Source organism: Spea bombifrons, chromosome 5 (assembly GCF_027358695.1).
Source record: "Spea bombifrons isolate aSpeBom1 chromosome 5, aSpeBom1.2.pri, whole genome shotgun sequence".
Taxonomy (NCBI): domain Eukaryota; kingdom Metazoa; phylum Chordata; class Amphibia; order Anura; family Pelobatidae; genus Spea; species Spea bombifrons.
In genome coordinates this window covers 8106420-8385228 of record NC_071091.1, presented here as the reverse complement: position 1 = coordinate 8385228, position 278809 = coordinate 8106420, and the positions used below count along the sequence as shown (strand labels likewise).

General features: G+C 42.3%; 3 protein-coding genes across 7 annotated transcripts; 2 read left to right on the top strand and 1 right to left on the bottom strand.

The window, feature by feature from the left end:
• The first annotated feature begins 14484 nt into the window (after positions 1-14484).
• On the top strand, positions 14485-45898 carry LARP4B (La ribonucleoprotein 4B). Of its 2 annotated transcripts, XM_053466086.1 has the most exons (18): positions 14485-14695; positions 22472-22574; positions 25167-25296; positions 31619-31766; positions 32366-32527; positions 32778-32865; positions 33582-33718; positions 33995-34098; positions 34463-34573; positions 35154-35207; positions 35283-35492; positions 36123-36229; positions 36679-36933; positions 37170-37215; positions 37516-37680; positions 44704-44828; positions 45058-45166; positions 45255-45898. In XM_053466086.1, exons 3-18 carry the CDS (start codon positions 25216-25218, stop codon positions 45537-45539), a joined length of 2187 nt encoding a protein of 728 aa, XP_053322061.1. In that variant the 5' UTR covers positions 14485-14695; positions 22472-22574; positions 25167-25215; the 3' UTR covers positions 45540-45898. The 2 variants fall into 2 exon arrangements, with proteins under 2 accessions (XP_053322061.1, XP_053322060.1); XM_053466085.1 differs by lacking the exons at positions 14485-14695; positions 22472-22574; positions 25167-25296 and adding an exon at positions 30123-30657.
• Positions 45899-72310: 26412 nt separating this feature from the next.
• Positions 72311-231508, top strand: DIP2C (disco interacting protein 2 homolog C). Of its 4 annotated transcripts, XM_053467784.1 has the most exons (39): positions 72311-72800; positions 150757-150825; positions 161402-161473; positions 164638-164748; positions 165291-165416; positions 166039-166248; positions 166496-166558; positions 169239-169370; positions 171405-171524; positions 174792-174989; positions 176828-176919; positions 179286-179396; positions 182755-182878; positions 183066-183175; positions 183763-183865; positions 185730-185794; positions 188720-188813; positions 190002-190121; positions 191447-191561; positions 196680-196819; positions 199258-199394; positions 200805-201013; positions 203336-203450; positions 203566-203767; positions 203939-204048; positions 206083-206163; positions 209033-209156; positions 209397-209518; positions 211352-211463; positions 211880-211989; positions 212755-212885; positions 213029-213197; positions 213909-214079; positions 220507-220568; positions 223231-223288; positions 224216-224290; positions 228952-229126; positions 230213-230336; positions 230621-231508. In XM_053467784.1, exons 1-39 carry the CDS (start codon positions 72716-72718, stop codon positions 230871-230873), a joined length of 4800 nt encoding a protein of 1599 aa, XP_053323759.1. In that variant the 5' UTR covers positions 72311-72715; the 3' UTR covers positions 230874-231508. The 4 variants fall into 4 exon arrangements, with proteins under 4 accessions (XP_053323759.1, XP_053323761.1, XP_053323760.1 ...); XM_053467786.1 differs by lacking the exon at positions 150757-150825; XM_053467785.1 differs by lacking the exon at positions 166496-166558.
• A 13590-nt stretch (positions 231509-245098) lies between these two features.
• Positions 245099-272518, bottom strand: ZMYND11 (zinc finger MYND-type containing 11). The gene is made up of 17 exons (XM_053467789.1): positions 272320-272518; positions 266357-266416; positions 264377-264521; positions 261482-261641; positions 256272-256325; positions 255229-255387; positions 254509-254586; positions 253578-253670; positions 253056-253143; positions 252380-252435; positions 251426-251503; positions 251170-251288; positions 250514-250721; positions 249821-249886; positions 249012-249290; positions 248471-248656; positions 245099-247753 (listed from the first exon to the last, which is right to left on the bottom strand). Exons 3-17 carry the CDS (start codon positions 264490-264492, stop codon positions 247631-247633), a joined length of 1863 nt encoding a protein of 620 aa, XP_053323764.1. The 5' UTR covers positions 264493-264521; positions 266357-266416; positions 272320-272518; the 3' UTR covers positions 245099-247630.
• Between the last annotated feature and the right edge of the window lie 6291 nt (positions 272519-278809).

The following is a 278809-nucleotide window of genomic DNA, read 5'->3' as shown; positions in this document are numbered from 1 at the left end:
ACACAAGCTTACAAACACACATATATACCATATTTGCTTCATTATAAGATTAAAATATTAATTCACATGTAAACTAATTTTTATATTTAATAAAAACTATGATTCAGAAAAATGCATTTTTTTGTTTTTATTTCCTTTTATTTGACATTCTGCCGCCAGTTATGCACATCTGCCCCACAGCTTGCTACTCAAAAGTCCAGGAATAGATACAGTTAAAGTAACCCCCCATGCGGGTATAAGCAGAAACCTTTGACCTACAGCTTAGCAAATGCCCTAAAACCACAAACATGTAAAGTGAGATAACGCGACTCTATACTTGTCACAGTGAACCCCGCTTTTATTGTATTGTTTCGTATAAGTGATGGAGAAAAAGACAATTCAAAGCACTTTTTTCAGAAACGCAGGTTGTTCTCCCGAGTTCTCTTGGCAGGACTGTGTTTTATTACAAATAAAATCTGTCTCTTTATTTGCAGCCATCCGTTCATTTTATGTATTTTTCGTCTGCTGGAAGCAGTGGCACAACTACAGGGGCTGCAGCTACCCTACCATTCAAAGGTTTGGGATCACTTAGAAATTTCAGAAATCCAGCGCAGATGGGGTTAATGTTGTAAATCACTATTATAGCTGGAAACAGCTGATTTTTAATGGAATCTCTTCATAGACATACAGAGGCCCTTTATCACTCCCATCACTCCTGTGTTCCAATGGCCCTTTATCACTCCCATCACTTCTGTGTTCCAATGGCCCTTTATCACTCCCATCACTCCTGTGTTCCAATGGCCCTTTATCACTCCCATCATTCCTGTGTTCCAATGGCCCTTTATCACTCCCATCATTCCTGTGTTCCAATGGCCCTTTATCACTCCCATCATTCCTGTGTTCCAATGGTCCTTTATCACTCCCATCATTCCTGTGTTCCAATGGTCCTTTATCACTCCCATCACTCCTCTGTTCCGAGGGTCCTTTATCACTCCCATCACTCCTGTGTTCCAATGGCCCTTTATCACTCCCATCACTCCTGGGTTCCAATGGCTCTTTATCACTCCCATCACTCCTGTGTTCCAATGGATCTTTATCACTCCCATCACTTCTGTGTTCCAATGGCCCTTTATCAGTCCCATCACTCCTCTGTTCCAATGGCCCTTTATCACTCCCATCACTCCTGGGTTCCAATGGCCCTTTATCACTCCCATCACTCCTGTGTTCCAATGGATCTTTATCACTCCCATCACTTCTGTGTTCCAATGGCCCTTTATCAGTCCCATCACTCCTCTGTTCCAATGGCCCTTTATCACTCCCATCACTCCTGGGTTCCAATGGCCCTTTATCACTCCCATCACTCCTGGGTTCCAATGGCACATTGTGTTTGCTGATCCGAGTTTAAGTTTAAAAGGCTAATTGATGGTTAGAAAAACGTTTTGCAATTATGTTACAGCCAGAAATTTCCTTTTTGTTTTTGTTTTTGTTTCACCTCCCAGAAGTTATGCTGTTCAGAGCTTTGGGAAGTCCGGTGTCTTCTCCTGGGATGTGGATGCTGTATGGTGAGTGGTAATAAGAACCCTTTCCCTGGAGTCTCACGGTTTCATTGTTTAGTTATTTAGTTTATTTTCTTCCAGTGGAATGAAGTCCAAGAGGTCTTCTGCCTGGTGAAAGTGAAACTCGGGGAGGGATAACACCAGATATTATATAAATGGATACTCCAATTGGTATTTAAATAAAATATCCATGTATAATCATGTAAAAAAATAGTAAACAAATATTAGGTAGTATGTAATACAACTTAATGGTAGAGGTGAAATACTAAAGAAGCCTCGTACAATATAAAGAACATCTATATGCCTATATGACAGCGTGTGGAAGGGACCCTCTGCATCAGCCAAGACCCCGTCTAGAACGTCCCCAACTCAGCTGCAACGAAATCGGGAATGGCTAAGTCAGTGTCTTTGGGCCTTAATAATTAAAGAATTGCCCTGCAGATAAGAGGGTCCCTCGAAGTCAGACAGACCTACAGCGTCTTCCAGAGATGGTGGACATCACCTGTGGAGCTGGAGCCAGGAGGCTCCTTCCTGTACCTTACTGAGAAGGTAGAGGTGGTAGATCAGTGGAAAGACTTTCCAGCAGAAGTGGTAGAGGTTAATACAGTAAGGGGAGAAACGGGCAGAGCAGATTGGTTCTTATCTGCTGCCAAATAGTATGTTTCCATCTCGGCAGTGTGGAATCATTGCTCCAAAACCACCTGGACCATTGCCTGTTGGCTTCTCCTGTCGTAGGTTCACCTTGTGAGCCGCTGTCGATATACTGCCAGGGCATAAGATGTCCAGATGCTGAATTCTTTCCAGACACACAAGAATCAACTTGGAAGGCAAATGACATACCGGCCTCAAACTGCTCGTCCTCCCCAAAAGCTACAAAATAACGCTTATAGTAACACAGTAACGCTTACCCCGCAATATAACAATGTAACAAAAATAACTTCCTATATCTGTATACTTTTGTAAGTAACATTGCGGTTACCGTCTCCTGCAGGGTTCGCCGTCTCTATGATGTCTCCTCAGCCTGGAGACGGAACATGTTATGGTCTCTGAGCTGGACTTGGAGAATCGGCCATCTCTGTGAAATTCTCTTCGCTTTGAAAACTAACTGCCAGAGGCAAAATTGGAAAAATAAATGAACTTTTTCCAGCCCCAATTTAAAATTATTATTGGAGCTTTCTAGCGTTCAGAGTTTCAATACTTTTATTAAAAGAAAATCAAAATGAAGTTATTTCTCAATATGTCTCTTCACAGCATCTAAAACCCATAATGTTGGTATTTATTTGTTTTGCGACCGCAATATCTGCCAAGATGTTCACCGGTTTTCCAGATTCCTCCCTTAAAAGGACCAGAGAACACTTATTTGCCATCCTCCGATTAGCCCCGGGTTTGGAGAATGCTAGGGCTGGTGTATAATGTCTTACCCAAAAATTTGTTTTGGATCTAGGAGCCCACTTTTTTCCCCCTTCCAAATCATGTTTTGATTTTCCTATATTACCCCCTGGACTGCAGTTAAAGGATATTTACTGGGGCAATACGACATAAAAACACACCTTTTTTCAGTCCTGCACCACTTTGTACAGTTTTGCAGTTAAATTCATGTGAAAGGGTGTTTTACCCAATAAAGAATCAGTCACGTTTAACCAATACTCCTCTTTTTGTGTGTTAGTGTACCTGCCAAAGACTCGATTATTTCAAAGTTTAATATTAAACCATTTTCATGTTATTAAATAGTATTTATTAGCACCAAAATATAAAGAGTAAAATGCGTCTCTGGACTGTCAGCCTCGGCCAGAATACGCCACGGGCAGGATATAGAATAGGGCTGCTTAGCATTAATAACCGAGACAGAAATCATGGAAATGGCGAATATGCAGCTGCCACAGACATATAAAGAATCTTTTACTGTAATACTAGTAAGGAATTTTTAACGCCACGACGAACAGGAGAATAAAAGAAGTTAGGTCTGAAAATTGGGACTGCAAGAAAAGAGGCAAATTGATAAAATAATATAAAGGCAACAGGATTTATGGGTTTTTCACGCAGGGCGGGAAACATTTATATGGTCATACACCCTGGTCATTTTATATGATAGATACAAAAGTGCCCATCAATAAATTAAAAGAAATCCACCAGAGTATTTACTTCCCATAAAGCAGTAAAGCAGAAGCACGGAACCCTCATTGTGCCCTCAGTGAATTATGACATCATACATGCCTGTGACATCAACAGCACTGTAAAGCCGGCGAGCGCTCATCGGTTTGCTCAGTGTAGTTGGGCGCTCGGCACGTGTAAGCAGCTATTCATAGTGGACTTGCAGTGTTGTTACCAACGACATCAGAGATTGAGGAGATTTAAAAGGGGAACCTTTTAAAAGGAGAGCTATGGGGGACTGTTGTCTACTCCATGGACTGAGGTGGATTGGAAGGAGATGCTGCCCCAGAAAAGTGAGGATGTTTTTCAAAAGAGTGAAAACAGCTTTCACCGACACCGCTAAAAAGACTGAATACCAGAACAAGGAGCACTCGGTCAGCAGAGACCCTGTTCTGAAAAGGAAGAAAGAGAGTAGCAGTACTGAGGAAGAAAGAGGTAGAGCGAGGAAGAGGACCAAACGTACTGCTAATGAGAGGGAGGAGAGCAGCCTGTGTCTGAGGGCAAAGCAGACAAGACGCCCAAGAACCAGCACAGGTTTCTCCGAACGGAAGAAAAAGCGGTGTAGATCCAACAACAAAAACATCCAGACGCTGGGGCAGCAGGAGAAAGAAGGAGTTGAGGAAATTCTGGAGGAGAGCAGAAGGGGAAAGGTTCCCATGAAAAGACGCAGGAGTGTGGTGGAAAGTGGTGTTACTGCAAAAAGATATCGGAGCCTTCTTCCCATGATGCCCTCCAGCTTCATTTTCCATTCAGTGCTGGGACAAGGGGCATTTGGAAAAGTCATGTTGGCTTCTGTACCTAGAAGAGATTCTATGGTAGCGGTCAAAATCATCCGCAAGAAAGCCATAAAGCCCCTGTACTTACTGAAGGAGAGGAGGATCCTGGAGATGGCTCGGGACAGCCCATTCCTTTGCCATGGATATGCAGGCTTCCAAACAGAGACCTGCGTGTTATTCATGATGGAGTATATGGCTGGTGGGAGCCTCAAGTCATATATGAAGAGGGTGGGCCGACTCACCGAGACCACAGCTGCATTTTATTCAGCTGAAATAATCTGCGGCATCCAGTTCCTCCACTCTCGGGGAGTTATACATCGAGACCTCAAGCCGGACAACATCTTGCTTGACGGAGAGGGCCACGCCAAGATCTGCGATTTCGGAATTGTCGCAGAAGGCATTTTTGGAGCAGCCGAGACAAAAGGACACTGCGGAACATTCACGTACATGGCCCCCGAAATACATCTAAAGCAAGCATACGGTGTTGCCGTGGACTGGTGGTCCTTCGGGGTGATTCTATTCCGCATGCTTAACGGAAGGTTACCGTTCTATCACGGTAAATGCAAGAAGGCAGCGTTGGGTTCCATTGTAAATGGAAGTCCCCGGTACGTCAAAGACCTCTCCGAAGAAGCTGCGGACATCCTGAGGCATCTTTTGATGAAAGATCCTCAGCATCGCCTCTGGATCACGGGGTGTATTAGGCGGCATCCATTCTTTCAGGACATTAAGTGGGAGGATATAGAGAGCCGCCGTTCAACTCCCCCGTACCGGCCAACATCAACAGCTAATCTAAGCTTGAAGACACTTCAGGAGATTCCATCAGTTTTGTTGAGCACAGAGGAGACGTCCTCTTCATCTTCATCTTGCTCTTCCTCGTCATCGAGCAGCCAGAGTCTTTCTGGCTTTTCCTTTGTGACTCCAGACTGGATGGCCTGAAGGATGGACTAAGCCCTGGCCGAGTGTATCAAGAGTGTTTCCAAATAACATCATAAGATCAGAATAAATTCGGGAAACACCTACATTTTTTTGTTATTGTTTCCTTCATGTTGTGTAACTACAGCTGCCATTGTCCACAGATAACACTACATAAATATGACCTCACAAGAGAGCGTCTGCTTCTATCACATCATAAACGGATAGTATATTGTGATTTATTGTATATAATCGGGGTCGTCATAACATTATATACATATATACACACTGATCAGCCATAACATTATTTATTTTACAGAAATGCCATGCTGAAGAGCGAGGTATCACATGAACAGAGCTTGATATCAGACCCTTATAACTATACCTGGGGACCCTCCGGATTTCACCCTTTCCCCCGGTAAAGCACCACTTCTTCAGGTCTCCTGACCATGGTCCAAAATATCCAGGTCACAGGAGCGGCATTTAGACAGCCCCTCTCACCCCATACAAACGTAAAGCAATAGGCGCTAGCCCTGCCCACTAGATCATCGGCCCATCTACCAACCTGATGACGTAGCCAGAGCCTGGAGATTCCCACGTATGTTTATAACATAGCACCAGCACGGTGTGACTTACGGTTATAATGCAAGCCACACATTGCTTTATCTTAAAATAAAATGTTACAGTCTGGTCAGTAACATGTCCATGTAATGCAAGGAAGTTTTACTTTACGTAGAGGGTAGTAGATAAGTGGATCAGTCTCCTAGCAAAAGTGGTAGTTGAGGGGTTTAAACATGCATGGGATAGACAGGTCCTCAATCTAAGACGAGACCAACATCAGATAAACGTCCGAATGTTTACATCAGGAAAAATGGACATACTAGATGGGTCAACTGGTTCTTATCTGCCAGCAAATTGAATATTCCTATCTCATCTATCCCTATGTTCAGTGGGACAGGCCTGATTTGGTAACCAAACCCTGATGTTTTGGACCCTTGCTTTACCCTAATCCCTGAAGAAACAGACATAGGAATAAGTGGTATGATTTGCTAAAGCACTGCGCATGCACAATAATTTCATCACAAGCCTGCGCTCTCGGTATTGGAGCCACCTGTTGGGTATCTGTGGAAGTTTTAAAAACAGAATAAAACTGTTGTGACTGTTTCACATTTATCTAGACCACTAGAGGTCCTTCAACAATCCATTAACCTACTCCAAGCCTTAAGTATTAAGCCAGCATCACAACCTCATGCTGACGAGTCCAATTAAGGACGAAACAGCTGTCCATGAGTGGCTAGTTTTTGTCTAAAGGCTGTCCTTACAGCAGGCAATTACCGTATTTGCTCGATTATAAGACGAGGTTTTTTTCAGAGCAAATGCTCTGAAAAATACCCCTCGTCTTATAATCGGGGTCGTCTTCTAATCAGACCTCAAATAGAGGTCTGATTAGGAGACTAAGATCCAGATCCCCCGCACCGCTGCAGGGGACCTGGATCCTCCTGTCGTCCCCCCCCCCCCCCTCACACACACTTACCGGTGCTTCCGGAGGTGAAGTTGGCAGCGGGGGTTTGTATGCGTCCGTCGCAAATACCTTCCCCGACTGTCAGAGATCAGAGTTCCAGAGTTCCTGATCTCTGACAGCCGGGGAAGGTATTTGCGACGGACGCATACAAACCCCCGCTGCCAACTCCACCTCCTTCCGGCTGCCGCGGAATGAGACGTCAACCCGCTGCCCCGGCAATACAGCAGGAAATTGGAAGCACCGGTAAGTAAGTAAGTAAGTGTGTGTGTGTGTGTGTGTGTGTGTGTGTGTAGGGCATTTCTGGAATGCCTTACACCCCTATATGCCACTCTGGCACTTAGGGGGTTAAAAGGCATATTATGGGGCAGAGTGGCATATAGGGAGGTATAAGGCATTTCAGGAGGCAGAGTGGCGTTAAGGGGGCATTTAATAGTGCACTCTGCCTCCTGAAATGCCTTATACCTCCCTATATGCCACTCTGCCCCATAATATGCCTTTTAACCCCCTAAATGCCAGAGTGGAATATAGGGGTATAAGGCATTTCTGGAGGCAGAGTGCTCTATATAATGCCTTTGAACTCCCTTAATGCCACTCTGCCTCCTGGAATGCCTTATACCTCCCTATATGCCACTCTGCCCCATAATATGCATTTTAACCCCCTAAATGCCAGAATGGGATATAGGGGTATAAGGCATTTCTGGAGGCAGAGTGGCACATAGGGGGTCAAAAGGCATACCATGGGGCACAGTGGCATATAGAGGGTTAAAAGGCATATCATGGGCCACAGTGCCATATTGGTGTGGCAAGCCTGGGGGCAGATGTGCGTAACTGGGGGACAGGTTGGAAAATACAAGAAATAAAAACAAAAAAAAAATATTTTTCTCAATCATAGCTTTTATTAAAAAAAATAGTTTACATGAATTAACATTTACTGGTAAAACTTTTTTCCTTTAGGGTCGTCTTATATTCAGGCTTTTTCTTTTTTTCCTAAGTTAGTATTCAGATTATGGGGGGTCGTCTTATAATCAGGGTCGTCTTATAATCGAGCAAATACGGTACTTTCAAGGGTTCCATGTATAAAGTGGATATAGAGGCAAAAAGTGATTATTGTTGACCTTATTTGCATGCGCCTACCCAGAATCCCTTGTGGTTGTGGCAGCACCATGAGATTTCTGAGGGAGAAACAAGCCTTCTGGATTGTCTGGTGTCTGTAGATAAGTGTTAATAATGCTCCTAATACCCCCTTGACTTTAGTGGAATGGTTTTCCATCACCTTTACCCACCATAACTTATGTAATGGTATTAACCTCACAGGGGAGCAACATCCCCATGAAGGTCTCCCAATGGAGTTATCTGTATGATATACCCACAATCCACTAAAAAAATCCAATTCAAACTTTGTGTGCAGTTTGGTTATTATGATCCCGTATACATGTTTACTATTTTAACACCATCATTACCAAAGGTATTTGATACCCTAAAACCAATTCGTAAGATTTTGACTACATGTGATTGACCATAATTTCCCTTTTTATGTATATAGGCAATTTATATATATATATATAAAAAAATATTGACGGGATAGTCTGGATTTTCAGGCACCAACCAGCTGTCCAGAGTAGCTGCCCATCTGGTTTGCTTTTGCAGGCAGTGGGGATCACTGGCAGGTTGGGGGGGCACCTCTGATCATCTCCTGACCAGCCCAGGGGGCTGTAAAATCAGTGAAGGTGCCATTCTCCACTACTCCATTACAGTTCCCATGTGGCCACCTCCCTCTATAGCTCTTTCTGCAAGGTGGATCGGAAGCTTTGCCTCGACCACTTCTGGTGCCAACCCCACCCTGCTCCTTTCCGCACTCCCCAACACTGCTGTCCCGATTTGGATCACATTGGTTTGCTTCTTGATGAAGAAGCTCACTGGGTTCAGCCCTTCATAATTCAAATTGAAGTAAATAAAAATACATTCTTGGTCTTCTAAATGCCTTACTCAATTAAATACTCGGCTATCAATAAGTAATCATGTTACATATAAGTCTTGGTAGTTCACACCAAACATGCATGCCTCTCACTACACCCTCTAAACTCACAGAGCCCCTCTGGCCAGTTAAACCATTTGGAGGGATGTTATATCATGACATCATCAGTTGCCAGTGTCATCACACAGTCTTACGTCCTTTGGCCTCCAAAAGTAATCAGTACATAATTTGTTTCATGTATTTACATTGTAATATTTACAATATATATCATTTTGCGTAGCAAGTTTTTATTATTTGGCCCCTTACCAGAAACATGTTACAGTTTGCCTGAAAACACAAGGAAGACTAATTGATTCACATTGTTAACCCTCTGTTATCACCGCATACCCAGAAAACTACTTTCCAGCAATGAAAATTCATAAGATACTTCCAAGGCTTCCATACATTACTGCAATTAAACGTGAAACTACAAAAGACAGATTTATAACCAGTTTATTAAGCCCATTGGGAGGAAGATGTGTAAGATCTGATGCCGTTCCTGGAATTTGTAGCCGTGGTGTTAATTGTCCAGTAAATAAAACAGATGTCAAACAATGCAGTTTCTTAAGGTGTTCAGCAATAAAGCGTAGAGGAAGCCACGGTAACATAACGTTATTAAAAATACCGTGTTTTAGAACTTAGGAGTGCATTGTACCCCACGCATAAATGGAACTTTACCCTTAGTTAAGAATATTGCTGTTGGGTTTAATATTCCTGATGCTTTGATCACTTAATATCAGGCTAACGTTACATTGGGGCACAGGTAATAGGGTATAACCTAGGCCCCAGTACCCTCTGCGGTGCAGGGTTTGCCACGGCTTCTTGCAGGGCCATACTGGCTCTTGGCACAAACTCCAACCCACCTTCCATACTTTGGAGAAGTTTAGGAATCCTGCAGAATAAGCAGAACTTCCACGTTGAGTAAAGGTAATTAATGTAACGTAGTGGGCCTCTCCTAGAAGTAAGCAGGACGGTAAAGGTGTCTACTTGCTTTCTGGAGAATTTGTGGTTTCAACTCTTCCACTTCGCTATTCTTTAGAAACAGCCAACACTGGCAAGTTCTTCCAGCAAGAAGGGCTGACGCGGTCCTGTTAAGTAATTCAATGTGTAAGGAGAAGTTGAAGAAATCTTGCTAATTTCACCATTCCTTTTCAAGGTCCAGCCAAGCCCTTTCTACAGCAGAAGCTCACTGGGGGTTGGAGCTTAATTCTGTAAAGAGAAGTCTCATAGTTAGAACCAAAACTCGCCCTTTGGTGAATAGACCCCAAAGGGAGTAACAAAAGGGGCATAAAATGTAATTTGTGTCTCTTCATAGGGAATAGTAAAATGTCTAGTGAGATATTTCGTCATCCCAAAATATGTTGATTTTTGAAGATGTTTGCACACCGGAGAAAAGGCCGTGTCCTGAGCGTTACAAGGCCTCGTCATAACGAAGGTGTTTACGTATCGGGATTCCTCTGGTGTCCAAGTGTCACATTCTCTCGGCCTGCCCGTGTAAATATGCACGGTTGGCATGTTTTGTATGCGAACACAAGCTACTGGAACTAGGGCATTCTTAGGATGCTTCTGACATATCTCTCTACATGTATGCAACGATTAGGATTAACCTCTTTAAAAGGGACACGAAAACTGGACCACAGCGGAGGCCGTGAGCTGCAGCTTCTCCTAAAAGCAAATAGGTAGTTAAAAAATGTCTATGAAAGGGGGACGCCACATACATTTAAAGGAACCCCGCACCTGTTGTATGTATTAAAGTGCATATGATGGCTGCAGTGTACCTTTGAACCCATGCGGATTACACAATTTCTGATCACAAAAGTTTTCACATATACAATCGATGCCGTATACAGGTCAATCATATTTTAATGCTTGTATAAACACATCTGTGTGAGAACCGCAGTAATAGTTCTTTCTCCCGGGATGGTCTTCACACTTTACGGCTGACTCACACAAAGCCTGTGCGCTTGTGAATAAAATAGGAATGTTTTAGTTATGATTGAAAGGCGCTTGTTTCATGGAGCTTGGAAGTGGCAAGCAGGATGATCCTGAAAATCTTGTTCATACAGATAACATTTATTGGCAACATTATTATTACCCATCGCTATCATTAGCTCGCCCTGTGAACAGGGGGAGACACCAACATTGCTCATGGTGGACAATTAATGGGGCCAGTGGTGGACAATTTAATGATGTTCTATGGACCTTCACAAACCTAGTCAAGGCCTTGTACCATCTGCTTGTAAAACACTACGAGCAACAGTCTGAAACATAGTTCCATAACTTGTGTTAAGCGGGGCAGTTTGTGGTGGGGGGTATTCTACTAAAACAAAGAAGGGGATATGTCAAAGCATGGCTAGCTGGACATTTAATGGTGATTAATGGGAAATAGAATAATGTGTTTTCACAAACATTCCTGGAGAATCCACTATGAGTATGTTGCCATGGCAACAATAGTAAACTGTTTTACTGAGTAGTCATTATTCTATTTCCCAGTAAACGTGATTGGCATTTGAAATAAGCTTTGAAACCCCACTTTGTAGGGAATCATCACTTATTCTTAACGTTAATGGTGTCAGTACGTGTTTTTGTTAATAATTAATATTATAATTGGCATATATTCCACTATGATTCAATCTGTCTGTCCGTTCAAATACATTTTAGCGTAGCAGTCCAATTATATATATATATATATCAGCTCTGACAGCTTCATATATTGGTGGTTATGTATGAAAAGTCATTCTAAGGCAGTGTAGGAAAAGTTGTCTTATCACCATAGCAACTGCTGATTGGACAATTCCTTTGGTTGCTGTGGTGATAAGAGCATTTTTGGAACTTAAAATAATTTTTATACATAAGCCCCAACAATTAATAAAGTGAGTCTGATTTCAACAAGCAGTAAAGACACAATGTAACACGTGCGCCTGGGATGGTGGGGGGGGCAACGCAAAACTAAACGGTGTGGGAAGTATATAGAAGAGCCTTCCAGCAGCAATGGTAGCACAGTGACAGACTTCAAACCTGTGTGGCATAAGACTATCATGAACACGAGACAAGGCCAGACTGGGGATGATGGTCTGATGTTACGATGCACATTACTGACCCTCCTCAAACATGGTAGAAAAACCATCTGCCTTTTAAAGATAGACTCCCCATCTTTTGTTACCTGCGAGGGGGGCACCAAGACAGACTTGAGCGATAATATGCATAAAAGTGCACATGATGGCTGGGTTGTATTTCAATACCTCAAGGGCAGATAAAACTGCACACAGAGGCACTCCATGTATCTATGCTCGGATCCTGGACCATGCATATTTAAGAACATGACAAAAAGTATAAAACTGTTATGCAAAACAAGGCTTCAGCAAAGGAATCCCGTTCACAGGGGCAAATGCCTAACTGGCTACAGCTAGATATTCATTCAGTAACGTTGCCTTCAGCGTAACCATTCGCTCATCCATCTCACCAAGTTTCTTTAAAGGGTTCAATTACTTGTGAGAACGCTCTGACTCGTTCGTTACAATTAGAAGCGCTCCTCGCCTTGTTTGAATGGGTGTTGCAGCCATTGTCAGGGGTTTAGTGGATGGCAGGGAGGAGGCTGTGAATAACTCAGAGAGAATTTCTCTATGGTCGGTTTAATAAGATGAATACTCTATGGTGAAATCACATCTCCTCCCGTATTTGCTCGCCCTTCTCGTTTCTGGAGATTTTTTTTTACAGCTTGCACTCAATGACAAAGACCTAATAGCGCAATTAGAAAGCAAATATGTACTATTTATACATACAAATTGCAGGAGGAAGCAATCAATCACCCATAACACATATGTGTGGATGTGGAAGGTAGTTTGGCGAATGCCTGTGGGTATACGCGTTTCTTCTTTCATGCACGTTACTGCTTTATCCATTAGGAAATATGAACCCACCAATGGTACCCTAACCCTTCTTGGAAGAGCCATGTATTTTTCATAATGTGACTATTCCTGCTATAGAAAGATTGTACCCCCTCTCCCCATGCCTTGCAGAGCGGACGCCATCTTTGATTGATAAGGCACTGTAGCTTGGCTGGTGTGTCAGAGCCGAGGATGGGTTGCTGAAGGGTCCAGTCGTGAATCCAGCTGTCAAAACATCACCCTCAAACGAATATATCCTTCTCCGGCCATTTGACTTTCTGGGAGCCATGGAAGCAAATACATCACGGATTATTTACTGGTTCGTGTAGAATATTATAAAGGACCTGTTCTGTGATTGTTTTACTTCCAAAGGGGCTGAGCTGGCCCTGCATCATGTATAGCTCAATCAAAGCAGCAGCTTTCCAAAAATCTGGTTTAATTATTAATTATGCTTTACAGAGGGCCAGCTGAGCCTTTGCTGGAGCAGAAGCTCACTGGGGTAGGCCAATCATAATGGACAGCGAAATGCAACTGCAGCTCTCCTGCCAACTCAGCGTGTTTTATTCAGTATAGGGGAGTTTGCAGAAAAGCTGCCGTTTCTATGCCTTTACTTCAATATATATTATAAAGGGCCGACACCGGCAAGCTTCCCGAGGTCTGAGCCGTCTCTTTGTACCGGTTCCATCAGTTCAGTCCGGATGTATGGGCACACCGGTCAGTTGCCTGGAGGCCTCATGTTAAAAGCCATTGCCAGCCCCTAGAACACAGCCAGACTGGCCTACCAGGATATGAGGACATTTCCCAGCAGGCCACCTCACCTGCAGGCCCAACAGGACCAATGGTGGGACCAACCCTGCTTCTGGGCCATTTGCCTGTGCTTGCCCCTTTCTTACATATACACTCATATATATCTTTCTATGTTGGGGGAGCGGGTAGGGGCCCCAGTGCGTTGCTTTGCCCAGGGCCTACAATGCTGCTTACCGGCCCTGGAGGAGACATTGAGAAATCTCAAGTAATTACCTGCACGTTAAACAGGCCTAGACAGCGCTTCCTAATGGAGCTGACATTAATGTTTAGACCAAACCTCGGAGCCTAACATTGCTATACATGACCAAATAATTAATTCTTCCCGCTACCGGACGGAACTTTCCAGACCGGAGCACTAAAATAGAGGGGGTACAGAACACGGAGCGGGAAAATTCAAACGGTACCGTAACAGCTTAACGTCCGTGTTTTAAAGGATCTGCCTGAAACTCCAATACCATTAACCCCTCCTCCTGCGTCACTTGTTGCCAAGGCGTTGAGGTGAGTGATAAGAGGGAGGGGGAAGCTTGCAGCAAAATCACCTGCCAGGATCCTCCCACCACCCAACGCCGCCGGACTTCCCCGTGACGTCAGCGGCAGTTCCCTACGTCAGGAAAGAAGCGGGAGGGGCAGGCGCAGTGCGCACAGGGCCGCTGCGTCCCCAGACCCCCTTGACGACGGCCAATAGACGGAGGCCAGAGAGGTGGGACTTCCGGCGGGCGCAGGAAGTTAGACTGTCTCTCTCGGGTTTTTTTTTTCCTCCTTCTTTTCCCGGGATAGTGTAATCTCTGTCACCCGAGGGTTCTTCGCTGCCTGCTGCAATCTGGGACCCTTCGAGGCCCGCGCTCCTCCTTTTCCCGTCCCTTGTAGAGCATCGCGCTTCCGCCCCTCCTCTGCTGTCCGTTCGTGGTACACGTTGGTTTTATTTCAAGATCCCCGTCATCACGGAGCCGAGCCCCGCTTCTTCCTCGTACCCCGCCCACCCCGCCTGACAGCCACTGGGAGCCCTGCGCGAACTCAGGGGAGACGAGACTGCGAGGGGAGGCCGGAGGCCCCGATAATAGCAGGCCTGAACCTGGGAGCCAGTCGGACAGGTGAGAGCAGCTGGGGCGGCACTTCGGCCTGTAGGGGCCAGACATATCACCCCACAGGGGACCTACTAGACATGGCACCGTCCGTTTACGGCCTCTGGACCTTAATTACACCCTCAGGACCTTAATTACACCCTCAGGGCTTGCAAGTACCCCCATTCCGCCAGAGAGGGCCCCTCTTTACGCAGCCTTTAGCGGCACCAGGGCCTTTCTAACTGCTTCGGTAGTGTTAACATATACAGGCCGTGTGAGGGGCGGTGTACCCAGTCCCGGGCTTACTGTGTCCCCTCTACCCTTATTACCTTGTTAGTAATAATGACATCTTGTAGGCGCCAACGTATTTCGTTATTTATTTGAAAAACATAACTGGATTTAACAAAGCACTGGAGGGAAGTTTATTTCAGAGGAGGAAAATAGTCAAAAGGCCATAATGTAAAAAGAGAGAGCGTGGCAGAGGTTTTAAGTGTATTGTAAGGAAGCTTCCTTTACACAGAGGGTGGTAGATAAGTGGAACAGCCTCCCAGCAGAAGTTGTGGGTGGTAAACATGTATGTGATGACAATATGGCTTCTGAATCAAAGGCCAAGACCAATAACTGCTTGAGGTTTGAGTCTTTCCAGGCTGACTAGACGAGTCTGGTCTGCCATCAGGTGTAATGTTTCTATGAAGGTATAGCGATGAGTTTAGAATCCTTCCTATGGGTTTACAGACTAATAATGTACATTATTGTCGTTTATCGTTGCCACAGCCTTTTCGACTAGTCTGGTCTGCCGCTCTAACGGAGTTTTAATTCTGTAACATCCTTAAGTTTTTTTGTGTTAAGATGACATCTGGGATCTATGGGACTTTGTATTTCTTGACTTAATTCTAATCTTATTTTCCTTTCCATGTGTATTCATCGGCACTGTTAACATTTTTTTGCAGTTTTAGAACGACGCCTGTATAATATGTGATCGTTGCCGTCATTTACCCGTTCGGTTTGTTTGCTGGGCTGTGCTGATGTGTGACAAGATGTTCTGCCGTGTGCTTTATCGCCCGTTTCTGGCTTACATGACATAATTACAGTGATCGTTTAATGTATCTATAGTAAGTGTTACCCTTCATTCCTGCGCACGCGCCTTTGTGTCATGCAGACACAGCGCTGATGGGCAAAGGTAGCCCCCGGGATTCATGGACCGGGGCGCAGCCTACTGGATTATCTCCTCTGTAAGTGGATCATTTATTTAAAGCTGTTTTGAAAAAATGATTCCACTATTTGGCTGACAAAACCAGTAGCCGATGGAGGGCTGCACAAAGCAAGTTGTTGTGTTAAGGAGTTTTAATTATTTTGAACACTGTTTATTTTTTCTTGTACTAGAATATAGATTTCTGATGACCTGTATGAGGGACGGAGACATTCGCCATCTTTTTATAGTAGTAGTAGTGCTGGGGACCTGCTCAATGTGCTTCGGTTACCATGAAAACCAACGGAATGCCGCTGCTTGCAAGTTTATTGTTTTGTACCCCGCTTGCTATTTATTAACATGGTGCCGTTTCCATTAGGGCAAAAGCCAACAGTGCAAGTGAGTGACCTTTGTGGCTATTAGTCTGTCCGCATGTGCACCTAACTCCTTGAGTACGGTACACGCTCACTCTGACTCTTGATCCGTATAAACGTGTTTGCTTTGGCGTATCAGCGATTAGTCAGTAGGGTTAGATAACTGTGTGTTTGTTTATGGGCAGGCACCCATATATCATTGCTTTCAGCGTCTACTTAAATTATATCCCCCTCTTTTTTGTTTGGTTTGTTCTTTAAACAGTTTCACTGATTGGTATACTTCACCTGAAACAATTGGATTTGTCCTTCAGTAGGGGGAATGTAGTCTCTTTGGCACTCTTCCCTATAGGTCATCCAGTGCCTCCTACCTGAGCTCGATGAGGGGATTCTCTCTGTATTCAGACTCTGCAGACCAAAAGCGGCCGCTGTGTCCGGTCTCCTGCCTCACCCCACTGTCTGCCTGGTACGGGACCGGGCTTTAGCTCTCTATATCCTCCCTGTGGGACAAGCAGTCATCGCTGTGTCAGCTCCGGCGGATCCTGCACTGCGTCGGCTGCATCCTACAACTGCTAACTTCCAACTTCTTTCCGCACCGCTGCCCACGGTTAACCACCCATGTGACAGGGTAGGTTCCGTTAACAGCACCAGAGGGGTGAACGTACCAGCTCTGAAAGGGTTACACTGACAGACCAGCTGTGAAAGGGTTACACTGACCTACTACCCCTATAAAAAAGCCACCGTTTTTTTCTTTTATCCATGGTTTAAGCGGAAATAAATCTTCTAGGTTTCTCCTGCTGTAATTATAAGAATCTGGCATCTTGTGTTTTATACAGGTAGTGTTTGTTGCTGTATATTATGTCATGGTAACACATTCCACCAACATAGCTATTAAATATGTTAATATTGGATGCCTTTTCTGTGTTACGTATTGTTGCCTCCTTTTATAAGATTGTGCAAATCTCATCCATCCAGTAACGTGTGCGTTCTGACCTTTTACGAAAATGCCTTCTCAGGTCACATTTACACAACCGAGTTTGTGGAGAATATCACCAAGGCTTAAATTCACTTGTCTTCATTGAGGCGTCATTGATAATAAACGGTTAATTGCATTAAATACAGTGACCCCCCCCCCCCCTGCGCTCCAGTCGGTTGCGTTGTGTTTAATGTGCTGTGTAGGAATGTAATATGAATGTGTTCTTAGGAAGCTTAAATAGTGGCATTCAATTCCTCAACCCGGTTAGACAACAGGCCCGATGCTGGCCTTTTTTCATTCATTCCTAAATGCCAATTACAAGGCGGATGAATGAAAGAACCGAACCTCAGGCTGTCGCTTCTGATCACCGGGGAACAGCCGCCTTTCTAAGTAGACGTTCTGTATCGTGACACTGTAATGTAACACGGCTGGTAAAGTGCCACATCAGTACGTTTATATGTTACCCGGTGTGCCGTGTTCATAACGCGCCTGGACTACGTTGCCTTATAGCGTGAACCATTACACAGAGAAGGCAATCTAACTCCAGCGTCTGCCATGTGTAACTCCAAGTGAAGTCTAATCGGGACGTGCCAGCGTACGCAGAGTAATGGCTGCTTCTCTATACGTCAGCGTTAGTAACCTTTACTAGGATGTATTTTGTTAAAGCGCTAAATGGCAGCACACATTAGTAACAAAATAATCATAGATCACTCACACATGTTAAATGTCTACGTGTTCCTATTAAAACTCGCTTGGCGCGTTCACTCTGGTGCCAACGCTGTGGTAGAAAGTAATTGGAGAGCAAATACAAAATCACAGATCTGGCTTTCTCGATGTGTGGATATTGGATGTTTACCCCACAAGGCAACTTCTGAGAGACCGAAGGGCTGATTACGTTCTTGGACAATTGTAGAACTTAATGGTTATTTGGTACAAACCAAATAAAAACTTACGGCATTAGCCAAAAAAACCTCGGCCTATTACTTTAATTTCAGTTTTTATTGTTAAACCAAATGGCTTGTAAATTATTTTTATACGTTTTTGCTCTTAAGTCTGATGCACCCTACTGTTATATATATATGTGTGTGTGTGTATATATGTGTGTGTATATATGTGTGTGTATATATGTGTGTGTATATATATATATATATATATATATATATATATATATATATGTATATATATATATATATATATGTATATATATATATATATATATGTATATATATATATATATATATGTGTGTGTGTATATATATATATGTATGTATGTATATGTATTTTAAACATTAATCACACTACAGATTATAAATGGGAAAAAATGACGCAAAGTTCTAGTTTGTTTTCTCTGATGTTTCCTCGGAAAACAGATTGTATATTTCTTATATAGTGCCAACAATTTATGCAGCGCTTCTTGCAATACATACATTCAAGGAGTATGATAAGACTAGGTGTGTGTGTGTGTGTGTGTATATATATATATATGTATATATGTGTGTGTGTGTATATATATTATTATTCTTACACATATGCAAACTATCCCCATACAGTAACACGCTTATCTTATACTGAAACGCTTACAGTAGCGCACATGTAAATATTCTACACATACGTACACATGCACTAACACCAATACACACTCTAAATGCTGACATACGTACTAATGCCATAGTGTAACATACACAACATCACACTGTTATACATGCACACAGTATCCAACAACATACACGTGCACTGGCCAACATTATATATAAATATACACACTGACTCTGGCACTACAGGTCAGAAGACATACTGACTCTTGCTCTCTACATTAACACATATAGACACTGACTCTAGCACTATAGTACACACACACACACACACACACACAACTCCCCTTTCACCTCGTGGAGGCCTGCCGCTGCCTGCCTTCTACCATTGTGAATCCGGCAGTGTGCGTTATGCAGCCCTGGCCAGTTCTTACCCCATTGTCCCGCAAAACCATGGGTGCCAGGAAGTGGCGACATTGCGGTTTGTAGAGCTGTGTGTGTGTGTGTGTGTGTGTGTGTATATGTTAATGGCAAGGTAGCAGAAGGTTTGGCATTTACATCATAATATACATTCCTAGGTTAGTGCTATTAAAATATGTCTGGCAACTGCATTTCAGAGTTGTATGTAAGATATTTAATCAATATATGATGAAATAAACCGGTATGACTCACAGTGCACAAAGCAAGCGAGACGTATCTCTTACTGCTGAAAAGATCTTCTTTCCTCCGAGATTTGTAACATTTTTCTCACCTGAAGCTCGGTTTTACAGACTTGCATATATATATATATATAATATTTAATGTTTAATATTATTACTTAGAGCATGCCTTCCTATTCCACTGTGATATTTCCCTTACTTTCCCATGATGCTGCTGTGGAATTCTCTCAGGCAAAGCAGGAAGTTGAGGAGCTTCCCAGTAGCTGTCATCACAAAAAAATCAGGGCGACGGCAGCATAATACAATAAGTAATGTTTATTCTCATAATTGGAGGAAAAATGTTAGTTTTATTAGGTGTAGGCGCTAGGATGGGGGGGGGTAATGTGACAGAACTCTATTTCATCTGCTCTCCCTGATCTGTTAGACGCCGACCGTGTAGAGGTAAAATGTTTGTAGCTGGGCTGGTACCGTGTGGGCATTTACACATGCAGGACAGGACAGAGTCTCTACATAAAAGAGACAACCAGTGAAGGCTTGATGGACCGAATGGTTCTTACCCGCCGTGGAATTGTAATTTCGTTGCAGTGAGAGATATTGCGCATGGTTACCGTTCGGATATAAATGTCATACTCGCATGAAGTGGCCGTTGCTTCTGTCATGTCTGGGGATGATGGGAGCTGTGGTCGTGAAAAGGTGTCCTAGCGCTGTGTATATGTGTTTAATAACATGGCTGAAAAGCTTGGCAGATGCTCTTCATTGACACAGCACCGGCGCTCAAACTCACTGACATTTGGTCAGGATTTGGCTGTTGCCCCCGGCATTTTGGGAAGAAAGAGTCTTCTGAGAGAACCTCGGGACCAGTTTGCCCCGCGAGCCCAAGATCACCTAGGAGCTTGCGTGTGTGCTGCGTTTGCCCCCTGGCTGGCATGCTGTGGGGCGGTCAGGGGTTGTCTGAGGTTGCCGTTTGCATGCTGGTTATACCGGCCAAGCGATAACTCAGTCTTTGGCTAATTTCCCACCTACGGCAATATTGTGTTTTTCTTTCATTTTTCATTTGTTCCAATAAACGCCGAGCAGAGCCAGTCACCGGCCCTCGCTGTCCCGCCGCGTTTCTGTGAGAAATGTTTCTTCCTATTCCGCTGGAGATAATGCACAGAAACTTTACATACCAGAGAGAGTGCGTGTGTATGTGTATATAGATATATAAATTTTTTTTTTTCCTTTTCTGTTAAATATAAATGACCCGTTTAGAACAGAATCTGAGTTATTTTGGTAAATGAAAGCAAACCGGCTAGGATGTAACAGAGCAACGAGGTCTCAAAAAAAAAATTAGTTTTTTTGGCATGGATTTACAGCCCAAGTAAAGCTGTCATGAATCGTCTGTCAGTGCTTTGAGTTGTCTGCCTGTGTGTCTCGCAGCTCTCTATTGTGTCCACTTGCTTGGTTCTATGTTAATTTTTGTTTAACCCTTTGAGCGCTAGAGAGGTCAGAAATGACCCAGCATTCCAGCTGCTTGAAATAGTCCAGCAGGTTTGAGTATAGGTTATGCTTGTCAGCGCCGTCGTGTGATTCTCCTGCATATTGGCGCACATTGTCAATAAGAACGTTATTCGCTGCCTCTCTATATCTGGTACGCATAGAAGGCGGGTAACAGACTGGCGCCCGGCACGCTTATTGGTCGGCCGGCGGTATAAATTTGTTTTACAGTTTAATCAAATTTTCATTAGTTTGGAGGGAGGATGATAGCAGCTGATGATGTGCAATAAGTGGTCAATGTGTATATATGTGTAATTGATAAACTGACCCCAAAAGATCAAGGCTGTAAACATGTAAACAATACTTTCTCTCAGTGTTGGGGGTGAAGCGGCATAACCTGTTGGAGGCTTCGTCGCCGTGTTATCGCTAACGTCTCGTGAATCATACTGCAAACATTTCCCCGTAGCCGTGCATTGAATCATTGTGTACTCTATATTGATATATTGTTTCTAGCATTTCTTATCATTACTTTCCGCACAGATGTGTTTTTGTGGCTTGAACGCGATCTGCTTTTATGTCTGAGGTGCCCATCGGGTTCATGCGTACTGTTTGCCTTAAAGCACCGTTCTGATGCAGTCGCCGTAGCAACAAGTATAATGTTTCTTCAGATTCCAATTACTACTTTGCACCAGGTTTGCTCTTTTTATATTTTCTTGAATGCCGATTCATTCTCATGGCGCGGAGTACATAGAGCCTGAGCAGCCTAACAACTCCGTTCTCATTGCGGCTTCTCTTTAGTAGAGCCCAGGTATTTTTGCAATGATCAATGTTTCATCGTGAGCAGCTCTTACCTATGTCATGCTCTGTGCCAATGAAATACATGTTCACTTATATTAGGGGTGTGATGTTCCCATGGTGATATTATATGGCCGCAGGAAGTAATTTTTGTAGTTGATCTCCCACGTATGTATGTATATATGTGTGTGTGTGTGTGTGTGTATATATATATATATATATATATATATATATATATATATATATATATATATATATATATTATTATTATTATTATTTGTGTGACATGACGTGACCTAAAACATCTACGAGGGTATGTTAATTTAATTCAGTTGTGTGCACGTTGGGTACGTCTGTGGACAACCTAATCAGCAGTCATTAATATAAAATATATATTATATATATATATATATATATACACTGCAATATTTATCACGGTCACCAACCCCCCCCCCAGCAAAGCAATGTGACACAGGCTAAAAAGGTTACAATTCCACACAGTGATATGTGTGAAAGCACTGCTTAAGGACTGATTTTTTTTATATATTATTTTAGTTCATGTGCTTTTCCCTTTGAGCAGACTTGATGCTGTACACAAAAAAGTTTAATATAAATATTTTGTGGTTTTTTTTCCTTTTTTTTTTTTTTTATTTTTTTTTTTATTTTTTTTTATTCCCCTCTTTCAGCCAATACTGATCTTTTCATAGGTGGAATGTGGTTAGAATGAATGCAAATATTTTATCCTCTTGCTTCTGAACCAAAATCAGCCATGTGTTTTAGCGTTACTGATGTTTCTTCTGTGTTGCAGGTGGCTCGATCTCCGGACAGTCGATGAGTGGCGCATGTTTGCTTGTGGCCCCCGTATCGTTATAGTGCAGCAAGTAGAACACTTCTGGCAGCTGTAAGCACAGGTACTTTTCTCCGCTTTCTTCCTTGGTTGCAAAGATGAATAAAATTTGATTTGGAAGATGTTTGTAGCGTTCGTATGCTGGGAGATGTATAGTTGGATTGTTTTGAGTCCCTGTGGTTCGTAAATGGAACTCGTTATCAGAGAAGCCATTTCCTTGGTTTTTATGCCTTTAATGCCGGACCTCATGCTTTTATAATGGGCATTTTCTCCGAAGTTAGAGGGGATGTCCGTTTGTTTTTCATTACTACTTACGTTATTTTAGGTGTGTGTGTGTGTTCGTTCACCACTTTTCTGGGTCGTATGCTCCCTTCGTTCTGCTCAGTGCTGCAGCTTTCTGATATTCCCATTGATGCGAGAACGTAGAATCTGAAGGTAGACAAGAACCATTCGGTCCATCCGGTCTGCCCATGTTTTCTTATGGAAAGACTCAGACCTTAATCAGTCGTTGGTCTCATCTTAGATTCAGGAGACATATGCCTGCCCCACATGTTTAAATTCCTGCACTTTATTAGCTTCTACCACTTCTGCTGGGAGACTAGCAGAAGTGGTAGAAGCTTTCTTACATTACATCTAACTCCATTTGAACTTTCCACCAGAATTGCTTAAATTCTTCCTTGGCCCTACAGAATAACCTATTTGAAACAGTTTCAAATGGAGGACTTTAAATGGATAAGGCAATGGCAGTGTGACGGGAGGCTATAGTTAATGGTGTATTGTTACTAGTGGGGTGCCTCAAACATCTCTATTGGGACCCATACGTTTTTAATATTTTTATTAACCCTGATACAAAGGTATGATACAAACGTCTGCAACATCCACTTACGTGATCAGGCAAGTCCCATCGGACAGGTGTCGATGCAGACGGGAACTGAAAGGTCACTGGAATACGGCAGAGACCCAGTAGGCTGCGATCTTCTACTGCTCCCTCTAGTGGCTGATTGCACGTATTGTGATCATCAATGCAGGGCTATGAAGCCTTGCTGGTAAACCGGTGTGATCCACTCTAAGTCAGAGGGAGAAAAAAAACCCCAAAACATTTGAGAAAATGAAAGAAAAATCAAAGGGAATATGAAATATACTTAAAATGTATTGGGAGCTCTGTGATGTCGCCATGACATCGCTGGCATCCAAAATGTATGAAGAATCCTCAAAATGTCTTAAGCCCGTAGTATTAATAAATGTAAAGTACGGACATGAGAATATATTGATACTGCTCATAAAAAAAAAAACCTGTTTGAAGCAGCGATGCTTTGTTCCAGGTATCGTTTGCATTTTACTGCACTATGGGTGCGTGATCCCTTTTTAAAGTTTTGGTGGCGTGGTTGCTTCGGCCAAACACATCTCCCTTCGCTTGGTATACTCGCCTCCAGTACTTGCTCGGCAAAGACTGCAGCTAGTGGGCTCTTTGTAGACCCCCCATGTACATGTATGGAAAGCAATCCCCGTTGATTACTGTGGGAGTGCTTTCCCAACACTGATTGGCTGCTTCAAGCAGGCAGTCGTGGCAAGAAATATTGGATCATGGAAGAGGAAGGCAGCTGCTGCAGCAGGGCTGCAACTTCTTGTTCTGGTAAATGGGTTTAAAAAAAAAAAAAGCATCTGCCTTTTGTTTTCTTATTTTAAAATTTGATTTTTATTATATTAATAAACAACTGACTTTTATAGGTGGAAATTTTTAATCTCCCTAGCGGGTGCCTTTTTTAAATTTATTTATTTTATTTTTTAAATATAAATTGGATTTTCAGGGCCCTGCTGAACGCAGTTGGCACGATGGCTTGAAATCTGTTTAACACAATGACCGCTGACAGGTTTTTGTTTTTTTCTTTGCTCACAGTGGTCGACCCATTTAACGGAGACAGAATTGGCTGCTCATCTGGCCAGTAGATGGAAATAAATAGGTTTTACAGCTAGGAAATAAAAATACAGTTACGCTCATTGTTTCATTCAAACCCAAATCCCGGTAATCACACTAGCGGATATTTTGTACCGGAACGTTTGACACTCGCTGTCGTTTAGCGGCATATAGTTTTGCCCGGTTGCCCATCCGCAGTGTCGCAATGAGAAAGCCGCTTTGTGTTGCTTGGAGGAGCGATGGCCGGCAGTGCGGTGGAGGCACATAGTACCCCAGCACCCGTAGACGCTGCAGCCGAACAGGGAGTCGGGCGTTAGGAACCCCATCTGAAAGGTTCAGAAGCTAGGGGTATACAAGTGGTACCAGCCTCCTCTGCACACTTCTTTGTCATCTCCCAGTTTATGCTATATATTCTCTCAGTACTTCAAACCAAAGACCGGTTTAGAAAATAGAACAGAGATAACTTAATAATGAAAAGGTTAAAATCCATGTGCTTCGTCACTTCTTGCACCATTATGGTCAACAACTTCCAAATCTGTGTTTAATTTTTGGGGATTAGGTATCTAAATCGATGACCATACATGGTACATTGTTTTTTTTTGTTATTAAAATGTATTATATAATTGTAATTTGACCTTTTTTGAAACCCTTTCCTCCTGTAATTATCATGTGAGAAATGAGTTGAAGATTCTTGAAAAGTAAGAAAATAATTTGAACTAATTTTGTGTAAATGTCGTTCAGCTTTCTGGGGTGACCTGATTTCTCTGAGGAGCCAAGAAGCAGACGGCTCATGACTTCTGATCAGGATACAAAAGTTGTGGCTGAACCGCAGGTGCAGCAAGTTCAAGAAGCCAAAGACACTTCTCATCTCGTGAGTAATCTCCGTTAAACACGCGTGACGCTCTTCTCTATGCGTGTTGTTGTAGGCTCGCAGCTAAGGGGTATCTTCGAATGGAGTTTCTGAACTAGAAACCTCATATTGCTATGCTGTACTTAGAATTTTGAACCAACCAAACTCGTATGTTCTGGTGTTTCCGGCCCTCTTGTTGATTTTTGAACATTAACTCTTTAAGGATTGTCTTAAAGGGGAAGTGTCACTAAAAATATTTATTGGGCATAAAATCCTTTGCTGTATACAGTGATGTCGGTTAGTTGTTACAAAAACCTGGTTTTATCTACCTGTTCTAGTAAACTTTCTTTGTCTGCAAACCTGGAGGCGGCCATTGTTGTCAGTCATGTGATATTTTGGATGGCTTTCCCGGCTCAAACACCACACTGAGCTGATGCTTTATGGCATAGACTTTTATTAGTCAGAGTGTCTGGCTTGGTGATTAAGATCACATGCAGCCGGATCAGGAGATAATGGGGTTTGTCTAGTAGATTGGGCTGAGATAACAGATCGAGAACTCATATACATGGCTAATATGTCTGAGCGCATTATATTATGCGAAAACTAGAGCTGTTCACCCTCACACCAGTGATTTTTTTTATTTTTTTTTTATTTAACACCAAAATATTGGTGCTTATAGATTGCATACGCAGCTGCCATTCCTTCAGTGGCAACGACAACCGGTGACATAAAAATGCGTGCCTTTAGCAGTTAAATAAAAATAAGTAAAATAAAATTCATTGTACTGTTTCGGTGGGGGGGTTTTATTTAAAAAAAAAAAAAAAAAAGATTCCTTGTTAAAATGCTGCTCGCCAAAGAAGTCTTTCTGCACGTGTGATAAATGCAGACGCAGTCCCTCGTTGCCCTGACAGGTGGGTGGTATCCCATGGGGATCTCCTGCCTATTTATGGATAAAACTATCTTGGAGTTCCTTCTTCTTCATGCGAAGTTCTGTGCTAATGAACACATGAGTCGCACCTGTCACTCGCACTCCGCGGATGAAATCTAACCCAAATTCTTCCTCACTGCTGGCTGCTGCACGTGATTAGTAGTAATTTAGAATTCAGACCGTGTCTTTTTATTTCAGCAGTCTGTTGGCATACGTTTATACTGGAATGTTGCCATTACTTTTTCTTTACAAATCCCCCCCCAGGAACATGGCTTCCAGAAATATTGTCGCGCGGGTCTGTCTTTTTGGAATATTCTTCACAAGACTTAATGAAAGCGCGTGTCTCGTGTCTTCAAACATTCTTTACAATGGTTCCTAAATCCTGCAGACCTTTGCGTGTCCCACCCCACAGAAATGGAAGCTCTTAAAGCTGTTTATTTGAATTAGTATTCCCACAACATTTATACAGCTAAGCTAAATGTTGGAGAACACGTTACATTAATCTGCACAAAAAACATTGTTTTAGAGGTTTGTACATTTACACGTTAATTACATGGAGTCCCACATCTCCTCCTGACAATCTTAACATCCTTAGAAATCCTTATATATATTTTTACTTCCAAGCAGTTTCTGCAGCGTGGTAACATATTATGACCCCCCCATAGTGTGTTTGAAAGTAATTTTCCATTTGTCTTTATGTAATGCCCCTTAGACATTCTAAAACACGCTTGTTCCCAGGCTCCTAAAGGGTTATTTCCCCCCCCCCCGTGGACTCGCAGGTCAGGGCTCCAGGCAAGGCTGCTTGCTTTCCAGAAATACACCACATCTGGTGTGTCTTCGGTAACACTAGAGAGCAAAAGGGGGGCAAAAATAAAATATAATTACTAAAACAGAATGGAGCGTGACGCTTCTTGCAGTGTACGTTGGGCGGTCTAAGTCACTTTTAAATGTTTTTTTTATTTATTTTTTAAATTTTAACACCAAAAACTAAGTCACGGCTGTCTTGTATTTTTCATAAGATGCTGCATTAAAGTAAAGTCCTTATTAAATGAGTTGGCGAGAAGTGTGTGTTTTTACAGGTAAACTGGATATTTCCTTTATTGGCTGCATTCTGAACTGTGTCCAGTTTTTTTTTTTTTTTTTTTTTTGTTCTTTTCTGTTAATTTTTTTAAAAAAATTAAGACATATCAGTAACGACGGGGTTAAACAGAGACCGTGAAACCGGCCAGCTGCTCATCTGCGCCTGGCAGGCCTCTTAAAAGTACAGACCTTGGTGTCTTGGGATTGTAGTTTGAGTGACAATTCCATGTGGTTGATTTGAATGTCTGGAGCTGCTATATTTGACTTGTGGGCAGCGGCCTCTATCCAGCGATTCTGAATGCTGTATTCCATTTATTGGACCATCAACCGAGGCAGGAGCAGGGCATGATTATACCATGGGTTGTTGTTTCAGTAAAGAGTTGTGTCCTCGCAAACGTATCGAAAAGACGAGCTCACGCAATACATCCCAGAAAGATTTAGGAAAGAACTCCTTTACAGAAAGCGAGGATGACCCCAAGTTCCGAGAAAGGACATCCAACCCACCAAATTCTGTCCTGGAGAAATCTTCACCATCTTCTGCGAGCCCAGAGCCTAAAAGACATTCGTTGTTTAAAAGCTCAAGATATCCTTCATACAACAGTATGGATGACACGACGCAGGCTCAGTCTCCGCAGAAGACGGACAGGAGGTCAGTTAGTTTTATGCATCCGCTAAATTATGCTTGGAATGTCTTGTCGAATTATGAGAACCTGAAAGACACTGAAGCGCAAGAATCTGTCCCTGACCTAGAACCAAAATGTGATGCGGAGGCCTCGGTAAGAGAGAGGGCAGAAACTGAGAGCGGCTGTGATGAAGAAATCTGTTTTGCTGCTACGGTTTCACAGGTTCAACGTGACCGATCGTCTCAAGTTCAGGTGTCATTGATTCCGGAGCCGGACTTGCCGGAAGCTCCTTCAAAAGCAAGTGATTTGGACGGAAGCCATGTCACACGGGAGCGCTCATTACTACATGACGAAATCGCTGATGCTAGACCCACTGAGAACAGCTTCATGCCAAGCGTTGGTACAGCAAAAGAACAAGTAGTTGGAAGCCCGCTCTTTCCGGGCGATGGCGACGAAAGAGAACCTAAGCAGCCAAAGACCAACAACTTTTACAGTATTTGCGTGGTGGATGATGAAGATCTGGAATTAGAGGCTGAGATGTCTTCTCCAGTAACCCATTGTCCTCTGACTCCCCCCAACGACTCTGCTGCTGACCTCAAAGGGCTGATCTTCACAGATTTCCCTCAGGACACTAGGAACGATGTTTTAAACCAGCAACTAAATCACGAGGTGTTGGTATTAAGCGCTGACCATCCTGCAGTCTTATCAGACTTTCTCTATCTTGGTTCCCAACAAAAAGATTCTTGTAGTTCAGAAGGCCAGTATGTAAACAGTGAATGTGTCTTTGATAATGGTTTTGATGAACACCCTCCTTCGCTTAGTATCGATAATTTGTCGGAGAACGGCAAGGATGTGGCCGGTAATCCGTTCGAATGTACAGAAGAAACCAAATCATGTGTTGGTTCTGAAATTCATGCGTGTGAAGAGGAATCCTCAACAGAACATGTAAAAATAGAGCCGATTATGAATTGTGATTCTGTGCTTGTCTCAAATCCAGATGAGTCAGAACACCACGCTTTGCCGTCTAACCGGCAAGAACATGAGAGTTTGTGCTCCGGTGACTCTGTAGATCAGACCGGGGACGCACCAACAAGACTTTTGTTTTTAGAAGATATTTCCTGCGATCAAAATGAAAGCAACCGTGAAATCCCAACCCCAACAGCCTCCTACAAATCAGATGGAGATGACCGTGACATTCCCGATGAAAACTGTGACCTTCACAAAGATGAGTTTATGAGTAGCCTTGCCACAAATGTTCCTCGGTATATAAGGGAGTCTAAACATACGCAGAGCGCGCAGGAAGAAGAGGAGCCTTCGGTTAATACTAATTTCCATGAAGCTTCCAAAAATGGCTGCCAAGAAGGCTCATGTAACGAAACTCTGGCCATTTCAAGTTGCGTAGCTGATGTACCCACAACCCAGGAGACGCCATCTGATGCAATGGTACTTGGCGATATAGCTGATCCTCTGTTTCTTGGAAAATGTGTTGTTCCTGAAGAGGAGTCAGACTTACCTTCCGACTTACAGGACTCGCTCACAAATGCGCCCCTAGAAACGGAGAATTCTACACTTGATGTTGATTCCTCTGCGGTGGACCCCATTCACGGTAGCCGTGATGACCACTCAGAGTTGCTAGATATGGAAATAAAGCATCCTGATGGCCGTATAAGACCTTCAGAAACTTCCGACACCTGCGGGTTACCAGAGGAGGCGCACTTTAAAGAGCTACGTGATTTAGAGGCGTTGGTTTGTGTTGACGAGAAACTATTAAACAATGAGGTTTTAAATTCTGAAATAGTTCCAGACGTATCTTTGCAGCAACGTGTTGAACCTTTGGAATCTCCTCCTGATCTCTACGTGGAGCAAATAAATGAGGAAGATGCCACATGCGGTGACCACGTGCAGACTCAGAGTCCCTTACACGGCACATCCGCTGTAAAAGCAAACGACGCTCTTCATGAAATCGAGTATTTTAAAATCTCTTCGCCCTTTAGGAGTAGTTCGGACAGGGACCGCGAAGAATCGCCCCCCTCTGAGTCCGAAGTGAACCATGAGAGCCATCTGTCCAGTTCTATCGTCGAGGCAGTCCATACTGAGATCCAAGATTCTTATTCCCCGCAACGCGCGAGCGTTGGTGACCAAGAAGATACGTTCTCACCTAGCTTCCTACATCATGATGATAAAGAAATAAGTATTAAAAATGATATCGCTCAAATGCTGACAGAGATAACCGGTGGTGTGTTCAATCACGCCGAGTGCGGGAGGATAAACCAAGACTTGAAAAACTCTAAGCTTTGTAAGGAACTTGCATGGTGCACAAGTGGATCAAACTATGACCAAGACCAAGTGGATCGCTACGCAGCTACACCTTCCTATGAAATTCACCGGATGTCTGATTGCTTCAACCCCGTCGTAGATTCCGAGCAGGTCGGTGAGAAGTGTGTGTTAGAGCTGATGCAAGATGTTATAGAAGAGTCCGACAAAAGGGCAGGAATATGCTGTGAAGATGGGGAAAGCAGTCAGTCCTCGGCTTGTGTTCTGTCAGAGGAGCACTTCGTTACTCATCCCGACTACAGTGTTGGTTATTTATGGCATGACGCGATATCGGAAGATTTAAACGGCGGCAGCCAGTACCACTCCAACCCCGAAAACCTTCATGTGATGGACGTCGGCGCCGGGCAATATGCTCTTCACGTGCTGGTTCCAGAAAATGGCAGCATCTGGGGATGGCCCGAAATGTGCGGCGACTCCGTAAGTTTCTTGACAAAACATATATGTATATATAAAAAAAAATGTTAAGCTTTTTAACGTCTTGTGCGTTTTTTCATTAAAAAAATTAACATTTTGTGCTTTTCCCGTCCTCTGTTCTGCCTTCCGTAACCAGTGCCAAGGAACTTAAAACGGGGATAACCTGCCTATCTATGTGGAGCGAGGGCGTGAGATTTTCGTCCCGACGCTCCGTCTTGTATAGTTTAAAACTGTTTCGTGTAAATGCCTGTTTGCTGATTGATGGGTTTTTCTATTTTTTCTTCCTGTTTTGGCAAACTCCGAGCCCAAATGACTAATCTGCGCTGAGCTTGCGTGCGGCTGCTTGGTGCGCTTGCCAGGCTGTCCTCGCACTTTTTCCTACTCATCAGGGACAGAAATTCAATATCCTTTTTATTTTTTTTATTTATTTTAAAGGGGGTAGATTTCTCTCCGTGGGCTTCCACATGGGATGGGGGGCTTTTTTCCAGAGCAGAGTTCTGCAAATACGACAACAATTTTAGTCCTTGATCATTTAAATATGTAAAACGTTTAATCATCTCTTACATGCCGCGGCCCCAATTAACTTCGGTGCGTCGTCTCATCTGATTATCGAACGGCTTGCACTAGCTGCTCGATTACAAGACGTCTGAAGAGCTCTGCCTTAGAAATCTTCCCGGAAAAGGGAAGCAGAAGGGAACGGGAATTAACGGGCCTTTAAGAAAATGCGTTGGAGGATTAATTTGCGATTTTGCCATTAGTGGGCTCGGGGTTCTGTACGACCGTTATAACGCCTAACTGATGTCTATAATTAGCTCTCGTTCTTGGTTTTTAGGTTTTTTGTTTTTTTATTTCATGTGCAACAACGTGTTAAAATATATTAATCAAATGAAACACTTGGAGGATGGCTTTTTATTATTATTTGTATTTTATTTTTTATGTCTTTTTTTCCCGCCCTTTCCTTTAGGAATCAACCAAGGTTTCCGAGTTGAACCCCAATGCTAAAGTATGGGGGAATCACATGTTGCACGTGGAAGCGAGCGCCGCTGCTGACGGGACGGTGGGCCAGTCTTGGGAGGAACTGCCTGACGAGCCCCCCGATTCTGCAAAAGAAGGTATGAGATCCATTGTATTACGTTTATTTATAAAGTGCCGGCGGATCCCCTACACATTTTCACATTTGCTGAAGTGAAGGCGGCAGCATTTTGGGATTTTTTTTCTTAATTTGAAAATAAAATTTGTATTGCTTTTTGGCGTGGGAATTATTTATGGGAGGTAGGGTCTTGTCCGTCCCATTGGATATGTGTCCCCAGGTAACCTGCCCTTTGTTTCCTGGGCTTTTTAAATCGTAATAAGGTTAGGCCACATGGTGGACTGCCACTTTTAGTGCAGAAATGGTCATCTTAAGGATTTATTTCAGCGCAGTGCTGGCCAGCTGTTCGGATGCCGTATTTTCCAAACCATTTTCAAATGAGATGGAGTCCAATCTCTGACTGCGCACAAGCTCCTTACGTACCCCGCGTGGAACAAAGAATTGGGCAGATCAGAACCATCCGATTTGCCATATGCCTTCTCCATGCATGTTTAATCTCCTACCCCTGTGTTACCCTCTACCACTTCAGCTGGATGGCTATTCCACTCCCCTACCACCCTCGGTAATGTTCCGTTGAAGCTGTGCTTTTCGTTGACTGATCAATGCCTTTTGATGTTTCAGGATTGGATACCATCGGAGAAGGTGGCAAAAAAGGCCAGAATGCAGTATTAACAGCCTTGCCAGATCCATCTCAATCCATACCTCTGTCAGACCAAACCGACATGAACACTATATCTCTGGGAAACCCTGAATATGAATCTATGCATGAAACCCCCCATTCAGGTACCTCTTCAGGCTGTAAGATTCAATAAAAGATAATAATCTGTTAGAGAAAACTATTGTGTGACTTTTTACGCGAGCTGCTGCTTTTCGTTTGCTACGACTCCTTGGAACTGCAGCCATTCATTAAATCCGTGATTGGAACAGGAGGTTCAGTCTATGTGGACCAATCTTTCTTTACCTTAACCTAACCCTCTTACCGTCACGTTGCATTATTTATTTTCTTTACATTTTTTTTCTCCTCTCGATGAAGATTCAGGCGCAAACAATTCATCGCAGCCGGATAGTCAAGAAGATCTTCGGGATTTGCTTAAAAAAACACTGGAATTCTGCTTATCTCGGTAGGTGCCGTTCTAGATTTTTTTTTTTGGGGGGGGGTTCAGATTCTCTCTCTCTTTTGATTGTAACAGGCCTCAAATTGTGCCTACGTGGAAGTGTACTGGAAAAACATACCAGTTCGGAAAGCTTGCTACTTTTACCCCATGGAAATTTTTCAGCACTAATAAGAGGGTACTACATGAAAAGAGCACCCAAGATGTCGGAGCAGGATGGTTTATTCTTTAAATTATTATTATATATATGTGTATATTTCCTTTTCTGTGCCTACAGAGATGTCCTCGCCTTGCAGGTTTTTATAATTATTCAAATGGAGTGATTCCCACCTCAAGGAAAATCTGCCATCCCTCTGCTCTTATGGCATTAAGAGGAATAAATCAGATACTATTAAAACTAAAACCAGGTTTGCAGAAAACGGGCTTTATTGCCTTTTCTTGATGTTAACAAAGAAAACCTATGCTTTTTTGTGGTTTTGTTAATGAAGTAGACTATTCATATAGGACTGCGCTATGGCAGAAAGAATTGTTAGGAACAGGATTATGCCTGGTTATTGGCGTTTATTCTTTAAAGGGACAGTTTTCTGGCAGCCCCACTAAAGAGGAAAGTAAAGTACTCTGTGCACCGACTTCTTTTCCTCTAAGACCCTCGGTCTTGCCTTGTGACAATATGATTATATATTTTGGGATTGCACCCACAATGCTTTTCTCCTCTTTCCTTGCAGAGAGAATCTGGCCAGCGACATGTACCTTATCTCACAAATGGACAGCGATCAGTATGTGCCAATTATGACTGTAGCAAACCTGGATCATGTAAAGAAACTCAGCACAGATATGGACTTAATAGTTGAAGTATTGCGATGTGAGTAAGAATCCGTAGCGGGGGAAAAATGCTTCAGATGAGAATGGAGAAATGTTTTTGCTGATCTAATGCACTTCTGAAATGTGCTGTAGCCAATGGGGGGGGGTCTAATGGGCAACTTCTGCAGAATACCCTTCATCTGTTTGCAAGCGGTCACTAAGCTGTCATATGCCTTTAAACTATATATATAATGGATGTAACGTCTCTAAAACTATGTATAAAGTATCATATTCGTTAATCATTGCTCTACTAATGTTTTTATATTGCTTGTTACAGCGTTGCCTTTGGTCCAAGTTGATGAGAAAGGAGAGAAGGTGAGACCGAACCAGAATCGGTGCATTGTGATTTTACGGGAAGTTCCAGAGTCTACACCTATCGAGGTAAAAAAAATTAGAAATGGAATTCTTGCCAATATAGTTAAGAAACAAAAAGAACAAACTCCTTCTATTCTTCCCATAGCGACACAAGTACAGATTAACGTATTTCCTCCTGCCTGCTTTTCAAGTAGAACAAGAACAATTAAAAGGACAGGAAAGTTATCGTCTACTTGTTTGAGGGATTGAAATAATATTGAGATCAGAGCGGTTACGTTCAGTCCTATGACTGCTACCCATAGCAATAAGTTTCCACTAAAAGTTCCTCTTTATTGTCTTTTTTAAATTTAAAATATTTAAAAATATTCTAAGTTTTTTTGTTTTGCATTTTATGTTCCTTTGTAACCTTGACGTGCGCTTTATTTTTTAGGAGGTGGAAGCCCTCTTCAAGGGAGAGAATTTGCCGAAGTTTATTAATTGTGAATTTGCCTATAATGACAACTGGTTTATTACGTTTGAATCAGAAGCAGACGCACAACAGGTAACTCGCTTATGAACCAATGTTAAGCTTGGCGTATTTCATGTCCTTAACAGATTAAAGAATAGCTAAATGGTGTTAAAACTAAACAAAAGGGAGACTTATTAACCCCCTCCAGACAACAAGCGAAGACACTCCAGGCAAATCTCAATGCATGCGACTTGGCGTTCAGAGTTTTGCGATGTTGGGTCGCCTTCCTTAAGACGTACAAGATGTATCGGTATTGGCGATGTTATAACTAATGTAGAAACTCTGTCTGGCTTCACCATATGATAACGTAAAAAAAAAAATGCAAATGACAGGTGGAATATATGAAACAACAATACAAAAAAAGCAATGTGATGGTGCTTGCATAAGAAGTGCTGTATATATAATCACGCTGTATAATATTATCAGCACATATCAAAGCAAGACAAAGAATTACCTTCGTGTAAAGTGATATTTGTGCGTTCCTATCAGTTTAAACTGAATTGAAATTTTTGTTTGATTTCCACAAACCCTTTGACGTCGAAATAGTTTGCTTATTTGTGTCGTTTTTGGACTGTCGTAACCAATCGATGACCGTTCTGCTTTGTAACTTCAGGCTTACAAGTACCTCCGAGAAGAAGTAAAAACATTTCAAGGGAAGCCTATAAAAGTAAGATGCCAGCGTTTATTCCTTGGCCTGTTTTCTCGACGCCGTGAGCCGTATTTAACGTGTTGTCTCTCGCAGGCTCGGATAAAGGCAAAGGCTATCGCCATCAATACGTTTTTGCCAAAGAATGGTTATAGACCTGTGGATATGAACCTGTATACCCAGCAACGCTACACGACGTCGTTCTACATCCCTCCCGTGTACAGCCCGCAGCAGCAGTTTCCACTCTACAGTTTAATCACGCCACAGACATGGTCTACCGCACACAGCTACCTGGACCCGTCATTGGTATGACTTTAATATGTTTAACCCTTCAGCGCTCAGCGGCAGGTGCAATTCATGCCTCTACAACTTTCACAAATGGCCTCGATGACTACAGTTTTTGGTGTTTTTGTACTTTCATAATTCTTGCATGGACTCTGATACCAATTTTCAGTAGTTTTTGCTATCTTGTGAGGCAAGTACGGACTTTTTGTTTTTGTTTGTTTTTTGGATATTTGTTAAACACCCTCCACCCCCATTATGACATAGAATCTAAAAAGTCTATTATCCCTTCTGGAGTGTACGGTGGACCAAATCAAGGATGATGTAAAGTGGATCCGACTCTTTCCCAAACCTTACGTTTTACAGTTCGGTGCACTAAATAAACGTATAATGTGGTTAAGGAGCGTTTGTAGATTATAATGAGATATAATTAAAGAAAATTAACCCTGTAAGTGTGTGCTATGGGGAAAGGTAGCTTCCCTTTCTTGGGATCTCTATAATTGCTGCTTTTGGCTTTGTTAAAGCTGCTTTTGTAAGGGTTCTGGTGGGGAAGGGAGAGAACTTCACTTTTTTTTTTTTTGTTTTTTTTTTGCCACTATTTTTATTGGTTATTGGCTGCATTTATATTAACCTGTTTGTTGCTTCTGACTTTAGGTGACACCGTTCCCCAATACTGGATTCATAAATGGGTTTTCATCTCCTACGTTCAAGCCAACAGCATCACCTTTAACGTCACTCCGACCGTACACACCTAGGAATAGGTAAGTGTCGCCAAGGACAGTGACATTACTGCTTTATTTTTATTATAATTTCTACCCTCGTTGTAAAGGCCCGTTCATAATTTAACCTCACACTTTCCCGGCTACGAAAAAATGAACCACCCAATGAAAGCAGCTGCAGCCTTGAGATTGCATCATATAACGTAAAGAGCATTTTAGGTAATCCGAAGAGCATCCAGATAGCCTTGGCTCCAAACATCTTAACACTACTACCTTAATTCTGTATGAACCCCCCTTTTCACGCTTATAACAAGTAAGACTAACAAAATGTTCTCGGCTTCCACATAAAATGTATCCAAAGCTGCTTTATTGATGTATATGTACATTTGGCATTTTGTCCTTATTTTGCACCATATCTCTTATTCTTGATGGTATTTGTAGTGAAACGGTTACATTTTTATTACTTATCTGAATACTTGTTATATCCACAGGAATCCTGGCAAGTCACATCTGAGGCATACAGTGCCAAGTACAGATAGAGGGCCAGCGTTGCTTGATGGGCCAACTATCTTCAACTTTACTACTACTGACAGACTAATAAACGGTGTGCGAGGGCCACCGACGCGGCAGCCCGGGCAAACCAGGGCACGAATGCAGAACACGTCGCCTTTTGTAAAAAGAGATGTTGGCACTGGCCGAGTAGAACCCACAAATATTGAAACTTCGCCTGGTCTCGGCAGAGGGCGGTGAGCATCTTTATGTTCAACTAATCCCCCCCCCCCATAGACGTTAAAGTATAAGAAAATCCTTATGATTCGTTGTTTTTCATTCTGACTCAATCATTTATTACTAGTATCAGAATAAAAATGGCTTAATTTTTATATATATATAATATAGTTCAAATTAACTTATTTTAAAAGCGCTCTGCTGTTCTGTGATTGTTGGTGGCCGTTGATGATTGACATGCGTTTTTTCTTCCCAGGAAAAATTCTTACGGTTACAGAAAAAAAAGAGAAGATAAGTTCTCGGTGAGTTGGTGAAAACCTGAATGCTATATAATTTCTAAACATTTTATTTGTTTTGATTAAAGACTGTAACCCATTACAGATAGACATGACAGAGCAGCCATACGGGACATTACTGAGAGTAGATGTTTATGTTCTGAAAGATCTTGCTGATTATATATATATATATATATATATATATATATATAATTTTTTTTTTATTTTTTTTTGCCTAGTTATAAGAACACTGTGATGAGCAAAAAAATACACTTTAAAAGAAATGTATAGCCAGCTGAATGGTTTTTATTTTTTTGTGTGTTTCAGAGAGGACAGACGCAGTCCCCTCCTCCTATAAAGCCTCCATCTCCTAGCTTTGAACTGGGGTTGTCCAGTTTCCCTCCGTTACCTGGTGCTGCTGGTAACTTAAAGCCGGAGGACTTCTTTGAAACCAGGCTAGCAAGCATGGTAATAAGCACATCGAAAGACAAGGTGGGTTTATCGGTTACTGCAGTGAGTTTACACTGAATTATCTAGAGCTAGTTCGAGAGAGAGAATAATCTGCATGTTGATAGTTCTACCCCCGGGGACTTCTAGACTACGTCTTCATGTTATACACACAGTGGTGTAACTTAGCTGGACGTGCGCGAGCAAAGTAAAACCCGTCTTTTAGTTTAGTTTTTTTTTTTCTTGGTCTGGTGTGTATTTCGTCGCCCCCCCCCCCCAATTTCCTCCGTCCCTGGACAGAGTAGTTCAACCACCGCTTCCCATTGGTCCGTCTCTCGGCTCGTCCATTCATCAAAGACCCCTGAATTAGGTCTGTTTGGCTGAAGAGTCCATATAGGACATATTTCTGTACAGGGAATTCAGGCCTAAAAGAAGAAACTATGGTCAGGCAACCCCTTTGAACTTCGGAGGATTCTGTCTTTGGGAACATCTGCCACATAAAATGACTGTTGGCTTCCAGCCGTCATCAACAAGGAGGAATGAGATCGTCACAGGAAGATATGTGCAAGAGTTGCATCTGCAGCTGTTTGTATTCCTTTCCCCTGTTGGGAGTCCATAAACCTTGGGATTTCCTCTGGCTTATGTTTTTCCACCTCTGCCGTTCCTACCCATAGTTGTGCCGATTATCCGACTGAGTGGTGCTTCCGTAATTGTGATGACTCCAGCTTGGCCTCGGACGGCTTGGTTCTCAGATGTGCTGAGCGTGTAAGTCCAACCCTGCCTTCCACCCCTGGTATGTCTGGACCTTCTAATTCAAGGCCCATTATAAATTCGGAGAGTCTTTTCCCTTGCCATTCCAGGTGGCACATGAGAAGAGAAGGCTCCGCCTACCAGGTAGGGCAGGAAATACTATAAAAAAAGGAGACCTCCCCCTTCCTCCTCAGTGTTGTTTCCTGCCCTACTCAGGTAGCGGTTAGGCTGAAGCTTACCTTTCCTTCCTTTTTTTGTTTTCTCGGAGCCCCGGGGGGGCGTCCTTTTCTGATACCCGGCAGCGGTCCCGTGTGGATCCAGGGTTCGTGCGGCAGCCTCGGAGGCTGCAACTCCGCGTGTATCGCGGCAACGCACACGAGGCTCAGTCCTCGTTCGGCTCTGCCCACAGCCCAGGGGGCTCACTGGGTTGTATATCCCCGGGCTCCGGTTCACTCCGTCCCGGGGAATCCTCAGAGTGTGGCACGGCAGGAGGAGATCTCTAACCGGCTGTGCCGGTTTTCTCGGCACACGTTCAGATCTCCAATCGGCTTCACTTCCGGTGCAGCGACCCGGGGTCACGAGAGGTCAATTGGCTGGGAATTTCCGGATGTGAGGTTTCCGGCCCTGGGCACCTAAATGCCTCTGTATACAACGCCAGAATGGGTAAGATCTTTCCTTGCTGTTGGTTTCTGTGCTGTAGTTTTGCATCTACCTCTCTGCTATTGTGCCTGCCCGTGCCTGAGGATTGTCTACTGCCATTTCAAGTAGGTGTTGCCCTCTTTGCTTGGAAGAAGTTTTACGTTGCCTATGCCATTGTTTTCTTCAGTTACAGCTTGTGTTTCTTCTCCTCAGTCATGTCAGATAAAAATCAGGATATCCCTCCTGAAGCCTCCCCACATAGGAAATATGTGGGAAAGTCAAAACACAAGCCTGTTCATCCTGCAAAAGACCCTGCATGACCCTTCGGTCAAAACGTGCAACTCCTGCTCTCGGCCTAAAGAAGTTTCCGCAACGGAATTTACCTCCTGGTTGAAGGGGGAACTTCAGTCTACCTTTGACTGTTTTCGAGCCATGGCAAGCCCCTCTCAGGCACCCCTGCAACAACCTTACCAGCAGGGTCCACCAAATTACCTCCCGGATAACCCGGAAGATTATTTGGCTCCTTTTTGAATATGACTACAGAAACAGGGAAACTCTACTCTGAATCTACAGGAGGACATACCATTTGCAAAACCAGATCCTTTTCAGGGTCGCTCTAGGAAACCGCAGACCTTTCCAGTCCACGATTCTCTTTCTGCCATTATCACAGAGCAGTGGAAATTTCCTGACAGGAGATTCTTCACATCCTTGAGAACCAAGAAGCTTTTTCCTTTCGATAATTAGAATTCTGAGGCCTGGGAAGTCCCCGAACCGAAGTCGACACCGCAGTAACCAAGGCCACAAAAAAAAAAAAAAAAAAAAAAAAAAAAAAAAAAAAAAAAAAAAAAAAAAATAGCCATTCCGTTGGTAGACGCGGCCCATTTCAAAGACCCCATGGACCAGAGGGCTGAGGTCTGCCAAAAGGTCTTCTGAAGCAGCAGCGGCGAATTTCGTCCAGCGATTGCTATGGTGTCAACTTCTAGAGCCATTAAAATCTGGCTCCAACAGGCGGTGGAAGACTTTGCAGCTATTCGAGAGACTGTGCAGGTCACTAGCAACCTGTCCGACACCTGCTTAGCAGTTGATTTCATCTCCGATGCCTCCATTGAATCAGTCCGTACGTCTGCTAAAGCCACTGCGCTTTCAGCGGTTTCTAGGCGAGCACTCTGGCTTAAGTCATGGTCTGCTGATAATGCCTCTAAACACAAGCTGTGCAGCATTCCGTTCCAGGGGAGCCACCTCTTCGGCAGCGATCTCGACACGATCCTAGAATCCACCACGGGGGAAAAGCACTGGTTACCTCAGAGGAAAGGACCACCTTGTTTCAGATCGAGTTATTACAGAGCTCCAAGAGAGAGAGAGTCCTACAGGCCCTGAACCTCCAATCAGGACTACCAGTCCTTTCGGGGTAGGCAGGGACAGTAAAGCAGGAAGGTTCTGATGCCAGCAGGCTTCAGGTAGAGGGCAGGTTGACCGGTTTCATTCATGCCTGGGAAGAGATCACCTCAGACCCCTGGGTCCTTCGTATCATAGAACAAGGCTATGCTCTGGAGCTTACTCACCTACCTGCCCGGGAATTCCTGCTGTCCATGCCCCCTGCAGATCCTTGGAAAAGATCGGGTTTCTTCTCCACGCTCAACAACTTAATTCTCGAAGAGCTCTGGTCCCGGTTCCTCATCAAGAGATAGGAGAGGGAACCTACTCCCAAGTCTTTGTCCAAAGCCATCCGGGAAATTCAGGCTAATAATCAACCTACAGGTGGTGAACACCTGTATCAGATACAACAGGTTCCGGATGGAATCCCTGAAGTCCGCCACAGAGATCATTTCTTCAGGGAACTTCATGGTCACCATAGATCTGCGGGATGCCTATTTTCATGTTCCCATCAGAAGAGACCACCAAGATTCCTCCGTCTGGCGGTTCCATTACCTCAAGCGATTCGACATTTTCAGTTTCGGGCTCTTCCGTTTGGAATTGCTTCAGCACCTCGGATCTTCACGAAGCTCATGTCGGTGGTCGTGGCCTTCCTGAGGCAAATAGGCATAGAGGTGGTCTCATATCTGGACGATTGGCTCCTCGTAGCAGTCTCAGCAACTTTGCTCCAGTCCCATCTGGAGTTTTTTTTTTCTCAGGACCCTCCACGACCTAGGATGGCTAGTACACAGACTCAAGTCACAGTTACTTCCAAACAGACGTCGTACCTTTCTGGGAATGATCCTCGATTCACACGTACAGAGGACGTTTCTCCCTCGGGACAAGATCCCAAGATTGAGGGAATTCACACAAGCGGTTCTAACGAACAAGTCAGTGTCCATTAGAGCCATCATGTCTTGGCTCGGCCTAATGACCTCCTCCATCTCAGCGGTTCCCTGGGCACTTGCTCATGCAAGACCTCCTCCACAGTTCCTGCTGGATCACTGGGATCGCTCCAGGATGTCCTTTCGCAAGAACGTCCAACTTTCCCCCTTCGTTCGGGAGTCACTCCGATGGTGGCTGACAGCCAGAATCTCTCACAGGGGCTCTCTTGGCAGACGAGAGTCTGGGTGGTAATTTCCACCGACGCCAGTTTGAGAGGCTGGGGTGCTGTTATGGGAAGCAATATTACCCAGGGAACTTGGTCTCCTCGGGAATCAGACCTGCACATCAAATTTCTGTTAGCGGTCTGGAGGGCTGTAAGGTTCTGGTCTACAATCCTGCGACACAGGTCCATCAGGATCCTTTCAGACGACGTCACCGTTGTAGCCTATTTGTCCAAACAAAATGGCACCAGAAGCAGGCGCCTGCAGACCCTGACCGCTCAGATCTGCCGATGGGCGGAGTTCAGTCTCTGCATTCTCTCCGCGGTTCATCTCAAGGGTTCACTGAATCAGGAGGCGGATTACCTCAGCAGGAACTCGGTACTTCCGGGAGAATGGTCCTTACACAAAAGGGTCTTCGCTTTCATCACGGAGAAATGGGGTACTCCTCAGATAGACCTGATGGCCACGCACCTAACCGAACAGGTACAGGAGTTTTTTTCTCTCTCTCCAGTCGGCCGTCCCCGAGCCCTGGAAGCACTCTCGCAGACCTGGGATTTCAATCTCGCGTATGTTTTTCCTCGGCTTCCCCTTATTTCCAGAGTGCTCCGGAAGATTCGAGAAAACCCTCAGTGTCATCCTGGTTGTTCCTTTCTGGCCTCGAAGAATCTGGTTTTCGGACCTTATCAACCTGGCCGTAGACGAGCACATGCTTCTTCCTCAGGTGAGGGATATTCTCGTTCAAGGCCCTGTTCTCCACCCAGATCCCTCCCGGCTCAACCTCTCAGCATGGCTTCTGAAGGGAGATCCCGACCTCAAGGGGATTAACTTCATCGGTAGTGGAAACGATTCTCTCCAGCCGCAAGAAAACTATGGCTGCTAAATACCAGAAGGTTTGGGAAACGTTCATCACCTGGTGCTATGGGCACGAAGTATCCTCTCCATCCATCCATGAGGTGCTACGCTTTTTACAAGACGGCTTTGATAACGGGTTACAACCTGCTACTATCAAGATCCAGATCTCAGATCTCAGCTCTCAGCAACTGCTTGGACTCCAATCTGGCTTCCCATCCCTGGATCTCCAGATTTTCTAAGGGGATGTGCAGACTTCGCCCTAGGCTCCGTCCGTCGGTTCCACCTTGGGACCTTAACCTCGTTTTGCACCAACTCACCACATCTCCTTTTGAGCCTCTAGAGGATACCTCTCTAAAGCTGCTCACCTACAAGGTTGTCCTTCTAGTAGCACTCGCTTCTGCTAGGAGGGTGAGTGAGCTCCAGGCTCTCTCCAGAGTGGAACCTTTTCTCAAGATTCTGCCGGACTGCGTTATCCTCCGTTTACCACCGGAGTTTTCTCCCTAAAGTTGTCTCACCTTTCCTTTCGGATCAGGAGATCGTCTTACCTACGTTATGTCCGGATCCCAAGAATCCCATGGAGTTGGAACTCCACTCGCTAGACCTGCGGAGATGTATCCTGTCTTATCTCTCGCGTACATCCGCCTGGAAGAAATCCAACGCACTATTCCTGTCCTTTGCGGGGACCCGCAGGGGCAGAGTAGTGTCCAGGGCTTCCATAAGCCGCTGGCTTAAGGACGCAATCACCTTATGTTACATCTCCGCGGGAAGAGTGCCTCCCTCCGGCCTGAAGGCACACTCGACCAGATCCGTCTCGACATCCTGGGCTGAACTCTCCGGGGTGAATCCGTCTCTCATTTGCAAGGCAGCGACCTGGAGGTCGATTCATACGTTCGTAAGGCACTACAGGCTGAACCTTCATCTCTCTGACGAGTCTCAATTTGGTTGTCGTGTCCTGCAGACTGGAATCCTTCCCTCCCTATCTTGCTAAATCTTCTCATGTGCCACCTGGAATGGCAAGGGAAAGAGAGAATTCTTACCTGGGAATTCCTTTTCCTTGTCCATTTCCAGGTGGCACACTTTTACTCCCACCCATTAAATTTACTTTTGCTTGTCTATTATTTGCCTGAGTCTTTCTTTTTAACCACACTGGGGAGGAAGGGGGAGGTCTCCTTTTTTTATAGTATTTCCTGCCCTACCTGGTAGGCGGAGCCTTCTCTTCTCATGTGCCACCTGGAAATGGACAAGGAAAAGGAATTCCCAGGTAAGAATTCTCTCTTTCTAGCTGGTGCCGGGAAAGCCCTATTTCTATCTCTTGCTTCTCCTCCTGAGGGTCTTCATTCTCTTCAACATGACTTTGACCAAGAGGAAGGTGACGGACGCTTCATTTTTATGTCCTACTAAAACAGCTGGAGTGCCTCCATAGGACCTGATCCTAGTGCTTCATCAGTTGATGCCTTATCTTTTCAAGCCTCCTTACGTTTTCTCAATCTCAAGAACCTTTTTTAAAGTTATCCTTTACCACAGTAAGAAGAATCTGAGAATTATGAGCGCTGCCTTTTGCTCGAGCCTTTTCTGCACTTCCATTCATAAAGTCCCCTCCGGAGTTCATTCCTAAAATGTGTTTTGGGTTTTCATAAGAAGCGAGATACTTAACCGGCTCCTTCCACCAAGAATGAAGAACTCTTACACACCCTGTATGTGAAGAAGTGTCCGCAGATATATCTATTCGGGACAGAATCCTGAAGATTATCTCACCGGTTGGTCCTATCCTATGCTGAGGATGCTACTCTTGGGTAGAAGGGCCTTGTATAGCATGTCCTCTCATCTTTGATATATCTTCTTTTAGTGCTGAGTAAGATGCCTAAGAAAATGGGAATTTTTTTTTTTCCTGGTGCATCCTTAGGCAGCACTATTTTCACACCCAGTAAAGCCCCCCCCACACACAGTTTTTATACTCTTTGTGGCATGTCTCTAATCACACTGTGTAACAAGTGGCGGCATCTTAAAGCTTTCTTCCTCCCCTACGTTTTGCGGCTCCTATGAATGCTGCCTAAGAATGCCCTTTAAAAAAAAAAAAAAGTCCCAGGTAAGAATTCATGTTTTCCACCCTCTTCTGTTCCAGGTATTGTATGTCGAGTGGTGCTTTTCTTGTTTTTTTTGTATCTCTTAAAGACGGAACTGACAAAATAGGTGAAAATGCTTGTTATTGCCCTGTAAATGGTTACATTATTTTGTGGCTTCTTCTTCCCTCGCAGTTCGCTCGCGAGGCTTTCTGTTTAATGTTTTTCCGTTGTCTGGTTTATTTCAGAATGTCAACGTGGATGCGAGTACAAACACCGTCCCATCTGGAATCCCGCAGGAGCCATTACTGCCTGTCCCTGCTGCCCTGCCAGTAACGTTCCTGAATCACCCCTCACCGGCGCGCTCCCCCGAGTAAGATCTGTTTTTCTGGTTTCCGTGTTTCTTGTCCCAGCCTAGAGGGTTTGAGGGATAGATTGTACCGTTGTTACCGTTGTTTTACTTATTTTATACGTGTTACAATACGCTGGTGTAATAGGGTATGCATCTAAACCTTCCTTAGAGCTGTTTTTTGCGAGCCGATGTTGTACATAATGACAATATTTTAAAGGTAATGTATTTGATTCTGTTCTTTCCTCTGCAGCGAGTCCAACATGGTGGATTTTCCGCAGAGGGAGTCTCCGACTATAGAACGGATCTCCGCTACCCTGAGCACCGCTAGCAAATCCGTACAGGTTAACGGAGCCGCTACAGTGAGTATCCATAATGGCGTCAATGTTTACTGCTCTTCCTTAAACGAAAGCATTCTTTTCTGTAATACACGTCTTTTGTGACTCCCAGGAATTACGAAAACCCAGTTATGCCGAAATCTGCCAGAGAAGTAAGGAGGGCCTGGCTTTGCAGCCTTCAAAAGAACCGAAGCAAAGCTTGAATTCGTGCGGGAAAGAAGAAAGGAAACTCGCGGACGCTCCGGAGAAATCCAGAGAGAACGTGCCGGCAAAGTCTAACCCCGGGCGACCCAAAGACCAGAGGAGACAGTCCGGCCGCAGGTCTCCCCCTCCTCCTCTGGCCATTGGAAAACGTGTGAATAAAGAACCCGGCAGCCCCCTGAAATCCCCTCAGTAAGCAAACGGCCAAAAACGAGACCCACGTATCGCACATTAACCACCATTCCCCACTCGCGCTCAATGAATGAGGTGCTGGATAATGCCAGGTAGACTCGGCCATCAAAAATTGTCCCCAGTTTTGTTAATTTCCCTACAAATATTGCCTTGTCGACCTGAATTGTTTCAGGTTAGTAAGTCATTCATGCCAATTTTTTCTCCCTAGATTTCATTTCGGTTGTGAAAGCGTCACGATGCCGTTTCTTTGCTTTTACTCAACTAAACCATTCTTCATATCAAACCGGCTTTTGGTTACTTAGTTTCTGCTAGAACTTAAGTTGAATGAGTATGCCTCCTGATGTGTACTAAATATTACCAGAAGGATACTGGCTGTTATAAATTCTAGTTTTGTTTTTTATTTTTTATTTTTTTTGCTGGTTTCAGATATTCTTTGCTACCAGCACGTATCCAGCTTCACATTTGATTAACGCAAATTGACGCAAACCCATAATTTGAAAGCACATCGTTCTTAAAATTTAAAAGAGATCACACCCGGCTATCTAGGATTTCCTTTCATGTTTCTCCAACCTTAGAGGTCTTTTCGAGAGGCGACGAGGCCTTCCGTGCATTGCCTGCACCCGGGCATCTCCCAGCGGGACTTAACCCTTCCAGTTCTTCAATCCATGTGATTGTAGATTTTTGTTTTGTCTTTTTCTTTCTTTCTTTTCTTTAATAATTGGAGATGTCTACGCCATACCCACCCGAGGGCTAGATTAATTGCGCGTTATATACAAAATACACTTTTTTTTCTGAAGGACAAGGATGCACTAAATTTAGCATGTTCCTAATAAATGAGTCTAAATTATTTAAATTTTTGAAATATGTAAAGATAAAAAGAAGTATTCAGAACTGCGGGACTTTCCGTTTGTAGAGTACGGTTGATTCCACAAAATGTTGATATTATTATCCTTTTAACTGCCAGAGGCACTTGCACAACGTGTTGCTACCCCGGTAGGCAGTAGAAGCGTCGAACGGCTGTTCTTGGTTTTTGTTTAGTTTTTTTTTATTATGATTTTTTTTTATTTTTTTTTTTTTTTAATTTCCATCCAATATTTAAAGACTTGAATTTTATTTAAACTTGAAAATGACTTTGCCTTAACTTTTGTATAAGACAGCTTAGAGTTAATTAAGTCTGACCCCCCTTACGGGTTAGCACGAGTGAAATATAAAATGACTTGGTTTCAGTGTGTATCTGTGTTATGACTGACCCGAGTAATAACGCTGTTGTACAGAAACTAGCAACAGTTTTTTGTAATATACCTTTAAGATTGCAAACATTTGATTTTTTTTTTTTTTTCCTTTTTTTTTTTTCTTCCCTTTTTTTTTCTTTAAAGATTGTTGAATTGTAAATGCAAATAGTCAATACTGTATTAAATATGTGCACTTGGAATTGTGTGCTTTGCTTGTACAGTTGTAAATAATCAGAACATATAAAAAAAAAAGGTACCCTACGGTAAAAAATGCTAAAAAATTATTGTTGATATATTATAAGTGTTGCTGTTTAAGCTGGATGTAGATAAACTAAATGTTGTGGTTTGCATATTACTTTAATTTTTTTTTTCTTTTTGTTTTAATTATAGCGTGTTGAACTGACTTTGCCTGCTCACTGCAAAAGGGAGGATTAGTCTTATTTGGAAATAAAAATTCTCATTTATTTCATCATAGTCATCTTTCTGTGTCTATGTATAATATATATGTTTATATATATTATATATATGACACCCAATTAACCAGCGCACATTTAGAGGATGCTGGATCCTTATTCTAACGTGGAAAATTCACCTGTTTCCTCGTATAGATTTGGTATTAAATTACGCCAAACAACATTTTTGAACTTTTTTTTTTTTCTGCCTGTGAATTTAGCAACCTATTGGGTGCTGCCATGATTTTTTTTCTGTTTTTTTCTCTCATAATGTATGCCATTTAGTTGATCGGGGCACGTTTAAATGCCATTCTCCTGTCTCTTCTGTTTTTAAAGATTTTCCTGTTCTTGTACTTGGCTAGTGTGTCCGAAATTGTAATTTTTAGATGACTTCAGGTTACAGGTGATGTGAATACATTTCACTGCAATCGATTTGAATATATGCTCTATGTTTAAGTCGTTGGCACAGAAAAATCAGATGACTATTGATGCTTGTTTAACTCTTTGAGCGTCGGAGCTATGCAGCCAAAAACATTTGTACACCCTGCTAAAGCCTGTCGATTTGTGGTGAAAAGGCTATGAGTTCGATACGCACACGGCTCTTCTGTAACTACAATAGCGCAGTATTATGATAAACAGAATAGATTTGGGTTTGCAGCTCTGAAATATCATTTTTATTTTGTGCAGTAACCTAGGACTTTCTTTCTCAATCTACATGAATGTCAGAGCAGTTTATCCCATCATGGACTCCCCTGGACAGAATAGGTTGGTTTCTCCAGTTAACAGTAAGCCACGGCGTTTAGCCATGTGGCGCTCCCCGCTCCGGCGCTCCTAGGGTTAAACATGGAGGATTGGCTGGTCTTGCGTGCGACTGGCAGCAGCTGAACGCAACGCTGTCTATCTGTTCTCGTGTCCTAATAAGCAAAGCTTATGTACGTGTACTGAACCCTTTACACCAACAGCTTCGGGCAGATAGAAACTCCAAGACGCTGCGCGGCTGTCATGACACGAGACAGATGCGATTCTCAAACAACCTGAGTTTATTTTTTTTTGTATCTTTTTTTTTTTTTTTTATTCTGTTCTGTTTCCTTCATTAAGACTGGAATCAAGCGTATGTGTAAACTTTGGTAATTTAATTTTCTTTTTTTTGTGACATACAATGTAAAAAAAAAAAATCTAATTTGGAAAAAAAAAAAATGTAGGTTATGGAAAAATAAAGATTTAGGCACTGTTACAATTATTTTTATTTCTAATTTTTTTTTCTCAATAAAGCCTGTGTTTTTGTTCTTTTTGTATTCTCATCATGAGTGCTATTTTGTATATGCACACACACTTACACATCCATGCTATCACACACACTCATTCACAAACATTCATATACTCATTCATTCCCTTAATCACAAATACTCGCTTATAACCCTCCCCCACCCCCTAACCTGAACTGTGGATCTCACTCGCAGACTTCTGCAGGGGCCTGGCTGTCTGGGCGACTTCTTTTGTCCCGGATCTACCTACCATTTGGAAGGAAAATGTCTCTATTATAGTTATCTCTAAGTAGCGTATAACATCCCTTTTCCTGTAATAACAAAATATTGCAAGAGTCGCTACATTCATGTCTTCCTTAATCCTGCAGCAGCAGCAGTTGGGTTTTACGTCTTTAGAATTGGATCTGAAAATAAAGCCATCTCCCTATTACACAGAATAACTTGAGCTAATGTAGCATTATTAAGAGGGTAATCGCTGCCACGTTGCTTAAGAGAAAATACATTTACAGGGAGTAACACATTTTTCTTTGCATTACGTTCGTCTGGCAGCAGCGATGTAAAGAGCGTATTGAGGGTTAAAGGCTCACAACAGCCGGTTTGGGCATCTGTTGCGCAGTGGAACAGGCTTGGGTCATCCCAGACTTTGTCGTGACTCTGATCTGGTACCTTTTGTCCCCCAAAAACATAAATAGTTGGTTAGGCCGTGTAATCTGTCAGTGGATTATATCTGGGGGCAAGCACACGTGCACTCAAAAGTTTGGGGTCACTGAGCTGTTTTCATGGAAAGCAAGGAAGCTTTTAATTGTAACATAGTAACAAAAGGTGTTTAACATCCTCCACCACCTGTGTTAAGCCAAAGTATGTTCTTTTTACAAGCCTTAGAATCCAGAAATATTCCCGAATATGGACCCTTGTTTCCTTTCTATGTTTTTTTACTACTGTGGTCTGATGCTGCCATAATAAAACCAGATACTCTTAGCAGCTGAACTTGCAATATCCCGTTCAGCCACTAGATGGCTGCACAGGAATGCTTTTCACAACACAGACATGATTTAAAACAAATGATGGGATGGGGTATTGTATGAGTTGGTGTTACCTCCTTACCTCAGATCCTATGGGGTTTATTCGCTAACGGGAGAATTGGAAGGAGAGTTTGTGAAAGAGTTTTGTAAAACAGCCTAAAGCAGCTTATCCGGTATAGGATTTCAATGCAGCTTCATATCTTTACCTTCCGCATGTCAGCTGCAAAACATTGTGCAAAGCCTTCCTGTATTTTCATAATCGGTTAGTTGGGCGATTATTTTTTTTGATCGGATAAAAAAAATAAATCAATTTTTTGGTTAAATTTTTTTTTTCGGATCAGACCGAAGGGAGGGAGTTTATTTAATTGGCAGACTGGAGGGTGGGAAGGGGTTAATGATGGGATGAGAGAGAGACTGGGGAGCGGATCAGCCCAAAGGTGGAAGGGAGTCGTCTCCACTCAGCCTCCTGAATACTCAATGTAGTTGAATTACAAACCATGTTTTATTTTTTCACCACCTCTAACACCAATCTATGTTTATACACCTCAAAGAGTTGAGCCCGGCAGAAGCTGGAAGCCCCTGGGAACGGGTAGGTCTGGAGAGGCAGAGCACAAATAAGAAGGGAGTGGAGCAATTTACGCCAGATCCCCTTTTGTGGAATCTCAAGGTCAGTGGCATATTCCGGGCACAGCCAGAGGTGAGCCTAGGGCTGCTGGCACCTGGGTTAAGGATTTCTTTGGTCGCACTGCCCTTGACAATCGCACACACTTACATACAGACTAACACCATAACGCACCATACGCTACACACACCTGCTCACACTAACACCTTATGTTATCACTAACACCAAACTCTAACATGCACACTCTAACAGCATATGCCAAGACCACATGTTTATTCACATTCTTACCTTGCCCCCAGCCGATCATTCTCTGGGCAAACTGCCACACGACTAGGGCAGGGTCACAGCGCTGTGTTACTTGACCCAGCTGAGCATCTTCTTTATAGGGGTGCAAAGTTTGCCAAGATCTTATCATCTCCATGACCTGGCCCATTGGGGGGGTGGAGTGCTTGGCATGCGCCCCTGCTAAGTGAACGCCTGGGTGTCATGCACCCGCTGCACCTGCCTGATGGTAGCCCCTCTGCCACGCAAGGGGGGCAAATTGCCCTATTCAACAATCAGGCTCCCTGGGACGCCACTGCTCCATGGGCCTCTTAAGTAGATGCATTTAAAAAACGCAGCGCAAACGCTCATCATAGGGGGCAGCGGAGACCACCGCTTCGGATCAATACGCTGCTGCTGAAGGTTGTGCCGTGGACCAATCGCATTTGAGGATTTATTTGGGCAAAATCTATCTTCATTGAACAAAACCTTATTTCCAGATTGTTCTACGGCAACAATATTATTACTTACAGTGACCCTGGAAGGACGCCTCATACTTTTAAATAACAAGACCTTCATTGCTAACAGTTTGTCCGTATTGATCAAACATCTGCATTTCACCAATTATGCATTTTTATCGTATTAACTCTGTGAGTGCCGTTGGTGATTGTAACACGCTGAATGACACTATACACTGGATCTTTTTTTTTTATAAATGTAATTGGCGTCTAACAAATGATTTATTGGCTTCATCTCTAGACGCAGGTTAATAGATATAGACAGAAAGTAATTCTCAGAAAGCATTTTTTTTTAGCTGAAACAGAACGCGTATCGATTAAACGGTCCGCTGCAATCAATGGCGGTGAAGAGCGTTTCTCCTGTATCTGACTCTAACAATACAGACCTGTGTGCTTTACACATATTGAACGTACACAATACTTATAACCATGTCTTTAATGTCACCTTTAACCTTTTGATGACCTTCCTTCAAGGTCAGTTTAACACATCTGATCCGAACCATTGTAGGATTGTTTTCATCACATCTGCCTTTCTTATGTCGTATTCTTCTTTTTCTATAATTTATTGACTACAAAAATACTTTCAGGACTTGCAATACTACACAGGATTATGGCTTTCCATAAGTAAAATTAGTATATGATTAACAGATGATTTTATAATAGACTAAAAAAGCGTGAGGGTGATGGGGATTGTACTCCAACAAGCTGCTACATCTCGGCCATCTCTAATAACTTATCAATATACAGAACACCGAAAGCCGAACTGCCGCTGCATGACTGATACTTTTCTCACTACTGAAATCCCTGCTTGAATGCAGGTGACTTGGTGACTCTCACTCTCTCGCGTCTATGCCTACATCCCGTATACAGGCCACGCACACACTATATTGAATTAACTTGTGAAGCATCTTTCTCCCACAATCCTTTCAATCATCTAACCTCAAGCAATTTCTTTATCGTCATTTTTCATGTGTTTGTTTTCTTTCTTCTTTTCCACGGCTTTCTACCTTCGGCTGTCCTCAGGGATTTTTTCTCACCCACTTCATCCATCAATGATGAAATCCCAAAGGTTCTTATCTCTTCAAATCACTTTGTTTTCTATATTTTCCTGTTTTTCAAACATTTCAATTTAGAGGTAGCTTATTAGTAAAACCAGATGCCCGGAATTCACATGACAATCCCAATGCTTTGACTCTTTTGTCCGTTTTTATTGTACTGCGCTGCTGAATGTGATGGCGCTATACTATATATGCCCAAAAGTACGTGGACACCCCTCTTAATTATTGAGTTTAGGTGCTTCCGTCACACCCAGTACCACGGGGCAATCCTTTCCCCCACTCCTCCAATAGGGAGAGAGGGTGTGCACGGAGGCGCCGCCTTTTTGCGGAAACATTGTGGGGGGTCTGGCTAACGGAGCCAATACCGGGAAGAAGCGGACAAAAAAAATAAGACTGAGAAGAGTTTAGAAGAATAGAGTAAAGAGCAGAAGCAGAGCTGCGTAAATGGAGACAGAGAAACAAAAGCGGGTGGCGGAGAAGGTGGGGATACATTGAGAGAGAGTGAATGAGGGTGAGTGAATGAAAATTGTTTTGAAATGAAAAAAGTCAGCCGGATGTCATCTGAACTGAAAGAGCAGGAAACAAAATTTGTAGTTCGAAAATGTATGGCCCAAAAAAGAAACCAAAAAAATGGTCCCAATTCATACTGCTCCAATTCTCTTCTTACAACCGGAGGCAAATGAATGAAAACTGATTTAAAAAGAAAAATAAAATTATTTTAGAAAATTAAAGCCTTAAAAGAATGACAAGAATTTTTGCTAGAATTGTTTCCTGGAAGTCTGATGTACCACATCACCTACAATCTATCAAGTAGCAGCTTAGGGGGAGGCATCTGGAGCGAAGAGAGCGTTGATCAAATCCGGTGCGAAGACGAAGGCAGAACATTAATTAATTGTCAGGTCCGATTATTCAACTTTAATTCTCGGCGCATTCCTGGCTTCGGCTTCCTGCTGCCCTCTAAACCCGAAAGCTGTTCCAGGTGCCCTCTCCTATGGACGGGGAAGAGCTTCTACGACACGCAAACCGGCCATCTGGACAGAATAATTCAGGCCAAAATCTACTAGGAAAGCAAAGTGTTTTTACAGACAGGATTATTCTGCACGGGTGCCGGCATTAGCCACTGATCACCCAACATGGACCGTAGACCTACAACTCTTGGGATATAAAAAAGATTCTGAATCCACAACAGAATTATCATTTCGAAATAAACATTACATTCATAAACATAGAGTACCTTTGTTTTGGAACATATGTCCCAGCATGCAACTGGCTTCTTAATTCTTAAAAAAAAATAATGAAGGATTAATGCCAACCCACAGCTTCGAATGTAATATAAAAAAAAATACGAAAAATGTAAAAAATAAAAATATATTTTTTTATGTAAAGAAAAATTCCAATTATAAAATATGCCTCTTCCAAATCATGTGTAAATCCCTTTAAAGCAAATGGAAGCGTATAGGTGACCTCTCTAAAGAAGACGAATGAATGAAGAACAATCAGTAGGAAGACGGTTAATCGTGCAGGCCCCTGTCTTTATATTAGACATGATTATTTTCCAATTAATTATCCCAATTAACTAGTATTCCGGCATAGGCGGTTAATGCAGTTTCATGCCCAGCTGTTCATTATCCAGAAGCTTAACTCTGAAAGCCCAATTCCTCATCTTAGGAACTGCTTAAAATTAAACAAATTAACTACAATCCGGTGCTTGCCTTTTAATTTTTCTATTTATTTGTAATTTACTTTTTTTCTTACCGCATTTCCTTTTTAACATGGTGAAAACATGATGATTTAAGGGCTTTGGTTTTTAAACAACAAATATTATCTAAAAAAAATAAAAATGTAATTAATGTCCTTCTGGAGTTAGGACTCACCATGATATGTTATGAAACCCAGGAACTCTCTGGGTCAGTGTCTTCATTCTCTGGGCAGGGGGGTGTTGCTGTGTCCCGCCCAGGTTCCACCCACTCAGCACCAATTAAAGCCTAACTGGGGCCAGCCCCGCCCAAACATGCAGCTAGCCCTGCCTCTCTAAGAAGCCACACCCCCAGAAGATTGTTGGGGCTTTTATGGCTGTAGAACCCTGCGATACCCTCATACCCAGCAAACATTCTGAGATCATAGAAAAGAGGGGCATCAGGGGAGGAAAGAGGGGCATCAGGGGAGAAAAGAGGGACTCTCCCATGGAAAACAGTTTGGGGGTGTAAACAGTTTAAGGAGGTCTGTACAGTCATTACAGCACAAATGCTATATTTTACATCGAAATACCAAAAATAATGGTTGCTAAACCAGTAGGTGGTGTAATATACCCGAAAAAGATACAAGATACAATGTCTTCTGTCTTCATTTGGGCAAAATGGCTTAAAAAAAAAGAAGAAGAAAACCGAAGTAATAATAAAAGGAAACCCATATTGTGATAATCATCAAACTCAAAAACACCATGTGCTATTTGGAAGGAGAAGCATCAGACAAGTTATTACTCCATACAGAGAAATTGTGCGACAGACGGCAGGGAACCTTTCATTGGACTCTATAATGATTATTAGGGCCAGGTACCCCACCTGGGGTATTACTTTATTAGAAGCCCTGTAATAGCTAAAGGGGGGGTTAAAGTAGGACACTCATTGACATTCTGCAGAATCTACCCCACTCCCAAATACAAAATGCGGCTTCACCCAAGGAGCGTCTGATGTCAGAAGATGACATCACCACCTTGTTTGATCCATATGGAGGGAACCATGGAGGGAACACCGATGGAACACTTCGGCTTCACCACGTACCTACTAAGCACACATGACTTGGTACCTACTGACTACACAAATTCAAGTCGACAACAATATGACATTTGCCATAAGTTATCGAAGGGTTAATTGTTTCATGCAGCTGATTTCCGCAGCCCCCAGGAAATCTCATCTTCTGGCTTTTACATCGAGGACTTCAAAGTCCAGGTCCCCCAGAAAGTCGGCCCTGACCGGGCACATCGTATGCACCGGTGCAATATGTTATAATAGCGAGCGAGTAAGGCGTAATTAACTTCCAGAAATGTGTAGTATTTCCTGGCAGCTGCCTTTGATGTACGCAGCTGCATTGGATTTTACGTTTAAGGCTAACATTTACCCCCAATTTATTTTTTTTGGGTGACATAAAATAAATTAAACGTTGTGTAAGGACAGACACCTGGAAGCCACGATGATATTTCATTACCAGCCAGAGCTTGCGATGGAGGAGAAAGTCATTACTGGTATGGGGTACAGCCTGAATACTGATCCGCGGGAAACAAATCAGAAAATCAGAAAAAGAAGCTTTCATGGAGAATTCATTTTACTTTTAAATCATTTTAACCCCTTAACAACAAAGCGGGCTCAAAATGCATTGTTTTCAATGGCCCATTGTCCTTAAGGGGTTAAAGCCAAATACATTTCACTATATTATTATTCTAAGTAAGCCGGTTGTTTGTGGACAAAAAAAAAAAAATACTTTCTTCAGTCAATTCTGCTAGTTTCCGTACATTGTAACAGTAAGTGTTGCACGTGGCACACAAGTTGTATCAGAATCAAAGGGACCCTCAGAGAGATCCTATTAAAGGGGCCATCAAATGCACTTTAATGCATATAAACCTGAGGAGTCACTTTACACCTTTACGGTGCCTCGGACATTAAACCGTTTCTTTAAACTTTTCTTTTCATCTTTCTTTTCTTCATTACTTTGTTGTGAAGAAGGGAACTCTGAGGTCATGAAGGCATGAAGAGAACTCTGAGGTCATGAGAAGTTTTGAAGACCACCAGTGGTCCATATAGCGGCCCCCCTTTACACAGCAGGACATAAACTCAAAGGCTACGAGGGAATAAGATCAACCGATGCATCAGGTAAACACAGCCCAGCCCGTGGCTTACAATCTGGCATACATTTTTAGCACAACTTGTGTTGTCCTACGCGTGCTTTTATGATACGATCCCTTTAATTATTAACAAGTTCAGTAATTGCGTTTTTTTTCACGATTTGTGAAAAATGGTCTTGACGTCTCATTTCGCTCCAACAAAAGGCCGAGTGCTATACAAAACAGCACAATAAAAGGGTAAAGGGTCAAAAGGGCCACGACAGATTAGTATTTAAAAAAAAAAAATAGAAGAAAAATAATTAACTTATGTCATGGGAGACAACGAGCCTAAATATCACAGCTGCTTCCAGGCTTTGCTTTGTTTATAATGGCTTTAAAGGCGATAAAGACTTACTGCCTGAAGTGATAAGGAACTAGACAATTTCTTTTTGTATATATTAGATAAGCGGTTCTCCAGCTAATCAATGATTTGATTATTACCTTTAAATAGCTTTGTAGAGACTGGGGTCAATATTCAAGAGGAGCTCCGTATAAGTAATTGCTTTTTTTCCCGCTCTCGGAGGCTCGGAGTGGTAATGACATATTACTGCCTTACAGGTGTTTGCTCTTAGGAAGTCTAATCTTTTTCATGTCAGGTAAAAAAACAAATCACAAAATGTATGTGATTTAAAGTTGACCTTAATCCCTTAGTGTGACGGCAGATTTAAGATTCGAACGCAGAGGGAGTCGTGTCTTGAAGCGGAGATAAGGAGATATTTTTAAGGAACCTTCATGTCAATTTGGGGTTTTTTGCGTGATATTCCTAATTGAAGGATGAAAAAAGACATTATCTGTCCGAGTTTAACCTCGCCAAGATATCCCTAATTGCCTTGAACCAGATGAAGGCAAAAAAAAAGAAATCCTTCAAACATAACGACTTCACCCAGAAGATGGAACAATCCCTTGATGATGCCATGGGCTGTCAGAATAATAATTAGATCAACAACTTTTCAGCATTAAAAGGTGCACTGCGCCTTTAAGACATAACGCGCCAGGATATGACTTCATATCGTGATCAGGGCTGGCCTTTGGGGTGCGACCTGTGCGCCACACTCCAGGGGGCCACACTCCGGGGGGCGCCGCCGCGGGGTCCGCCGCCACCGCCGGGTCCGAAGCCGCTGCCGCCCCCTCTGCACCTAAATTAAAACATCGGGGGTTTTTTGGTTTGTTTTTTTTAACTTTATTTAACATCCTCCATGTTAAATAAAGAAAAAAAACCCCAATGTTTTCATTTTTGTCCCGGGCAGGGGCGCCGAGCGGTCGCCTGTGAAGTTTTCAGCAACCGCTCGGCGCTCCTCACTCTCCGTGACTCCATCGCGGTGCCGCGTTTTATGCAGAGCGCCAGAATATTCCGGCGCTCAGCTGTGAAGCGCACACAAAGGGAAGACGGACGCCTCCCGCTCCCACCACAGGACTCAACAAGAAAGGGGAGTTTTGTTACAAGTTTTTATTCCTTTCTTTTTTGGGATGGGGGGGGCGCCAGAAGAGTAGCCCGCACAGGGCGCCAGAACACCTAAGGCCGGCTCTGATCGTGATACGCTGTGCCTTAAAGACGCGGAGCACCTTTTAATGCCGTCCATGGAGGATGCGCTCTCTAAACCTTTAAGATATATATTATCTAATCAGATGCTGATGTCGATACATATGGACTCCGGTTGTCTTTTTATTCACCGTAGTTTTGGTTTCCGGAATCCCACCACCACAGGGAAGCCGCCTCACTAACATTCTCCATATTAAAAGAAATATGGGTCCAAAGGGACAACTTGTTAGCCCCGAAGAATTTCATCTTGAACCAGCGGGTATTTATTCACATTTAGCATACAAATCTGGAATAAAGTCGTACCGAAGTAACAAGGAGCATAAGATTTGATCTCTTAACAAATAAAGTGGAGGTAACTTTACACGGGGTCAGGAATGAGAATGTACAAGTCGGCTGAATGTAGAAAATCAGGTATTCAGGGGCACGCCTCATTTAGATGATCATTACCTACTAATATGGCCTGGTTAATAAATTACCATAATTACTAGGACTCTTGTAATCCGCGTTCCGGTTTGAAGAAATTGCGCTATTAGCACAATTATTGTTTTAATGGCAATATTTCATGCGGCCCCACAGACCATGCAGCCAGGCCACATGGTGCAGCGAGATGTTAAAGCTAGAGAGTGATTTGTTTTTAGGGCCAGGTGTCATTAGTGGATATTATCATATACTTTGTACGCACTTTAATATGCATTAAGGTCTGCGGCAATGTAAGAGGGGCTTTTTTATGTAAGCCAATAGCTGGAGGGCTCTCTACCCCCTGCCTGAAAGGGTTAATATTGCAATTTCAGCCCTTTCCAGGTTAATGTAATCGTCTGCTCCGCCGCTACACATAAGAGACGGCTCTGAGGGCGTTTGGGTGTCTGACTGCGGGACGGAGAGGAGGTTGCGGGCCGTGTGTCCGGAGATCCCATGCAAGGTACTTCGTGGAAACCTTTTTCTGATATTTATTCTGGTTTTGGAACTATATGACACGCGTGTGACATGCAGAAGGTGCGTGCGGCCGAACACCTCTACTGCAAGATCGAGCGCATGGAGAGAGGCAGAGGAAAATGGTTTAAAGGGACACTCGGCTATCATGGTGGCCGGTGGGCTCATATAACACAGGAGAGTCTATGGAGGAGAAGCCGTGATTATTATATCCATACGTTTAATAACCACTAATAAAAGAATCTCACAAAACATGAAAAACTTCTAGTAGTTGGCAAACCTCCTTCGCTGAGCGTAAAGCCACCCAGCTGAAAGCCCGGCTCGTAGGGCTCCTCTTCTCGCTGGATCAAAGGAGAAGCTAATGGACATCAATTATATCCAACGATGGAAGAATTTTTAATGCGTATAAAACGTAAGTATCCTGTATAATGAAGAGAATAAGCGATGCCTTTAACCCGCAGGGATCTACAGGCCAGCATCTGGTTTTGGTTGAGACATCGCGGCAGAATTGCACATTTTTTTTTTTACGTAAGTCAAGAAGAAATGACAAATGATGAATCCAAAAGGAAAAAGGGACATTTAAATGGGTTTCTTTGATCTTTTGATACATAAAACCAAAATAAAATGTAGGATTCTTATGTGAGATTAAATGAAAAGGGCTCCAGATGCTCATTAGCGATGAACCACATCATGTGACCCTACCGATCATCGCGTTAGGCCTGTGAATTTACTACGGGGGTTTGATTTATTCAAATATTTCATTCTTATATATAAAGCTCGGAGAGCTGCAGGAACGATTAGACGCAGATGGGAATGCGCATGAATTTCTGCTTCCTAAAGAACCTCATTGCCCCTGAAGTCCACCGACCGCAAACCCCTCTTTCTTCGGTGGCGTATGTTTCCTTTGCATAATGGTCATTAGCAACCAGTTAAACCAGTTAGCAACAGCTACGCAAGCGATGATCCAAACCATTAACACGCTTACAATTTCTCAAACTACTCACTCAGTATCGTGCTTTTCAAGCAAATAATGCAACGTCTAACAATCTTTGGGACTGTGTTGTCCTATACAAGTCGTATTAAAAAGTACCCTAGGACCAGGCCTGGACTGGCCATCTGGGCTGTTGGCCAACATCACTAGATACCCCACCGGCTGGATATGGCTGGCCACACTCCAGCGAGTATAAAAATGTAACGTATCGCTGAGCATATCCAGCCTGTAGATGCCCTCAAGCGACCGCCAGCCTTAAAGTGCCAGGACAGCCTCGTCATCGCCAGTCCGGTCCTTTCTTGGAACGTATTGGGACAAGCTAACCGAGACACAGATTTCGCACAAATTACTTTATAATGAGAGAGAAGAACGTCGGGTGACCTTCAAGCGACTCTCTACCAGTATTCCAAGCATGGGCCGCCATTTGGATTCACTAATCCATGAATCTACTGGGACTAAACTGGGCTAAGGAGGCACACAGAGAACGTGTTGGCCGCATTAGTTAAGAAATCATCCAGCCTAGACAAGAAGAAGGATATACATGAACTGATTTGTTGGATGCCTTACTGGACGCTCTTAAAATCTGTGCTCCAGTTTCGGCACAGCGGCTTGGTGGCCACGTTCTTCTGTACTCCATGCAGAATTCCCGTAATACATATTAATGTAATTATAATAACTTAAATTATTATAATACTTTGCATACTTAATTCAGTAAAATGCATAACCTTACATTTTTTAAACTTGTTTGCGTCTATATTTTATTGAAATATGTCACCACACGAGACCCTGTCTTGGTTTTATTGTTTTCTATTACTTCCAAAAATGCAGAAAGTACAGTTTTAGTCCCATTTTTAAACTCATTGATAAATAATGTAAACAAAGTGCCAGTAGAGAAACATATGACGATTCGTTCACTCAAGTTACAGTCCCATGGTGACCGTGTTCTGTTTTGAAAACCATACTTACAATACAAAAGCTCCCCGAAACTCTTTTTTCCTTATACGCAATATAATGTATAAATATACATCTTATGTAGGGCCAACAGAGTAGCTGCCCCCCCCAAGTCAAAGCATACTTAATTAAAAACAGCAGTGTCTGTCTAAAATATACACGTATGTATTGATTTACTGAGAGGTCAAAACCCGCCCATGATCCCCACCGCCCACAATAGCAAGACAATATGGGACAGTGCCTGATAATCAGGACTGTCCCATGAAAGCCAGGACTGCTGAGAGGTGTGCATTAATGTAAATCACGTGTGATTGTGAATCTGATCAGAAGGCGATAGACCGGCGTAAATTTAGTTTTTTTTTTTCTTGTTTTGCAGCAAGCAAAATAAAACAAGACACAAGGTATGTGTCCAAATCCGTCTTTAAGGACAAAACGCACAATAAAAGGAAAGAACCTTTTGTACGATTTATGGAAATGCATTTACGTCCGTAGTCTTGTTCTCAAGGGATTACGAAAGCATTAAATTCAAAAAATTCACCTTAAAAACCTTAAGTGATGCATTTTGTAGTCAATAGTAATTCGTGGTTAGTAGAAAATGTTATTCCAACAACCAAGCAAAATTGCCGCGCTTTGCGGGGTCTGCTGAATAAAGCGGACGCAGCCCACTTCCCACTCTCCGACCGGTTAAACACCATCATACGGAGGGTCTGACACGGGGGTCCTGCAGCGCTGAATAATCGTCGTCAGTATAAACCTCCGGAGACTCGGCGTGTACGGGCGCTGCAAGCCCACGCTGCAATACAAAAGATTCAACAACCGAGGGTCTCCCGACACTCATAAAAATAAAAAAGTCCATCTTTATTATGAATTCATAAAAATCAGCGCACAAGTTAGACAAAAGTGTAGCCACCCAACGCGTTTCGCTCTGACTGCGCGTAATTCTAGGTCGTGGAAAATGTTACTCTGGAATGTGTTTGAAAACCTCTCGTTATACATTTTTTTTTATATATATACAGTATGTACTATGACTCATTTTTGTACTTTCACACTTTTTACTGAATCGGGGACCTTTCGCAGTCGCTCCGCACGCCGAGTTCATTCCCCTGCAGATAACTGACAGTGAGAAGTCCGATGCCCTTTACATTTACATTGTTCTTAAAGGCATCGTTTAGAACTAAACTCCCCGTTCTTAATTCAATACACGGCACATTTTCTTAAGGCAAAAACCTATGTATCCTGCTTAGCAGAGATAACAGACAAGTAGAGCAATGCGTTAAGAGCAATTCTGGGCCGAAAAAGTCCTTAATATGGAGACAACCGGTTCACTGTCCCTGTCCCACATTTAACAATTTGCAAAAATGAGTAACTGATGGGGTAGGGGTGAGTTCCTGAGACCTAAAGGATCAGTAGAGTGAGACCAACTTTGCTAACTTGGTTCTTTATGGGCCATATAGCGAAGTTTGCAGTTGAGGGACATTGGTGTCTATCTTCTAACCCAGCTTGAGATCCTCGTGTGCTCCTCAGGATCCAGAAGACCTTGACGCCTAGGGGCATCACTGAGTAAGCGGGGCTTCTTTTCCTTTTGTTTTAGCATCATCCAGACACCACCTTTATATAAATCCCATCCCTCCTTAGGTGTATTTAGTATGGTACATAGAAAGAGGCCCCAGGAGCATAAAACATAGGGTTTGAGTCTGTTCATAAGAGGAACATTGGCATGAATGTTACTAAAGCCCAACACATAGCGGGTCACCTCTGTAACTTTAAAACCGTATACACTGAATGACACAAACATAAAATTCTCCAATTTCATTTAATATCAAATATCCATACAGCACACCACAACACAACTGCTCCTTAATACCTTTCATGTGTTTTCTAATGGGGGGCTCTACCGGCGACTGATAAGAATTCCCATTTTGTAAGAGTCAGCAGAACCCGAAATAAAGTTCACATCCGAAATAATTTATTATAGCGGCTCAAGATGATTCCTGGGATTTTCTTGCTGATTCATTGCTGACCCTCCTTACAAAATACCAACAGACATTTTTTATTTGTACCATATGTGATTTTTTTTTATATATGGATTTATATATATAGTCTGTTAGCAGAGTCATTTAACATGACCGACGAGCTGAAGCTGGAGAGGAGAGAGGGTGGAATGCCAACCAGAAGAGTGTTGCAATAGTCAAGGCGGGAATGAACCAGAGTTTTTGTGAATTCTTGGGTGAGGAATGAGCGGATGCGAGAGATCCGAGATCTAAAGATAGTGACCTTGCAGGATGACACAGAGATGGGGCAAAAACCCTCCCGGAACATACCCCGGATTACTCATTTTGATTGCCTGCCTCTGACAGTCTCCACGAAGAGGCAAAATCTCATCCTTTGTCTGACACGAACTGCTGTCTGCCTCCAAGCTGCAATTTCAGACACATTGTTACAGCGAGCAGTCATTTCATCTGTCGTCTGCGAAGACAGGGCTTTAAATGCTTTTTACAGTCCCTATAATATTCCGCCGCGTGTCCTCTGTGCCCGTTAATTCTCATTCTTTGTTGAATTGCACTTATTTACGGTGTTGTGTTGCTTCTTCAAGCTGTCAAGTTTTAAGAAACAAGATATTTTTTAACTCGGAGCCATCAGAATGATCCCCCAGCAAGCAAAACGACCTTCAATGATCTTATTGGAAGACATGTCATGGAGGCCATGTGGGAGCAGCAAATGGGGGTCTGTGATGCGACAGCAAAGACCTCCATGGACTCTTCAGCTCCCTGGTCCGGTCAAGGGAGATCATAGAATCTCTCCAAGCGCCCCATCCTCCTCACTACTTAAAAAGCCAGGACAATGGGGCAGTGCCTGAAAATTGGGACTGTCCCACAAAAACCTGGACTGTTGAGTGGTATGGCTTAGGTTAGTGGCTCCCTTCTCCTGTGACGCTTCCTCTGTCTTATGGGGGCACAAAGTCTGCATCGTCCAAATTCAAAGCCCCTTTCACAGCAGATACTGCCGGGTGAAAACCGCCCATATTACACCACATCATGGACCAATCATCTGTTCCCATTGTACGTGCAGGATATTTATTATTATTAATGATTTTTATTATTATTAATGATATTTATTATTATTAATGATATTTATTATTATTAATGGATGCCCCGGGATTGTTGGATAATAATAATGTGTTTGGTAAATCAAAAAAGAAGAAATAAACATTCTCAAACACATTTACTTTGGGAAAGGAGCTTGTATTTCTTAATGGTGTTGATTCACTAAGCAGTGAGTTGTAATCAGATTATTTTTTTACTGCTGTAACTGGATCGTGAGGGTTCTACTCTGGTTAATGGACGGTTCAATGCAGCCTTCGCCAACAGAGAATATATATTAAAGTACGTTGCATGTACTTGGATATGTATTCAAAAAAATTAAAAAAATCTAATAAAGCAACCCACCTTTAGGAGAAGTTGCAGCTCCAGAGCTGCTGTGCAATGCCCCATCTGTGGTCGTGTTTTCACAGTCCTGCTTGACAGCTTCGTACCAATCAGTGGCATAAATGGGAGCTCTTTCTGCATACGGGGTCAATATACTACATGGGCGCAGGTAGCCAAATACATCTCACGCAAGCCAAGGGGCTGGGAGTGGGGTAAGAGGCAAGTGCAGACGGGGCAAACCTTCGACCTTCAGAAGAAACAATAAAATGATAGATTTGCTGAAGTTTATTTACTTAACGGACCTAAGAGTGCGATTAATGTTGTGTCTTTGTGAACAGCACTTTATACTGGAAGCCGAAACATATTTAAGAACCAATCAGGGAAATATATAAGGGGACAATGTGTAATAATTTACATTGTATTATATATTCTATTATACATGTGTGTATATATATATATATACCGGTATATATATAATATTTATTATATGTAAATCCAAAGCAGGTTACATTGGACTTGAAACCTTGAATGACATTGAGACAGAGAAATGAAATTATCTGGCAGTTGTCAACAAGAGACAATTGCCAAACGCAGAGCATGGTGGACATGCATGAAATGTTTAGAGAGAATGAGCGCTGCTGATAAGCGCGTGACCCCGTATAGCACGATCTAGCATGGAAGGCACCTAATGGCTCGCTGAACGTTGCCACCATCTATCAAGCGATGGAGATTTCCTGCATAGATGATTCGAAGGTCTACATTTGCAGAAGGCAGGATAACGTTCCGGGTCACCTTGAGAATATAAAATAGACTTTAAAGTGTAAGCAAGATTCCCGTAATATACGAACAGTCCCTTTGTACCAACCAATTATTCACATGCTTGTTAAGCCCATAGGCATGGTCATAGGGTCTGGTGGCCGGCACAGGTGCTCACGTCAGAAGAGTCTCAACCTGGCCCAGAGTTTAAGGAGAAGACTAGGAAACCCTGATCTCAATAATTGATGTATCAACCAAAAAAGGGAGTTTCACTTGAATAATGCTGCCTCCTAAATACATATATTTATATGTAAACGTTACAGTATTGGGGGGGGGATAAAGCTTCAGTATTATGGTGGTATTGATAGGATCCGTGTAGGAGTTTGACCTTGAAACTCGCAGCTGGGTTCCAGGATTGAGTCATTTGATCGGTTCATGATAACGATTGATGTTTTTTCTGGAGGCAGTAGGAGAAAAGGTTTACGATGTTTTAAGAACTTTTTTTTTCCTGTGAAAGCTGCCGGTGAAAGATTATCAGAATGGAATAACATCTTGAAAGACTATTTTCCACCCAAAAATATGGATACACAGAAGGACTCGATACAATAAGCAGCGCGAAGATGCTAAATGTTAAAGCAGTTACTTTTAAGGAAAGGAGTACGTTTCTCCTTGTGCGTTTTTAAGAAGTCAATAAAGTTCTTTAAATTATGAAATGATGGGGGAAAAAATTGGCTATTCTGTAATATGTTAGAATTAAAGAACAGCCATTTTTTTTAAATTTGGTGTATTTGTTGAAAAAAATACTCACATTAGACCTTTCAAGTGAAACCAGCCTTATTTTCATACACTACGATTTAAATAAATAGCTACATTATCTCCTACATGCAGCCGCAATCAAATTTCTATAAGGCTTTTCCATATTTCCCCCCCGGAAATAAAAATTCACTTGCAGGCTTGTAGAGTACCTGGAAAATGAATTTTATATGAACATTACTTCTCCGATTCCAACTTACTGGCGTGGGACAGCTGCCGGAGCGAAGTTTAGAGAATACTTAATCAGAGTTGTTAAGAATGAAGCTGATTCATCGGAAGTAGCTCAGAATTTCTTCAATAGGTGCGTCTATTCCAATCCATACCCTCGGTGTGAGTTATTGATGTGCACTGCCGAGTGCCGACTCAGATACGCTGATACAGAAAATCCCATTAGGTAAGTTATGCTATTGATGCTTGTTATATCTTTAAGGTCCGTGTCCTGCTGTGTGTCCCAGACGCAGAATCCTTCATTGCGTTTTATTCTTGGTTTTTCTTGGGTTGCTTTGTTGGAAATGGCTGGAAATGAACAGCTGTTGTCCCCATTGTAATTGGGAGAACCATGCTTTAAAATATTTAGGTCTCCTTGTGACCAGACCTGAGTATTTCTATGGACGTGGACCTCCATGGACCAGGAGAAGAAAGATCTAAACCAGAAGTTAAACTTTATTCAATGACCAATTAGTAACCAAAGTGCCACCAACAACCATATAATCACCCCAGCTACTCCTTGCCTGGTCTTTGGAGTTTAACAATCTTTAATCCCAGAGGGTGTTAAGTGTTGGACGCTTGGGCAAATAAGTAACAGTGCAGAAGATCTTAGAGGAGAATCTTCAACCAAGAACATTTCCATCTACTGGGACAGATCCCCAACGAGCAGAATGGAAGCTTTTCTTATACAGACACAAGCAGAACCTGAAACGTTGACACTTCGATAATTCATGATACAAAATTTCCCAGCAAGGTTATTGGAAAGTTACCAGTGACCGGAGAAAACGTTTCATTCCTGAAAACCAAAGCCGCTCATAACATCTCTGCTCTCCTGTGGAAACTTTCTGGAACTTTCACACAAAAGTCTTATTGTCTGCAGTGTTGTTTGCAATTGTTGTGTAAAGAATGTGGAAGTTTGTGCAAGAATGAAAGTAATGGATGGAAACTGACAACCATCATGAACTCATCCATCTTTTGCCCACAATAGTGGTCTTAAGGGTCAGTATAGCCAGGGATGAAAACTTTTGGTTGGAAAAGAAGCAAATGGGGTGTATTTTCTTTTAACAGCTGGAACATACTTTTAATTTTGACAAAATACTAAATTCAAAGTATTTATTTATTCAAACTCTACATGAAAGGAGACCAACTCCAACTCTGCTCCGGCAACCCCGAGTTGCCCTTTATTGACCCAGAGAAGTGGCGAAGCCTGGAGAGTTCCCAGGTATTTACATAATATGTATTAAACTACTGAACTCCATTAATAGAGATATTTATGCTGCGCTTGTTAATTTATTTAATTTCTTTTTCAAATTTCTTTTAGCTTTTTTTCTAGGTGCAAAACAAACAAACTTCCAAGTGGCAACAAAGTGGCAACCAAGATCCAACCAAGCTCTAACTCCAACCGAAATCAACGTCCTTTTATTTTGTAGCAAGGCGTCCGGGATTATTTTTAACTCGGCCATTTGTGAATTTGTACATTAACAGCTGAACCGAAGCTGCCAGATTCAATCAAAAAAGTACTTGTGCTTAGCTGCATATTGTAATGCTTTGTGAGTAAAGCCTCGCGTTTGCCAACATTCATGGGGAACGATGGTTAAAAATAGGAAGCTTTAAATAATTCCCTTCTAATTATGATTTGACCTGGGTTGGTGCTGATGGAGAACGTATTTTTTTTTTTTTTTGCTGTGGTTGACCTGCAGTTCCATATCTGACCACAGGGGGCGCCTGACACAACAAGCTGCAATATTTGAATCACCGCCGTGTGTGTGTGTGTGTGTGTGTGTGTGTGTGTGTGTGTGTGTGTTTGTGTGTATATGTGTGTGTGTGTATGTGTGTGTGTGTGTGTGTGTGTGTGTGTGTGTGTGTGTGTGTGTGTGTGTGTGTTTGTGTGTATATGTGTGTGTGTGTATGTGTGTGTGTGTGTGTGTATGTGTGTGTGTGTGTGTGTGTGTGTGTTGTGCTGAAGTGTTAGAGCACCTGCTTGCCTAAATCACAGGGACACTTTGTTTCCGGTTTAGAGGAAATAAGGATATGAAGCATTAAAATTAATTGGTACCCTTTGCAGTTTTTTACATCAATATTTAAAGTGACCATTTAAAGAGCAACTTTCACTTATCCCACTCATGGTGTATACTTACCTATTTTAAATACCTATGGTGCTTTTTTTTCAATCAGTGTAATTGTTTATAGATTATTGGTTTTAAATTAAGGTACCCAAAGCTGACATATTTTTCAGAAAATGGCAATTCTAGCATCTTAACCTTCTCTCCTCCTTTTCTCTTAATTTCGCCCTCCTACCTGAATCCCTCAAGGTGCTCATTTCTATTTAAGTTTAATATTTTTGATGCAAATATGGACCCATCATATTGCTCGGCAGGTCCACATTGGTAGGGTCACAACTTTTCCCATACAAGCTATTCAGCTGCCAATATTGAGACTGTTAACTCTGCCATTAGTACAATGAACAGTATGAGCCTTTACATCAGGTAATGATTTTGTTGGGTGAAAGATGACAAAATTAACGCATATTGTAAACGATCAGTACTCACAGCAACAATCCAGAGCCTTGTACCCAAATCTAGAACCTTGTACTGACCATGTTTTATAATAAGGTAAGGTAAACAGCCAAGTTCCTACAGGCACAGTTAAAATGTTACATAAAGAACAATACCCCTGAATCCGGGACAGCGAGGACTCTTTCTAGGAAGAGGAGGCTCAGCTGCTGGCTTCTGGATGAACCTTCTGCCTTGAGGAGCTGGCAACATTCAGCCCAGGGAAGGTCCCACCAAGTGACACAAGCCTTTGTACTTTGTAGGGCTGTCCAACACACATTCTCAGGAAGAACTTCATGGAAACCCCATAAAGAAGCCCATAAAGATCTAGTCAGAGGTTCTGCCCAAAGCCCTCTTTAAACCAGAAACACCAGTTGAGTTGATAAGGAATTACAAGTAAAGCCCACAAAGATACTTCAATCAGTGACCCAAAATTCTGGGGGGCAATTGCCCCCTGTCCCCCTTCAACCCTCTCCTGCTTCTGCCCCAATGTATTGACGGGATATGGGTGGTCTCTCTTATGGGTATCCACTAGACAAAAGCAAGTAGGCTTCTTCACCCCTTAAGTGCGAATTAGAATGATATCAACGACCAAACGCATGGCAAGGGCATATCGTTTTGATCCATGTACAGTATGCTTATTTATGCTGTTATGCTAATATATTGTATTTAATGGCCTGTAATATGAATTTGACCGAGAGTTATATGCTTTAATAGCGAATTGTGCTGACTTTTCTTGAAGGTCATATATAGGACAAGTGCCCTAACACAACGCAGTTAATAAAAACTGTTATTCTTCACCTATACATTTCGATCACTCTGAAGTTACATGTTGCTGAGCGGTAATGCTATATATATATATATGTTCAGTCTGAGTAATAAACAAGGGCAGAAGAATATTTCATTATATTTACAGAGACCCATCCTAGAACCCGCTGGAAGGGAGTGTGAAATTCCCTGTCCAGGCATTTGGACTATGTGTTCCAACCCAGAAGTCATGAATGACCAAGTGTCACATTTGTAGCCGAGGGTTTCACATTCCCCGGGCTCATTGCCCAGCAGGGTACCGGATCCGTCCAGCTATGGACTCTTGAATGGGACTTTTTCCTGGAAATCTTGTTTAAGTGCTGCGGAATATGATGGCGCTATATAAAACAATAGATAATAATAATGCACTCGAATGAACCATGTAATGCACGGTGTTGTATAAAACGACCTGCATTCATGTGAAATAACATATGAATGAATAATATATATTTATCAACTTGATCTATATTTCTGAATATTGAGATTGTGGAATTTGAAGCCATATTCATTAGGATTAATTACATTTCCTGTATGTTTATGGATATATATTTGTAGAAGTCATATGATAAAATGTATACGTTTTTCTGGTATTATCTCTCCAAAGAATATATATTTTGCGAAGATATCAAATTCATAGATCCAAAGAAAATGTTCGAAAGGGTCCTTGAGCATGTTTACAAGTCCTATCTGCTGAGACGCTCCATGTTTGTTCCATGGTCACCAGGTATCATAGGCCAGCTGATGGATGGAGCCAAGGGAACAGACAAGGCATGGGTGAAGGTCAGGTATGTGAACCGTAGCACCGAATACCGCCAGAAGAACGGTGCGGAGGTCAAGGACACGACACAAACAATGGAAACTGAAAAGTAAAGCTGAACAAAGTTACAAGAATGGTCAAATATTGAGAAATCGCCCCGTTCTGAAGCTCAAGAACAAGTGAATAGTGAGTGTAGGAGGATGAAGATGACCATGTCTAACGTCCGGCTTTTAATGGGACTATCCTTTAGGAATACGGTAGGAAATCTGAGGTTTATTCACTGAAGTGTAAGTTGGCAGGAGAGTTGTGGTTTGAGCTCCTTGACTTCACTATACATTGTAAAAAACCCAACCAAGTGAGCTTCTGCTGCATGATGAGCATGGCTGGTCCTGGTTAATGCATAGTTCAATCGTGATTTCATGGTGTGTAGCCACACCCATTCCCCGCCCAGTTCCCCAACCCTTTTAATGCTATCTGGGGCTAAGCCCCGCCCTCTCCCAAAGCCACTCTTTTAAGAGAGCCCCGGTAGTCTGTCCCGGGAGGTCCCGGGTATTATTTCGGTATATTTAGTATACACATGCAGTGGTTGGGACTTTGCTTCTGGTCGCCTTATAAAGGAAGAATAAGTAGAAGGTTTGTCCAATTACAAAAATAATTAATTTTGCCACTTTTTGCCCCGGAAATCACCTGGGTAAAATAAATTCTAAAAGTAAGTAAAACGCTAAACAATTTCACGATGATTGAAAACCAAAAAGTAACTGATAAACGTATTCGATAACTTAAAAAAAAACAAAAACGGCGTGTTTGTGATTTACAAGAAGTTGATACGTTTGAAAACGTGCGTTCCATTCCACGCTGATTTACACGTTTACACCGATGACGGAGCCGGACCGGCGCACCTGTCAGCCGTAAATGTGTGGATAAGACGACGGCTGATAAACACACTGCGCTGGCGGTCCGTTGACAGCTCCCTCCTCGAAATAAAAACGACTCCATTGTGTCAGTGAATGCACCCGTGTGACTCGGTACACGTGTGACTCGGTACATGTAGCATGCCACGGCTGTGCGATCCATGCATGCGCTGCTAACATAAAAAAACATAGACTCCCCGGCGTAAAAATTCAGACCTTAATCAGTCATTGGTCTCATCTTAGATTCAGGAACCATATAGCCTCTATCATCTCTGATGGGAGGCTGTTCCATTTATCTACCACCCTTTCAGTAGAATAAAATGTCCTTACATTACATCTAAGCCTCGGACCCCCAGTATTAGACAGTGACCCCCTTATTCCAACATTTCTCCTTTGAAATAAAGTGAGCCAGAATGAAAAAAGAATATCTTTGGGGCCGCTCCTTGTTTTCGGACATTTGTACGAATTGATGAAATTGGCAGATTACATTTAAGTCACCGGAGTGAATTACCCCCCGTTTTTGTTACCCCCGTAACCATTCCTGAGCAGTTGTGAGGTCAGGCTGCCCGGAGCCCTCCCTTTTTGGATGGACTGGCTTAGCGAGCTGGCAGGGTAACCCATGTATGTGGGCGGGGTTAGCTCGCGGTGAGGGCGGGGCTATAAAGTATGGCATATAAAGATGATGGAGTCTTTAGTTGAAGACCCTGGATTTCAGGTGGTCTAAGCAAATATTCGCCATTTTTAATGACAGGCACTCTTTAAATTTACCCCAAACCACTCCTGCTGGAGAATCCCGGGGAAGAAAACACGTTTCACAATAATTCTTTGTGTCAATGTCATTACTAATAAAACATGCTATTTATAGAACGGAATACATTCCCTATGATCTCATTGTGAGTTGTGTTCTATAAATAAAGTTGTGTTTTTGTGACATTTATTGCGTAGGAGATTTTAGTGTTACTTTGTGCCCATAAAATGTATAAAATAAACTTCTACATAAATCTGTTATTTCCTTGTATGTATTAAGGTATAACCGAATGCAATGCTGGGGTCGAATACTGTATTGGGTGCAATCGCCATAGCGACGATGGAATGTTTCCGCCGACAGATCTAAATTTAGCGCTACTGCTGAGATATGATAGATCTGACCTTCGCCACGCGCCTTTAACCCTGTGGGGTGATGCTTGATACATTCGGGATTCAGATTCTGTTTGTACCTCCTGGTGTTTCGATTGGTCAGAGAGGGACATCTTTGGTTTAGGGGGTGTGGTTAGGGGTGGGGCTTGACTAAGACTTTATATGGGACTTTTTGACATCTTCATAGTCTTTTATGCAAACAAATAATGGACTTTATTTCATTTATAAACATTCCCTGCTGTTTTTATAGACATTATTGGGGCTTTTAGGGCTGTAGAACCCTGTGATACCCAGCAAACATTCTGAGGTCATAGGAAAGAGGGACATCAGGGGAGAAAGAGGGGCATCAGGGAAGGAAAGAGGGGCATTGGGGAGGAAAGAAGGGCTGAAAGAGGGACTGTGGCTCCTAGAGAGGGACTGTTGGCGTGAGGCTGGGGACAGAATGGCAGGAGATGAAATGTGACATTTGCACTTGTTCACACTAGTGATGTCAAATCTGGGTCACGTGACGAGGAATCCACGTGGGAGCAGCACCAATGGAGAGCTGCACATATGGTGAGATTGGGGAATGATGCAGCAGCGGAGCATGCAGTGACCCGGCCGGGGAGGGGGTGAGGGGCACATGCACAATGCAGCTGCCTGCATCACTCAGCTGAGCGCTGCACGCGAGGCTCCGGGAGTGTGAGTGGGTGCCGAGCGCGGCGCTGCGGCTTTAAGGTGTCTCGGAGTGTGACTGGAAGCCCCTCCCTCCTTCCCACTGGAAAGAACAGCTCCCAGAGAATGATCTGCAAACCTGCCAGGGTGGGCTGCCCGACTGCTTTGTGTGCTCCATGCAAATAGAGCTGGCCTGATGCGCCGCAGCCCGCTGCCCCCCAACTGAGCACCGCATCTACACCGAGGGGAGGCAGGCAGAGGACACAGGGGCAAAAGGCAGCAGCAGAAAGCGCCTCTCCGCCAGCGATCACCCGGCATAGGGAGGAGGAGGAGAGCAAATCAGTGCATTTCCTCCGCTAACCTGAGCCCTCCATGCCTGGCTGAGGAGAGGCTGACAAAGACAGATCAGGGGTGCGAGATTTACCCCCACACCCTGCGGAGAATGGCGGATCGCAGTCTGGATAGTGTGCCCCTGCCCCTGGAGGTGAGAGCCAGGCTGGCCGAGCTGGAGCTGGAGCTGTCTGAGGGTAAGTGGCAGTGTGCGCTGGGGCATCGCGATCGCCCATGACACGGGGGGTGGCAGGGGTATTGGTGTGTGTGGGGGGGTGTTGTCAGGGGTATTGGGGTATAGATTTGGGCAGAGCAGAGAGGCAGGCGGAGGGGGGCTGCCATCCACACAGACTGCGGCTTTTTGTGGCTTCCCTCCCCCGGTAATGTCACTGCAGTGGGTGCTCTGCCTGTCCCCCTGTGGCCCCTCTCCTTGTGTATCATCCTCTGTGGCCCTTTCCTTGTATATCATCTGTACCCCCCCCGCTTGCATATTCTGTTCCTGGAAAGGAGTTAACCTGTTAGGTGCCACAAGGTACCAGTTGATACCCTGCCTCTTGTATTGATGTAGAGGGAGTGGTTAACCCATTGGCTGCCATTGGGGTAACAGCAGGCACATCACTTACACCTTTTACGTAAGGTAGATGGAATGAGGTTAACCCTTTGAACTACCCTGATGTCATATTGCGTGTGTTTCACGAGAGGGCGTGAATCCCCAATGCCAGTAACCCCTTCTGCCCTGCGGGAAATGCAATCTGGATTATGGTGGTGGGTTTGGAGATGGTTAAATAATATATATATGTGTGTGTGTATATATATATATATATATATATATATATATATATATATCCTATTGAGTACCAAGCTGCTCCTAAATCTACTGCACCGACCCCCTTGTGGCATTGGAATTCAGTAAATGGCTGCCCCCCCCTGGGCACCGTCACAGCACCGGTTACGTGTTTGCAGTGCGCTGATATCACGGTTTCTCTCGCATTCTTGGTGTTTTTACGTTTCCGCAGATGGCTTGCATGTGGTGGCGGGTTGCAGCCGTACATTTCTGATTTACATTAAACATATCATCCTTCTGGGTGTAGGACTGTGAGGAGGAATAAGCCTCAAAATCTGATTTCTGTCATTTCCACGGGGCGGAATCGCAGCACCTCTGCTTTTACACCCGCTGGGGAAATTTCCCCATTGCCACCCCCCAAACACCCTTAGGGGTGCCGAAGGGCCCCAATCTGTCATCTAGAGCTGAAACAACGAATCGATAAAATCGATAATAATCGATAACGGAAATCATCGATAACGATTTCCGTTATCGATTAATCGAGTGATCAATTCGTTGTTGGAGCACTCGGCTCCTTTTACTTACCTCCGCGAGCGTTCCCCGCTTCTGCTACATGCTCTGCCGTCTCCGCCTTCTAGCTACGTGACGGATGTGACGCGTTCCGGAGGTAAGTATTCTGCACAGATCGCACAGAGCGAATCGCTCTGTGCGAATGGAGCCACTCGCACAGAGCGATTCGCACAGAGCGGTTCGCTCTGGGCGAGTGGCTCCATTCGCACAGAGCGATTCGCTCTGTGCGAGTGGCTCCATTCGCACAGAGCGGTTCGCTCTGTGCGAGTGGCTCCATTCGCACAGAGCGGTTCGCTCTGTGCGAGTGGCTCCATTCGCACAGAGCGGTTCGCTCTGTGCGAGTGGCTCCATTCGCACAGAGCGGTTCGCTCTGTGCGAGTGGCTCCATTCGCACAGAGCGGTTCGCTCTGTGCGAGTGGCTCCATTCGCACAGAGCGGTTCGCTCTGTGCGAGTGGCTCCATTCGCACAGAGCGGTTCGCTCTGTGCGAGTGGCTCCATTCGCACAGAGCGGTTCGTGAGTGTGGGTGCAGGGCAGAGTGGGGGTGGGGGTGCAGGGCAGAGTGGGGGTGGGGGTGCAGGGCAGAGTGGGGGTGGGGGGTGCAGGGCAGGAGACTGGGTGCAGGGCAGAGTGGGGGTGGGGATGCAGGGTGTGAGTGTGGGTGCAGAGCAGAGTGGGAGACTGGGTGCAGGGCAGAGTGGGGGTGGGGATGCAGGGCAGGGTGTGAGTGTGGGTGCAGGGCAGAGTGGGTGCAGGGCAGAGTGTGAGTGTGGGGGCAGGGCAGAATGTGGGGGCAGGGCTGGGTGCAGGGCAGAGTTAGAGACTGGGTGCAGGGGCACAGTGCAAAGTGCTGGGTGCAAAGTGCCAGTGCTGGGTGCAAAGTGCCAGGGCTGGGTGCAAAGTGCAAAGTGCTGGTGCAAAGTGCTGAATGCTGGGTGCAAAGTGCTGGATGCAAAGTGCCAGGGCTGGGGCAAAGTGCTGGGTGCAAAGTGCTGGGTGCAAAGTGCCAGGGCTGGGTGCAAAGTGCTGGGTGCAAAGTGCTGGGTGCAAAGTGCAAAGTGCTGGGGCAAAGTTTCTTGAACAGTAATAGTCCACCTCTTTTCAGAATGTTTGGGGTTATTTTGTTTCATAAATATTGTGTTTGGGTTCTTGTACTTTGAAAATATTGTTTTTTATTACATCATAACAAAATAAGAATGTTAATGTAAATTTTAAGTTGTTTTTTAACATCCAGTTCATTAAATTCTTTTAAATAAACGAAAAATTTGCATATTGTTTTTTTTATCCGATTAATCGATTAATCGAAAAAATAATCGGCCGATTAATCGATTATTAAAATAATCGTTAGTTGCAGCCCTACTGTCATCTATGTATTAAGTAAGGGAGGCCTTATAGATTCACAGATATGAAATTCAGACTATTCTGGCAGGAAAATGGTTAACCCAGTGCACTCCGACCTTCCAGAATAATTTTCCTGCCCGTCAGCGATTTGGGTTCGGTGCCACCGTTGGCGAAATCTATTAAATGCTGGTTTAATGTGACGCTACGTCCTGGCAGTCCTTAAGGGGTTAATCAGGTTAGGGGCTCTTGCCATGTATTGTCTTCTCGCCCCGCGGCCCTCTGTTCTCTCCTTGCGTTATGCGCCCCTGTCTTTATATCTACCGTTAGGTTTTTGAGTTTCTCTGGCGGACTGTCTGGCTGAGGATGATGGGAATCGTAGTCCCTCAACAGTTGGCTGCATCTTTTTTGATGGTGTTATGTTTGTAATGAATGTAAGGGGGGGGGGTTATGTTGTCACCGCGTTAGCGTCACGTTTAGTTTTTACGCTCCCAAATCCATCTCCTGTAAAGCAAAAGGGCTTTTGGCGTCAAAACTAATGTTAGCGTCACCATGGCAACCTGTGTTGCAGCATCCGCATATGTGGGGGGGGGGTAGTAGCCATCTTTTAAAGTAATTCCACCTTATTCCCCTTAGAATTATTCGTATGTAATTCTGCGTAGCGCGGCCGTTACGTGGTTTCTGTTAATTTTACTGTAATATAATATTAGTGTTTTTTGTGATTTGCCGTCGCCGTTCTGTGGCTTTTGCCCTGGAGATGCGTGAAAAGGTCAAGTTGCCGTTTTGAGCTCCTCCGTGATCGTGCCGTTGGAATGTGGATGGGGATCGGGCCCTTTCAGCTCTCTCGGCGCTCGAGATTTCCGATCGCATCCCCCTAGTTTGGGAAACAAAAGAACGGAGGCGGCTCTCCATGTTCTGATCGGATTATCCCGGTAAATGCTGATGTCTTCATCGGCAGCGTGTTCTGGGGAGTTCCTGCTCCCATCACTCTCAGCCAGCCGCGGCTCGTTGGGCAGAATGAAATGATATGGCTGGGTTTTGGTGGCGGCGCGCCCGGCTTGTTTGGGGATTATGGTGGAAATGGATGAATTTGGCAGTCGTTACAGTAAGTGATGGAAAATCAGCTTTGTTTTTTTTTTCTTTAACTCCGTGACAGGCGGAGGTTTGATATTACGAGCCTCGTAAGCCAACCTCGAGGAGCCCCGGCCACTGGAAGTCCAGCTGCCCCCCTGATGACGTAGGAGCGCCCGACGGCTGGATACGCGTGGCGGCACTCTATGTTTTTATGCTGGAGTGAAAGAATGAATGAGCATGCGGCGGCGATGGCCGGTTGCCCACCGGTGTGCCCAGTGGCCAGTCTGAACCTGCCGCTCGTAGCCTCTGTAGAGTTTATTGTCGCTGCTGCTAATCGAGATTTATAACAGCCACATAAATATGTTAACTCGGCCGGCGGGTGAATTCAGCTCTCCTTTAATCAGTAATTTCATTCATTCGCATCCTTCGTTCCGAGTTCACTGCCATTGCTGTTTGGGACAATCTCTGTTACATAAGCCTTAACCTAAAGCATCTGTTAAGTTTGCTGCAGAGTGATAGGAGTTGTTCCGGAGCTTTAGCGAGACATACGTGTCCTGTCGGCCATTAATGAGGTCTTATTTACATTAACGCGCTTCTATCCACTATTCCATTAGCCGGAAGGACTCGGTATCCTTATTCAGATGTATTCCTTACGTACTCGTCTAACGAGAGCCATATTAGGAGGCTGGGTTTAAAAGCAGTGTATACACTACAATTCCCATCATCCCCGCACACAGGTAACAGGCTCCCCCCCAGTGCCAGAGCGAAAGTGTTTATTAAACCTCCGCTGGTGTCTGTCAGCCGGAAAGCGCGTACCTTTCGTTATATCACATGACGTTTATTTATATAGCGCCAGCAGATTCCGTAGCGCTGTTACCATAGGATACAGTTACACACACGTTAAATATACACCGGTACAGAAGGAGCGGAGGGCCCCGCTCTCGCGAGGTGACGCGTCCGGTGGGCTGGCGTCTCTCTCTGGGATCGGGAGACGGTTGCAAGCTTAAGAGGGGCTTATAGACTCGTCAGCTGTCACTTCTGTGAGCAGCCGGCGTGTTTTGGGCTTTTACTGTTGTTGCGGGGTCTGATCGCACGCCGAGTGACAGTCTGATGCTGGCGATCTGGGCTGTTCAGACGTTTGACCCCCTTTTGGCCATAAATACCCCCCACGTCATCGCCGATCTGTTTGCCCTGAGAGCAAAATAGGCTTTAGATTCGGTTTTGATCCTTTTTTTCTCTCTCTCTTCATTCTCTCTCTTTCTTTTTTTTGTTTTCCTCCCGTGCTTTTTTGTAACGGTTTTCAGACGGCTGCCTGCCAAGCGCACAAACGCAAACGCAAGCGCAAGCGATGCCCGTCCAATCGGCTGCCGGGAGGAGCCTGAGATGTTGACATTGTATCCCTTATTTAACACTATGGGAGGGGCGGGGTTTCTGGGACGGAGAAAGGGGCGGAGATTTATGTTCACATTAACCCTTTGATATGCAGCGTGTGTCTTTCCCGTGTATTGATTTTTGGCAGGGTTCGCCGTGATAAATTATTCAGGTTGTCAATGTCGTGATTGAACCGGCGAAGTGTTGCGCGTGTTGCCGACGTGGAAAGGGTTAATGGCAGCCATGTTTTTTTTGTTTTTTTAAACGTGTATAATTTTATAAGAAGAGAACGAGGAGACGTGATAGAAACACTTAAATAGGTAAAAGCATTTAACGGAACACAGGAGGGAATGTTAGAACAAGAGGCGGTGACCGGAAACCAGAGGGTCAGAGGCTTGGATGGAATGTACGGAGAGGGTGGTAGATACATGGAACAGCCTCCCAGCAGAAGTTGTACAGGGGAAGGCATGGGATCCTTAATCTAAGACGAGACCAACGATTGGTTAAGGTCTGTTATCTCATACGCGTAGGGTGTAGCCGGGGAGTCGCTCGGCACGTGCGGGGGTCACATCAGGAGCGACGCGTTCCGATGACTATTTTGGGAGTGGGGGGGCTTCCTTGGTGGCCATGTTGTTATCTCGTGCCGTCGAGGTGTTGTTTTTTTTAACACAATTACACACTGACCGCTTCAGATTCTAAACCCGTAAAAGGTGCCAAAGTCACACCTTGGTGGCCAAAAACCCACAAGGATGTTTACCGAGTTCCACAGACGGAGTCAGTGGCCAGAACAGAAGCATCTGGTAGCCGGTTCTCGGAATGCCTTTGATTATTCCGGATAATCTCCATGCTGTGAATCTGGCAGGAAAAATGTCAAATATATAACATCTGAAAAAAGTCAAATATTAGATAAAAACAAAGAATTTGACGGCAGATAAAACCTGTTCGGAGATTTGGACCTTAATCAGTCGTTGGTCTCGTCTTAGATTCAGGAGCCATATGCCCTTCCCATGCATGTTTAAATTCCTCACTGTATTATCTTCTACCACCTCTGCTGGGGGGCAGAACATTGCTTGCATACAACAGAGATGTTAAAGAAAAGAAAACCCATTTAAATTCCAAAACTCCTGCGGCGTTGCCCGAGGTGCCTACTAAGAGTATCTTCTTCCGATATCTGTGTTCATACCTGCCGGTTGTCTGCAGAAAGTGCTTGCGTCATGCAGCTGCCGGGGCATCTCCTTGCCGACCGTTGGCCGGGTACCCGCTCTCGGGAGGCGTTTGGACGGATGTGTTAGGAAGAGTCTCTAAACGCAACGATGTTCTGCTGTGTGACGTTTTGGACCCAAATTTCTAAATATCAATATATTTTTAAATTGTGACATCATTAACGTGTGATGTAATAAACTACCTGCGTCTTCTCTTCCGCACACACATAGAATACGACCATTGGGCTCGTCTAAACTGCCCGTTATTGTCTTAATCGCCCCTTATCTTATCTAAGATTCACAATAACATTATACCTACCCCGTGCATGTGTAAATACCCTCGCTGTATTAGCCTCTACCACCTCTGATGGAAGGCTGTTCCATGTATCTACAATCTTTGGTGTGCTGTACTGTCTCATATATCCCCGGCTTCTTGGCATTCACCCTGCTGTTGCCCCCCCTCAGGCAGTCAGAAGTACCTTGGCGCACGCACTCACGCTCGCACTTGCCACATTGACCCCTTTGCGTTCTCCCTTGTGGCTCTTCCACCATGTCGTTGGCACCCGGTAAAGCGGCCCAGGGGCCGGTGTTTAAGTGGGCATAAAAAACACTGATTCAAGATTTTAGTTAAAAATAAAAATAGGGATTCCTGTTTCTTTGACACAGAAGGCTCTTGTTCAGCGTTGCATTATTTGGTTCTTCCCCTTTAAATCTACGCGTGTTGCGTGATGTTTCTGTCTTCGCTCAGTTGTCTGTCCGTCTGTCCTCTGCCGTCTGTCCTCTGCCGTCTCTGCGTTCCGTGTTCCCGCCGTATGGAATGTTTGCAGGATAATCTGCTTTTTACCAAAATATGTAACCACCTAAAAATAATTGAAAACAGAGCGTTAACCCTCTCACTGCATATCCGATGCACATGTGTCAACCGAATACAATCTCTTTACACGGCCCCGCCTAAGTATCCTCTGGCTGAGAGTTACGAGAGTTGGTAACAGAAACTACAATAGATTTCTCTCTATACATTTGACAGCCTTCATAGCAACAAAAAAAAAAAAGGAATGTTAACGGAAACTTTGAAATTGTAATTTTTTCCAGTGGAGTTTTTTTTTTTTTGTCCAATGCGGTTGAAATTTGAAAAAAAATCTTTTTCTGGGTGTTTCCTGAAATTTCCTGCGATTTTATTATTTTTTTTTTTTTTCCACTTGCTGCGTAGCCGATCAGCTGAGTGTGGCTTTCGGCTGATGCAATGAGCGTGCCGCTCCGGGGAGACGTCTGCGCCGCTCTCAAGTCTTCTGGAATTAGAACCTCTGTGTGGTTTTGGAGGAGGGGGGGGGGGAGCGGAAAGCGAGGGGCTTCTTAGTGAAATCATTTGTTTTCTAGAACCCTTGGAAGCGGAAAAGCCATTATTTGCAGAGCGTGCTAAGGTCCTCCTGTGCGCCGTCACCCAAAAGGCTTCTCGGGAGACATCCCACCGGTTGCGTGGTTAATGCTCCAAATTTAGAACTTTTGCCCCAAAATGTCTCCGTTAAACTGGCTTTGCTTATATATCCTCTAGATTGTAAGCTTACGAGCGGAGCCTTTTGTATTGCTCCGTCTTCTAGACGCCGTGAGATCCCCCGATTGCTTTTTTTTTAGAAGACACTTTGCAGATGATCTGCAGATGTTTTCCGAGGCGGCCCCCCCGGCCTTTTCTTTTTTTTTTAACAAAACCTCAGAACCGTGTGGAATTTCTGGGTCGTTTACGAGGAACCGGCAGGAGGGCCGTGTTTTAAGTAAACGGATTAAGTGTAGGAAGTTAGCCGTGTATGAAGACACGTTAAAGTCAACTCCACGCTCTACGTTACACCAAAAGCTGCTCTGATCCCAACAAAGCCCCCGGAATCCTGGTTTAAATTCTCAAACAAGATTACTTTATTTCATTTATTTACTTTTTATTTTAATTTTGCTGAGGATTTTCCAGAAGATTTCCGAGTCTTGTTTTAGGGGTATATAGGACGATTTGGTGAAGACTGAAGACGCAGATTTAGGTCGCTCTTGTTGTGGAAGGCCAAGCTGGCGCGTTCAATAATGATCATCGTATGTTAATGAACCCCTGGTTGAACGATGTCTCTGCGAATTATCTGGCCACCGACGGCCATTTGTGAAGAAGGCTTCCTACTGGATTCCTCTTTCGCTTCGATGCGGATGTATTTTATATCTCCTGATGGTTTTGAAGTATGGGGTTCTCAAATCGCTATGTGAAGTAGTTTTGGTGTCCTTTTTTACAGTCGCCCCGTATAGCACATAGAAGAATGAGATGTCTTGAGCGTTGTCCCACCAGCTGAATGTTGCGTCTCGTAGGGTCGGTCAGCTACTATAATAAGTTGGAACCAAACTCTGTAGCGTCTTCTCTGCAGTGAATAAACCTCGTGGTTACTTTGTTTCATGGTCATGAGTGCAGGTTGCCGAGACACACGTGGAATATGAGTGCCCTTGAGCATAGAAAACATCTTCAAAACCTAGAAGTCTATTTTTCCGATCGGTGGCCTCCAAGCCACCAATAAGCATGAGATGATTGTGCCCTTAGGCTTGGTGTTACCTTATGCCCCTGCATCTGGTGGCATCACACCATCTCTTAGTTTTCCATGCCTCCCCCCCATATTTTTCACATTCCGCTTGTTGCATCACCAGAACGTCCGCGAAATACGAGTGCAACTGGCAGCTGTGCGCCATGTGTAATCTTGGCATCGTCCTCTTTCCAGTGGAAGCGTAACTCATTCCTTTCCCTCTCTCTAGACTTCTTGCTTCCATTGCGTTCTCCTTGTTGTAAATGAGGAATCGCTCCACAGAGGCCAATAACTTGTGTCATCCGGGTGGGAGGACGGAACAATGAACCCTCTTGTGATTGCGTTGTGTGGGCCAACGTCTGACTTCCAGGTCCTCGGGTTAGTACTGAGTGCTGACCATTCACGCCGGTGTTTTTGTTTCTTCTAATTGTTGAGTCATACGCTTTTGTTTTGTGTAGGGTCAACAAAATACAACGATGAAGTCAAAATAGGAGACGCATCAGGGCAACCCATCGATGGGTGAAAGTTGCATTAAAAAAGAGCGCATGAATGTTTTGCCGTGTAGAATGCAGGGTTTTTTTAGAAGGGGGGGGGCTGTAAGTCATTATCAAAGTATTTCTGTGGAATACATCTTTTTTTGGTGACTGTCCATATCTCTTCCAACTTTTTTGGAGGATATATCGGACCACACGTCTGTGATGCTCTTCAGGTTTCAAACATAATATGGGCAACCATATTTATCCCACATTATATACCGGGTGACGAAAGCTTGGAGGCGTCTTAGAAGCCAGAATAGGCGAAATGTGACCCTCGAGCTGTTCTGTGAACTCCATCAACCTCATCCAGACCAGTTCTGCTAACGCCCCGCGGATCTTATATATAGTATGCAGCGCCATATTCGGGGGGGGGGGGAGATATCTGCTTTGCCATAAGGGTCATGGTTTCAGCCGCTGGAATGCTAAACGATCTATATGGTTTCCACTAAAGTCATTTTTGTACCGGCGTTAGATCGGCGATCGGCCGTCTGTTTTGCTTTTCCAGAAGATTCAGGGAAATGCTTCTGAAGTTCTCCGGATCTTAGGTTTGTTCAGACCACACAGATCCTGCGAATTGCCCCCTGTGTGCACATTTTCTGTTCATTGTGTTTGGTCTGAAACGTGTCGTTATCACGTGTTAGGTGCTGCAAACAAACAAAGGCGTCCTTTTTGTTGATTTGACAGATTCTGCCTTCCCTATACGTTTTAATGCGTGTAAATGGTGGCCGCGTGGTATATTCACCGGTGTCCAGCTCCGACTTGGCTAGGGTTTGGAGGGGTCTAATCAGACCCCACCGTGTGCATGCGCAGAAAGCGCTCCCATTGATTTCAATGGAGGCCCTTTCCTGCTACTGATTGGCTACAGGTTAAAGAAAGTGTAGTGCAGTACTCACGAAGTACTGCCCGAGGCGCTGGGAAGTCCCTTTAACCGATGCTTTGCCCAAAACCCTTTGTCCAGTCATGGGCCGCTATTTATAAGACAATGATATTATTATTAGTTATTATACTATATTCGGAACGCCGCGATAACAAAGTCCATGCGCTGAGCACGCTGAAACCCCATGCTGATATCAAAGGAATCTGGAAAAATTGAATCTAACAAAAAATTGCATTAACAAGCGAGTAGAAGAGATTACTGATGATACAAGGAACGTGATTGCGTAAAACATCACATAATGTAACCTAAACCCTGGTGTTGGTGTTGAGGTTAGTGTGTGTGTGTGTGTTGGTGTTAGTTTGTTGGTGTGTGGTTGTGTGTGTTGGTGTTAGGGTGTATGTGTTGGTGTGTGGTTGTGTGTGTTGGTGTTAGGGTGTGTGTGTTACTATACATGCATATAGAATGTGATATAAATAAAGACATGCACACAGTATCCTTCTTTTGCTGTCGTCAGAGTTGACGTTAGTGAATTGAGTTGAATTATGTGTTTTCAGGGTTTTTAAATGACTTTTTTTTCTTGTGCGGTTGTTAATAGCGTTTTTTTCTGTAACTAAACGTATTTCCTTTTATAAACATCGTCTCTGATTGTATTAATAAAGAAGACTTTTTGGATGGATTTGCGTTCTGTTTGACCGACAATCTGCCGCGGCGTTTGCTGTGATACTGGTGGGCATTGGGGGAGAATGGGAGATCGCCTGTTCCCTTGAGGGGGATACTTCAATGCCCCTCCATTAAATAATGCATATTTAAGTAATTTGCAGTAATATTCATTATTTAGCTTTTAATGTAAAAATAGATTAGGTATGACTCTGGCATTCAGACATTTGGTGTATGTGCTTGGCTGAGGAGCCAATGGGGCGAAGCTACCATCTGTGGGATTATGACTGAACGCCTCTAAGTCAGAATCCCCCCTAAACGTGACGATCCGGGGCAAATATCAGGAACCCCGGGTGAAGAGGCAGACTCGGGATTAGGCACAAGGCAGACACAGCCCAGTGACAGGCTGGCCCCTGCATCTAGTTACTGCTCCGTTTCATTCTCTCCATTTCATTCTCTCCGTTTCATTCCTCTCCCGAGCCTCTGTGCGTTTGTTGAATGAGTTGGGTAATGAAGGAGTAAAGACTTTTTGGTGAAAGAAAGCGTTTGTTTGGGTTGGTTCGGCATCAGCTCATTTTCCTTCTGATACTTGAATGGAGGATCCCTAGTAACCCTTTGTGCGCCAGCATGTTCTGTGTGCTTTCGTCATTCTTTCGCACGTGCAGCTCTTGTTTGTCTATCTTATGGAAAGAGACTTTATTTTAAATGGGTTATTTTGTACATGGCTGGGAATTTTCTAAATGAGCCAGACCACAATGTTACATCAGATTTATACAGCTCTGCGATGAGAATGATGCCAAAGGCTCGCACTTTAGAAAGGAATTAAAGCCCCCTTAGGGGTTGGGAGGGCAGATAACGCAGTTGAATTGGACACACAAACTGTGTTGTATCTTCCTTTATCTCCCGGACCCTGCCTGATATTCCCTTTAAACATTTTAACACCTTCTGCTCAGGGTCACTAAACACCTTTCCCTCCGGTTATCTTTGCTCTGAGTGCGTGAGTCTGGGCATTCCTTCGGACCACCCGGGGTGCTTCCTTGTTGCGTTTCGGGTGCACCTGCCCCGCGTCAGACCGGTGCAGTGTTAACCCCCAAAATATCGGGGGGGGGGGTTATAATCTAGCTTTTATTATATAATACAGTATGTATGTAATTCCCATGTATGCGCACGCTGTATATTTTCACTTATAACGAGGAACAATTACTGTTGGGAACAGAAACATAACATTTTGGGCCTTGGTGTCGTCTTAGATTCAGGAGCCATCTGCCTATCCCGTGCATGTTTAAATTCCCTCACTGTACCACTTCTGCTGGGAGGTTGTTTTACTTATCTACTCTCTCTGTAAAGTAAAACTTCCTTTATATTCCATCTAAGCCTCTGACCTTTTGTGCGGCGTGGCGGGGCGCGGCGCTGTGGGGTGCGCCGATCCCCCCCGGCACGCTCCGTTTGTGAATACTGTAGCTGTGTGCGTTAAATTGTGACCTGTTGAGACGCTACATGATTATTATTAGCGCGCAGTCAGCCGCATCTCTCCGCGTTTGACAGCTGAGATAAGGAGCCGCGTGGAAGCTGACGGGGCGTCTAAATAACTCTAAAGATCTAGGCTATCTAGGCAAATATATTCACATGACAGCGAGGATCCACGGAACGCATATCCGTCCGCGCAGGTGGAAGCAAGCATAGCGTATAGAGTATAACTCCCATCACCTGCAGCCAGGTTGGAATAGCCTTTGGCCAATAAACTGATTCTAGGCGTTGTATTGCTTTAAAATATATCCCCACTGTCCTCTGATTTATTAGTATATATATATGTGTGTGTGTGTGTGTGTGTGTGTATAATATATATATATATATATATAGTGTGTGTGTGTGTGTGTGTGTATTTATTATACGTTTTTATGTAGTAATAGGAGTATGGACGGCTTCCTTTGCAATATAAAAAGTCAGTAATTCTACAACCGTTCTAGAAAAATGAATTTGCCCCTCAGATTCCCATTGAGTGACTGCAATATATTGGTAGGCCCCTGTGATTTTATTATTATTATTTATTATTATTTATTGTTTAAGATTACTATTGAATATTAGGATTATTGTGTTTATGATTTTAATTGTTTGATTGTTTATTATTATGGTTGCTATGAATATAAGGATTATTGTGTTTATGATTTAATGTTTATTATTATTATGTTTGTTTCCTTTAACCAAAACTGTATTACAAACGCTTGTGGTCTGGCACCGGCACGTACTGCATACATGATTTAGCGGTGTCTGTCGGATAATTGTGACGCGTCGTGTTGCTTAAGCCCCTAATTTTTTTTTTATTTTTTTTTTTACGTTTTTTTCTGTGAATATTTTTAAGGATAAGAAACTGTAATTTAATTGATTTTAAGTGCGTCTGTCCTCCTCTCCCATGATTTGCTCGCTGACTGCGGCCTGTGTTTTTTTTTGTATGTGCAGCCGTTTTTGGGATATATTTTTGATAGGACGTGTGTTGCTGCTGGTTGTAAATAATGGTTCCGGTGTCGTTCGCTGATATGTACGGGTAAATGCTTTGGAGAGCACTGATTGGCTGCCGGAAGACTTTGATCAGTACAAGAAAGATTGAGGGCAACTGCTTAACCCCTTCATGACCTGGGCGTTTTCATAATCAAAGGACCAGAGTTTTCTTTGTCACTTTTACCATGTATTTGTTAAACTATACCCACATTTGATGAACCCGCGCAAATGATGCATTTATTTTGATTGGGAGAAGTAAGGCCTTTTTTTTATCATATAAATAAAAAAATAATTAAAAAAACAGCTGAGATAAGCTGCCTATATTAAAATAGAAGATTTTTCTACCTACCTATATTAAAATAGAAGATTTTTCTACCTACCTATATTAAAATAGAAGATTTTTTTGCAATTATGCGTGGTGACATCTAGGCTTCCAATACATTTGTTGTTTTTTAAAAAAAATATTTCCAATTTTTTTTATTTTTTTTAAATTGGATAACCGTTGTTTCTCCCTCCTCCTCCTGAACTGATTACGCTGTCCTCAGCAAGCACCATAGCTCTTCATTGCTGATCGCAATACGCGTGATCAGCCAGCAGGGGGAGCAACTGCATATCCTCACAGGATCTAGAAACTGAGCCTCTCCTGTCCTTCTGTAACCTTCTGGCGGGTGTCAGCACTAATTGTACTTTTCAGCCTTCATGGGCAGCATCAGTGGGGTGCACTTTCACCCTTTGGGGGTATCTTGGGGTCTGCCACAAGTGTAAACGTGAGTCCAGATATGGCCTTTCTTGCTCACTTCTGCCTAGAGGGATACCGACCTTACCCTCTCGATGAAGGCCAAAACATATGCCTGGGGTTGTTGGTTTGATATACCTCGTCTTTGGTTCTGGACTGCTCTTGGGGGCCGATATGTTGATGGAGCGTATTCCTCTGTAATGGCACACGTGAGCTAACGCTTCGGGATACACAATGGTGCAGGATATTAAGCAGCTGTGCGTGTTTGGTTGAGTCGTTGTCAAACTTTTTGGTAGGAAACTCTGGTTACTCCCCATCAGCCAGAAACCCGAGCTCACCGGCCGCCGGAAACCAGGACGATACGTTAAGACGTTTTAAAATCGGATGAAAATGATGGGGTTTCTGTATACAAATTGATGGATTCTGATCATCTTGACCAATGAAAACTATTGGTTTCTATGGTGACAAGACTACTATTTCCCAAGTTAATCCCTTTTATTACACAGCCCTGTCATTCTAATTCCTGCATGCGGTCTAACTGGAAAAAGCATTTCTTCTTCTTTTAAAACCGTAATTTATTTAAAGATTTCGATCCAAAGACAGCAACGCGTGAAAAAACCCGAACCGGGTGTGTTTTTACTATTGATGTTTCGGTTGCGTGAATGGATATATGTGTTTAGACTAAAGACAGTTTATGGAATATATACTCCTCCCGGCCGTTTCTATCCTCGGCTGTCTCTTTTCCACGTTCATTAAACTCCGAGGGGCCCGGTTGCTGTGACTTATTGCCGCTCCGTTCTGCCATTCTTTGTCCTCTTCGTTGCTTGACCTGGGGCTATACGTGAAATAATAACGCCTTTGTTCGGCGCGTTCCTGTTTAAACACAATGCCTGCTAAGTCTGATATATAGACGGGGCATTCCAGGGGAGCCGTGGCTTCGTCAGGAATGTTATCTCTTCTACGGGGAATGCCGCGTGACCCGGCGCGGGGTCTGGAATCAGCCTGGCACGATGGCGCGGCTGTGGATAACCAAGGACGCGGTCGGACAGCGAAAGCGTGAACTGGCACGTGTTAGTTAATTCTGCATTTTATTTTTATATTACACTTTATATTATTTTATGATTTATTATCATTAAAAAATATTTAAAATATAAAAAAAATGGACAGTATTTGAAATTCCCTTTACGGCACTAAAATATCATAAGCTGTGCGTTATAAATGTATAATATAGAAGGTGTAGATGAAATACAGGCCCAAGACAACAAAGAACGTCTAGTGCTCAGGACGTGGGGGAAGGAATTCTGTGTTACACTTTCTTTTGATACAAGTGATCATCATACCTGGGAACTCTCTGCCTCCGGTTACCCGGAGTGGGATGCAGGGGGGAAGGTCCCGCTGATATCAATCGGTGGTCCTGCAGTTGACAGTGGACGGACTGGCCCAACGTTGCCAGTTTTGGATGGGACGTGCGGAGGGAGTGGGGCCGATCCCGCGATCCGGAGTAACCCAGGAGTCTCCGGGCAAAAACAAGGGGAAATCCCAGAAATGGTGATCCCAACAGCCATTTAAACCACATTAACTTCATGGGATGCTGCGGCGTCCAAAACTCAGACTAGAGTTTGTCACTCGCTTATAGAACAACGCGCCGCAGGGCAGCACCGCGTGAAACGTACGCCGGCGAGCTGGACCCCTCCGTCAAGGAAAAGGTTCGTCTTTAGCGCCGGGTAATTGTGTTTGAGAAATGAATTATGGTTGTGGCCTCTTCATGCATCATTTGTGATACAAGAACGACCTTTCATCCTTTAGGCCCCTGTGAACGATGAGCCGCAGGCTGAATACCAATAACCTGCAGAGCTGCAGCTTACCGCTCGCCGATGGGAGGCATCCGCTGCCGAACGGGTCAGATGACCTGCACCCAAAACCTGCACCCAAAACCTGCAGCCAATCCGCTCTTTTAAATATGTGGTTATTTTGGATTCTCACAAAAAAGAGAACTTTACGCTCTCGTGTTTTGCAGCGTTACTTGCAATGTTGTAACAGAATTGTTACGAAAACCTTGCGCTGTAGTTAATTCGGTGTTTTTCTTGCTGTCATATTATAACTTTTGTTGTGTGTCTATTTTGACAAAAGTTGCCCCATCGCTGATACTATTTGGGAACTTTTTGATCTTAAAAATGTGCAGGGTTAAGTCATAATAAAAACATGGAATGTGATGGCAGATCGGCCCCATTCGGCCCATCTAGTGCTAGAATGCCCATTTTTCCTTCTGTAAGGGAAGTCTGGTCTTCTCTCATGTTTAAGAGCCATTTGCCTACCCCATGCATGTTTCAGTTCCCTCTCTGTATTAACCCCTACCGCCTCTTCTGGTCTGCTGTTCCGCTTATCTACCTATTCTCACTGATAACTGTATAGTTTTTTTTCAGAGGTACTAGAAGTGGATCTTTCTAAAATGCTCATTCTGTTTGTTCAATCTTATAAATTTTAACTCCTTAATCCCGACTTGGTTGGTTTTATGAACTATCACGTAGATTGTAAGCTCCTATGAGCAGGGCCCTCCTCACTTGTTCTGTAAGTAAATTTTTTGTTGTTTATATACTACTTGTTATGTCCTGTCTACCCTTTGTACAGCGCTACGGAATGTGATGCCGCTATATACAAAATAAATATTAATAATAAATATTTGTGTTTGTTAGCTATGATTTGAGAATCGGACCATCTCCGGGTGGAATAACTTTGTATATTTTTTTTTACATTTTTTTGCCAACCAATTTTTTTGTTTTTCTTTGCGTTCCTGTTCTTCCCGACCCCTTGAACTTTGCTTTTTTGTTTTATCCCTAATTCTTTCCATACTAGCAATTCCCAAACTGATGAAAAGGAGATGGCAAATTAAGCGTAGGATTTGAAGAAGTAATTGAATAAATTCCACAGGGGGGAAGACAAATATGTACGTGATTTGGTATAGGATCTTAACTGTTTGATTGCCAGACAGAGCAGAAAACATCTAGGTAATAGGCTGTGGTGCCTGGTGGCACGGGTGTGTAGCAACAAACTCTATATAACTGTTTCTGAAGACCTCAGAGGTCTCTTCTTCAGATGGAATCTGAATTTCTACATTTGACCCTGTGAAGTTTATCACCTCTAAATTGTCTTTTGGTTAGTAAAAGTGGTGTTATCACCATAGCAACCAGTGGAGAGATCCAATCAACAGGATCATTCCTTTGGTTGCTATGGTGATAAGATCACCTATAAAACTCTGTGACAGTACTCTAAATACCCCCCTTCGATGTATCACTGATATAGCTGTAACCTTCTAGCATTAAAAGGGTTAAGAACTACACTGCGGCGCTTTGCTCACCGGCGGCATCCAAAGTGTTAATAGGCGCGTAATGTAATAAGTAGTCCAAATATGATTTTCTGAGCTGCGCTCTCTTTAGAGAGACGTGCCGTGTAAAAGCCGTTGGAGTAGGTCAGTAGACCCGCGAGGTTCCCCGGCAGCGAGCCGCGCCGGCGTGTGGCCCCTTTACACGCCGCGCTAACAGTCCATTATTACTCAGCTGCACGGTTTGGGGTCTCTTGGAGCGGCCATCTTTACGAATGCCCGTGTTTTGGCTGCATTAATGGGACTTAGGGAATCGTTCGCAAGCTCTTCTTCAAGGCGATGTTCAGTTTTGGGGGATAATGACGTGCTTTTGGTTTTTTTATTATTCTAGTTTGACGTGAGAGCGAGCAGACACATGGCGTGCTGGCGTGCCAGCTGCCGGGGACTCTGATTCCTAACATTCTTGGCTAGCAGCCTAAAGAATCCATATGCGACCTCTTGCTGAGTTATTATTATTAATAATAATATATTTATTATAATAATATCTCTATTACTATTCCTTTAACATCTTGTTTCTTTTCTTTCTTTCTTTTTATTTTTAAAGACTGGGGGGAGGGCAAACCATTGTTTTGAGGGCCGCGTCTGGTCCGTAGAATCCCAGGTGGACAAACAATTGGTTCTCTTGCTTCTCGTCTGTCGTTTTGTGGAACGAGTTGCCCGTCGTGTGGTTAATGGGAGGGAATAAGCGGTTATTGTTATGGATCTATACGGTGCGAGACGCGCTGTTTGTGGAGTCGTGAAATATCCAGGTGTCTCTATGGAAAGCCATCTCGAGAAGATTACCCGCTGGAATTATGACGCTCGGTAAAGTGTCTGCCTGCGCAAAAAAAAGAGAAGGGAAACAGACCGCTAGCACAAGAAAGACTGTCAGGGTTTGTTGAGTCTAAAGGGATTTGGGCTCTGTGAACTCGCGGGTCTACGGTGGGCAGCCAGAGGCACCCGATCTGTTCATTCTAAGGAAATTCTGCCAGTCTGGCAATTTTTGCCTAAGCTGGCACTTGGCTTATTGTTTTTCTTACTATATGTATGGGTAGGATATATCATTTTACTGCGTTATTATATATATATATATAACATATATGTATATTATAAATTAATATATCGCAAACACCATTGGCTTCCACTAGCAGCCGATTACAGACGGGTGAAGTTTCTTTTTTTCTCCGTCTTTTTTTTTTTCCCCACCCAAATTTCCCACATATTCCCTCCCACTTATGGGTAGCCACACCCTTTTTATGTGACTAGTAACACCCCCTTCTGGCCCTAATATAGAAGGGGGAGGGCAAGCTAAAAAAAAGGAGGGGGCTTCTTCTACAACGGGGTATTAGTGCCATCGTAAAAAGAAAAGCGAACTTGGGGCATTCACGAAATCTTCCATCTGCTTACCCGCTAGACCCAAAACACCTCTGACATAGAAAGTGCTCAAAAGGAGCAGAGAAAGGATCCAGTCAAGGTGTAAGCATTAACAGCCTTCTTCTTCTAAAAAGTGAATGTGGAACTGCAAGTAAGCTTCTCGTTATGGCGCAAAAACCTTAGAATCAGACTTAGGTCATTTAAACAATCCTTTAAGAACATTAAAGCCAAAACTGCAAAAATACTTAATCAATATTACACTCGCCCCCCCCCCCCGTGCGATGTAAAGGGGGGCTTCTCGGTTCCATCTGAACAATTCGACACGCGCTGCATTCCTCGGATTGGGCTCCTCGCCCTCCGATAGGACGCCCGAGACGGGAGTTTTGCTCACAGCTGTCCGGGGTCGGTATTACCAGATGGTGTTCCTGCAGCTTGAAACAAGACACTCGTCAGGGAAGGACTTCTGTGGAGTTGATTATAGAGCACTTGGTCTTCACGCCATTCGCAAACGTTTTGGGGTTCAGGCTGTAACACAATGTGTTTTTGTTTTTTGTTGATCGTCCCGAGTAGAACGATCGGCACGTTTCCCGATCGCATTAAACTGGCTGCTCGTGGCTCAGGCAGCCCCCCTGATCAATGAATGCGTCTAAAAAGTATGCATTTAACTTGCATTAAAAAAAAATAATACCTTGGAGAGACCCTCCCCCCCCCCCCGTGGTCGGACGTTTTGCGCCACTGATTGGTTGCTTAAAGTAGTCAATCGCTGGCCGGAAAGCGCACTCACTGGAATAAATGGGAGCGCTTTCTGCACATGTGCACCGGGGGTCACTGCATGCCATTAAAGCACACATGATAGCGGGAGAGTTCCTTTTAATCTGTATGACGTGTGAGAGTTACCGTCTCGATCATTCCGTGTGATCTGTGAAGTTTACATAATCCCACAGTATTAATGGAGGAAAATGGTGCATTTTGTAACCGAGGAGCCTCTGTTCCTCTCCTGTCCTCAGGCTGCTCTTGCAATAACGGTGATTATCGTAGGAAGAAATAACAGAACGAGCGTCTTTCAGCCGGACCTTTTCTGCTTTTTGTCAAACATGCTGGCCATACAATGAACACACACGAAGCGTGTCTTCTTACAAGCGGATTAAGCTGTATGGAAACGTTTCACTTTGTGCATAAATCTTTCTCTTCTGCGCTGCAACTCTCACTACCCTGCGGCAGCCACAATTGATAAAGATTGGAGTCCAGTAGCAGTGCCGCTATATCGCTGCTGAGATTCTGGTTACTAGTGAAACCAAACCTTGGTTCTGCCATTTGGATCCTCAATGCCAAAGCAGAATTATTATTAGTTTATATAGCGCCATCATATTCTGCAGCGCTGTACAATATTGTTAAATGATAATAAATTAGCAATACCGTGTGTGTATGTGTATATGTGTATATAAATAGATATATATACTTGAAATAGTCTTAAGGGATCAACTATAGTTCCTAAAATGAAGTTAGAATTGTTTACTTTATTTAAAAATGATTCTTTTTCTTTTAATCCCTTAAAATATTGTCCGTGTGGACGTGTGGGTGACAGAGTGTGGATGACCCCCGCTCACGTCTGCCACGTCCAGTCTCCAGCTCAGAGCTGTGTGCCTTTTGGATTGTGTTTTTATCAAGGGGCGGTGGAAAGCGCGTACGTATTTAAATGGCATTCCTTTCTTAAATTAGAATCTTTCTACACCCCCCTTCCCGTTCCTTAAAGAAACTTTTGTAGCCCTTAGAGAATTCTACCTGCTATTAGAGGGACACTATAGTCTCTTTTTAATTAATAATTTGATTTCAGTGGACTCTCTTCCGTTTTCCCCATGCTAAGGTATTTAAAAATAATAATAATTATTATTATTATTGGGGTGAAAAAATAAGAGTTCTGGCTCCTTTTCCTCCCCCCTTTAGCTTCCAAATTATTATAATATATTTTTGAAATCGATTTAATTGGGGGGCTCGGCTCATGCCGTGGAGGACGTAGACTGACAAAGTCTCATTTTCTAATGAAAATATATATATATATTAAATGAACTCATTCACCTATATACTGGAGTCCATGTGGATTTTACTTGAATTTGGGGCTGGAGTGTTATATTAACCCGTTGGGTCCCAGAGAGGTGTGCGATGCAGCAGGTTGCACAATAGTCTGGCATAGGAAAGGGAAAATCTTCTCCTCTCCATAAAAGCTGTCAGCCGGTTTGTGTAAATCCGGGTTGAACGTCTCTGGTGCTTTTTAGGTGTTTTTTTTCTTTAGACGTGACAGAATACATTGCGTTTCGCGGTATTCTATTGTTAAGTTGGGAAGTTTTAGAAGCTGCTTAGGGCAGTTTTTCCAAAGGTTGGTATTTGTGTTCCATAAGGAATCGCAGCAACGTGAACTTCAAATGCAGCGTTTGTAACGGGAGTTGAGGATAATATTTTCCCCGTTCCATAGCATCTCTGGCCTCTTATAGCCACAGCAGCATCGGAGTTGTAGTCAAACCTAACGACAATGGCATTTCCAGTGCTAAAACAAGGGCATTTCGTATATATTAATGTCTATGTATTTAAAATGTGATGTCGTCAAAGTCCCTGTTGATGTAATGGTCAGGTGTCCCAATACTTTTGTCCTTATAGTGTATATCTGCGTATGCAGGCCTTATTTCCACATCCCATTTCAGTCTGCCCGTGGGGTAGTGCCTTGTAGACTTCTTCAAAAGGACCAAATACATTTCAGACAAATTTTTCACTTTGTTTTTGGTCCATTTGTTTTCAGACAATGAATTCCATTTCTTGTGCTTTTGTTTTGGATGAAAATCTGAGGGCTTTTTACATTCAGGAATGTAATTTCTTACCGCTCACCCTCACTCTTTCACACTCTCCCTCATGCTCTCTTATTCATGTTCTCGCACACTCTTATTCACGCTCTCTCACGCTCTCATTCACGCTCTCTCGGAATGTCTTCCTACCTTCTCTGCTGTCCATTTTCCTGTCTCTGTCCCGCGCAGCTTCACTTCTTGCTCTTCTGTCTTCTTTCTTCGTCTGGGAAGTCTTTGTTCTTCCTCCACTTCTCCATGGACAACGCTTTATGACCTCCAGTGAGCGTCTGCAAAACGGCGATTGGAATAACGGCAAGAGGGTGTGCCTGGAGGCTCTGCGGTTTTGCCGGGGTAACCTCATGGTAAACTTCTGCAAAAGTTCACATCATAAGTCTGGCAAAAGGGCTGATCCTCTCCCTGTTCCTCCGGTTAGGAGAGAAGATTTGCCTGAAAGCTCCTCCATTTTGCGTTAGTTCCCCGGAGGTCATGTCCCGTTGTCCACGGAGAAGCCGAAATTGTTTCGTTGGGGGTCCCTCCTTGTTTACAGAGATTTGTACGAATTTGAATACACAAGTCTAGTGTCTTGGGTAACTATAACACAAGAACGCTAATTAGTGGTCCCAAAGTGCATTGAGAGGATTAAACCTTCGTGGATTTAGCCGGCTTTCATTTGGAAGCACAAGCCACAGGCAGCGCCTCTTGTTTTGACATTTTGTCGCTGAAGCCACCAAGTGTAACCCGTTTCAGAGCCTAATTAATGGAGAATAAAAGACATTGCGTATCACTCAACTACTTGATGTACCCGGCTTGCCTGACGGCATTAGACGACGTTTGGAAATTATTTGTTATGTAATAACATCAGGAACGGGGCCAGACTAAGCAGGCCTGACACTTTCAGACTTCGACTAAAGGCTCCATGTTCTATTGTATTTATTATTATTATTATTATAAAACAGATATTGTTTTTTTTTTGTTAGTGTATTTGGGTTTTTTGTGTATGTCGTACAGAGACATCTGAACAAGTCTAAGCATGGCAAATAAGTGATTTATTAAAAATTTTGACAGATATTTTGAAATTTGGTTAATGAAGGTTGGTGTCTATTTCTGCATGGGCTCCGGCGCATTTTGCCGCATGCAGACTGGAGCAGGCCTGGTTTAGTTGTAGTTGTAAAATGAAGGCACAATATGTACGCGTGTTCAGTAGCGCTGAAGCAGCAGCCAATCACATGTTTGCTATCAAAACAACAGTGTTCAGAAAGCATGCATGTGATTGGCTGCTGCTACCCCGCTTTATTTAAATGTGAGCTCAGTTGCCATTGGCTAGAATGCGACTTCCTCTCTTTTTAATAAACTGCTTTTCATGTAAAGGAAGTCTTCTTTTTTTTTTTTTGTTTTTTTTTTATATAGCTTTATTAAAAACTTTTTTGGTCTAGATATTTAAATTTATTGCATTTGATTGGATTGTATTTTTGGGACTAATATTGTAAGTAACTATAATCCGTCGCTGACTAGGCATTAGTAGAACATGATGCTACAATGCGGGGCCAAGTTATCTGCGCTGAGGTGTAGAAATTGCCCTCCCGGCGTAAACATTAACGCTCTTTACCTCCTGAAATGATATTCTCCGCTGTCTTGCTTATCGCTGATGCTGTGCACATAGAACATGCATCCTACAATGCGTAGGGTACATGACCGGCTTCTAATGTATGAAGTAAGAGGGCATCCCACCCAAGATATCAGGTGCCCAGATGGGGATGCCTGTGTCGGGGGGTGTGGCTAGATGCAGGGAGGGGCGGGGTCTGAGGTGTGACCACCCTCCGTCAACCGTGGGAAAGCGTGACACTTAGTAGGTATGATTTTGTATTTTTATTGTTAAATTCTGCTCTCTCCTATTGTGATAACGCTACATAATCTACTAATGTGCTTTGTGGTAGTAGTAATAATAATAATAAGTATGGTCAACAGTGTTACCATATTTAATGTTATTATTGTTACCACAGATCAGATTATTATGATTATTATTATTATTTATTATTAGTAGAGCACCAGCTTTTACTCGGGGAGGAAGTAATTAAATACACGTAAAATATCCGGCAGGACATGGCTGCTCTCACTCGCGTATCTAATGATTGATTTGTTTTAATGTATAAATGCACATTTAAATATCGTTTTATTTTGCTGAAGTATGCAAGAGTATTTAAGAGACGTCCCAGGATCACATCTCATCTCCAATCTCCTGTAAAGCAGTCTGTGAACAGCGGACTAGGGGCATCTAACAGATGTTCAGAGGCTGGCTGAGAATCATAGGATTCATAGTTAAGATCCGGAGGGGTCGGTACTCTCTAGCAGACATGGGGTAGGGATGCTGCGGGCGTACGGACCACTTCACCTGTCTTGGGCACCAGATTTAAAGTGTCCCATTTGTGAAAGCTGGCTCTCTCTTTGTTAACCCTTTAAACACGACATTTATCTAATGTTTGGTGTTTTTATAAGCAAATATGTGCTTGTTTTTGGAAACAGCCGCCGGGAAATCGCGTAACCAAGCGCGTTAAATTTCAAGAATTCCAAACCCTGCTCGTTCCCATCTCTCCGCTGGATTGCAGTCTGTAATTCAGAGATGAGAATAGCAGAATAGCCGGTCCCGAGATTTATGTTTCATAACAAATCGAAGGTTCTAAAAACCTTAGGTAACGCGTTGTCGCACTTCTCTTTCGCACCGCACCTGGCGCTCACGGGGTTAACCCCCCCACCTCACTGTCTGTTTCAGTGGCATCAATTCGCTTTTAATTCCTTCCCGCAAAATATTAGAATTTCACATAAATAATTCTTCAAAGAAAGAATGCCTAATAAACCTTTTTACAGGTGTGCTGCCCGAGAAATCTGTTTCCATAGAAACGTAGAATTTGACGACATATAAGACCCATTTGGCCGTCTAGTTTGTCCATTTTTCCTGATCAGACCTATTATTTTTATTATTATTTATTGTATTGTATGCTGCGGCTGCTCCAGGGACATCAGACTTTATATCACAGAACAAAGGAATTATTATTATTGTCTGTGATCTAATCACTCGCTGCGGTCAAATCATCCTCTCCTCAAACTCCTAATAGATTGCAAGCTCTTAAGAGCAGGGCCCTCTTCTCCTTCTGTAGCACTGTCTCTTGACATGTATTAATGTACGCTACGGAATGCCTTGGTGCTCTATTGGGATTGTTTGCTTTTTGGAGATAAGACCTCTTTGTGGGGATACGATAAACCTTTACAAGGATGTTCAAGGTCGACAACGTATGGGCATCCCTTAAGGTTGGTCAAGAGGAGCCTTTATGGTTTCTTTACTGTTAGGGCGGTTAAATTGTCGAGCAGACTGCCGTCTGAAGTCGTTTTGGGCATTTCCATCAATATATGAAGAAATCACTAGTAAAAGTAGGTAAGGTGATGTTGATCCAGGAGAGTCCGACTGCCTCTGAGTCGAGAAGAAGCTTTTTTTTCTCTTCACAATGACATTATTGTCTCAATGGTTTGGGTTTTTTTGCCTTCTGGATCAACTAATATGAGTTTCTGGAATGATTGCGCTTGATGGACAATATGTCTTTTTTTCAACCTAATTAACTATGTAATATGATTTGGGACAGTCATGCAGCCAGCAACCAGACAGTTGGCATGTATCTTATGGTGGAAAATGGATAAATAACATCTGTTTGATATTTTGCATACTGTAGGCATTACGTTAATATTTAGGCATAATAATATTTTACTTTTCCATATCAATATATATTAATATATAAATTATCAGTGCTTTGTTCACTCTGTTCTCACATTGTAGCCGGTGTTGTAAGTGGTTCAGCGGCCAAATGCAACCAATGCGTTTCAGAATATTTCACATGACGGCTCCATCTAGCCTCTGCGCTTCGTTCCGTTTCTGCATGCCGGCGAGGGGATCTATTTTCCGCTGTAGATTAGTCACAGCACAACATTGCTGTGTTCGTTTGACTGAAAAAGACAGATGCGTCCTGCATAGTTTTAATAGAAAGGGGAAAAAAATATCAGATTGAAACTGGACGGTAATGTTCGTTGGAAGGAGTGTAACAGGGCACCGAGTCTGATTTGTTATTTACATTAATATATATCATACACCAATAGCTTGTACGTTTTCATTATTCTTTGTTAGTTTTGTTATATGATTACAATACGGTTGGGCTGGCTTTTTGCCGCCCAACGTGGTTTCCTACTGCAAATTAAGTAAAATTGATTTACCAAAAGATACATTTTTATTAACCGATAGATCCATATTGAATAACCCCCGCTTGTTTTGTTGAGTGATTTATTAACCAAAGATTGTATCCAGTAACTTTGTCCCAAGTGGGTTTAGCTGTATTTGGCGAGGGAATACGAGTCAACCAAGTTGGAAACATGGCAGATTGCAAGCTCTGTAGACCATTGGGAAATAAAACATATTAATAACCCACTGAAAGGCTTTACTTTTTTTCTCATCTTTATCTACTTTTGACAATCATTAGGCTGCACTGAATATTGGTTGGATTTTCGGAAGCTGCCTTTTTACCCTGGGGTAGGCAGAACCCGATGTGTTGCTGGGGCTTATGTTGCGCCGTTAGATGAGACAAAGGTGAACGTCTCATGGGTGGCAAACATTACGCCTCCAAACTTGGTTTTGCACGTCTCCTCCTATGACTATTTCATGCGCTGCCCATTTTCACAGTCCCAAGAATACCATCAATTATTAAATACCCGCTCTTACGGCAAGTGCGAACGGAGCAGAAATCTATTTTAAAGGAGCCCGCTCTACTAAAGCCAAGCTCTGCTGATGTCTCAATGCGTGTCTTCAGTAATGAGCATTTCCTTCTTTTTTTTTAACAAAAGATTGTATAGATTCTAATTTAATTACTGTATATTTGGCCTCTGATACTCCTGTCCGCCATCTCTGTTGCTAACCTTCAACTTGCGCTAAAAAGAAAACCGGCTCTTTCATTAGATTGATTGTGTTGAGTACCTTGAGATGTACGTCTCAACTTGGTCTGTAGACATGAACATGTCTTAACTGCTACGTTAGCGTTATTTTATTGCCTCGTGGTGGTGTTCTGCATAATGACATCTTTCTGGATTTTTAGAGAATGGGGCAGTTTACTGGGACTCCAGACTCACTGGTATAGTCAAGTGTTTCTGGAAAAGACCTTCAGACGCACTTTGCCAAGGGACTCCACCAACTCGTCACATCTCTGCGGGATCTTCAAACAAGAACTCACGATCCAAGCCAGCCTAGGTGGTATAGCACATTATACGATGTAATATATTGTAACCGTTTGCGATATTTATTCTGAGTGGACTACCTTTCAGCTTGTATTTTTTGTATAGAAATGGTAAACAACTTGTGATACCGCAGCAGTTTGTAAAGATCTGGGTTCTTGAGGGTTTAGATGTTCGTGAAGGACTCTTATTCTCTTTGGCGATTGCAACAACGGAGCGTTTGTCGGCGTAGAGAGTGGCAATGGTTAACGCTATGGATTATTAAGGAAGGAATCATTCATATTTAATATTTTAATGTCTGTGTTCCTATTCCTTCCGTATGGCTGAAGAGGTTACGTCATGGGTACTTTATGGCTTGCTGAACATCCGGCATAGCGAAAGGAATATTGTGAGTCTCCTCTCATAAAGCTTTGCTGTTTCGGTGGATTAAACACATACGCGTTAACAAATCAATGCATTGTGCGCATTGCTGAGATTTTGTTTATAGAGTGGAGATTCCCGGGGTGGGCTACCTGGAGCTCTCCCTCTTCTAGCCAAGTGGCTTTGTGAGGGGTTGGTGCTCGCTCTTTATGGGGCAGGAACTGGCCCAGACAGCCTTAAGCGGGCAGAGAGTAAGAAGGAATTGTTTTGGATCTGATGTATCTCTCCTGCCGGAAGAAAAAGGTAGCCGACCCTCACTTCGCCTGGAGACTCCGGGTCAAACCCAGGGAGTTCCCATTTATGATTATCGTGTACAGTTCTACCACAATCGGTGAGTGAAAATTAGTGCGCTCAACAAAAAACTGTGCTGCATATACGAAGACCCGGCTCTAAGAGACAAAGGACGACGTTTCATATAAACATACGAAGAATACATCTATCAATAATGGTTGCTGCCAATAAAAAAAAATGTGTAGCCAATTTTAGTTAAAAAGCGTAAAGTTATTATTAAACCTTTTATTGATTATTAAACCTTCATTATGAGTGAAGCACTGTATCCTGGGTAAATAAAATCAAAGATCAATATTAAACATGGTGGTTTATCTGGTGATTTCCCTGTTATAACTGCCCCTCATTTGTCATTTTTTCTTGACATTCTATAAACGTCATTGTGGGAGTTAAGGGTGTTCCAGACAATAAATAATATATATAAATATAATAAAATATACTGAATATTTATACATAGAATTTGACGGCAGGTAAGAACCATTCGTCCCATCTAGTCTGCCCATTTTTCCCGATGTAGAGACTCCGACCTTAATCAGTCCTGTCCCATGCGTGTTCTAAAGAGTAGGTTCCAAAGGTTGTTCCTCGTCAGCCCCGATTATTCATTTTCTTATAAAGAACGCGTTCGCTGGACGCACTGATGTTTGAGTCGTGTTGGATGTAACGTGCCAGCTGTGTGAACGTATTTTGTTATTCTCCATGCGCACACAGGCAAATATTCAAGATTGGAGTCATGCGGCAGCCGTTGTGTATGAAGAGAGCGCGTATTTGCGAAGGGTGGGTGCTGGATGCTCCGGTCCGTGTTGACAAGCAGCAGCTGCGTCCTTTTCTGGGATGTGTAAAATCAATGCATGCTAATAGACCGGCGTTCAAAACAAAAAGGGCTTATTAACACTTTCAATGCATCTGTCCTGCTAGCCGGCATCCGTTGTTGTTGTTGTTTGGCGTTGGATGGAATGAGATGGAATGAGATGCTGCGCTGATTAATTGTGAGTTGTTTGAAATGTTGCAGCGTGAATGAATTAGGAAGGCGGTAGAAAGACTTTGAATGAAATCGATGGGAGGTAAAGGTGGGATTGATAGAGGTGGTGAGGCGGCCATGGCGGGACACAAGCTGAACCGTGGCCAAGCCAGGTCCCGACCCAGTTCTTGAGCATGTAATAAGCTTTTTATAACCCCAGCAGGGTAACTTGTTGCGTAACCATTCATTCAGTCACTGAAGTAACGTTTGATCCCTTTTGGGGTGGAAAGCAGCAGACATTTTTAAAAATCAACCCACAGCTTTCCAAACAAGACCCTATATCTACATCCTCTGACGTCTCAAGTATTTCACCGACCTTCCCCAAACGCCAGTATTCAGCTTACCCCACTTCATATGTATCGGTCGTATCTTACAATGTCATGTAATAGATAAAGATTTCTTGTGGTTCCTCCTTGACCACAGACGGTCATACAAAAGAACTATTGGAATTCAATAAAGTATATTTACTGGATATGATTCCCTGCTATTTATCCGCTCTCCCAGTCTGGGCAGCGTCCGCTGGTGAATGTTGGGTCTCGCAACCTTTACGTTCTACCATTCCGTGGTGGTTTTCTTACTGGCCGCAAAATCATTTACATTCCAAAGGATCTCATCGGTGAATGTCCGATTGCTCCAGGTTAACACCCGAGTTATAATTATTGTCCAATGTCAATTAGTATACCGTAACGCTGACTGTCTAGTGGAACGCTGGAGGCTACCGACCAGCTCGTCATGGGCAGCCACGTGGTTTTGCTAAACCTGGCAATAATCTGAGGGCAAATTCTTCCAGATTCAAAATCTTGCCTCTGATCAGAAAGTGTATTTATGGGAGATCTTTTATGATGGCTCTAAACGCAGAGAACTAGATTGTAAGCTCACTTGAGCCGAGCCCTTCTATATAAATCAATAAATTAGTAATTACAGTGATATTGAACATCAAATACAGTAGGTCTCGTAGTTTAAACATTAACGTCTTCTGGATGAAGCCCTGAGTCTTAAATGCATGAAAACAGGCTTTTCGATCATTTTAAGAGTAATGATAATATACAGTAACGATTGGACAGGTAACCCAAAGGCGCATTTATTTGGATAGCTCGGGTTTGATTTACTCTAGAGCCAAAATATTTTTCGAGATGATCAGAAACCTGTAGTTTTGGGGGTTACTGTAAGATAAGCCATAATTACTTAGTTTGGGGGGGGTATAAGTATAAATGAAAGGTATCATCGGGTTCGCTACAATACCTTGGGGCCGGTGTACATGGCTTTGATGAAGCCTCATTAGCAGGACAGTTTTTCAAAGCCTGGTGGCAAATGCCATGTGTTGGCGTGAAGCTTTCATGTGTGTCAGGGCTCACTTCAAACGGCCGCTTCGGATTGATAAAAGGCATTAGTGGATCGCGTTGGCGGTGTTAATGGAAGAATAGGACCAGGAAAACGAGATCATTTGATTAACGTAAGAACGTACTAAAAAGAAGGTGTTCTTACGCAGGCTTGGCCACAAGAACTCTTGACAAATGGAAATTGTTTGTTTATCTTGCTCAAAAAATAAATCTTTAAGATTTTTACAAATAATTGACATATTTTTTCCTGTCCAGATACTTGACTAGGTCTTCTCGGAGACCCCAAAATGCTTGCTTTGAGTGATCGGTGGGTCCAGCAGCTTTATAATCAACTTTCTAACTCAGAACCTTTTGGAATCCTTCCACCGATGTGCAATGCCACATTAGAATTAACTTTCATTGCTTATTATATTATATGTTATGTAATTTATCATATATATTCTGATATATTCTGGAATGATATACTTTAATCACATAAACCTATTTTGCTATCAAGCTGAATAATACCTAGATTGAATGGAAGTGTTATGTTATGCCTGCGCGGAGAGGAATGTAAGCGGGCGCATTCTCTAATTTAATGAAAAACAAAATGAGCCTTTTAACGTGTGTAATATGCATGCGATTAACCTGAACCCTGGCTTCAGTACTACTTTAAAGAGACAATTTACAAGTAATGGGAAAAACCCAAAGAAATAGCAGTCTCACTATCTATCTATCTATCTATCTATCTATCTATCTATCTATCTGTGTGTATATATATCTCTATATATTGTGTGTGTATGTGTGTGTGTGTGTGTATATATAATCTATGTGTGTGTGTAAGATATACACACACACACACACGCTATATGGACAAAAGTATTGGGACAGCATTATACCAACAGGGATTTTGATGACATTGCATTATAAATACATAGACGTAATGTAGTTGGTCCTCCCTTTGCAGCTATAACATTCATCCAGCAGAGTGTTTGTGAGGTCAGGCGCTGATGTTGGATGAGACTCCCGGCTCACAATCTCCGTTCCAGTTCATCCCAAAGGTGTCGGATGGGGTTGAGGTCAGGACTCTGTGTGGCCGGTCAAGTTCTTCCACCCCAAACTCATCCAGCCATGTCTTTTATGGAGCTTGCTTTATGCGCTGGGGAGCAGTCACGCTGAAATAGAAAAAGGTCTTCCCCAAACTGTTCCCACAGTGTTGGAAGCAGAGCATCGTCCAAAATGTCTCGGTGCTGAAACATTAAGATTTTCCTTCACTGGAAGGAAGGGGCCCAATCCCTGATTTCAATAATTAAGAGGTCCGTCCCAATACTTTTGTCCATATAGTGGCGCACACTCCATAAAGCCTTCCCAGTAGGTAGGAAGCCGTTATAGCTGCAAAGGGGGAACCAACTTCGTATTAATGTCTGTGTATTTAGAATGTGATGTCATCAACGTCCCTGTTGGTGTAATGGTCAGGTGTCCCAATACTTTTGTCCGTACGGTGCATGTGTGTGTATGTATGTGTATATTAGGGCTGCAACAACTAATCGATAAAATCGATAATAATCGATAATGAAATTCGTTAGCAACGAATTTCATTATCGATTAGTTGAATCGATTATTATCGATTATAAAATGAGGGTTTTTTCAGAGCAAACGCTCTGAAAAATCCCCCTCATTATATAATCCGTTTAGTCTGACTCACCGTCTCACAGCAGCAGCTCCTACTTACTCCCCCTCCCTGTAATCACTGTGACAACTGGCCCCGCCCCTTCCTTCTCCAGGCCAGAACCACATGGCTGTGACACTCATCTAACTGTAAGTATATGTATATATATATATATATATGTGTGTATGTGTGTATATATATATATATAATGTGTATGTGTGTATATATATATATATATATATAATGTGTATGTGTGTATATATATATATATAATGTGTATGTGTGTGTATATATATATATATATGTTTATGTGTGTGTGTATATATATATATATATATATATATGTATATATGTATGTAATATATATATATATATATATATTTGGGCTACTGAAAGTTAGGGGAGGTGGGGGTTAATTTAGGGGCAGTTATGGTTAGTGGGGTGTTTAGGGTTAATTTAGGGGCAGTTATGGTTAATTGGGTGTTTAGGGTTAATTTAGGGGCAGTTATGTTAATAGGGTGTTTAGGGTTAATTTAGGAGCAGCTGTGGTTAATGGGGTGTTTGGGGTTAATTTGAGGCAGTTGTGGTTAATGGTGTGTTTAGGGTTAATTTAGGGGATGCTGTGGTTGATGGGGTCTTTAGGGTTAATTTAGGGGATGCTGTGGTTAAAGGGGTGTTAAGGGTTAATTTAGGGGCAGTTATGGTTAATGGGGAGTTTGCAGTGGCATGTGGGGGGTAGAGTGGAGTGGCAGATGTGGGAGGCAGCGTGGTGTGGTATATGTGGGAGGCAGCGTGGTGTGGTATATGTGGGAGGCAGCGTGGAGTGCTGTGGTAGGCAGCGTGGCATATGTGGGGGGGCAGCATGGCATGTCTGGGCTCAAATGTGCATATATTGGGGGGCTGGTTGGGAAATAAAGACAAGAAATGTATTATCAAAGTTTTTTTATTCTGCTGTTTGCATTTAACATCATTTGTTTAGAAAATTATTTTAAATAAATGAAAAATTTACATTCATTTTTTTTATCCGATTAATCGAAAAAATAATCGGCCAACTAATCGATTATTAAAATAATCGTTTGTTGCAGCCCTAGTGTATATATATATATATATATATATATTGTAATCGTATACAAATCTTTTAGTGTTTTAAAATCCAGTTGCTTCTTATTGACTAACGAGCTATTTCCAATAATTTATTGCAGCTTATTTTAGTATCATAAAGGGCAGATCATAAATAATTTGCCTCCACACAACCGCTTTGGTGTTTAAAATGCCTGAATGTGTACAGAGCTGTTTTTAGTATTCCATTCCCGAATCATGAGCCTAAACCTCCTTGCCGGTTTGTCCGCCCCTGCCATGCCAGATGACATGATTTTTATAAAACCGCGTGCGGATACAAATCTTGATCCCTTCGCTGCTGATCTAATACTCTAGATAACAAAGGTAATTTATTTCATCCCCGATTATATCTGAATTGATTTCAGCGAGTTAAGCAGTTACCATGGCAACTTCATTAGATGAATACGTTAATGCCAGCAGCAGTTTGGCTATCACTTAATGCAAACTTTTAGCAATATATATTAATGCAGCACGAGACGTGACACATTAATACAAACATTATTATATATATATATATATGCGTAATTATTATTATTATTTTTATTGGTATTTGCTATGACTTGACAGCAGATGTGATCATGATTCCTGGCTTCTCGTATGGTACATTTGGGATTCAGGGTTGTGGTTTTGGTGGAAGGAGAACAGCCTTGACGGCGTGATGTGTGCCGACCAGCCGCGCATGCATCGGTACATGACATGGGGTCCTCTAGTAGTGGTACATGCGCAGAGCTGGAGACACTTACATGGGCAGAACAGAGCCATTGGTCTGCTGAATGAACCCCCCCCCCAAAAAAAAGATGTGGATCATGTAGCAGACATCGGGGTTTATTCACTAAATAGAGAATTATCAGGAGAGTTTTGGTTCCCACTCACTATACATTATGAAGGTCCAACCAAAGTCCGCTTCTGCTGCAGGAAGAGCTTGGCTGGCCCTGTATAATGTATAGATTGGAGATTTTTTTGAGGTCTCCATCTATTGAAGCTCATTTGAGCAGGACCCTCCTCATCTGTGGTTTCTTTAAGTCAAGTTGTTATGTTATATACTGCTTGTTTTGTCGTGTCTACCTGTTGTACAGCGCTACGGAATATGATGGCGCTATATAAAACATTAATAATAATAAATAATAATTGAACCGTTATTTGTACAGTGGAAACTCAGCCCTTCTTGCTGGAGAAACCGGCCGGTGTTGACATCGCAGCTTTCCGGTAAACTCTCTGTTTAGCCAATAAACCCCAACATTGTAGTTTTTTTTAATTTTTTTTTATTTAGAAAATGTGATTCATGATGTATTGTTTTTGTCATCAGGAACGGCAGCGCAGATGTAGATGAAATGACTGTGAATAAGACCCCTAAATAATTGTGTGTACTAGCCGCAGAATTACTTCTTACGGTTCCGCACATAGAACACATGGAAGTCATTCAAATATTTTGACAATAGCATAAAAGAGCGAATCCGCGGCTATTATTGCTCGGGCTTTAGATATGACGTCGACTGTTAATGAATTCCTTTTGTGCCAGAGGGTAATATAACGCACTTTTATATCTCCGACGCTGGAAGGATTAAACGCTCCCGTATTACTCACGTTATGAGCTCATCACTCAAATGGTTCTAAAGTGCTAAGGATCAGCTCGGCTATGAAAGTTACGCTTCCCGCGAGTCTGTGAGAAATTAGTGTGGCGTAAAGGCGTTTTAAACAAAGCCTTCGTTTCGCTCGAGAGCGCAGGTCCATGGGCCTGGGGCATGAATAAATAATGTTTCTTTATAATCATTTTATATATTTCTTGGTAGGTACGGATCACTCAAGTGAGTTTTGTATTCCGATTAGGGTGACCGCGTCGGCCATGTTTTCCGGGTCACTCATAATTTATACATATTGCTGACCAGCCCAGATAAAATGCTGCCCTGCAGTATGTGGGATGTTATAGACTTATGGAAGGGGACCAGTTAGTCAGTTATACATCCTCCATACTGCAGGGCAGCATTTTATACAGGCTATCGGTGATGTGTGTCCTGGAAAACATGGCCGTGAAGGTAGAACTCGGAGACGTAACGGCCCAAACTAGTGCCGCTTAGAGTGTGTCCTCCAGGAAACATGTAATAATTTACTGTATTTCTTCAGACTCTTGCGGTCTTTCGTTGAAGACATGCTGCTGTATTTATAGAATAAATTAATTGTAGAAAATAAAGGAGGAGACTAAAAATAAATTAGCATAATGAATATATTTTGTGTAGTTGAATTGTCATTCACCCAATATTTGGGGAATATACAGTACTGTTGAAAAGTTAAATACACATAAAATAGAGAAATCCAGTGCAGACGGGGTTAATGTTGTAAATGACTATTGTAGCTATTTCTTAATGGAATATCTTCATAGGTGTACAGAGGACTCTTATCACTCCCATCACTCCTGTGTTCCAGTGGCCCTTTATCACTCCCATCACTCCTGTGTTCCAGTGGCCCTTTATCACTCCCATCACTCCTGTGTTCCAATGGCCCTTTATCACTCCCATCACGCCTGTGTTCCAATTGACCTTTATCACTCCCATCACTCCTGTGTTCCAATGGCCGGTTGTGTTCGCTGATCCAAGTTTAAAAGGCTAATTGATGGTTTAACAAACCCTTTTGCAATTATGTTACAGACAGAAGTTTCCATGTTTTCCATGGAAACCCAAAGACTTTTGAACGGTAGCGTAGATGTGACCGTGTAAGAAGAGCGGTGTGTGTGTGTATGTATGGTAGATGGCACGACTGGATCAGCCTGTTTCTTAGCGAGTAGATCATAGCGATATCTGCTGTCTGATCCCTTGATCGGTGTTCTGTGATTCACATCTTCTGCGAAAGGTTATTTTTCAAGCCTTTTCATCCCCGGCTGCTCTCCTCTATCTCGCAGTGCTTAAGAGGACCATGTCTGTTTCACAGAATCCTGACAGCTTCATGTATCTTCCGAACCGTTGATTGATGCCTTGCTTTATCAGGGTAATAGCTTTCATTTTCCTTCCCCTGTTCGTATTTGTATTGTTCTTTTTTTCTTATTTGTCACATGAAGGACAAGAAACAAAGTATCTGAAGGTCTTTTTTTATAGAGTGCGAGTGCAAGGTAACCGACGGGCTAAAGCCTCTTGATACTTTGGTTGTTCGGTGAGATGATTCCAACACTGAACTGCGGAACAGTCTTGCGCTTTGAGTATTTACACCCGGACAATGATTGAAATAAGTGTGAGGTTTATATGTCTGCTGCTGGGAAGCTGGATAGGAGGCGGACTACTTATCTGACTCCATGGCTTCTATATATTACCATGGTGTGGCTGTGGTCTTCTCAGTTCATTTATGTGCCGGCCAATACGCCTCAGTCAAGCTTATGGATGGCCACTAAGGGCACTCCAGCTGCTGTTGAGCTACGGATCTCAAGACTCTCAGCCGGCTTATGAGCTATGGGAGTTGTAGCTAAGAAACACCTTAAAAACTATTTTGATGATGAAATTCGTAGTACTTTTGTTTTTTTTGGCATTTTGGACTGATGTCACAATCCGACTATTTCTGCCGAGGAGGTTTGGAGAGTAAAAAGAAATTTTAAGAAAACTACCGAGCTATGCGCATGCAAAAGCTCAAAGCCTTCTCTGGAGAAGATAAATGAGTGTAGGGATCCTTGTCTCATTACGGTAATTTGTGTTGATCACCCCCCCACACACACACACACTTTTCACCCGTTGAGTGATGATTTTGTTAATAGCTTGCAGTGCGGTGGCCGTTTTCAGAAGGACGCTCGCGATCAGGTAGACGGTGACAGAACTCTGTGGTATGCCAGCCCTCTGAACTTCACGGAGGAGACTATTAACTCAGAGAACGATTCTGAAGGATCGCCCATTTATAAATTAACTTTATTTATGGCTGCCTATACATGTTTAACCCATTGAGGGTTGGAGGGCAGAGCTATCCATAAATGTTTAAGCATACAATATACTTTGGAGTTCAAGGGGAGACGTGTAAGGAGGGAAGGGTTTCAACTCTCTCATTTCACTTCACAATTTATTATTCAATGGGTGAAGAGACTTTGGTGAAATTTAGCTATACATTATACAGGGCCAGCAGACGCTTACTGGTGTTGGTCCAGAATGTATAGAGAAGTAAAAGCGCCTCTAGGTGAAGGGAATTGAAATATCACGTTTTATTGCTAGACTACCTCATAACAGATTCTAGAGCAGCGACAGAACTAGGGAACTCGGCCCCTGGGCAAGCGATCTCAAATCTCAACATCACAAAAATATCCAGTTATTTATTTGAATAAATTCACAGATAAATATTTCCAAAAAATAATTTCTAGCAGCTTTCTTCATATGGAGTATATGAAGCATTTCCCCTCCCCCCATTGTGTCATATTTTAGAAAATGTGTGATGTAACATGTTCGTTGATGCGGAAAGTGGCAACTTATTTAGAGGGAAGTCTGTTTATCCAATTAGGATGATTATCAGTCACGCATCTGAACACTGCTCAGGAAAATAATGATTATTTAAAAACTAACTCCATCTGCCATACCCAGTAAAGGACAAATAGCACTTACACTCCATACAGACACGCCTGGCCATGTGCGAGTCGCCCCCTAAGTCCCATAGACTGTGACACAAATGGCTCTTTGTGAGTTACAAAGTGAACTGTTCCTGCCGTTTGCGCGCAGAGATATAATGTAACCTGTTACATCACGGATGCTCAGAGTTTTCTAGGGGGATGCTGGGTTTTGAGGCTGGTGTGCAGGTGTTATGACGCCCCTAGGCCATTGGCAAGGTATCGAATTATGATTTGATCCATTGGGGTGAATGCAGAAAATGAGGGCCACAAGTTCAGTGTTTTATTTATCTCCTGTGCTGGGCTAAGCCTAAACCTAGAAAGTGCCACCATCACCATGCAGCACCCTTCTTCATGGTGCCGGGTTATGACATCATATACCATAATTGGGAACTCTCCGCTGAAAACCGCGGGTCTCACAGCGTCGGTGGGACCACCCAATAACGTCAGCGGGAAAAGTAAGGACTCCTGGTAGCTGGAGCCTGCATGTTCCCAGGCATGATCATGTCCTGGTGCCATGACTTCTCGGCACAGCCCTTCGTGGCGTTAATGGGCTGGTTGGCTAGATCAGTGACCTCCCTTTGAGGAATGGCGCTACAGGTAGTGTGAGTGCCCAGTAGGGTAACTGGCTTCCTGATATGTGGCAGAGGGGCTGCTGCCCCCCTAAACCTGCCCCCCTAAACCTGCCCCCCCAGGCCTAGTTTTTTCTTATACCATTAAATTAGATGGGCCGTTACATTAATCTATATATATTGATCTTGCACTGCTAATGCATGATATAAGTAATATATAATTATTGTGGTCATGAAGATAGGACTAGTTGCTTCTCTTCTGGCAATTTGATGGTTAAAATACACATGCGCTATGCGGGGCTTGTTATTTAAGGAACAGTTGTTACTGAGGGATTGAATGGGATTCTGAAATCTGATTGGCTCTCCCATCACTCGGGGAAATAAAGGTTTACCATACAAATTACATTTGCCTTTTACATTCACAAAAAGATTAATATACTCTTTAAAACAAAGATGGATTTTATTTATTCCCCACTTGGATCTAGGTCAGCATAATTTAATCCCATTTTGTAATTTTATTTTTCCACTCGTACACCACATGTCATATAAAACATGCTAAAAGCATCTAAAAATTAAAATATATATATTTTGCCCCTCCCTTTTTAATAAAAATAACTGTTTTTGTAGCGTCCTAACTTGTATAACTTTTAAATTCTTAAAAAAATGTGTTTAAACTACGTAAAGCTTGTGCTTTTGTTTTTTGTCTTTTGTTATTTTGGATCTCTTTATTGGATTTAATTTGAGAACGTTGAGATTGCAGCCAAAAAATGTCAAATGTCAAAAGCCAAAGTGACAAAATAAGGATATTTAATCCGTTTTCTGTCCTGGCGTCCTCTTCAATCAACAACAATCAGCAATTTAGCAGTAGGGGAGAGATAACGTGACGGGGAAGAATAATCATGCATATACATAGAAATGTATAGAATATTACATATGCTATACATAGTAGGTGGGATTCTAATATATATATGTGTGTGTGTGTATATATATAATGTGTGTATATATATATATATATTATATATTATATATATATATATATATATATATATAATTTTTTTTTTTTCTTTTCTTATTTTCCTCTGGAAACACTGTTACATACATTAAGTACCTATATTTTGTATGACAATGTAAGAACTCTGCACCCAGATTTACTACCTAATTCTATGATGTGAGCAGCGTTTGCAAGTTTTATACGTTTGCTGTTTACCTAGTTAAATACGTAAATTTACTGCTCTTCTATACATGTCAAATGTGTTCCTGTTTTAAAATATCGGACTGTTTTTATGCAGTTTCTTGTTGAAAACCTTTCACTGTGGCATTTTAATTTGTTCCCTCTGCGCTGCTCTGCTCGCCAGCTTCTGACATCACAGACGAGGCATTTACTTGAAGGACTTCTAGTTTAAAGGGGACTGTGAGTGGTTGTCCAAGGACAGACTGCTATGAAGTAATAGATAGAGGAGGACTGTGGAAGAATGACACAATAAACCTTTTAATGGAGCAAGTTACCGTTTTCTCTTTTCTTTATGTGATGCGTACGTTATGAGGCACACTAGGTGGAACAGCACCTTTAATCTGGGGAGCAGGTATCCGCTTCCCTTTCACATTTACTGTAAAATCTCACACCGACAGTTTATGCTTATCCCAGGATGCTGGGAGGAGAGGCGCGCATGAAACGCAGACACAGAATAACATTTCCCGTGGATCTTATACAAACCGCGTATCATACCGGAGATTTATTAACCGCTGAAGTCCCCGCGTGCTCTCATTGTGCCGTTTGCCGCTCCGGTTCTAGGTTCTGTCTATTAATCCTTTGTCCTTTTTTTTTAACGCGCTGAACAGTCGGGCATCGATTATGTGGCCTGCATGGGTCAGCTGGGGGCCCCGTATATATGTGGGCAGTCAATTAGGGCTTTATACGATGCTCCGCTGAGCTATGCTTACCGCTCCGCAGGAGCCATGGAGAAGGATGCAAGGTCAGGCAGTGGGGTTCTCGAGTTATTTATAAACACGTTGAGCTCTTCGATTTTCTTTATTCTTTTTTTTTTTTTGTCATTATTCCTGATCTCGGTTAGTGTTACAGCTATTAGGGCCCGAAAAGATAACATCAAATAAATTGCGAGACAATGGAAAGTGCCGGTATTCACCTTCTTCAAAGACATTGCAGGTTTGAACCACGCTGTTCTTAAACAGCTTTTAGATGTGCTCTGCGCAGTACGTAGTCGCTGCCGTTATAGAATATACCATGGGAATGCATGCTACGTGTGTGTGTGTGTGTGTGTGTGTGTGTATATATATATATATAAACACTTTTTTGAAAATAAGCGTGTGGTATAAGCTCACTGGTACATGTACAAATATAAAAAGGACTTTATAATAAATTGTTGTCAGTCATGTGATATTTTGGTTGGCTTTCCCGGCTCAAACCCACACTGAGCTGATGCTTTATGGCAATGCTAATGAAGTCCAGTCCTCCATTGTTAGTCAAAGTGTCTGGCTTGGTGATTAAGTCTGAGCCACTCTATTATTTCTCACAGGCAGTATGATAAGGAGTTAGAGTATTTGTCTACCAGATTGGGGTGAAATAACAGAGGGAGAACATTAAACGGCTGCCTGAATATAATTTTGAACGCTCATTATCTGATAATAGTAATAAAAGCGTGTGATGGAGGACCTGATATCTGCATCCGACGGTACAGGCCTCTCACACGACGAGCTATTGTGTGTCGCAGAAGTTTGTCCAGCAATGCACCCCCGTCTAAACCACTATAGGCTATACGATACACCTTTTACCACTACCCCCCTGTAAACCCGAAGCGTAAAAACAGTTCCTTATCTCCTCTCTCTCTAAACTTCTCCCTGTCGACACCGATAACAATGTCATTACCGATAAGCTTATCATCAAACATTATTCCGATCTATTATTCGAGTAACATTGTGCAACACGGGACAGCCGCGCTCTCTATTATTTGCAATTTTCTGTCCGCCTTTCATTTGTAAATTTTGTTTCTATGACATTATGTGCCCACTCGGTCGCCTTTCCATACAACCTTGTAATTTCTGCTTTATTTGGATACATCAATATAGAAAATAATTGGTGCTCTTTTAAGTACCGGGGTAAAACACTGGAATGAGATGAATATAAAATGCAGGTATAATATAGCATATGAATAAATGCAATACATAAAATGTGATATTGACATCCAGTGTGAAATACAGGGTGCTTGTTCTGTATCAAAATCACCCGACGCGTTTCGCCAGCAGGCTTCTTCAGAGGTGAACAAATGAGACTGTAGAAGCGCTAGCCCTTAAGGGAAAACTAAGATAACTCTTGCATACATATATCCTTGTTTATTTGCAACATAAGTGTCTTATTTGGGTAGATACAGTCTCACAGAATATTTTACATGTTTTTGAACGCTCTTATCCTGTATTGATGCTCAATAAACCCACTAATTTAAAAATAAATGTCATAAGATTTCCCCTTTAACTTTATGAGAGGCCATAATCATGCTGATCCTTCTGAAAACATGAAGATGGCTTTTTATATACATATATATATTAAATGTGTATATACCCATGTGTGTAATATATATATATATATATATATATATGTATGTATGTATGTATATACTGAGTTTTGTACAGCGGGCAATTACTTTCAAGGAATCCATGTATAAAGTGGATATTGAGGCAAAGGTGATAATTAGAGACCTTATTTGCATGCGCCTACCCAGAATCCCTTGCGGTTGTGGCAGCACCATGAGATTTCTGAGGGAAAAACAAGCCTTGTGGCTTGTCTGGTGTCTGTAGATGAGTGTTTAATAATACTTCTAATATATATATTGTGAGATAGGTCAGGGATCGCCCCTCGCTAAGGTCAAGGGACAAGTGCCCGTCTTCATTCAAACCAGGCAAACAGCAGTAAGTTCGTGCAATCTGACACAGAGTCAGGTTTATTAGAAAGGTTGCAAAGACAAAAAGAAATATAACAATACAGCAACAAAAGAAATACCTTGCCTGTCCGGCACTTACTATACAAGGGATGTCCCTCACTACCAGCTGGAGAGCTTCTCTCTGCCAACTTAACATAATATGTCCAGCAACCTTTACTCGCATGTCTCTCCCACAGACAGGCTTTCTGTGTCCTCAGCCAGAGAGCTATCTGCCCTCCTGGCTTCCCTTTTATATCTGCCCTCTCATTTATATATATATATATATATATATATATATATATATATATATATATATATATATATATATATATATATATATTAGAAGTATTATTAAACACTCATAATAGATATATAAGAGAGAGAGAGATTTAGCAGACTATTTTACTGTAACATGTAAGATTTAAGCTCTGATGGCAACAACGCTCCAATTTATTACAAGGTTTGTAAACTGTGTCAGGTTTCATATGATAGATTTTTATTTTTTTATTTTTTTTTAACTAGAATGGTTTTATATGTCTAAATATAGAAGACAATATTGTCTCAATCCAGTGCTGTGAAAAATTGATATTTTTCCCGATGTCTCGGTGAACAATAAATGTGCCACGTTTCCAGACACATCGCGGCTCTTACTTAAAATGATCAATATCACATGTGGAATTACGCGCCAGTCCAATTACTTTGGATCCAAATATTGTAATGTGACAGCTGGCAGTGCGGGGAAACAATGTGATATACATTTTATACTTTAACTCGGTAACATTGTTTACCTCTCTCTCATTTCCATGGTGATTTTTTTTTTTTTTTTTTTTTTTTGCCAACAGAGTTTTGAGATTTTTCACAATTATGGCCCAATATCACTTGCAAAAATGGCAATTTTGCTATACATGCAGGCCCTGAGTTTGTGTCATAGTGGTAACCATGGGATGTCAGGGGTGTGTGCTAATGGCGCCTCATAAAATGTCCTCCCTCCTAGGGGAACATCCCTATTTGTAAACCCATGGGAGGATTGTCCCCTGTAAAGACAATTGGATTTCAGGCCATGTCCAAGCTTGGAAAAATGGTAAATCTGACGGTTGTAGGGGGTCATTCCTTTATCGTCAAATGTATCGCTACAATTGTCTTGACCAGGCGCCTACAGAATATCCTTGGAATTCTAAAACATCTCCATAATTAAAGTAACTTTGTTACCCATCCGACTGGCTCCTCTCATCACATAATTCATTAGCACTTCTTTACGGTTTGAATTCCCTAATATGTTTCTCTTCAGGTGCCGGTATTTTCACGACATCTGAGAGCTGTGAAGAATCACCAAGATCTTTTAGGAATTCCGTGTGCCAGTAGTAACACTTGGACTCCGACGACTGTCTTACCTAATCCGGTTTCACTTAAATCCCGGTTCTTGCCAGCATTTCTCTCTTGTAAGGTATAATCAATGTTTTATGCAGCAACTTCTTGCTGCATAATTCATGAGAGAATCTTCGTGGACTCCGGAGAGTCTGTTCTGCACGACAAGAGCTTAAAAATAGCGATATACTTATTATATTTAGTCTATTAATGCATTAAAAGTTTGCCCCTATGGAAATTGTTTGTGCAGATGCGGTAAGAGGTTTTCTTTAAACTACAGTTTTAGCTGTAGTTATTTCTTTTTTAACGGCTTGTTTATTCCAGCCAATTTAAGATTGACAGCTGAGTGATGCCCCTGTGTATAAGAGTAAGTCTTCAAGTTTATGAGGACTCTCACCTTGCACATACTGTTCTAAACAAGCACAAAAAAATAGGCTCCTCGACCCAAGAGAGCCGTTAGTTGAAGCTGATACCTTTTATCGGGACAACGTAGAAAAAGACGTTGACTCACATAAGCTTTAGGAACCTTGGATGTCTCTTCTAACAAAGCAACATCCATCCTAAGCTTACTCCCTGTCTGCAGAAGCAAACCAGGTCACATAGAGTTTATTCACTAAAGCTTGGCAGGAAGGTTGGTAGCAGAGTTGCAGTTTTAACTCACTAGCTTCACTACACGTTGTGAAGGGCTGATCTTGGTGACCTCCTGCGGCAAAGGTTTAACTGGCCCTGTGTAATGCATTATGAAATTAATAAGATTTGTTGAGTCGCCTTGAATGGACGATGTTGTACAGGGCCAGCGTGGGTCTCCTTGGAAGGGAAAGTGGCCAGGGGATAATGTGTCATAAAGTCAGTGAGTTCAAACCGCTACATATGTGTCGTTCCTGTGTGTTCTTTACAAGTGTTTAGAATGTTCGGAAGACTTGAGGTTGTCACGCAGACCTAGAAATCCATGACCTTCAGATTCCACATGAATCTTGTATCTGATCTTGGATACAGAGGTGTTCTTGAGTTATGGTCTACAAACCTGAGAACTCTCAGGGTTTGCCGCTGAATCTCAGGGATTTTGCCCCAACCGCAGGATCTTAGGGGCAAATTCTCAGGGTCACATAGTCTGGAACTGACTCCTTGCTATTCTACACTGCTGTGATCATATATGACTCCAAATTGGTTCTTTTGGTCCCAGTATGTTATGGTTGATAAACCCTGCTCGAATATAGATGACCCAATTAAGTGTATCTTTAAATAATGACCAGTCCAGGTTTCCATGAAGCCATTTGCTTAACACATTCGGTCGCTACATAGTATCTTCACAATGGGTCATTAAAGGCTAATATTGAAAGACTCTTATGTCAGCTCATTAAGAAAGTCCCTGGCTATGGCAGTCTATCTAAGTAGTAAGTCTTTTGTTGGAACAAGGAAGCTAGTACAGTAAATGTGATTCCTTAGTGCAAACGTCCAAGACAATATGGGTCTCTTCCGTTAATCATGAAAGCTACAGTGTCTCTTTACTCCGGTTACACAGACGTTGGTAGGACAGTGGGGCAGATAAGATCAGACTTCTGATCACATCGGTAACTCTGCGATATACAAAGTTCCCCATGGATGCCAAAGGTCCCTGGAGGTGTCAAAGCTTTTGCCCTTCCTGTAGGAGTTAATGTATCCGTATAATGGTTGCCCAGGTTCCTCCATAATATTACAGGGTGATAGGACGTTGTTATCACAGTTCAGAACGTTGTTCAAAGTGTTGAACGTGTGCGATACATTAGGCCAATGATTTCTAGTACAGCCTGGATGATAATCGTCCTTCCAGTTGTTCAGGAGTGATATGCTTAGAATGGGGCCAGTTATTTTTGATCACTGGAATCATTAGTAGATTCAGCTTGTGAGATCTATAGTATCGTGTCTAATATCGTTAAATATAGAAGCAACTAGATCCTGTTTAATTCATAAAGCACCGAGTCACCTTGGTGATTCATCAGCACGAGCCGTCACGGGGTATATATAACTTTATAAAAAAGACTTACTAGAATTATGTTTCATTGTAAAATATGTACATTTTTCCAGCAACCTAAACTGGCACGTTTTTATTTAACATCTTTATGGGTTTAGCACGGGCGGAATCAATATGCTCGGCCTTTAACCGGAAGAAATGAAACGTCTGCTTCTTTCAGACATGACACTAAAAAGAGAATATTATTTTCTAAAGCAGAACATGGTCATTCTTCAATAGCAGAATAAAAACCATATCCCCGTGGCTGAAGTCCATATAATATTATATATGATATATAATTATATATATAAAATCGAATCTCTGTCTTCGTTGATGTTTTGAAATGTCATGCGTTGGGAATCACTAGCAATCTTTTCTTTGCCATAGACTGTGGGGCAACTTTGCTGAGGCGAAGCGCCGTTTACGTGCCTCTTATAATCTGAGTAATAATTTATGGTTGCCAAAAATATCTCGCAAATGAGCAGGATGTGAGAGACGTTGTTGGGTTGCCATAGGAACAGCAGCCAGTGCATTTCATAATTTCATTTGTTGATTGTTCCTATGGCAACGGAAATCTTTATAGATCTGCTGCAAATGTTATCCGCCTGTGTCTTTTTTTTATTTTATTTTTACAATATGCCCTCAAAACAAAACTGTGTGTTTTTAATATAAATATATATATCATTTATATTTGTGTGTATATATTATATGTTATATGTTATATGTTTGGGGAGTGGGTGCTGTCTGAATAGTAGTTGAAATGAGTGTTGGAAGAGAGAAATAAAATATCAATAGGCTGTGTAGATTCCAACAGTCATGAATTCTCCGGTACAGTCCTGACAGCTGTGTTTATGGCCTGGTGGTTGAACTGAGCGCCGTGCGTGTTGAAAGGTGATGGAAGCGATTACACACGTGTTATCTGGGCAGAGGAGGACGATGTCTCGCTGCTTCCAAAACATTGAAGCTGCACGTGACGTCACACGGCGCTTTGACGTCCGGGGGCTTTGTTGGAACATGGAAGCCCTCATTGCCGTACCTGGGAACTTCTGAGCCCCGCAAGAGTTGTCTTTTGGGAGCCCAAGCCCAGAAGTCAGTGGGCGGTCTTGCGCATGTCAGTGGGCGGTCTTGTGCATGTCAGTGGGCGGTCTTGTGCATGTCAGTGGGCGTTGTAATAACAGACCAATGATGAGAGGTATGGAGTCTTCTTTCTCCAACATGCTTGATGAACCCGTGGGACCCCCTTTCCTGCGCTCCTCCAGATTAAATTCTTGGGGGACAGGAAGACAAAACCTTGAGCAATGGTCAGCTTCCTGGAAGCTGGCCGGTCTGGAGCCCTCGTTGACGCCGATATTGGGTCTGTAGCCCTCGTGTGCTGACTTCCACGGCCCGTGATTAACATTTCTGCTCTTACTAAATGCACTTCATGGAGACGCCAACTGCCACAAATGACTCCTTTTCATGGCGAAAATAAAAGCGGCTTCTTTCTGTTCCTTTCCCCCCGTTTCACGGGCTGCGTTTTTCTGCGTGTCCTGCTGGGTTTTGTTTCGTGTCACTCGAGCGCTGCATGTGCCTGGAAGGCTTATGATTTCAGATTAAAAAGTGTTTCTTTGCTTGAGTGTCTCCTGCTAGACGCGGCTCTGAGTAGTTATTTTGTGTTGATACGACTCGGATACGGGTTTCTGTACTCGATCCATTGTGCGTTAATTCCTATTGTGCCCGAGTGAATTGTGTTCCCGTAATGGATGCCAGTCTTCAGATATTTCTGCTTTTGGGTCAAGTGTCTATCAATCCATCATGTTTGAGTCAGGCCCGGATTGACCATCTGGCACAAGGGGCTAATGACCAGAGGACCAGTGGAGCCCCATACTCCGGCTGCATGCTAGGTGACCATAAAAAGCGGCCTATCATATCCAGCCTTTTTTTCCGCATCTGCGTCATGGGCAGCTGCCAGCCTTAAATTGCCAGGGCCCCCTCGTTGCCCCTGGCCCGTTCCTGATTCTATAATAGTTATAATAAATGCATTGTACAGGGCAGCTTTTAAGTTGAAATATTCTGTGGACACTCATAGTTAAAAGGGAAAACTGTCATCCTAGCCTTATAAAGAAAATTCTAAAAACTAATAAATTAAAGAATTTAAAAAAATGATTTGGTGGACAGTTTGTAGACTGGTCTTATCGCCATAACAACCAATAGAATTATCCCAGCAGTAGGACCGTTCCATTGGTTGCTATGGTGAATTTTCGGTTTCTTGAAACTTACTTTTGAAACACTTACTCTTTTAATTTTTTATAACTTCATGTTCGGTTTCCGTTTTGCGTCATCTTCTGAGAATGCTAATTGTATTTATGCGATCGGCGCCGTTTAGGGTAACCGTTTGGTAATGTTTGATGATCTGCCGTTTTGAATATTTGTTAAGGAAATTATGTTTCCCTCTTGTATTGTTTGATTATTTCGAGTGCTTTTTTTTTTTCTTTCTTTTTTTGTTTAATATATTTACCGTGTATTAAAACATGGACTTTAAGTAAATATTTGCTTAAAAGCAGGACTCATCTGCTGTACGTCGGTGCTAGAAACAGGTGTGCGGAGCACAAAGGGAAAGCCGCGAGCACCAAATGCAAATCCATTCAGATGTCTGTCTGCAGTCATAGTCGACGTTGTGACGGGGATAGAGCTACGGTGTCTCCTGATCTATACAGACATAGCATAATGTATACATACTCCGGGGTGTTTCTAAATGAGCAGATTAACCATTTCACAGTCCAAGGCAAAGATTTGGTTAAAGTCACTCTGTAATGTATCACAAATTCAATCACCTGTATTCAGAAAGTGTTGGCGATGAGTATAGCATGTCGGCGCAGTGGCAGATGTATTCAGCCCAACAGATCTCCTTCAAGCTGTGGAGCGGGAAGGGGGCAAATGAACAGAGGGGATTCTGACGAAAATATTTAATGTGGCCCCTGAGCTATCCTATACATTAAAGTGTGCGGGATACCCGGAGCGTCCTTTTAAGACAGAACATGCTGTAAACAGGTTGTTAATACATTCCTGTGTATATTAGAGCGGCAATTCTGTGCCGTGTGTAACCTGAACAAGCGTGGACCTCAAAGACAGCGACGTCAGTGGGAAAGAATCCTTTTTACGAAGCGTCCAGTTCACGCTTTCAGTTTCCCGAGTTAGGAAAGAGGCACGCAATATCAAAGTCTTTCATTTTAACCTATTTTAAAACCGGTAACATGTATGTGCGATTTGCTTTGAGGCCTTACTCCTCTTTTAATGACTACCTGCCGCTATCAGTAGGGGCTGGCAGGAGTGTAGCGGTCGGCATCAGAGTACCGGGATATGATGTCGTATGCCGCACAGCGCCTTTTAACGACGTCTATGGAGGCCATGCTGTGCCGGGAAAGGCCTCCATAGTGTAAATAGGCAGGTCTGTGCACCCCAGTTTTGTACCATGAGTGCCCCCCCTAGACCTGCCCCCCTAAGCCTAAGCTGGTATACGGCACTGGGTGCTGGTCTTCCGTGAGTCTTGATTTCAGTCCGTTACCTAAATCTCCATAGCCTGAGAATTCTGCAATTAATTATTATAAATTCATGGCAGCAACTCCACATTAATAACTGTTTTCTCCTGGGTACGGTGTCTTAAGCCGTAATATTGCAAATAAAAGAGAGAAAAAATCCCAACCAGGGATGAAAATGACTTTACCTGATGTACAAAAAGAGGTAGCGAGCTAGACCATCCGTACGTATAAAAAAAATAACGCCAGACGACACGGGACATGGAACCAGAGTCCCAAAATGCTGGATTTAGTCAAAGGGTTTTTCATTTATTACAAAACTTTTTTTTTTTTTTTTTTTTTTTTGTGCATCAAGTTAAGTGATTTCATGCCTGGTTGGGATTTTTTATTAATTATTATGCCTTGATGTGCTGTACATAAAATTAAGAAAAAAAAAACCCAAATCACTCCATTACTGGACCGTATAATAACTTTTTAAGCAAGTGTTTATGAGCTGGGAATCAGTAGTTATTGATCCTTAACAAATCTTTTCTAGTCTAAGTATGAGTTAATATTCTGCTTTATTCTTTGAATTATTTTCAAATTGCCACCTTTTCTACAAAATATACCGGCCCTAGTTGTGGGCCAGCAAGTGGCCTCAGAACAGGCATTCCCTGACAGTGTTACAGCATGACTCCTATCATTCTGTTGTAATCCAAACACTGATGGTGATACAAGGCCTTGACAACATAAGGAATTTCAATGTGTTCTTCCCGGTAAAATATTTTCTGTAGGTTTTTTTTTTTTGTTATTTGTAAAAGAATACTGAAAACCCAAAGTGTGCCAAGTGTGCGATTTGTTTATTATTGCGTTTATTAATGCGATTTTCGGCACTTTCTGTATGAGCGAGTAAGTGGTAATCAGTCTTGTCACCCGTGTCTGAGCTCTGCCTCTCAACGCAAGAGTTAACAATACAATGTCTTGGGGGTGACTGCGCTGTTTTGACAAAATCATCCTTAATTAATTGCCGATTGTGCTGTAGAATTAAAATACAGGGTATTAGCCGCCGACAGCTGATTAAAAACCCTATAGACTAAATTTAACATAACAAAGCCAACGCTTCAACCGCATAAAGGGTTTATGTTTTTTAGCAGCCGGAACATAATAGGCTAATAGGCATATATGTTGCGGTTTATATGTTGCAGTGCTACATGGTACCTTCATGCTTACCAGCAATTAGGACTCTCTGAACCTTTTGTTTCAAATCATTATGTTTCACCTGTTATGGGATTTGATGGCACGATATAAATCGATAAAAAAAACAACTTTGATGAAAATTGATTATATAGATTGGCGGATCTGTTTGCAGCACTAATCTAAAAAAGCCACAAGGGGTCAAAATCTAAGTTGTTTATTCTGCTCAGGAAGTTCCGTACATCCGCAGATACTAAATGACGGGCTTACATTCTATTATAATAAATGAAACAGAGTTTTTGTGAATTCGTTGGAGCCTCGGACGTTGCCGATACACGGAGGAAGAAGCGCGTGGTGGATTTCATTTACCAACCTGTTTTGTTTACTGTTTTTTTCCCCATCCTCATTATTGGAAATGGTGTAAAACTATATAAATGCAGCTGTTTCAATCGGATTTAGTATCTGCAGATCAATACAGCCAAGGTCTCTTAAAGTATATTGAATGGTGCTTTATGAATGGCCTCTTTACTGACCCTCGCAATGACCTTCTTCAGGGACGTCTTCAGTGCTTTCATTGGAAGGCTCTATAGGGCACAAGAAGGATGGGAAAACTAGATTTAATAGATTTAATAGTTGCGATGGAAAGAAGGGGTTATTCTCTCATCTGTAATCTATGTTACTAATGGGGGGACTCAGAGACCCGACTTCAAACCAGAGATTTATTTTTTTTAAATGAATAATGGGTTTGATAAAACGATACATTTTAGCGCATTTCCAAAGATATATAGTTTCGCATCACATTCATTTAACATAGTAACATAGTCATTTGTTGAAAAAAGACTCTAATCTATCCAATTCAAACCTGTTGTTGATCCAGAAGAAGGCAAAAAAATCCCGACAAATTCCAATTGTGCCTCCAAAAGGGGAAACATTATTTTTGACTCCATAACGACAATCCAATTTCTTACAGGATCAAGTAGCCATAACTAACGGTGTCCTTATAACCAGTTATATCCCTGTATAGTGTTCTTCCCTAAAACAAAAGAATCACCCAGCCCATATCTATTAAATGTGATGGCACAACCTCCGTTTATTGTTCTTACTGTAGAGAACCATTTTTGATGCTTTGACAAAAATTCCCCTTTTTTTTAAGAATGAAAGGATGACCTCTTGTTCCTCGTAGAGTCATATGAACAGATTAAATAATAATATTACCCAAAATGCCGCAACAGCTTAGAATCATTATGGCATAGCGAAGCTATGTGGTCATTCTACGCTGAGAACATCTCCAAAAGCACCTCCTTATTCCGAATTCTAGGCACCTCTTCCGATGGCTTTGTGCCAGCATGCACTGTAGTAATGACATCGAGCCCTTGCGTGACTGATCCATCCTACACTCACATGAGTAGGCTCGCTGCTGCGGGAGAAAGAAATCCTGTATACAGAGTATAGTCCGACAGCCTTCTAAAAGCTACAGGAAAAGATGGCGGCCGTTTGCCGTTACCAATAGCTTTGCTATCTTGATTGGGCAGCTCCCTGAAAGCGATATAATCGCAGCTATTGCTCGGAAAAAGCCAATTCACTTAACAAGCAATAAAATATATAAAAATATGACAGCGGTTATTTATGTCCTTTTTTTATAGGGTATTGGCCCTTCCTAACTCATATAAAGACCTTAATTCGTTGTTGGTCTCGTCTTTTAGGAGCCGTATCCCATGCATGTTTATATTCCCTTGCTGTATTAACCTCTACTATGTCTGTGCTCTCTCCAACATGATCACCGTTAAAGAGGACATCTCAGCTCCTACAGTCTTTGAGCCAACTTTATGGTAGGCATTTATTAGGTGCTTTTAAGTGCTGGGCTTTTACCAAATTACCAAGGAATGGTGGTACTTTCCCATTGGGCTTTGAGTTGCTCTTCTTTCTTACTTGTTCACGCCATTAGCCCATCTCTTCACCCTCACAAGTGGCTTAAGGACTGGAACCATGACAGCCATTGATTGTATCCGCAGTCTACGTCAAAACCAAGGACTGGTTAAGGTCTGGGTCTATACATCGGGGCAGATTGGATGGTTCTTATCTGCCGTCAAATTCTATCTTCTACCTTCTGGCACTTAAAGCGTTAAGGGGTTCAGGGAAAACCTGGTACCCGGGCAACATTGGGTTACTAAGAATGTGTTTGCGTCTCTGTATCATCGCCTCGTCATTGTTTTGTGGCTCGGCAGCTGGGTATGACTTGTACTCGGAGATAAAAGAGATGTAACAACTTGCCGATTATGATAGCACGGCTGAAGAAAACAAAACGAAAAAGCCACGGCGCATCCCGAGGACCTCCCGAAAAGGTCATTCCTTCAACATATTGATACGCCGGGGTCTGTATGCGATTTCTTCCCATTAGAAAAACTGAAGAGTTTATTGATATTTTTATTGAATTACTCAAGCGGCCAAAGCACGGTACATCCGAAGTACTGAACAAAATAACTTCAACTGATGTCTTATTACATTTTTAGATTTACCTCCAGAAAAACCGTATTACAAAACAGTAACGTTAGAGTGCCCATAATCATAGAGGCAGGTAGAGATGGAGTTTAACCATTTCAGCGCAGAAAAATAGTCCCAGAATCACCAAACCCTCCGTGTGCCATTCCGTAGATGTTTAGGGGCAAGGTTAGGGCTTTGACACCAAGTAATATAGAGGGCTTTTTTTCCTGGTTGACCGAGTACAGAACAGCATAGTTCAAAATATGTTATAAAGTGAGTAACAATTTACCAGAAAAAAATAAAAAAACACCTTGGCTGACTTAGACACTTTACCCAACCTTTGCGTGCAAAATAGTAACTCATTTACCTTTTTTTGTCTATTTTTTTCTTCCGGTCAGTACAGAATGTTCAGTTTGGGGTATTTAAATAAAAGTGTTTCAGCAACAAAGCTTCATCACATCTTGGAAAGTAGACTTCCTGTGTTTAAGCAGGACTTAGTGAATCGATCCCCAAGTCAGTGGTATAGTCTGGCCTGGGGTGGGAGGTCAAGAGGTGCAACAGCCCCTCTGCCACATAACGGGGAGCCAATCGCCCTCTTGGGCCATCAGGCTCCGTGTGGCGCCGCTGTTCAATGGGGTCCCCAACTGCCCTGCTAACACTAAGCCTCCATAGTTCTTTCTGTCTGATGCCGCACGTCCTTAAAAGGCAAAGAGCGTGTGTATGACATCATATCCCAGGGCTCCGCGGTAGTGAGGGCAGCTGGTGGGACTTCCCAGGGTTTGGCCAGCATCAAAGTTAAAATGCCACTGGCCCGAGTTCGAAAAACGCAGAAAATCCCGTCTGCTATGTCTTCTGCTTCTTAAAGTTGCACTGATGTTCAAATTGTCTTAACGAATACATCATTGAGTTGAAAGATGACTTGGAACAGTTTTTCGGGCGCATCGCACAGAGAGGAGGATTAATGGTTCAATCCGCGTTCCACAACTTTGGGATATTCGGCCTGTGCTCCGAGCTCTGTGGCAGAAGGTTTCCACGAGAGGACCCGGGGCGAAAAAAGTCACACTAGATTTACTAAACAAATCAACGTTCGGAAAGAAGGATGGAAAATGCAATATTGTCGCTGGGAAACGGTCCCTTTGTGTCGTGTGTGATCAATGTAACTAGTTATTTCTTTTTTTAGGGGGATGAAATTAATATAATCCTTTTCTTTAACGTGGCTCTTGACAAATGCAATTGCAGATCTGCCATTTTGTTCCAGTAAAACATTGCTATTAGCAGACATTTCGGTGCGCCATGTGATGACGGAGGGTATAATTAACGCACGCTGTGAGGATACGCCGAGAATTCTTCAGGATGTTTGTGTCTTAGCCTCGAGAAACCCTTACAGTTTCTTGTACATTAGATTCCAGCCCACACTTTGAATATTCAATTCTTCTCTCGTGTAACAATATGCTCTTGCGCTATTTCGGCAGATAATTGAGCTAATTGTTTGGGTGAGAGAGAGCCTAGTAGTACAACAGTGCCGTAGCGAGATGCCTTTGCGTTCTAATGAGACATACAACGCGCTTAATTGGCAGCCTTTGTCTCTGCTTTTCTCTGTAGATCGGATCTGGTACAAAGTGTTCATATTGAGGCAGACAGGTCTTCCAACTTTGCACCAAAACTTCAATTCCTACACCTATAAAAATGATTCCGGGGCTTTTATCATCATAGCAACCAAGTGGAACACATTTGAACCATAACATTTTATACATGTGCCCAGTGCTGCACTGGGTACAACAAAGTGGCCCTAGCACCTTAATGCCAGCGGCCGGCAGAAAGGAGTGCTGCCGCCGGCTTCGTAGACACAGCCAGAAGTTGTAGCTGGGCATATCCACCAGCAGCCGCACGTTGTGCCACCCTATTTGCCTCTGGAGCAGCAGATCGGGCCGGTATGGAGGGATAGAGTATTCGCCTTGTGTGCCAGAGGGCCAGTCCGGACCTGTATGTGCCCCTTGATAATGTAAGGGTACTCTTTAAAATATAGAAACTGGGGCCAATTTGCCAATTCTGTGATCCCATTAAGTACAAAAAGCTTACATTTTTATTTAAATTTCCATTTGAGATTTCTACCTCCCACTGGAATGCTTTTCCAGGTATGTACTACCTTCACCTATATTGCAATACTCCTTGCTATGCTCTTCTACCCCTTGATATATCGTAGATGCTGTTGAAAATCATTCACATGCAGGTTGTTATTATTACTAAGATATTTGCCATTGACCGGCTGAGCACACTGGGAGTTAATGTTGCCTTAAAGTGAATCTTAGTGATGTTGCTCCCTTTTATGGCTTCTGTTAGTGTTTTCGTGTCATGTGACCATTATCGCCCCGTGGTATTTGCTGGCAGCCGGCGTTCGGAAGATATTTTAAACCAAGGACGTGCTGTAGGGAAATTTCTTTCAGTTAATCCGCGTTCAGGGCTGGTGAGGGTATTAATTACTAGTCCTCCCTCCAGTAAAAGGGCAGATGCTCGGTGCGTACATGGCTTTAACGGCTCCATGTTGTATATATTTCTTTCGGTATTCCCAAAATTATACGACGACAGCCCTAGTTTATTATATTTATTCCTTTCGGGAATTGTTTGTAGTGAATAAATCTAAAAAAAAATAAAAATTGGGACTATAAGCCCATATTTAATGACTTTAAAGTATATCACGTGTCTGTCCTCTACGTTCACCAGACCATTAACCCTTGAGAAAAAAATCACTAGCAGATTTCAGAATCCAGATTTTTTTAATATATATATATAATTTTTTACTACAACTCCTATTAGGCATATATTTCTTAATAGTTATCCCCTGTTACAGCAGCTTTTTGGATTACTTTTTAAAATTTATCAGGTTATACGGTACCCACAGGACCATTCAGAAAGTGTTAATGCCAAAGGTTGAAAAACGCTGCCTACAAGCCGATTGACTGTGGATCAAAACATCATTTACATTATGTTTATATATTTGTTGCCAACTTTATTAGGGTAAGAAGCGCAGACAGTTTTTGTTTTTTGTATACATTGTACAGCCAATACACTGTTTCTTGCAGCATGCTTACACCTGTTTGGTAGGCCTCGTATTATACATTTGTATTATTTGAGCCTGTGACTAGCTTAGCGCACCGACATTTTTCTTTTCCCAGAGATCAATATGAAAGCAGCTCGTTATTGTGATCTATTATAGAACAGAGAGGCAATAAATGGTTAATTAATTTTTTTAGGTTGTTTTACATTAAATACAGATACAAAAAAGTAATGGGTTTCAGACTCTGGTTTATGTAATAGTACTAAGTCAACTAGAACACAGAGACTTGCGAGTCAATAATTGGGCTATATCTCTTTATTTAAGACAAGATAGATTGTAAAAAATTATTTGTGTTATTCAGTGGGATCCCCTGCTGTAATGAGTACCAAATAAAAAAAAAAAAAAAAATAGCGCAGAGAGGATCCAGTCATGGCACAAATCCTGCCTGAAGCCCTTGGGACACTACACACCCTAGTGGTCCCATGTGGGATTACAAGTAGAATATACAAAAATACTTAAGGTGTTGGCCTGCAGTCTAGCAGCCTAGAAGCAAAAACGTTTTAAAATACCCCGTCTGGGTCCATCTTGAGCGAATGCAACAAGTTAAGGGTCAAAATGAGAATGTTATCTGTTATCGGCACACAATGGCATCGATGCAGCCGGAGCCGACGTTCTGCATGGTAACCGTTACTGCAACGTAACATATTCTAATCTATACACTTTCCATTTCATTTTATTGCCTTGAAAGCATCCTTTGTTCCAAAAGGTCACCAAATGAAGAATTTGGGCTTCCAAATGCATTAAGATGCGCGTTCCATTACAGATTCACTCTGGGAAATGTAACAATTGAAGCATTCTTGACAAAATGCATCACATGCCCGCTGATGGAGCCGTATCTTCCCCTCCTTCCCCGTAGAGCTTAAAGCCGCCGGACCCTTTCAGGGCTTGGCAGGTTCGCTCGCCCGTGCGATCGTTTGCCGCTTAGCCCATAAGAAAAGTCTCGAAACGGAACATGTAAAATATAATCTTTTGGGCTCAGAAATGATAGTGAATATTGTTCGCGTGTCACTGCGTCAGTGATGTCCACGTGAAGGTACTGATGAGAAATCCTGCAAATCCATCGGGTTCCTTTGTATCGCTGTCATTAAACATCAAAAGCTGATTAATTTCTGCTAATAATTTTCTGCCATTTTTTGTCTGGGCCTCTGTAGGGCGAGATGAGGGCTCCCCTCTATGAGTTAAACGGCCGTACGTGTGATTTGTCGGGTTGGGTGAGAAGAGGCCAGCGACGTCCCAGACTAGGGATTGGAAAATCCCGATATAAAGAAATGTCAGAGCGATGAAATTGCTATAGATTTTTTTTTCTTCATTTCTGTTGTCACTCTGACCTCCTGTAATAAGAATAGCGGATGATTGATGACCCTGACATGCTGCTGTGTACTTGTTAATTGGGTGACGCACACGCACACACGCACACATACTAACATTCAAAAGTTTGGGGTCACAGAGAAATGGCTTTGGTTTTTAAAGAGAAGCCAATTTTGATCATTAAAAATAACATGAAATGGATCAGAAATCCAGCCCACACGGGGTTAATGTTGTAAATAACTATTTGTAGCTGGAAACGGCTGATTTTTAATGCAGTCTCTTCATAGGCGTACAGAGGCTCCCCTGCGGGGATGGGATGTTGGCAGATATGTTTTCTGACCTAGGCCAGGAGGGTGGCGGGCCAACGGGTGCCACTGCCCCTGTGCTGTATTACCATTAGCCCCCCGGGGTATTTCTGCTCAGCGGGAAGCTTGGGGCTTGTAACCGGATCCTTTTCCATGTCCGTATGAAGCGGTAGGATAACGCTTCATGTCCAGGAGCTTAACTCCGAGCACACTCAGCACACGGGAGAGATCACCCTCAGGGAGGCCAATAAAGGAGGCCACCAGATACAGGTTTTTAGGGCCCGTCATTAGCAATAAATTTACATTCAAACTAACAAAAGTGACTAATAATGTTAACAATGTTACCGATAATAAACGGCATTAAGGCGCTGTAGCTGATGGGCGCTCGTTAGGTCTTACACTTCAGTTTGTCCTTCAGTATGTCAGTAATTGGACCTCTAAGATTAGGGAGAAGTACAAAAACATCCCAAAATATAGATAGTGTTATCGGAGCGGGGGAGGGGATCTTCTATAATGTGCTTTGGAAATGGCCCCTTTGGGCTCCGATTCAGAGAAGAGGAGGATCGCGCAGGACTTGTTATCGTCGGAGGGGGTTGGGGGCTTCAGCTTTTCCCGCTTTGCCGTTTATCTGTGTTTCTTATTCCATGACGGAAAGATCGGCCTGATTGTGGCATCTGTGCAAAGTGACGCAACCCCCCTGACATGCACTCTCACACGTGGCGGACACGTTGCGTGGGACCCGCTCTCTTCACTTGTTGGCTGAAATGCTTTTTTTGGGGGGGGGGGGATTAACCATTTTCCTGCCAGTGGTAAAACCAAAAAAAAATAATTAAAAAAAAATAAAAATAAATCTTGGCTCGTCCAGGAATCTTGCATTGGAACTGAAGCAGCTATATCTCTACGTCCTGAAATACACCTCCTACGATCTACAGCCGTCCGGGGACAGGCGTAGCGGCCACAAAATCTTCAAAGAAATATTATATATCATATTAGAAGCCCACGTTATGTTTGTGCGCCGTAGGAGCAGCCATTTTAACTTCCCGTTCTCAGGATCTGCGAGATTACTCTTCGCTACTGTTATTCCTCCCCTTCTAAGCTTCTGTCCAAAAAGCACTAGTTATTTTTTAACAAGTTTAATAAGTCGTATTAAAGTGCATCACCATTTTCCTGCTCTGTTTTAACTGTATCCTGTATATATGGAGGATGATAGGGATTATAGTCTCTTTACCACTGGGTTACTTTGGGCTATTGAGGCAAAGTTAACGTGAAAAACAAGTTGATGAGCGCTTTCCAAGAAGGGATAATCTCCGTAACGCCGTGATGATGTCCTGCGGGCCGGCTCTGCCCGTCTTTGGTCCTGAACGGGCCAGCGGGAGGACGTTTCTTCTTGAGCGTTAGAGTACAATTTGTCTTTTGTTTGGGGGGGGGATTTAGATAATTTGTGGCTATAGATAAGTGCTGAGTATCTGGACCACACATGCTTGGTCTAGGTGATGCCTATTCTTTTTATGAATCTTTTTAACCATTTAAGGGTTACATTGTAGTTTGTTCATCCCAAACTTCGCCATGATGCCAGCGGGGGTTGGGACTGCCTGTGTCGGTTTGAGCCAGACATCCGTCTCGGCCCGTCTTGTTGGGAGTGGTAGCTGCGGCCAGTTGGTCTAAAATGCTTCCTCCTCCTCTATTGCAGACATGCGCAAGGAGAGCTCTAGTTTAGCTCATGTCTGACTCGGTGCCTCTTCCAGCTCTACATTTCAGCGAACACGCAGACCTACCTCATGCTGCCAACAGCCCCGAATTTACCTGGACAGTCCTGGTAACTAGCCACATACCTCGGGCTTTAGCTGGCTAAAATACTGCTGGCAGACGAATCCGGCACTGGGCGTTCTAAAGAGAAAGTGGGAATGTATCATCACACCGCAGGCCGTGCGCCGCTAATAAGGCATCTACAAAAATCATATAAAATATGGGTGGATAAACTCAAACAGCGAGCATAAGTACAAGAAAGCATAAGGAATATTTCTATGGATTCTGCAGCGAAGACGTGGCTAAGTGCCTCTCCTTGGGGGGTCCCAGAGTTGCGTGCCCCCACGTAATGCTATCTTTAGTTTTATTCATTTAGTTTGGGTCAGTTGGCCGGCTGGCATCCCCGGCGCTGTCAGAGACGCCTGGCTTTGGGCTGTAGCGCGGTTAATTTTAGCCATGGCTGTCGCCCAGAGTGGGGCTCTTGTTTATTTGTGTTGACCGTGGGAAAGAGATATCTGTTTTTACAACACGTTCAGTCTTCTCAAACACTCTAACGTCCTGACGTGGGCATTCCTCAAGGTGTTTTACATGTGTCCAAACGTGTTCCTGGTACAGTTATTCCCACACCCATCATATTCTGCTGCCCGATATAGACATCTACGTGTCTACTAACAACCATCTAAAAAGCTTCTATGTTTGTTTGGGACAAGAATTGACCACCCCGGTCATCTTTTTGTCTCTATGAATTATACATTTCAATGTTCCTTGGTCATTATGATTGTATGATAGGGCGCCGGTCAGTACGGGGTTCATTAGAAGGAATAGAAATATGGCCGCTCTCCTCACTGGCCTGTCTTCCAACTACTGAATCCCGCAGGACACTTTGTTGAGCGTAAGCGTAACCTTACATATCATCCCAAGATGGCAGGGGGATGAGGGTATGGGGTGGGAGAGCAATAAACGATTATTTATCGTTTGATATAGCACCATCATATTCCGTAGCGCTGTACAATGGATGATGACCTGGACCTTTGTATAATACACGGTCATCTTGTTTAGTTGCCTTCACAGCCTCCTTTCTTTAAATCCACAAACTCTGCATTCTTGAAACAAGATGAAACGACGTTTAGCTCGTGACTTAAATCAATTAATACGATATCTGTTGATGTTCTCGGCAAACCGTAAGATGCCCCAAGCGATGACGGCGACCTTCAGGGCACCAGCCGAGCTTTCATAACCTAGTGTAAATAGCATAAAATACGGGAGAATAAATAATCATTTTATAAGAAAAAAACAATGGTCCATGTCTTTTAACTTTTAATATTTTTTATATAATTTTGAGGATCTATCTGCAACAAATACAGAATTAAACAGCAGCTATGAAATAAAACATTGCGTGTCACGTTTAAATAAACCAATACATGGAATTGTAAAAATATTAATGTGGGTTTGTAAAAATTTATCTTTTTGCATATATAGTTTTTTTTTCATTTTTTTTTTTTTTATAAAAGTGACAGAGGGTTTTGGCAACAGTGGAACCACTTTCTTTTTTTATTGCACAGTTTGTATGAAAAAGTAAAAGAATTGTTAGTATACTGATGATCCCGCAGCTCAGTGTATAAAGATCATCATGTCTATGGCCATTGGAACACAGGAGTGATGGGAGTGATAAAGGGCCATTGGAACACAGGAGTGATGGGAGTGATAAAGGGCCATTGGAACACAGGAGTGATGGGAGTGATAAAGGGCCATTGGAACACAGGAGTGATGGGAGTGATAAAGGGCCATTGGAACAAAGGAGTGATGGGAGTGATAAAGGGCCTCTGTACGCCTATGAAAAGATTCCATTAAAAATCAGCCATTTCCAGCTACAATAGTCATTAACCCCGTCTGCGCTGGATCTCTGATTTATTTCATGTTCATTTTGTAAAAAAAAGTGATTTTAAGTGACCCCAAATTTTTGATCCATAGTATATGTATAGACTGTACTGAGTATTATAATATTGTTTTTGTAATAAATACATAGACTGTTGTCGAGCCATCTTTAAGCTGCCAAATAAACCCTATTTCTGACAAATCAATCATTTCTATGCCACTGCTGTTTATTAATTCCAGATTTTGGTCCATTTCTCAAGCGTGTGTTTGGATTTATACATTTTTGCTGGTGGCGATATAAGCTCATTCTCATTATTTCTGCACGCCTGTGTCAAGGGGAAATTCCAGAGCATCCAGTATTGCTCCAGAATTCTGATCAGTCGTAAGTAGAAAAAAAAAAAGACTATCGTGGCCTCAACGCTCATAAACTGTAAAACAAAAAAATCATTTTTGGATAGTGGTCCTGGGGTGTGTTCACGTCGTTCGCGCGATGAAACGTTCCCGGGCCGTAAAGGATCAAGCAAATAAAATCAAAATAACTTTAACTGAAAAATCCATAATGGACACAAACATCCCTTTATTTACTGCTCTGTAATTACTTAAAAGCATTAAAGTGATTAAACCAACAATGCTGCATGCACACACACACATACACCAAACACACACGCCACACACATACACCGCCACACACATACACCCCCCAACACACATACATGCACCACACACACACGCGCCACACACACCCACACACATACCACACTACACACATACTCCCCACACACACACTCTCTCCTTTCTCTCTCTCTCTCTCCTCTCTCTCTCTCTTTCCTCTCTCTCTTTTTTTCTCTTCTCTTTCCTCTCTTTTTTTCTCTCTTTCCTCTCTTCTCTCTTTCCTCTCTCTTCTCTCTTTCCTCTCTCTCTTTTTTTTTTCTCTCTTTCCTCTCTCTCTTTCCTCTCTCTCTCTCTTTTTTTCTCTCTCTCTTTCCTCTCTCGTCAGGTAGTTGGAACAAAGGGTTCCGCTAACTTGTCAGAACCTCAAGATCTTCTTGATTTAGTCGATACCGCGAAGCAAAGCTCCACTAACCCTGTCTATTCAGCCTGAGACTGGGGTAAAAGCCCTTAGACCCAGGGACTTTCTTCTTGTATGAAAACGCGTTGGTACAAGCGTTATGTTTCTAGTATATTATCTTACTCTGGGTGACGTGTGTACAAGTGGCAGTAGCGTGTGTGTGTGGAGGTGCGTGTGTCTGTATTATGAATGTATTGCGTATGCACTCGGCGTATAGTTCAGTCGCGTTTTACAGTCGGGGGAAGTGCTGGTTCAGCAGGTTGCCTCTAAAGGGAGCCAAGATTCAGGACTTTTACTGGAAATATGGGACAGATGCCAGACTTTTTAAATTTGCTATTTCCTACTGGCCATAAGGGAAACCCAGGGTTTGGTTACCGCATCGCCTGGCAACTGCTAGACTACAACTCTCATCACTACAACTCTCATCACTTCATCGTGCGCAATGCGTTTCCATAAGGATTTGTATTAACCGTTTCCATGCTGTGATGTACCCAGAGTGATGGGTCCACGATGAGATAATTGCAGATGTTAATCCGCGTGCCAATACAAATGGAAAGTTTTATTGATTTATTCCGCTACTATTGTTTTATGATTAAAAAGTATGTTTCTGAAGCCGCGGGGTAGATGTTTTTGCTTCGGCCTCCTCCCTCTGCGGTGGGAGCAGCACAGATAAGACTCTTGCTGATGGATCGGTGAGCAAGAGCGTAAGCCACCAGGAGAAAAAAAAACATTGTGGCTGGAAATTCAACGAAAATATAAAAACAATGAAAATAACATTATGGCAGGAAATTCAACAAAAATAAAAATAAAATAAAAAAAACATTATGGCAGGAAATTCAATAAAAATTAAAAAAAAACATTATGGCAGGAAATTCAACGAAAAAAAAAATGAAAAAAACGTGGCTGGAAATTCAACAAAATAAATAACAATTGAAACACTGATTATGAGGCAAAATTTTGTTTTCTTTTCCTACTGTGTGGGGTGTTACATGTGGGCAGGTGTTTTTTGTGTTAATCATACATTTCTGGGCTCTATCTCTTTTTTTTCTTCTTTGGGTAGCCTGGCAGAAAAAAAAGGAATGGAAAACTAGCGTTTTTTTTTGTGAACTATTTGCGTATAACACCTATCTTTTGGAAACAAAACTTTATAGTGATTATTTTTATTTCACCAATAAACGTCTCATCGTTTCCACCAAAGGTATCCAAGCTTAATAGACGGCTAATGGCTCTTTATGAATAAGTGATGAGTATAATCCATAGGTATTGTGCACACGGGGCACTTAGGATCCACTCAACCGAAGCATTCACAAGAATAAGCAAACAGAAAGCGGAGGTGTCAGAGATTTATTAATGCCCGTTCGGTAATAGGGATGAGAGCGCAGTGACAGAGAAAAACTCTCATTTACCTAATCGTTTACTTATGTGCCAAGTCGTGAAAGCCTTTAGTGGGCTTTAATGGTTCAGCCCTTTAACTCATATGGCGAGATGGGAGGAAGGTATAAAGCCCCCCCCCCACATTATTAGAAGCGATTAGAGGGACTCTCTAGACCACAGAGAAAATCCCTTTTGCATGGACACCAATGCAATTTACTGCATTCAAATCGGCGCATGCATTGATTAGTTATTGGAGTTAGAAGAAGAGGCTTAAGTCTCGTTTGCTCCTCCCCCTGCCTGCCTTTACTGAATTAGGAAGTGTACTTAAGTATGCTTCCTGAAATCAGTGGTAGCCAATCACGTTTATCGTAGCTCAACACGAGTATACAAGTCGAACTGCCTTGATTTTTGGGAACCATACAATAGCTTGTCATTAACTTCTATAAAAACAGAATACGTAATGTCAAATTACATATAAACATATTAAAATAATAATATATTTTAAAATAATAATAAATATATTAAAATAATAATTATATATATATATATATATAAAAATAAAAAAATATATAGATAGATTTTTACAAAGTATGTAATTAAGTCTTTTTTAAACCTGGGTTACATTTTTAAAGGATCGTATTCACACAGTTCTGTACAGATAGATCTGATCTGATTATTTTATTCTAGCGAGTAATTTTGTTTTATTGTATGAAATCTGTAGTATATTTCCCAAATGGCCTCCCAGCTGATTAACGTAACGGTTCGAGAACAAGAATGTGAAATATTCTTCTTACGGCGAAATTAAAAGGGGCAGTTTTAATTTGTCAGGCGGGGGGTTTTGTGACCTTTTTTATTCTAATTACACAGAAGAGTTTATGTAGATGATAAATGAAGTCACTGATATAATCACAGTATTTTATAGAACCAAGAGCATATTATTAAAACTCACCTCCGCTTCCACCTCCTGATTTTTTTTTATTTTATTTTGTATTTTTTTTTTTATATTACACCCCCCCCCGACGTTCTCGTTATCAGCCGTCACAGTAATGGAGCGCAGTCGGGGGCGGATAATCTTGTCTTTTCTATATAATACGGGTCTATACAGGCCCCGGTAACGGTATCGTGTTGTCCTTGTATAATCTTTCTGAATGAAAAGAGCATTAATTGCTAGGAAATTATCCAACGCGAGGGGTTAGGCTTATTTTTATGTCCTGATCAGAGATTATCTCTATTGTTTAGCCCACAAAAAGTAATTGGCACCGACGGAGCCAACTCTTAATACTCGCGCTGCAAGATGAGCCTTCAAGGAAGGCTTTGCTGCTCGGCAGAGTTAAAGATATTAACGCAATCAAAAGGTTATCGGTGCCGTGAAATAAAATACGATCTGCATGTTTGTGTCAATTATGATATGGATTAATATCAGAGAAACGCGCCGGGATACGGTCAGAAGCGACAGATCCTGGGTCCAGATGTTAAAGTTAAACATTGCCTTTAGTTATACAAAGCACTCGGACGAAAGGAAGACTTTACTGAGAGTGTAGTAGATAAGTGGAACAGCCTCCCAGCAGAAGTGGTAGAGGTTTATACAGTGACATTTGGATCCTGAATCTAAGACATGACCAAGGAGTGATTATGGTTTGAGCCGCCTGACATCACAATATAGATGCTGACAGCCCGTTTTACGCGGCATACGGCGATCAGGGGTTGGGCAGGCACCGGCCAATCAGATTTCTTTTCTGTTCATATGTTTTAGGAGGTAATCGGATAGGATCGGAATTGGTAGTAATTACGTTATGGAGAAATCCAGCCGTTCGTGACCTCTCCAGAGAACGCCCTCCGCGTTTCCGCTGCGGGTGCCGTTTACGAAATAGAACGTCCGTTAAACAGATGTGACAGCCTTATTCACATACATGTCCCTGCACCGTTTGCTTGCACTTGACCCCTTGCTGTCTGCCGGACGCTCTCCATTAGCCGCTTCACTCGTGGTTCGGCTGAGGGCGTCTCTATTTTAAGAGTTGAGTGCCTTTTAAGACTTAGCAGTCCACCCCGGGCGCAGACGCACATCCGCTTCATCGGATGCTGTGAAGGTATTGGGGTTTTGTGGAATATAAATGTTCGGAGTCCTGGATGAACGACCGAGACGTGTTCCTAAGGAGGCTTCTATTTTGTCATCAGGACGGGGCGCGTTCCAAGTGCCATATTTTTTTCTTACCAGCTCCAATATTTTGTTCTAATATATACCGATCTTTGGTAATATACCCCCATTTGGGGCTTTTGTGTGTTTTTTTTTTTATTTTTTATTTACCTCCTTGAAATTTTCTTAGCGTTCTTAGAAATAGCTATTATTCTACGAGTGCTTTGACGGGTTTACGATGATATCGTAAGATTGGGACCTCCTCTGACCTGGAAAAAAAAAAACGTATGGTTTTACAAAAGACCCTCTTTAGTCCCATGAAAGACTTCTGTCTTTTGTGAGTGATTCAGACGTTACCGGTTGGGGATCTCTTAGGGGACCGGTTCCACCAATCGGCCGCTGCGACATCACTTAGGGGGTTTAAAAGGAACCTAAAGCCCGGTGCTGATTGGCTGCTTAAAAAAAAACTGCTAAGTAATGGAAAAAATGTACATTTGATGCAAATGTAATTAAGTCCAGAAGTGAGCGAGTCCCTGATGGGTTATCTGATGCAATCCGGCGCAGTAAACATCTGGTTCTGATAACGACAGAAATTCCCCATTTCTCCTGGGAGGGGAAAGTGACTTATTCTTGTTCGTTTAGACTCCACTCACCGCCCCGGTTTCCCATCACCAGCCTCGACGGAGGAGGCTTGCACATTTTTTGAAGACGAAGACTATTTGCGAATGATCTTTTTGTGGATTTCCGTCTTTATAGTCCGAGAACGCGCCGGCTAATTTAATACTGATGGGAGCGAATGACCCGCGCCGTGTATCAAACACGTTCGGCTGTGAATCGCAAACTGGGAACCGCGCCGTGCCAACACACACGCTAACACTTGTTAACATGTTACGGTGTGCAGTTTTTATGACGACTGGATATATTAGACGCGTGTGTACTTTTATAGCCTGGGCGGCTTTTCAAGGGGCCGAATAGCCTCATCGCCCATCAGTTGTTAAAGGGGTCCAGTGCGGATAAATGATATATTTTATTGGTCGTCCCGCTGGGTTACCCGGTTTGCTTTCCCTTCTGGCAGTAAGAAAAAAAAAAAAAAAAAAAAAAGAAGAATCCGTGCCATGGTTTGGTTGCTGAACGTGCCTGCGGGATAACGCCATACGCCATGGACTTTGCTTCAAACTCAATGGTTTTAATGTTAACTTTTCGGCTGGGAGTGATGGCCCCCCCAGTCTGGGGTTAGTGTGTGTTTTAGGGTGAGTTGACCATTTCATCTTGATGACTTCCAAATTAATCATGGAGGGCCACCTTGTTTACCTGCAGTAAGGGCTGAGATGGCCCGTTATAATGCGGGGTTAATGTGGGGAGATGTCTTGAAGGTCATCATGCTGATTTAACTATGCATTATGCAGGGTTATGATAGTCCTTGCAGAGAAGTTTACTGCTAAATACATAATGCCGGACATGAAGCCCCGTAGATGTTAGTCTTTACCAAAAGTACCGACTTACTGAAACCTGCCTTCATTCTCATTACCAAGCTCATTCGCATACTAAATCCCGCGCTGCAGATATGTCCCTAAATAAACTTTTCCCAACTGTATTGTCCTAACAAACCGAGTTGCTTAGGTGATAAACCCCCGGGAGACAGCGTATTTTAAAACTTGTTCTGGCTTTAATGCTGTCGTCCAGACAGTTTTAATGCGTTTCTAAATATATTCAGAGGTTCCGCAGAGTTTATTCTGCCTCCTTCCCGTGTTCTTCTTCTCAGGGTTATTTGGAGATGCGATAAAATGACTACCCCAAATCCTGTCTGGTTAGTCAAGCTGTTGCCGTTGGGTTTTAGACGGTAACTCCAGTGGCATCTGTCAGCCTGGGGATGATAGGGTTTGTAGTTTATATTTAATGCATATTGTTGTAGCGTTCTTGCTGAAGTGAATGGGAACTGAGCTTCCTGCTGAAATCACTGGGAGCGCTTCAGGGTACGTACAGGAAGTGTACTTAAGTATGCTTCCTGCTTTTAATAAAAACATGCAGGGGGAGGAGGAAAAGAACGGACGTGAGGACTATAATAATAAAAGAATACTTGCACCGGTTTCCATGCAGCAGAACTCATTGGCGCCTATTCTAAATGAGAATAAATAATAATAATAAAAAATAATAAAAATAAAAATTATATATATATATATATATATATATATATATCTCAAAAGTCACGCCTGTGGGGAATAACCAGGAAAGAGCCCAATGCAGGCCTGGACTGGTCAGACTGGGCCAATGCCCAACACCACGCACCCACCCGATCCGGCCCTCTAGCAAATATTACCAGATTTAGTGATTTTTTTATTTTATAATGCTTCAATTCCCCCTTAAATTGTGAATTTCCTCGTTCGCGGATGTAATGTGACAACGCAAGCTCCCTGTCGCCGCTGCGTGGGATATAATTGATTAGGTGGAATTTATTCTACGCAGAGCTCGGAAACTATTTTTAAACTTTAAAAACTCCGAGGTTGAGAGAATTGTGTATTGCGGGAGCGCCAGGTAATTACAGATATCATGATACCTGCGGGCAGACATGCTGCCTAAAAACAAAGGCACACAATTTATTTTTAAGAGGCAGCTGAGGCTGACTCATTTACTGCCGCATATAACAGGATGGAGCGCAATAATCCAGCTGGACCCAAAAAAGGTGCGCTTCCTGCTCGACCGCCCGAAAAACCAACGATCCGGTTATTTAAAAATGTTCTATTATTCTGGGATATCGGTAGATGTTAGAGATACATTCTAGTGGTCACCGGATCCATAGGACAAAATGTAGAGTCTAATAACTTATTAAGACCTCAGTGGTCTCTCATCCACATCTGAACAGGAGATCCCCGACCTTTTCATACCCCCTCCCCCAACACGTCAGGTGTCCAAATCGGGACCTCCATTGACTTTTCATATACAAATAATAATAAAGATATAATTTGTTTAAAGAGCTTAAATTCAGCATCAACAAGACAAGCCCCATATAAAATTTTAAAAATGTTAATTGTTACAGCATGTTACAGGATTCTGAAGGCTTATCCGTGATATATAAAGCTGCTGTGCCATTATATTATCTGAATGGTGTCACCAGCCACCAATCGGACAGCGGGGCAAGTAGGTAGAACTGCCCTCTCTCCGTTTGTTTCCTTCAGTGTGTTCGGACAGCATCTTGATGTCAGTTTAATATGCCTTAGAGTATAGGTGTCCAACCTGCGGCCCTCCAGCTGCTGCAAGACTACATCTCCCATAATGCTCTTTCAGCTAAGGGGCTGGCTGAGGAGTATGGGAGACGTAGTGCTGCAGCAGCTGGAGGGCCGCAGGTTGGACACCCCTGCCTTAGCGCCTCACCAACGAAGAACGCTGGAGCTACTGTGTCTTAGATACGATCAAAGCGTTGTATAATAGAAAGGAGTCCACTCCAGACTGGGCGACCCTGAGAATCTGCCCCTTCACCCTGAGATTGGGGCAAAACCCCTGAGAGTCCCAGGCTATGGCAACGAGTCTTTAAGATGCACGGCCACGTTCAGACCACTTCCCTATAGAGAGCAACGTTCTACTGAAGTCTGTTCAGCTGTCCGGGAACTGAGCTGTCGGGGTCGCCGGGTACTCGTGTAAAACGAAATCTACGAGGATGTCACGTCTACCTGCTTCAGATCCTCACCAGAGAACATACGCGGCAGGCAGACAGCGAAATGTGTAAAGGAACTTTCTACACAAACCTCAAGAACTCCGATTTGTTTCTGCCTCTCGTGGATTGTCATATCTTGACAGCCAGCACTCACCCTCCTGTGTTCCCTCGGCTCTGCCTTCTGTAGGTCAGCTCATCTTCACCCAAACAAGTCGGCAGACTACAAATTCCGCAAATATCTTGTCCAGACTCTGACAGCCTCGGCAAGAAAATCATTTTTTTTATAAAGTATTGATTTTTTTTTTTACTTTTCCACCTGTATGATTCATGGGCTCCGACATAGAATTCATGCCAAAGGAAAATAAAACCTTTTATCTTAATATTATTATTAATTGTTTTATATAGCACGGTCAAATTCTGTAGCGCTGTACAATGGGTAGACAGGACATAACAAGCGCTGCACAATATATAATTATATATATATATATCTATAAATCAATAAATAATAATAAAGCTCCTCCCCCTGCTGTCTCTACTGAAACCAGGAAGCACATCTAAGTATGCTTTCTGCACATGCTCAGTAGCTCATATAGACCACAATACCTTTACCCTGAGCACGCTGTTCTGGTCGAGGTCTGATCAGTGGTCAGGGTGGTATGGCTGTCGCCATCATTCTGGTAAAGCCTCTTATTGTATAACTTTTGATCCTACTGGCAGATCCTATTGCTTTAGTAAGTTTAAAGGACTGGTGGGGATCCCGATATTTATTCTAAAGACCTTTGTCCAAATAAGTTGTTTGACGAGTGCTTATAGAGTAGGACGTAGAGTCACGATAAGCTCGAGATCTCACACATTACATCTGAAGATAGGACATCTTAGGTCTCCATACAGAAATATCTAAGTGACATTAGATAGATTGAAGTGAGATTCCGGCAACAACTTTTGAGGCCAAATCTGCCTTTATAGTTTTAGATTTTGTGAAATTCGTGACTATGTATCCTGGACTCGGAGCTTTATAGAAGGTGGGGGGGTATGCAGGTGTAGGCTGGGATGATGGGAGTTGGAGCGTGCCAACAGCAAGAAGACCAAACCTGTGATGTTCTATCCTGAATTCCGCAGTTTGTGTTTGACATGGACATAAAGAAAGCAACATTTTCAGAAAATAAATAAAAAAATGTATTTTTCCGTGCTGCCCAAAACAACCAGAATTTTACTTTTAACGTTTTTTTACTTGCCTGCCCCGACGTTGAAACGGTCACATGCTGACATTTAATCGATGTTTTAAAGCGCCGCATGCCTTTAGTTAAGGAAAAGCTAACGTAGAAGCCGCTGGAAAGATAAGAACCGAGTCGTTGCATCAAAACGATAAGCTTCAGGAAAAAAAACGCAAGGAGAGCGAGATGGTCACAGTAAATCAGCCGTCTCCATGGTAACCCGCCTTTCACAGATGTAGTCTTTACTATGGACCTGCACTGCAGCGTTACCTCCCTGAGCAAAGACATAAACTCCTTCTTTCCGAAGAAACGTTGAACCTGCCCGTCGTGGAAGTGATCTGCCCCGAAAACCAATGAGATGAAACCGTAATTAAACGTAAACCATCTGCCATTGTGTTATTATTTTTCTTTAATATACTGTTTTTAAGCTATTTAGGTGAATATATCTCGGATCTGGCATCACATCCGTCTCCGTAACCCTTAACTGTAGAGCTTATTGGGAAAGTGGTAAGACGGACTCAACCACGCCCTCACTGTATTAGCCTCTACCACCTCCGCTCGGCGACTGTTCCACTTATGTACTACCCTCTCAGTAAAGTAAAAGCTTTCAAACTTTTCATTCTATTTTTTTTATTCCAATTTTTTAATTATTCACCTTTTTTATAGGAGATTTTTTTTATAGATGAAGCATTCCGCACCTTTCTTTTGAAGCCTCCTTTTCATGCATTGACCACAGTCTCATCTACCCTTGAGCTGGCTCCAAAACCACCTCTGGCTGTTGTATGATGTCGGCATGGGGGGGGCACGTCCTGGGGGGGCGGCAGTCCCTATGCTGCAAAATTGGGGGGGGGGGCAGAGGAAATAAAACCTCTAGAACGAGAGCGAAGCATTTTACGGAGCACCAAACTTCACATTCCCCAGACAGTGAAATAGATTTTTACAGGTAAATAGTCATTCCGGATACCGGTTCAAATCAATTCATCCGTCACTTGTAGACAGGTTAAAACGGTGTAATTGTTGCAATTTTTAGAAGATTTAAAAAGAAAAAAAAAAAAGAAAATAAAGTAATTTACCACTCGAAAAAGACAATTTAAACGGTGGGAATTGCCTGTTGTATTTTTTATGTTATGATCTAAAAGAGTCTTTACTTTCGGAGAACAAATATGGTTTGGGGAATAATTTAACCCTGAAAGTATCCTGGCGTTGTCGATCCAATACATATTGAAAACTAAATGTTTTTTGTTTTTTTTGAGGAGCACAAAATGTAGAGTTCCTTAGAGGTGTTTACGCTTTGTTGTATTTTAGTTAAAATTTTATATTTTTTGTGTGTCTCATAATAGATTTGTGGTCATACCCGCAAACTGGCCAGGGCTCTGTCTCTATTTGGGGTGACCGGGGGCTGGGCTATCAACATGTAGGGGTGGGGCTAACTTGAATGAGCCTTTGAAGGGTTTTAGGAGTGGGCGGTAACCTGGGCAGGAGTGGGTGTGGCCAAACACCACCCCTCTGAACAAAAATTGAACATACTGACCCGCTGCTGCAGCAGGGGAACTGGGCTTCACATGGAGTCAATGGGAGTGATTTTCGTTTCTGTTAACCAGAAAGGGTTAAAACTTTGGATAGAAAGAAACAAATAAAGCAGAAATTCAAATTCGATCCTCTCGGAACGTTGGGAGACGCGACTTTCTAAGCTACAGTAGATGTGTTAATTTTTTTAATGAGGTTATTGAAGTCTCCTGTCTGCAAACAGATTAATGTAGCCGCGTTTAATCTTTGGATATTGTGCTGTGGAATAAAGCGTTATTATGGCAGGAAGATTAAAGTATTATGAGGAGTGTAGAAAAGAAACATTTGCGGGAAAACAAAGAAGGGCCTTCGGGGTTAAATAGAGGCAAATACGCAGGGGCTGCGAGCGTGAAGTCACCAAACCATGGGTTGTTGTGGTGGATCCACGATGGTGCATTAGGGCCAACAGATGGTCTTCTCGTTCCTCATCTCCTGTTAAAAGACTCATTTATGGGGTGGTGTCCAGGAGAAGACCTTTTCCCTGTAAGCTCGTTCTTCCAATCCTCGTTCCCTTTAACCTTGTGAAGGCTTTCCAAATATTGGAAAGTATACCACTGTCTTATAATTTGGGATTATATTATGAATGTTAGCCCGTTAATTAGCCCCTTAGTGACCATTCTATGTAGCCAGTAATCAAATGTGAACCAACTGGTTCTAGTACCGGTCCTCATGGAAACATTGACTTGTTCTTATTCAAAGAAAAAAAAAAAGCTATTTCAAGTCTGGAAAGGCATTTTTGTATCTTTTTGCCTCTGCCTGCCGCCATCTATGGATTAAATTTGTGGTCTGAACTTCATATGAGGATCGCGTTGATAGTTTTACCGCACTACCTGCGAGCAGCCAGACGTCCAGGCTTGAAACAGCTTGGAGTAGACGTCGGCTGCCGGTCTAGTCAGACCCAGGGTAAGCAAACTGGATTATTAATAACTACTACTTTTATATACTCTGATTGTAGAAGGATATATACATGCTAATTCACAGTTGCACCTGAGTCACCTGAATTCAAGTAGGAATATCAACCATACCAAAAAGCATTAACTATGAGGTTCTGGCATCATCAGATCTGTGTAGAATAGGAATGATTCGGCTCCAGACTGTGCAAAACTGATATTCTGGAACCGGAGATGGTACCCTAAGAACGTTCACTCTTTCAATTGATTTTATTTTATTATTTATTAATACATTTGGCTGCCCCCCCCCCGTTATATCCACAACCCTGACACAGAATGCCAAAAAAAGTTGTTTTTGTTTCCGTGTTATCTTTCGGCACAAGCAACTTCTGAATTTCCTCAGGTAGAAAGTAAGACGCCAACACCCTGACCTTTCCAATGAATGAAAATGGAATTTGTCTGCTGCTAATGTTACAGAAGCGGAATGATTAGCACGCGAGCGAATCCGCCAGACAGCAGATCCACCTCGGCGGTAAAAGGTTTAGTGCATATATTGATTGGCTCACTTTACGATTTGTCTTGAAATGGGAATCATGATAGATGATGATGAGCGTTCGGAAGGATGCTAATGTTTTTACAGGAGACAAAATGAAGGAAATAAATGGCAGCGTTCTAATATTTCACAAACTCCGTCTCCCGTTAACGTCAAGCGCTCAACGTCCTAATTCACGCTGTTGTCTCTGCTATCTAAATTATTTTTTTAAATCTCAAACCTAACTTATTCACTGATAGTCTAGGATTATTATTATATAATAATAATTATAAATGTGTGTGTGTGTAATATATATATATTAGTATTATATATATATATATATATATATATATATATATATATATATATATATATTAGTTATTTTATTTAAGCATGCTATGTTCTTTGGGCTGTGTTGTTGAAGGGGTTATTGGCGTTATTGACAGTAGTCCCTATATAAGGATCAGCATTAAGTAAGCTTTTTATGTATGTGTGTGTGTGTGTATATATATATATATATATATATAATTATAGCATAAATATCGTAAAACATTTATTTGTAGGGGTGGCCAGTGGCATATTCTGGCCTAGGCGGACATATCCAGGGAGCTGTGGTCCATCTTCCGCAGGGAGTCTAATCGCCCTATTGGACTTTCTGTATCGCCACTTCCCATTGGGCCAGTTAAAAGGGAGATCACTGACCCCCCCCCCCCACTGGCCCATTAACACTATGGAGGGCTTTGCAGGGGTCGTTTCAGGAGGCACTTCTCTGAGTTAGGCCTAGGGCCAAAGGTAAATATGCCCTAATAAAGTAATATGAATGAGGAAAGCTTATAGGGATCATTCTTATTTATTTATTACTTTAATATCCTCCAGCATTTCAAACGGCCAGCGAGGGAAAGTGGGGTTTTATTGGATGAAATTGTGACTTTTCTGTAATTGCGGCGTTTCCCCCCCCCCCACAATTTAATATATCAATTCATTTTGGCTGTTTTTACAAACATTCGATTCTGAGCCCCCAGAATAAAACCCCTCAAACGTAAGTGAATAAGCCCCGCGGTCCTTGTTTTTAAGGGGCCGCGGAAGAGCAGTTTGTTTTCTGCCCCGACCCCCTTCGTTATTGCGCAGAATATGCCATGTTTCAGTATACGGAACTCCACGCAGCCCAACATTCCTTCGCTTCCTCTTACATCGTCCCTGTTACCTTTTTTGAGGATTTATTGAATCCTGAATTGCTAAATTTAGAAGTTAAGCTGCTGCGACGAGCATCCGGCCGGTTAAATATAGAAACCGCATCTCGGTCCTGCGTCAGTGCACTCAGTACAGTTTTTCTCAATGCGCCCTGGACTAAGGCTTGGAAACTTTCCATATTTCTTCCATTAGATGGTAATATGCGATGGAATGAGTCGGAGGAAGTCTCCTTTATCGTGAACACTGTGGTGGTCTTCACTGTACCCCAGGGGCTGTGACTTAGATCTAGAAAGTCATTCTTAATATCTTTAGGCCGTGTTATATTTGGCCGAGCCCTGTACATGACTCGAGAGTCCTCTGTAGCCGGTGCTCCTGTGAAGGGCTTCTTCTCTCTGATCGGCAGGTACCTGGTTGCTCCTGCGCAGGGAACACGGGCAGGTTCTGGCCGTCCACCCGAGCAACCCAGATATTGTTGAACTAAAACTCTGATGACCCTCAGACAAATCCCAAAGGAAATGTAGCACGTAGTACCGTGTAGTCAGTGTAACGTAGTCGATCTTGATCTGGAGAGGTCTAGAGTTGCTTCCCTGTTCTTTACCCTGACTTGATGTTTCTGGAGCTGCCACGCGCGTGTTCTGTCTCAGTGGGGATATATATGTAAAAAAGTGCATTTCGGGTACACTCAATATGGATGTTATACTGGTTACCACGGTGATTGTTTTACGATTACAGCCGCGCAACATAGTTGCTTTCACGACATAACCCCCCCCAGTGTAGATTATAGATTTCAGTACAAGTTAGTATTTCGAGGTGTTCTGTAGGTTGTGGGTGAGGTAACTACAAGCGCATGCTGTACTCTCTTTTAGTCATTTTCATACTTTCTAGCTTTCCCCCACTCTGTATAAGTGCATACCTGCGAACAGTCTCAAATTTTTCAGGATATTCCCTTTTTTGGGTCTGTCCTGACATAAAAATACTGCCTATACGCTTGTAAATGAGCTCCAAACTACCCAGTATCTGTAACGGATAACCCAGCGCTCAATGCTGCAGGGTCATGCAGAGCGTGTGGCTCCGCCCCCCAGGAGCCAGGAAGGGAATGTTGGTAAGTATGGAAGTGTTCAGCAGTGTTCTGTGGATGAGGCTTTGAAATCACCCCCCCACACACACACACATGCACAGCGCTGATTGAAAGGCCATATATTGCCATAAGTCCTGTTGTCAGGACTGTGCTTGCAGATTTGGTGCTATTGGCACCTATCAATTTGTATTAACAGATACTCTAGATTTTACTTTTAGCTTTAGAAGTCCACAGTAACCATCGTTAAAAAAAAATATTCGGGTTGGCGTATGTACACCGAAACGTGTAATAGGTTCTGAATTCAAAAAACAGATGTGAATTTGGGCTAATTGGATTCCTCTGCCCTCCCCCTCACCACCCACCCCACGTTTTTTCTTTCTCCTTGCGGCACTTTTCACATACGATTAAAACTTTATACATTTCTACAAGATAAACAGCTAATTACACCTTGTAGATCCCATCTGCGGAGGGAAAAAAGTGATTTAACTGTAAAATAAAAATAACATTGTCTCCTCCTGATAATTATACCGCGCTTACAATGTTTCATTTCATCCGTTCAATTGTTTAAATATATTTTTCACATTTTAATAAATATGACATCATTGCAGCTAATTAATCCCATTTCGAGCTCGTTTTATTAATGTACTACTTTAATTAAAAATAAAAAATAAAACGTGATCTGTACTTTTTTCCTCTAATTTGTTCTCGGTAGATTTCATTTTATTGACAAGTAATTACTGAATAGCTGAAAACTTAAAGGAGTAATTTTTTAATATTTGACTGCAATTATAGAATTATTTTACATCGCGCTGTAAAAGCGATGATGCTAAATCAGAAAGAAAAAAAAAAGTTGTCTATGGAAAACCAGTTTTAGAGTTTTTAACCAAAAAAAATTGAATGTAGATTTGCATATTTAAGGTTTGTAACACGGAGAGCTTTGATTAACCCCTTAAGGACAATGGGCGGTCCCTAAACCCATTGAAAACAATGCATTTTGAGCCCGCACATGTACGGGCTTTGTCATTAAGGGGTTAAGAATTATGATTCTATTTCGATTTGGTAGTGGATACCCTGTAATGAGCCTACCTGGGAACGTTATGGCTCCGGCTACCTCGAGCCCCCCTGCGGGATGCAGGCAAGCAGTTCTGCTGATGTCAGTGGGTGGTCTCGCTGATGTCGCGGGACACGCCGCAGTTAAAGGGGGAAATGGGCAGGGAGTGGGCCGTGTCAGAACGCCAAACCTATGACCCGGAGCGTCTCTTCTCCCCGAGTCTCTGAGGCGAAAAGCGTAAAGTTCCCAGGTATGGTAATGAGTTTAATGGATGAAACATACGCGCATGTGCTCGCATAGTCACATTCCCTTGCCTGGGATCTCTCCCTATTCTGGAGGAGTGGTTTTGTAAAGGGTTAAGGGGTTTGGCTAGCCATGCATGGGGCGGAGCTAACAGCACATATAAGAACTATATCTGGCTGGGGTTAGCATGACTGGCGCTTCTCGAGCTGGTTTACTACAACTGGAATCCCTGCTTGAATAAAGGTGACTCTCTGAAATGTGTGGCGTGGAGGCAGAAGGACGTGTCTGATTCAGCGGTGTAGCTGTGATCATGTCCCGCTATTGCCCTCCGTCTGCACTCCCTTCCATTCTTTTGGCAATTTCTTCTAATTACAATCAGATGATCTCACCCGCCATCATATAAATCACTGATTGCAGGAGAGCGCACCGCGCTAATTGAGCCTAGCGATTAAAGTTTAACCTGTTACGTCCCATAAAGGGTGGGAAAGGCAGTGCGAGGTTGGCACTCCGTCTCCATACAGAAGGATATACATGTATTTATTTTGCTAATTATTATGTTTTAATGCCACTTTTTCCTAATAACAAAACACCTGCAGTTTTTTAACCCTTTGGTATCCGTGTGGTTGTTGAGCCAACAGATTTTATCCTCTCCATTGTCAAGTTCAACAGATTTGTTAAGTACAATCAAAGGCATATTAATGTTTCAATGTGAGGACATGCATCCTGGTTTCTCATGCCACCAATGCCCCCTGTAGGCAGGGTATATAATGACTGCGGGTCTTGTTAAAAGTATATGACATTTCGATCCCGAAGAATAACCACGTCCCACCTAGGGTGACCACGTAACGTATCCCCCGACTGTTTCCTACCCCTCTAATAAAAATCTAAACCTGCCAGCCATGGTGTACTTTGAGGAGGAACTTGTGGACAGTAATGGGACAGTTTATCATCTGAGATGTTAATATTCCTTTGGTCAGTGAGCTTACATTCCAAACATGTCCCCCAAATGCTGTTTGCTTTGCATGGTTATAATTGTTCCGTGGCGTCACTAGCTCAGAGGGAAAGAGACTGTTGAAGGGATGGTAGAGGGATTGGGAATATAAAAAACAGCGCATAAGGTTTATTAATTATAACTATATGATCCTTCCTTTTCTTACTGGTATAATCTTAAATGGAACTGGTTGGTTTAATCCAGCAGACGTCCTTCAAAGAGTTAGAACCAAAGAGTTTCGGCTATACAAAAGGAATCAAAATGCACAAGAAGTTGTTACATTTTGGGTGTTTTGGTGTTTAAAGGGCAGCTGTAATGAATGAACTTTGTCTTTTCTATATTGATTCATTTCACTAGCTTTTTTTCCCAAAATAACTGTTTTCCAGGTCATTCATGTATCTCGGGTCCCTCAGCAATGAGATGGCATGGGACGACTTGGAAAACAGCAGCATTATGTAAGAAGGTTTTGTCCGTATTTTCACCTTTTTTTGATCGTGTTGTGATGTGTTGGACGTTGCCGTGTTCTGCCTGATCGCTGCATTCATGCATCGCTATGTTTCTGGGTCCCTCTCCGAGTCGGTGGCCGGTTTGCAGCGACGATTAGAAACGAGGCTTAAACATGCGCCAAGTTCCCATAGCAGGGTGTGATGTGTTAGTCCTGTTCCGTGATTGCCGATTGTTTAGACGGCTTTGTGTGTTTTGATGTTGTGTGGTATGTGTTCTCTATTGCCAATTCCAAATTTACTAATGCATTTTGCAACATTTGTCCTTGTCTCGTCATGCGGTGGTTGGCAACCTTAGTGGAGAAATCTGGAGCAGTCTGAAATTGCTTATAATATTAGATGGGATCCGTTGGGTTATTTTTGATGTTTTATGAATCTTCATGGAAGGGGTATGTAATTTCTTCTAGAAAACACCCGTGAAGATTTAAGGGTGGTGAGTTAATGCTGAATATGTGTGATGTCCTTTTTCTAGGAGAAAGATTCTCATTATAACAAGTATTCTGTGCCCAGAGGAAAAGACCCAAACCTCTAGCCTTTGATATTCAACAGGGGGGGAATGTGACGATTTGGGTGGAAATAGAGCTAGCTGGAATGTGTGTTAATTTAGTGATCTTTTTAAGGAAGATCAGGTGTTTACACGTTTTTGGCCAACAGAAGACAGTGATGTTCTTGTTGATATGGGTCTGAGTTACCATCATTTTTAAATAACCAGATCTCAGAAAGTTTTTAACCTTTTCTAGTTAATGATGATGATATTTGGTCATCCTAGTGGGATCCTAGTGGGATACAAGAGGGATCCCCAAATTCTTTTTTGTTTTGTGATTTTTATTTTTTTTTTGTTCTACATGGCTTCACCTGGTAACCTTGCTTTCTCATTGGGATGTGTAATTACTATATTAGATTCATCCTCGATTGTATTTTTTTTTTATGTATTATATATTCAATGAGGACCTTTGATGGTGTCTCCAGCAGCGGACACTGGGGTGACCTGCTGTCTGCTGTCCGTTAGATTACAGTCTCTTGGAGTGCGTGTCCGAGATACCAGCTTGTAGAAGTTGACCGCCATCTTCTTGGTTTTCCGCTTCTTCATCTGGTGTAGTGTAGAAAGGCATGCAGTCTTTAAAAATTAGAATAATAAACTAGCCAACAATGCTCAACGATGCTCTAATAACCTCCTTATAACCTTTTAAACAGCAGAGATTTGTTTCGCAAATATAGCCCCTTAAATATCCGCATTTTTATCAAGCCAAGAGTTTTCCTATCGTTTTACCTGTGCGCGTAGCCATGTCCTTGGCATAATGTAAAACTGATAGCCGCATTAATGAAGAGGGGGGCTGAGGCTGCAGCTATTTATAAACCTGCTTAGTAATCATGATGTTTTTCCAAAAGGAAGAGCAAGGATTTAATTCTGACGTACGCAGAAGATCGGTGAATTAACTCTTCCCAGCAACATCTGGCTCCATCCTGTCTTGTGATGTTTGCTGGGTTCAATATCTGTGATGTCAGAGACGCCGTATTCCTCACAAGCTCTGATTTAACGGACACAATTCACATGTATCAATACTAAAAAATATGACATCTACGCTCCTTTCACATTACGTGCAACGGTGGCTCATTACAACAAACATAAAACTGTCCCCATTAGTTAATTTACGAATCTGTCTGACAGTCAGCATCGTGTTCTCGAATCATCATTTATATATTTATTGTTTTATATTGAGCCATCGTGTTCCACACTATTGTATGATGGAACTGTGAAGATGAACCAGTGGTCACGTTTTACAATTTCCTATATCACGGCTGCTTATGCAACGTCCATCTATATACTATGGAGCAACTTGGCCTGAATGTGAGATTCTCCATCTTGGTTATTCGCTGAAGTCGCCCATAAAAGAACCAGACATAAGGAAAAGCCATATGGACACTCATCAGAGCCAAAATGCGATTGATGAGCCTGGCCAAACCTGGTATTGGGGGCTTGAGTCAAAACCAGCATGTCCAATTATTATTTGACGTTTATACGGGTATTCAGTTTCACTTCCAAAGTTCCTATGAAGCTACTGACTCTGGAATGTTAGACCTTCTTCTTCTGAATGTGCTGACCTTGTTTCTTCATCTTATCCCACTTTCCTTCTTCATGGGACTTTCTTTGAGAGGGCTTCCAGCTTTTAAAAGCCAAAAACAGACTTCAGGAACTTGGAATCAGGGAAATAGTGGTCCTCATTGAAATCATGTCTTCTATGTCAACCAGATAGGTGGAGACTCTCTGAATCTTCTTCCAGAATTACAGCCATATCTTTTGAGACTAGCAGCAGGCGTAGGGTTTTTCATGATGATTTAACTTCCAGGGTTGGCTTAAGTTGAAATTCGAGACGCCAAATTTTTCTCCCTTTTTATATGTAGGTAAAATATTGGATGTTGATGTAAGACCTTGTAAATCCTGGTCTGCAGTTTATCACAATAATACAAGTTGAGCGATCCCTCGGCACGGGAACAGAACATTTCACATCGCAGGACCAAATGTTTGGCTTGGCTCTCACAGGTCCTCTTGGCTTATCACCCTTTCTATGAATGTTTGACATTGTTCACTTCAAATTACTGAAATACCTTTTCGAGCTCAAGAAAAAGAAATGCAAGCCTGGCTCTATCGATCTTTCAGAAACCATTCTTAGCACATTCTTATAGATCGAAATCTACAGGAGACTGAAACCATTAGAGAGGTGGGGGCCCAGCACAGTTGGGAATTAATAACAGATACAAACATTCCAAAATAATGTATGTAAACCGAATTCAACCATTCCTGCTTTTACTTTAGTTCCATTTTTCCCCTCAAACCAGTTATGATATATGTATGTAGGGGATCTACCACAAAACCCTGGTCCAAGGTGATAATTGGTTAAAAATCTGGACAATCATTGATAAAGCTTTGGGATGGAATCCTCACCGGGAGATCACGTGTAGAGCTGATGTCGAGAGGACATTGTGTCATTGGCATGTTGGTCCTTTGTTTCCTGAAGATATTTCTTCCATGGCTTCGTTGACAGTGAACAAAAACAGCCAATCAAAAAGTTCTAGCCCTGATCTACCAATCAGATTCAGATCCTTTCAACATAAAATGAATTCCATAACATAATTTACTTGGCTTAATATGCATATTGTGAATACGTTTAAGGGGGACGCTCCAGCCATCAAATGTCCTTTAATGTATATGATGGTTTTATGTTATATACTCATCACACCTCTGCTGCTCGGCCTGCCGATGGTACAGAATATTCTGCTTTATAGAACAGAACTGCCTACTGATACTAATGCATCTGCTGGAACATCCTTATTGTACCCGAGAACTTCTCTGGCTTCTATCCCAGTGCTCTTCCCCTCGCAGTTGGGCCAGTAACATGAGGGCTAGCTATATCATCACTAAATGAGGATGTAAAGGATCCAGTCAGGGTGTAAACTGTACTTAGTGGCTTTGCGGGGTGGCTACATATGGAATTGCAACAAAAGCACAAAAAAAGATCTTTAAAGTGGATCATACCAAGTGCATGTGTGTAGGGAGGGGTATTTGCTCTGCTCTGACTCACACCCCACCTTGTGTTGTCATCCTTGTACATCTCTGTGAATTCATATTGACCGACCCGCTTAGTTCCAATTACCGAAAGCTACCTGAAGCTCCAGATAGGTTTACTAAATCGAGGCTTGTTCAAACACCGTTGTCCGTTAACATCTGTTTGACCCGGCTAGCTCCTCCTCTATGTGTGGCTAGCTCTGCTGCATGCAGGTCTAGCTCCACCTCCATACATGATTGACCCCACCCCCTTGGGAAGCCACTCCCCCAGAAGAGGGAAGCCTCCAGGTAGCCTTCCCTGGGAAGTTCCCAGCCTTCAATGACTCCTGTGCGGTTTATTTGCTGGATTTAATTATTGCTTTATTATTAAAATACATTTTCCTGCTCCGGAACAAGTGTTAAAGGGGCTGTTCCACTTCCAAAACTTCACCTGAAGTGTTTTTGTTTCTATGGCAACTCTCCGCAGAGGAGACGGCATGGAACCATTAGCGCTCTGCATTGTGTATCCTGAATATTTTGTACATAGAACCTAGAAATTCTTCTCCGTAGTCTTACCGTCTAACCCCCCCCCCCAGCAGGAATCAGTCTGTTTATCATTCATAACATCCGGGCCGCGAGATGATCGCTTGGTCACGTGATGCGTTTCCCATTGATGTCTCGTGTGCCAAATAAAGAATTCCTAGAGCGTCACCGCACCGAGACTCCGGGGTTCCTTCTGGGAACGACCTTTGTGACCTTCAGAGTCTAAATCGATATATTGTGTGTTATTGTGCTGGCCGTGTCCCAGCTCCTGATTTCTATTCTCAGCTCGTTTCTAAATAATAAACACCGACCAGCAATGTCTGGAGCAGGAAAAGTGATTGCTGCCGCCGCTACTGTGCCAGAGCTACCAGTTCTATATACCTGCAAATAATGCTTGGAGTATACGACGCGTATCTACTACTCCTTTAGTGAGACAGCCTACAGCAAAGACTGCACACACAGATGGATCTATATCATGCATGTACACGTGCGCATACTACATCTGTACATACATGTGATCCATGACTTAAAACCGTGCCAGAGTGGGTTTACCCATTGTACGGTGCTGCGGAATATGATGGCGCTATACAAATCGATAAATAATAATGGAGTGCGTTGCCTACATGCGCGTGTCAGCGTTCACCTGCGTGATTATTTTCCATGTTCACAGCGCATCTTCCATAGGTGTCCGTGTGCACATAGTACACGCGTGTAAGTTTGGGTAAGACGCACGGGGGTATATAACTTTTCGGATGCCTTTATAAAGCAGCGGCAGAGGAAATAAGACGTTGCGTCCAAAAATGGGAATGGCTGCGCCGGCGTTAGACAGCCGCCCGCTCCGGATATGGAAAGCTCCCGAGCAGCGAGCCAGTGTTTACTTTTACATTGAGCCAGTCCATAAAAGCAGCGTGGCTCCAATCCCCCGGCCCCGGGGGATGCTGGGAAACCTCCGGCCGGGGGTTATTTACATATGTGGCAGGATATTAACCCCTTCCGAGCCGGGTGGGAGCTGATATAGGTCAGACTCTACTATAAAAATTGAGTTTATTCTTCATACAGTTTTATGAAATCTTTCCATTTGATCTATACATTGTGCTGACGGAAGGGCTAGAGAACGCATAGATCTTTAGGGGTTACATTATAGCTAGCCCTTTACCCGGTACACAAGCTGCTGAGTAGTATAACTCTCATCATGCTTGGCCGCTGTATTAGTAGAGTCGTAGCCTGCAGCAGTTAGGTTACTGTTGGGTTAACTCTTTAACGTAACAAACCTGGCCCCGTTTCTAATGAGCTCGTTCTCCATCTTTTTACGGACCGTGAAGTCCTGTTAAATACAGCGGCTCGGAGAATATCACCCCAGATCTCGCCGTTCACTTCCTTTTTTTTATTGCTGTAAAAAAAAAAACCTGTTAAAATACAAGCGTGGATAAAACAAATAACCTTAAAAAGCACCCCAAATCCATATTAATAGAAAAAAAAACTAAAAAAATATTAGTAATAGCAATAAAATGAAATCCACCATCAAATGCATGAACCTTTCGGTTCCGGAAGCTGTGGCCCCGAGAAAGCGGAGATTATTTGCTTTGGGGGTGTAAAATAACACCCTTTGGATACATTATGGCGTGGGAGCCTAAAAAGTGGGTTTTACAGCATAAAGGTGCCAACGATAATATATACATCGGGATCCCGTATACAGAGGCGTAGTCTGACCCTGTCCTAGTGTGGCGGGTTTGGGGGTCCGCAGCCCCTCTGTTGCCAAACAGGGTCCAGATCACCCTATTGGAGTGTAACCTAAGAGAAACACCCGTGTTAACAAAATAATAAAATATAATAAAAATCAGTGTTTTACACATGGTCTATATTTTCTATGCATGTCCAAAGCTTTGTGTGTTTTGGGGATTTTTATAGTGAATAGAAAAATATTGGGGATTGGGCTGTTATGAAGATAAATCGGAACTTTCTTCCATTTTTATTTATTCCAGTTTTGCTGAGTATGAAATAAGTTGGAGATTGCCGGGCCGGTGATCGCGCACGCGCACACCCTCTCCTCGCTCTCGAGTGGATTGCATATGCTGTCAGCTCTAGCGGAATTTGAATCGGTTTCACGCGAGCCGCTTCGCTTCTGGATTGTTATTATAGCCTCATAGAGCAGAAATAATTCCCACAATAAGTACGTTTTGGGATAGAGAGAGAAGACATGCCGGAGCGGACCGCTAAAATCTGCTTTCACAGGAGAGCGGCTGTTAACGGGGCGGAATAAGAACGTACAAACATTGCAGCTAGTAAAAGGCTTACCTGTTCTAAAGGTTTCCAGACACACCTGAGGATTTTTAGGGATTTTTTTTAACCCAATCTCAGGGTAAATGGGCAGATTCTCTGGGTAACACGGTCCAGCGATAACTCCTTCCGATTCTACTTGGATTTAATGATATCTGAGCATCACCAGTAACAGATCTGAAATCCCTGCTTGAATACAGGTGACTTTATTCGGAATATCGCTACCCCCTGACAGTCAATGAGGTTCATAAGGGCAATTACTAGAACCATTAGCAAGGCACTACAGTAGACTCTCTGTGTAATCTATGAAAGGGTTAATGTTGGGGTCACTTATCAAGTTCCCATGTATGGCTGTATATGGGGGACATATATCCTGTGACGTGATAGGCTGATGAGTGTATATAGGAAAAAGAGCAGCAAGTATTGGGGTACCAGTATAGAGACGACAAAGATGGGGGAGACAGGTAACCGCAGCTATGGGCAGATCTTAAATATGACTTTTTTTGGGGTAGTAATTATATTTTTGATGAGCCGAACCCAGAGATAGAGGAAAGTGGCACTGTTGTGGGAAGACAGGGGGAAAGGACATCAGGGCAGATAATGGTGAGGCTTCTTTTGCCACCATATGCCACATAAAGTGAATAATGGTTCCTTTTCAGCAGAATATCTCCGAAACCTAAATAAACACAATATATTATTTAATAAAACCGTTTAGTAATAGCTGAAAGCCGCGACAGTTACCCTTTAAGCCTCGGTAATTTTATGGGTATATTTATCCTCCGTACAGCTGGCTGAGCCAATAATTCTCTCTTCTTTTTTTTTTCCGCCCCTGTTCTGAAGCACCGGGGGAGTTATTTTTCAGGACTATATATTCGAGGGCCACTGAGCCAGCATCCCGGCCGCCGCACTCGGATATGCCAGGATTGTTAAGGGGAATGAGAAAATGAGTCATAGCGAGCTTCACAAACACGCTTCCTTCGCTCTAATCCCTGCTGCCAAGCGGCTGACATTGAACTCGATTCATCAGTAAACAAGTCTCCGAAAATTGTATCTTCGGGGGGAAATAGAAATCTAAAAATAAGAAATAGAAAAACAGGGCGATAGGATTTTTTTATTATTCCGTACGGCTCTAATCAAGCGATTTCATGGAATCTGTCGCATGAATCAAATATTTTATTTTATTCTATTTTTTATTCTTGCAAACCAGCTCTGCGTTGTCGGGATTTTTGTCGTAAAGGTGAACACTTTAATAATATATATATGCAATGCGCGTACATATGCGTATATACGACGTATATATACTTCATGTATAATATTTCACATATAATGTTCGTTCGGCCTTTGATGTCGCTTCAGCAGCTTCCCCTTCATTATCCGCTACTAGATAATAAATAAGATAAATGAATATTCTCCTTTTTTGTCCAAAATAAAACACAGATTAGAAATGACAAAAAAATACACTCGGCCCCGATAAGATGGTCGAGGGAACCTGCCTAGGATCTTACCATTCCGGCATATTCTTCACCTCGTTTCAAGCAGGCCTTACCTATTTTCAAGTATACCCTGCACCAAGCAGCTTAAGCTTTACTTAAGTAAACCTGCCTTCACCCTCCCCAGTATTCTGGCTGAGCATGTTGTGAGTTGCAGCTCATCGGTCCATTTTTACAAATTTTAGTAAAAGAAAAATTAACCTGCAAATAGATATTTTTTTTGGGTGGGGGGGGCTGTGACATCAGAATCCTTATCCCTGCACATTAGCCGGGATCACACTTTTTTCCAGCGTGTCGACCAGCTGCCCTCATAATAAAACGTGTGTCTTCCACTTTTCTTTAAAAGAAACGTAGGTTACCATGGTAACAAGCAGCCATGGCTTACAAAAATTAATTGCAAAGAAGCCGCTGATCGGCCTCGGTCTGATCTTTCCCGTGGACAGAGCCTCTGTCCGCATTGTACTGCGCTGCGGAATATGATGGCGCTATATAAAACAATACATAATATAATGCGCATCCTAATGGAATGTCTCATAAACCTTTTTGTTTCCATTAATTCTATATCTGGTCCTACTATTATTATTATTTTTTGTCTTTTTTCTTATTTTTGCCCAATTAAACATTCATTCTATGACTGGTCTTATTATTATTAGTAGTATTATTTCTGGTTTTTTTCTTATTTTTGCCCAATTGAGCATGAATTCTAAGACTAGCCCTGATAAATTTGATTCTGTAATGCTTTATTATAATTTATCACTGTTTCTTATTTTTGCCCTGTTAAGCATTCATTCTATGACTAGCCCTATTATTATTATTATTATTATTTCTGATTTTTGGAGCATTAAGTCTAAGACTAGCCCTGGATTCCTGTCTAATAGCAGATGACGAGACAAATGACGCCGTAACATATAAACATCATATTCTGAAGACCATTTTGCCCCCCGCAGGGTATTTTTTGTAGGTAAATTGATATAAATGTAAAAATAAGTTCCACAAAGCGAGCCTAGAACACAGTGATTAATACATTCCCTTCTGTTAATACGTTACGGGCTTCCTCAAGAAACATTTCATCCAAAACTATTTTTGGGGGCTGTTTGTAAGACCCCGCGGGGGGGTCAATCACTGCCGGCAGTGTTGGGTTGTTAACCCCGTGATACACATCAGAATTTAATCCCCTGTTATTGGTCCCGGCAGGTTAGGGGTATGTTTTTTTTCCCTTGGCGGTATCCGGTAATAAGAAATAAAGTAGATTCTTTTTTTCGCCGGCTACATGCATGATTTACAGCGCGCAGGCACACAGAATATTACATTTGATTTATGTGCATTGGCTGAGATAAGCATCATCGCTGTAACATTTATCAGCTTCCCCGTAAATGGATTTATTTAAAGTGTTAATGTGGAAAGGATGCTATCTCAGCCCTGCTACCTTTGACAAAGTCATTCATTCTGAGCCTAATCGCCATTTATTATGTATCAGGAGGTATATTTTGCAGCGTGTGTGACGCTCACGTTATAATCGGGCATATCCACGCGGCGGATCCCGTTATTCCATATACATATTCAGGGCTCCAAGGGCGCTGGGCTTGCTAAAGCCGTCTCTCCTCCTGGTGTCTCTGCCTCTTGCTCACGGCGTTTGGTCTCCTTATTCCCGTTTCTTTCTCTTTAGTATGTTTTCCGTTCACGCGCGTCTTCCCCAAACCCGTCGTTTTTAATGTATTGATCACGTGTCGGATCCCGCGTGGCTTTGTTGGGTTAAGTTGAAGGATATTTCAAGGTTTTCTTCTGAAAAAAAAGATTCATTCATAATTTGTGTTCTTCCTTCAAAACTATTTAACGGGGAACTCCTAGAAATGTTTTCATTAAAAATGGATTTTAAAAAATATTGTGTTTTTTTGTAATTTTGCGTAATACAATATTTCCAGACAGCTGAATATTAGTCATTGAAATGTCATCTCGCTCTGTTATGGCAGCGCAGTCTACCAGACAAACGCCCCGACTGCTTATCGTACTGCTTGGGGTGAATAGAAGGGTTCATCCATCTGGATGTTCTGACTGGTGAAAGTCTATAAAGGAAAGGATTTTATTGGACAAGCAGGACTTCATTAGCATTGCCATAAAGCATCAGCTCAGTGTGGTGATTGTGTAGGGAAAGTCATCCATAATATCCATACCTGGGAACTCTCCGGGTGAAGCACCGCTTCTCCGGTTCAAGACTGGAATCCTCCGGGTGGCGGGGCGCTCCCTGCCCATTTTCCCTTTAAATGGGGTGTTTCCTGCTGACGTCGGCGGGACCGCCCACCGACATCACAAGACGTCCTTTATAATTATCCTTAAAGACCTGTAACTAATCCAAATCCCACATGGTTATTCCTCCCCAGTTTAAGCTTGACATGGAACAAAGGTTTTGCCATGACCTCCCAACTAATGAATTACACTTAAGATTGAACTCCGGCCGCCATATTGTTTTATTCGGAAGCTTGTAATTGTAGGCTGGAATGCACGCCGCGTTCTTCCTTTGTTCTCTGTGCGCAGGTACGGGTAATATTTGCAATTTTGGGGCTGTTTTTTGGATTCAAGTTTATTTACGTACATCCATATCATATCGTTTAATGTTAGAACCATTATTTATACTTCCATAACATATATTTCTTTTTTTATTATTTTTTTTTATCAGGTGACATCACGCAGAAAGGATATGAAAAGAAGAGGTCAAAACTGATCGGGGCGTACCTGCCCCAGCCCCCAGGTATATACACGATTTCCTTAACACCAAATCCTCATGTCTGAAATACATCTAGAATTCAATTTACCCCCCCGGTGAACTTTTGGAGTTTGGTTACCGTTGGGGGGGGGGATCCCCCCAGAATAACACGTTATGTGTTTCTAAATTACATTTAAAAATGGGAACCTCTGTCACCCCAAGGCCAGTGAATAGTTAATAAAAGGAGGGCTTCTATGGAAAGGATGACCTTCTGTAGAAAGATTTAACCCACTGAGTACCGGAACCATGCAGCCGCCTTGCGCTTCCTTTGCCTTTGGTACTGGCAGAGAGATTTTTAATGCCGTGGCGTCGAGCTCTGAGTTAGTAATGATTTTTATAAAAGACCCAAACAGACCTGATTCTTCCAGTTTTTAGATACAGGAAAAAAAATGTTGCTGCCCCTTTTGTCATTTTTGCCAGGGAATACCTAATTGTCATGTGACACAGAAGCAGCCTGTGGTTGGTTCTTGCCCTAGCAGCGGAAATGTTAGTGTTTTTATCTGATTAAACCTTGGGAGGAAAGAGTAAATGAACAGATCCGGTAAGGTTTATTTGCTCGGCATTCCAAAGCGCACAATTCATGTTTTTTCATTCTAAAAATAAAAAAAAATAAAGCAACTTTAACAGGGAGAGAGACCCAAGAGAGCGACTTCGGGAAGAAAAATAAGTGTTTTAGGATAATTGTGCGTGAAGGTGGTTGGCAAGGTGTTGCTAAGCAATAAATTATTTCCCGCACTCCATCTTTATCAGAGGGGTGATTGCTATCTTATTGCAAAAAAATGAATAAAAAAAATAATGGAAACCTGTGAGATTAATAAGTGGAAAAACCAACAAGAAAATTTTTTCGAAAAACCTAAAATATAATTTTAAGACTCGATGGAGCGCGGTTTTTATTGTACATAAATCATCTTATACAAATCTTCCTTGACACTTGATAGATTTTTTGCTTTCAGTTGACGCCGCTTTACCCCGGGGAAGTGTTTCGGAAATGGATGATTTCATAAACCGTAACTTAAAAGTTGGTTTTGCTGTTTTTTGTTTTTTTTTCTTATTTTATTCTTTATTTCCTTTGCTTTGTTAAAAAAAAAAAAAAAAAAAAAACTGTGACAAATCTGTCAAAAAATATGAAAAAAACCCAGAAAATATTTATATAATTTTATAGATGTTTTAAAAAATAATTAGTCTCTGTTGCATTTATATTAATGTTATTTTTTTAATTTTTTCCATTTGTTGTGAAAATAAAGATGAACGTTTACAGTGAAAGAGTAGATTTAATAATTTCCCAGAGCAGCTATAGAAGAAAGAACTGTTAACGTTTATAGCAGATAAAGAGATTCCAATCAGTGTAACTAAGAAAATCATCTTAAAGAGTAACTCCTACAAAAAGTTTTAGAACCATATGGATATATTTCCAAAAATATTGGAAATAAATATATTGGAAAAAAATATACCGTATTTTTCGCTCTATAAGACGCACCTGCTGATAAGACGCACCTAGATTTTAGAGGAGAAAAAAAAGGAAAAAATATTTTGAGCTAAAAAATGGGCTAAAATATTTATTACAATAACTGAATAAGCTATGAACACAGTAAGACACACACAGTAAGACACACACAGACACAGTAAGACACACACAGACACAGTAAGACACACACAGACACAGTGAGACACACACAGACACAGTAAGATACACACACACACAGTAAGACACACACACACACAGTAAGACACACACACACACAGTAAGACACACACACACACACACAGTAAGACACACACACACACACAGTAAGACACACACACAAACACAGTAAGACACACACACAGTAAGACCTCCCTCCCTAACCCCCCTTCTCAGTATCTCCCCTCTAACTCCCTAACCCCCCATTCTCAGGATCTCCCCTCTAACTCCCTAACCCCCCCTTCTCAGGATCTCCCCCCCCGCCCCGGTCACTTACCTTAAACTCCTGTGTTGGAAGCGTGAGGCGTTTGTCTCGGGTGCCGGCGCTTCACTGCTGAGCGCCGGCGTCTGACGTCAGCGTAAAGCGCCGGCACCCGAGACAAACGCTTCCAACACAGGAGTTGAAGCGCTGAGGCAGGCGGCGGCGGCGGCGGCCGCCAGCAAAGGATTCCTGTATATCTGTCAGGCAGGGGGGCCCGAGAGTTGCCGAGCGGTTGTCTTCAGCAACCGCTCGGCACCCCTTGGGCCCCCCTGACTGGCAGAAATCCAGGACTCCTCTGCTGGCGGCCGCCGCCGCCGCCGCCTGCCTCAGTTGCGACCCCGGATTTATCGGCGTATAACACGCAGGTAGGGTTTAAGCTCCGGATTTTAGTTAAAAAAGTGCGTGTTATACGCCGATAAATACGGTATATCGTTGCCCCCCCCCCTCCCTGCCTGCATCTTCGCTCCATAAGACGCGGCTGATTTTTCATCCTACTTTGGGAGGAAAAAAACTGCGTCTTATGGAGCGAAAAATACGGTATATATATATTTTTTTTCTTCTTCTTCCTCTTCTTCTTCATATATGTATTTATATATATAATTATATATATAATAATTATAAAAAAAATAATATATTTTACGGTTCTAGTTTTTGTCGTTTTTGCATCCTTTAGCTGTGTTTTAGCCATTTATATATATTCTAGCTCTGTTATATTAGCAGGAGGCCCTCTACTAGCACATGAGTTCCTCCTGCTCTGAACAAGAGGTCATAATCCAGAACTAGCGGGTCAGAGGTTTAAATGTAATGTATAGAAGTTTTACTTTATTGAGAGTGTAGTTGATCGGTGGAACTTCCTCCCATCAAAAGTGGTAAATGCTTCTTTAAACCTGCCTTGGACAGGCAGAAAACTGTCCTGAATCTAAAATTCAAGACCAGGGGTTACATCAGGAAAAAATGGGCAGACTGAATGGGCCGAATAGTTCTTATCTGCCGTCAAATTCTATGTTTGTATAGATTGTAAGCTCTCGGGAGCACGGCTCTCTTTTCCTTCTGTAACGCCATGTCTTAACATGTGTTAACGTTATTGTATACCGTGTATACTGTGTATTATTGTCGTTTAATTTCCCCCCCGTTGCAATAGCGGAAATTGCTGGAGGTCTATCAATAAATGTAATAACTACAGTTGCTAAATTGTATCTTTTGTAGGGTTGGAACAGTCTCTTCCCCCTGAAAGGAGAACGCCCGTCACCCCCTCCTCCTCCTCCAGATACCACCGCCGGCGGTCCTCAGGGTCCCGGGATGAACGCTATCGGTCAGGTAAACCTTAAATCCTCATCGTTTTTAAAATTTTCTTTAGTTTTCATTATTTTATTTTATAAAAAATATTTTATTTTGAATAACATTTTTCCCCATCCACAAGATTTTTTTTTATAAAGAGAATTAACCTCTTAATGCCCAGAGGGAAGGGCTATTCTTCCAGCCATGGCTTCTCTAAAGGTTTCCTCCAACGCTGGGGTTTTTGCTTTCCTGTGAGCTGGAGAATGACTCTTTGTGAGTCCAGAGGAGGGTCCCCTCTCGACCTGCTTTATGGTCGATTATATAGAAAAAAAATTGATTATATAATAAACTTTTATTACTCTCATAAAAAAGCATGGTCTTTTTGTGCCTGTCGCATCATATCCGCTTCTAGGTTATGGGAGGAATGTAAAAACGTTGGGAATTATATATTAAAATTAATTCTGGTTAAAAAAGAACAGTCGGTAGGAACGTCCCCTTGACCACTATGGCGACTCCACTTTGCTCTGGAGCCGCGCCCATCGTGTCTGAGAAATGTTCCCCCCGTTAATGTCCGCTAACAGATGTACATACGGAAGCCGTCCAGGCAGCTCTTGCTAAACACAAAGAAAGGAAAATGGCGGTCCCTATGCCATCCAAGCGACGCTCTCTTGTGGTTCAGACATCGATGGACGCATACACCCCCCCAGGTGAGCCACACAAAACATCTATCGTTCAGCTCAATGATTATTATTCATTATTTTGGTTCATCAATGTTGCTGATTTAACTCTTAGTTGATCTAAGGGGCTACATATAACTGAAGTGATATGGAGCAGGGGTTATTGGTTCGCCAGATACAAGTTCTATGTTTATTTAAAACCTTTTTGTTTATAGTTTTCGTGATTTCCGTGATTTTTTTTTTTATCACTCTCTGTGGTGTCATATCCACGTGATTTGAAGAAGTGGCTGGGTTTACTAGTTTAGCAGAAGGCTCTTCTTCTCGGGACATGTAGACATGTTCATTGATATGTTTGATACAGTGTTATTTTATGAAACCCATCAAGCTATACAGAAACATTCTGAAAATTGTTAGCAACATATTATCCTCCATTCTTGGTCACCAATCCTTATGAAAATGCTCTGGTACTAACACATGGAGAATACTGTCTGGAGGGACAGTAGCTTCAAACCATTTTTAATGATGATCTAAAACCATTCATGGTCCAGGAATAGTAGCACAGGCATAACCCGTGGCTTTTGCTGGTCTGTCCAAGGAAAACTAGATGGAAATTCTGCAGCAATAGGTCTATTGCTTTTTTTTTCTCGAGCAGATACCTCTTCAGGGTCCGAAGATGAAGGTTCAGTCCAGGGGGACTCCCAAGGAACTCCCACCTCAAGCCAGGGTAGCATAAACATGGAGCACTGGATCAGCCAAGCTATCCATGGGTCCACCACATCCACCACTTCTTCCTCCTCAACACAAAGTGGAGGCAGCGGGGCGGCGCACAGATTAGCAGACGTTATGGCCCAGACACACATAGGTTGGTATGAGCATCATAAATCTCTGTATTGTCTATGTACATCCGAATCGGCCATGTGTACCTATGGGCTACCTTGTATTGGTGGCGGCTAGCAAGCCTCACGTGGCCTTGGCAGGGGTCAAGTGGGCCAGGTGGAGATGGGCAGAAGCAGAGCAATTCTAAGTTTTAATTATTTCTGTAACACGGAGTAAAGTCTCCAGGCCATGGACAGAATGTAGAGGGCTTACCTGTGATGTCTCTGAAACAGATCCTTCTGGCTGCCATTGTTCCAAACACCTAAGACCAGGACTGGAGAAATCCCAGGACTCAGGTAGCCATATCTCCTAAAAGTTTCCCGCCAGCCAATTTTTTGTGGTTTTCTTAACACAAAAATTGATATTAACCTAACGCTCCCAAAGACATTTGTGATGCACGTTACTCTCTTAACCGATTAAAATGTATCCCGTAAGCTTTCTCATCTTCAGATGGTAATAGAGATGTCTTGATGTCACTACTCATCCTACTCCGTGAATATTGGTCCATCAAAGGGTGTCACAAATGTCTTTTAAATCTGTGCTTACATGGAAAATGTCTGCATGCATTTTGATCTCATATAAATATATATACAGTGAAAATCAGTTACTCCCCCGATACAGCTCTGTGGATCCCACCCATGTAAGCACTCCTCATGAAGCTCCCTTTAGGTTCTGTTACTCACGCACGCATTCAGGATTCCAAGTTTTTCCCTTTTTTTTTTTTTATCGAGTGCTTGCTCACCCCTTTGCCCTCAGTACTTACCAGCACATGCCTTACAATTGCTTTTCTTCCCAGAAGGCAATAGATGGACGGACGGACAGTATCACAGTACGTATCGCCAACGTTTCTACTTTGCATCTTGAGCTGCGTATGAGCGCAAGCAGAACAATCCCCCCCAACCATCCTCCATATATAAAGAGTCTGCAGTCACAACTAAATCTTAATTTATCAGGAATAACTAATAATTTAAGCATTTTTGACAAGTATAGGGGATTATCTACTAACTGGTAGATATGCTGAACGTCAGCTGATTTTATTTTTTTATTGTGGTTCTCCTTCGTCGTTCTCCGGCTCCTTTTTGTTTTTATTTCTTTTTATTCTCCGCTCCCGCTAATTGGAGAAGCATTTCAATTTCGGTATTTTATTTTCCTTTTTCGTTTTGTGGATATTTTAGGCCTGCTGAAATGAATGAAATCTTGGGGTGCATTTATAACTCATACCACAGCTTAGAGAGACCCCCTCAGCTGTCATATGCAGTAAAGTGTATCCGATTTCCCGAGTGTCCCTTTAACTGATTGTTTGATGGGAACAGAAGCTCTACAGCTCCTTTAATTATATTTCATTCTTTTTGTTAAGCGGATGAATGACGATAAATCAATGAGGTCCACCAAGGTTGTTGCTCGGAGGAAGCTGTGATGTAAACAATTGTGGGAGTGCGCGTAGGAGGCAGTTATTTGTGTATGAATGTAACGATTAGGCATGCCGTGTCCATCGTAGATACGGAAGAGTAGCTATTACAGGACCTTTAACAGTTTATAGCAAGCACCATCTGGTAGAACTTCTACCAGCCAACCTGAGGTCCACCTGCAATAACTGGAGAACAACACTCACCGTCTTCAGACATCTAAAGCCCCCGTAGAAGGACTTTCTCCAGAATTTGGTTCACGACTTTATAATCCAGTGAAAATACAGCTGCCACCGGCAGGGTCCTCGAAGAACATACTTATGTCGTATAGTAGAAGGTGGATACATTGAGTACATACTGCAAACGTTCTTTGTCGTAGTTGCTTTGTATCAGAATTCCGGAATAGATCTTGAATAGTTAATCCGCGTCCTGTGTTTAGTTGTTTCGGTATATAAAAGTATAAAAGTGTTGGCAAACGTTTAAGGGTCATGTTACTGAACGACTGTGAGTTTCCTGGAAAACGTTAATCTTTTTCTCAATTCAGCCGTTAACAACCCGGAATTCTGCGTAAAAAAATAATAATAATAATAATAATAAGCAATGGAAAAAGTAGAATGTTCTGAATGAGATCTCTTATATGTAATATGGCGCAGTGATTTCTGGGACGCTCATCGCTGATGGTATACAGGTAGGGATAGAGGTGTATATGCCATAATGTGCTGGGCAAGACGTATATCACAGCAGGTGCAGCAGCCGCGGCGGCCGGACATCGGCTCTGTTTCTGTATAGGAACTCTAAGGAAGGGTTGCAGGGGCAACGTTGCATTAAATGTTGGCCACAGGATCGCTTGTTTTGCTTTCTTATGTCCAGATTAACAGCCAAGTAATGCCATGTGGGCTAAATCCATTCAAATCCAGACATTACCAGAATTTTTCTACGCAAAAAGTAATGAATTTAGTGACTATGGAAACATTGTATTACTTTACATCCATGTATGGAGTTACTGATAAAACCACATTAATGCTTTCTGCATGCACCGATCATTATTTCACCCCACTCCCAAAGACAGCTGCCATGTTTTCTCCTATTTCCCCAACCTGCTTATGTCATAAACAACATGTGCCGAGATATGAGTAAATATATAACATCGCATCGGGTACCGTCGTAGAAAATCGCATTGTTTGTAAGCGACGATTTTCTGTATTGAGGTATCCCCTATGGATTGTTTACTTGCCATATCCTCCCATAGATGGCTCTCGTCTCTTTATTACCCCCCTGAAGTCTCTGCCCCCCACTTGCCAAGCTTCAGAGTATTTGTGGAAAGCGACCGTGACAATAATATTCATTTTCCGAGCGATTGCGCTATAAACATTTTCCAAGCATCTGCTCTGGTTGGCTGTGCGCTGATGTTTTTATTTGTTTGTTCCTCGAGCTCCTGATTTTTTTACTTTGCAACAAAACGTGGAAAAATTTTCTTTTATGATTCAAAAAACGGTTTTCTCCCTTGCGCTCCGATCGTATTTTAGTTTTTGAGACTTTTATTTAACTTTTGCTCTGTTATCGTTGGCAGAAAACCATTCGGCCCCTCCAGATGTTACCACCTACACCTCGGAACACTCCTTACAGATAGAAAGACCGCAGGGCTCGACGTCGCGCGCAGCTCCGAAGTACGGAAATGCAGAGCTCATGGAAACTGGAGATGGTAGGTATGGAGAGCATGGTCCCCGGTTCTGGCGGATAGCCTTCCAACTAATACCCCGTGTATGAGTATTGGAGCCGTGTCTTGCCAAGATGTGTGTGATGGACTAGAAGGGTCCTCCTCAGTCGGGAGGTTTGCGCCGTGTAACATATTAAACGTATTCTTCTGTGCAGGTTACTAGATGATGTTTAGACGCCTCCATTCTAATTCATCATTCACCTGCCTACAAGCACAACGGACCCGCTGAGCCACGACATCGTTGTTTCAGCCACTAGGCTGAGACGCGTTATTTGTACCTTGTATTTAGACACGGCCAACGGATTCGTCGGGGCTCAAAGATTCTTATAGACAGTCACACGTTTACACAGGGGGTGGCTGGGGATGCACGGCGTGGGGATTTGTGAAATATGTTGCAAAATGATTTTCTAATGATCAGCGAATACAACCGGCCATTGGAACACAGGAGTGATGGGAGTGATAAAGGGCCATTGGAACACAGGAGTGATGGGAGTGATAAAAGGCCATTGGAACACAGGAGTGATGGGAGTGATAAAGGGCCATTGGAACACAGGAGTGATGGGAGTGATAAAGTGTCATTGGAACACAGGAGTGATGGGAGTGATAAAGGGCCATTGGAACGCAGGAGTGATGGGAGTGATAAAGGGCCATTGGAACACAGGAGTGATGGGAGTGATAAAAGGCCATTGGAACACAGGAGTGATGGGAGTGATAAAAGGCCATTGGAACACAGGAGTGATGGGAGTGATAAAGGGCCATTGGAACACAGGAGTGATGGGAGTGATAAAGGGCCATTGGAACACAGGAGTGATGGGAGTGATATTGGGCCTCTACGCCTATGGAGAGATTCCGTTAAGGATCAGCCATTTCAGCTGTAAATAGTCATTTACAACATTAACCATGTTTGCGCTGGATTTCTGATCCATTTCATGTTTTTTTAATGGACAAAATTTGCATTTCTATTAAAAACAGGGACATTTCTAAGTTTCCCCAAACTTTTGAAGGGTATCCATGAATATATGTTTGGGTTTGAATCATACTGATCATGCATATGAGGCTTAATTCATACTTAGATTGTTGGGTTATTACCTTTATAACATTCTGCTTCCATGATCTGTCATACAGCTGGGTCCCAGAGGGTATTTTGGGCGACGGGCTCCAAAAATAGCATTTTGACGATTATATTGAGAGTAGGTTAATCGTTCTTTTATTTAGAATACATTTTTTTTTGCCATTTACTTCTGAATCGGGCAATTTTCTGTACGGTTTACTGGAGCCAAAAGCTGATTTGATTTGAAGAACGTATTTAAACTTGAGGGAAATAAGTAGCACTTCCAGCGTCATTAAGGATCGCAGATGAGTTATTTCCAGGTAGATGAATGTTCGCATTTTCACTGTAGAGGTGCTTGTTTCGTGTTATAATTCTGCTGGTGATCACGAGGACTCATCCCAGTAGAAATGGAAATATAGAGGAAAAATCATTTTTGATAAATTAAAAAAAAAATGGGTTTAGAGGTGAAGAGTCTGTGGTTATAAAAGGTGGGGTGGCTGAATATTACTGTAAATTCTGAATTTTACTCAATAATGTAGTCATTTTATGTCAATTCAATCCCAAATGTTGGTTTTGAAAGTGTCGCCTCTGTAAGCTGTATTGTCATTTTTATTTCACTAAAGCTTAAAAAAAACCACCATAAAGTCCATCTTTACCAAAATATCCCCACCCCCCCATTACATAATTACACTCCGTTCAGTGCCTTGTATGTTTATTGACTAAAATGCTTATTGAATAAGAAGGTAAAGGAAATCCACAAATACACTACCATTCAAAAGTTTGGGGTCACTTGGAAATGTACTGGTTTTGGAAAGAACAGCAAATTTTGTCCACTAAAATAACATGAAATGGATCAGAAATCCGGAGCAGACGGGGTTAAGTAAGCGTTTGTATTCGATGATATCGTACTGAATGGTCTAGCTTGGTGATTACTTGGGTAATTAATTGTTTTTGTCCTGATCCTGCAGGGGTACCTGTGAGCAGTAGGGTATCTGCCAAGATACAACAACTTGTCAACACCTTGAAAAGACCCAAGCGGCCTCCGTTACGAGAGTTCTTCGTGGATGACTTTGAAGAATTATTAGAAGGTAAAGCGGCTTCTTTTACGCTGTCTGATTTTTTTTTTTTTTATTATTTTTATTTTTCTTCATTACTGCGTATTTTTTAAACTGGATCTGCAACCAAAACCTAAAACAATAATAAAAAAAAAAAATATATATATATAATAAAAAGAAAACCTGAGTGGTGAAAACCAGATCATTTTGGAATGTAGGCAATTTATTCATTTATAATAAAATGCATTGCCCGGGGCCCCTGTGTCCTCTCTTCTAGACTCAGAGCGTGGTTGCCATTTAGCAGCCGTATCTTCGCTCAGAAGCCTCCTGTAGTTGTTGGCCGGTCTCTGGCAGCGCTGCGGAGGGATTTTGGCCCAGCCCTTTCATGCACAACTGGCCCTTTCATGGACAGATGGCCTGATATTCTCCAGTAGATACGAAAGCAGAATGCTTGGTTCGTTTAACGAAGGCAAGCTGTCCGTGTTGTCCATGTCCTGATGCCGCAAAGCGTCCCCAAACCACCATGCTGCCATCACCATTCTTTGACCGATGGTTGCTGCTTGAGAAGCACACAGACGCTTTTTGGCAAATTCTAGGGGAGCGTTTATGTTCTTCTTAGAAAGAGACTCTTTCCTCCTCCTTACTCTGCCACGAATGGCATGTTTGCTTAGTATTCTGATGGTGGAGTCATGCGGCGAGAAAGATAGATATTATTCTGGAGTCCATCGTGACTTCTTGGATGATTTTATTCCTCGCTCTTTGAAAGAAAGATAATTTGCCCAATATGATACCTTTACTGGCTGGCGTATAATGGATTGCAAGCTTTCAAGACTATCTGGGTCTTTTCTTAATATCCTTGAAAAAGATCTAGACAGTCTAGAAATGTTGTAATCCATTATATGTCATTTCACCAAAAAAAGGTATTTTCTTTAACAAATTTGCTCTCTCTTTCTATGGCTAACACGGTAGAACTATATAGCGTGCTCTTTGAAAGGCTTGGGACGATTGGCTAGCACCCAAAACCTGTCTATATGGATTTGGCAAGCTAAAGTATATAACAATCTGAAATGTGCAGCGCGTCCCCATCCAGACTTAATTGTAACGATGCCCTGAGCTACTTAATCTTGCCCCCCAGCCCTGTGCTGCACCCGGGGCATCAACCCTCTCCAGCCTGCCTCTGGTTACCGCTGGTTTTTTATTTAATTTATTTTCATTTTATTATCTCAACTCCAGCAAAAAAAAATAATAAAAAAACAAAAAATCATATTTTGGCCCTCCGGGGAAGATTATATTTCAGCATTCGTCTTTCCTGGCTGTTTTGCAAATATTCGGCTTCGAAGATTTTATGATATTGTACAAATTCACCAAACCCCCCCCCCCAAAAAAAAGAAAGCCCTCTAATTGAATTCAATAGCACAGCCAGAACAAAATTGCCTCAATTTTGACCTCTTTATATAAAGCGTTATTCCGTTCTGGGGAACATAGTGTGAAATCAGCGTGCAAACGTTTTCTTTCCTTTTTTTAGAAAATTATTTGTGGCTTTGAACTTTGGAAAAGAAATAGACACACGATTTGTATTATAAAGTGATTTTATATATATATATAATGTATAAAACGTTGTTTTGTACTGAAACGTCTGAATGCTCCAGTCCGGAACTTAGAACAGAACTAAATAGGACCGGGTCATTCTTAATTAAAAAAAACCTCTGATCGGAAATCGATTCGCTGTCCCTGAACTAAAACAATAGTCCTTTAAATCCTGAATCAGTTTTGATGTTTTATTTTTCCATAGATGTTTCTGCATATATTATACTCTACTGTTCACTTAGAAATGTTCTTGATTTTGAATGAAATTCAGCGCAGACGGGGTTAATGTTGTAAATGACTATTGTACCTGGAAACGTCTGATTTTTCATGAAATCTCTTCATAGATGTACAGAGGCCCTTTATCACTCCCATCACTCCTGTGTTCCAATGTCCCTTTATCACTCCCATCACTCCTGTGTTCCAATGGCCCTTTATCACTCCCATCACTCCTGTGTTCCAATGGCCCTTTATCACTCCCATCACTCCTGTGTTCCAATGGCCCTTTATCACTCCTGTGTTCCAATGTCCCTTTATCGCTCCCATCACTCCTGTAAGTTTAAGTTTAAAAGGATAATTGATGGTTAGGAAACCCTTTTCCAATTATTTTACAGAGAGAAATGTCCTTGTTTTTCGTGAAAACAGCTCAGTGACCCCAGACCTTTGAACAGTAGCGTATTTTCGTGTATTTGGCGTTGTGTAAATGATACATGGAAATATTATTATAAGAAATATTATTCATTTTTTTTTTATTATTTTTGGTGGTTCCAGAGCTGCTATTTACCGCACCAAACAGCCCACACAGCTGAATATTTATGGCAATGCTTTCTTCTATAGACTTTAATTAGAGGGGAGGTCAGGGTGGGTGATTGAGGCTGAGTCATTCTGTTCCCCACAGGCAGTATGATAAGGAGTCGGGGAGTTTGTCTAGTAGATTGGGGATCAGATAACAGAGCGAGATACAAATGGCTCATATGCAGCTGCCTGAAAACCGTATATTATGCAAAAATATATTTTTAATCTGATACTTGTAAAAAAATAGTTGGGAATTCCCTTTTAATAACAATTATTTTGTTTTAAGGGCTAAATATTAAAAATTGTTTCCCTTTCCACAGACAGGCTTTATATCCTAGACACTGACAGTAGGGGATTCAGGTGTTGATTGTTCCACGCCGGCCGGTGGACATGCGCCATAAAATGTTTATTGCTTTTGTGGCGTACACCTGATGCTACGCGCTCCGGCACTCGCTCCAGCATCCGCTAACCGAATCCGATCAGTGTGTCAACATTCATTTGTGCTGCGGTCGAAAATATGCCAGAAGCCAATAAGTACCATTTATTATCTGGCAGAACACTAATATCATCATAATCGCCGCTCCCCGTAGTTTTGCTTAATTGCCGACCAGAAAAAAAAAAAAAAGCCGCAGTGGGAACATCAGAAAGAATAGTGATACAGCGTTCCAGCAACCGTCTGTCCCTTCCAGCGCATTAACAAGGATAAAAAAAACATATTGTAAAACATTATGGAGAATGGACCAGATCCGAAGCATATCAGGCACTTCCACAGCTCTGAGTGGCATGAGAGGGTAGTAGATAAGTGGAACAGCCCTCCTGTCGCAGTGGTAATTCTAGTGGCAGGATAAGTTATCGGAGATAAGGTATAAGATATTGGATACCATGCTAATAGCGTTTCTTTCCGTATGATTCCTCCTCCAGTTCAGCAACCAGATCCAAACCAGCCCAAGCCGGAGGGGGCCCAGATGTTAGCCATGCGAGGGGAGCAGCTCGGCGTGGTCACCAACTGGCCGCCTTCGCTCGAAGCCGCACTCCAGCGATGGGGAACCATATCGCCCAAAGCGCCCTGCCTTACCACTATGGACACCAACGGAAAACCACTTTACATCCTGACATACGGTGAGATGAAGTCTTGGGTCGGTTCAGAGGGGGGGGGTTGTTTCGGGTGACCCGTCTGAGACACCAAGTAATGCAGCACCCTATACTAATGACCCTATAGAACACCGTATGGTCCTCCCGAGGCTTGTTACTTACTATGGTCCTGCTTGTGTTACTGGAAGTCCTAGGAGGTCCTGATCAAAGTATTCTGTTGCCTAACACCAGGCAGCGAGATAAAGCATGGCCTATTTTATTTAGCAGATGATTAGATTGGATCCAGGTATCTCGCCAAACAATATATATCATTACTCAAAGTTTATAAAACCATTAAAAATCACCAAGAACGTCTGTTTACCGCGATAGATGCCGACGAGCTGTCAGAAGACCTGGCGCTCCGACTCCTATCCCCCCGGCACTTTTCTATAAAATAAGAAGAGAAATTGGGTTTGTCCGGGAGTCTTAAGTTCTCGTTAAGTCGGTAAATCAAAGACTTTTCCCCCAAATGCCGTCTGACAGCGAGTTAAAGGACCGGTCAGGACCGCCGACTAATCAGGTCTCCGAGAACGTAATTATCTCAGCGCGCTTCTAACGAAACCCTGGAGTGGTTGTGTGTCCTGAAAGGCTTCGCATGCGCGTCTCCGCGCCGGGGCACAATGTACTCATCGCTGTTATGGATTCCGTATTTAGCAAGGCCCAGCCGAGCCGGGACATTATTATTACTTATTGATTTATATAGAGCCAACATATTCCATGGCGCTGTACAATGACCAAACAAGTATTGTGTCAAATAACAGCAGGTTTGCGTGAATTGTTTAAAATGTGTCATTTCTACTGAGATTTTGCAAGATTTTTGCGGGGTTTCAGAAATATACACTTTCGTTCAAAGGTTTGGGGTCACTTAATTGTTTTCATGAAAAAAAGGACATTTCTAGCTGTAACGTAATTGCAAAAAGGGTTTTCTAATAATCAGTTAGCCTTTTACACTTAAACATGGATGAGCGAACACAACGTGCCATTGGAACACAGGAGTGATGGGAGTGATAAAGGGCCATTGGAACACAGGAGTGATGGGAGTGATAAAGGGCCATTGGAACACAGGAGTGATGGGAGTGATAAAGGGCCATTGGAACACAGGAGTGATGAGAGTGATAAAGGGCCATTGGAACACAGGAGTGATGGGAGTGATAAAGGGCCATTGGAACACAGGAGTGATGGGAGTGATAAAGGGCCATTGGGACACAGGAGTGATGGGAGTGATAAAGGGCTGCCTTCTTGTTAGACCCCCTGGAGCTCTTACACAAGTATATCACCGAGTAAGCCTAGAGTAGGGGGTCGAGGGGGCAGATCTTCGCAATGTGCGACCCCCCCCCCTTTACAGGATGCATTACAAGGTGCTGTGTGCCTTTAAGGGATGGAGCACCGGGACATGGCGTTGTGTCCCGGTGCTCCGCTGTGAGGACGGCGGCCATGGAGGGGGCAGCTCGGGGTGCTCCCCCTGAGTCTGACCTTGGGCAGCCCCCAAAGAAAATATGTCGATGTACACCGCGTGTGCGCAGCGGCAAGAAGACCCGAGGGGTGGGGGATACATGAGTGGGGGGGGATTTTGATGAACCGCGGTGGAAAATGTTTATTTAAAGGTGACGCTCAGATATCCCGTCCGTTAAGACTCTGTTATTCTGCTTTCCTGTTTTCTCTTCTGACTTCGGGGTCTCCCAGCTCGTCGCAGGGATTTAAGCGACAGTAGAAGCGGCTCTCGACCTCAGTCTGCTTTCCGATGATGTCATAGTTTTTCTGATTTAGTCCTTTTAGGGTTCCGATTTTTCACGTAATTAATAGAAAATGCGTTTTCCCTCCACTAGGAAAACTATGGACCCGAAGTATGAAGGTGGCCTACAATATACTCCATAAACTGGGAACGAAGCTGGAGCCCATGGTCCGACCAGGAGACAGAGTAAGAACATGTGTGAAGTGATGCGTTTCACGTGTAACACGTTAGTTTATGTTATGAGATCATAACTCCCGGCGTCTCGCGATGTACGGGGGTCACCTGTGTCCGCAGGGGTATAGATGTCCGTCGGGGGCAGGAGGTGCCGTGCTTCTGGGGGCCACCAGAGTTATCTGCATATAATCCCAACTTTTACACCATTGGCCTCGACCAAAAATTCTGTTATTTGTACCGGAAGCAGCTTTTTTCACCTTGTATTATGGATTTTGATAAACATCACGATGTTTCCGGTACTAGCCGTTGATCCTGGTGTCAGTTTTGCACGACTGAAAATGTATATTTTTAAGGCATATATAGATTTTTAAATGCATGCCTCCTAACTGTCCTGCTTTGCTTGGAACAGTCCTGATTTTACCAATTCATCCCACTGTCCCCCCAAGCTCGATCTTATCCCCACTTTTTGGCACAGAGGTAGAGTTTGGTGGGATTCAGGACCCTAATCTGGTGGTAATCCTGCGAATGCACAATAACGCTTCTCTCTTAAGCTTTAACACCAGCGTCACAGTTGACTGGCGGTAGAAGACTGTGCACATGCGCAGTAGCGTTTTTCTCTTCATGCTTCGTGTCCGGTGTCTTGATTCGCCAGGGTTAGGAATTGGGAGGTGTGGAAATGTGCGATATTCAACACTCTTTTTTGGAAACCTTTTTCCATATAATAAACCAGAATAAAATAGTTATATGACGCATGATTCTCTACCCCGTCTGAACAGCACACGGAATAAAATGTCATCGCGTTATGAAGGCGTAATTACAGTGTAACACGCGGTAATCAAATGTTTGTGTTACACAAAGGCCGAGATACAGGAAGAACGTGAATCGGGGGATAAGATGACATTTAAATGTTACTTTGTCCGACAATCTGAAATCCCGCATAACAGCGCTGTGGGTTATATTACTGTATACAGCGCTGGGGGGTTATATTACTGTATACAGCGCTGGGGGTTATATTACTGTATACAGCGCTGGGGGTTATATTACTGTATACAGCGCTGGGGGTTATTACTGTATACAGTGCTGGGGGTTATATTACTGCATACAGTGCTGGGGGTTATATTACTGTATACAGCGCTGGGGGGTATATTACTGTATACAGCGCTGGGGGTTATATTACTGTATACAGTGCTGGGGGTTATATTACTGTATACAGCGCTGGGGGGTTATATTACTGTATACAGCGCTGGGGGTTATATTACTGTATACAGCGCTGGGGGTTATATTACAGTATACAGCGCTGGGGGATTATTACTGTATACAGTGCTGGGGGTTATATTACTGTATACAGCGCTGGGGGGTATATTACTGTATACAGCGCTGGGGGTTATATTACTGTATGCAGCGCTGGGGGTTATATTACTGTATACAGCGCTGGGGGGGTTATATTACTGTATACAGTGCTGGGGGTTATATTACTGTATACAGCGCTGGGGGGATTATATTACTGTATACAGCGCTGGGGGAGTATATTACTGTATACAGCGCTGGGGGGGTTATATTACTGTATACAGTGCTGGGGGGGGTTATATTACTGTATACAGCGCTGGGGGTTTATGCTCGAGGAGCTAAGGTTCTTGGCACATACAGGGTTGACGCACCTGTTGGTTCCAAAGAGGTTTTGTAAAGTTTACATTTGTTTTGTGGGTCTGTATTCCAAAAAATGTTGCAAAGGAAAAGATTTGGCGATTTGCTGCGAATGAAATCAGAAAGGAAAGGGTGGGTTATAAAAAACAGTTTTTGATTTCTTTTGATTGGAATCTGGAATGTAAAGTGGGAGTTATGTGTGGATTTCCCCGGGGTTATTGTAGTTCAGCGGATAGAAAGTCCCGCGTTCCTGCATCGCGGAGAGCCGGAGGTGTCCTCGTCCCTGATAGATAACACCACAGACAGCCATAAACATGATCAATGACGCTATTCTGAAACCTCTAATTAGCTTTACCCATCAGCCACCGCAACGCTCTGGCCTTTATTCACTAAACGGGGAGTTGCCGGCAGAGCTGTGATATCAACTCTCTGCCTTCACTATTCTTTTGGATGGAGCGACACCGGCAAGGTTCTCCAGCCATAGTGGCCGAGCTGGCCCTGTATAGTGTATAAGTCAATGGTAGAGGAGACTGAAGACAGTTTACAGGCTTAACTATACATGACGCAGGGCCAGCCAAGTCAAGGGACTGAAACGCGGTTCTTCTGCGCATCTTAGTGCATAAACCCGGTCAGTCAGCGGCTCTGTTAAGTTGTCTTCTTACGCTTTTTATTGTAGCGACTATATACGGTTACAGGCTTGTTCTGCGTGGCATTAACCCCTTTTCTCCCTGCAGGTTGCTCTTGTGTATCCGAATAACGACCCCGCGGCGTTCATGGTAGCGTTTTACGGCTGCTTGTTAGCTGAAGTTGTCCCCGTTCCGATTGAAGTGCCGCTAACCAGGAAGGTGAGCTTCTCGATCTTTAGGTTCCTCCGTCCTCTGACCTTCACGACTGTCAAGGTCACAACAAAGTTACTATTTCACCTCGACGGCTGTGTATCTTTTGTGTAATGCATCCTCCATATTAATGATAAAAAAAAATTTTTTTAGTGTTTACTTTTTTTAAAATGCATTTAAAGTAAATAAAAAAACAAAAAAAACAAAACAGAGGTTTAGGTCCCTGGAACTCATAGTGTTCCATAGAATGGAATTCTTTGGTTCTACTTTAGATCTTTGTTTTTGTTTTTTTTTTAAAAGTTTTATTGACAGGAGGAAAGATTACAAATTGTGACAAGTTTTGAAAATGTTACATGTTTCAGATTGAAAAAACCTATTTTGTCTGCAAAACTCTATACATGGACGTATCCGTGACATAGGAAGGGGGTTTAAATACCATTTGGATATCCAGTTCATCCATCTGCGATAAAATAACGATAACCTCCGCTTTGGGGGATTATACCCTTACAAAAAAATTACTGCAGTTTTTCTGAAGTAATACTACAGTTTTTTTGGACATGAAAAAACTGCAATACTGCACATTTACTGCACTTTTACTGCATTTGTACTTCACTGTACTGCAGTTTTACTGCACATTTAGTGCACTTTTTTTTTTATATTGCAAACCTACAGTTGTACTTCAATGCACTGTAGCTTTATTGCATTTGTACGTCCGTACAAAAATAACTGCAGTACAGTGAAGTATAAATGCAGTAATACTGCAGTAAAAGTGCAGTATTGCAGTTTTTTCATGTCCAAAAAAACTGCAGTATTACTTCAGAAAAACTGCAGTAATTTTTTCGTAAGGGTATGTATCAACCCCATAAACACCTGTGTTCTTTCTTAATTTAAGCAAATTAGTCCCAGCGCTTTAAGTGTTAGAATACGTAGACATTTTAACTGTGAAAAAGCTATAAAATCTTCCCATGTCACCCTTTAACAATTTTATAGGACAATTGTTATAAAATTCACCAATTCATCCTCATAAAGTCTCACATTATACCCAATGTCACCTTAATGAGACTGATCCCTGGGGCTCCTGAAAGAAATATTGTCCGGACCAAAAAAATAAAGTATTTGTGTATCTTCCAAAAGCTGATGATTCAAAGAAAAACCCCTGGAGGAGAAGATTATTATGAAAACACTAAAATTGATCACCCCGACCTCCCTTGAGTTTCCTGCATTTTTGGTTTTATAGAAACCGCCCTTTGGTTTATCAACTATTGTTAAAAAAAGAGTTATTCACTTGAACGATTTTAGAAAATCCAATGTTCAAACTTTTTATCTAGAATTCTTATGCCATTTTAAGTAGCCAGGGAGTGAAACAGAAGTCTAAATTAGAAGTTTAGCGAATCTGAAGACACAATACAAGATATTTAATATATTATTATAAATGCAGCATGGGTGGTTAGAATGGTACATTGGGTAACATCATTTGGCAGAAACAAATATATAAAAAAATAAAATATATATATTTAAATATATATATAATATATTTTTTATATATATATATATATATATTTATTTTTTACATATATATATATATATATATATATTATATACGGTGTATATATATATATAATATATATATATATATATGTAAAAAATAAATATATATATATATATATAAAAAATATATTATATATATATTTAAATATATATATTTTATTTTTTTATATATTTGTTTATATATATATATATATATATATATATATATTATATTATTTCCTTTAATGTCCTCTCAAAGGAAACAAAGTTTCTCCTGGACTCCAAGGCATTCGGACTCACACCCTACATTCCCTTATCTACTTTTACTCGTGATAACATTGTATCCATTTCACATCTAGAAAAATAGATTGATCAAATGACTTTGGTAGATATAGGTGGATGTATGGATCTATAATACGCACACATAAAGCATAAAGAGCCATATCTTAGGAGATTTAAACCCCAGCTGTGTTTACTCTAGAACTGTACCTCTGATGATGTTAGTCTATGTATGCTTCTTATTCTTTTTTTTTTATAGTCTAGGGCAGCGGTCCCCAACCTTTTTGGCACCTGGGACCGGTTTTGTGGAAGACAATTTTTCCACGGACAGGGGGCGGGGAGTTTTGTTTTTTTATTTAAGTGCAATACATTTATTGTGCATTTTACTTATATTGTTATTAATATATTAAAATATTTATTATTAATTATAATACTCCACTTTCATTCCCTCACTCATTCTCACTCTTTATTTATTTCAATATTCTTACTACTACCCTTTCTCACTATCTACCCCCTCTCCCCCCTTCTCACTATCTACCCACGACCCGGTGGTTGGGGACCCCTGGTCCAGGGAATAAGCTACATTTCATTCCCTGATTGTTCTGACACTCTGGAATAAATGCTGTATTTTAACGCCATCAAGTGCTTTCCATCAGGTGTTGTAAATTCGCGTTGGTGTTATCTGCACGTGTAGCTGTGTATCGCGTGGCTGGAATTACCGTGCATTTACACAATGAATGACGCTTTCTGATCCAGAAAAAAAGGATTCTGTGTATAAGCAGATAGCTTCTGGAAAGGGACTGTGGCCCGGTCATAGGGGAACAACAGAGCTTAGTAATGGCAGTACTCATATAGAGTGTTTTGGGGGTACAGGTGAGCAGATCCAGGTCTGATGGGTGATACCGAGAACCCCAATAATCTTCATTAAGAGCAACTTCAGTAGGACATATAAGGTTCTCAGTATAGAAATATATAGATAGATATAGATATATATATATATATATATATATATATAGGGCTGCTGTATGCATCATGAACGCCCGCTCCCACTCACAAGTATTTGTTTTCATCAGCAAGCATCTCACGCTTTCTTTTTTTCCCCCCTCTGAAATGGCAAAACCTAAAATTACCGAATAAACCTCTATTTGGGGTGCGTGTGTAACCGTTCTGTTTCTATATCCCATGGTCAGAAAGTCATTTTACATTTAGTTGATGTGGAATTAGCTTCCCTCTCCTCCTTCTGGCTCAGCGTGGTGCCCAGGGGCTCGCAAAACAGCCATCACGCAGGAAGCGAGCCCTGATGCGATGTCTGAGAGCCGCACGCAGCTAGCGGTCCCGATGGCTTAATTATATCACAACAGAAACGTAATGGAGGATAATATGTCCTGCTCCATGTAATCAGCCCCGAGACCGTAACCAGCAGAGTACAAACATTGCTCCATTTTGAGACTTTCTTTAAAATTGGCTCGTTATGGAACCCGTCTCGGTGCGTGTCGCGGAGCCCGTCTCGGTGCATGTTATACACATGTTGTAATAATGTATGTTGTTTGTATCTGAACAGGATGCGGGAAGCCAGCAGATCGGCTTTTTGTTGGGAAGCTGTGGGGTTACTGTAGCCTTGACGAGCGATGCCTGCCATAAGGGACTTCCGAAGAGTCCAACGGGGGAAATTCCACAATTTAAAGGTACGTCAGAAAATGGATAACCATGTGCTGCGTGTGATACGGAGAACCCGTGTGGGTCGGACAGAAATGAACCCCCCCCCCCCCCCCCCCGGAGACCAAGCGCACCGTGCAGGCACACATACCATCTCTGTCTTCGTTCTCCCTCATCTCCTTCTCGTTATGCATTTGTTTAATATTTTTGTTCCAGGTTGGCCGAAGCTGCTTTGGTTTGTAACAGAATCGAAACATTTGTCTAAACCGCCGCGCGATTGGTTTCCACATATCAAGGATGCGAATAACGACACGGCTTACATTGAGGTCAGTCTCTTCATATACCTTTCATATCTTTTTCTGTGTATTTCTCTAAAACCGGGCTTATTCTCTTCCTGTAGATACGCAGTACTCATTATACTGTGTAAATACCATTGACTCATCGTCTTATTGTCTTAGAATGTCTGCCTCTTGCAAATCTAGCTTAATTCATTATATTCGGGATATTAAAATTTACTAAGAAAAGTGGTAGATGAGTGAATCAGCCTCCCAGCAAAGAGGTAGGAGTTAATACAGCGAGGGGATTTAAACATGCATGGGATAGACATGCGGCTCCTGAATCTAAGACGAGACCAACGATTGATTGAGGTTTGAGAGGATTTCTCAACCCAACGTTCTACTGCAATGAAAAGCAAAACTGCAGATGGTTTATCGAGAACGGCTGGAAAGTTTGATAATCTGCGTCCGCGAATACATCCATAGCCAACGATGAAAGCGCCGCTGCTCCTGTTTCAGCTGCGGCGGGACAATTGATCAGAGATCACGCCGTGGACCTGATTGTTGTCTCTTGCTGTCATTGTGGGTATTTGTTGTGTTTGTTGTCCCGTCACATGCTAGTGTTCTCTGTTTCGTAGTACAAAACATGCAAAGATGGAAGCGTGCTGGGGGTGACCGTGACGCGAATCGCGCTTCTTACGCACTGTCAAGCCCTTACCCAGGCCTGCGGCTACACGGAAGGTAAGCAGACATCGCGCCTTTTGTTACGTTGAACTGTTTTGTACGGTGGGTCTCTGATAGGACCCTCAGGCCCCGGGCGGGTATAGCGGGACTGTGGTTATAGTTTGAAGAAGCAGATTTAAAGTCCTCGGATCGCCCCTTTTATTTTATGGGCCCCGCATACATGTCTGGTGTGGATTTCCTCCGCGTGTAAAGTGTTGCTCTGTAGTAAATCAGTGGCGGCGTTAATGTATGTGAAGCCCAGCAATCCCTCAGTCTGCAGGCAGGGGGCAGCATTTAGCCACGCCCACTACCGCCTACTTCCAAGCTGAGGCCAGCCCCACTTTTTGTCTGGCTAGCCCCACCCCTGAGGAAAGCCACTCCTCTCTGAAGAGAGGGCGCTCTGGGAAGCTCCTTGTTATGCTATGAAGGGGGCCCCCAAAAACCAAGTGCCACCCCTGGTATAAACTGGCAGAAGGGAATCATTCTGTTATACATCCCACATACTGCAGGGCGGCACTTGACCTGTGCTGGGTGTGAAATGTGTTTGTGTCCTGGAGAACAAATTATTCTTGTTATAATGATGTGACCTGCCAATAATTTACTTAATTTAGAGATATTTAATGATATAGCGGTTTAAAAGTTTGGGGTCACTTAGAAATTTCCTTGTTTTTGACAGAAAAGCAAATTTTGTCCAATAAAACATGAAAAGGATCAGAAATCCAGCGCAGACGGGGTTAACGTTGTAAATGACTATTGTAATGGCTGATTTTTAATGGAATCTCTTCATAGATATACAGAGACCCTTTATCACTCCCATCACCCCTGTGTTCCAATGGCCCTTTATCACTCCCATCACTCCTGTGTTCCAATTGCCCTTTATCACTCCCATCACTCCTGTGTTCCAATTGCCCTTTATCACTCCCATCACTCCTGTGTTCCAATGGCCCTTTATCACTCCCATCACTCCTGTGTTCCAATTGCCCTTTATCACTCCCATCACTCCTGTGTTCCAATGGCCCTTTATCACTCCCATCACTCCTGTGTTCCAATGGCCCTTTATCACTCCCATCACTCCTGTGTTCCAATGGCCCATTATCACTCCCATCACTCCTGTGTTCCAATTGCCCTTTATCACTCCAATCACTCCTGTGTTCCAATTGCCCTTTATCACTCCCATCACCCCTGTGTTCCAATTGCCCTTTATCACTCCCATCACTCCTGTGTTCTAATTGCCCTTTATCACTCCCATCACTCCTGTGTTCCAATGGCCCATTATCACTCCCATCACTCCTGTGTTCCAATGGCCCTTAATCACTCCCATCACTCCTGTGTTCCAGTTGCCCTTTATCACTCCCATCACTCCTGTGTTCTAATTGCCCTTTATCACTCCCATCACTCCTGTGTTCCAATGGCCCTTTACCACTCCCATCAGTCCTGTGTTCCAGTGGCCCTTTACCACTCCCATCACTCCTGTGTTCCAGTGGCCCTTTACCACTCCCATCACTCCTGTGTTCCAATGGCCCATTATCACTCCCATCACTCCTGTGTTCCAATGGCCCATTATCACTCCCATCACTCCTGTGTTCCAATGGCCCATTATCACTCCCATCACTCCTGTGTTCCAATGGCCCTTTATCACTCCTGTGTTCCAATGGCCCTTTATCACTCCCATCACTCCTGTGTTCGCTGGTCCAAGTTTAAAAGGCTAATTGATCGTTGGAAAACCCTTTTGCAATTATGTTACAGCCAGAAATGTCCTTGTTTTCCGTGACCCCAAACTTTTGAACTGTAGTGTTTTGTGTGAATATATTTAAGCAAAAGACAAAAACATTATTAATAAAAGATTTTTGCTAACGCATAAACATAACTTTTCTTTTGACAGCGGAAACGATTGTGAATGTTTTGGACTTTAAGAAGGATGTGGGGCTTTGGCACGGCATCCATACGGTGAGCCGGATAGAATCGTTATCTCCTTATTGTGTTTTGTTGTGAAGTAACCGATATGTTGCAGCGATGGTGCGGTCCTTGCCGGTGTTAATAGCCCATTTACGGTGAAAAGTAGCGGTATATTGTTTACTTTGTGTGCAACCTAGTAATTTAGGCTGAAAAAGACCCAAGTCCATCAAGTTCAATCCTTCCATCGATCCTTCCTACTTGTGATCCAAAGGAAGGCAAAAAAAACCCCAATTAAGTTATTTTTCAATTTTTTCCACGGGGGGGAGCATTCCTTCTTGTCTCCAGAAGCCAATCAGATTTCACCTTGCATCAAGAAGATCTAAATATTAATATTAATTCAATCATTTTTACCCCTGTATGTTCTTGTTTTACCCTTTTTGGAGGCATCCGTTGTATCTGATAGAACCCCCTCGTGGCAGTGGATTTCGTACTTTTATGGCCCTCACTGTAAAGAATGTTGTGTATGAAATCTTTGCTCTTCCCATCTCAGGGGACGACCTCTGGTCCTTTGTACGTTTCTGTTAATGAACAGGTTGCCGGGGAGCTCTTTATATCGGCCCCAAACATGTATTTATTTATTTTGATGCATGGATCTATATGCATGTTTAATGTTAATGTCAGACTTTGCTTGCAAAATGGGAAGGAAGCATAATAGTAAACTAACTAAGATCTGGTGTTTTATCCAAGTTTTACCGACATTCCATTTGATTGGTGCATTTTATTTGTCACGTAGAAGGTAAGGCCACCAATTCTAGTCTAATGGTCACAATGTGGTTGGCTTATAAGTTTCAGACCTTGGTAAGTTAGGTCAATGTTACGTGGCCCAGCAGCATATCCAGTGCATAGGTTAGAAGGCGTTATAGACTGCTTGGCTAAAGGTAAATGAATGACATGGAACAGAATCTCCGGGCTTTCAGAACGGAATGCGGTCGGCAGAGAATCATTCAAAGCTTCTTCTGGCTCACAAGGGCACCAGTTGGACGAAGCAGCTGGACAATGTTGGCTTTCTATACAGAGGAGAATTCCAAAATAAGAGTGTCGGGGCACCGGAAATCGTTGGGTTTTCTCATATTTTGATATTTGGGAACGTTTGATCGTGAGACTCTTGAAATATTAACCCTTTAATAGCCCACGATGAAGATTCTATGTTTTAGCCAAATGGTTCTAATAAAAATCTTGACTTGTCGTTATTTAAAGATGGCCTTAATTGAGTTACCAGTGTTCAAGCAGGGATATCAACCATAACGTAGAAAGAACACCTATGAGGAGTCTTAGGTATGAAGATAACAGGAAGGCATGAGCTGCTGACTGTGTGACCCGACTATCCGCTCCTTCACCCTGAGACTGAGGTAAAGACCCTCAGACTGGGGTAAAGACCCTGAGACTTGGGCAAAGACCCCCAGAGTTCCCGGGTATGCCTGTTACAAACAACTTTTCTAATACCTGCATAACTTCAGTGCCACGAGCTGGTGGCTGACCTTCATTTCATACGTGATCTAGTTTACCCGTGTCGTCTGCAGTCGGACAACTGCCCAGTAGCCATAACATAGGGGGATTCCTTTATATGTCATCCCTCCTCGCCCCCCGACGGCTTATGTCACGCACAACATATGCTGCGAAGCGTCTCCTCGGTGTGTCAGGAACAGTCTCAGCTGCTGCAGACGCCGTGGCGTACTAATCCACGTATACGTTCCCTCTCCTGATACAAACAAAGCCGATGATATCCTCGCTTTTCTTGTGTCAACCGATGCCTGCAAGGAAAACCGCAGCCTCTGTACTCATTCTCGGTATCTTTTTTGGATCTTGGCCACATTCCATCTTCAGTGTAGAAGGTTGATGCGACTGAAAATACAAGGACTGGAAATATATTATTTTTTATATTTTATTTTTTAATTTTTTTTATTTTGCACAGTGTAACTTTCTATTAAAAAAAAACAATACTTGGAAAGTAAATTTATTCCAAGTAGATGATGCTTCAAGGTGACTTCAAGGATTCACCGAGCCCCAGGGGGACCTAATGCTAGAATTTAGAGCTTCTGATGTTCTGCAAACCCAAAGCTCAGCCTTTGTTAATGATACAAGCTCGGTGTCGCTCGGCATTGCCTGGGGTAATATCCCATCTGGCTACACGTGCCTTTGCCGGTTATATGGGAAACAACAACTTGTCGCTCAAACAGGTAGAGGCTGCGTGATTGGGATTATATTGATGAAAACCTGCATCTGGGATAAACACAGGCGAAGAACAGTGTCAGGTTTCCAGGAATCATACCAAGAAGCCCAATGGGTTCCTTCTAGAGACCCCAGCAATTATAGTTTGGCCATTGGACCGTTTTGGTGCTAGATACGGTGCAGCTGGCACCAATGGTTTCCATGGTGATTGCTCCATTCACAGAACATTGCCTCAGAACTAGGGCAAAATAGGACACTTGGGGTAGGGGGAGACATGAAGCTGATGGAGGGTATGAAGAAAGTATGGAACCTTGTAAAAAAAAAAAAAAAACTTCTGATTCTTTATTTTTTCTTTAGACAAATTATATTTTTTAGATAAATAATTTCAGCTGCTTTAACCCTTTGAGGACCTCGTTTTTTCCGCTCGCTGTGATTGTGCCTTAGTAATTATCCGCTGACAGAGAAGAGATAAAGCGATGCATCTACACAAGGGCTTTACTATATCACTTAAATTGCATACTTCAGTCTCTGTTCCGCGAAATGCTTCCAATAACGTGCCGAGCGATGTGAAGAGCCGTAAAGATCTCCCGTTTGTAAATGATGAACATTTAAGTTAAAGAGGGGCCGTGAAAATCAAGAGAGCGGGCAAGAATCTTAATTAGTATTCATATTCGCGCGGATTAATTATGCTGCGGATCGTTTTCTTTGCTTTCCCGTAATCGAGGGTTTTGCTGTGTTTATTTGCAGAGCGTCATGAACATGATGCACGTTATAAGCATCCCGTATTCTCTCATGAAAGTTAATCCCTTGTCTTGGATCCAGAAAGTCTGCCAGTATAAAGGTAAGATCTGGTGCTGCGTGGAGGATTACCATCAGCCCTCGTTAATATCGGGAACCAGCTAGACACCCGGAAGCAAGAATCAGGAAAGTCGTTGGCTCTCAATCTGGAGCTTTATTAGAAATGGCTGGCCTTTGTAAGGGGGTTTGGTTATGGAACCCATGGGTTGATATTTATCAGGGTCATGCCATGTTGGCAACCTGGCAAGGGGTTCAGTCAAGATACGGGCATCATCAAGCGGGGTACCTAAGTCTGCGGAACGGAAAAATATGACCCTCAGGTGACTTGGTCTTCTAGCTTAAAACTGGTGGTTTGGGTCCAAAATCCTTGGGACGACAGCTGAGCGGCCGACTGACAATACAGATCGGAAGCTTCAAGGTTTTCAAATGAGGCTCAGTTTTCAGTAGGTTTTCTGAAAGTTTTTTTTTTTTTTTTTGGCATGATCAGTCCATGGTCTAAGTTTCTGGTGTGGATCCCATATTTTCCCAAAGCAGACCTCCTGTTCTGCGTCTTGGTGGTTTGGGAGGCTGGATGCTTGATTTTCTGTAGGTTTTGATCATTTTGAGAAAAACCACAAGCTCTACGGTTTACAGGTTTTTTTTTGTTTTTTTTTTGCCGTCAGCCAAAGAGCAAAACTCTATCCGCACCTTCCAACTAATCCCAGATTCTTAGATTTTAATATACGTTTCGGAAAAGATCCAAGCTGTTGAGGAGCTCCATCCATCTCTTCGGAATTAACTTCAGTGACAGCAAGAGTAATGAATTGCCCGAATTTGAGGATAGAGGATGCTTTTGCTCAGTCGCTTTGCTGCGAGGTCAAAGTTCAGCCACATATTTTATAAAGAAAACGATTGGGAGGGTATTTTGCCTGAGACCGCCACAGTTGGCATAACAAGTGAAGGTGCTTTTGGCCAGAATGTTATCCCAAGCCTCGTTATTTCATCTATATGTTTGTGGTGGGTCTCTATTGTGCGCTGGTATTTTTAATAGTCAAATTTTATTAAGAAAAAAACACAGAAAAGAAGATAAGTTTTGGAGTTTGGCCGCCTCTTGCTTATATGCATAAATCAGAGGCTTAAGTCTTTTGTCCGTTCGACGCTCTAATATTTTATGAAAGGTTTTCTGCTTGATGATCGTGGCCACAAAATCGGGGCAATTAAAACAAATAATCTTCCTTCTGTTTCTTACCAGCAAAGGTTGCTTGTGTCAAGTCTCGGGATATGCATTGGGCGCTAGTTGCACACCGCGATCAGCGAGATATCAACATGGCGTCCCTGCGCATGCTTATTGTGGCCGATGGAGCGAACCCTTGTAAGTACGCTTTTGTTTTATTTGGACAATGTACACTTTTGTTTTATTTTCCGATATATGTGGTCGAGTTTAATTTTCTTAATGGGAAAAAAATACAAAACGAAAAGACTTTGCTTGTCCTCCGCGTGATTTGAGCAGAAGGTTCAGACGAGGCGACGGGCAATTCATCCAGGCAGAAAAATCTGAAATTGCTTTTTTTATAATGATACTCTTCACGTAGAACTCTCTGCCCAAACCATAGGTGATTCTTCCAACATCAGCGTGTTTATAACGTTAACTCATTCCTTCCCGGTGTTTCACCGGCTGCTCTTGTTGGCTTCATTTGTGACAGTTATGGTTAATGTATATATGCATGCGCAGACATCCAAACCAAAGCTTAATGCATTCATCTAATAGAAAAAGGGAAAACAAAGTATTACAATATTCATGTCTATCTCTGCCCATCTTTGGGACCCTCGGCCCATCTCCCACCGTGGGCCCAGCTCCCACCATGCTTGCGCTAAGTATATATAAGTATATATAAGTATGCAAACACAAAAAAAAAGTACCAAAATGGACCAAAAAAATGCACCCGCTTGCTAACATCCACAAAAATAAATATTATAGATTTTTCCAGCAATTGTGTATATTATTTTTAATATAAAACTAAAGGTGTTGCATTTAAGAAAAAAAAATTGTAGTCTGTCTTCTATAAAAAAAGTTTTTTCTTTAAATAGACTAGAACGGCCAAAAAAAAAAACATACGACGAGGAAGCCTGTGACACGTTACCTATTTTGGGGTTACAATTCAATATCGCTTCTGTTTTATTATAAAGCTGATCGTCCGAAAAACTGATATCGTTTATTTGAAACTCTGTAATTATTTTACCGTTTAGATTTCCTAAGGTTTTCTTATATATCTACGGAAATATTTAATTAAAATGATTAAAAATGTATTAAAAAGGGTATTTCATTATTAAAATAGTTTAAGACAAAGGTATTGGGTGATTTCTAATGTAATTACACAAACATGTCTAGATCGCATAGAAAAGCATTATAAATGATGGAATGAAAGGTATGGATTTGTGCCGACCGGCATCTGTCTCGAGTCCCGCCAGATCTGAAGACGACGTCGGTGCCTGAGCGGGTCCGGCTAGACAGAGACTAATGGGCTTTTGGTTTGGCGTTCATGTTTCTTAGCGTGTAATGCCGCAAGACGTGTCTCGAGATGAACTTTTCACTGCGTCGCCGGCGTTCTTTATGGAGTCTTAAATCATCTTGTCCGAACGCTGAGCCGTGGTGTGAGCGCTTATCATCTCGTCCTCTTCTTCTGCTTTTTCCTCCAGGGTCCATTTCTTCTTGCGATGCTTTCCTCAATGTCTTCCAAAGTAAAGGTCTGCGTCAGGAGGTTATCTGTCCTTGTGCCAGCTCACCGGAGGCTCTTACCGTGGCCATAAGGAGGTACTGTCAGCCGTTTACTTGAAATGATGTGTATTGAAGATCTCGGCCATTTTTCTTCTCTTGGTGGGTGTTGAATCTCGTACGTTTATCCGGTTGGTTCCGTGGTTAGCAGCCTCTTCATTCTACCGATCTGTTCATCCAGTCCAATGTTCTAAAATGAAAAGTCCGTCCATTTTTCCTCCGTCGGTCAGCGTGGCCCTTAACTGTAAACGCAGGTAAAGCGGCCCCAAAGACCATCGCAGGCCAAGTGGCAGCTCCTCCGACTATAAAAACATAATACAATTCCATCCATGTCTTTATGAAAAGTTTATGGGGCGCAGGGCCTAATATGGATTCATATTGGATACGTTTTCTAAGAGATATGGGGGCTTTTTAGAAAAGTATTTTGTTTCTGTTGCTTTTACTGTTTGGTTTGGAAGTTCTCATTTTTAATATTTTAAAGTATTCTTATGATGTATTTTTTTCTGTTATGTGGTCAGGTGCGCGATTCGCCTTAAACTAAGTATCAATGAATAGCTTAACTTGTCTGAAATACTGTGTATATATATATATATAAATATCAATACATACACTACCGTGAAAAGAACATTTCTGGCTGTGACATAATTGCAAAAGGGTTTCTAACATCAATTATCCTTTTAAACTTAAACTTGGATCAGCGAACACAACGTGCCATTGGAACACAGGAGTGATGGGAGTAATAAAGGGCCATTGGAACACAGGAGTGATGGGAGTGGTAAAGGGCCATTGGAACACAGGAGTGATGGGAGTGGTAAAGGGCCATTGGAACACAGGAGTGATGGGAGTGATAAAGGGCCATTGGAACACAGGAGTGATGGGAGTGGTAAAGGGCTATTGGAACACAGGAGTGATGGGAGTGATAAAGGGCCACTGGAACCCAGGAGTGATGGGAGTGATAAAGGGCCACTGGAACCCAGGAGTGATGGGAGTGATAAAGGGCCATTGGAACACAGGAGTGATGGGAGTGATAAAGGGCTCATTGGAACACAGGAGTGATGGGAGTGGTAAAGGGCCATTGGAACACAGGAGTGATGGGAGTGATAAAGGGCCATTGGAACACAGGAGTGATGGGAGTGATAAAGGGCCATTGGAACACAGGAGTGATGGGAGTGGTAAAGGGCGATTGGAACACAGGAGTGATGGGAGTGATAAAGGGCCACTGGAACCCAGGAGTGATGGGAGTGATAAAGGGCCATTGGAACACAGGAGTGATGGGAGTGGTAAAGGGCGATTGGAACACAGGAGTGATGGGAGTGATAAAGGGCCATTGGAACACAGGAGTGATGGGAGTGATAAAGGGCTCATTGGAACACAGGAGTGATGGGAGTGGTAAAGGGCCATTGGAACACAGGAGTGATGGGAGTGATAAAGGGCCATTGGAACACAGGAGGGAATGGGAAGCTTTATCCCGTTTTGTTTTAGTTGTGGTACCTCAATCTTAAATAATTGTTGTTTTTCCTCAGCGTCGGAGTACTAATAAATCCGAGTGATACGTGTGGCGCGCGGCGTGTCTTTCCAGCGTTTGTAATTGTCACCCGCGGGCTCCTGCCGGGTAAAAGGTGTCACTTTGTCTATTAACGGGTGTTCTGCTGACATTGTGCGATATGCTGTGGTCGTTGGGGCCTTTACCGTTATATTTCCAGCTGATTTCTCGCACGTCTTGGTGTGACAACAATAGGGTTTTTTTCACGGAAAGACCTCGTATTTCTCCAACGTTCTTCCGCCGATCCCATTTTGCAACAATATTTCCGTAAACAAATTCTTTTTGTTGTGCGGGAATTAGTTGCTAATTGACATTTACATCGGAGCAGTTTGCAGCGTATCTCAATCGTTATATTGTGTGTCTGCTTCATCCGAAGTCGTCTTGGCTTTCGGTGGCTATGATGAATTCTCGGGGGTGGGGGGGCTGGTAATGGAATTTCTTGCCCTCTGGTGTTAGGGACTTGTCCCCTAATCTCATGCTACCCACATATTTATTTACAGAAAAAAATGAATGCAGAAGAATATGGAAGGTAGCATTATAATATCCCCCCCTGCACACAGATGTCGGGGGTCTCTCTGCATTGCAGAGACCGCGGGGGCTTTTGCTCCACAGTGAGGGCAGTGAAGTTCTGGAATTCACTGTCCAGGGCCACAGGTCACCGCAGGTCTGGGATAGAGAGCGATGGGTGCTCTTTTTGGCAAAAGAGATGTATGATTTAAAAAAGTTTAAATTCTCAAGGTTATTCTAGTTGTTTTAAATTGAAAATAAGTGATTTTTTTTATCATTTTTTGACAAAATTTAATGATTTTTTTTAAAAACCTTGGCTGTTTTTTTATTAATTTGTGGCCATATAGTACCTGTTCCTTATGTAGACCTGCCTCTAAACATTATTAACCCCACGTTTCCTCTTGGTCTTAGCCTTCACTAAGGTTTGATTCAGTCTTTACATCATCGCAGCGTACGGTGATTCACACTTACATCGCGCCTCCATGACTCAGACTTGCATCATATTCTCTTCTCATTATTATGGTTTTTGGATACTAAAAGTAATGCTGCTCCCCATTCCCTGTTATTATTAACCCCTTTCCATCTGGCCTTTATACTGTTAGTATAGTTGACACCGTATACAGGGTTATTTTTGTAAAAGGCCCTTAGATCCGTCCATTTGCCTTCCCGGGACCCTGTAACACGATGTAAGTATGAAGACAATCTGTGATATGCTTTTGTTTCTTGAGGATACAGAGCTTATGGTGTATTCTTAGAGAGAAGGCGCTCGCAATAAAGCAGGGCACATAATTACCTTCTGATTGCAAGTTAAACAGGTCCGGTCATTGAGCAGATGTGCCGGACCTCAGGGACTCGGCCACCACAGCTGGATCCGTATCATGATCCAGTCGCCTAGCACAGTAAAAATCCCAGACGATGCGCATGTATGATTCCCTAAATGAACCGAGAGTTCAGTGATCACCTGCAGAAATCACAGGTAGGATCCGCCGATCTGTAGAGCATGCGCAGGGTCCTGACCGCTTCCCTGTGATATTGGTTGGGCATTAATGAAAGGCAGCAACGCGGAGTAACGCCGGGCCCTGAATGCTTTCGGTCTCCAAGTTCACTTAACATCGTCCGCTCAGGGCAAACTCTTGCATTAACGTCTAATTGAGATTTATTGCCGCGGGTTTTGATAGGGAAATAGGGATCTGCTAGAGACCGTATTGCTTTCCAAATGAGCCCGCGTCACGTGACCTGTTAGAAGAACGCTAATAATTAGCCGCGAATAGACTCTTCTTGGCACGCTGGATAAAAATTACACCGAAAATCCTCAGGAGACCTGCAGAGAGGCTGAATTCTTTCTCCAGCGACATTAGCTTGGGCTATTTAAGTAACTCGATGTACTTTGCATGTAATTGTCATTCATAACCCAGACGGAATCGCATTATCTTCCTATTTGTGTCTCATGGTGAAGCCGGATGGAGTAATGTCTCAGCTCATCCTTGAAAATTACTGTGACATTTCAGTCTGGCTTGGCTGACTGCTTCAGCGATTCAGTGGGTTATATGACAAGCACTTTGTTCCTATGGATATTCGCCATAATCCCGCCGTACGGGAGCCGGCCTTCTGCTCTGTAGGATATAAGAAAATGCTTTTCTCGATCTGTGCAGAAAATGAAGAGCATTGATACCCCCCCGATCATCCAAAGCGTTCACGGAGAGCGTAGATATACCCCCAATCATCCAAAGCGTTCATGGAGAGCATAGATATACCCCCGATCATCCAAAGCGTTCACGGAGAGCGTAGATATACCCCCGATCATCCAAAGCGTTCACCAAGGGCATAGATATACCCCCGATCATCCAAAGCGTTCACCAAGAGCATAGATATACCCCCAATCATCCAAAGCGTTCACGGAGAGCGTAGATATACCCCCAATCATCCAAACAGTTCACCAAGAGCATAGATATACCCCCGATCATCCAAGCCGTTCACCAAGGGCATAGATATACCCCCGATCATCCAAAGCGTTCACCAAGGGCATAGATATACCCCCAATCATCCAAAGAGTTCACAGAGAGCAGATATACCCCCAATCATCCAAAGCTTTCATGGGGAGCATAGATATACCCCCGATCATCCAAAGCGTTCACCAAGGGCGTAGATATACCCCCAATCATCCAAAGTGTTCGTGGAGAGCATAGATATACCCCCAATCATCCGAAGTGTTCACAGAGAGCATAGATATACCCCCAATCATCCAAAGCGTTCACCAAGGGCATAGATATACCCCCAATCATCCCAAGCGTTCACCAAGGGCATAGATATACCCCCAATCATCCAAAGCGTTCACGGAGAGCATAGATATACCCCCAATCATCCAAAGCGTTCACCAAGAGCGTAGATATACCCCCGATCATCCAAAGCGTTCACAGAGAGCATAGATATACCCCCAATCATCCAAAGCATTCACCAAGGGCATAGATATACCCCCGATCATCCAAAGCGTTCACCAAGGGCATAGATATACCCCCAATCATCCAAAGAGTTCACAGAGAGCATAGATATACCCCCAATCATCCAAAGCGTTCACGGAGAGCATAGATATACCCCCGATCATCCAAAGCGTTCACCAAGGGCGTAGATATACCCCCAATCATCCAAAGTGTTCGTGGAGAGCATAGATATACCCCCAATCATCCAAAGCGTTCACGGAGAGCATAGATATACCCCCAATCATCCAAAGTGTTCACAGAGAGCATAGATATACCCCCAATCATCCAAAGTGTTCACAGAGAGCATAGATATACCCCCGATCATCCAAACCGTTCACGGAGAGCATTGGCACCCCCGTAGATATAGTTGGCTTGGCGGAGTTACAGTAACTTGGTGATTGGAAGTTAAGCTTTAAGGCCATGGGGTGAGTGTATTGGTTTAAAACAGGCAGAATCTTTGTCCCATGGCTGTATGTTTATGTCAAGGAATATACCGGCTACATTTATGCCTTAGCGTATATAAAAACCATGCAGGAACCAGGGAGGATAGGCATGGGGGCCAAAATACTTCTGTAGGTGTTTTAAGGTGCATTGCCTATTACATGAGTAATTATTGCTTCTTTTTCGCAGGCCGACGGATGACAGCAACCAGCCCCCGGGGAGAGGAGTGTTATCAATGCAAGGCCTCACCTACGGCGTCATTCGAGTGGACTCGGAAGAGAAGCTCTCTGTACTTACTGTGCAAGATGTCGGAACAGTCATGCCTGGCGGTGAGGACTTTTATACCGCCGTTTCGTGGTCCTACGCATACAGCTATCGAATATATTGAGAGTTGGGTTATATTGAGCTGTGGTCATATCTGTGAATGAAGCTAAATGTGATCGTAGCCATACCTGGAGGAAGAGTCCCAGGTGTCGCGCATGCAGCTGGCTTCTGGATTCAACCCAGGTGGCCCTGGTTGTGCCGTCAGCCTGCTTGCCTGCTTGGCAACAATAGAGGGAACTCTCTGGGTTGGCCCCTGGGATCTACAAACTCCTTGCCCTCTTTATAGTTCTATATTTAAAGTGATGTAAGAAGCGCCATCGTATTCGGCGCCATCGTTTTCTGATATAACCGGGGCAATTAATGGCCACCAGGACTCCTGGTCTTCCAGCCTGGAAGGTTTCTAGAAATGGGCACATTCTCTTCTGGAACTTTTATATTAATAGTAATAAAGTCCAACGTCTCTCCCCTACTCTCCATGTATTAGAACACGACTCTTGATTCAGCTGTCCCTTTAAATGCTGAGACCAGCTATATATTATTATTATTGGCTTCACCATGTCGAGATTATCTTCAATTTCTATATATTTTTAGCTTTTCAGACACCTATGGACTAAATATGAACGTATTTTCCTCTTTCTCACCAAAATCCCTTTTATTATTAAAATAATAGTCGGCGTCAACACAGACGCTAAGCGGCAAAGTCATGTTTTTTGTTGCGGCATTAACTGTTTTAGAGAAAATTGAATTAAAAGCCGTTGGCGTTAAACATCTTTGGCCAAAACCGGTTTGCGAGACGGCAGCCTTAATAGCGAAATCCCCCCCCCTCCTCCCGAGTGTTCGAATGTTCTGTCGGAGAGAGATTTTGCCATAATCCCCAAATTTATCCCGTAGCCGCTAACAAAAAAGGTAAAATGACCACAATCATCATCGATCATCCTGGTCATCTGAGGCCGCGGTCTGTGTTTGCCAAACTGCTAAAAACAACACAGAGAAACAATGAATTCCGCTAACCGCGTTCTTTTCGAAGGGCCGCCGTTAGCAGGAACGGAATATTTTAAGGATGCTTTCACAGAAGATTGCTTGCAGCTGCTGTCAGCTTTCCACCGATTTTCTGCAAGAAGGAGAAACGCCGAGATCGTCCTTCTGCTGTAAAAAATAATAGAAAAAGGGCCATTGTTCTGCTAAACCAGCTTTAACATTTTCGAGACGTTCGTATAGGAACAGTGCACCCCTATGCTTTCTGGGAAAATAAAATCTGGGGGGAAAAAAACAGGGTTTTCATTAAAAAAAAAAAATCCAAATGAAGAAAATCATCGGTCGGAATTTGTAACTTTCCTCCTCTTGTGACAATGTTATCGCGTTAAATAAACACATTATGTCTTCTCTCGGGGGGGTTCATTCCATTTTCAACTCATTAAAAACATCACAAATTTTTTTTTGATCCCAGTAGCAAGCGTTGTTTTTCCAGTTAATCCCAGTCCACATTTACAGCTAGAGCGACGCGTATAGCCCAGCGTGAACCTTCTCTTTTCAATAACATTCGTGAACGCGTACGATCTAGACCTTTAGCGATTGTTTTTTAGCTCTTTTTTTCCCAGTTCTGTCAGAATTATGTCATTCTCCCGGCTCCTTTGTTTGCTAGAAGCGTCTGGGAAAATCTAAACACATCGCATCTGTACCCGGAGTCCTTGGCGTGACCTTGTAACCATAGCCGTGTTGTGGGCTGGGCTGAAATATCTGTGAAGTGAGGAAATTCATTTTGTTTTGTTGCCAGTGGATTAGATTTTTTATTTTTTTTATATTAAAACTATATTTTTTGCGAACAAAGAGTTGAATTCAAATGGTGGCCCTCGCTGCCCTTGCACTGTGTTATACAAATGGAGTTTCAAGATGGCGGATCAGGCATGGAAACTATACCTATATACAACAATATACAATAAAAACAAACTATATACAATAATTCCTTCTTATATCACCGCAACATTGAACTTTCTATACCTCTAGCTTGTTTGTAATCATTTGAATTGCTTTATAGACCTTATAGAAGATCAAGCATTATCTTATAAGGTACCTCAAGTTCTTTTTCCTCTCCATCAGCCTTACAAAGGCTGCCTTAACCAATCAGCAGCAGTCAGCAGCTTAACAACGGGGGAGAGATAACTTAATGGGGGGGGATACTCATGCAGATACTGAAGATACTTCTCCCCATGGTGGACACAGATGGGCACCGCTTACTTATTACTAGTATATAAATCTACACGGGGTAAATCAGCTTTATTTGGAGAGCAGCTGAACTCAAGCAAAGATTGACACGGTCCCTGTATATAAAATTAGGCATGTGCTTAAAACGTTGAATCAGTTTACGCTTTTGTTGAGCCACCCAGCCAGAGGACCTGAGGTAGAGGTCTTTATTAATGAGATGCCTTCTTTGATTTCTCCTTAGCGATTATGTGTTCGGTTAAACCCGATGGAGTTCCCCAGCTGTGTCGGACGGATGAAATCGGAGAGCTTTGTGTCTGCGCTCTCGCTACGGGCACATCGTACTATGGTCTCTCCGGCATGACCAAGAATACCTTTGAGGTGGGTCTTTTGGGTTCGCCAACAGCTTTGGTTTAAACACTTTGGGATGTTCTTTGTTTTTTGGCACTCTTTTGCTTTATTTTCGATGCCGGTAGAGGACCTTACCAACCGGATGCATTGAACTGGTTTACTGGACGACCGGTGGATTTAGCCAGTAAACCGGCTTCTTCCAGGAATAGATACATCCTATTGGTGTTTTAACAAGCCGATGTAGTATTAAGACGGGTTAATGTGCCGGTATAATGGAAGGATTACTACCGTAATATTGCATGCTTAATGCATTTCAGCTCCGAAGGAAACAATAGCTGTCTTTTTGTATCCCCCATCCTTTTATTCCATAAAAGACGCGGTCATTAGAGCCGCATTACGAGGGATAGTCTCTTTCTTTCAAGCAATGAGCCCTTCGGGGTTCAAGTGCACTTCTCCATTAACCTATAGGTCAAAGTCGCTCCTCGTGGGCTGGGAACCCTCAATGGTGCAATAAATTTCAATATATCCTCCATTAATAAGCTCTCTCTAGAACATTTTTTATTTATTTTTTTACGTCGTTATGACTTTATAAGTGCCAGTTGGGTACATCACGGAAAACATTCCCCCCCATCGCAGACCACACAAGCCAAAGTCTCCAGTGCTTGTCCTACAGGACATAAAATGCTGACCTGGAACCACTGAAAGAATTAAAATTAATGAGTTATTATATAAAAATAACATTCGGAAAATTAGTCGCTAGCATAATAAAGGAAGATAAATTACGATCATGAGGGTTCTTTCACCGTCATTTACAGAAAAACCCATTTAGAATGTCCGTGAAGACAATAGAACTTTTTAGAACATGCAGTGACACATTTAATACGTGACCTTGTGGACTTAGAGCAAATCTTAGTGTTCAGGTTCTGCATTATTCGGAACGCTTTTTTCTTATTAGGCTTTTTTTTTCACGAACGAAAAAATGCAAATCTGGCAGAAAGGGATTATACGAGGATTTAATTCCATTTTAGTGACGTCATATCCCTTGCCTGCAGCATATACCGCATGTGATAAAAAGGAATCCAAGTAACCGTTTTTAGACGGTTGCCGCCGGTGATCCTTGCGATGACGCATACATCTGTTAAATCCCCTGAGTAATATAGATATAATCCATACTCATAGAAGCGCAGGAATGTTATACGCTTATTAATGGAATATTATTTTTAGCAACCGAGGGAAAGCAATATGGACTCATTGAGTTGAGCCGTAGGAGTGTTGATGCGTGTAGCTGAGAGAGATGGAATCCCAATTAATCACAAAGTGTTGCACCGGTCCTATCATTGCCATTCTTGTTGGAATGCAACCCCCATCACCATTAGGCAGCTTTCTATAGGCTGGGATCCATAACATATTCTAAACTTCTTTTTTTGTTGTTGTTGGCAGGTTTTCCCAGTGACCAGCTCGGGCGCTCCGATCAGCGAATATCCTTTTATAAGGACGGGGCTCCTAGGCTTTATAGGACCAGCTGGGCTGGTCTTTGTTGTGGGGAAAATGGATGGCCTCATGGTCGTGAGCGGACGCAGACACAATGCCGATGACATCGTAGCAACTGCGTTGGCGGTGGAACCCATGAAGTTTGTCTACAGAGGAAGGTTGGTTGCAAACTATAAAAGAAGAAATAAATATGTTGGGATAACCGTTTTCTTCTGCTACGTAACTTAAAACGTTATTCCTTTGTTTTCAATTTAGACTAAATGCAAAAATTGTACGACAACATGGACATGTTTTAATCAAAAAAACACTGATATTTTCTAAACACTTATTTATTATTATGAAGAGCCATTGAGCTTGAAGCAGATCTCTGTATATAATGAAGGGCCGACTCCGGTGAGCTTCTGCTGCAGGAAGAGCTTGGCTGACCCTCTGTAATTTATAGTTAAGTTGTTGAGATTTCATCAAAGTATCCTCGCCCGTTTAAATATGCATTATACAGGGCCAACTCCGACGGTCTTTCTGGAGAAACCTTTGATTGTTGGCCCTTTATTATGAAGGGAGAGGGTTAAAGCCACAGCTCTCCGGCAAACTCTCCCTTTAATGAACAAGCCTCGTTGTTTGCCTGTCCTCTGTGCTGCTGTCATACAATTTGACGGCATAAACGGTCACGGTGCTGAATGTTTTTAAACTGAGTAGCACTAAGCTTCCTAAATAAGAATGTCAGTGTGATTGTGTGTATAAATATGATGATTTCTATTCGATGTGTGCTCCCTACCACTGAAAAATATCTAAACCGCCATCCGTTTATTATTTCCTTCTGCTTTTTTACTGATGCTTCCGGGTATTTGCGATCTTTCAAATAGTTTACAAGGGCTAGGCATTCATTCTTCCCAACCCAGCTGTATTATGAATGAATATCCCAAAGATTCCTGACGTCTGTGTTCATTAAGTACTCCTTGCTGCTTCTAATGGCAGAAGAGCACGGCTTCATGGGATGTCTCTAGCAATTTATACTAGCGAGCTCAGAAGAAAAGGAAAAAATGCTTTTTTCGGAGAAAGGATTAAATCTTGCATTCATTCCTTCACCGTTCGGTATAAGTGATGAATTATTTACAGTATGGGATGATTACCGATTGTGCCTTTTTTAATTTCAGCCTCAAAGGAGCAGAGACACTGTCTGTCAATTACTAAATTAACCTGTAGCGTTCTACCACTTATCACAAAGTGATCTCATAAAGAGTGAAAGGGGTTTGATAATTTTCCTAGACACAGTCAGGTACTTTAACCGAAAACGCGTAGGTATTAAAGATTCCCTTGCCATCTGTTGCGAATGCTGGGAATTCCGAGAGACTGTTAGGCTGATGTCTCTTTCTTTGTTGGGAGGCTCATTTACACGCCTGGCGGAGAAAGGCGCTAATTATATGCAAGCCACGTTTATGGTATTTAGCAGTGTTCAAAATTCACGTCGCGCCATTGCAGATAAATCCACCCGGGGCGTAAATGAAATAACCGTGTGTGTATTTTACAAGAGCAGTCTTTCATCACCGAGACTCGCTTCCGCCTGCGTTATAAGGCGGTAAATAATTTAACAGTGCTTCTGCTAAGATGTTCCAGAAGACTCCCTAAATCATAGTCTACAAAATGCGTAAAAACAATAGTAATAATCGCTGCCGGTGCGACACGATGATTCAATAGTCACAGGATAGCGGGAGACTTTAAAGTTTTAGCCGGGGGACTGTTTGAAGCTCAGGGTGGGCTATGTATCTTAAGGACACGTAGACCACCGTGAAATAATCCACTCACGACGAACCACACTTTAAGACTGCTTATTACAAGAGACTTTTGTGGGATTGTTATAATGCTTATATTCAAATAGAGGTCTGACTACAAGACTAAGATCCAGATCCTCCGCAGCGCTGCAGGGGACCTGGATCCTCCTCTCTGGCAGCCGGTGGAGATCTGTGCGATGCATGCAGACAACCTCTACTGCTATCGGCACTTCTCCTGGGGCTTCTATGACGGAGCGCTGACGTCACATGACCTTCCATTGCTCATTTATAGAAGCTCCGACGGAAGTACAGACGTCCACCAGCTACTCCCACTTGACACCAGGGAGTCTAGGGATGAATCGATAAGTCAGGAGAGGCATATAGGGGGTATAAAGCATATCAGGGGGCCAGAGTGGCATATAGGGGGGTATTAGGCATATCAGGGAGGCAAAGTGGCAAATATGGGGGGTATAAAGCATATCTGGGGGCCAGAGTAGCAAGCCGTGGGGCAGATGTGCATAACTGGGGGGGGCAGAGTGGCAAATAAATTAATACATTTTGGGGGGGGTCGTCTTATAATCGAGCAAATACGGTACTTTTGTTCAGCTCGGTAAAAGTTGGTATTAAAACACCTGGGCTCTGCCGGTTACAGGAGCATGCATTGTGTCTGCGCATGTGCAGCTGGCTAACACGACTCCCACTTACTTGCAGGATAGCCGTGTTTTCGGTCAACGTCTTGCATGATGAGAGGATAGTCATCGTTGCTGAGCAGAGGCCGGATTCTACAGAGGAGGACAGCTTCCAGTGGATGAGCCGAGTCCTTCAGGTACTTGTACATGGGGAGGGCAATCACATCTTCCCTGGTTTTAATCGCTAAAACTATGGAAATCTTTGAACTGCCATGACGTCACCCCTCGTCTTGTTGCTTTTTGTCTTTTTAGGCTATTGACGGTATACACCAGGTTGGTGTTTACTGTTTAGCACTCGTACCAGCAAATACCCTCCCCAAAACCCCCTTGGGTGGCATTCACCTTTCAGAGACCAAGCAACTGTTCCTGGAAGGATCACTGCATCCATGCAACGTCCTGATGTGCCCGCACACCTGTGTAACAAACCTGCCCAAGCCACGGCAAAAACAGCCAGGTACGTCACAAACCAAGCAAAAAAAAAGGTATTTGTCAAAACTGTTCCGGTCCTCTGATGTTCTACCTCCAGGGTAAGCAGTCCTGGGGCGGAATGGACATACCAATGCAGCTTTGCTTGATGGTGATATTTTCCTACGGCCGTATCAATGTGCTGTTGTTATTCCTGTAGAAATTGGCCCTGCCTCTGTGATGGTGGGGAACTTGGTCTCGGGTAAGAGGATTGCACAAGCCAGCGGAAGGGATCTGGGGCAGATAGAAGACAACGATCAGGCTAGAAAGGTAAGTGTTGTAAGAGGAGCATCCTATGGTATTGAGGGCAGATTGTTTCAGTTTGTGACTTCGCTAGGAATAATAGTCTAGACTTTGCCACCATAGCGCGTCCGATACTTAGGAAATACATTCATAGGGTTTAAGGACAGATGTCTACCGTTTCCTTCTCAAATAAGCACCTGGGTTATTTTCTGTACATTTACCTATTATAATAGTTACTGTTGCTGCTGTTACAACATTTTTTTGTGCTTCCGCTTCCTGAATCATGGAGAGAACACCCGGAACATCATAGAGAAGTCTCTCAGAGTAGAACACCTGCTGGAGGATGAAGGTTCATCTCTATGGTTTTTTTTTTTCTTCAGCAAAAACACAAACAAAAGAAAAACAAACAAACAAAAAAGAGAAAACAAAATGTACAACAAACCTTCTGCTTTTTCCTAACCACAAAATGAACGTAGCACGCGCAACAAAGAACACTGATTATGGGGGAGAAAAGAACAAAGGAACGGCACCACCTTTCTATGAATTATAATATAAACTGGAATTTCCTAGGGACAAATTGACTCCTTTGTTACCCCGTGGAGCCGTAACACTTGTTTCTGCTGTGACAATGTAGAAAGGTTTCTGCGTATAAAACAGACCGGTGATGACATTTCAGAGATGGATTGATCAGCGCCAAGAGAACATCTGTCTCCTCTGTTCTCCTTCCATCTCCTTTTCATTCCCTCTAACGTTCTGCAGCTACGCTCCTCAAATGAGGGACATGAAAGCGACTCGTAAAACCCAAACCGCCCGACTTGCTCTGTTTATAAAAGATAGAGGCAGTCGGCAGAGATCGGCGCGTAGTTTCTGTCCTCCAGCGGTGCCGGGTCCCTGCGCATGCTTTAGGAGGACATCATGCGGTGCATCGAGGAACCCGGCAATGCCGTATCCGTGTCTTTGGCGCAGACGTCTACTAGACGGCCTCTTATCGGTAAAGAGGGAATGAGCTTAGCTTTTCTGCACAGCGTTTCCCATTGAAACAGAGAAACAAGTCGAGGAGCTTCATTTTTTAGTAAAATCTAAAAAAAACAAATCTATTTGTTAAAAAAAAACACCATTTTTTAGGACTGTTTCTTTAAGTGGGCAAAGTGACCTGTCTCGGCTCACCATAGCTTAAGGCGAAGTGAATAAACTTAATTGAAACATAAATGGGATGAAGGGAAACGGTGCGTTTGAGGATAGTCCTGTGCAGCTGTGACCATTTTAAAACATGTAGAAGGATACTTCGCATTCCCGGAGAACAGCGTCAACTTCTTATTGTGACTCATTTTACCATTTCACTTTTGTTTTTCCTCCCCATAAAGGATTTGTGGGTGGCTTGAAGTATATATACAGATGCTTGACGTTATTAAACAGCAGACCGCACTGACTTTCCGTATTTTCTCAGTAGTGGTCGGCCGTTCCTCCAACATTGATCTCGGCCTTTAGGCAACAGTTGGCCCGTCGAGACAGCTTCTTGTTGCTATGGTAACACATTGCGTAAAAACAAAGAAAAGATCTGTTGGCACCCTAGATCCCCGTTAACACGCAGGGATCGGTGTTTAGGATGTTACGGGTGCCCCCCCCCAATAGAAGAATGTAATAAAATTATTTAAATGCGTTTTGCATATTTTGTACATTTTAAATGCTCTAATTCGCTTTATCGTTCCCAGAGTCATCAGGGTAATGGGAGTTTTAGCCCTCATAGGTGCAAAAAAGTTATTATGTGTGTTTTCGCACCCGTATTTTGGCTCTTTAGCATAATTATCAGATTTAACCCCTTCCTATGTGTGCGTGAAATTGCTCAATTTTGTACATCGTGCGTGCCAAGTTGCCAGCAGTCCTGGTGATCTGGATCTGAACCTTTTGTTGTTGGGACTGTCCCGGTAAAATCAAAGCTCTTGGCGTCTTAAATAATTCAGTCCCTACATACCTAGTGCATACGTATGTGTTGTATAAATGTATTGATTAGTCGGATATTAATATTTTCTTTTTTTTCTTTTTCTTTTTGTATTTTATTAGTTTTTATTCTTGTCAGAAGTCCTACAGTGGAGATCTCAAACCACGCCTGATCATGTCCTATACACGTTACTTAATTCAAGGGTAAGATATATGTTAAATAATGGATTATTGTGATGAGTGTTATCGAGGATGGCCATGATGCGTAAGCCACATCCGCTGATATTTTGATCCTTGAGATCTGAAGATCATCTTACTGTCCCAGCCTACTATCTAAAATTATATATTTACACGTTGAGGCTCCATTCCCCTTTATTCATAAAATTATCTCAAATTGGATCTCTATCGCGTGAAATGAGAAAGCGTTTTAGTCCCTTTCAAGAACATGTTTGCTTGTTACATTTCAATAGACGTCAACATTCTTCTCTAGAATAGGAAAATGCCTTCCCGGTATATTTGGAACCATTTCAATAAAGTGGTGTTTATTTCCAACCGGATTTAGAAGGTTCTGGTGTTTCAAAGCACTTAGGATAATGAGCCAGAAAAAGGCTTTTGTGTTCTATCAGAATCCGGTATTGCTTTTATTGGAGGTCAGGATGGTGTCCTTTATGGCCCAAAAAAGTCCAAAATTAAAATCTTACTGATGTCGAGAGTAGCCCAAATCATATTAATCCTCGGCATTTAGAATTTAAGCCAACGTGCTCTTAACCCCTTACATGTATGGGCCCACAATGCATTGTTTTTAATGGGTTGAAGGACAACCCATTTTCCTTAAGGGGTTAAAAATAAATAGAAACATATCCGTAGGAGAGCGTCGGTGTGAGCACAGCCATAATAAGTGGGTCAAAAAAGTGTTTTAATGTGGAGGAGGCCTGCCAGATCTACTTTATGGCAAATTCAGCTCTGTCTATTGGCGATCGATAGAAGAACCACCGAAAGAATCCAACCACTAAAAACTGCATCATGCACTATGCCACACTGTGGCCATTTCTGGAACTGCATGTCATACCCTGCTGCTGATGGACCAATGTTCTTGAAGTAAAACAAGGACAGGAATGGCACAGTACATGTTACGTTGTATCTATCAAGTAACGTAAAGTTAGATACAAGGGGCCATTGCGGAGATGGTTTGTTGACCTCCGGCTGGATCCCGCCTACGTCATCCTCAGCCTTCTATAGGCTGGGGGGTCCATCAACAGCAGAGACTGATTGGCCGACCACGTTGTGGAGTCCTAAAAATATTGTTGGTCTCGGTTTGCGCTCTCCTGTCGCTCTGTATCTGAGCACTGAGCGGCAATATTTGCTTCTAGTGCCTGCGCTAAAGGGACTTGTGTGAAAACCGAATCCTGTCTGAATGAGTACGCAAACTGATCGCTTCCCAGGCCCCCGAGCCGGTGTGCAGGTCCTCCAGTAAAATCCCTTTTTATATATTAAAACCTAATTTCTGCCCTGGGTCTGCACACACGCTGCCCGTAGAACCCGGCCGGTCCCGTTTTCGGACCAGTAATGGTCATTAAGACGGGTCCTCTCCACCCTCGGAACCTGTGTTCCTCTACATCCCCTCTACTAACGTTGGTCCTCTCAAAGTCGGGACAGCGTCCGTTCTTTGCATCAGTTTGGGAACTGTTTCATGCTGGGATTCCTCTTTTTTTGGACGAGTCCCTTTAGATAATCATCTGTGTGGAGCCGTGCAGTGAAGTGCCGTAGAAAAGTGGGTTTTGTTCTTGATCGTTCCGTATTTGACATTGCAGTCTCCGGAGAGCGGGTTCCTCTCTGCACCGTCTGTCTTTGTTAACAGTATGTCGAGAAATGTGTATGCTTTCCCTGTCGTACGGCGCTATAGCATCTGTTGGCGCTTTATATAAAAGAAAAAAAAATGACAATAATAATAATAATAATCGTATTTATTTTATCTGCTGACCTGGAGTTCCCCATTGTAAGTTACCATGAAATATGTGGGTGCCACACGTTTTATTCTGTTCATCTGCTTGTTTGCCTTACAGGTTGCCGAGTGAGGAATAAAAACGGGTGACTAAACGGGGTTTCTTGATATTACGTCGTTAATGTTTTTCTGCTTCCACCAGGTCTGCCTCCCACTCTGTTCTAGATTATCTCTGGTCCATGTTCGGGGTTCCCACGGCCTCCAAATCAAAGCCCACTAGCTGGCCAAACCCCGATTATCTTCACGTAACACAACAATGGCAATTGCCTGTCCGTCGAATGTCTCCTCTGGGCGTTCCTAGTGTTTTATTTCATATGCTGTTGACGGGGTTTAATGACTATGTTGTGAACCAAAATAAGCCATTCCCCTCCCCGACTTAATTATACATTAAAAAGCTCTCTGCCTGCCTTCATATAACGCACGGCTAGATCTTATATCGCCTTTTGCTATGCGTTAAGCAGGGACACTTGGCCCTTCACGCGGGAATAATTCCCTGGCATTGGCCCTGCCTGCTGTATATATATATATATAACACTGCAACAATCATTCCGCAATATTATTATTATGAAGCTCCCTAAACGGAGAACCGAGATCTTTATTTCCGCATTTTAGGAAATATGTTAGTTTTACCTGGCAGACTGAGATACAAATGACCCTTAATATCCAAGCAGCGCATGCACGAACTGTAATAAATGCGTAAATACTGAGGCTATTTCTAAGCGTTTTTACCACCCGGGTTTTACATTTATTTCTTAACTAAATGTTAGGTTATATGTCTGCTTTGGCGTTAATCATTTTATACATAGGTGCAGACACTAATGGTACACTCTTATAGGTGACTCTAGTATAATATATATATATATATATATATGTATATATTTATGTATGTATATATATATATGTATATATATAATATGTAGCACTGTTTTAAAGCTTTAGTATGCCCTATCATTACTTATTAAATTCCGTAAGGCTCGTTTATACCTCGTCAGTCACCATATAGATATATTTATATATTTTAAATATATATATATTTGTGTGTTCTCTGTTTTTCTGTGTCTCTCTGTACAGGGAACGATAGCCAACTCTCTGACGTGCAGCCAGCTACACAAGCGAGCGGAGAAGATCGCGGTCATGTTAATGGAAAGAGGACACTTACAAGACGGAGATCACGTCGCGCTGGTTTATCCTCCAGGTGAAAAGAAGAAATTAAAAAAAAAAAAATCTAATAATTTACTTAAAGCCAGGGTTCTTACTGGTATGAAGTTCTGATTTCTGTGGATCTCTGGAAGTCCACAAAGCTAATAAAGCTCACTAAATGCCGGGTATATATGTTGCCAGCGTGAAGATGCAGTCGCCGTGTAACGCGTCGGAAGCCCGTATGGGAGAAGACACTGGCGTTATTAACGCATGCGTGCGCGTTTTTGTCTCGCAGGGACGGACCTGATTGCGGCATTTTACGGCTGCCTTTATGCCGGCTGCGTGCCGATTACCGTGCGTCCTCCGCATCCGCAGAATATCGCAACGACATTGCCCACGGTGAAAATGATAGTGGAGGTGAGACGTCCGCTCTGTGCTCCATTGTTCCTGCTGGTGTTTTTCTACTAGTAACCATTCTGCTGTGATTAAATAAATAAATATATATTTTGCCGATTTTGGCTGTTTTCGATATGTGTAAAATAATTACAGCGGGTTTCCCATCCAGTACATAGAGGCCGCCTGCAGCGTATCCACACATTTTGTCCCCAGGTACCTGCATATTGTCCCGGTCCATTATACGCCCCCCCACCCCCGGTATATATGTTGGTCCTTTATAAACGAATAAAAGCTGTAGGGGGGGTTACACGGTAATTGGAGGGAAATGTTTCTTACAGGGATTTTATCCCCATTTTCAAATGCGATATATTCTCCAGGGAGGGTTAGAAACCCAGTAGAACCCTCTGGGAGGGCAGTCATTTTAAGTGCCCCGTATATACAATAATTACCCTTTAGGGGAGCCAGGAGACGCTCACCATATGGGGCCGGACATTGTGAAGAAGTTTGGTACCTATTACCACAAATATATAAACTTTGGGAAGAATCTTTACGGCCGCGGACGGTGTTGTAAGACATTTTAAAATGGACCAAATAAATGGTAAAGTTTGCCATTGCCTGTCCCTTTCCTCTCGAAGGTTCAAGTATCATAATACCATATAATAACAACTATATATATAATATATAAAAATAATAATTCTAATGATGGTATCAATATAATAATATAATAATAATATACTATAAAAATAATAATTCTAATAATGGTGCTAATATAATTTATTATATAATTAATATAATAATCATAATAAAATACCATTATTAGAATTATTCTTTATATATTATTTATATATTATTTTAGTAACATTATTATATTAATTATATAATAAATTATATTAACACCATTATTAGAATTATTATTTTTATATTATTATTATCATTATTATATTAATTATATAATTATATTGATGCCATTATTGAATTATTATTCTTTATATATTATCAATATAATGTAGTATATATAATATATAACTGCATAAAATAATAATAATATAATATAATATAATAATTCTATAATAACTACGGAGTCCAATGATGTGACAAGTGGAAGAGAAAGTGTTTTAATAGCTGGTTATTTAGGCAGACTGGCTAATCGTTCTAATGCTCGGTGTTTAGATATTTGCATTAGTTACTGATGAGGTTGCAGGCAGGTTGCAATTAGATAATTATTTTTTTACGAAATGATTTATTATGTGGTCTGATTTCTATATAAAAATCTTAACTCTTTGGGTCACATGCGGCTTTTAGCTAATCGCTCAGGATTTTTTATTTTTGGGGGAGGGGAATGTTTGGACAAGAGGTCTTCATCTATAACTAGAGGATCAGAGGCTTAGATGTAGTGTTACTTTACTGAGAGGGTAGTAGATAAGTGTAACAGCCTCCCAGCAGAAGTGGTAGTAATACAGTAAGGGAATGTAAACATGCATGGGATAGGGCATATGGCTCCTGAATCTAAGACGAGACCAACGACTGATTAAGGTCCGAGTCTTTACAGCAGGAAAAAACAAGGCGACTAGCCGGGCTGGAATGATGTGCCGCTTGGAATGATGTTTCCAGTGATGCATTTTGTAACTCCTTTAGAAGAACACCCCCTGTCCATGAACTTTTTTCTTTGGCAACAACCAATCAGTGCCTAATTTTGCGTCACGTGAGAATTAAGGGTTCCCAGCAAAAAAAAAATCTGAACGAGGCTACCATTACCAGCTGTAAGCGGCTCGCATAGCGTACGGTAGAAATGAATACTGTGGACTTTCCTCGGAAAGCCTGGTTAACGTCTTGGTCTTTTATCTTCTGTCCCAGGTGAGCCGGTCTGCCTGTCTGATGACTACTCAGCTCATCTGTAAACTGTTACGCTCAAGAGAAGCTGCAGCAGCCGTGGATGTTAGATCGTGGCCGCCGATCCTCGACACCGGTGAGTCCCGGCGTAATAACATCCGGATCGTTCCTCGTAAGCTGCGCGTGGAAGTCTGTATTACTGCGTATATGTGTGTGAATCATGTAATAAAAAGTGAGTTATATGCCGGCTGTATGAAAAGTGAATGAATATTGAATGGGAAAGCGACGCATCGCTCAGGGGTGAGGGGCCGATTGCCACTGGGCCGGTCCAGAATTGTTCACAAAGGGCCGGACCGGCCCGGGCAGTCAGGAACGCAGCGTAGTCGTGTAACGAAAGGTAATGTGACCCCACGGTGAAAGTGAGGCTGCTTGCTGGTGAGTGAAGGGGGTCCGAGGGGCAGATGTAGAATGTTATCACTGTGTTTTGTAACCCGCACAAGCGTTCTGCTGTAAATGAATTAATCTTAATGGTCACATGTTTTCATTCCGTAGATGATTTGCCAAAGAAGAGACCTTCCCAAATCTACAAACCATCTGACCCAGAAACATTGGCTTACCTGGATTTTAGTGTCTCTACAACTGGAATGCTCGCCGGGGTGAAGGTGCGTAAAACCCATTGTACTATTAGAATGATTAGTACATCGGCTCTAATCCGGATAACGCCAGGGTCTGTCTCTTTTAAAGGGGAAGTCCCATGAAAAAAAAATATTTAGCTCCTTCAACATAAAATTCACTCCTGTATAGAGTAATATAACCCCCAGTGCTGTATAGAGTAATATAACCCCCAGTGCTGTATAGAGTAATATAACCCCCAGCGCTGTATACAGTAATATAACCCCCAGCGCTGTATACAGTAATATAAACCCCAGCGCTGTATACAGTAATATAAACCCCAGCGCTGTATACAGTAATATAACCCCCAGCACTGTATACAGTAATATAACCCCCCCAGAGCTGTATACAGTAATATAACCCCCCAGCGCTGTATACAGTAATATAAACCCCAGCGCTGTATACAGTAATATAAACCCCAGCGCTGTATACAGTAATATAACCCCCAGCACTGCATACAGTAATATAACCCCCCAGAGCTGTATACAGTAATATAACCCCCCAGCGCTGTATACAGTAATATAAACTCCCAGGAAATAACAATATGATTTACCTGAACTCCTTATACATTATTTGTAAATTTACAGCACCTAGCTCAACACTCACGGTTAACCATAAAAAGGGGTCAGGAATGGTTCAGTAAGGAGGAAATGCATTACCCACATTAGTTGTTATTTTGTTTGCTTATAGAGTTATACATGTTACGTCCCTGTGTTTTGGGGCCCTGTATTACTGATAACTTTGCCATTTTGCAGATGTCTCATGCAGCCACTAGTGCCTTCTGTCGTTCTATTAAACTTCAGTGTGAGCTGTATCCGTCTCGAGAGGTGGCTATATGTCTGGATCCGTACTGCGGACTTGGCTTCGTCCTTTGGTGCCTCTGTAGGTGAGTTTTTAGAAATCTGCATTTCAGGAAAATTATATTTTTTTGGTTTTATGAAATAATATGAAATGGGCTGTAGGGGCTCGTTCCATGAATTCCTTTAGTGGAAGTCACAGTACGTGTTAATACGTCCCGTGTCTTTGCAGCGTGTATTCTGGACACCAGTCTATACTAATTCCTCCGTCAGAGCTGGAGATCAACCCCGCTTTGTGGCTCCTCGCCGTGAGTCAGTACAAAGTCCGCGACACGTTTTGCTCGTACTCCGTTATGGAACTCTGTACCAAGGGCCTTGGCTTACAGACCGAATCCCTGAAGGTAAGGCCGTCGTTACAGAATTACTTTATTATGCTTTTCTTTCCTTGTTTTTTGGGGGAAGTTGAGAACAGATGATTGCAGACCTGGATCTCACGTCTTCTGCAGGACACCTGCTGTCATTTTAATGATGGCCGCGTCAGCTAGTCTAATATAAGAGCAATAAGGTCCTAACTAACTAAATTCAATTACTTTTAAACACAATCGCACAGAGGTAGCTTACTGGGTTCCCGGTAAACGTCCCTCGTTGGAAGGGAGTTTAATTAAATTATTGGAGCAGGGAACGTTAAAGACTTGCTCTCTGACCTAAGAGTCTACTTTTACTGAGTTACTTTTAGAACCGTGCAAAATATTGAACTCACTGCGGTTACTGTGAAAAGCTGGCCCTTTTTGATCGTTTTCGCGGTAAGAAACGGCAGGCAAGAAAGCGGGTGGAAACCCCGTCAGGGCGCATGCGTTGTTTCCTCAAACATGCAGCGTGACATCACGGGTGCGTGACATCACTGGTTTCTGTATAAGTAGACCGAATGGAAATGAAGCAGTGTACTTATATTCCAGGTATCATTTTGATAAAATCTATAGGAATCATCTCTGGCAATTTTTAATATATCACAACGCTTTATGAGCTTCGAATATTAATTCGCAAAACATACTCTTTGTGATTGGCTTGATTTTTTTTTTGTTTTCTTTCTTTTTTTTCGTTTTCAATCATAGGCAAGAGGTTTGGATCTCTCCAGGGTACGGACTTGCGTGGTAGTGGCTGAAGAACGCCCGAGGATATCTCTCACCCAGTCCTTTTCAAAGTTATTTAAAGACCTGGGTCTCCATCCGAGGGCTGTAAGCACTTCGTTCGGCTGTCGGGTTAACCTGGCCATATGCTTGCAGGTATGTTCTTTCAAACTTTCCATTTTATTTTTTGTATTTTTTTTAAAAAAGCATCAGTTAATAAATCATTACCAAGTTTAATAACGTTTAATAAAGTGTTCCAATTTCAAATCGAAAGGTATATTCTGAATTTGAATATAACCCCATCTCTTTCTCTTGGACGAATGTTTCTGTGTGAAGACCGATGCGTATTGATGATCATGTTGAAAAATAGAGAGACGTTCTCTATTATAATAAAATAATAAAACATAAAAAATAATCTTTAAAAGGGAAAATCTAGCTTTATGAATAATTCTGCTCATAATGACGAATAGATAGGGATCATTTCTAGGGGACAGTGGTCTGTTTAGATATCGAAATATCTTCAGCTGACGCTCTCACCAAACACCGTAACATTAAAAGCAAAATATGACCTCATGGACCAGGAGTGCAGAGTCATCCATTGTCGTGTTTTGATGTAAGGATAGCGCCCTGCTTTGTCCGTCCCCTGAAATGGGATGCCAAAGATGTCCCGCTTTGTGGCTTCTCGCTGCGAGTCAGTACTAAGTCAGAGAACCCATATCTGGCAGAGAAAACCACCAGATGGAATTTTCTCTGTTTTCTTTTATTTTTTTATTTATCTATTTTTGCAATATCCATTGTTGGGCTGGCAAGCGGGGCGTGGGAATTGAGTAGCCCCTAGGCAAAAGAATTGGGTCTGAATAAGATGTCGCCTTGTTTCAGGGCACCAATCCTTCCAGCTAGTAGGTGTTTACGAGGCCTTGCTTATTTTTGTAAATTTTGTTAAGACTTGCCCATTTCTACCCACCAAGTAGCCCCTGGAAACACATTTATGAAATATATATTAAAGATGTAATTTAATTGTATCATGGGTCATCGTTATCTGAGAAACGTCCATCATAGGGGGGAGCGCGGTGTTCGTCTTCTAGCAAAGTCCCGAGCAGCACGGCCCGGCTCTTCACGCTTCATTAAGTCGGATTCTGCATTGTTTGGACTCATAAATTAAGCTCGATGATTGCACAGCTGTGGCTGCACTTCTGTTCTGCCACCGGGTATTTTCAGACGGAAAGACATCTGGGTTATTGTATGCTGTCTTGATTTGGAATTATTTTCTTGAGGGCCCGGCTAAGCAGCTGATACGTGGGTTTGTGACATTAGTAAAGACTTCTTTGATTCTTTTTATATTTCAGCACAATTAATAGAACAATTCATTTGCTTCAGCAATTATTTCAGCACAATTAATTTTAAGTCATACATAAATATATTAGAAAACCCCCCATATATTGTCTATACCATGGGAGCAGCCATCTTGACTTCCTGTTCCATCTTGACTTCCTGTTCCACCATTAACTACCCCGTCCACTTTGGTGCCATTGCGTAGGTTTTGGAGGGAAAGCCGCAGAGGACTTTATACCTTGTATATATTTGTATATAAAGTTTGATATATGTTTCTCGCTAAGTCAGATATCTGGCACAGACGCGAAAGATTGTGGTTTCTCACTTGGAACGTTTGTTTTGGAAAATGTTTGAGGTTTTAGAAAAGTGCAAATCCATCTAAAAAAATGTAGCCAGCATGTAATGTTTCTTCGTGTTGGCAAATAGCAAAATTACTAAAGTGGAAATTACATTTCTCGCATTTATGAAACAGAATTGGCCAAACAATAGAGTCATGATTCATTATAAATCTTGGAAGTTTCAAAGACGTCTGTTTCCAGAATTTCCGTAGCATTGCGTCTTTTTATTTTTTATTTTAACCAGTTTATTATATAGATTTATTTAAAATTTGTGTTTACATGAAGAATGTTTCTGCCAATGGGTTACTATGGTGAGAAGATCATTAGTTTTTTGTGGGTTTTTTTGGGGGGGGTATTAAATAAAGGACTCTCAGTACATTTTGCAGTTATCTTGATTATTTCGTAGACCTCTTATGCTATAGATGTCCAGGCCGCTTATCAGTACAGACTGCTAAAGTATTACAATTTAATTGAAATCCCTGGAATTTTTCTTCGATCCGGGGAAAAAATAGATCAAATTAGAGATGTTTAGAAGTTTCAATACCTTGAAAAATATTTTTTAAAAATATTTTATACATCTTATCTTTATGATCAAAATACCTTTTCTCTGTAAGAGATACGTTCCCTGTCCCAAAGATACTGGACATATTTTCTGTTTCCTTTTTTGCTTTTTTTTTTTTTTTTTGCTTTTTTTAAGAAACTGTGCTTGACATTCATTGTTAAATGTGCTTTTAATATAAATAAATCAACTACTCTTTGACCTCTTTTAAATTGGGATCTATATTTCCCTCTAAAGTACAGAAATTTAGATAAAAATGCCAAAATATTTTAATTTTATTTACACATCTGCTTTCCCCATGCTACTTATACCTTTGATGTCACGTGAGCTTTCCCATACCTCCAAAGTGTCCAGTTTTTCACGCGATACCCTACTGTCCTATGTATCTGCCCCTCTGTCCCGGTTTTGCAGTCAGGGGGTCCTCTGGTCTTCCGGCTGTAAAATCAATGGAAGTCGGTGTTGTTGTCCTGACTACCCCCCCCTGCTAAGCTACACCCCTTCCAGCTTTGGCCCTGCCCCTCTGTTCCTCTAGCCACACCCTAAAAACAGGTGTTCTGATTCGGACACATGAAATGTTGGCGGGGATGCTTTCCTGGTGTATCCTCGGTAACGTTATAACCATAACACCACCAGCAATGCAAGCGATAAGCAACACTTTTTGTCAGTTATTCATTCCTTGATAACTCAGAGGAATCAATAAATGTATTTATCACTGCGCTTTATATGACACTTGGCGTTTTTTTTGGTTTTTTTTAAAGCATTTTATTGAATGTGGACAGTTGTGACCCAAAGAAACATCTTATAGCGCAGAAATAGTCACCTTTGGCAAAAGTGCAGTTAGAATTCTTGTCCTTCCCAATAAAACGTGAAGTCGGCCGATCACATGTATGCTAGCAGAATTTCAGATACATGTGATTGGCAGCTCTTACTTCTATTGCTTTTTGGACAGCCTGTTCCCTTTGCCAGGAATGAGTGCTACTGAGCATGTGCAGAAAGTAGTGTACTGACGAATACTTCCTGCTTTCAGTAACGGCGGCCGTGGGAGGAGTTAAATGAGACAGAAGTATCATTTTCTAACCACAATAGCTAAAGATTGCCTGCATGGATCTACATGCGGTAAAATTCCGTGGAGTCCTTGCCCAATAGACTACAATGTACATTTAACATGAAAATAGGGCCAGAGTGATCACAGAGGTATTTTGTTAACAAAAATAGTTGAGAAAGTGTTAGCTGTTGGATATCACTAACCACATTCACGGTCTGTCTACACGGTAAAATAATAATAATCTGTCCTTTATAAAATAAATTGTTATTTTTAACATTTACTAGCCATGTATGGACCCTTTTTTTTAGTAAATAGTGTATATACATCATTTTTGCATATGAACGGTACGTGTGGGATCTGTGCAGGATTCAGGTGTGTTGGAGTCTTCACTTCACATCAGATGTTCTCATTCTGTACTAAAATCTGTAACTTTTCACCTTTTGATTTAACCTTTTGCGGAACAATTGTTTTTCTTTTTTTTTTTAATTTACTTATTAGATTTCTATGTTTGACATGTTTTTTTTGTTTTTTTTATTCTCTGCTTCTTGCATTTCCCTGATCTCCCCAATTTTCCTATTTACATCTGGCGTGTTTCTTTACGTTTATCTCTGGTTGTCTTCACCTTTTCCTTTCTGTACCTTCACTCGCTCCTTCCGCTGTCCCTGCTTTGTAGCCTCACAAGCTGGGGAAACTGGCTGAACAGGTAGGGGATTTTCACGTTCCCTAAACACCCACCCATCGGCTTCGTAGAATAGACAACAATAGGAGAAGAGACTTTGAGGTTTCTACACAGTAGTCTCAGCTCCCAATATTTTACCATTACCATATATATTTTATTGTCTGTTAATCTATCCTTTTTCTTGGTGTCTCCTCTCGCACCGTGGCTTCCATAGTTTGGGCAATCGCAGATCCAGTGAAAATTCTGCTTAACATTGCTAACCAATTGTTTCTGATTTAATAAGTTGAGGCTGGTACAATCTACCAAGACGTATAGATATATATGATGGTATTTTCTTCTATAGGATATTAGATACAGACTCCTAGAGTTTCTCCTGTGGAAGAGGATAGGTTGGCGCGAGATGTAATAATGAACGGCCGACAGTCTTTTTTTTTTTTTCTATTTTTTTTTTTTAGGAGAAACTTTCAGGGATTGGGACTTCCGAATAGTTAAATAAGTCAGCAGAAATGTTTCTCCTGTAAGGAAATAGGGAGGGGGGGAGGTCGTCGGAAATGATGTGGCAATTCTAAGAAGGTTCAAATGCTGGTAGAGAGTTTTCAAAGTGTAGGTGTTGTGCTTTGCTTTGGTCTCGGAAGTTTATTCACTAAACCGGGGGGGCTTCCTGGCCAGTTAACCATGAAAACTCTGACTACCCTATTTATTATGTAGAGCCAAACATGGTGAGCTGTGAGAAAAACTGAGCTGGCTCTGGATGATGTTAGTTATTGCGAGGTTGCATTGTCACAATTGTAACGGCGCGTTATACGGAGCCAGCTCAGCCCTTACAAGAAAGTGATGTCAGAAGTAGAAATGTTCAACTCTCGTGGAAAATGGCAGTTTAGTAAGTGCCCCCTATAGTGCTGCTTTCTTGGGTATCTTCCCAAATCACACACGCACTTGGCTTTTTCCTGACAAGGGGTTTCTCTTTCCGGTGCCGCCTTGTATTGGTTAACATGCATGCGCCATTGTGCCTTTTGTACCATTACACCTCAGTGGCTTTGAGATACCAGTCTGGTTAAACTAGGTGGCTGCCTGTGTTACACCTTCCTAAATCACAGAATAGCCATGCTTTTACTAGCAGGCAGAGGTTTTTAGATGCAAAACACTGTTATGGTTTGTCTTAGCTTCTGAATTTATTTTATATTTTAGTATTCTATAAAAAAAAAAAAAAAAGCATATAGTTGTGGAGGGGGACTAAAGAGTGCGGTATGATTGGGACCTGCATTGTATTGATCATGTTGTTTGTGATGGTGACAGAGGCTGCTCATGTTGAATGCACAGAGCAAAGGGGCTGCCAGATAGTGTTTTGTGCAGGAAAGATAGGAGCTACCAGATCGTGCTGTGTCTGGTGAGGAGAGGGGCTGCCGGATCATGCTGAGTGCAGGATGGAGAGCGGTTACCAGATTGTGTTGTGAGCAGTGAGGAGAGGGGCGGTCAGATCATGTTGTGCGCACAGTAAAGGGGCTGCTGGATCGTGTCACGTGCAGCGAGTAAAGTCGTCTCATTGGGATTCAGCGCAGGTATAATGTATCATTGTTTTATTTTGTAAGCTTACTTAACCCACTTGTGTTTGCTGTCCTGGGATATCCTTTTGTGCCATACAGACAAATATGTGTAAGACCCCAGTGTAAGCACCCATTGACATTCCTGCGCGTAGCATGCATGAGGAGCGCTGCTCCCTCTATACCTGACCTCTATGAATTCAAAGTAGGTCCCTGATCTTGTAAATCATATACAGGAAGGAGCGATCAACATAGTTGTATCTTGTAATTTTTTTTGAGCAGGTAACGGTGATTGAGGTCCTAATCATCTTGTTCCATTATTTTCATTGACGCTGCCAGTCCTGAAGTGTGCCGGTTACCATCTGGCAGCGATAGAATTTGCATCTAAAAACTTATGTCTTCCCAAACTGATTTTCCCAATCTATTGTAGTTTTTAGATTTTAGACAAAGTGTTTTCTTCCTTCCTAACATTGTGAAGTTTTCCAATTTTCCTTAAAGTATCCAGAACCTGATCCATCGTACTTTTTCTCTTTGTGTTTCCCACCGGTAGACGTCCCTCAGGTTTCACTCGCTTCGTCGGGTTTCTCTTTTGTGTTATTTGTTTCAGATTCAGTCTACAAGAGTTTCTGTTTTTTTTTTTCCAGCATTTTAATGATTTTACCAAAATGAACATATGGGTTTTGGTTTGGCAGCGATGACTCTTACCACAGTTGAACTATCGTTAACCTCTCCAAAAATTCAACATTCAGGAATCAAAAACATCCAAGCGGCTTCTCTCCGTTGAAGTCCGTTCATGTCTGCGCCTTGTTTTAATATTCAGCGTTAAATTCCACGACCACCCTGAGTAATTTTTGCAGGATATTAAAAATTCTTGATCTGCATTAAAAAAAAGTTAACAAGTTAGAAAAGTCCTCTTCCCCTTCGCCTCGTACTGTTTACTTTAACAATCGTCTGAGTGCTACGGAGATGCACCAAGGTTTTGTAAGAAGAGCTAATTTATGACATATCCTTGTGGACCTTAAGAGGTTAAATTCTGTTCTCGTGTATATATTACTCTGGGCTCATTTCAAAATATTTATTTTATTTCAGGGAACATCTGGACCGGATCCCACCACCGTCTATGTGGACATGCGGGCTTTGCGACATGACAGGTACGTCCGAGTCTCTGTGCAGGAAGTACTTTCCTTGCGTATTGATTTTTTTAAATGCAAAACAACCAAAAATATATCATCTCCTATCAGCGCTTCTGTGTGTAGAAAGCTCTGCCGTGTGTCAGGTTGTGTCGCCTCCATGGGCTTTGTATGCAGACTGTATATACACCACCGTTTAAAGGTTTGGGGTGACTTAGCTGTTTTTTATGGAAAACATGGAAATTTCTGGCTGTAACATAATTGTAAAAGGGTTTTCTAACCATCAATTAGGATTTGTCCTAAATATATATATATATATATATGGTCTGTAAGTAAATCTTTAGCTGTTTGCGAGGGTTTCGTCTAAATAAAAGTCTTGCAAAGTTCTGAACACTGGCCCGGCCGGCTGTCACTCAGAGGGTTAAAAGAGTTGTAATTATGGAGTACAGCGTGTTTTATGCGGCGTGACTCAGTACAGAGCCGAACGGCCCGTAATTGCCCTCGAGGCTCACTTTGCATGGAGATTCCTGCCCCGGTGCCTCGTTCATTCTCTGCGCTGTTACATTCGTCTTCGCTCTCCTTGTTTTTACTTCTTCACTCATCGTTCCCAGATTCCTGCGAGCATAGAGCGCTCGGACCAAATGACATTATACCCGGAACATGCGTGACCGGGGACCTCTTGTTCTAGTTTAGCCGTGTTGAAGTTGGTGATTCACGGGAAATGGTTCCCTCGCTGCCTCCGAAACGCGTACGAGCTCCACGCTGCTTCGTTCTCAGTCAGGCAAACCGTGTCGTTGGACTCGAAACAGAGAAACGCAGCATGGCGGCCGGTTTTAAGATTCTGAATTGGGGTGATTTCCCTTTAAATCTCACGGCACTGCAGACGCTGCTGGGTACCGATCTTGCTTATAGTACTCACCGTCAGTTATGTTAGTGAATGTACCAAAGAAAGGCGTGATGGGAGTGCGTATGAATTAATTGAAAGTTAATGTGTTATATACAAGAGGAACCTGGAAAATATACCGGAGCAATCGCTATGCCCAATATCAATCATAGTAGAGAGAGAGAGATGAAAGGGTTAAATGCTTTAAAGTGGTCCCTAACGTATAATATTAACCTTGGGTGGTAATGAGCGATAACACTATATGGAAGATACTCAATTAAAATAAAATCAGTATGGAGGATAGTAGCGCTGCCGGGGGTGCGTGCCGGGATCATGGTGGAAGCCTCAACAGTCCCTGGTAGGACTGTTGGAAGATAACTGGTGGTGCGCCGATAAATGGTTGCCGTCACCAAATATATATATATATATACTGCCTGCGTTTGGCAGAGTGAGATGACACCGGCCTTAAGGAATCCCGCCAAATGTGGAAATGATGCATGGAAGTGAAGGGAGTGTGATACCGGGGTCTATTCACTAAAGGGAATGTAATACCGGGGTCTATTCACTACAGGGAATGAAATACCGGGGTCTATTCACTAAAGGGCCAGCCAAGATCATCTTGCAGCAGAAGCTCCCTGGGCTTTGACCCTTCATAATGTATAGTGACATCATGAGCAGAAACTCTCCTGGAAATGCTCCTGTGAGCTCTCCCCTTAGTGAATAGACCCCACAGGATCCCTGAGCCATCGCCACAATTAGAGGAGGTGCACATGGAGTAAATGTGGTCGCTCCTGCATGTGTTCAGATCTGTTACTGATCTGCAAAAGGCTTTACATTTATATTCTCCATCTCCTTCTCACACTGTGTCCGGGGTTTATTCACTAAATCCAGAGCTGGCAGGAAAGATGCAGCTTCAGCTCATTCCACGTTACAAAGGGACGATCCCAGCTAGCTTCTGCTCCAAGACAGGCCGATCTGCTCTTTTATCCTGGAAACCTTTGTGAATAAAGTGAAGTATTCTATTTTTTTGTTTTTTTGCTTTAAAAAGTTCCTCCTCTATAAACGTTGAACGCTAAACAAGCAGACAGACGCCGGTTTGAATAACACGAGACGCAGCTGGCATTTTCTTGCATTTTCTTTTTCTTTTTGTTTTAAATATTTGTTTTCAGTAAAAGTCCTCCTTAAAAATGTTTACGTTTTAAACCATATTCATTTTGTGTCAGATACCCCCCCCACCCTACATACTGTTACTTATAAACATCTCCCTTTAATGGAGCAGAGCGCAGCGTTCCATCACTTCTTAATGAGGCAACAACAACGGAAACGGGGGGTTCTCTTAAAGTAAAACCGTTGCTTTCCCTAAATCCTAAATGTTGCTTTTCTTTACGTTTAAAAACAGTTCTAGGTTCTTCAGAATAAATCCATTTTATTCTGTTCTTTTATAAAATAATAAACAACCCATGGCGTGACCAGCGCAATGGTAAAGATTTCATGGCATATTGGGTCAAAATGTTACAAAAAACCTTCCGGAAGGTGTTTCACTTAAACTTGTATCCATAGTTTGCTATCTGAAAAAGTCTCCTAGTTGTCCCTTTAATGATCGTTGAATAATTTTTAAGATGGCGGCCATCACGTGGTGCTCTCACCTGCCATGTTTGCGACAGGGACTTAGTAGCCAACTGGAGGTTCTCAGATTTGTTTGTTGGTTGTGACGGGTCCTCCGTTCCTCGCCGCGTGGGATACATCTTATTTCTGGGGTTCTTCGAAGTGCGATACTAAGTGTCACGTCTGTTTTTCTAGGGTTCGATTGGTGGAAAGAGGATCTCCACACAGCCTGCCTCTCATGGAATCGGGAAAGGTACGTGTAAAGGTGGTCCGTTATTAAACAATATGGCTGAATGCAGTTATTGGTTGGGTTGTGTGCATATATGAAGGGTTAACGTGCAGATATAACCTACGGGCCAGGAATCTATCCCACATCACAAAGATCTTGATCCAAAGCCCGGCACATCAAGATACAACAAGAATTTTCCAATAATCTGCTTCAAAGTGGGAAAGGTCCTCTTCTCATCGTAGTAGCCGATGGAATGTTCTATCAGCAGGAATATTCCATTGCTTTTTTTAGGGGAGGGGGGTGTAAGCCAAACATCCAGAAGCCTCCTCCCAGAGACATTCAAGAGCTGTGGGTGGAATAAATAATCCAAGGGAACATTTGTTTCACAAGTGAATGTGATTTATAGCGCTCTGCGCATTGGGTTTTGCCCGAGGAAGAGGTTGACAGTAGGGCCAAGGAGTGATTTCACTCAATTACCCGTCACTTTGACCTCTGCAACGAGGACGTCTCATGTTAAAACCTTGCGTATTAATGTCATCCCTAAGAAAAGGCCGGCACGTTGAGAATAAAATGAATGAATTGGGTTAAAACCATAAAATAAGAAAGTATTACTTAGGAGGCAGATGTGATAAGGAGGTGGAAGCCATTGTATGGATATATGTTCTTCACCATCCATGGGCTCTGGTCCATGCAGCTCTTGATTCAGTTGAGAGGCTAGAAGGTTCTTTAATTTGTCATAGTACATGTTAGAATGAACCGAAAAGAAATGATACCTTTTATTGGGCCAACATAGCTGTAGAGCTACGTAAGTTTTTGGGACCTCATTGGTCTCTGCCCCTGATAGGGATCTCAAACCGCTGTGCTTCCTAACAATAGCCAAAAGTCCTCCCAATGCATCGAACGCAGCTTTATGTCCTTTTTTTTTAATGTCCTTTTTTTGTCTTCCGATAGATCCTTCCTGGAGTTCGTATAATTATTGCAAATCCAGAAACAAAGGGACCCCTCGGAGACTCTCATCTCGGGGAGGTGAGTAATGGCGGCCGCATGACTCTATCATTGTATCTGTTGAATCCTCGGGGCCGGTGACAGATTGGGATGACTTCTCCTGAGTTATTTCGCCCCTGGAGACGAAGTGACAGACGCGATTACGCCAATGATGATAAACACCTGTATGATGGATGATCCATAACAATGATTCATTTTAATCAGAAGAACATTCGTATTTCGGAGCTTCTTGATCGGAGGAGAAATCCGATTACCTTTTGGAGTCGAGAAGGAATTGTTTTCCCCCTAAGTGGCAAAATTTGAAAAATAGCGTAATTGGTTTTTTTTGGCCGCCTTTTGGATCAAAAGCAGGAAGGATCGGTAGAAGGGTGGAGCTTGATGGACTTGGGCCTTTTTTCTACCAAAATTACTAAGTTACTAGAGTCAGAGCCTCTCTTCTGATACCTTTGATTTCTAAATGGAGGAAGGCGGTCAAGATTTAATGATAAGATGCCATCTTTAGATATTAATTCACTACATCCATATCCAGAAAGCTTTCCCGCTCATCTGTCTTGAGTTACCTTTGGCCGAGACTGATGGGAGTTGCAGTCCACCAAGCTTGGCCTCTCTTTATCTAGATTTGGAACCCTTACAATCATTTCTTTTTTTGTGTGTGTGATTTGATCTGTGAAATCTTGTTTTTATTGCTTAGCAAACAGTAAAATAAGTAAGAGATTTGCCTCTCTGTTACATGTAGGCACAGATTGTACAGCACGTCGGAGTATGATGGCGCTATATATAAATTAAAAAAAATATAACATTGGCAGGGTTACATAGAGCTGAAATATCTCCTCTTTTTCGAAACCCCAGCCTTTCCTTACGTCCCAGAATGAGAAACTATTGTGTGTCGGGTCCTCAGACGCCCTTTGTCTCGGAGAAGGAGAGCTTTAATTAGCTCTTGGACACCGTCCATTGCCATGTCACCTAAATCAAGCGCCATGTCCTGTATAGTCAATTAGCAACCTGCGTGTCTCGTGTTAGGCTGCCTCGGTGGCAACATGAAGAAAGAAAGGGACATTTATCAGATTAATTACAACGCCGCATATTACGCTTCTCTTCCAAGTCTTCGCTCCTCTTCACATTTAACATCATGATTAACCCTTTTTTTTGCGGTGCATTACATTTCAAGCTCAAAAACATTAGGCTGTACTTTAATGCCGTAACACAGTTTCACATAAGTATGATATAATATGATTACAGTTGTAATTAAAAAGGATTAATAAGGACTTTAAATGCCTCTTAATGCATATAATCACAGAGTGGACCCTTTACGTTTTCACGTACAGCTATCTGCCGCGCAGGAGATAAGTCCAACCCAACACATCTCCTTCCATATATTATACTCACTGGTTAGTGATTTATTGATTTTGATCAAATGTATATTACATTACTGACAAAGTGCTTTAGTATGCATTCTTATTTAGGAGGCTGGAGTCTCTCTTTTAAACAAATCTAGCACTTTTCACAATTTCTAGTTCCATAGCCTGAAGAAACCCTTGTGCCGCGATGGCAGCCTCCTCCCTTCTGGCTCATACATGCTATTCTAGTTCATCCCAAAGCTGTTTTATGAGGTTATGGTCAGGGTTCTGCATGGGCCAGAAAGATCTTCCATCTATACGGGCCATTATTATGTGAACAGAGTCACAGAGCCACAAAAGGCCCTTCCTCACAATGTTCCTGTGTTGACATTGTGGCCAAAGGCACCACGTTCTGATCAATCCCTCCGTTTGTTTGCAAAGGGACAAAAATAAGAATTTATAGGGGACACACAGGGAAGGAAAAAGTCACCCACAGATTGTGCAGAGGGGATCAAGCTTAATCATCGTAATATTGTTTTAGTTATACACACTACTGTTTCAACTAGAAATGTCCTTGTTTTTGAAAGAAAGGCAAATTGTGCCTATTAAAGTAACATGAAATTGACCAGAAATCCAGCGCAGACAGGGTTAATGTTGTAAATGACTATTGTAGCTGGAAACGGCTGATTTTTAATGGAATATCTTCCATTATCACCCTTTATCACTCCCATCACTCCTGTGTTCCAATGGCCCTTTATCACTCCCATTACTCCTGTCTTCCAATGGCCCTTTATCACTCCCATCACTCCTGTCTTCCAGCGGCCCTTTATCACTCCCATCACTCCTGTTCCAATAGCACCTTGTGTTCGCTAATCCAAGTTTAAAAGGCTAATGATTGTTGGAAAACCCTTTTTGCAATTATGTTACAGGCAGAAATGTTTTCCATGGAAGCAGCTCAGTGACCCCAAACTTTTGAACAGTAGTTTCCCTCCCTTATTATTTAGGTTTATTCTAAAACTTTTTCATGCCTGGGTGTGTGCAAAATTCCAGATGGCCAAATGATGCCTGCGGGTTCTAAAACATTAAAATTCACCAAAAGCAAGAGAAAAAGAATGAAATACGACCATGCTAAGTTTAAATAATGTTCTTTTGGCTTGTTGAATATCCACAGAACATTCCCTACCCCGAGTTTTATGAATCGAGCAAAGAATGTTCAACTTTTTATTTTCCGATTAACTCTAAGTAAACGAGTCTGTATGCGTCGGCCGCTTTGCTTGGGATTGCAGTTTGGTTTTTATAAGTTCTGTAATTTTTTTGGCTTGGCGAGGCAGTGAACGTTCAGCTATGCGATTCATTCCGTCCCCAAGACAGTGACATTTACATTTAGTTTATCTGTGGCTGTTGCCTGGCAGGTAACGCTGGGGATGTGGACTGCGCATGCGTCACAAGCGTCCAGCGCTTTCTCTCCCAGTGACAAGGACCAGGATTGAACCCTGCCGGCCCGGCGTCCATCGAGCACGATGGACACTGGCCTGCCGAGAACGGGGTGACCTCCTACCAAACCACTCTGGTGGGGCCAAGCGACTCAATGGAGTCATGGAGCCACAAAACCAGGAGAGACCGGCGGGGCTGTCACTTCTAATAAAAATGAGCAGTCGTTGCATTGGTTTTCTCTACTGATGTCTCTGTTCAGCCAATGAAATGCTACTGCCAATGGGACTATCCAATTAGCCGCTGTAGTGATAAGATCCCCTTTTATCTTGGTACCAGAATCACTTTCTTCTTCATCGATGGGGCAGATGCTGAATCTTGTGTCCCCACGTAAGATCTACAAGCTTCCCCTTCTTAGTAACTTTTTTGTTGTTCTCCTCCCGGGCACTAGGGGCGCTCTGCCTTCTCCCCATAACATAGTTTCCATCTCCATAATCCGCTCAGATGTCTTGTGATCAGCGATCAAAGTGATCTGGAAAGGCAATAATGGTTAGAAAGCGGATTACAAGTTGCTTTTGATTAGCGACGGGACATTAATGAGGTTTCGTTACCCCCGTGGCTGAGCGTTGTGCCCCCCCCCTCGCTTCGTACATAAATACTTTTGTTTTTCCTCTAAAAAAAAATCAAATGTGAAATGACATTGCGATTAACTTGTATCCGAAGCGTTTTGTCTGTTATGTTAATAGGCTTTCTGACGATAAATGCGTCCCTTTTATGTTAAGATGCAAAGACAATTAAGTACATTTAATTACTAAACGTTGCCGAGCTCTAGCGTTCGGAATGTGGATAATTAACGTTTTTTGGGGCAGCAGAACGGCGTTAGGAATCAGACTCACCCGTCTCTATACTGGTTTTTACATTAACGCTCCGTAAAGCAATGCTCGTTATTCCCCGAATGTAATTAAACATAGAGCATATATGTGAGCGCACAGGCACTGCTGCTCATGCGCGGGCATCTTATTTATATAGGGGCTGGGATGTTTGTCCCCCTCCAGAGACTAATGGCGATACACATGTCATAACCCACATACATGTCCTCTGTTACATTGTTAGAGCCATCGTCATGCTTGTACTTAGGTTCCAGTACAGGGTGATGGAAGAGGAATTTATGTAGGTGAGTCTGATTTAGAAATAAGTATCTTTTTCACCTAACGTACGCTTTTCTGGGGGAGATGATAGAATGTTTACCGTTCTAGACGGATAAAGAATGTTAAGGTTATAGATTCTTTTTCAGAAAAGACCATTTTTGATACTTTAATAGTCTTACATTTGTTCATACTGTATTATAGAGGATCTGTCACGACATAAGGATGTGTAGTAGTGTGTAATGGTGTGTGGGGAATAAAATCAGCAATGTATAGGTATTAAAAGCCCCCGCGTACTGTAGATATATCGTATTGGGAGAGGTATCAGGATTCCAAGGTCCGTGTAATGATTCCTTTTCCATCTTGGCCATTGTTAAGTCGCTGCTTGCTGTTGATTGGATCAGGCAGCCTTTATAAAGAGGGGGGGAGGGACTTCAGGACCGGAAACTCATCAGATGATGATAGTTGTGTCTCCCAGTGAACTTTTAAACCTAATATCTCCCAAAACAGTTACATTGAATGACAACCAAAAATCTGTCAGTAATTTTAATTTAATAATGCAATAAACCGAGAAAATGGCCGTTCCACATTAGAGCCAGATGGGTTCCTTACTGTGTTACTTTATTGTCTTTATTAAAATCACCCTATGACCCTATTGCCTCTGTAGGGGAACACACAATCACTCATACAGCTTGTCACAAGTTAATTATTTTTGTAGCCCCCATGGTTGTTTGTCATTTAGAATATATATATTTTGTGTTTTCTTTAGATTTGGGTGCACAGCATCCACAACGCCAGTGGGTATTTCACTATATACGGCGACGAGTCCCTGCAATCCGATCACTTCAGTTCAAGGCTCAGCTTCGGAGACACGCAAACTGTTTGGGCGAGAACGGGTTACCTGGGCTTTTTAAGAAGAACGGAGCTGACCGATGCAAACGGAGGTAAGGCTAACAATTTGAAGGACTCTTTAAAGTCGGAAGCTCAAGGATGCCGGTTTAAGGAGACCATCAACATACCGGTGTTCTGTCCATTTGGACGGAATCTGTGGGTATCTGCGTGTGTTGTGTGGACGAGGTGTGACGTTGTGTCATGCTCTGCACAAATTAACTAAATTTATTAGGCACAATATCTAAAATATCTCATTTATATCTGCAGAATTAATGGACTTTGTATAATTACTGTTGTTGAGATGTTGGTTCTTTTGTGGTGGTGGCTCCTTGCTTTCTTGTGTCTAGAGGGAGGCCAAGTGTACCCCACTGATGAAGCCAGTGAAGGCCGAAATGTACATCTGGGGTTGCTGGTTCCCTCGTGCTGAGGAAATTTGCCTCACATTTTGGTTCTGGACTGCCATTTTAGATGAAGATTTTTCCTCTGTAATGGCACAAGAGAGCTAAAATGTGAGATGCTTCCATGCGGGGACGCGCCATAAGACAGAGTATGAAGCGGCTGTCTGTTCTTGGCGAGCACCTCATACTCTTTTTGGGTGAATGTGCCATCTTTCATTGTAATGAGGCTCCCCTCCCCCCAGGGACCTCTCCACTAGCAATTCCTCCTTTCATGGTGCGCAAAGGGCGAGGAAGAAACTGCTACTGGAAAGGTCTTTACCATCTGCTGAGCAGACCTCCATCTTCATCACAGCAAGTCCCTTGTGGCTTTTGATGGGACTTAAGAGACAACTGCTGTGGGCCCCTAAGGTAACCCTGGGACAAGGACAACTGCCCCTGTTTCCCTGTGTTAATGACAGCCCTATGTGGTGGTTTGGAGAAAACATTGGGACGCTGGCCCCTTTCTACCTCCTCTAAGGGTTACATGCTTATATAGGTAGAGAGGAGGTAGCAAGATGTGGCTCTGGTGTCCTGGATTAAGGTGGGAAGTGGGTAAGAGTGGCTCAGCCTGGGTGATGAGTTTTGTCAGGAATTGAGGTGTGTAATCAGTTGTGTATGTTGTTGAAATTCCTGGAAGGGGGAAATATATCATACGATATGCAGACATCGCCCTATTTAATATTCTGCTTCGTTTGCGCATAGAACGCCATGATGCCCTGTACGTGGTTGGTGCTCTGGATGAAGCGATGGAGCTGCGAGGGATGAGGTATCACCCAATTGATATAGAGACATCGGTGATAAGAGCGCATAAGAGTGTCACAGAATGGTGAGTGTCGTCTGAGTAACTACAACGTTCTTTTCTCAGTGAACCAGACTCCTGATTGGAGACCAACAATTTAGGTCCGGCCAATACAAAACCTGAATAAAACCAGCATTTTTCTTCATATAAACGTTCAGCCTCTCTACAGCCTAAAACGTTTATGTTTTCACGACGATTGCACCAAATGTTGCCATTTTGCCCCAGAATATGGCCCTTGTGTGGGCATTTTGGTTCTTTTTCCCTGACTAGGCCAGCGTAATCACTCACCTTTTATTTTCTTCTCTCTCCAGTGCGGTGTTTACCTGGACTAACTTGTTGGTGGTGGTCGTTGAACTTGAGGGATCTGAGCAGGAAGCCTTGGATCTGGTACCGCTGGTAACCAACGTGATCTTGGAAGAACATTACCTGATCGTAGGTGTGGTAGTGGTGGTGGACATTGGTGTCATTCCTATCAACTCCCGTGGAGAGAAACAGCGTATGCACCTACGAGATGGCTTTTTGGCAGATCAGCTCGATCCCATTTACGTGGCCTACAACATGTAGTCTTGTACATTTTACGGCTTCCATGGACTTTATTATAGGTGTATAAATTTCTTTTTTTGGTGTCCACTGAAACAAATCATGTGCAAATAAGGGGATAACCATGTTCACAATGGAGCATTTTTGTTATTATTATTATCTACGGATTTGTCATAATTGGCCAGAAGAAATGTGAACTTTTTTGTTTCGTTTTTACCACTGCATTTAAGCACCAAGAGAGATTTTTAGGTACGTGTCCTTCCTCCGTGTAAACATCGAGTACCGCAGGGGTCTCCACCGTATTGCAACCCAATCCGGCACTCAGACTATTTCAAATTGTCGATTTTTAGGTCTGTTTTTATTTTCTCCGCTTGCGTGTCTATCCGATGCTAGTAGGATCCACTTGTTTTAATTAGGTTGCTACAAATTTTGTGAAAGGGGGGCTTTTTTAAAAAAAAAAATTAGTTTATTGCTTGGGAAAAGTCGGTGGGGAAAAAGAAATAACGAAATATTTTATGCCATTTCTCAAGACATAAGGTACGAAAAAAGCATTGTCATGGGGGTTATATAGCGGTGTCGGCTTAAACCGGCTAAGGATACGGCCTCACGTTCCTCCGTTACGCCATCTGATTTTTAACGTTCCAAGGATAAAAAAAAAAAAAAAAGAGCCCCCCCACCCCAAAAAAAGCTAACACTGCTATCTGTAAACGACCGGGGACTGACTTTAATGATTGTTGTATTTTAAAGCCGCTATTGTTTAAAAGCAGGGTGATTCTATATACCGTATATAAATATATATGAAAATATATATATATATAATATAATATATATCTATATATTATAAGATATATATATCTATATAATATAAGATATATATATATATATATATTTATATATATAATATAAGATATATATATCTATATAATATAAGATATATATATATATATATATATTTATATATATATTATTGTTGGTTACAAGCATTGTTCTAACAAATATATATCTATATTATATAATAAAATATATATATCTATGTTATATATATATATATATATAGCTAGTGCACAGCAAGCTTAACCCTTTAAGTGCCGGGAGGGACTGTCCTTTCTTAGGGTGCAGTGCTTTGCACACCCCCTGTGCCCTTAAAGAGCTGATATATCATAGTATAATCCTAAAACGCTCTGCACAACCATTAATTAACATAAATTAAAAAAAAAAGCACACAAATCCAAATGAACCGTTCATCTCCAATCTAGAGAGTAATATAAAAAATAAAATGATTATTGGTTAACGAGAGAAATTTTAAGAGAAAAGAAAATTATATATAAATATATATATGTAAAAGGGTGGACGTCTGGCAGTTTTATCTTTGTACTTAACTAAACAGATAAAATAAGTTAACTTCTCTTTATATGTAATTATGTATAAAACGCTTAATTTATTTTGATCTCTTTAGAAGTAAAAACAAAAAAAAAATGACATTCAAGAAAGTGAAAACTCTTGTAATGTTTGCTAATATAAAAAAAAAGTGTTGTATTATCTTGAGTGGATAGTATCACATCAAATATATATATATATGAAATAGAAATTCACTAACGGGTTATGGGCAAGGGAAATATTCTAACATTTAGGGTACGGTACATGTCACTTGCATGGTCTCTCTCTCCCACTGTATATATCTGAGTGTTATTCACAAACATTGTAAAGAAAGTGCAATCACAAATTGCCTGTTTTCCCCTTAAAAAAAAAAAAACACAAACAAAATAAAATAAAACAAATTATTCTAGATACCAGCAAGTGGATTCAATGCCGTCCTTTAGATGACGGGACAGGCATACGGCTGAAATGCACTAACATTTTATTTTCCTTCCTTGAGGTTTATATACCGATCAGGACTTATATCCATGACCTTATCTGAATTATTTTTTTTTATGTAATAAAACCATTCAGTAAGAATAAGTAGGGTCTGCGCAGAATACCTCTTATTGATATCGTGCATCTCACTCACTGTATGCGCCCGGGAAGGGCCTGAGGTTTGGACGTTGAATAAGGTACAGGGTTACCGGGTCGGTTCTGATGTTTTTGTAGAATCGGAACCCTTCTGGAACATCGTCAAAGAATAAGCATTTTGGGTGCTGAGTGGATCTCATTGTATTGCATGCCCTCCGGCACTAGCGGGGTTAAATGGTATATCTGGAAATATTCTGGGGAGTTTTAAGTGGGTTTTTGCCCTTTTGAACCCTGAGCAGGAATATCTCGTAAAGACCACTTGGTACATAGAGTACGGCCAAAATTCCACACCGTTCCCGAAGCATCGTGAAGAATTGTGATTAAAACTAGTATTTTCTCCCGAGAAGGAATTGCAGTTTCCGTTTTGTATTTATTTGCGGTGGTAAAATACTGTGAAGGTAAAACCGGTGCCGTTGTGTTTTCTTAAGATCTAATTTTTTTCTGATTTTAATGAGGTGTCCCCTCCATCGACCTGTTAACGTTCATGATCCATACGCCTAGAATACAATCTGCTGCCAGAGGGTGCTTAAGGCGTTAATTACTGCCGGCGGCTCCTCAGAGGTTAACGGAGGGGTGAGACAGCATAACTATAGCCTAAACTGTACCAATCCTGCTGTTTTTCAATCTTTCTTTTTCTTTTGGTGCCCAAAAAACACAAATCTATTATCATCATATTATCATATATAGGTATATTCAGCACTCTTCCTTAAAGATGCTGTTCCACCCGCTGCGCTGAAATTAACACCTCTGCGACTAGACGCATCATTCCCGGTGCTGTTAAATGCTGAAACCCTACCGAAAAATAATTCTTTAACCACGTAACATTTTGCTTCATTCATCATTTTGCCAGGAATGCTTATATGTGACATAAAAGCAAGAACTGAGTGGTTTATAATAGATTATAGAGTATAATTATAGATTATATAAAAAAAAGCTCCTTACAAGTTTATTTTTAAGGGATTAAACCTTAAAAGGAAAGAATAAAATGCCAGGTCTGCTATGGTTTACGTAACATTCTAGAGAGTCCGATTAATGTGTTGTGTAAGTGGAACAGCACCTTTAACTAGTGCCCCACGGTATGTATATATGGTCAGCCGCGACGCGATCGAGTACCGGGAATATAGATATAAACCGGTTCGCCCAAGATTTGATTGTGCACATCTAGAACGGATGCCTTCAGAGTCGGGAATCAGAAATCTAGAACCGTTCCCTTGTGCGGTTACGTGGGTTCCGGAGCTCTAACACAGAACTTTTGTTATCGTAGTAAAGACGTCCTTATACAGCTTATCTCTCATGCCCGTGCAGTGTTACGTTCGGAGTCTCTTTAAGTTTATTAGCAGAAAGTGAAAGCGATTTCTCGTGGCTGGCGTCTTCTGTTTCGTTTCATTGGGCAGGTCGTGCCTTTAATACGATGGTAATTATCGACTAGCAGTAACGTTAGAACCTCTGTTCTCTGTGTGTTTATCGCTCGGTAGTCCTGTTGATGAATGCAGCAATTTCGTGAGATTGCAGAAAACACACATTTTATACGACAATTTTAGCGCTATGTGTCAATGGGAATTTAGCATTGTCTTTAAGGAACATTTTAACACAAATTAATTAAGAATCTGATGTCTGGTGGATCTCCATGGCTGCTTATAAGTGCGAAGGGCAACATCATTTTCCGTAGAGAAAGATTTAAACTTCCCGACCTCACTGCGCATCATGAAGGGCAAACCCCGGTGAGCTACTTCTGCGTGCTGAGCTGGCCCTGCAAACTGTATTTATTAAATCAGTGAGAAGTCTCTTCCCTCTATCTATGGATTATGTAGGGCCTGCTCAGCCCTTCCTGCCGCAGGAGCCTCCGATGGTTGGCCCTTCATATGTGAATAGCTGGGTAGTCTACCTGGAGCTCTCCCTCTTCTGAAGGAGTGGTTTTGTGAGGGGGCAGGACCAGGCAGCTGGGAGTGGGTGGGGGATGGGAGGGGATTGGGCGGAGAGTAGGCAAGGCTAAGAGCCACTCCCCTATTTTAGAGAAAGAAGAAAGTGGCTCAGAGACTCCAAAGTTCTGCTTTCTGTTTGTGCCGTCATTAGAGGTCCTGGGCTGGGTCATACAACATTTTAGCTGCAAGGAGAGAAATGTATTTACGTTTACCCCCGTCTGTGGGGCATTTGTTTTATGAAGGACATCAGATCTGATAATGCTAGCGTATCAGGCAGTGAACGTTGGGTATGTTAACCCTCTAGGGGAATTGGTGGCTGATATGTCCCTGGAATCCACAGGTTGTGCCGATGGGTGCTTATATCAGATATCTTCAATGTCATGCTGCCAATTAGTAAATTCTTCAGTGGATTCCATTGGCGATCATATTTGGCTTTTACCAGCAGATAGGAATCTGATATCGTTCCACACTAAAGGGCTCCTTTAATGAAAGCACATCGCAGGAAAGCTTTCTGCCTCAAATTCAAAAGGATCTGATTGGCGAGATATTTGTGTTTTCAAAATGATGATACCACATCGTAGCAACCTTGTAAGAGCTTTAAACCAAACCAAAGGCGCGATCAGAACCCGAGTCCCGCAGCCCTGCAGCTGCCTACGCTCAAAACCACTTTCACCGTTGTCTTGATTTTGCCGCTGCAAACATATATGTGCTTTTTTTTTGGTTTTAATGTATTTTTAATTATTTTGTTTTATTTATGTAAAATCCTACATGATTGAATTCACATTTCGGAAAAAAAAATAATTAAATTTACGTTTTCAAATATACAGGATACGAGAGGCTTTTATTTATAGTCTTTTTGGAAGCGATTTCATGGTAATGCAATGTGGTAGCCGAGTAACGCCGTACCTTTCTTCTTCAAATTGTCATTCAAAAGTAACTTCATGGTGTTTTTTGTGAATTTTTTTTTTTTTTTTATAATTAACACAATTGTTATCTGGATAGTGGAGTTTAAGTATAAAAACAGAATGAGGACAGCTTTTAAAACCAGAGGTGCCACCTGCTCAGTCCTTTTTAAAAATAGGTGAAGCCCATAATGCCAGCATCTGACCTCAGGTATTCATTGGGGAACATGGAAATGTTGACCTGTTGGGACGGAGGTAGATACCCCACTCGCGGAAGGCAGGAACATGTAGCAGTCCGTGTCATCTCAAAAGGGTGTGGAAACCTTGGTTGGGTTTTGTATCCAAAATGTTCTTCTGTTGCGCCCATCGCTCATCAACGCGCCGGCCAATGGTTTTGAGAAACAGCAATAACGGAAGATTGTTCTGTAATCGAAAAACTGTACTGTAGATAAACCATCCATGGAATCTTGTAACATGTATTGTCTCGTGACCTTGTGCTTTTTTTGAAGTCCGATGAAACCTTGTAACCGACTGGATGCACAGAGAAGATTACCACCGTGAACCGTACACCGCACACTCCAACCACGCCGAAAGGTTCCTCATGGTGCTTGTTTAATTCTGCTTGACACTTTACCCAAAGGGAAGAGCCTCCCTGTTATCAGTTGAATGTTAGCAGCGTTATTCCATAGAGAGTGTCGACTGGTTTCGGGATCTTAAATTTTACTCAGCCGATCACAGCTGAAAACTAGAGAAAGGAAAAAAAAAATAATAAAGAAAATTTTTATGTGCAAAATACAGCAACCTTCCTGTATGTTAAATCACCAGTACGCTTTGTACATCTGTGATAACGCCTGTTTTATATTCAAATGAAGAAATAAAAGCTTTTATTTTTGTTGCTCTGAAAAAAGAGTTTTGGTCTTGTTTTCCTCCGATGTCTCTGAGATCAGTCTCATGTCCATGGATGCCGAAAAGAACAAGAAGTTACAGACATCCTCACTTAGTCTCGGCGAGGCCAATTCTAACGCCATCTTCTGGCCCAGCGCTGTATATAGAAAATCGGCATTAACAAAAAAAAAAAATCAGTGTATTTCATTTTGTTCCAACCTTATCTGCAGATCTGGAGGCGGCCATTGCTGTCAGTCATGTGATATTTGAGGTGACTTTCCCTGCTCAAACACCACACTGAGCTGATGCTTTATGGCAATGCAAATGAAGTCCGTTCCTCCATAGACGTTCATCAGTCACAGTGTCTGACTAAAACCTAGCCATTCTTTTGATTACTACATGCAGTATGATAAGGAGTCAAGGTGTGTCTTGTACATTGGGCTAAAATAACAGAGCGAGTTTTAAAACAGCATAACGATACACTGTTTTCGTGTCATTCTAAAATGAAATATATCTTGTAACAGTTGTGGCAACTGAGAATGTTGATCTAGTTACTGAGACACGGTACAATGAGAAAAATGACCGGGACATATCAATAGCGGGGTACTCTTTATATAGAAGAGACAGAAAGGGCAAGAAAGGGGGAGGGGTGGCCCTATATGTGAAAAGTAACATAAAATCTAACTTAATACAAGTTGGTGAGGAGAACATAGAGTCGGTTTGGGTTACAGTACAATGTGTGATTTATAGACCCCCAGGACAAGTAGAAGAACTAGATAATCTACTAGTGGAGGAAATAGCTAAAATGACAGTGAAGGGGGATGTTATAATCATGGGTGACTTTAATCTCCCTGATGTGAACTGGAAAACGAAAGAAGCTGGTTGTACCTGGAGTGCGGATATTCTGAACTCCCTACTGGGATTATCTTTAAAACAAGTAGTTAAGGAGCCAACTCGTAAGGAGGCCATATTGGATTTAGTGTTCACAAATGGAGATTTGTTAACGGATATTTCTGTAGGTGAAAGTTTGGGGTCTAGTGATCATCAGTCTGTGTGGTTTAATATACCACACCACACAAAAACAAAAGTTTTAGATTTTAGAAAAGCTGACTTTTCTAAAATGAGAATATGTATAGAGGAGTCATTATCAGACTGGGACAATTTAAATGGCGTTCAGGAGAAATGGGATTTTGTAAAAGCTGTTTTATTGAAGATAACAGAAAATTGTATTAGGTTGGTCAGTAAGAGTAAAAAATGTAAGAAACCGCTGTGGTACTCTGCAGAAGTGGCCAAAATAGTAAAAGACAAGAAGTTAGCCTTTAGTAGATACAAAAATACCCAAAGTGAGGAAGATAGACAGACAGATCTATAAAATTAGGCAGAAAGAGGCAAAGAAAGTTATAAGAGCTGCCAAATCACATGCAGAAGAGCGAATTGCCCTCTCAGTAAAAAATGGAGATAAAACATTTTTTAGATATATAAATGAGAAAAGGAAAGTCAAACAAGGATTAGTTAGACTAAAAACAAAAGGAATATATATAGAAGAGGATAAAGGTTTAGCTGACTGCCTCAATGAATATTTCTGTTCAGTTTTTACAGATGAAAATGAGGGAATGGGACCTCAGGTAAAAAGACTGAATCGTTTGAAATATGTGAGTTTATTGAGGCGGAGGTTCTACTTCAGTTGTCCAAGGTAAAGACAAATAAGTCGATGGGGCCTGATGGGATACACCCCAAGTTATTAAAAGAGCTTGGGGCAGTACTAGAAAAACCGTTAACTGATATATTTAACGAATCATTGGTAACGGGGATTGGAAAGTAGCGAAAGTTGTGCCCATTCACAAAAAAGGCAGTAGGGGGGAGTCGGGCAACTACAGGCCAGTTAGTCTTACATCTGTAGTGGGGAAATTAATGGAAACAATGTTAAAGGAAAGGATTGTTGAACATCTGAAGTCACATGGGTTTGAAGATCAAAAATAACATGGGTTTACCTCAGGAAGATCCGCCAAACAAATCTCGCGGTGGTGCAGTAGACATTGCGTATCTGGATTTCAGTAAGGCCTTTGACACCGTGCCACATAGAAGACTTATAAATAAACTGCAATCTCTGGGTTTAGATCCCAATGGTCAGAGCTGTGGCAATTGGCATTTAATGTGGATAAATAAAAAGTAATGCACCTGGGGCATAAAAACCCAAGGGCAGAGTATAGAATATGTGATACGGTCCTAACCTCAATGAGTGAGGAAAGGGATTTAGGGGTAATTATTTCTGAGGATGTAAAGGTAGGCAGACAATGCAGTAGAGAAGCAGGTAATGCGAGCAGAATGCTTGGTTGTATAGCGAGAGGTTTTAGTAGATAGAGGGAAGAGCTCGTGCCGTTGTACAGAGGACTGCTGAGACCTCACTTGGAGTATTGTGTACAGTAATGGAGACCGGATCTCCAGAAGGATATAGATTTGTTGGAGAAAGTTCAGAGAAGGGCGACTAAAATGGTTAAAGGATCTTTACATATACAGCCTGGAAGAAAGACGTGACAGACGGGGGATATGATAGAAACATTTAAATACTGAAACGGAAACAAGATAAAGGAAGAGAGTTTATTCAAAAGAAGAAATACTACTGCAACAAGAGGACATAGTCTTAAGCTAGAGGAGCAAAGGTTTAAAGGCAACATCAGGAAATATTACTGTACTGAAAGGGTAGTGGACTCATGGAATGGCCTACCAGCAGAAGTGGTAGATGTTAATACAGTAAAGACATTTAAGCAAGCATGGGGTAGGCAATAAGGCTAATCTAGATATGACAGAAAAGACCAGGGACTAAGGAAAGTACTCAGAAGTTGGGCAGACCGGATGGGCCAAACGGTTCTTATCTGCCATAATTTCTATGATTCCTACTCATTATCTCTGCCCTGTTAAGTTGCTGATTGCTGTTGAATGGTTCAGGCAGCCTTTGTGGGGTGAGTAGAACGGAGTGAACTTCAGAACTGGAAATTAATCTTTTTTTTTGTTCTTACATATATCACAGTTATTCCCAACTATCTCTCTGTATTTGCAGTAATATTATATTGATGAGGGCATTCAAAATCCTATAATTGGTTACAAAACCAAATATATAGTTAAAAATAAAACTGTATTTTTGCACTTCAGCTCAGGTGCACAGATTCCAGCAGTAACAGCAGCTGCTGTGACATCATAGCTCTGTGATGCAATAAAGGCGAAGCTGCGTGTATCTGTGCAGGACGCAGGCTCAGATCAACACTTTGCTGGATCGATAGACGAAGCAAGATGTTGCTGTTGGTTATATTATTTCTGCTGTTGCCGGACGTTTGCCCCGCTCCGCTGCCTGCCGATCGGAATGATGATGATGACGGCAAGCTGCTAACGATGGTCACTGGACCAAAAGAGCTGCCGAAGAACAGCCTGGACGGCTTGGATATGAAATGGATCCTTATTATCGGATTAGCGGTAGTTCTATCACTTTGCCTGTGCTGCTGCCTGCTTGGATTCCTTATCTACAGCTATAGAAACCGCAAACCTGAGGAAAAGGGCAGCCTGCCCCGAGCCTAGGAAAGATCCGGACCAAGAATATTCCAGTTCTTACTGTCTGTGTTCGTTAAATAATAAATATGTTGCACTTGCAACTTGAAAAGTTATTTTACTCTGTTGTGTATATGTTATATAATATAATTATATGATCATTATATATACTGTATATCATCAGAAAAGCTCTGCATGATCTAAACTGCAATCTCTGAGTTTAGATCCCGATGTTGTTGAATGGATCAGAAAACGGAGGGTTGTAGTGAATGGCGGATATTCGGAGCGAGGTGTTGTTAGCAGTGGGGTACCGCAGGGATCTGTACCCCGACCCATTCTCTGTAATATTTTTATTAGTGATATTGCAGAAGGTCTTGATGGAAAGGGACGTCTTTGTACAGATCACTGCTGAGACCTCACTTGGAGTATTGTGTACAGTAATGGAGACCGGATCCCCAGAAGGATATAGAAATGTTGGAGAAAGTTCAGAGAAGGGCGACTAAAATGGTTAAAGGATCTTTACATTTACAGCCTGGAAGAAAGACGTGACAGACGGGGGATATGATACAAACATTTAAATACTTAAACAGAATCAACACGATAAAGGAAGAGAGAAATACTGCCACAACAAGAGGACATAGTCTTAGGCTAGATGGGCAAAGGTTTAAAAGCAACATCAGGAAATATTACTTTATGGAAAGAGTAGTGGATGCATGGAATAGGCTTCCAGCAGAAGTAGTAGATGTTTAAGCAAGCATGGGGTAGGCAATAAGGCTACGCTACATATGATAGATAAGGCCAGGGACTGAGGAAAGTACTCAGAGGTTGGGCAGACCGGATGGACCAAACGGTTCTTATCTGCCGTAATTTCTATGTTTCTATGATTCCTACTCATTATCTCTGCCCTGTGAAGTTGCTGATTGCTGTTGAATGGTTCATGCAGCCTTTGTGGGGTGAGTAGAAGGGAGTGAACTTCAGGATTGGAAATAAATCTTTTTTGGTTCTTACATATATCACAGTTATTCCCAACTATCTCTCTGTATTTGCAGTAATATTATATTGATGAGTGCATTCAAAATCCTATAATTGGTTACAAAACCAAATATATAGTTAAAAATAAAACTGTATTTTTGCACTTCAGCTCAGGTGCACAGATTCCAGCAGTGACAGCAGCGGCTGTGACATCATAGCTCTGTGATGCAATAAAGGCGAAGCTGCGTGTATCTGTGCAGGACGCAGGCTCAGATCACCACTTTGCTGGATCGATAGACGAAGCAAGATGTTGCTGATGGTTGTATTATTTCTGCTGTTGCCGGGCGTTTGCCCCGCTCCGCTGCCTGCTGGTCGGATTGATGATGATGACGGCAAGCTGCTAACGATGGTCACTGGACCAAAAGAGCTGCCGAAGAACAGCCGGGACGGCTTGGATATGAAATGGATCGTTATTATCGGATTAGCGGTAGTTCTATCACTTTGCCTGTGCTGCTGCCTGCTTGGATTCCTTATCTACAGCTATAGAAACCGCAAACCTGAGGAAAAGGGCAGCCTGCGCCAAACCTAGGAAAGATCCGGACCAAGAATATTCTTACTGTCTGTGTTCGTTATATAATAAATATGTTGCACTTGCAACTTGAAAAGTTATCTTACTCTGTTGTGTATACGTTATATAATATAATTATATGATCATTATATATACTGTATATCATCAGAAAAGCTCTGCATGATCTAAGCTGCAATCTCTGAGTTTAGATCCCAATGTTGTTGAATGGATCAGAAAAGGTAAGGGATTTAGGGGTAATTATTTCTGAGGATTTAAAGGTAGGCAGACAATGCAGTAGAGCGGCAGGTAATGCTAGCAGAATGCTTGGTTATATAGCGAGAGGTTTTAGTAGATAGAGGGAAGAGCTCGTGCCGTTGTACAGATCACTGCTGAGACCTCACTTGGAGTATTGTGTACAGCACTGGAGACCGGATCCCCAGAAGGATATAGAAATGTTGGAGAAAGTTCAGAGAAGGGCTACTAAAATGGTTTATGGATTACAAGATAAACCTGGACCAGGACAGGTTAAAGGATCTTAACCTATATAGCCTGGAAGAAAGACGTGACAGGGGGGATATGATAGAAACATTTAAATACTTAAAGGGAATCAACAAGATAAAGGAAGAGAGTTTATTTAAAAGGAGAAATACTACCATAAGCTAGAGGGGCAAAGGTTTAATGGTAACATCAGAAAATATTACTTTACGGAAAGGGTAGGGGACGCATGGAATAGCCTTCCAGCAGAAGTGGTAGATGTTAATACAGCAAAGGCATTTAAGCAAGCATGGGGTAGGAAATAAGGCCAAGCTAGATATAGGATAAGGGCAGGTACTAAAGGAAAGTACTCAGAGGTTGGGCAGACTGGATGGGCCTACTGGTTCTTATCTGCCGTCACTTTCTATGTTTCTATCTTTATTCGGACAGTTTGTATAAATAAATAAATAAATAAATGTGAGCACAAATGATCCAGATGCGATTGGAAGAGTTGTTGTTGAATGTTAGTTTTTCGCATTGAGCCAGGATCGCTTCAGTCCTGAGCGCGTGAGAAGCTTGAGTGGACATAGTGTTCCTGGTGATTGACAGAAACCCGTTCCGTTTAAATGTATTATGGACCCTGCGATTTGATCTCCATGGTTTCCACTGTTAATCACAAGGGCAGTAGAAGTATTATTAAACACTCATCTACAGACACCAGACAGCCAGAAGGCTTGTTTTTCCCTCAGAAATCTCATGGTGCTGCCACAACCACAAGGGATTCTGGGTAGGCGCATGCAAATAAGATTAACAATTATCACCTTTGCCTCTATATCCACTTCATACATGGAGCCCTTGAAAGTCATTGCCCGCTGTATAGGACACCACGTTCGGTGGAGTGGTGGGTTTTGTCTTTTTTCCACCCTTCCTCCTTCACGACTTCAGTGGTTCTAACCTTTGACTTAGGTTTTGAGGGAAGGAAGGGGCTGCGTATCCCACCCTACGGGGTTTCCATTGTGGCATTAGCTCTCGAAGCACAGACCACCAGTTTCTACATGAAGCACTGGGACTCACGAGCTCCTCGGGCTTCAAGGAAACAAACATTCAAAAAAACATTAGAAATATGTTGTATATTTGTGTATAAAATTAGGATTGGGGATCATTTGGGCTGCGAGAATTCCCCTTCAATGACTTCAGCTACTTTGACAGGAACATTTCACCACCCGTCATCTAAACAACTTTTTACATACACCTGAAAATCTCTTTTCACCCCGCCGTGGACATGCTGGTCTGTTTCCTGGGCTGTAGAAATGTCCTCAAAGTACTTTTAATATTATTTGTATATAATAATCATATGAAAGGGACCGTTACAAGTCCCTGACAGCCCCAGTAAAGAAGTATGCTTATAAGAAAAACATGTAACGCTTAACGAAGCTAGAAGCTGCAGCTAAAGAACTGCAGCTCTCCTCCTCCTTTGTGGTCTGATGATTATTGCCGCTGATTAGCAGCGGGAAGCCAGGGATAGACCTGACCGACAGTAAGTATTTCACACGGGTGGCGATATGTCTCCTGCCAAGGGAATAGCTGAGGGGCAGATGCGTTCGGGGGTTCTGCAGAATGGTGGGGACACCACCCAAATTTAAAGGGACGTCTCAGCTATCGTATGCATTAAAGTACATATGATTGCAGGTGTGTCCCTTAATATACTTAAGGGAAATTATTCTTGATTGTTTGAAGCATTTCACCGTTTTTCCAGCTCACCAGACTGCGACAAAGGACACTCGGCACCGTGGAAGAAAATGCTAAGAAGAATAATTTGTCAGTCTTTAGTGCTCGCTGTCGTCTCAAAAACAGTTTAATAAATGAATCGGTGAGAGAGCAAGGAATTACGCGGCGGCATTAAATATTCATGCGGTGTCTGATGAGCCGTGTGCCAAAATCTAGTGCATTCTATGAGAACCCGTACCCTCTGCAGAAACCCGAGATTTAAGAAAAATGTTTCAATAGTAATTACTATTAATTAACATTTATTGCAGGAGGTCTCCAGATATGATTCAGGGGGGAAAAAGCTTTAACTCCCCCTTTTTAAAGACCTTGTAGGCATAGGACAGCCATGACGCCATGCGTGGCCAATGATCCAGGAATGACCGTCACTAGAATTTATTGTCATCTGCGCGAACCAAACATAGTTCCACAAAGTTTCTTAAGTTCCGGTGAGTGGGGCGCATGTCCACATCCATGGCGCATCTTCCCAATGTGCGTTACCAGCACTAATCTTAAGCATGACCACATCAAGAGGACAATAACCAGCTTGCGGCCCACTTGAGACGCCAGAGGAGCCAAAAGCTAAGAAAAGCAGAGCGATGGCTTAAAATTGCAAATTCATGTCTCTGTTACATACTTATTCAAATGTTTCATTTATAAAATAATTAAATTTCAACATTGTAGGGTCCCAATACAGAACCCGGGCTGTGAGCGGCAATCAGGACAACAGAAACTGAGACTACCTAGAAACTACCCCTATAAATGCAGGCGGTCTGGGTGTATCTGGTGGCACTTCACACAAGAAACAAAATCTTTATCCTCGTATGATCAGATTAACCCAACTGCCCTTTAACTAGAGACTCGTCAATGAAGATATGTTTAGATGAGGTGTAAAGTTTACAAGAAAATGAGAATGGGGGCCACCAATTTTTTTTTTCACCCTAAACCTATGAATCTAGAATAGCAATCCCCCCCAGAACCCCCCCACCCCTTTCTGTCTCATTAAGAGCCGATTTTGTGGGGACGTAATATTAAGTCTTCTGTCCTTATGGGGGTAAAGAAAGAAAAACACTCTTGATCCTTTTTTTTGCAATCACATGGTTGTGATGATGCCTCATGGCTTGTCTCTTGGCTTACAACACTTACAACACATGTAACACTTACAATCATTATACACAAAAACTGTTGTGTAACAAACGTGACATTTCCCAGTTTTTTTTGTTTTTTTTAAATACATTTATTAACAAATGTTAACACATATTGCCAGTAAGAGCAGCTTACAAAATAGCCGAATGTATCAGGAGAACGAGACAGCCACAATGAATAATTACAATGTGCATAGTGGCCAAGCTTAACATCTTAATACAGCTTTATAAACAGAAGTGAATTAAGTTTTGCGATAATGGATTGGAGAGAAAAAAAACAAACCCAAAACAATCGTCATGTTTATTTTAATTTTATAACCTACAACGGATACAAAAAAACCAGGCCACGATTTTCAATTCAAAAGTTTTCACACTAGTTTAACTCTGCAATGTGCAAACCATGTCCAAAGACACAGTTAAATATGCCAAAAATAACAAGAAGTCTCATGCAGTTACCAGTTATAAAGTACATTTCTTGGAATGATCTGACGATAAATGTATTTCCACAAGAGCTTGCTTTTTGTAGGACTGGATCAATTTTGTCATTTATTTATTTATTTTTTTACATGACCTCCCTTGCTGCTGTAAGAACTGCGAGGCAGAGAAGTGGTTAAATGTCCACCAATACAATGTGGAATGCGAAGGATGTTCACGAAACATCACAAAACTGCAGCTATGCTGGTTCGATGTGTATGTCGAAAGAGGAGAAGAAAAAAAAACGCCTCTCGCTAATGTTCCACTCTCATTGTCTAATCGCTTGCAATAAATATTGATGATTGAAATATTTACATTTTCCCCTCAAATTGAAATCCGAATAACTATTTTTGTTTTTTTAATCTTCTAAAGATACCCTCCCCCATTATAGTGTTAAAAGAACATAAACTGTAACCCCTTTCACAAATAATTAAAGAATAGATCCACTGCAAAATTAAAAGGACCACATTGCCAGATAAGGATTTTTTTATACCCAAAACAGATTAAACAGATCAGGAAAAAAAAAAGTATTCCCGCAATAGATTCATCCCCATTGCAAATGCATCTGCAGACTTTTTTGAAAAAAATATTAATTTCTTTTTCCGAAGATGCTGTCCGTGTTACAGTTAACATGCGTGATTCTTTTTTTGTATCTTGGTGACACAATGACTGATGCTTAAGAGGTAACAGCTAAACCGAGATTCTGAGAAGAAAGTTCAAAATACTACGATGACTTCTCCTCCTCCTCCTCCAGCATTATGTGTCTTTAATCCATGGACAGCGTTTGCTGCAAACCAGAGGTATAATACGTACAAGTTGCATTAGTACAAAAGTGGTATCTTTAATTAGAAGTAAAGAGAAATATCTCTATTTGTTCTAAGAAAATAAAGGGGGACGCGGGTCTAGGCATTTGTATCAGAGCCCTGTTGGCGGCAAATTTACCCTGATAAGTAATAGCGGCATCTCCCGTTTAGATGCCGCGCTCATATACTGCCTACGGGATAATGATTTGATATACCGGACACATCCGATTAGCCCAGTATATACCCCCGCAGATCAGTACACTGCTCCCCTCGCTGGCACTCAAAGGGTTGAATGCCGGCTAAATCACTCCAAGGTCGAGTCAGAAGGTAGTTTCTTTGCTTGCATTTTTTGTTTTTTTGCAAGCGTGAATCATAAGAACAATGAAATGTGCAAATTTTAAAGTAAAAAAACATTACTTCTTTTGATTACCTGTATTTGTAAAACTATGAAATCAACGCTAATATATATATTTTTTTTATTTCTTTATAAAACATTATATATTGAAAATAAGCAATGAGCGAACGTGGGCTGCTGCACTTTACAAATAAAAATCTTTACCTTACCATCCCTTCTAAATGATAATGCCTAATATGTAAAGGGTAAGGAAAGAGTTTTCCCCAAAGAGTAACATCTGTTTTTAGCCGATTCCTATCAACCGTTCCTATAAAGGGGTTTTGGTGGCGGATAGCATGCACGTGGGATGCCTATTTTGGGACCTTTGTCCTCAAAAGGGGCTTAAACATTAATCCCGCGGCCAGAGACAGCGGATGCTGGTTCCTCTGGTCTCTGAGAAAGATACAACTGGGGTGATATTTTGTTAAACACTTAAAAGTCGTTTTAAAACATTCTAAAATGTAAAATGTTTTGGACATGGAAACTAAAAAAAAAAAAAACATATAAAAAATCAACATACAATAAAAGTTGGTAAAACTGTCAACAGCAATGGTAGATAAAGTACTCTAAACCCTGCTTGATCCCAGGAGGGCCTGCATAGAACCCTTCCGTAAAAATTGCACAGATCCCTCTGTCATCAAACAGGTTTGGAGGAACGTTGACGCACGAGTTTGTCGCTGTGGAAAGGAGTTCTGCCCCCACCAGTGCTGAAGCGGAGCAATCAGTGTTTCACCCAGCACTGGGCGAGCTTTCAGCTGGTGCGAACACAATGGGATGTATACAGGTAGTATGCCATTACCACATCATGGAGACATAAATAAAAAAAGAAAAGAAAAGAAAAGAAGGTAAATGGGAAAGAAGAATGAAATTTGCTGAATCTGTGGACAGGACTGGTGTGGGTTTCTCGCGGGACGTTCGTGGAGACGCTTCATCTTTTCCTGCGGCACGTCCGCTTGTGTTCTGCGTGCCAGTGCTCCTGCTGACACTTGATGGAGCAGTAGGACGTGTTCCAACAGCAATGGTACATGGCTTCTTCTTCACAGTTGTAACACTATGGGAAGCAATCGCAGAAACAAACAGGATCAAAGGAACGTTACGTCCACCTAACCGGCCGGTCTAAAGTAGCAGGTGGAGGTTTGCTGCCTGTTTTCCTCCCATCTGGATATCTGGCAGCCCCGGTTCTTAAGCCTACAAAATGTCTAAGCGTCCCCTTTTCCGACTTACATTTAAGTCTCACATTTAGCTGGTTGCTCTGGTTGTCACTGTCCCTTTATCTCATATCGGTGTGTTTCATGGTGTAGCATAAATCGCTTAAGCCTTTCAATACACGTAATTAATGAGTCGCTTGTTATTGATCCAGGTGATATTTCACCGACGCGTTTGCTTATGGTGCGTAAAGCTTGGCAGGTTGCTGCGCAACAAAGTTAATCCTTCTAACCAATTTTCACTATAAATGCAGCGGACTTACAAATCAATGAGGTTCTACCAGCTAAAATAAAGAGATCTGCGTTCTGATTTATTAGTAGCCGGTGAGGAAGCTGGGCTCAGACCTCAACTACTTTAACTGATGATGCAGACTAAAAAGAGTTAGATGGCTGTTTATTTGGTCTATTCATTAAACAGGGAGCCTACAGACAAGCTGAACGTTTCAGCTCCTTCATATGACTGTGCCTTCTAAAGGGCAAACCCCCACCAACTCTGTATTTAGTTAATCAACCCCAATGCGCCAAAGAATTCCATTTGCGTTCCTCATTTTCCAAACACCTACCCACTGCTTCTTCTTGGTCTGCGAAATCAGCTGCTTCTGTTGGGCCCCGAGCTTTTTGACTTCTTCCATAAACTCCTCTTTGCTCTTTTCTTTGACCTGCTTGCACTTTCGCTCCATTTCCGCCTGCGCGTTCGCCACGGCTTTGCCGACAGCTTGTCTTTTGTCTTCCTCCATTTCTGCTCGCAGCTATAAATTATAAAAATGAGTGGGGGGGAGAAATGGGTAAACACAGAATTGAGTCGCCGATCTCACGAGACAACTCTTATACTCAAATGCACCAAAGTTCTCCTCTCCATTGTCCATGGTGCCCTTTCACTACGCTTCCCGTGGGTTTAATATACGAAGGTTCCCTGAACCTGTATGATATATACCAAATAGGTTTCTGTAAATGTCAACTGGTTATCAGGATTAAAGGACACAAAAAATATATTTTTTAAACTTTTAACACAAATTAAAGTTACTTGATGACCGGCCCTCGTCACCCCAGTGAAATTCCACACATTTGAAGTGATGACTGGCGCGATGTCTTTTTGGCTCTTACTTCATCTAGCGCCTCTCGCACGGCCCTCTCGGTCTCCCGCTTGTTGTCTGTGCTCATGCGCTCCTTTAACTCGTTAAAGATCTTGCTGTACTTATCGTGGCACATGTTCTGGCACACGCCATCGTTGTTGGTCTGAGTGCCGTGGTGGACCATTCTGGGAGAGGAGGCACTTTGCTTCTTCGTCTGCGTGCAAACGGAGACCTTTTCCACCGGAGGAGGGAGAGGAGGGATCTCCTGGCTCGAACTCACCGCTTCTGTCTCGGGCTCAGGTTCCGGTTCCTAATTGTGTTTAAGCCGTATTAATAGCAGCCACAATGGAGAAGAAGTACTCAAGTGATTTTATATATTTACGTAGTGTTTATAATAGAAAGAAAACATAAATTGGAAATTAACTTCCCCCGCTACAATACCGATATTGAACAGACATGCCCAATTTTTCCAGTAATTTAACAAACCCCAAGCCTCAGCCCGCTTCACTTTAGGATGATGTCTGTAACCCTGCGGCTAGTATGATATTGTCGAGGACAGGAGGGGAGAGGGCTTTGAAGAAAGAAAATATGAAAGGGAAAGGAGACAAAGGAGCAAATATTCCCAACTGGGGTCCTTGGTGGTCACAGAGAATTCTGGGTATAAATGACTAAACACATGTAGTTCAACACGCAGTTTTCCTATTTAGATTGACGCTCCGGCAACCAATATCTTTAGTTAACAGCCACTTGTTAAAATGTTTGGTCCCATGTAGTTTCCGGTCCCGTGGTGAGACGGACGCAGTTACAGATGACAGTAACATGCACGGGTTTCACACTTACTTCCTTTTTTGGCTCGACGTTCTGATTGCGCCTCCCTTTCTTGGCTCGAGGTTCCTGATTCCCCTTCTGTTTAAACAACGAAACCAAATTCAGAATGTTAAATGTGTACAGCTGATGAAATTAAAGTTACCTTTTTTATGCTGTGAAACTATAGGAAACAACTCGTCTGGTTGTATTTCTATATCTGGAAACCGTATGGATTTGGCTCACTGCCAAGTGTCTAATGTCTCAGAAAACCAGAAGCAGCGGTAAGAGGTTGTACAAGGACTTGAGGTGTAACCCGGACAATTCAATGAATGATCTGACATTTCTTCTATAAAATCAGGGGTCCCATTCAGCGATACACAAAGAAAACACTCCGTATAACACTATAGGCATGCATGCATTTAACCCTTTAATCGCATTGCATTTGCAAAGACAGCAGATCAGACCCTTCAGGTCCCGCTAGCCTGCCCTTATTTCTTGATATAAAGACTCAAGCCTTAATCAGTCTTAGATTCAGGATGGCTCTATACCTATCGCTGACCGCATTGACCTCTTCGATTTACGTTGGGAGGCTGTTCCATGTATCTACCGCCCTCTCTATAAAGTAAAACGTCCTTACATTACATCGAAGCCTCTGGTTTGGTGAATACAGCAGGATACGGTATCGATAGGTTTGTGTGATGCGCAGCCTTTACGCGACTCTCGTACCTGCTCGTTGCTGGTGGAAGAGATGCTGGATTCGGCCTCCTCTTCTCTCTTGTCTTCTCCTTTGGATTTCCAGAATCGCCCATCGCGTAGGAACCGCTGGTGCAGCTGAAGCTCATCGCAAGCTTTTTTCCAGCCCATACTGCGTTTGACATGCAGCTGATGCACATTTACAGTGATTTCCTGAATGTTCTCCGAAGGAATCCAGGCTCTGGTAATAATGGGAATTCAGACCCGTATTAATCATGTAGAACACTGACGTATATTTCAAGCACATCAGGACATCAGGATATTTTACTCTCTGTCGCCAAGTAAAATGGAAAACACTGCGAAACCCTACAGTCATGACTGACCGTGAGTAATGGCAACTAAGTATAAATTAACTGGCCCACTCCCAACAATTTCCACTATGTATCTGGGCCAAAACAGTATTATTCTTTCATTTGTCTCTGATGACTGATTGGTGTAGTAAGACCAATACAAATCGGATTCAAAATCAGAATGACACAAGAGCACGATCAATAAAAGCCATTAGCAGATGGATCTTTTAACGGACTCGTTCTCTCCATCCACCTTTTTATATCGTCTCCGGGTCAGGAGGAAAGAGACGTTCATTTTGTTTTTTTGGGATTACTTAACCCTGCGCCTTGTGAGGTTACCTCTGGTGATGATGGCCAAAAAAACGAACATCAACTTGATTGTCTTCTTTCTGCATAATTTTGGCCGGCCAGAACCCAAAACCTTTCATCTTGGCCCAAACCAACTCGTGATTGGGTATCTGGAGAAAAAAAAAAAAGTAATCAGATGCGACTGTCTGAATTCATTTTAAATAAAGGGCATGTCCAAAATAAAAAAATAATAATAAAATACATTAAATGAATATAAACCAGAAAAATGAAATAATAAAATACGTACGCAGGGATAGCAGAACCAATTGTCAGGACGTGCGTTTGACAAATAGAAGCAATTTTTGCAGAGCTGCAGCTCATCCAGCTGAAATAAGGAAATGATGCCATCAGTAAACAACCGGGACATACAAGATTCGCTGTATTAATATTTACTGCTACATTATAATTACCAAATGCTCAGGGAAGTACACAATGTAACGGATGTGAGCTTTTAAATACTAATAAGGTATAGGGCTAGCTAAGCTTGGTGTTTCTGTTATCGTAATTCTATAAATGCAGTATGAGAACGTGGCATTGATGATGCTGTAAAGGCCACGCTGTAATATATATGGGAAGGAACATATTGCTATGTAACCACATAGCGTAGCCAAAAATGTGGCAGCGCTTATTAAATTCACTATCGTCTGGGCTTCAAACCCTTGATTGTAGCATTAAGATCCGGGTCTGTGATGGCAAATCAGAGATAACAATGACTGAGGATACTGGGTTATGATGTCACATTCTAAGATATCTATATCTATATATCTGGTATATATATATATATATATATATAGGGTTTATTTCCTTTACTACAAGGATTTTAAGACCTCCGGGGACCTTTCGTCATGAGTAACCATAAGGACCACATCTGGATACTGTAACTGGAACCAATACAGCAATTTTCTCCTATACTGGTGACAATTTACTTCAGCATATGTAATGTTTATTTAGGGATCTGATTTTTTTTACTTGTTTGGGACAATATTGGATGAAAGATTTGATGGTTTTATTTTTTGCCTTCTTTTGCATGGACGTTATGGTTACTTGGAAGGGATGAACCTAACGGACCAAGTATTTTTCAAACTGAGTAACTATGTAACATAACAGAGTGTGTGATTAATGGTTTATCTAAGACAGACTGAACTTTTATGTTGGTTTGAACTCCTGTTAGCCAAATACATGCAAATACATATAGAAATACCTCGTGGCAAGTATCCTTGTACAACAACTTAGCGACATCGGTCTGCTCACTGTCATCTGTAATTAAAACAGACATGGCTGATATGCGTTATGAACAAATCCATAAACCAACCTCCCGCTATATAAAACTGAAATTAAAAAAAAACAACTGTGTTCCGCGTCAGTCCTTGGAACAGAACAGATACAAGCAAGAAGTTTGGGTGATACGAAGGTCAAAAGCACCCAATTTTTACTTTTATTCCTTAGTAGCAGATGACCAGGTTTTAAAAACAGCTCCGCTTGAGCATTTAATTAAGCCGCTTCACGGAGAGTTGCCATATCAGCGCTTTCTCCATGTTGTTCCGCATGTGCCCACTGCAGGACATATACATTCAGAAGAGGGGATCAGCATTGTGTCCTGGAAAAATGGCTGACGTTCCCACCCGACTTCAGGGTACCTGAGGAACCTTAGCGGAACGTGGAGGTATCACGTTCACGCAGCCTATAGATACACAACGTTTTTACTGCCCCTCCTTAGCACTAAATGATCCCCCTCGGTACCGGTCACAATATCCTGAGCATTTCCTAATCCTTTAGCAACTAGCATAGAATTATTTTCCTGTAATATATAAATGTTTTTAATTCTACTTAAAAAAATATTATTTTAGCTCACGGCTTAAAAAAAAAATAAGTTTCACCTCCGTAGAAAATAATTGTGTTGTGTAGAAGAAGCTGAGCGTCCGCCTTGAACTCGTCGTAGCTCTTGTACTTTGCTTCAGTTACTTTCTACAAGAAATAAAAACAGCTCCTTGTTGATTTAAGAAAGGGGTACAATTTACCCCAAGACTGCTCTGATGTGAAATTAAGGGACACAGCTAAGTAAATTCTACATTTGGTCAACAAGGGCATATTTTTTACAACATTTTTTTCCTATTAAGTAGCAGAATGTTCTGGGTGGGGATTTACAGACTACAATATTATTTTATATAGCGGAACTTGGACAACAAGTTTATATTTACTTTAGTGAATATATTTCTATTTACTAGAGAGGGGAAAGTAGAAGAAAACTATAGGATTCTTAATATGTTAGGAATGTTAAAATTATGCTATAACAGCTCTTGTTTTTAGATATTTCAATGACACAGTCTCTCCCACTTTATTGAGTTATTGTATTAAATAAAATATTAAATATAAAAGGACATATTAAAACAAGACTATACCTCATTAATGGTGGAAACATCAATGGCCGTGTGAACCAAGCGCCTGTACATCGGATGCTTGCTGTCTTTTCCTTTTTTGTTCAGCTCAATTGCCTGAAAGAACACGTTTTTGTGAAAAAAAAGCGATATGCGCATGTAACGTGAAATACATCTCTTGAAAATGCATACATCATACCAGCGTTCTAAAACAATATATATATATATATATATATATATAAATATATATATATATAAATCTATGCAGTGAGGCGACTATAAGTAGATTCATCAGTTCAGAAAAGGGAAAAACAATACAATGTCTGATTGCTACTTTAAAATATAATGATTTATTTAAAATATAATAATTTATAATGATAAACAGTCAGTTGTGAAAGCAGAATGTAGATGCCCTACAAGCACGTCAATCAATGGGTTAATATTTCATTCATACACATTCATATACATTCATGCACATACTCGGCATGCCAGCTCACACGGACTACAAGGGGTGGTGGAACATTGTGACAGTTTTAGTCAGCAGAAACAAGGCGCGTTTTCCAATCATTAAGAAGGCGACCAGACTAAAGGGAGTTACTTCTGGCCGGTCTCTGTTACAGGTACCTTACAATGATTAAGATAAACGTGGAATCGGCTTCTGGTTGGGGCTATTAAACAAATATCCAGTGGCCTCTTAATGTGTTTAAAGCAGGTGTCCCCCGAAATGAAAAATTAACGTTAACGACTTATTGTTTAGGTCAGCAAAGTGACTGAAAGCAGTATGCGACGAGGAGATAAACTAGGCGCAGCCAAGGCCACCGTGAATTTAAGACATGGCACTTGGCTTAGCGGGTCACTAAACAAGAGTGAAAGCATTTGATTCTTTTGGGAAGTTGATTTCCCAAGAGAAGCCACAGTAACACTGAAAGGTCTATTTTATCTAATAAACACCTACCCTCTCCTTCATGCGGGAGACGATGAATCGCAGGTATTTACCCATCTCTTGTTTGTTTGAGTTCTTCTTCTTCATACTCTATGGGGGGGAAACAATGTTGCAGTTACTGACAGAGTTACTGGAAACGGGACAGATATCTGCTTTTTATTCACTAAACTATGAGCTGCACAAATCTATAAAATCACCGTGTATTGTGCAGGACCGGACGTTTCCTAACCCACGGTGAATGCAGCGACAAATCACACCTTACCGAGTATCCAACAGACCCCTTTAGTGAATTACATGTAATAAAATCCATGTAGGTTATCGCATATATGATAAAGACCACTCTTGTATGAAATATACAAATTGACGCTCTTTTGGTACTGCAGCCTCCATAGGGTCCCTTCCCGGCACATTATGCGACGACGGCTGTAACGCGTGCCGTCATGCTGCACACACAGCCAATTTATGTTTTCTCCATTCGTCTTAGATCTGTGCTCATGAAACTCTATCTGTTAAGAAAATATTAAAACCTAAAAAAAAAACACCTCCCGATTGTAATAAAGAGGTTGAAAGGTACTGGGCTGGAGATATGTGAAAGGGGTGCAAAACTGTAATGGAAATTCTTGCTCAACCCTAAAAATCTGTCATTTCTTCAAAATATTTGTCATTGATGAATGCGAGTTGCTACGGCTTTGATGGGGTTTGGCGGGAACCCGCGTTCCGGACGACTCTTACCTTGCACACCGGACATTGCCAATTACTGCTGTCTCTGAGCCGTAAGTCATCAGGTAGACATTTGGGATGATACACACGGAAACATTGGTCACACATAATCACCTCTCCGGGCAAATGGCAATCAAAACAGTACCAGTCGTGGGTTTCCGCATCCCAGTCCTACAAGAAACACGGCATTACTTGGCAAGGCGGCCGGCCGAGACGCGCAGCCCAAAGTGAGATAGGTTAGGTAGCGTATACTAGAGTTTAAATGAGAGATCTAAAGGATGCATTCTTCGTTATAAGGCAACCCTGACAGGACGATGAGAGCTTGCGATGCATTGTTTACGCTGCTTGGAGGAACTTAATATCCACCATCATTAACTACAGACTTGGGGTTCAGTTTTGTCATCGGTTATATGTCAGCATTGAAAGCAGGAGTATAGGTAGAATAAATCTAGGCTCAACTGAAGTCCCTCGGAACTTGGTGAAACCTCGTGGAACAATTACTCACCACGATGCGGAGACATCATTAAAAACAGCCTCTACGTATATTGAGACTGGTAGCTAAATGTATAGGTCAAATCGGGTTTAAATGCCCTGCTACGGCATCACCATATAGCCTAATAATAATTTGTGTAACACGTAACATATTCTCTATAAAGATGATACATTTCCCGATCACTAGGCGTTTCTCCTGATTTATAGCATTGCTGGGCGCTCTTCAAGGACCCATCGCTTCTTGGATCAAAGCTCATAGCTGCATATGAAGCGTCAGGCTGGGGCGATGGGGGGGGGGATTTATGTTATTCCAATGCATTGCAATCTCCTCCATGTCTGCAGGGGTTACAAAATGCTTCGGTACATATCTCATTCGTCATCCTCTATTCCTGCCGTTTTAACCCAAAAGTGCACCGTCTACCGCTTTGTTAGGCTTTGCGTTATATCGCCTACTTTTTATGGCGGAAGCAAAAAAATGTTGCATTTACAAAAAAAAAAAAATGACAAAGAAAAGTATTGATTTACATACTTGTACAGCTTGATATCAAAGCACTTTAACAAACCTCAGGTGAATTCACTGTTTTTCCCTCTCGTCCGTGAATTTGGTGCTGTTTCATCTGCAATAATTTACAAAAGCGTTGGGCTAAACAGAACGGACAATTTCTAGAGGGATTGCAAAAGAATTAGCGGCAAAACTTTACAAAATAGGAAACAGAAAATAAAGTGGCCTCTGCCAGCAAAGGGGTAGCCAATGGGTCAATGCTTAGCTTAATACAATATATACGTAGCCCTAAAAATGACAGGCGCACACTGGTGTACAGGTGTGATGGCCTGTATGTGAATTACTACAGCATTCTATGTACTTTATCACAGTCCCTTAATGTTTAGGATCACACAATACAGTTCAGCAGATCACTTTATCAATAAAATGGATTTTAAATTGGTTTTTTTTTTTTTTTAAGGGAACGGTAAATTATCAAAAAAATACCTTTTTTTTTTTTCGGTTAACACAAAAAAGCTAAATAATACTCTTCTTATTATTGCGTTTTACTTATGGGTAGCAGCTCCTCCGAGCCGATGGCACGATACACAATGTCCTGTAATACTTCTACTTACCTTTACATGGGAGTGATTTGCCGATGTGGCATTTTTAGACATGCAATATTTAGGTTGTATTTTGATAAATATTAAAAATAATGGAATTAATAAATGGATTGGCAAATATGTTTCTGATTAATATGCAAACGAATACCTTAATTACGCAGATAACCGGCTACTTGATGTATTTGCATCGCCCAGCAGAACAGATTTAAAGTTAAGCTGACAGTAGTAATGGCAGCCACCGGCAAGAAGCTACCCCGCGCATGATGATGGTCAAATACGCCCCTCCAGCATCTACAAGGAACAGCACTAGCTCTTCGGCCCCATGTGTTGCTATAGATAGAGTGTGAGCAGGGGGATACTATTATATCAGCCCTACTTAATGGAGGGCCCACGCCGCTTGTACCAAAGCTAATGGGAGCCCAATGTGTCCTCAGCGGACAAAAGCCTGGCGCACCACATTGTATTTTGGAATCCCAAGTCTCTCAGGAGGTGTTCTTAGAACACTTTATAGCAGATAAGGGTCCGTTGCTGGTTTATTCAGAACTTTTGGATTAGGTAGAGCGATCAAGGCTGACTGACTGATGACACGTGAGGCCGCTGTCACAGTCCTAATCTTTAATTAAAAAATTAGATTAAGGCCAGCAGCGCTGCCACATAAACAGATCGAGCGGCTGATTAGAGTCGTCGCTGCACTACGGAGAGCGGTGTCTTCTGGAATATTCCTTGACGTTTCCCTTGAGACTCACCCATTCATACCACGGAGGTTTGTAGTATCTTTCTCTGTGTCATTAGGTGGGGCACCGGCATATTATTATTTATTGTTTTATGTAGCGCCATCATAGTCTGTAGCGCATATCCAGGTGTAATGGTTCTAAACCTTAGAAATGGTTGTATCCAACCCTCGTAATGGCAGGACTGGGGGTGCTTCTCTGGGTCTGGCCTAGGGCAAAAGCCTTATAAACTACATCATTAATACATCATTAACTATGACTACTATGTCAGTGGATGGGCGGCTGAACCCACAAGGTGAAAGCCCATCATACTGCTAAATAATGCGCTTTTTAGGACATGTACAGAACAACCGGTCTTATTTTTCTTTACTGGAAAATTGCTATTTCTACACTGCAGCCTCCAAAAGCTCTGTTTTACGCAATGATTCCTCCGTACGTTTCATGCGCACGACCACCAGATGTCAGCAGATTTCAATCCAAAAAATTAAATGACAAATATAAAATTTTGCAGAGCCGGAGGCTGCCAGTCATGTGACTTTCCCTGCTCAAGCATCGCTGAGCTGCTTCTTTACGGCAGTGCTAATAACGTCAGTTCTTCCATAGACTTATCAGTTAGCGTGTCGGTTTGGGTGATTAAGACCAAGCCTTTCTTATTCAGAACACACCTGGCGCTATGGAGTATTAATATCGTATAATGCCTGCTGAATATGGCTTTTAATGAATTGAAACAAACATTTTTATTTTATACCACAATGAAGGAGTGCGTGGTGGATTCTATGAGGTATGCTCGTTAAAGGATATATAATTAAAGTGTTACCATCGCCCTTTTAGCCCTACACACACCCTGTGGATATAATGATCTTGATCCTGCAGATAGAAGTCACATCTACTCCCAACTGCGCTACTTGTTATACGAGCTTATCTTGAATTTGATATTAATGAAGTTGGAGTGAGCGGCTATAATGTTAGACTCTGACACTAGTGATTTATTGATAGAAAGTTACAACATCGAACATGTAAATATAAGTTGTTCCAGAAAGATTAAAAAACAAGAGTACTAGTCATAATTTTCCAGTGGAAAAGGGGGGGTAGCATTAAGAATAAGCGATAGTACAAATAAAAAATTGAAGCGCCAGATTAAGACGATGAAGCATATGTGTCAGGTGTTTAACGTGATTACATCAGCCAGTACACTAACCCAACTAGAGACCTACTGCTTCTGTCATCTCCTCATAATAGTATAACTCTCTTCTCCTTCGCACCAGAATATATATTACCGTATTTGCTCGAATATAAGACAAGGCTTTTTTCAGAGCAAATGCTCTTCGAGATAGTCTTCTAATCAGACCTCAAATAGAGGTCTGACTACAAGACTAAGATCTAGATCCCCCGCAGCGCTGCAGGGGACCTGGATCCTCCTCTCCGGCCTCTTCTTTGATAGAGCGCCGGCATCGCACAGACCTCCGCTGGCTGCACTGGTAAGTCGGGGGGGGGTTAAGAGTGGCATGGGGGGTATAATGGTTTTCTGGAGGCAGAGTGACATATAGGGGGTGAAAAGGCATATCAGGGGTGCAGATGTGCATAACTGGGGGCAGAGTGGAAAAAAAAAGTAAATAAACAGAATAATTTTTCTCAATCATAGTTTTTATTGAATATAAAAAAAAATAGTTTACATGTGAATTAATATTTACTAATACTAATATTTACTAATAAAACTTTTTCCCTATGGTGTAGTCTTAAATTCAGGCTATTTCTTTTTTTCCCAAATTAATATTCAAATTTTGGGAGGCCGTCTTATAATTGAGCAAATACGGTATGTGTGGATATGTTAATTCTCGCAATGAGTACAGGCCATCGCTTACCTGCGGATTATTTCTGGAGGTTTATTCAATGCTGAAGCTGAATCTAGATCCTTGAGTGATTCTATGAAGTTGTTGTAGGTAACGTTATCAGCGACGGACTGTCTATTCTACCTGCATGAGTTCTTTGTCGAATGAGGGCATTCGGTGAAGCAAATCGACAGAGAATTTGAATAGGTCTTAGCGATTAGTGGTTTCCTCTAATGTAAGTAAAAGAAGAGCATGTCTTACACCGTTTATCACCTAAACAACTTAACAGATCCGCTCAACAATATAGATAAGCAACTACAACCAGTACTCTGTGAGTAGCAAACACAGACATTGGTATAAAACCACCTGTCATGCCATACAAACAGGCAGCCGATCTCCACAATCATCCGGTGAGGAACCAAGTTCCTTCTACTGAACCCTCGGTCACAGAGATCGTTCCCCACAAGAGCTACAAACGTGCAACCTGCCAGCACATTTCTATTTCCGAGGCGCACACCCCAGAACCGCCGGGGGTCACCTGCAATCTCATACGATGCAATTACGGCCCCAACACATATATGTTGGTGAAACCCGGCACCAAAACACTTTGCCACCACCATGGACACTTTATATCCAACCTATTAGGAACAAACTGGTTAGCCAACGTTCCTCAATACTTGGACACACTATATGACACCTCACTGTATTCATATCAAAGGGCAACTTGAACGAAAACTCTGCAATTACAATATATCTATCTTCAACTCCAGAAGCGATGGATTAAAACAAGACTGAGGTTTATTAAACACTACGGACGTGTAATTACATCCTCAGTTCCTGTCTACCTAAGAGGGTCCACATCTAGTATGGATTATCGGTTTATGTTAATCCCCCGAAACATGGTCTTTTTGTACGTCTTTGAAAGCCTTCCTGCCAATCCATCTAAAGAAAAGACTTCTGACATCCTAAAGCCTAGATTTTATTTTATTTTGGCCCCACAAAGGGCTTAAAATGTTACCAAAGACTGCACCTTCTATGAACCAATAACTATTTCCATAGTATGATTATTTGTTGACTGTGTTTGTTAGCTGGGGTTTGCAGATACATGCCAATCGCACATAATCGAGTGAGCAATTTGGGACTCATAGCATACAATGTGTAGCACCATTTATGATATTATATAATAATAAAAATAATAATAATGATATTTTATAATGTAAACATTTAACATCACATGGCAGAAATGTACGTAACCAACGAACCAGTTGGAAGGCATCGTGAACTCATATAAACATTTGCCTCCCGTTGCCGTTAAGCGGTTATAAAAAAGAAAAAAGTCAGAATTATTTTGTTAGTATTCAGCCTTAAGGCCATCGTCTGCCCGGATCAATGGCACAGATAGACTGCTTCATGTCACCCGGCGAAGCACGCTGTCTGGCAAACACAGACCTGCCTGCCTGCCTGCCCGCGATCCGTATCACCCAGCAGACAGAGCGCATTACATGCTGGGTTTATTGCAATGCTGTTATTTGCTGTGTTACAAAGTAAATAATAGATTTTAACTGCTTACTTATCTAAACTAAATGGAGTTTCTTAGTTTCTGCACTACCTTTAATTATAGATTCATTTTTTACAATTTAAAAAAAAAAAAAAGAATAAAAATCAGCAGCCAATCAAGAACAGAATCTATATTCTAATAGGAGTAAAGGGCTACACATTTTAATCAGTTATTATACATATAATTATAAAGTTTGAATACATTTAACCATGTTTAGGGATTACAATATATTGATTAATTCATTTTATTTCGTAGCAGCACCTTCAGTAAAGAACAGCTGCAGAGCCAGGTCGGAGCATTAAAGGTCCGGCTTTCCTTTACACGGAGAAGTACCCAGATGAAGGCAATTCATGGGACTCTTTTCCATAAGAAAGGTTCTTATATATTGTGAAAAACGATTTCGTTATAAACGCTGAGAATTTAGATCCACAAACCATTCTACCGGTATTTAAGTACCGCGGACACTGAATTTATTATAGCTGTGAATCGGACGTACTGAAGTAATATCAAAGAGCAGGAAAGTTCCGCTCTTGCGTCAAAATAATACTTACCATCTCGTCCCCGGGCAGCCAGTATCCCTCCTGCTCAATGCCAGCCTTGGATCCTTTGCAGCCCACTGTAAGCGTCTCGACAATAAGGCCGTCTTTCACGGCTAGGCTAAGCTGGCGCGTGATCTCTTTTGGGTGCATGCCATGCACACGGGTCATGTACCTATTTAAAGAGAGAAATACATTAACGTGTTGTTTGTTTCAAAGTTACTTTGACCCAAGGAAAACACATCGCTCTTCGGGAGCATTTAGCGTGCCATTGTATGTTTCTGGAGTTTTGTTTTTTAATTAAACATCGTAGAACAAAAAAAAAAAAAAGACAAGGAAGTATGATGAAAGTGTATCTGCATTCACAGATAATGGAAAGTATTCTTAAATGTTTAAAGACATCAGCGGGGATGCAGTTATATGCTACACACATAGACCCCTTCCTGCCAGAGCTCCTCTGGGGTGTCATTAAAAAAACACCAGAAGCATAAATATTGGGGATTCCGCCACATTATTGGCCGTATATTGCACAGCCCCCCCCCCCGCTACGGCAAAGTACCCCAAGTTTGCTTACCAAGGAGCTGAATCTTCACTTTCTTCATGACGTTCCAAGCCATCACGATAGGTTTTGGGGCCACTTTTTTTCAGGACGGCATTGGAACGTCATGAGGGTTTTCACAGGTTAATCAAGTGGAATATCATTTTATGAAACACACACTTTCAGTAAATGTAGGAAATTCGCAACCAACTCAAGTGGTTTTATTTCACAAATGTTCATCTCGGCCAGGATAGTCCAAATGCACAAGTAATAACGTTATACAATGCAAAAGTGGCATTATAATAAGTAATAATAACAACAACATTATTAATATATTATTAATAACATTATTATTACTAATAACTATTATTATTATTATTAACGCGTTAAGACAGAGGTACAGAAGGAGAAGAGATATCTGCTCTTACAAGCTTACAATTTCTTATTTGATAGATCACAAGCTTGGCCCATAAAAATCCAATGAAATATTTAAGAACAGAAGAGTTTCCCAGAGTCTAGAAGCAGAATGACTAGCCGGACGACTGATCAAGTGATCTAAATCCACCGGGGGCAACTAAAGAGGACTGAAAACGAGCCAAACTGATAACGGAACTAGAAGCGGACGAGCAACCAACATCAACAAACAGATCCCTACGCGAGGACATTAACACAAACATTAACACAAACGAAACGACATATCATTCCCCCCCACGTTACCTGGGACATGTTCTTGCTACATCACGGAAGTATCAATGACCTAAAAGACTGCAAATGATTTCAGTGCCGCTATTGGCCATTAGGAATAGGAATTTGGAATATATCACTGACATATTTAGTGTACAGAAGTAGTGGTGAAAATTTTTTATAACTCAACACATACAATGTTCCCCAATGAAATACCCGTGACACGGGACGGCAGCTGCTGTGACAGGCAATGCGTTAATCCTGTTTGCGCATTATATTTTCTAGATTACTTTGGCACTAACCCCGGCTAATTTGTTTACATACCGAGATCGGTTTGCCCAAAGACCTACACAAAGACAGCTGGCAGCGAGCGCCACGAGCGGCCCGCTGCTGCCACATCTAAAATTCCAGCAGCCGCGGACGACAACTACGTTTACAGTACTTTTACTGAGTGTGATAGGAGTTGAACTTCAAAGCAGCTATAGTTACAGGGACAAAACACGTCGCATGCCTTTCTAATGCTGCAGACTACAACTCCCATCATGCTCAGTGTCACAGCTTGATGGGATCTGCAGTCAGGAAGCTCTTGGGCAGCAGTGACAACACGTTGCTTCTCTGTCTGCGGAGGAACTTAACCCCCAGGCTTAGTCTCCAATTCAAACTATAATGAGAATAAAGTGCAGCTCTTCAAACAACTTTATTGTTCTAAAACACTGATCTATGACAGCAAAGCTCACACTTGATGTTTATGTCATAAGAACCACTAAACTTAATACTAAATCCGGTTCAGATAAATTAGTGTTATGCCCCACTGCGACTGAAACGTCAAAAGTGACTCAAGGCGTAAAATGTTAAAGGACAGAGTAAAACTGATTTATGACGCCAGTTACTATTCCATATTGAAGCATGCTGTGAGTAAATTAATTATTTAAAAAAAAAAACAAAACAAAAAAAAACACATACTGGATATATTGCCCTGCATGCCCACAGGGAAGACCCCCACTTGCAGCATCTGCTGCCCTCTTCCTCCATGGTTCAACATTTGTTACCAGTGACTGGTTGCTTGAAGCAGCCAATCGGTGGCAGGAAAGCACTCCCTTGGAAATCCATGAGAGGGCTTGCCCTGCATGCCCACAGGGAAGACCCCCACTTGCAGCATTTGCGGAGCTGATGCTGGAGCTGACTGGGTGGATTTGAGCAAATGCATTCGATGATATTCTGCAGAATCCCCCTTGTGCATTTTGCAGAACAGACAGAACTAAAAGGGGCCACACATCGATCACACGCATCAAAGTGTATATGAAGACTGGAGCGTCCCTCAACAAATTTCTCACAGAACCTTCCCGGCATGAGTTAAACCCAACGAGGATCCGCAGACTGCTTGAAAATAAATCTAGCGAAAGAATGAATAAAGAGAGTTATCGACCTATTTAGGAAATATCCCTTTTAAACAGTAAGAGAAAAGGTTTGGTGAGAGATTGTCCTGCATCTTAATTGTGTCTCTTCTGTTCCAAAAAAAAGACCTGCCCAGGTAACTTCTCAAATACGAGGCGGCGCGAAACGTTTGTCTCTCAGACACTTTGAGACGCAAGGAACATGTCAGGGAACCTGCGATTAACTGAGTGAAAGAGCAACATAAATGCACAGGCACGCTAATTCGACAGCTCGGGAAATGGACTGCGACTTACTTTGTAATGCGGTCGATATTTGCGATTTGTTTCTGGTTGCGTATCACTTCTATGGCTGTCCAGAGGTACTGGATCACTTTTGTGTCAGCCTGTCGCCTCTTTGTTAGACGTGCCATGGTCCGCTGTGTCCAAAAGGCTGAAGAAACTGTAAAATACACACAGCGGGCATTTATTTTAAATAATGATCATTTTATTATATTATATTTCATATTTAAATCCACAGCGGTTTAAAGCTAGAAAAAAATTGCTTAATAGTTGTGACTTTCAAATAATGACACAAAAATAAATAAAATGACATAATTTAACATTTTCATACGGGGCCGGTTCATCTCTACTTCCAGGAGAAGCTCCCCAAGGTTGGCCCTTCATAACGCATTGGGAAATTAGGGAGCGGAAACCACAACTTTCCACAAACTCATAGTTTAGTAAATAAACCTCGGGATTCTGATCACGGTCTTACGTTGCCACTAATTCTACATTTAATATGTGACTATGGGCTTTCAAAAACTGATTTTGGGCTGAACAATATATTTTTTACTTTTGTTTTAGGAGTGAAAAGGGGGACAAACGTATACAGATAAGCACATAATAGACAAAAACAGTAAATTGTTAGTTACCCGCTCTTGGGATATACTCAGTCCTGTACGTATATACCTGGCTCAACATTTTACTACTTAGTGCCGCGCATGAAAAGTCACGTTTGGCCACAATGTATCTGTCTGGTTCCTTGAAGGCTCCTGAGACAGAAGCATATTTAAATAATATTTGTATTTATATTTAATGCATGCATTCACATACCCTGCATTGGAAAGTATCCCAGATGTGTTCCAAAAACGCCTTCGTTCATCACTATAAAGTAGCACTGCACCCCTTTAATATACTCCAACTAATTCAGGTCCAATCGCTTTGCTTGTGCTTTACGTTGCCCCGGTGTGTTTACTTCCATTGTGAATACGCAAGGAAGATTTAAATGTATTAGCTAAGCTTGCTGGGTCTGATGTATCTACACACTCACAGGCATCACAAACTGGGTATGCAACATGCAAAGGAACCACAAACCCACACCTGTCTGTATCTGCCTACAGTTTCCTAGGGGGGCAGGAGACCGGAAGCCACGAAACCTCCACCGATTGTCAATGTGGTCGGCTCCACAGAAAGAACAATCTTCCACATACTGTATGCTTTGGGACTCCGAACTTTACACGAGTAAATAAAAATGTTATCTTATAGCATTCTTTTAGCATGCAGAACATAAGGACAGCATATAAATTAAGTTCCGTTGCCCTAGTGAAATTGAGAAAGCTCACCTTGGGGCAAAGACCCCCTCCTGCTGCTTATGGGAGGCGGAGAGGGGGGAGAGCTATGTTGGAGAGGCAATGGAGCTAGAGGATGAGGACTGGAAGTCATCAGAGTTTGCTCAGCATGGGTGTAGGACACCAACTCCCACAAACAAGCCGCTCTACGCAGAAACATTGTTCCAACTTTATCCTTTTCTAAATGTTTTACTCGTTTATGCATCAAACGTTTGGTTAAATTGTGAAGTTCATCGTTTTTTCTCCTTCCCTCTGCTTTGATTAGTGATATAGCCAAGGTCCAATGTAGACACAGGAGCCAGAGCGCAGTACCTAATTACTCGTGGACATTTGTTTAAGCGCCAGCAAGCAGCTGTCCAAGCAAAGCCACCAGAAGTCTTATCTTCTAGAAATACCGATGTTAGGTACATACCTAACATTTTCAGCTGGAATTATTTAGGTTGCTAATATACACTTATAGACATTATGGCATGCCTTATAAATCCGCGGTTCTGGGTTTCCTTTTGTTCTTAATTCGCCCCGTACGCATATCACTCTACCACACTTCATGCAAGTCCTATCTCTGTAATCACAGCTGGAACCTATCCTTCAGAGAGGCATCGGTCAGGGCATCTGTGACGGGTTAAGAATTAGGACTCGGACAAAAAAAAAAAAAAAAGATAATTACCGTTTTTAGTGGATCATACAGAAATGCCTCTGATCTGCGGCGGGAAGACAGCAGCTGGAGCTGAGTGGAGAAGAAGGGTAAATGAGTAATGAATAAAGGAATAAATATTCTCTCTATTATTATAGCTCAGCAACACTTCTGGGATCTAGTCCCTTGGCAGAAACAGGAGAAAAACATGACCCGAGTCCCACTGGATTTCTTTTAAACATCGCAAAAAAAAAACAAAAACTTGACATATCACCATTTCTACAATAGAGTATAATAAATCCAGGTATATCGGAAAGGGCTTCACGGACATTATGCAAATGAATCGCAAGAACTGCAGCCCAAGGACAAGTTTCATTCGGGGAAAGTAAAACTCATTCTTAACTCATTCTCATTCTTAAGCAGCTTTAGCCCGATTTATAAACAGACAAACCATTATAAACCTTAACGCTCCCACCCAAACCACTGCATATTTCACAAAAAAAACCAAAACCAATAACTTTTACCTCCCCCATACTTCCTTAAAGGTGCTCTTCTGTCTCCGCTGCTGAATTTAGCATATTTCTAACCAAATACTGCATTTCGCACATCACTACTGCTTGAATGCCTTATGATTTCAATTAAATCATTCTTTAGTCATCTATATATTTTTTTGGCCAGGAAGGCTTGTCATGTGACACAAAAGCGCGTACTGATAGGTTGTTGTCATAGAGACTTTAAAGTCTTCTTAAAGGTTTTTAACATGTCTTTCGGCGTAAATAATAAAATGAACGCTCCCCTAAGGTTAATTTGCTTAAACTGCAACGAAATAAGCATTCTAGAATGTGTGATTATTTTTTTGGTCTAAGTGGAACAGCATCTTTAATAGCAAAATCTGATTTACAAAAATTTAAAGGCTACAAAACAAAAAAAAAAGAGAAGTCAGGTGTGTGCAAGAAAATATTCTCTAAACACACGAAATATTATGTAGAAATATGCTACAATTGGCACAATAAACTATTTCACAATATTTGGCGCTCTATAATCTGAAATATAGCACGATGGGTCTTGCCGAGTCTATGTGCTGCATTAGTTTTATCAGAATTTTTTTTATTTGTAGTAAATTACAAATTTGCAAACCTTATGGTTACAAAGGCCAGATATTTTTTTTTTTTGACTCAATGAATGTTTTGGACCGGTTTTAAAGGGACCCTCACATTCACTTTTATGAACAAGAATCATTTCTCAGTTACAATAAATACAGACGTTACCGCACATAGCTTTTACATTTAATTTTTATAGGACCCCCCCCAAGTCCCGGCACAGAAATCCACAGGAACCGACATGACCACGTAGGGTTCAGTCCTGATCCCCAAGTGTGCCTTCACAAAGTCCGTCTATAGCCTTTTAAGTGTTCTGCTCGTTGCATGAAGTCAAGAATGGGTTAATAGGATACAAATCAATTCCTTAACGAAGCCTTAGAGGTCCCTGATTCACATGCAGAGTGAGTGGTTTTCGAGTATTTAGGGTATAATTTAGGAAATATGGAAATCCATGTTTTTCACCCAAACGGGTGAGTAGAAGGTACGCCGTCCCTTTAAAGATGTCAGTACACTAAACAAATAAACCTTAGTGGATCTGGCATTTCATTATTTCCTCTTGAGGTTTAATCATGTTGAAGAACAACAGAATTTGACAAATCTTTTTATGTTTTATGGCAACAACCAATCAGTGCCTGCTTTTGTGTCACATGCCAAAGATTTTCCGGAAAAAAATACGAACGAGACAACATTTTTGTATGATTAAAAAAGTATTACTGGGAAGGGTTTGTTCGTTAAACATTACTGGGACTTAAGGGTTCTTGTGCTGCGTTTAGTTGCCAAACTGTTAGATCTGGCAGAGTTGGTGGAACAGCACCTTTAGCGGCATTGATTTCCATTAAGGTATAAATACCGGATGATAATACATTTTGTTTTTAAGTTGCCATGCGGTTGCCGTGCCCCAAATACATGCGCAGAACATAATATTTCTATTTCTTAGCGGCCGAAGTGTTTGTTGTAACAGTAGCAACGTATAGAAGCAGAGTATACATAAACACATAACAGCGGTTAACGACACTTTCCTGCACTTTACAAATCTCCAGGAAGCGTATAGCGGCCGACGTCCTCGGCTGGTTTGGGTTCTTGTTCATAAAACCGCACAGGAAGTCGAAGGAAACTCACAAAGCCTCTGTCGCGCGTATGTGACGGGAAGCATACGCCGAGATAATTGGTTTCAATAATAATTTTGCAAAGAGTCCATGTCAATTACCCTGAGTGCAATAACAATTCTCTTATTTTCATTTATAATGTAAAAAGTGCGCTTTAATGCATATAATGGCTGCGTGGCCTCTTTACATTTTCATGGAGTCCCCCTTTCAAATGCAACAATCCCACCACATGCATTCGCTCCTTCCCCCCACCCCCCCAGCTACACTATATGGACAAAAGTATTGGGACACCTGACCATTACACCAACAGGGACTTTGATGACATCACACTCTAAATACACAGACATTCATATGAAGTCAGTTCCCCTTTGCAGCTATAACGGCTTCCACCCCACTGGGAAGGATTTCCTCAAGATTTTGGGGAGTCTCTGTGGGAATTTCTGCCATTCATCCAGTATTTGCGAGGTCAGGCGCTGATGTCGGACGAGACGCCCGGCTCACAATCTCCATTCCGGTTCATTCCAAAGGTGTTCGATGGGGTTGAGGTCAGGGCTGTGTGTGGCCGGTTGAGCTCTTCCACCAAACTCATCCAACCATGTCTTTATGGACCTTGCTTTGTGCTGAAATCAGGGATTCGGCCCCTTCCTTCCAGTGAAGGAAAATCTTAATGTTTCAGCACCGAGACATTTTGGACGATGCTCTGCTTCCAACACTGGGGGAACAGTTTGGGGTCCATAAAGACATGGCTGGATGAGTTTGGGGCGGAAGAACTTTTTCATGTGGGTGATATAAGTGATCATTTAAATGCCGCTTTAATTAATTAATTGATCTGAAACATTTAATGTGAAAATAAGCAAAAAGAGGGCAATACGTTTTCATAGCGCTGTATATACAAACATTTATGTATGTAATATCTGCTATCTTTTATATAACGAATGAATTACGGTTGTTATACTTCTGTGCTTCATTTCACTCCAAACTTACGTCAGATCCATGCGCGCTCAAATACCTGTGTGAGTAAATATCATTCATACGCACAGAAATGACTAATACTGAAAGGTAACGAGTCTTTTCGTGGCTCAGATAACCACGTGACGCGCTGTAAAATTAGGTGATCCCTCGTGGTTTGACTCACCACCTGGGAGAGAATCTTAAATTATACACGAGCAGTCCCTTTAAATACAGGCTTCAGGAAGAGAAACGTTTTATCTGCTGGTTATGATACAAATGAGAAGATTATATTTCAAATACCTGCGTCTGTGACCTCATTCCTTACGTCATTTTGAAACAGAGGGGACAGAATGATTGACAGTTAAAGGGACACTCCATGCATTACATATGATAGCTGAGTTGCAAATGCCCTCTACAGAGTCCTACCCCATACACATTTGCCCCCCTTCCCAACCCCAGCTATTTTCCGTGCACATCTTTGTACATTTGATGTACATTGCATGTCCTCTACGTTGCATGTGGGGTCTAAAAAAGACCCCGATGTGCACACGCAGGAAAAGCGCTCCGCACCTCTACGGCGCCCCAACCTGAACCTTTCCTGGTACGACATCCCATCCGTGAAGCTAGACGGTAGCAGCTCAGTAATGGCGGGTGATATACCGTACTATAGTATCAGCTCCCCAATCCTGTCTAACCTGATGAATGCGTGACCCAAAACTTTGATAAAAGAGCAGCGGGAAGCTTCAACGGAGCAGCCCTAAAATATCTAACATCTGGGTCGTGCAGACGAAAGCTGCCAGTCATACCAGGACCGATCAGAACGGGCCCATTCCTATTCCTAAATAACCTACGCGGGGAACGCTCCAATTCAAGGTAACAATATGTTTTAATACACAGTATGCGTTATATCTGAGTCTAATGCCTGCGCAGGGAAAGCAGCCAGCGTCATCGCTGTTAAATGTTAATGACAGTAAAAGGCAGAGTATTATTTAATATGAATAATAATAATAATAATTCCGGAGGGCCGGAAGAACCGTTAAAACTCATTTACCCGGCCATTGTTCCTGATGGGTCGACAAATTCGGTTTGGATCTAGGAGCCGCCCCCCGATCATGTTTTTATTTCCTGGCACCTCGCGTTTGTTGAGCTTTGCCATACACTAACGTACAATTACACACTCTACAGACACACACTAACATTCTACACTCACGTACGCACATGCTAACACTATATTCTAGTACACACACTCTGGCATACACACATGCTAACGCCATACTGTAACACAAACACCACCATACAGGATAGCACCACACTCTTATACACACACCCTGTATGCAGCTCAATAACACACTAAATACACACACACACCCCGTGTGCAGTGCAATAACACACTAAATACACACACACCCTGTATACACTGCAATAACACACTAAATACACACACAATGTATGCAGCACAAAAACACACTAAATACACACACACTCCGTGTGTAGCGCAATAACACTAAATACACACCCCCCTGTGTGCAGCGCAATAGCACACTAAATACACACACCCTGTATACAAAACAACAACCCACACAACCTGTATGCACCACAATAACACACTTCATAGACACAAAACCCACACACTGTACATAGACCCTATACAAAGTGAATACACACTAAATCATAACACTGGCAAAGTACGCGCACAGTACACACACAGTATAAATACAGGGCCTATGCACACCACAACACGGTATATATAAACAGCACAATAACACACTAAATACACACACCCTGCATGCAGCACAATAACACTAAATACACACACACCCTGTATGCAGCACAATAACACACAATACACACACACCCTGTATGCAGCACAATAACACACAATACACACCCTGTATGCAGCACAATAACACACAATACACACCCTGTATGCAGCACAATATCACACAATACACACCCTGTATGCAGCACAATAACACACAATACACACCCGGTATACAGCACAATAGCACACACCCTGCATGCGGCAAAATAACACAAATACACACACCCCGTATACAAAACAACAACCCACACAACCTGTATGCACCACAATAACACACTTCATAGATACAAAACCCACACACTTACATCCTACACACACAGTATAAATACAGGGCCTATGCACACCACAACACAGTATATATAAACACTTAGTACAACAATGCATGTAGACACAACACACAGCATACAAACACCAACAGGAAGTGTGTGGCCGGCGGGCTCCCAAATCAGCCTCAGCACAGCAGTGAAGGGGTTAACCCGGCCCAAAACGCCCCGGGGGAACAAGGCCCTTTACCCCAGAGACTAATGGCAGTAATACAAATAGCCGCAACGACTGCGGGATCCGCCCTGCCGGCGGGGTACGGGGTGTCTGAGCCCCTCCTCGGGGTTATAGTCACCCGCCCGGGGGTATCCCGTGCACATAGTAACCCCACTCGGGGGGCGGGAGATCAGCCAATAAATAATGCGCCATTATGGCCTGACATGGAGCCAGGGGCCCCGGACCCCGCGCTCATGCCTCGTAGTTCTTACCGGGCCTCCTGTACCCCAATACTCCAGACCGCGGGGTCGCCTTACCTCCTTACCGCTGCCGTACCGTCCCCGCCGAGAGAGAGGCCGGGGCCCGCCGCGACGAGGGGCCACTCCGCCATCTAACCCCCAACCCCCGCTATCTCCCCCAAAACAACCCCCCGTTAAACCTTTCCCAGTACCGGCACGGACAGGGGCACGAAGACCCGGGACCGGCTCCCCGATACACCACAGACAGGCCCAGGCCGGGGGCTGGCACAGGCCTCCTCACCTTGTCGGATTGCAGGGGCCGGCGGAGGCAGGCGCTGCTCAGGTCCTCGGTGCAGTCTGCGCCCTCATACCCCTCCCGTGCAGGAAGCAGCTCCGTGTCCGTGATATTTGGGGGGGGTTACCCCGTACCCCCTCAGCCTTCCTCCCGTCTGCCCACAGTTCAGCTGCAGGGTAACCCGAGTCGGGAGCAGGCAGCGCGCACAGCGCAGGGAGGGCTCTAGCGGCGGAGACTGGACCTGTCAGCCCTAATGGGGGGTTCATTATTTAATTCAGGCTGCAGTAAAAATACGCTCATAACCCTCAACCAAATCACTCTACCCGGGGGGGGTTATTGTAGAATTATATCAATATTTTTATTTTAATCATTTTATGTTGTGGAATAACCTTAATGATATAATATGGAAGTGGCCACGGCGGGCGGACCGGTGGCCACCAAATATGTCTACCTGCTAAGTTAAAGTGAGAGACTTGTGAGTTGGGGGATTGTACGTCCGGCGCTCCGCGGCCCCCCACGGATGCCGTCAGATGTCCCCCTTAAGGCATTTTTTAGGAGGAAATTAATAACCCTACGGAGGAAATTCAGAGGCGGATTTTTATTTATCCCAAACCTAGCAGCTTAATGCGTTTCCCCCGCAAAAAACTGACCAGACGGGCCGAACGGTTCTTATCTGCCGTCAAATTCCACTTCGTGTAATGGTGGCATGTTGGGGTGCGCTGGACGGTGACCCTTGTAGATCAGGTGTCTTCAGATTCCGGTAGCCGTGAAAACGGCTGGTTTTGAAAATGCCAGTTACTTTGGTAACCGTTACAGAGATGGCCGTTGCCTGTTGGTAATGAAGTCCTACTTCCTAAAGCGACGGCTTATTCTGCTGTTCAAAATGGAGTCTACTTACTCCACTACTTCAGTGGGGTACCAATGCCCTTTTATAGGCTGATTTTAGCCGTTGCTGGGGCTCGTGATCCCGTTTGCCAAATTACTTTTCGAGGTCAGATGAGAGGAAGCGGATCCCTATTTTGTAAACGGGACCACGCGCAGAGGCAAGGCTATGGTTAGCGGTGCTGGGCGCCGCCCCCCATAACGTACATGCACACATACTAACCCACAAACTCGCTCTCATACCCCATCCTCCCATCTCCTAGATGCCGCTAACCCAAGGCTCACCCCTGACAACATCACACAATAACACCATACACTGACACCCACAAACACATGCTAGCAAACAGTAACAGCTTACAGTAACACAAAGTCTAACACTACATGCTGACATACACACTCATGCTTACGCCATACAGTAACACAGCATACGCCCACACATACCAACACCGCACTCATACACATATACACGCTAATACTATATATATATGTACTGTATAAATATATCATATACACTCTGACTCTGTATACTATTATACTTATGAAACAATGTGAGTTGAGTGGACATTAATATATAGTTGCACGATCATCCTGATTGGTTAAAATGACAGAACAGACCCCAGGAGCAACCCCCCCCACCCCGTGCTCCAATTAGTCCCCTGCCGGCTGTTACCAGAAACAGTGTAGCCAATCACTTATACATGCGCTTCTGCCGCACAGACCGCCTTTACAGCTCCAGCCTGGCCTCGTCTCGACGCTCTCCAGCTGAGCGAATGAACAATGGCTGGCACCGCAAGGCTTACATCTGGCTTGCTGGTGTCAAATGCTTGGTCAATAGCTGTACAAATCACTACAAAATGGGATGATCATTTTAGACACAATGTCATTCGCCGTTCATAAAATGCTCCGTGCCTCCGCCTGGGGCAAGAGTTCCCTTTCGGAGGATTAGAATAGATCCACAGTTGTTGCTCTCAAAAGTCTTGGAATGCGTGAGATGCAAATGGAGCCTACAATGGAGGTCTTTAGTAAACATTGAATCTATGGGGGGGGGGATTGGCTGGTTCAGCTGTTTCCAGTCAGATCATCAGGGATGGGGCAGGTTTAACCCTTCACTGTACTATGCCGTAAGACAAATTCTGCATGGCCTGTTGTAAATGAGAAAGGTCCAGACGAGTGCAGGGTCTTCACATCCTAATGCGCTTCCGACTAATAAGATGCCAGGTCTAAGAGGTCCTCGTTATGATATCACGCAGAGCGGGAAAGCTGACCATTACCGAGACGCAATTAAATGTTTTTATTGGCCGAAGAAGAAGGAAAAGTGTTCCTGAAATAGGGAACCCAGTCCGTAAAGGATAAAGTAGTTGGCTTTGGAAATAGAGAGAAGGGCTTTTCCCCCAAATCTGTTTACTTGGAGGAAGAAATACGCAGCCGGCTTTCTGCATTTTGTCTTTTTGGTTAAGGTTTCGCCCTCAAATCCAGGAACAATGAAGCGGTTGTGTTCATACGAGTTGGTATGTCCATGATTTCTGTAGCGTTCATGCTAGATCTGATCATTATCGTGTGTGATGTGTATTCACCGGCATCTCATCTTCTGTATTCGGCATTTTTCAGTTGTTTTTTGTTTGTTTTGGTCAGGCGGTCCAAAGGTCAGGGCAGGCACAGTCGCAGTCAGTAGACAGGCACAGTCGCAGTCAGTAGACAGGCACAGTCGCAGTCAGTAGACAGGCACAGTCGCAGTCAGTAGACAGGCACAGTCGCAGTCAGTAGACAGGCTCGGATTGAGGCAGGCAGCAGGAGTCATTAATCCAGGGGTCACTAATGAGGCAGGGCAACAGTAAGGGCAATAGGTCAGGATAACAGTGGTGCGCTAAGCTTCCGCTGGGGCCCTGGAATAACCAAGAGCCGATGACTGTTTGGTTATAAAGCATCATCCATTAGCACTGAGAGGCTAACGGAAGACATTTGCTGCTTTTTTATACATCACATTTACTTGAAGAGAAACAAACTCAATATAATATCGTGTAAATCGCTAGCTAACCCCTACATGTAATTTAACTCTACCCCAGGTTATGCTAGTACAGGGGTGTCCAACCTGCGGCCCGCCAGCTGCTGCAGGACTACATCTCCCATACTCCTCAGCCAGCCCCTTTGCTGAAAGAGCATTATGGGAGATGTAGTCCTGCAGCAGCTGGAAGGCTGCAGGTTGGGGACCCCTGTGCTAGTAACCGAGTTCTAAGTTCCCTATTTATTATCTCATTCTTCCTTAGTGAAAATAAATCAATGATGTTAGCATACAACTGGACTAAACTAAAGCGCCTTCGAAGCACGTTTCGTCAGTAAAGGTACCAGCTTAGTCAGGGGTGAAAAAAATTCTAGGAATATAATATTAGAGCATAGGTTGATTGCAGAGACAATTCCTGAAAACATGTGGAATGGGAGTAATTATTTTTATTCTATCTGCTGCATTGAGTCGGCACTCGATAGGGATTCCTGGTATTGTACATCGCTGCAGAATAGGAAGGTGCTATGTAAAACAACAATAAATAATAATAATATTAAGCTCTAAAGTCTACTTCTGCAATGATCTATAATAATTCCTAGAACTGACACATTTTGTCTGTTAAAACAAGCTTATTTGGATGATCTGCCACTTCTGCATTTGGTAAATGTACAATTTCTCATAAAAAGACCAAGTGTAAAATAATGTTTATTGGCATATAAAATCATCCTCCTTTTAGGGGTAAACAGTAATCCGGATCCTGCCTCGTATACTGTATTGGTTTTAAAAAAAAAGCTGCGTTGGGGCACAGGACAAATGAGCTGGAACCCGGTATAATACAAAGCAAAACGAGTGTGACTTAAATATAAAATCCATACTAGCAAGTGAAGCAGAGAGACTCACTAAAGAAGTATAGTAAAGTTTAACTATTTTATAAAAGTGCAATAATATAGCTGCAAATAACAGGAAAAGAAACAAGCAATAGTGCAATTTGATAAAAAAGGTGAAATGAAAATGACTCAGGTTCTCTTGTAACTTGCACTTTTTTTATTTAGGGGGTTTGCAATGCGAGATTTGGCTAGGACTCCCTTGTTATTGGGAAGCCTCTGTTTTATAATTCAAAACAAAAATGTTTTCGCATTCGAAGAGAAAGGAGAGAAGCGAGAAAGAAGAAGAGTGAGACAAAAGAAAAGAGGAAATGAGAAAAGGGAAAAAGAATAGGAGAGGAGAGGGAAGAGTGAAAAGATAAATTAAGAGCAGAGATGAGTGAGACACACAAATACACTCATTCTAACACACAGACACTCACACTAACACCTCTCTTCCTCCCTAATGGAACTCACGCTGTGTGAAGCTGTCGGCGCTGCCACTGTGGAGTCACATAATGCAATTTAATGTGACCTCACTGAACCCTTCCTCCGTCTCGGATTTTAAATTGGAAGTACACGAGTCCAATGGTTTTCCAGGACATTAAGAAGTAAGCCTGGGTTTCGGGACTTACCTCTTTATTCCAGGACTGTCCTTCTCAAACCGGGACAGATGGGACCCTAGGTTACAATGAGACATTTTCTCTTTCATTAAAGAGTCACCATGTCATTTTCTAAGGACTGCACGTGGGCAGCAACAAGCTCGACTTTGGCTACTGAAGGGCCTTCCGTCTAGTGACCAAAATGTATAAATAACAAGGTAGGGAATTTCTACACTTATCCAGTTTACAGAAACATGGCGGTACCCGGCCAGTATAAGCAAAACTAGATTACCAGCGCTCACTAAAAGAATAGAACCTGACGTGAGAGTCAGTAAGAGTGGCCGTGGTCAGTCAATGGCGAGATGACTCAAATGCTGATACGTCAGAGTAACCTCTGCATCAGGCTGACTGCTAAATAAATATCCAACTTGCCGCACGTCACGTTGGGTTAGTCTGGGGCAAGAAACAAAAGAGCAAAGGAAAAAAAAATATAAAAAGGGAGAAGAAGGGGTGGGATGAGAGAAAAGATAAATGGAGAGAAGAGATTAGACACACATAGTCTAGCACACAGACACTCACACACCTCTCTCCCTCAACTCACTTACCCTGTGTGAAGCTTCAACCTGCCTTCAGGGCAGCACACATGCAGTGTAACCTGTCGCGCTGCTACTGGGGGGTCATAACATTTTTAAAATACAATGTTTTTTAAAATCCGATGTAATCGCCAACCAGCCCAATGGCCTTGAGGGACTTACAGAAGTATGTCTTTGACTCAGGACTTAACTCTTTATTCCTGACCATGATATGGGGGGGCAGGGGCACTGAATGACACACATTGTAAAAAAATATATGAAAACATATCAGCACAAGATATGGATGTCTTCATGATCTAGATATTTTAAATGAAAAAAACAGCGTTACCATTGTCAACCACTAGATGGCAGGATTTACCCACATTATTCTGTTCTTAACATGAAGAAAAAGAATATTAAAGGGGCAGCATAATGTCCCATACAGCACCTCCAACAAAAAATGTACCTTAGAGTACTTTGTAAGCCACAGAAATGACCACTCTGCGTCCAATTATTATTATTTTGTAACAACAGCCATAGGAATGGATGGTGTGAAAATCAAATATGAATGGAATTGCTTTGCCATGGCCCTTACCATGCCAAAAAATCCAAATCTTCACTCTTTTAAACAATTTCTCCAATGGTACTTGACCCACCAGGTCTCCTAGCCCAGAATATGAGCTGGCATCGGTGTCTAGAAATAAAAGAAAGATGAAGGTGGGGAACAGGTACAGCGGAAACAGAAACGTGGGTGTTTGGCGTGTTTTGTGCTTTTAATCACAACCTACGATTTTGAAGACAGTCAACTAATATTCTGTATGAATACATTATTATTATTATTATTATTATTATTTTCTGAATGGATACATTATTATTATTATTATTATATTATGCATGGATAAATTCTCTGACATGTATTCTGCACATAGAAGGGTATTTTGGGCAGACTCCCCAGATTTCTTGAAAAAGATTAATTCATGTGTTTTGGGTTTTTTTGCAATAATGTGGCTCAGTACAGGGTAGGCTAGATAAGGGAGAAAAATCCTTCCTGGGTTGCTGGGATTTAAAGATTTTGGGCCACCGGAACGATTGCCATTCATCAGCTTAACTCGGTCTTGAGTGAGAGACTTAGAACTTCACCATTCCTGGCGTGGCTTATGTATTTCCCAGTCACCCACTCTATAGTAACTGTTTACATGTAATAAACTTTGATCTGCACATGCAGGATCCATCTCAACATTCCAAGAAGCTGACAGCTCGCACCAGCCAACAACAAACGGGATATTAATGTAGAGAAAATACCAGACAGGAGACTCCTTTACATTTTTCTATGTCTCATAAGATGCAACTCTACTTAAAGAAAAACTTCAGCCCCATTTTTATATGTAACTTGAATGTTAGTTGGGCTCCAATGCGTTTTATGGCATGTAAATGAGTACATATATATATATATATGTATCTCACGTAACTCCTCCCCCGTCTGCCTCTACTGAAAGCAGGGAGCATTCATGGGTACACTCCTTGCACATGCCCAGTAGCACCTATGGAAGTCAGAAAGGGAGCTAAGCTTTCTTTTCA

Excerpts from the sequence above, each read along its gene's own strand:
- LARP4B (XM_053466085.1), top strand. The coding sequence starts at position 30,295 with ATGTCTGATTGCTTCAACCCCGTCGTAGATTCCGAGCAGGTCGGTGAG. Across the intron at positions 32,866-33,581 it reads CTGGAATTCTGCTTATCTCG|AGAGAATCTGGCCAGCGACA; the intron begins GTAGGTGCCGTT and ends CTTTCCTTGCAG. Across the intron at positions 44,829-45,057 it reads TCACCGGCGCGCTCCCCCGA|CGAGTCCAACATGGTGGATT; the intron begins GTAAGATCTGTT and ends TTTCCTCTGCAG.
- DIP2C (XM_053467784.1), top strand. The coding sequence starts at position 72,716 with ATGGCGGATCGCAGTCTGGATAGTGTGCCCCTGCCCCTGGAGGTGAGA. Across the intron at positions 185,795-188,719 it reads TTTGGCACGGCATCCATACG|AGCGTCATGAACATGATGCA; the intron begins GTGAGCCGGATA and ends GTTTATTTGCAG. Across the intron at positions 224,291-228,951 it reads GAGACTCTCATCTCGGGGAG|ATTTGGGTGCACAGCATCCA; the intron begins GTGAGTAATGGC and ends TGTTTTCTTTAG.
- ZMYND11 (XM_053467789.1), bottom strand. The coding sequence starts at position 264,492 with ATGGCACGTCTAACAAAGAGGCGACAGGCTGACACAAAAGTGATCCAG. Across the intron at positions 251,504-252,379 it reads ACAAGGATACTTGCCACGAG|CTGGATGAGCTGCAGCTCTG; the intron begins GTATTTCTATAT and ends TCCTTATTTCAG. Across the intron at positions 250,722-251,169 it reads TTTGGCCATCATCACCAGAG|AGCCTGGATTCCTTCGGAGA; the intron begins GTAACCTCACAA and ends CATTATTACCAG.